At 41.3% G+C, this 283,134-nt stretch overlaps 22 protein-coding genes across 27 annotated transcripts in view; 15 read left to right on the top strand and 7 right to left on the bottom strand.

The window, feature by feature from the left end:
• appl1 (adaptor protein, phosphotyrosine interaction, PH domain and leucine zipper containing 1) overlaps positions 1–12,420 on the bottom strand; it is a 17,010-nt gene extending 4,590 nt beyond the window's left edge. Inside the window, exons 1-17 of the mRNA XM_070902771.1 lie at positions 12,367–12,420; positions 11,341–11,439; positions 11,152–11,211; positions 10,274–10,345; positions 9,979–10,066; positions 9,272–9,313; positions 8,225–8,283; positions 5,947–6,093; positions 5,606–5,688; positions 5,121–5,282; positions 3,362–3,550; positions 3,224–3,266; positions 3,073–3,129; positions 2,359–2,450; positions 1,866–2,045; positions 1,079–1,131; positions 414–588 (exon numbers count right to left, since the gene is read on the bottom strand). Coding sequence (XP_070758872.1) covers positions 414–588; positions 1,079–1,131; positions 1,866–2,045; positions 2,359–2,450; positions 3,073–3,129; positions 3,224–3,266; positions 3,362–3,550; positions 5,121–5,282; positions 5,606–5,688; positions 5,947–6,093; positions 8,225–8,283; positions 9,272–9,313; positions 9,979–10,066; positions 10,274–10,345; positions 11,152–11,211; positions 11,341–11,439; positions 12,367–12,420 — 1,655 coding nt within the window. The remainder of the gene's footprint in view (positions 1–413; positions 589–1,078; positions 1,132–1,865; positions 2,046–2,358; positions 2,451–3,072; positions 3,130–3,223; positions 3,267–3,361; positions 3,551–5,120; positions 5,283–5,605; positions 5,689–5,946; positions 6,094–8,224; positions 8,284–9,271; positions 9,314–9,978; positions 10,067–10,273; positions 10,346–11,151; positions 11,212–11,340; positions 11,440–12,366) is intronic.
• A 1,793-nt stretch (positions 12,421–14,213) lies between these two features.
• LOC139282994 (kelch-like protein 10) lies at positions 14,214–19,004 on the bottom strand. The gene is made up of 5 exons (XM_070902923.1): positions 18,808–19,004; positions 17,378–17,867; positions 16,428–17,051; positions 15,604–15,753; positions 14,214–14,570 (listed from the first exon to the last, which is right to left on the bottom strand). Exons 1-5 carry the CDS (start codon positions 19,002–19,004, stop codon positions 14,214–14,216), a joined length of 1,818 nt encoding a protein of 605 aa, XP_070759024.1.
• Positions 19,005–20,423: 1,419 nt separating this feature from the next.
• il17rd (interleukin 17 receptor D) lies at positions 20,424–45,251 on the top strand. Its single transcript, XM_070902691.1, has 16 exons — positions 20,424–20,543; positions 31,538–31,592; positions 34,901–35,023; positions 37,674–37,792; positions 38,382–38,502; positions 39,427–39,471; positions 40,047–40,198; positions 40,477–40,542; positions 40,762–40,816; positions 41,570–41,680; positions 41,970–42,154; positions 42,280–42,395; positions 43,093–43,344; positions 43,557–44,129; positions 44,615–44,895; positions 45,092–45,251. The coding sequence occupies exons 1-16, from the start codon at positions 20,424–20,426 to the stop codon at positions 45,214–45,216; spliced, it is 2,499 nt and encodes an 832-aa protein (XP_070758792.1). The 3' UTR covers positions 45,217–45,251.
• A 3,873-nt stretch (positions 45,252–49,124) lies between these two features.
• arhgef3 (Rho guanine nucleotide exchange factor (GEF) 3) lies at positions 49,125–75,905 on the top strand. Its single transcript, XM_070903290.1, has 12 exons — positions 49,125–49,159; positions 55,948–56,014; positions 61,326–61,388; positions 68,988–69,095; positions 70,342–70,596; positions 70,999–71,061; positions 71,199–71,295; positions 72,504–72,580; positions 72,670–72,927; positions 74,262–74,432; positions 74,601–74,790; positions 75,139–75,905. Exons 1-12 carry the CDS (start codon positions 49,125–49,127, stop codon positions 75,903–75,905), a joined length of 2,151 nt encoding a protein of 716 aa, XP_070759391.1.
• Positions 75,906–80,829: 4,924 nt separating this feature from the next.
• Positions 80,830–105,455, top strand: tasora (transcription activation suppressor a). Its single transcript, XM_070903289.1, has 28 exons — positions 80,830–81,221; positions 84,599–84,744; positions 85,144–85,236; positions 85,628–85,700; positions 86,088–86,179; positions 87,313–87,444; positions 87,818–87,948; positions 88,326–88,357; positions 88,544–88,649; positions 89,494–89,597; positions 89,882–89,985; positions 91,174–91,246; positions 91,499–91,573; positions 91,815–92,011; positions 92,677–92,967; positions 93,643–93,838; positions 94,490–94,618; positions 94,724–94,878; positions 95,739–95,919; positions 96,814–97,311; positions 98,591–100,002; positions 100,391–100,513; positions 100,924–101,083; positions 101,307–101,415; positions 102,496–102,674; positions 102,828–102,977; positions 103,453–104,152; positions 104,771–105,455. The coding sequence occupies exons 1-28, from the start codon at positions 80,957–80,959 to the stop codon at positions 105,342–105,344; spliced, it is 6,480 nt and encodes a 2,159-aa protein (XP_070759390.1). The 5' UTR covers positions 80,830–80,956; the 3' UTR covers positions 105,345–105,455.
• Positions 105,456–110,410: 4,955 nt separating this feature from the next.
• ccdc66 (coiled-coil domain containing 66) lies at positions 110,411–122,713 on the bottom strand. The gene is made up of 21 exons (XM_070902504.1): positions 122,703–122,713; positions 121,402–121,460; positions 120,877–120,899; positions 120,431–120,685; positions 120,061–120,304; positions 119,785–119,935; positions 119,183–119,277; positions 118,719–118,774; positions 117,936–118,028; positions 117,414–117,548; positions 116,906–117,138; positions 116,094–116,178; positions 115,832–115,990; positions 115,625–115,697; positions 115,229–115,309; positions 113,734–113,989; positions 112,614–112,824; positions 112,363–112,415; positions 111,919–112,091; positions 111,158–111,291; positions 110,411–110,530 (listed from the first exon to the last, which is right to left on the bottom strand). Exons 1-21 carry the CDS (start codon positions 122,711–122,713, stop codon positions 110,453–110,455), a joined length of 2,658 nt encoding a protein of 885 aa, XP_070758605.1. The 3' UTR covers positions 110,411–110,452.
• An 18,818-nt stretch (positions 122,714–141,531) lies between these two features.
• Positions 141,532–145,315, top strand: ip6k1 (inositol hexakisphosphate kinase 1). The gene is made up of 4 exons (XM_070902505.1): positions 141,532–141,652; positions 142,833–143,008; positions 143,782–144,046; positions 144,532–145,315. The coding sequence occupies exons 1-4, from the start codon at positions 141,532–141,534 to the stop codon at positions 144,804–144,806; spliced, it is 837 nt and encodes a 278-aa protein (XP_070758606.1). The 3' UTR covers positions 144,807–145,315.
• Positions 145,316–152,191: 6,876 nt separating this feature from the next.
• Positions 152,192–159,166, bottom strand: asb14a (ankyrin repeat and SOCS box containing 14a). 2 transcript variants are annotated; one of them, XM_070902932.1, is made up of 12 exons: positions 159,027–159,166; positions 158,515–158,570; positions 157,839–157,964; positions 157,573–157,731; positions 156,578–156,823; positions 155,855–156,026; positions 155,577–155,682; positions 154,730–154,909; positions 153,997–154,125; positions 153,688–153,816; positions 152,592–152,745; positions 152,192–152,511 (listed from the first exon to the last, which is right to left on the bottom strand). In XM_070902932.1, the coding sequence occupies exons 1-12, from the start codon at positions 159,164–159,166 to the stop codon at positions 152,336–152,338; spliced, it is 1,773 nt and encodes a 590-aa protein (XP_070759033.1). In that variant the 3' UTR covers positions 152,192–152,335. The 2 variants fall into 2 exon arrangements, with proteins under 2 accessions (XP_070759033.1, XP_070759032.1); XM_070902931.1 differs by having other exon boundaries at positions 158,530–158,570.
• Positions 159,167–161,139: 1,973 nt separating this feature from the next.
• Positions 161,140–163,421, bottom strand: rps23 (ribosomal protein S23). Its single transcript, XM_070902548.1, has 4 exons — positions 163,374–163,421; positions 162,091–162,250; positions 161,808–161,928; positions 161,140–161,328 (listed from the first exon to the last, which is right to left on the bottom strand). The coding sequence occupies exons 1-4, from the start codon at positions 163,375–163,377 to the stop codon at positions 161,182–161,184; spliced, it is 432 nt and encodes a 143-aa protein (XP_070758649.1). The 5' UTR covers positions 163,378–163,421; the 3' UTR covers positions 161,140–161,181.
• Positions 163,422–169,708: 6,287 nt separating this feature from the next.
• On the top strand, positions 169,709–171,617 carry atp6ap1la (ATPase H+ transporting accessory protein 1 like a). Its single transcript, XM_070903537.1, has 3 exons — positions 169,709–169,752; positions 170,295–170,532; positions 171,360–171,617. Exons 1-3 carry the CDS (start codon positions 169,709–169,711, stop codon positions 171,615–171,617), a joined length of 540 nt encoding a protein of 179 aa, XP_070759638.1.
• Positions 171,618–172,734: 1,117 nt separating this feature from the next.
• Positions 172,735–176,973, top strand: pde12 (phosphodiesterase 12). Its single transcript, XM_070903282.1, has 8 exons — positions 172,735–173,303; positions 173,703–174,127; positions 174,338–174,443; positions 175,044–175,188; positions 175,342–175,420; positions 175,530–175,652; positions 175,785–175,990; positions 176,583–176,973. The coding sequence occupies exons 1-8, from the start codon at positions 172,735–172,737 to the stop codon at positions 176,700–176,702; spliced, it is 1,773 nt and encodes a 590-aa protein (XP_070759383.1). The 3' UTR covers positions 176,703–176,973.
• A 2,907-nt stretch (positions 176,974–179,880) lies between these two features.
• gmppb (GDP-mannose pyrophosphorylase B) lies at positions 179,881–187,420 on the top strand. The gene is made up of 9 exons (XM_070901891.1): positions 179,881–180,009; positions 180,239–180,319; positions 180,433–180,481; positions 180,688–180,830; positions 181,334–181,492; positions 181,765–181,843; positions 183,410–183,537; positions 183,619–183,801; positions 184,765–187,420. Exons 1-9 carry the CDS (start codon positions 179,881–179,883, stop codon positions 184,894–184,896), a joined length of 1,083 nt encoding a protein of 360 aa, XP_070757992.1. The 3' UTR covers positions 184,897–187,420.
• A 1,479-nt stretch (positions 187,421–188,899) lies between these two features.
• Positions 188,900–190,306, bottom strand: LOC139283290 (E3 ubiquitin-protein ligase TRIM35-like). Its single transcript, XM_070903287.1, has 2 exons — positions 189,143–190,306; positions 188,900–189,103 (listed from the first exon to the last, which is right to left on the bottom strand). The coding sequence occupies exons 1-2, from the start codon at positions 190,304–190,306 to the stop codon at positions 188,900–188,902; spliced, it is 1,368 nt and encodes a 455-aa protein (XP_070759388.1).
• A 2,811-nt stretch (positions 190,307–193,117) lies between these two features.
• Positions 193,118–203,638, top strand: lmcd1 (LIM and cysteine-rich domains 1). Its single transcript, XM_070901893.1, has 7 exons — positions 193,118–193,144; positions 199,493–199,578; positions 200,148–200,403; positions 201,985–202,134; positions 202,399–202,632; positions 202,926–203,144; positions 203,528–203,638. Exons 1-7 carry the CDS (start codon positions 193,118–193,120, stop codon positions 203,636–203,638), a joined length of 1,083 nt encoding a protein of 360 aa, XP_070757994.1.
• Positions 203,639–208,277: 4,639 nt separating this feature from the next.
• LOC139282477 (monoacylglycerol lipase abhd6-A-like) lies at positions 208,278–215,832 on the top strand. Its single transcript, XM_070902211.1, has 9 exons — positions 208,278–208,324; positions 210,078–210,193; positions 211,840–211,999; positions 212,603–212,716; positions 212,962–213,094; positions 213,229–213,404; positions 213,501–213,555; positions 214,247–214,347; positions 215,027–215,832. Exons 2-9 carry the CDS (start codon positions 210,090–210,092, stop codon positions 215,204–215,206), a joined length of 1,023 nt encoding a protein of 340 aa, XP_070758312.1. The 5' UTR covers positions 208,278–208,324; positions 210,078–210,089; the 3' UTR covers positions 215,207–215,832.
• Positions 215,833–216,691: 859 nt separating this feature from the next.
• rpp14 (ribonuclease P/MRP 14 subunit) lies at positions 216,692–218,983 on the top strand. Of its 2 annotated transcripts, none has more exons than XM_070902213.1 (6): positions 216,692–216,751; positions 217,468–217,644; positions 217,839–217,923; positions 218,309–218,385; positions 218,474–218,552; positions 218,848–218,983. In XM_070902213.1, exons 2-6 carry the CDS (start codon positions 217,553–217,555, stop codon positions 218,902–218,904), a joined length of 390 nt encoding a protein of 129 aa, XP_070758314.1. In that variant the 5' UTR covers positions 216,692–216,751; positions 217,468–217,552; the 3' UTR covers positions 218,905–218,983. The 2 variants fall into 2 exon arrangements, with proteins under 2 accessions (XP_070758314.1, XP_070758315.1); XM_070902214.1 differs by lacking the exon at positions 216,692–216,751 and adding an exon at positions 217,121–217,329.
• LOC139282478 (hydroxyacyl-thioester dehydratase type 2, mitochondrial-like) lies at positions 218,932–219,739 on the top strand. Its single transcript, XM_070902212.1, has one exon. The coding sequence runs from the start codon at positions 218,932–218,934 to the stop codon at positions 219,415–219,417; it is 486 nt and encodes a 161-aa protein (XP_070758313.1). The 3' UTR covers positions 219,418–219,739.
• Positions 219,740–220,257: 518 nt separating this feature from the next.
• pxk (PX domain containing serine/threonine kinase) lies at positions 220,258–239,966 on the top strand. Of its 4 annotated transcripts, XM_070901838.1 has the most exons (20): positions 220,258–220,429; positions 223,631–223,681; positions 223,907–223,954; positions 225,097–225,283; positions 225,883–225,960; positions 226,865–226,938; positions 227,700–227,774; positions 228,389–228,493; positions 228,862–228,963; positions 229,067–229,228; positions 229,675–229,792; positions 229,936–230,014; positions 230,523–230,571; positions 230,710–230,787; positions 231,430–231,516; positions 231,922–231,985; positions 232,388–232,390; positions 232,811–232,875; positions 238,154–238,169; positions 238,466–239,966. In XM_070901838.1, the coding sequence occupies exons 1-20, from the start codon at positions 220,328–220,330 to the stop codon at positions 238,675–238,677; spliced, it is 1,755 nt and encodes a 584-aa protein (XP_070757939.1). In that variant the 5' UTR covers positions 220,258–220,327; the 3' UTR covers positions 238,678–239,966. The 4 variants fall into 4 exon arrangements, with proteins under 4 accessions (XP_070757939.1, XP_070757938.1, XP_070757937.1 ...); XM_070901837.1 differs by lacking the exon at positions 238,154–238,169 and having other exon boundaries at positions 232,811–232,870; positions 238,463–239,966; XM_070901836.1 differs by lacking the exons at positions 232,388–232,390; positions 238,154–238,169 and having other exon boundaries at positions 232,811–232,870; positions 238,463–239,966.
• A 9,371-nt stretch (positions 239,967–249,337) lies between these two features.
• pdhb (pyruvate dehydrogenase E1 subunit beta) lies at positions 249,338–255,214 on the top strand. Its single transcript, XM_070902847.1, has 11 exons — positions 249,338–249,387; positions 249,481–249,540; positions 250,845–250,952; positions 251,367–251,429; positions 251,581–251,616; positions 251,890–252,080; positions 252,380–252,474; positions 252,690–252,800; positions 253,033–253,124; positions 253,213–253,354; positions 254,026–255,214. Exons 1-11 carry the CDS (start codon positions 249,349–249,351, stop codon positions 254,169–254,171), a joined length of 1,083 nt encoding a protein of 360 aa, XP_070758948.1. The 5' UTR covers positions 249,338–249,348; the 3' UTR covers positions 254,172–255,214.
• Positions 255,215–257,778: 2,564 nt separating this feature from the next.
• On the bottom strand, positions 257,779–260,702 carry LOC139283464 (reticulocyte-binding protein homolog 2a-like). The gene is made up of 4 exons (XM_070903479.1): positions 260,569–260,702; positions 260,251–260,429; positions 259,809–260,049; positions 257,779–258,604 (listed from the first exon to the last, which is right to left on the bottom strand). Exons 1-4 carry the CDS (start codon positions 260,698–260,700, stop codon positions 258,083–258,085), a joined length of 1,074 nt encoding a protein of 357 aa, XP_070759580.1. The 5' UTR covers positions 260,701–260,702; the 3' UTR covers positions 257,779–258,082.
• Positions 260,703–264,841: 4,139 nt separating this feature from the next.
• kctd6a (potassium channel tetramerization domain containing 6a) lies at positions 264,842–273,525 on the top strand. The gene is made up of 6 exons (XM_070902701.1): positions 264,842–264,953; positions 266,912–267,020; positions 267,651–267,820; positions 271,388–271,640; positions 272,116–272,274; positions 272,548–273,525. Exons 2-6 carry the CDS (start codon positions 266,994–266,996, stop codon positions 272,656–272,658), a joined length of 720 nt encoding a protein of 239 aa, XP_070758802.1. The 5' UTR covers positions 264,842–264,953; positions 266,912–266,993; the 3' UTR covers positions 272,659–273,525.
• Positions 273,526–278,265: 4,740 nt separating this feature from the next.
• The window catches only part of ccdc71 (coiled-coil domain containing 71), a 12,714-nt gene continuing 7,845 nt past the window's right edge, over positions 278,266–283,134 (top strand). The window contains exon 1 of the mRNA XM_070903461.1: positions 278,266–278,286. The gene's annotated coding sequence lies outside the window, so the exon portion shown is untranslated. The remainder of the gene's footprint in view (positions 278,287–283,134) is intronic.

The following is a 283,134-nucleotide window of genomic DNA, read 5'->3' as shown; positions in this document are numbered from 1 at the left end:
TGTGTGTGTGTGTGTGTGTGTGTGGTTATTGGTGTACCAGTCTGGTGTCATTTGCATGTGATTTAATAAAGGTAAACACAGTGAACAGCTGTGCGTAAAGGCACTAAGCAGCCGTGGACAACAGATACTGTGAGATTCAATCATATTCATTGATGTATCACTGCAAGCAGATTAAGTAATTTTCTGATGCCGGTATAAACATCTACTGGTTAGACTGGTTTTAATCATTGTTGTATTATTGCTGCGTCTGTGCTCCAAGTGTTTTGGGGTTTTTTTGTTGACAAAATCATCAGATTGGCAGGAGCTTGACGTTCTGAGATGCCTATTCTCAGCACAATGTCTGAGACACATTTTCCACATTGACACCCCCCCCCCACAGACACAAACACACACACACACTCTGTGGTTCATACTTGAGGCAGTCACAGGTGACCAGCAGGTGTGATTCTGTCATCCTGAAGATGTTGTGGATGGCTCTGGCTGCCAGGATCTGCCTCATGGTCTCAGAGATGACTTCTGATGACTCGGCAGTCCTCACCTCCATGGAGCCCAGGAAGCGAACGATGAAGAGCTGGTGGAGGATCGAGTCTGGACAACAGACACGGGAGAAAAAAATAAAATAAAAAAATAATCTCCATATATATATCTGCATGGAAATTAGCAGGAACCCAATTTCATCCAAATTCACAGTTTCTTGTACCTTTAAACACAAACATGTTCCCGTGAAAAGCTGCTTTTTATCTGCAAAAACAACCAGGGAGTCCTCATCCTCCAAGCATTTTTTCTTCTAAATCCAAAACATAATTCTCACCTTTGTAAGTTTGTTGAAGTATGTTTTCGAGTGTGAAATGGTCTCATTGCTGCCCCCACACGGTTGATGATGGAGAAAACAACCACCACACCTGCCAACAGTAGCTACAGTGGCTGTTTTCCTCCCTCTATCCACAAGGGGGCAGTAGTGAGCCAATTAAGGTTTGGCGCATGAGAACTGGCGCATTTTCATCGGGCGGCGTCATCAAACTAAACCGTCACAGACTTGAACTGGATGCGTCACTGTAACAGAAACCACAGACGGTACCTTCGCTATCTTCTGATGTGCTGTCTCCTGACTCTCCAAATGGATTACTTCTTCTGTGGACACACACACACAAAAACACACACAGAATATTGAACACTGATCAAGCCCATATTGATCATCACAAATTGATTAGTCTCTGACAACAGCTTTCATAGAGTCAACTCCTTTGGTAGTAGTAGTTCCAGTAGCAGTAAGATCTGCAAAAATCGAGGCACTGCATTGTGGATCCATTTATATATGCAGAATTTGGACACTCAAATAAAATGGCAGAAGGTAAATATAGTCCACTCCATCCATTATCTTTAACTGCTTCTCCTTTACAGGGTGTGACACTCACAGTCACACCTACAGGCAATTTAGAGTCATCAACTAGCCTAACCTGCATGTTTTTGGATTGTGGGAGGAAGCCGGAGAACCAGGAGAGAACCCACGCTGGCACAAGATGCAAACTCCACACCCAAGGCCGGTTCAAACCCAGAACCCTTTTGCTGTGAGGCGACAGCCCTAACCACTGCACCACAGTGTGTAAATACAGTGTTATATAGTAAATAGTAAATAGGGAACAATTTCGGACACAGCCTCTGTTTCTGGAAGTGATGTTGCTGTTGAATTAAAAAAAAAAAAAACTTTTCAAAAGCTGTGAGCATCACAAACTAAATTCGGGTGGAGTCATAGATCTCAAAACCTGGACAAAAAACAAATCTACCTGCATGGAGAGATACCACTAGACATGATTATGTTTTGACTCTATAAATGAATGCTGAAACACACACACACACACACCTACCTGCCAGACTGTGCTGCTGTCTTGCTCTGTCCTGAGTTCTCCTCGCTGACGGGGGAAATTATGTCAAACTGGATGGGTGTGTCCGGGGCAACCAGTGCATCCAATGAGAGCACAGAAAGGGCAGGCGATGGCTCTGAGCCCACAGAGCTAATACTGCTCGCTCGGCCCACACGCCCTTTACTGGAATGGAGAGAGAGAGATGGATGGCCTTACTGGTGGAGGTCTGACTCGTCCAGTTTAACCACAGAAATCTGATAGGCCAAGAGGGTCCATCTTTGTTATATCTAGCAGCTGATTGGTTGTTGATCACACCTTATAGCTATATAGTTTTGTATGTTAAGTATTTCCTTGTCAGACACACACACACACACACACACACACACACACACACACACACACACACACACACACACACACACACACACACACACACACACACACACACACACACACACACACACACACACACACACACACACACACACACACACACCTGCTGGGTCTCATGCTCTCGTGTCTCTGCTGGAAGGATGGTGACGGTGTCACGGCCTCAAGAGCTGATTGGTTCACTCTGGCTGCTAGCTCCTGCCAATAGGATGACAGGACTGTCAGCATCAACCAATAGGAAAAGATTTTGAATGCATGCAGAATTCAAATCGCTTTTCAGTAAAAGTGTATTTTTTGTACAGTGTCTCGCTACTCTTAATTCATACTGTCATCTATTGATATTAGATTAAGATATAATACATGGCCAAAAGTATGTCATCAATGAACGTGTCATTCAAAGACAATACGCATTAACCTGCTGTTAATGGGTTAAGGCTACGATGTGACACGTCTCCTATTCAAGTCCAGCCGAGGACCTTTGTAGCATGTTGTAGCATGTTGTTCCCCTTCTCTCTCTCTCTCTCTCTCCTCTCATTCCCTGTCAACTCTCTAATAAAGGTGCTGAAAAAGTACTTTAAAACGCTTGTATCTCCCTCTTGTTTCCCAGCAACAAGGACAATTTGTCTTTTAACTTCCTGTCTACACTGGAAGTGAGAATGTGTCACATTTTGTGACATTTGACCAGACACCAGATTTTTGAATCACTGGATGAATCTAAAGAAAAACTAAAGAGGTCGGAAACCTAAAGATAGCTGCCAGAATTTCCACTATAACCTGTGACCAGGTAAATAAAAGTTAATGAGGGAAGTGGGACACAGACCTCTGCGTTCTCACTCAGGTAGATCCTTCTGGAGATGTTGTTGATGGTGGAGATCCACTGGTGGAGGAAGCAGCAGAGAGACGGCATGAGGAGACAACACAATGGCTGACAGTCAACACAAAGCAGGTCACATAACAGCAAAACATTTTACCTCCTCGCAGTCCTTCCTGCTCTCCGACTGCAGCGTCACCACTCTGACCCAAAAAAAAAGTCAGAAATCTCAGAAATGTTTACAAGTGGAATTATAATTTCTGTAACTCTGAAAACTTAAAAACGGCAGCCCTCTCACTTCTTGCCATCGAAGGAAGTGACCTGGAAGCAGAAGCGGCGGTCGTCAGAGTCGACCGCCATGACAGAACAGTTGTCGAGGTCCATGACCAGCCCGCCCGCCACCTCGCCTCGGCCCTGCTGCATCAGATTACCGCCCTGCGTGAAGAAGTACTGACGCTCCCAAGACGACGACACCAGCCCCGTCTTACTGAGAGACAGACAGAAGAGCTACTTTAACTCCTTGGAAGACGACACAAACAACAAATTAAGAGCCTAATTTCCAATTTATTTTCAACTTCAACACCAGAAACCAATATATGCCACAACAACAGTCCAAGCACATTACGCAAACATGACGGAAAATTACTTAAAAGTAAGTAAGCTTTGTATTAACTTTTTCAGAACAGTATTTATAGAAAGATAACTTTCTTTTTTCCATAGTTTTGTTTGTCCTTTCTATTAATCATAACAACACTACTCAGGTTAGCATCAGGTTAATATCTGAGATCTGGGGACACGGAGAGATCACTAGAAAGAAGTCTGACGGGTCGAAAACAGTTTAGATGATCTCACTTTATTTGGGGATCAAACTGAAAGTCAGCACACTTTAAATTATCACTCGATCAACAGGAAAACTGTGTGCACACAACTACAGTAAGTACAGTAGGACAAAGGTGAAGCAGGAAGTGAGTCTGTAAACTGACAACAGACATTTTGGGTAACAATTTTTCTTAGTTTTCCCTTCTAAATATGTTGGTAACGCTTCATTTTACAGGTCCGCAAATTTCATGGTAAGTAGGTGATAATTAGCAAGTATAGTGTTTGAAATTCCTTTGAAATTATCCCCAAATTACCGCAAAATGATTTAAGAATTATATTCTGCTCTTTCCTAATAAGCAGTTATGGTTCGATTTTTTTTCACAAAACTTAAACTTGCTGAAAATATATGAATGAACCAAACAACCAAAACCATTAAATTAGTTACCAACACACAGACTCTTTTGACCAATGTATAAGCACTATTTCAGTGATCAGCAGTTAGTTTTTATTTTGTTTTTTATCATGGAAATGATAGCGTACTGTATAAAAAGAGGCCTATTTACTTTTTGTATTTAGTTACAGTTTTCTTTTGTAAGTTTTACAAAGGTTCGCAGTGAGGTTGTCTAGTGGCAGGAAATACACAGTGTAGGTTACAGTTTGCCCATGAATAAACGCTGCAGCTAATGTTGGGATTATTTTTGATAAATTATCGGGTAAATGTTGGGGTAATTTGGGTGTAATTTCAAAGAAATTACAAATACGTTACTATCTAATTATCACCTACTTACCATGAAATTTGCGGACCTGTAAAATGAAGCGTTACCAATATGTTTGTTAAAAACCCGTCTGGTCGTCTGACTGCTTGTGTTTCTTGACTCGTCTGACATTTCTTCTAGTGACGTCGCAATCTTCCCAGATGTCAGCTATTAACTTGGTCAGCACAATGTTATTATTACTGATTGAACTGATGGGCAAAACACAGAAAACAAGATAAAAAAGTAAATGCGCTTTGTGTTGGATTTGAAAATTTCCAACTCTGGCACCCCCCAGTAGTGTAATCCGACCCTATACTTGTACATATACTTGCATATACTTGCACCAGTTTTAATTTTTCTATAACCAAAAACGTACGACATGAGAATGATTTCAATGATGATATGAACAGACAACAACTGTACACGGAGGAGCTTTAATTCAAACATTAAATAAAAGTATTGATATATAAGTGTGTGTCCTACTTGCGGATGTACAGGTAGCCCTGTTTCCTGGTCATGTTGTGACAGACAGGTGAGTGGGCGGGGTCAGGGTCACACGGTGCGTACAGCGAGTCACATGATCTCTCCATCTCCTGGATGGTCTGCTGCATCTGCCCAACCTCCTGTTCCATCTCCCGACGAACACTACAAACACACACACACACACACACACACACACACACACACACACACACACACACACACACACAGTGAATTCACAGGTTCCCCTCACATTTGTCACTGATATGTGACAAATGTCACATATCAGTGACATATATGACATATGAGATCATTCATTTATGTCTTCATAATGCTGTTTCCATCCATTCGCAATTCCTTCAAAACCACAAAAACTTTAAAACCGAGTTCAACTAAACAAAACAAACAATTTAAGACCTTGAATGTAGAACAAACAAAAGAGGGAAAAAGTTAAGACACTTTTGGGGGGGGGGGGTCGGACTTCTTACTTCTGGACACTGGTTCCTATGGTTCCCAGGAACTCCTCCCACTGCTGGGTGAGGTTTTCTGAACCCAGCTTAAAGAAACTGATCTGCACCGAACAAACACAGACAAAGATAAAGACACATCAGGAGGTTTGGTAACAGCTCAGAACCAGTTGGGAAAACTTCTGATTTAAAATGAATTTGGTTTAAACTGAAGTTCACTGCCTGCTCCACTTCAACATCACAGCAGTCTAATGTTTCTATTAACGGAGACACTTCATATGAATAGTTCTAGAGTGAAAATGACTTGGACTAGTTCTCGCAATAACTTGTTTGTGTGTGTGTGTGTGTGTGTGTGCGTGTACCTGGGCCTGCATGTAGCCCAGCAGCGGCTCCAGCAGAGCCGTCTTCTTCTTGTACTGAAGTGTGTTCAGGGAGCAGAAGTAGTGCATCATGGTCTGGTGCTGTTTCTTGCGGGAGGTATAGACGTCCTCCACAGCCTCCGCCCGCAACTGCAACACACAAGACTTTCCTCTTAATTCAGTATCAAGGTAATGTCATATACTGAGGTAATATCATATACAGTGCATCCGGAAAGTATTCACGGCGCTTCACTTTTTCCACATTTTGTTATGTTACACCCTTATTCCAAAATGGATTAAATTAATTTTTTTCCTCAAAATTCTACACACAACACCCCATAATGACAATGTGAAAAAAGTTTTTTTGAAATTTTTGCAAATTTATTAAAAATAAAAAACTAAGAAATCACATGTACATAAGTATTCACAGCCTTTGCCATGAAGCTCAAAATTGAGCTCAGGTGCATCCTGTTTCCACTGATCATCCTTGAGATGTTTCTGCAGCTTAATTGGAGTCCACCTGTGGTAAATTCAGTTGATTGGACATGATTTGGAAAGGCACACACCTGTCTATATAAGGTCCCACAGTTGACAGTGCATGTCAGAGCACAAACCAAGCATGAAGTCAAAGGAATTGTCTGTAGACCTCCGAGACAGGATTGTCTCGAGGCACAAATCTGGGGAAGGTTACAGAAAAATTTCTGCTGCTTTGAAGGTCCCAATGAGCACAGTGGCCTCCATCATCCGTAAGTGGAAGAAGTTCGGAACCACCAGGACTCTTCCTAGAGCTGGCCGGCCATCTAAACTGAGTAATCGGGGGAGAAGGGCCTTAGTCAGGGAGGTGACCAAGAACCCGATGGTCACTCTGTCAGAGCTCCAGAGTTCCTCTGTGGAGAGAGGAGAACCTTCCAGAAGGACAACCATCTCTGCAGCAATCCACCAATCAGGCCTGTATGGTAGAGTGGCCAGACGGAAGCCACTCCTTAGTAAAAGGCACATAGCAGCCCGCCTGGAGTTTGCCAAAAGGCACCTGAAGGACTCTCAGACCATGAGAAACAAAATTCTCTGGTCTGATGAGACAAAGATTGAACTCTTTGGTGTGAATGCCAGGCGTCACGTTTGGAGGAAACCAGGCACCGCTCATCACCAGGCCAATACCATCCCTACAGTGAAGCATGGTGGTGGCAGCATCATGCTGTGGGGATGTTTTTCAGCGGCAGGAACTGGGAGACTAGTCAGGATAGAGGGAAAGATGAATGCAGCAAAGTACAGAGACATCCTGGATGAAAACCTGCTCCAGAGCGCTCTTGACCTCAGACTGGGGCGACGGTTTATCTTTCAGCAGGACAACGACCCTAAGCACACAGCCAAGATATCAAAGGAGTGGCTTCAGGACAACTCTGTGAATGTCCTTGAGTGGCCCAGCCAGAGCCCAGACTTGAATCCGATTGAACATCTCTGGAGAGATCTGAAAATGGCTGTGCACCGACGCTTCCCATCCAACCTGATGGAGCTTGAGAGGTGCTGCAAAGAGGAATGGGTGAAACTGCCCAAAGATAGGTGTGCCAAGCTTGTGGCATCATATTCAAAAAGACTTGAGGCTGTAATTGCTGCCAAAGGTGCATCAACAAAGTATTGAGCAAAGGCTGTGAATACTTATGTACATGTGATTTCTCAGGTTTTTTATTTTTAATAAATTTGCAAAAATCTCAAAAAAACTTTTTTCACGTTGTCATTATGGGGTGTTGTGTGTAGAATTTTGAGGAAAAAAATGAATTTAATCCATTTTGGTATAAGGCTGCAACATAACAAAATGTGGAAAAAGTGAAGCGCTGTGAATACTTTCCGGATGCACTGTACTTTTGGTCAAGATGATCGTATCGTGAAACTTTCATATTGGCACATATCTTCTACTGAACATTTTCCTTTCAGGCAGCTGCTGGTTTGAGTTCAATTCTATGAAAACCAACCTGCAGAGACGAGTTTATTTTCATATATAAATTGAAATGGCTGTCAGGAAGGAAATCAATCTAAAGACGGAAGTGTGCAATAAAGTGGTCCAAAAAGTAAAAAAATAAATTATAAAATTACACAAACTCAAACGTTTTAAAGCTTTATCTGTATTTTCCCTGCAGCCAAATGACATCGTTCTTTTGAGGAAACTTCCCTGGAAATTACTTTGAAATTACAGACCCGTAAAATAAAAAATTACCTTGAAGGTTTGTGTTAAATTTTAGCATTTAAGTACTGAATGAAAAACCTAATTGAGGAGAGCGATTACCTTGTCGTTGTCTCTCCTCTTGGACAGGCGGCTATATCTGTTAATGGCTGTGTCATGATCTGCAGACAGAAACAGGAAGACAGGATAAGACTTTTTGGAGGTAAAACATTTTCTTTATAATATTTTCTTCAACACTAACACAGGTTAAAAAGGAGCATAAAGCAGTGACTCAAATTAAGACAAAAATACTCTGCCAGTAACCATTAAAAACAAGGTAAAATCTGCCTTTAAGCGTCAGCAGATGTGAGTCGTCACTGAATGTGCAGACAATCTGAAGCCAGAAGAGTCATACTGACACAGAGATCTGCATGTTTTGTTCTTTTAGATTACGTTTTACTGTGACGCGTCAAACAAACTCTGACAGAGACAGAAATTTCCTTCTTATCCTCATTCACATTAGGACAGACTGTCCTTCGCACACACAGATAAAAACAAGTAAAAATATGGTCAGGAACAATGTTAATCTATTAATTGTTTTAAGTAAATTATTGAATAAAAGTGCCAAACATTTGTATGTTCATGCTTTAAGCTGCTGCGAATCCTTTTGGAATTTTAATGGTTGTTTTTAAAAAGGCAATTGAAAAATCCGCCTCCTCCAGAAACGTCAACTAACTAAAAAATTAGCATCCGCTGTCCTCTGGTTTTCAGAAAAAAGCTTAGAAAGGAACAGACAGGTTGTTGGCAGAAAAAATCTTAGCCAGACGTTACGATAAAATGCTACTTTGATTACTTTACCTAAATTGTGACTCTACCTGAGCTGCAAGTGGACGTCAGGTGGACAATATTTGAACGTGCGCACAGCAGCTTCAAGCCCCATTGTAGGACTGATATTATTAGTTTTCGTAGTGGAGATGGATATTCAGTAAGGTAATAATTGTTCAAAAAACGCTACTCAGCAGAAGCGAAATTAACATAGCAACAGTAGCTAAGGGTGGGTGGGGCTTAGGATTGTTGAATTGGAATATGACTCCTTGGGGATCTGGGAACTTGTGATGGACATTACACTTTGAGAAAGAAAAAAACAAACAAACTGTAGAACTAACTTACCATCACTGGCTATTTGGAAGACTTCTTTCAGAGTAAGGATCTCTGGAGAGAGACAGAGAGACAAACAGAACAGCAAGTTAAGGTGCAAGGGACATTTTTGCTGTCTGGACAGCGCACATTAGTACTTTTGCCTGGGTCTGTTTTCCCCTCAGTTTGAGGAGGACCTTGTCCTGTCCCAACATGAATATGCCTTGCATTGTCTTGCATAGCCAGAACTATCTCCACACTTCAGAGAATGGTCTGGCTCAACCCATTATCATTCCGGTGCAGGTGAAAAAACATGTTTGCTTGTATGTTTTTCTTTCAACCAATCAAAACAGTCTTGGGCGGTGCTAGGCCCAGGATGCAGCGACGATGCCCTTGCAAAACATTAACATTGCAGAAAGCGGAAGGGGAGGAGAATTGCGACTGAAATAGCAGACTCATCCCAACAGCCTACATCCGGTGAGTCCGACTAGGTGTGGAAGAACTTGACTGGCCTGCACAGAGCCCTGACCTCAACCTCATCTTTGGGATGAACCGGAACACCGACTGTGAGCCAGCCCTGATCTCCCAACATCAGTGGGCGACCTCACTAATGCTCTTATGGCTACTTTTGACCACTTGCTTTGTCAACAACAAAACCCTTGTCTGTTGCTAATCCGACAAATATCTCAGAAACAGTTTTTGTTATTTGAGCCAGATGTGTGTGCGTGTGTGTTTCCTACCCTTCAGGTCTCTCTCTTTAAACTGAGTGACAGGAAACATCATGGCATCTGCAAGCTGGGTGGACAGGACAGCGTGACAGGAACTCAACTAGAAAGAGAGAGAGAGGAAGAGGAAGTTAAGGATGAATCAGCAGAATGATCACACTGTGTGACCACAGAAGATGAACACAGTGTTTCTTACTGTCCTTCTCATGGATATTAATAGTAAATCGATTGTGTGTGGCACATCCAGAAGGATCAAACAAACTGGCCTGACAGCAACAGACAGCTGTGGTGTGTTTGTATTCTCTCTCACCTCATCAATGACTTTTGCAAACTGCTGCAGGGTGGAGCTCATCACCTCATCATCGCCCCCTAGAGGAAAACGCTGCAGACAACAGGAGCAACATGGAGAAATGGATTAGATTGACTGCTATGAGGAAAATATGTTGCTTCAGCAGCAATAAGCATGAATCGCAGAGCAGTGTTATATGGCCTGTGGCTACTTTTATAGGGCTGTGGCTAGTGTTATAAAGCTGTGGCTTGTATCATAAGCCTGTTGCTAGCGTCATAGGACTGATGATACAATTATAAAGCTGACATCAGCGTTTTAACTGTCATGGCTTCCATTTTAGTGTGGGTGGCCAGTGATTTAATGCTGACGGCTGGCGTGATAAGGCTGGTGGCTAGTTTTATATGGCCAGTGGATAGTTTTATAAGGCCATGGCTAGTGTTATAATGCTTTGGCTACTGAATGTAAGACTAGTGGCTAGCGTTATAAGGCTGATAGCTAGTGTTATAAAATTGTGGTTGTTATATGGCCTGTGAATAGTGTCATAAGACTGGTGGCTAATGCTTTAACATGAGTGGCTTCTGTTATAAGGCTGATGGCTGGTGTTTAAACCTTGGTGGCTAGTGTTAAATGGCCAGTGGGTAGTATAATGAGACTAATGCTTAGCCAATGGTGGCCACTATCACACTGACGGCTAGTATTATAAGGCTGATAGCTAGTGTTATAAGGCTAATGACTATTGTTACAAAACTGTGGTTAATGTTATTTGGCCTGTGGCTAGTGTTAAGACTGATGGCTAGTGCTTTAATATAAGTGGCTTCTGTTATAAGGCTGATGGCTGGTGTGTAGCATAATAAGACCACTGCCTAGCCAAAGTATGACACTGGTATGACTTGGCCTACCTGTTTGTCGTACTCCTTCAGCAGTCTGGAGGTCAGGTGTGTTGCAGCACTCAGCTCATTCTGAAGGAGGAAACAGCAGATACACTTTCCAATCAGCTGCCACTTAACGTTCCTGTATGTTCTGCCCGTACCTGCACAGCCAATGGCACTACACCTGTCAATCCTCTGTGTGTGTGTGTGTGCGTGTACCTGTGCATCGTAAATCCTCTGCATAGCCTGATAGAGCTGTGTGCAGTAGTTGGAGATAGCTGCAGTGTCCTCCTCAAACACTCCCAGCAGAGAGCGTGTCTACAATCAAATGAAAACAATAAAACGGATGAAAATGAAGTCATTTAATGAGTTAATCATTTGACCAATCCATAAAAGCTCAGTGAGTTATGGCCCCAAATGATCTGACCCTTGTGTAACTGCCAAAAACCAAACCCACACATATCTATGTAAATCCACACCTGCTACCTGTCCACACAGTACAAAACTGTTCTCGTGGTGTGTCTCAACTGCACGTTTTGCCTTTAGCTTGCCAGCAAGCTCACCTGTCATTGTGTGAGATAAAATAAATAAGTTCTGAATTCTGGGAGACAGCTTGATAACCTTTTTTGTGGTACCAGTTAAACTAAACTAAAACATCCAAACAATAATATCTATCTCTATATTTACAGACAGACAACTCTGACTACACCCCAATCAGTGATGTCAAAGCAGGTGTTTTGCCCGGGATTTGCAGCAGGACACATCATCACTGTTTGTGGGCTGTTTCCACTCAACTGGAGCAGCTGCAGCTGGATGACACTGCTGGTTGCCCCAAGGTTTAATAGTTATCATTGGAAGGAGGGGAAACTAGGGTTGAAGCTAGCCAAGTGGCTAAGGAAGTACCCGGCTAGCAATTAATTTATCGACAACAGATTTCTGTGCAGACCGACAGTGGATGGTGTGCCTCCGTTTGACATTTTGACCTCACATCTTGACGGAAACCTCCACCAGCTGATCGGTGTAGCCGTCACATTTGGATGCCGATGCTCAGCTGGCGAATACCGTTTAAGCTGTCCGCTTGACAGCTTTGGTTAGCTGGGCCGTTAGCGGTTAGCTTGCTGCTTGAACTTGGCATCTCTTCGCTGGTTGTTGGCAAACACTGAGCCTACAAAGACAGTTAGCCTAGCCGTACAAGTAGCTAACGTTAGCATGCTAGCTGAAGCCTCCAGGGAAGAGAGCTGTTACCTGCGGACTGTCCTCCAACGTCTCCTCTATCGGCAGCTTCTCTATCCCGGGCATGGCTGCGTCTGGCGCGTTGGTAATCGCTGCGAATCGACGAACAAAATACACAACAAATCAATCCGACAACTCCCACTCTAGATTTCTTGGCTACACGGATTCGCAACACCCCAAAACAGCTCCTCCCGGTTCCACAGGTCCCGCCCTCCAAATTTTTGATTGGATAGAAAGAACTGCCATGAATTTGATTGGTTTCTTGTTTAAAGGGGGAGAGGCGCCATTTTGGCTCTGACCAGGATCGCCCTTCCTCTATACTCGTATACAATTCAGAGCCATAATGGCGGCCGGTCTTCTTAGTTTGCATGTGAGAAAAACGTTATTTATAGCTTGTATTTATTGATCAATTTGACAATGCCATCTGGTTTATGAAGTATACATTTATGAAAAAGCAATCTTTTCCTGTTAAAGGTATTTTTGTGGCATATAGGCTATTTTACATGTTCAGTAATAACAGATAATAACAGAAATACTAACATTTTTTGTGAACATTTTCAACTTTTCAACATCCATTAAACCCACTGCCATCTATCTCTATAAAAAAATAAAATTTCCATTATGGATTCATCTGTTAATAGTTTTTTTTTATGAATTACTTAGTCTATTAAATAGCAGATAATATTGAGAAATGTCCACCACACTTTCCAAAGAGTCCAAAGTGTCTTCAAATGTTTTGTTTTGTCCAACAAATAGTCTAAAACCAAAAGATATTCTGCTTACAGTGATATAAAACAGTGAAAAGCAGTAACTCCTCACTCTGGAGAAGCTGTAACCAGAGAATATTTTACATTGATTCTTAAAGATGTTGGTGATTGATTTTCTGTTATTGACAAGTTAATTGATTATTGACTAATCATTTCAGTACTAGCTTTATCAGACAGCTACTGTAAGGTTGTAATACAGTTGAGGCATGTTCACATTCACTATCTGCTGTTAATGCTGTGCAAGAATTGGCTCTATGATTTCAAAAACATGTATTTTAGACATAATCTCATATTCCCTTGTGCTCTAGTAATGCTTTAGTCACTAATTTGACGCAAGCATATTAAAGACTGTCATCTCAAAGCAGAATGAATGAAGACAAAATATATATTATGACTTTAATAGATTATGAAATTATCCAATTATTTTTTTAAACTCAGCAGCCATTGTGAAATGTTACTTTATCCTGCTTGTTTTGACAGTAATTTATTGCAGGTCATTTTTATTCAATTCCAGCATTTTATATTTAAAAATGTCTTTTTTCTAAAGTCTGCTTTTATTTCACAGTGACATATTGCCACATATATATTTTGTTTTTATTTATTCATATGATTATGTATCTCATGATGTCTTTTTGTCTTGTTATGATGTAATATTAAACATTTTGGGTCTCCATAACTGTAAAGAGTCATACGCTTCCTAAAACAGAAAAGCTTGCTTGTTCAGTTGTTTACTTATTTGTTCATTCTATTATTTATTGTGTCAATGAACTCACAGGTTACAGCAACACAAGATAAAGAGGTAGGAAAACAAACATGATGAAAAAAAGAAAGAAAGAAAGAAATGACACTCCAACCAATATACATTATACACATAATAATACTGTAGACTATATAAATGAATCATGCAAATATACCTGTGGAAATATATATGTGCAAAAATAATGAATCCAGTAGTGCAGTGACCTGTTGTCAGTCATACTGATGAAACAGGTAACTAGTGTATGTACCCATAGTAATGGAATAATAACAGTACCTCTTATTTTAACATGCACATAACATCATTTTATTTATTTGAAAAAATGAAACTTCAGCTTAAGAGTCTTCCTCTACAGCCTCCTCCACATTGGTGAGCGTCAGGGAACCACGAGGGAACAAGCTCTCCGTCTCGCTGTGGAGTCCGTGCAGCACACAGCAGCTCAGGCCGCTGCGGGACATCTCAATGTTAGAGGCACTGTACCACATACCAGCCTCCTCGTCGTAGCGCTCCACAGACAACATAGTGGTGGAGCCGTTGTATCCTCCGACCACAAAGAGCTGGTCGTCCACCACCTCAATACCAAAGTGGCTGCGGGGGTTGTACATGGATGGCATGGCGCTCCACCTGTTGGTCTGGGGGTTGTAGGTCTCAGCAGTGCGTAGGCAGGAAGAACCACTAATGGAGCCACCAACCTAGGAGAGAGAGAGGGTGGAATGTGAGTCCAGTGTTTAAGTAGAGTAAGAAAACATTTAGTGAGTCTGGAGGACACCCTGAGCAAGTCTCACCCCAAAAGTTCAAATTCAAGGGGGAAGTATATCCAGGCTAAAACTCTTAAATGTAGAGTCACAGGAAAGCTAGTAGAGAAGAAACCCCAGTGTTTATGGAGCAGAGTCTTTCTACAGCCTACCAGGTTGAGCCAGCGGACTTCCTGTTAGCTTCTTGCACACATCAATAGTATAAAATAATTGAATGATACAGCTCTTCTTGACAGTGCAAAAATGTTTTGAATGAATGGCCTCAAGTCTAATAGTAGAAGGAGCCATTTGTGACGCTCAGGAACATTTATTCCGTCGAATAGTCAAGCTGTGTTGCACCATCCAATTTTATATAACCTTACCTTGAATATGAACTGCACCACAAAAAAGGCAGACAGTTATGAGACAGGAACAACGGTATAAAAGACTCTTCAGACCCTCTGATTGGCTAGTACTCGTTGCCTCTGTTGTAAGGCTTAGCCTATCATAGGCAGAGTAAGGCCAGGACTTGGTGCTTTTAAAAGGCTTTTCAATTTTACATTTGTTATTCCGTTCCACTACTGATCATGTTACAATTAATTTGTCCTCTGTTATTTGTGATTGCTTTAACCTAAAAATGAATAAAAAATGTGCTTAACTTAAAGATCACTTTATTAAGGGATTATTATCAAATAGAGGCCAGAAGGTTTAGAATAAGAAACACGTAAAAGTTTATTTTTCATTATCAAATTATAAGATGCTGACATATGTCAGGAAATATTTGGAGAGCGACTGGAGAGTTTCTGTATTATAGCCAAAAGGAAGTTTATGATACTAATACATCTTCTCGACTAACTAGATACTTGTTTGTAGTACCATAGTTTATCAGTCAGTCTCCCTTGAGACCACTGACAGACAAATCTCTTTATATAGTCACCACTAACATGGCACAACCAAACCTCTGGGCTACATATTAATGCCACACACGTACTGCATAGATGTGGCCTTTGTAGGCTGCGACCCCCAGGCCTCTTCGGCAGCTCCTCATGGGGGCGATCGTGGTCCACAGGCTGGTGTCCGGGTCGTAGCATTCAACCACAGAGAGGCTGCGACGCCCGTTGAAACCCCCACAAATGTACACCTACAGACAGGGTTTGGACAGTTACATTTGATATGGATTCCCCTACAGATACAGGTTTTTCTTTTTAGAAAAATCTGACAATCCGGGTGAAAAGTTCCACGGGCTGTGTGTTCATTTTAAATTTTCAACATGTTCTACACATTGGGGAACACACTGTGGCAACAAGTGGTAATAACAAGGTCATTGTAAATGCTGAAACATAGTGTGCTTTCAGGGTTCCACCAGTCAATTCAATGTCATGATATGTTTAAAGCATATCGAGAATTACATCATAAGTATGTCCTACATACTCCCTTATGATTTCAGTCTCCTCTTCCATCCTTTCAAAGTCAGTTTAAAATTTGTGCTGCTGAGAGTAGTTGGCTACACAAGAGAAACAGGAAATTACATTGAACTAAAATGTTGTTTTGTTTTGTGAAATGTTGTTTTGTTTTGTGAAATGTCTTTTTGTTTTGTGTAACAACAAAACATCATAGTCCCCCCCAAACTGGGGTTGTAACATAACAGGATATATACATCACTTGCTAGTGACTGGTTAGGGCAAAATGAAATAAAAAAATAAATAATAAATAACACCCCTCTCCAAGAAATTGTCTCACCTGAACATGATGTCAGACTGAATAATGAAGTGAAAACAACGAGGCAATTCTGTCTGATTATCAGGCTTCACTCACCTTGCCATTTAGAGTTGTGGCACTGGCCCCACACCTCTTTGTACGCATGGGTACAATCATGGTCCACCGGTCAGTCTCAGGCTTGTAGCACTCGACAGAGTTATAGTAAGCTTGTCCGTTGAAGCCTCCCATTGCATAAATGCACCCATTCAGCACAGCAACACTGACATAGCAGCGGCAGGAGTTCATGGGTGACACCTGGTGCCACGTGCAGGTGACGAGGTCAAACCTTTGCACAGTATTCAAGTGAGATCCATAGCTGCAGCCACCGATTAAGTACACAAAGTTGTTAAGGACAGCAGCACCGTGATGAGCGCGCAAAATGTCCTCAGTGTCCTCAGTGCTCACAGTGACCCAGAGGTCAGCTCGGGCATCATACGCCTCGAGGCTGGTCGCAGCAGTGTTGCCATCTTTGCCTCCGGTGGCCAATAAAATGGCAGGAGGGAGGCGTGGGCGGTTCAGCAGGTTACTGTAGACAGTGTTTGAGCGTCCATTGGCCCTGAAATCTATAAACGCTGTCACTGCATCATTGATAATGGGTATACATTCGATGCTGTCCTTCACCATAGCATTGTCGATGACGCTGTTTTGGAGGTAACCAGCGGTCATCAAGCCTAGCCGCACCTGGAAAAATATAAGAAGACGGCAGTTAGAAACTAATTAGGTCAATCTGATATCCTGTGTGATAAGTGCAGAGGTGGAGTCAGGATGTGATTAGCCTAGCTTAGCCATATACATCCAACCATCCACCCTGAACTACTCCCTAAGACACACAATCACACAAGTTCCTCCTTTTCTCCTGAGAGAATAAGACTTTTAGTTGCGCAGCCACAAGAGTTTGCTTGTCAGGAAAACATGATCTAACTGTCATTTTTCTTTCTGGTTGGGCTTTCTCTGTAAAAATGCTACTCAATGTATGCTATGTTAAGATTACAGCTACAGTTTCTTACCTTGGGTAACAGCACAGAGATGTGACCTTGTCTTTGGTCAGGCAGGTGGTTAATCCAGCGGAGGATGGCCTCAAACACTGTGCTTTCCTTTTTCACATTGAGGAGATCGCTCCCAATGATAGCAGCCAGCTGCTGCACAGAGAGCTCCAGGAGCTCCTGGGAGACACAAACTATCTCCTCAAAGCGATGCAGGATGTAGAGGAAGACCTTGTCCCTCAGCTCAGGGCAGTGGTAGAAGTCCACCAGCCTCCAGATGCCAATGCAGTTCCTCAGGCACAGCTGGTCCTCCAGGAAGAAGCAGCAGGTCTGAATGATCCCCGGGACCAAGAACTGGTCTGCAGCCGCCAAAACCTCCACCACATTATCATTCGTCAGGGGAACAGAGTGGGTGTAGGCATAATTGATGATAAGGTGCATCATCTCGGGCGACACCCCAGGGATAGTGTACATCTGCTTCTGTGAGGTTGCCCAGGCACCAGTGAAGAGAGTGCTGTGGGATCAGGATTTTGAGGACATCAGGGTTTTAGACAGTCAGCTGTAGGTAACACTGTCAAAACACCTGGACCTTTTGGACCAAATTAATATTCTCCTACTGTTTCTTGTATGTAGATACAGAGTTAACTTTGATTTGATCATTTGACACAAGGTTTGCTTTTTCAGTCCTTAAAGCTGGCTTAAAATTGATCTGGAGCTGTTGTCATAGCAACAAGTGGATAAATCCAAACCTCATGCAAAGACAAAGACTTTTCAAGGTAAACCCCATAAATCAATAACAAAGTGTTGATGATTATACAATTATATATGCCGTGATAAAGATTTTATCAATATTGATTTTCCTCTGAGGACGTTGCCTGGCCACATTTTCTACCTGTATGCTACAAATGTAAAAATATAATGGGCAGATGAGGATAATCTCACTGGATTTCAATGACCTCATGACCTTTACTCTTGCACCACCAAACCTGACATTTTTAGCTCCTCTCTGGTTTGACTGAGCAAATGTGATAAAGTAACTGCTTCTCTGGAGAGTTTGACTTGCACTGATGCTGGGAAATATGGCAGCGGCTTTAGAGATTGCTAAATAAATCTGAGGGGTACTGAAAAGATAAACATCAAATTGTTGCTTTTTTTCCTATGAATTTTTGGGAAACAAATCACAGATTGTTTGACCATATGCAACCAGTGACGGTGGGTCACTTTGTTTTAAGGGTTGACAAGCAAAACGAGTTTGAACCCACTGCTCTAAGAAACACGTCTGCTCTGTCAAAAACAGTAAATGATGATAACTCGGTTAAAAAGACATTATTTTGTGTTGGTTTTCAGATGCAGTTCAAACACTGTGATCATTTGGGAAGTTTGCATCTGATTACTAGCTTGCTTGAAGAGTTTGATACCATATATTATTACATCTGCTGGGACAACCTACTCACCGAAAGTATGAGCTGCAGCTACAGAGGATGATCTTGTGGGCCTCAAACTCAACACCACCCACACTGATCACCACATCACACAGTTGTCCCTCCTGACGGAGTTCAGTCAAGGCTGCAGATGCCATGTCACTCATCCTTTTCTCCATTTCACTTCTGTGAGAATTTAACGTGGATGAAGATTCTCCTTGTTCACTCATTATTATTTTTTTTTTTTTTACACGTTAGTCAATATTTATTCTCTCTTCTCTGTCGACCTTTAGAGATTTCTCCAGATGTTTGGCCTCCACCAGACACTTGTTAAGTGTCAGAATTCCACACGACCAGATTCTAGGATGCGTCATTATGACATCCCAGAATGTGGAACTGAGGGAACTGTTACACAGGAACAACTAATTTGCTTGATTGACTCAACTGTCAAGATAATAACTGCTGGAATTAACGTTAAAAAATTACTTCCAATGAACTGTAACATTTTATAATATTGTTTTCACATTAAAGTGATGCTTACACATAAATGCATCAATAATTATAATCCAATAATATGCGTTATTCTGAAATAGGCCTTTCTGCATGATGAGTACTTTAAGTGTACTTTTGTACTTAAGTACAATTGTGAATACTTGTAACAGGATATTTCTACACTGTGGTATTGCTACTTTTATTTTACTTCTTCTACCACTGACAGAGACAAAGTCATTGTAAGGTAAGAGTTGGGGAAGCGTTGTTACTAACTTTTGCCACGAGAGGGTGTGTAGTGCTGAGTACACAATCCGTACTGGCTCCAATGCAAACCAATGGCCGATGTCACACCTTGCTATGTCTGTCTTTATATAAAGTAAATGCCTAAAACATTATTATAGCATTTTTATATCAAGATATATAATTAGACTTTTTAAGTCATTTTTTATACCAAATTTTAATTTGCTTTTCAACACAAACACAGACAGATCCAACAATACTAACAAAACATAGTGGCCACAAGAGCAAAACATCTGACTTAGATCCATGATATATTATGTACTAGCACATAATATTCTCAAAGACATGATTGCCCACTCACATACATATGTTGTGGAAGTATAAATGTGAAATTATCATCCACATCTATGTATATAGGAAACCCTCATTCCCATTACAGGCGACAGTAATGCAACAAATAAATCTGGAGGGGAAAGAAGGGAAAATAAATATTAATTAAAAAATAATAATACTTAAAAAACGAAAAGAAAGTCATGAGTCAACATATAAATATCCCACTGAATAACCCCAAAAATATCAGTTTGAACATTGTATTACTGCAATCTATCATTCCTTTTAATACAATAATTGTCAAAATATATTTTACCAGTATATCTAAATAATGATGTCATAATCTTAAAAATAATGATCATTATTTTTGTATTTTCCATCTTTTCATCTGTTTTTCTCTCTCTTCTTGGCTTCCGGACAGGGCTGAACCATCAAACAACCCTTTGAGGAGTGAGGTCCGGACACAATGCCCTCACCTTCACGGTCTAAAACTCCAACACACACACACGCACACACACACACACACACACACACACCTCCTTCCCTCTCCTCTCTCCCTCTCAGAGTTGTTCAGACTTGAGGGAGGAATGGCGGCTCCTCGGAGTTTCTTCATCTCTCTCTCCGGCTTATTTCTGGTTCTGTATTTATCTTGCGGATCTACGACTTCAGGCAACAAAAGAGGAAACCAGGAGCGATGCGGTTTCAAGGTAAAACACAAAATTATACTTTTACCGTGTTGTTTCAACGACATTTAGTGAAAGGTGCTGCCGCTGCGTCGTCTCAAGTCTCCAAAAAAAGTTCAGTTTTCGGAGACGGTTCGGTGTGTTTCTGTCACATCTGCCGTAGGTGTACTGCCAGTTTGTGAAACTAAGCTAGCAGTTGAGAGGAACTCAAGTTTGAACATATAGTTTTGGATCAAACTGTCGAAAGTCTGCAGTGTTTTTGAAGTCAGGTTGCATCAGTCACGCTACCTTTCTTACCTGTCTGTCTGTCCAAGCTGCAGCCGGTTCGGCCCATTTTTGCGTAACGTCTGAAACCAAACTCTAATATGAAAAGTGCAAACTCTACTGTAACAGCTAAATCCACTGACCTCAAAAACAGAATTTATTCCTTTTCTGAATAAGTCAGGTGTCCTACTAATTTCGGCACATAATGTAATCTACCGTAGAGGACTTCAATCCAATAAAATCTCAGTTTTATAACTGACGTTGGGAAGAGACAGCAACTCGAGTATGGTAAACTTTACGAAAATACGTTTGATATTCAGAACTGGATCTATGCTGAATTGGAAAGTGACTCCCAAAGCTCATGTTTATGCGATGTATTTGCTTTGGAAACATACGTTTTGAGATACCAACTTGCTGCAACAATCTGCAATAAGCTAAGATAGACCATTTACTTATCCCATGCGTAGAAATTAAAGTTGTTAATGTCTTTAAAGTCAGACTAGTCACTCCTGTGCTACCTGGCTTGTCTGTGGAGAGGTAAACGTGCCGTTCTCTGCTTTAAACCAAACCTCTTTAAGAAAAATGGTACTTAGAAGTTTGCCCCCTTTGTAGCAAATCTTATTATCTTTTAGTTAATTTTTCTATATCTGGTACATCTTTGGTAACATTCGGCGTATATATGTATATAATCCACTAAAGAGCACATAATTGAGATAAAACCCTAACTTCAAAAGCTGAGGTGGAGGGTTATTTCTAACACCAGACAACCAGTAGTTAAAGCAGAAATGATAGTGCAATAGCTTCTTCTTGGTTCTGAATTACAAGATTTCAGAAGGATACAACACAGCGCTTCCACTTCTTTCCATTTGAGTTTTGTGGTTTGGGAGAATTGCAGGTAGTAAAGCTGATTTCCTGCCTTTTGTGTGTTCTGTAAAAAACATTTGATGTGGAAAACACTGCTCTTCTGCTTTTACACTTCACAGCAGCTTTGTTTCTGGCCATGAATGAACCACTGTTTAGCCTGCACCATCATTTGAGTTCAAATGGTATGCACTTTGAAAAAGTTTAGCTTTAAGAAAAAAGCCACTAGTTATGTTTTAAATCAGATTTCAGCCTCAAAAAGAAAATATGTCTGCTTGCAAAACGTTTTAATATACCTCAAAACTTGATGCCATATTATTCTTTACTCTTTTACTTGCAAACAAATGTATTCTTTTACAGATGTATGTACATGGGCATTTTGCCTTTTTTTCTGAATTATAAAGAACAGTTATTGATCTTTTCTAGAAGTTTTCTTCTGGTTTGGTCTTGATTGTCAGGTGAAAATCTTGAATCTAGAAAATGTCAGCTTTGCCCATACTTTAGTGTGGAATATGGAAGTTCTCACACAGACCGTGATGGGAAGTTCAGGACTACTGTCACAGTTAAATCCCTGGTTCTTGCCCCTTACCCAGAGACATGTGTCCACATCACCGCTAAACCACAGACTGTACCAGACCTCAGATTCTTTACTGCACAACTTATTGAACTGTCAACAGTCATGTTTAGTTAACTTTGTCATTGGGAAAAGTGGAGTAGCTGCTGTAAGGTTACAGGTTGCCGTAGTAACCATAGTGTAATTCACAATGAAATGGGGCTTCAATTAACAATTATTTTCATTATCGATTAATCTGCTGATTATTTTCTATCTTAATTGAATTTTTTGATTAGTTATTTTAAAAACGTTACAGATTTCCAGAGCCCGAGGTGACGTTTTTAAAGGTCTTGTTCAAAACTCAGAGATATTCAGTTAACTGTCCTCACATCTTAGAAGCTGCAACCAGATCATGTTTGGTTAAAAGATTACTGAAACGATTAATCAATAATCAGAATAGTTGGCTATCAATAGTCTGTCGATGGACTAATGGATTAATTGACTGATCTTTTTCAGCTCCTCAGTTAAGCGGTGTGAAAAACAAAGCTTTAGAGAGTTATATGAAGAGTTTTGCCAGATGTGTTTTAAAAAAAAAGTGAGAGATGTGATTTACTTTTTCATGTTTGTGGAAAGTAAAATTATCTGATTGTGTGTGTGTGCGCTCCACAGGTTTTAATTTTCCTGCGTTGATAGATGACTCCTACCTGCCTTTGATACCATGTGTGTGTGAGTGTGTGTGTGTGTGTGTGTGTGTGTGTGTGTGTGTGTGTGTGAGTGTATTATCCTGGTTTCCTCTCTCTGGCTTTGAAGTGTTTTCTACAGGAAGCTTCACACTGTTTACTCTGCTGACACATTCCTTCCTGCAACCCCACCCCCCCAAACACACACACACACACGCACACACACACACACACGCACGAACACACTTCTCTCTCTGCCACCCCCCCCCCCCCACTTCTCTCTCTGCCACCCCCCCCCCAACTCTCCTGCTTCCCCTCTCTTTTCAGAAACACACATCAAAGGCTGCTTGATGGGGGTGTGAGGACCTGCTATTCTACAGGTGTGAGGTTATTAGAGCTGTGTGTGTGTGTGTGTGTGTGTGTGTGTGTGTGTGTGTGAGACCCATAAATGCTCTGCTAGTTTTATTGTTGGCATCATGTTTGAAAAGGGCCCTGAGTAGGGCTGGGTATACTTAGTCAGAGCTGAAATAATTACTCCATTAATTGAATTATCAACAAAAAATTATAATCAATCAATTGCTTATGTTATGTTTTGAAGCAAAAATGCCTAAAAACATTCCCTGGTTCTAGTTTCTCAGTTATGATGATTTGCTGCTTTTATTTGTCTTATGCACTATTTTCTATGTTATAGATCGTATGATAAATGGATTTAATTGAGAAAATAATCGGTAGATGAATCGACAATGAAAACAATCATAAGTTGCAGCCTTAATTTAGATACTTTTGTTATCGTAGTGCCCAGGTGATACCTGAGATTTAGCACGATAACAAAATGTTGTGTTTTCTGTGTTTTTGCAGATTTTACAGACATTACAACTAGCACTGTAATCATCTTTCTCCGTGAAATGAAATCACGCTTGGAACCGTTTCTTACTCTCCGCCATGACTCCTTCTTGTTGCAAGTTTCCTACAGTGTTGACGCATGAGTTTGATGTCATTGTTTTGCGATGCGCAACTGTCAGAAAAATATGCCGGCATTGATAAAAGGAATTGATAAGCTCGGAGACATAAGACTCCGAAGGATCGGACACTGGAACTGGTTCTCGATTCCCATGCCTAACCATGTCATAAATACGCAGTTGCCTGCCAAAAAAAGTTGAACCTGGCTCAACTTTTGCCAAGTGACATCATACGGCAACGTAATGCATACAATCGCACATTTCTGGCACTGCTATAACATTGGGACTCAACGGATCGCAATCGATGCAGCAGAACCAGAGACATCGTCGTTTTTATTCTACGCATTCTTGTTTCTCGTCAAAGCCTGGCGGCGACATTACCCACAATCCAACGTGTCAACTGACAGCTTGGTAGGAGATTCTGCCGTGTTATGGTAGTAGTGGCTAATGTAGCCTCGAGCCTCAGAAAAGCTCACTGGAAAGCTCACTTATTTCATTTTCACTCACTTGATCACTTTATCAGACTTCACACAGCTCCCTCTGGAGACACAAAACTCCCTAAGACCCCGTTAACAGACTGTGTACTCAGACAAATAATCAGGTTTCTCCAAAAGGAATGCAGGTGTGTTTAGAACAGGATTCACTTAATCCCTGAACCTGATGAAGCAAACGGTTTCTTTTTCGCTGGATGTTTCAGAAGTCAGGTTACTGCAGAGATTGATAGATGATTTAAGTCTCTCTCTCTCTCTCTCTCTCTCTCTCTCTCTCTCTCTCTCTCTCTCTCTTTCTTTCTTTCTTTCTTTGGTTAAACACATCTGCTGAAGCCATCACATCTGTCTCAGCGGAGGAAGACACACCAGGAAATAATTCAGCTTCCTCCTCTTTTTCTCCCGCTCTGGATTCCTCATCCTTCTTTCTCTCTCACCCTCCCATCATTTGAAAGCAGGTTTCCACTCTGTTACTATGTCTCGTATCCCATCATCCTCCTGGGCTTCGGTGTGTTTTTGGCATCAGAGAGCCTTGTAGGGCGTCACGGCTGGGTGGGCGTCCGATGTGAAACACGTGTGTTTTCTGGTTTTCTGGTGACTGAATCAGAAGGTGAACCCTTACGTAAAACATCTCAGGGAAATATTTCTTCAGTGTGGTATTTGTGGAAAATATCCTAAACACCACCCTAAATAATGTTTTAGGCCTAAATAAGTTCTTTAAACTCCCTTTTCAGTTGCCTTCACCAACAAAAATAAGGAAAAAGATTTCAGGTACCTCCTGTATGTCTGACTGAAGAGATGACAGATATCACTGATTCATATCACTGATGAACAGAATGAAAATGAGTCTTAATCTCCATGTCTTTGTCCACATTTGCTGCTTGAAGCAATACTTCACCAAAAAGTAAAATAACAAGTCTCCCTCTGTAGGCTTGGAAGGTGGTTCTGAATAGTTTGTAGATTGGCCAGGTTTGATTCACAGCAGTTTATACATATACAAAGGCTTTCTCTTGTTGCACACGAGCCTGAAACTTTATGGCTCGTTTAGTGTTCAGCGTGTAATTTATATATTCAGCTCTGATTTGGCAGTTATTTTCTCACATTGCACAAAACTGGTGCCTGACGACGTAGTCGAAGCCGGCGACTGTGGCGATCAGTGATGAAATTCTCGTATGTACCTGAGTGAACTGTGTGTGTCAGTCAAGAGGGAATCAAAACGAGTGCAGCGGGTTGCTCTGTTGCCTGGTTGTCGATCCCACACGGTCAGAGTTCATCTGCATGAAGTTGAATCTTTCTCAGCTTCCCCACGTCGCCCTGCTGGCATTACCAGCATGTCTCTCAAGGTTTAACTCATAAGAAAAGCATCCTGTGGCTTCGCCAGCATTTGAGTCTGTATGAGTGAACAGGGTGTTAGAGTCATGGCAAAAAAAGTGTCTAAATGCATCAAAACTAGACCGAGGCGTTGAACCTCAATACTAGTCAAGTTCATAATCTTGTTTACATATTCTTTGGTCAGACTGTTCCTAATTTAAGTCATAATTTTGCCAAATTTAGACTGTATTTGTTTTAAACAATTCAGTTCAGAAATTTAACATTTGAAAATATTGGTTTCTTTTGTTCTTATATTATATTGTTGTTATATTTCTCAAAGTAAAGTATTGAAAAAAGTATCTATTCGTTATCAATACTAAAACGCAGGTAGTGTAAACTAATATCAACACACTGACTGATAAATTGTGTGCAGCTAATTGCAGATATCACTTTCTGTGTATATCCTGAGAAGAGGATTGCATGTTTGTGGCCTGTTCGGGCCGTCATGCTCCCTTCAGTCTCACTCATGTGCCCCCCCCCCCCCCCCCCTTTGGTGGCTCAGTTGATACCTGTAGGTCCGGGCCACATGACTATGTTCTTCTCTGTTTTCTTGGAGCAGACCCTTACACATTGACTTTACTGCACATGAATGTGGTTGGTGGTGACCGATGTTGGTTTGTGTCTTTTCAAAGAAAGTCAGGTTTTGTCCCGGTCCCGTCTCTGTAACGAGAGAGAGAGTTTTTTAAAGGACAAACTGTCACAGCAGGAGAGGAGTAGCTCCTCCTGGGTGAGGAGGAGTTGTGATGAAGAAGAGGGGTGGGGGATTATTGAGGAGCAGTCATGCAGGAGGAGGAAGCTGCAGGTTTTGTTCCTGTGGTGGGAAATCTCTGGTTGGCTGCTCTCAAACACACACACACACACACACACACACACACACACACACACACACACACACACACACACACACACACACACACACACACAGTTTTTCTCAGAGTTTGCATTGTTGCACCTCACTTTTGTTTCCAGCTTTTTCTTCCTGGACTTGTTCCTCCTCTGGAGCTGCAGAGCTGGGATCAGATGTGATTTTTTTTTCTTTGTTCAGCAGCAGATCAAATCAAATATAAGCTTAAATAAACTAAATCTGATCACATTTGGTCACCTGACGCACTTTAGAGATCATCATAGATCAGTTATCAGTTTGTTGAGATTTATCATCTGATTATATACTTTCAGTTTTGTCGGAGAAAAAAAAAAATAATTTCATGAAGTAATTTTATTTCATTGTTTAGTTTTCACTGAGGTCCTGCACATTAACATTTATGCATTTATATGACATTTAGGCAGGACTACAGTGAATCTAATAGAGTTGGCTGTAGTCAGTTTCAGGATTGTTAGTAAGGCAGAGGATTTCCAGAAATTCAAATTGTGACTAATTAGTAAAGACACTGGAAATCTCACATCGTCTGTTGGATGTTTACAGGCTCGCTGGCTGAACAGCTCTTCACTGTGTGTCGACTTCAAAATTTCATACTTCAGACAAACAGAATTCAGAATCTGGTTTTTCCATCAGTGTGCATCGCAGGTGATTTACTGATCTGCTTGACACACAGGGGCGAAGATAAACTTATTCTTTAGAAATTTTCCATCATCACTGAAACTCCCAATACAATTAAAAAAAAAAAAAAAAAAAAAAAAAAACTACTATTGCTCCTTTAGTTTAGCGGCTCTGATAAAAAAACAAAATCGAGCATAGCGCCACCACCTGGTGAGATGAGGGTTGGAGAGATTTTGACAAACTGTTACTCAGTTCGGTCTCAGCAGGATGAAAAATACTCAGTTTTTTCTTGTTTTTTTTTTGAAACACCAGATGACAGTGAAGGAAAGAGAGAGAAAAATGCATTTTCACTCATCAGCGTCAGTGTGGACCACAGGTCGTGATCAGAGCTGATAGTTAGTTTGGATCCATGGTATTAGACATATTGATACATTGGTGTTGTACCGGCTAGTTGAAATAAACACACACACACACACACACACACACAGATATTCCAGTGAAGCCATGTTGTCCCATATGGTAGTGTTTGGATGTGTGTGTGTGTGTGTGTGTGCGTGTGTGTTTGTGTGTATAAGAGACAGGAAGACATTAAGAGGAACAGGGCTGGGTTTTTAGCCCTGAGGCCTTTGCATGAACAAGACCCTCATCAACTTAACACATCACACACACACACACACACACACACACACACACACACACACACACACACACAGTGTCAGTGTTAGGTTGTTTGTGGCCGTTGAACTGACTTCTCATGTTTTTTTAGAATGAAAATAAGTTTGTTTGGTGACTTTGTTAAGCAGGTGCTTCGTCAGAAAAGCAAGTAGTTCATTTGCACATCCTCATGAAATAGAATTAGCAGGAAGCTTGTCCTGATGAAGCGTACTTGCAGATGAGATGAACAAAAGCATGAATCTTTTGGTTCCCCCTGACAGAACCTTTTTGTACCTCATGAGCAGTATGTTGATTAAAGGTCAGCCTGTGAGTGTGTCCCGTGTTCTCTGTCCCACATCTGGAACTGGTCTGGTCGCCCCAAACAAAATGAGGGAGAGGGAGAAGTCTGCTACATGAACCTTGAAAGCTGTAATTGAAGGAGTTCCTGTTTAATCAGATTCCTCCTTCTCTTCTTCCTTTACTTCCTTCCTTCTCTGCAGGGCTGGTGATTACTTCTCCCATCATCCTTCACTCCCCCATCCGAATCTGAATCCTCCTTTTCTCTCCAGCCTCCTTTCCTTTCTACTTCTATCCTTTCCTCCCTCCCTCTTTCCTTACCTCCAGCACTGTGATTAATTGCTGTTGATGTTCAGCTAACTGAGCCTGCAATTAGCTGTCTGATTACCACAGGAACTGAACTGATTCTGTGTGTGTGTGTGTGTGTGTGTGTGTGTGTGTGTGTGTGTGTGTGTGTGTGTGTGTGTGTGTGTTGGGGAATCCCGAGGGACATTCTGCTCTTGTCAGGGTTCAAGTTTTTGTGTTTCCCTGTGTTTATAGATGTGTAGTTCACTTCTGTTGTTTGTTGTCATTTTAAAAAGTGAACCAAGACAAGGAGACGAACCTGAAACGTTCAGTTTGTCTGCTGACTGTGTGTTGGATGTTTAACAGCTGCTTTTCAGTTCTTTTTTGTTACTAATAATGAAACTGTTCTTTTCTTTCTGTCCTTTTTTAAACTTCCTTTCTTCAGTTGTTTACTGATGTGACTCAGTCGGTTCAGGCCTCAGGGTGTGTGTGTGTGTGTGTGTGTGTGTGTGTGTGTGTGTGTGTGTGTGTGTGTGTGTGTGTGTGTGTGTGTGTGTGTGTGGATAATGATTATTACTAGTGAGAAACACCTGGCAACAGGAAGGAAGAAAAGTGTCTGTCTGTTTGAAAAATTGTCAGTTGTAAAGTATGAGGGTTTGGCTCGTGGCGATGGGCAGGTCACCGGGAGAGGTGGAAGAAAAATGGCTTCAAGTCTGGATTATCCAAGTGTGTAAGTAAAAAGCCAAGTTGTTTTCACACTGCAGTCCCAACTTGTTTGATTCAGGATTCAGTCTGTAGCACTCGACCTGTCAGTCAGACGTGTTGGGTTGAAATGAGCAGGAAGCCTTTTGGTGGAGTCTTACTTGTGTATTAGGAGGTAAAGAACATAGTAATTGAGCAGGTGGATTGTTTATAGTGAAGACAACATGAAGGAAGTTGGAGAAAGGCTCAGTAGTCTGCTCCTTTTCAGTAAGACCAGTCATACCAATCAGGAAGTCTGCCTTTTTTGTGTTGTCAGTGAAAACCTTCCCTTGATTTTAATTAGCCTCACAATTCATGCTGCCAGCAGGACATCTGTGCACACAGCAGCATGTAAACCTCCAAAGGTCAAAGGTCACCGGTGGAGGCAAACTGAAGGCTATATATATATAATTAAAAAGAAGTCATGGGATCAAACTGTGTTTATGTATTTCTATGGTCTAAGGACCATTTTGAGAACATTTTTGGATCGTAATCCTCACCTCTACATATCTATTATAATATTTTTCACATTTTATTGTCAATTTTATATTTAATATTTATGCTTCTTGACTTGCAGTACCTGCTTTATCTGTCTTTATATATTCTGCTTACTATTTTTATTGTTATTTACCAATATGCCAAAGCTCAATCCCTTACGTGAAAACCTACTTGGCAATAAACTAGATAATGATTCTGATTCTGATTCAAAAGGCTGTTTATGGTTAAGACCTGGTTTTAGAGTCCATGTTAGTGTTTGTTCTAAGGTTTAGGGAATGTAGTCTGGCAATGAGGGTCTTCACAAGTATATAATTACAAACGCGTGTGTATGGATGAGTTGTTGAGGTACAGTGACTGCTAATAAGCATGGTACATTTGTGTAACACACACACACACACACACACACACACACACACACACACACTCACACAGTAGGCGGTCTGCCTGATTGGTTTCAGGTGTGTGTGTGTGTGTGTGTGTGTGTGTGTTGTTGTTGTGTGTGACCACAGCCTGACACCTCTGTAACAAGCCTGAAAGTGGAGAGTGTGTGTGTCTGTGTGTGTGCAGCAGGGCAACATGAAAACAAGGTCAAAGCTGTAAAACTGCAGGAACCGTCGAGGCTGAAACCTCATGAGAATCCATGTCTTTGCAACACAGAGAAAGGGATTCTGGGTAACCTAAGCTCTCAAGGGAGTTGATGTTCACACCTCATCTTATCTCACCACTCATCGTGTGTTACTGTATCTGCTGTCCTTTGTATTAAATAGAGCCGCTGGGTGGAGCTTGGAAGGATATCCAGGTCCTTCCAGTTCAATAAATGTAGAGTCAAACAGCTCAAGTAGTTTTTTGCCTTTTGGTGACTTCCTGCTTTCCTCTAGCGCCAATTTTTTACTAAAGAAATACCAAATGCGGTTGCATTTCTGGAAGATTCCCACCATCCGATAGAGCCTGGCAGGTGTCTAAGTACAGTCAAGTTACTGCAGCAGTAGGAACTGAAGTTGCACGTTGTTGTTCCTACTCCGGTCAGTTAGAGAGGAACACACAGAGTGTTAGCAACAGGCTAGCAGCTGTGATTTGGTACTGAAGTGCTTACAGATACTGAATTAATTCCTTTATGTTTACGTTGTTCGGTCATTACATTCATTTCATTTGTCCATTTGCTGTGTTGGATGTACTTCTGGTCAGCTTTGGCTGCTGTCAGTTAGCTTCATATATAACACTGTGTAGCCTAATGCAATCCAAAATAAACAGTAACAGTAGTCAGGCCATGGACAGTCAAATTTTGGGATTTAGTGCAGTTTTTTTATTTTATTTTGGACTGAGATACGAGGATATACTCTGGATTTAGCCAGTTTACTGTTAAACAAAGTTGTGTCACTGTTGACATCCTTTAGACATACTGTATGTGAAAATGTCAACTACTATTTGATGTTTTGTTCTGTTAATTTGTGTACACAATAAACTCAAGCGGGGTTATTATGCTCTAACCAACCAGTAGTGACTGATGTGTCTGTCCTGTCATTTTCACTTGACTCAGAAGCTGTGGCAGCGGTTGCTTGGAGCAGTTGTTTAAACATTGATCAAAGAAATGTTTCAGTTTAAAAGTTGTTATATCTGTAAGTACACTTGAAATAACTCTGTACAGCTGCTTGTGCTGGTTGTTTCATGTTGTTCGTGGCAGTTCTTCTGTCACTTTTTGTCTGGCTCTGAGCACACATATGATTTAGATCATTGTAGCCCAAATGATGTAACAAACAAAAATGGGAATGTTAAGAGTTCAAGTCAGTTTTTATTTATGCAGCCCAATATCACTTTAGTTCTGTTGGATGCTTATTTTTAATGACTTGTGGTTGTCTCTCTCTCTCTCAGGTGCAGTCTGGTGTAGACGGAGGTCGCAGGTTGGCCGTCACCCTCAGAGCCGACAGTGAGTTCCTCTGAAATTCTGTAAATTTGGATAATGATTTGGTTTATCTTGAATTCCCAGGTGTTGGATCCCTGTTTACTTAAGATCATTGCCCAGATGGTGGCACCGTTCCGAGCAACCTAACATTTTGGCATCAAACTCTTAACCGTAAAACCTCGAACAGATCTTCATCCAGGCGGTGTGGCGTGGGGGGTTGTGATGTCAGTCGATCTCTCCAAAAACAAAAGACAAAAAAAAGTTGCAGTGTCATGAGGGTAAATCCTCCCTTAAAAGTTAAAATCAATCACAAAATTTGATCAGAGTCTAAAATATTTTCTTTATTTTCCATCATGTTACTCCTCACCCCCGTCGTCCTCTTCCTCCTCCATCCTCCGCCATCCTCCTCCTCTCTGTCCATTGTTCTTTTCTCTCTAAAAGTCAAGTTCCTGAGCCGTAGCCGATCCCTGCCTCCTGCCTTTGTCCGTGACCATGAGCGAGAAGCACTTTCAGATTACTCTTTGTGTGTGTGTGTGTGTGTGTGTGTGTGTGTGTGTGTGTGTGTGTGTGTGTGTGCAGTTTTCAAGTATCAAACTTATGGGAGTTTTCTTCCTGAAAAAGAATTTTGTAAGAATAGAAAACAAAATATGTTCAAACCACAAACCATCTTTCTTTGCAGAAGATTAAATCTTCCATAAATGACTTGAATCCAAAAATGAATTCACGTAAGAATTGCATTTAGGGATGTAACTAACAATTATTTTAATTATCTATTTTAATGTAAAAAAATGCCAACCTCCCCAAGTCCAAGGTGCTGTCTTGAAATGTCTTGTTTTGTTTGACCAAACTCCAAAACCAAAAAGTATGCAGTTTATTGTCATATATGACAAGAAAAGCAGCGAGTCGTCACAACGTAGAGCCTGAAACCAGAGAATGTGTTGCATTAATCGATTATCATAATGGCTGCTAATTATTTTTCTGCCGATTGACTTATCGGCTAATCGCAGTTCTTGTCGTCTTCGATTCTGAGTTGATTCACAGATTTTTGTACATTTGTGGTATTGATCTTGTCAAGAAAGCGGGAAAGCCTATTTCCCAAAATGTCAAACTGTTCCTATGAATGCAACTTATTATCATTACAGTTCAGTGGTAACAGAGTTGTTCTCTCTGACGGTGTCCCAGTGAGTTTAAACTTTCCGCTGCTTCCACGGCTACTTTTCTCTAGAAAAGCGATTCTTTTTCATTTAATCTAATCTTAATACATATTAGGTCCAATAATGTGGAGGTCAAGGGTCAGAAGGTCATGTGACTTTCAAATGATGGTGCATCCTGTTCTTAACAGATGAAATGAAAAGTGTGAAAAACCCACACAGCCAAGGTAAAGCACTGAGGTGTTTTAGCATGACAATCAAAACCAGCTCATTGTGTGTGTGTGTGTGTGTGTGTGTGTGTGTGTGTGTGTGTGTGTGTGTGTGTGTGTGTGTGTGTGTGTGTGTGTGTGTGTGTGTGTGTGTGTTGAGGGAGTGACACACCTCACTGCTTCCTTTGGATGAAGCTTTGGAGATGAAGCTTTTGGAGGATGGAGGAGAGTCAGAGGCTTCCTCCCTCTCTCTCACTCTGTTTTCAGTGACGTCATGGGGAATATAAAGCAGGATGACCTTTGACCTCCTGTAGGTCACTAATGAAAGGTGATGGAAATCGTAGGCTGTGTGTATATTTTATATTTTTCTTATTTCATATATTAACAAATGTGCATCCAAAGCCTGATACAGCTTATTCCTCACACTTTCACACTTATATAGTGTAATAGTTTTATTGTGAAAGGAGATGAAAACACAGATGAAAATACATGAAGAAGAGGAGCAGACAACTGTGACTGTCTCCTTTAACTTCCTCTTCCTTCCCTGATTCATCTATCGAGAGCTTTGAAGAGGAGGAAGAGGTAGAAGGGTGTGTGAGGGCTTCAACCTCCACCACCTCCTCTTTTCTTCCTACACTATAATGAGAACAGGAGGAAGAGGAGCAGGGAGGTGAGAATTAAAGATGAAGGTTTTCCTCTTCCTCCAGCAGTGAACTTTTCCTTTGACCCTCCAATCCTTCTTTCATCCTCCTCTTCCTCCTCTCCTTTATTCTTTTAAAGAAACTGATTACAAAGAGGAGGAAAGAAGGAAGAGGACGCACACGCTGCAACCTTCCCCTCCTCCTTATATCCTAGAAGCTTTATGATGGAGGAAGAGGAGCGACCAGCCGTGACCTTCTCCTTTAGCCCTGAACATGACCCTGCTTTGAGTAGGCGAGAGGAAGAGGAGCAGTGACTCGTGTCGTATCCCATGCTCTCCTAACCTCCTCTCAGTCATCTCCATCCTTTTTAAGCTCCTCTCCTCTGTCCCATCTTCCTCCTCCTCTTCCTCACCTCAATCCTCTCCGTCAATAGGTGGCTGGCAGGAGGAAAGAGGAGCAGTCAGTCGTGTCTGAGCTCACGCCCCTTTTCTTTCTGCATCCTAAGTCCATCTTTTCTCCTCCAATCCCTCTCGGTTCATGGCTGGCTACTCCTCCTCCTCCTCCTCTGCACCTCCATCTTCATCCCTCTCGAGATAAAACAGGAGAAATGTTGGGAACAGGAGGAGGCGGGGTATCGTTACTCACGGTGATTGAATGAGTGAAGGTGTGGTTTATAGAAATATGAATGACAGGTCTTTGCTGATGTCGCTCTGACAGCTGGGGAATCTGGAGATGTGATCGCTACAGAATGCTACTGCTAACAATATGTCAAGTCAAACTGTGTTAGCTTAGCATGACACGACTTTAGCTGTCTTATAGTTGATTATTATAATAATATAGAATATCACCAGTCTTATTCTTTAAGGTTTTTATGTCCTCACACTCTTAATCAAAGAACCAGATATTTTCAAAAATTAGTGGTTTAACAGAACTAGAGTTGCAACAATTAGTCGATTAATCGTTTCAGTCATTTTTACCACAAATTTTTTTTGCGTTTGCTGATTCCAGCTTCTTAAATGTGAGGATTTGCTGTTTTTCTTCATCATTTATGATAGTACAGAAAGAGTATTTGGGTTTTGGACTGTCTGTTGGACAAAAGACGCAATTTGATAACGTCACTTTCGGCAATTGGAAATTGTGATGAACATTTTTCACAATTGTTTCACATTTTATAGTTTTAAGTCTTGATGATGAAAATAATCGTTAGTTGCAGCCCTCATGACCTTATGTTTTCAAGTAATGCAGTAATAGGTGTTAAAGTATGTAGAATTTGTTGTATGTGCTGTTGTTGATGTCTCTCTCTGTCTCTGTCCATGTCTCTCGCCCTGCAGACTGTTCATTAAACTACCCGTTGGGGAAACACGTGATTCATGAGGTCACCAACGTCTCCTTCGGCCATCTGGCCTGCGAGGATCAGGCTGCCGTGGTCGTCCACTGGTCTGCCAGTCCACTAGGTACCTGTCTGTCTGTCTGTCTGTCTGTCTACCTGTCTGTCTTTTGCCTGTTCACAAGATTCTCCACAGGAAGATATTTAGAGAAAGGAAGGAAAGTGAGGGAGGAGGAGCAGGAAAGTAAAACCTTGAAAGTGCTCAAATCCGTAAGATTACCCAGCTCTCTGTGTGTGTGTGTGTGTGTGTGTGTGTGTGTGTGTGTGTGTGTGTGTGGTGTGTGGTGTGTGTGGTGTGTGTGGTGTGTGTGTGTGTGTGTGTGTCCCTTTGATCAGGGCTGGAGAATAAGAGAGGATCACATCTCACACTACAATACCACGATTTGACCGTGAAGGAATGTGTGTGAGTGTGTGTGCGCTCAGTGTAAGGTGAACCTCTCTCTGTCTCTCTCTCTCTCTCTCTCTCTCTCTCTCTCTCTGTCTGTCTCTCTCTCTCTCTCTCTGTGACAATACAGCCTGTTGTTTTCCCACCGAGAGACAGAAATCTTCCAGAAATCACTTCCATATCACAGTCACATGTGAACAGCTGCCAGAATCATCTGAAAAAACAAAAGTCTATCTGAATATCACTAATAAGACATAAATAAGACGCGTTCCTGTCAATGAGCAGTAAAAGTTTCTTTTCTGATTTGAGTTTACAGACTGTAGCAGGTGGAGGAGGCCTGCTTTGGTTTGTTGAGAATTCAGGATATGACAAGAATTATGTGACCGCCAAAAAGTCATGTGATCCTCATCATATTACATAACCATTTCATGTTGTTTTCATTGTGAATTAGTTGAATGTTATGAATCAGGATTAGGAATGCATTGCAGTCCCCTAAATATGTTTTAGAAAGGAGGAGAGACATTTAGCTGTTACTACATGCCGTCGTCTTGAGTGTAGTCGGTCCTGATATTTGCACTTGGGGAATCACGTGATGTGCCACATGTGTTTTTAAAGTTTAGCCATAATACTGTACAGACAGGAACTTTTACCAGGTGGACCAAAGCTGAAGGTGGTGTGGAAAGATGTCTTAATAACATTGTGTAGAGTTTGACGCATTGTTTCTAGTCTGTGTTTATGTAATCTGGGTTTAGGTCTTACATAAAACAACATCACGGATCAGCAGTGAATTGAACATGTAAAACCATATCTCTCATGATAGCATTGCTCTGATTCTTGCTGGTGATCCACAGTAATGGATCACCTTCTTTATCGGACTCTCCAGCTGTTCTCTCTGCTGTTTTGGAGTTGAATGGTGATGGAGGACCCCGAGAGGTTCAGCTGCTTGCATCTCTGTGAGGCTGTACTTACACACAGCGGCATCAGTGTGTTAACATGTACAATGAAAATACTAGCATGCTGATGTTTAGCAGGTATAATGTCATATTGGCCACTTAGCTTAGCATGCTAACATTTGCTAATTAACGCTGAACAAGGCTGCTTGGAATCTCATTAGTTTTGCAGGTATTTGGTCATGAACCAAGTTAGAGCTGAAATGATTCATTTATTAGTCGATCAATAGAAAATTATTCTGCAACTATTTTGATAATCGGTACACTCTTTAAGTGAAAAGGCCAAAATTATTAGCTTATTCCAGCTTCTTCAATGTAAGGATTCACTGCTTTTCTCAGTTTTATATAATAGTGAACTGAATATCTTATGGACTGTTGGTCAGACAAAACAAGACAGATAGAGACGTCTCCTTTGGCTCTGGGAAACTGTGATGGGTGTCATAAATAGAAAATATGGGTCACTAAAGTCAGTAGGACTCATCCTTTAGGGAACATGTACGATACAAAATGTGTTGATATTTCAGTCTGGATCAAAGTGATGGACCGACTGACGGACTCCATAGAAGCATGCCGCTGGGATGGCTAATGAAAAATATCTTTAATCAAGGTTGAAACATGCAGATACTAACCAGAAAGCTAAGACTGAGCACAAACCTGCCGTCACACTGCAGCTGTCGTTAAAATGCAAAAACAGAGAGAGAGAGAGACAGAGAGAGGTGTTCAGGAATCTGCCTCAAGGCATAAAAACCTGTTCTACTACTGCTCGCTCGCTCTCTCTTTCCCTCTCTCTCACCACTTCCCACAGAGCTAATACGAAAAACATGTCCTGTGGATGTAAAGGTATAATTACAAGACAGACGTGTTTTCAAAGAGCAGAGAGGAGGGGAGGAGACAAGGAGAAGAGAGGAGGAAGGGGAGGGGAGGAGATAAAAGGAAACAAGATGGGAGACGATAGGAGGTATTGTAGGAAACAAGGAGAAGAGATGGGTGGAGGAAGAAAACAAGAGGAGGAGAGGAAAGGGAACAAGGAGAGGACGGGTGGAGAGCAGGGGAAACAAGGAGGGGAGAGGGGGAAATAATAAGTGAAAGAAAGGAAGGGAAGGAAACAAGATGAGAAGGAGGAATAGAGAAAACAATGAGAGGAGAATAAAGTGAACTAGGAGAGGAGATGAGGAAAGGAAAGGGAGGAAGAAAACAAGGAAGAGAAAGAAGGAAACGGGAAGAGGAAAGGAAGAAAGGACACTATGACACATGAGAAGCAGGGAGATGAGGTAAAAGGTGATGAGAGGGGAGGAGAAAAGGAAAGGAAACGAGGAGAGAAGGATGGATGTGGCTCGTTGTTGGAGGACGGCGAAGCTGAACTTCTTGTCGTGTCTCTGCAGGGATCGAACACATTAAAGGCTTCAGAGTTTATCTGGAGGACAAGAATCCAGAAGGGAAACAGTGTCAACATCTCATCCTCAAAGACCCTCGACAGCTCAACTTCTCCTACAGGAACACGGTAGGACCAAAAATAACGACAAACTGACCAATCACAGGACGAGGGGAAGGCAGCTGCTTGTTGTTGTTTACAGCAAGTGTTAACAGTTTATTTTTAGTTTCTTTAGTTTGTTTTATATTCATGTATTTCTGGCTGGCTGGTTAATGTTGGTGCCTTAAGCAAATCTAAATAGCCAAGCTTAAAGAGATTGGTTCAGATTTTTTTCAAGTCTATCTTAAAACAATACTCACATTACATATGTATGCATGTTGAGTTATTGGTGGCTGTAATCATTTCCCTCCTCTACATACTGGCCATGAAGTGATCCCTTCTTAACTCCCTTCCAAAACTTCCTCAAAACTGGTAACAGACGACTACAGACGATAGCCAGGACAAAGACAAGCGCTTTGTTCTTTCAATGAACATATGGGCATGCACAGTATGTGAGTATTGTATCAAGATAGAACATTCAGACCTGTCCTTTAGATACCACAGATTAACCACAGTGATCAAAGATGCTCGATGGAACCTGTTCATGTCTCCATTTTAATGTTGTTATCGGACTCTTTGTATTATTTAGTGTTGATTTATTGTTATTTGATACACACAGAAGCTGAGCAGTCAGCCGTTCAGCGGTTTGACCTTTGACACCGACTACATGGTTCGTGTTGTTCCTTTCCCGACTCTGATGAACGAGAGCTTCTTCCCTCCATCCTTCCTCAGGACCAACTGTGAGTCCAGCAGTCTCCTCATCAAAGATAGATTAGTTAACTGATTCATTGAAAAATGTTTATTTATTGTCTTACCCGGAGTCGGGTGAGAATCTTGCATGTGCTTAGCTTAGCTTAGCACAAACACTGGAGGCAGGAGGAAACTGTTAGCACAGCTCTGCGAAAATAACAATGACGCCTTCCAACAAATCCTAAGGCGATGTAGTTTAACAAGATTTACTGAAATGCAGCGACTATAGTCCTGATAGTGTGGTTGCCAAGTTTGAGCTTTACTGTCAAAAAAACTCTCTTCTCCCTCTTGATTGGGTTCTCTATTAGCTTATTAGCTAACAAGAATGAACACTTTGACAGTTTTAGAGTTGTTGGAAGGTTGATTTTTTTTTTCCACTTTGTGCTAACTTAGCGCCAATTCATGGTTTCTGTGTCTGTGAGGCAGCGATGGTCCACGTGATATTAATTTCTGTCCGTGAAGGTCTGTAAGGTCACAAATTTTGGAAAAGCAAACGGGACGCCTGTTTTGCATACTGTTTGTTTATTCTGTATTCTGGTCCTATTCCTGTTAAGCGGTCGCACACACCGTTTCCTTTTTTTTTTGACTCTTTCATGTTGTTCAGCCTCATACAACAAACAAAGGGACTCTTCTTCTTGCTGTCAGGAGGGCGCATATCTTGTTTTCTTGTGTGCATGTGCAGAATGTGTCTGCGAATGCGAGTCTGCAGCTGTCCGTGTCCGTACTGGAATCTGATCAAGGCTTCAGGCTAAACACATCCTGGACCTATCTCTTCTCTGGACACACAGACATGAAACTGATCTGGGGAAGACTGTCCTTTCAAAGTTGTCAGATAACTGAAGTGAAGATGATGCTGCACAATGAGGACAGACAGGGACAAGCTGTCTAACCATATGTGTGTGTTCGTCTTACAGCGTGTGAAGTCCTCCTGGGATCAGACAACCTGGTTTGCAAACCATGTAAGTTCCTCAGTGTCGTCGTCATAACCAGAGCCATATGTAGACAGTGTTAGTCCAGGGTTTGATTGTCTCGTTCTTAAAGTAGTTAAATGTAAGTAGTATATTTCCACAAACTCATTTTAAGTTTCTCTGTGTGGAAGGAGCCATTACAAAAAGTTTTAATCCGATCAGTACCATGAAGAAGCTTGTTATTATTTGAGATATAAAGTTGGATTATTTTATATTTCTACACCCACCAGAACAAAAACAGCTGGTGCAGATGTTTCACATTAAAAGCCTATCAGGAAAGAGAGGGATTATGTTTTGTCATCTTTCCCACATCTTTAAAGGAAGTGTTGAGTTTGACATTCACTTAACACCGATCGAAACACAATTAGTTACTGAAAACAGACTGAGAGCAGCAGAGTGATGAATCTCACATGACTGTTGTTGTATTTATCGGCTGGGAATGTAGATTATACTGAATTTATCTAGACAACAAGTAAACTTGTGTACTACTAATTGTTAATTGCATTAAAGTGCAAACAGTACATGTCCAAGAGAGTGGGTGTTAAGTTTTGTTTCTGTCTGTGCAGTCTGGAAGCCAAAGACTCTGAACGTGTCTCAGCTGGGGTCGAACCTCCACGTGGCGTTCGACCTGGCTCCGGCCTCCTTTGGCTTCCACTTCTACTACTTGTACTACAAACTGCGGCAGGATGGACCCTTCAAACTGCAGCGCTGCAAACCGGTAAATATTGTCACAAAAGCTTTCTGATTCTGCCGTCGGTGTCGGACGCTGTCACTAAGTCTGTTAGTAGCTGATGGTAAAAGGATGTGTTGCACTTTTCTACCTTAGTGGACAAAGCAGTTAATTAGCTTTCCAGCTCTGCAAAGAACGTTGTGACTGTTGGTCGCTCTGATTTCACATCCCTGTGATTTGTACATTATGGGAATTCATTACTTATGATGAACACATGATGCTACCTACAGGCCAAGTTCTTATTTTAATAAGTTTACTGTGTGCAGGACGTGAACCAGCCCAGAACTACATGCATCCTCCAGGACGTCACTCCAGGGACCTACACTATAGAGGTACATAAATGCAGCACAGAACTGAGCTTCATTTACACAACATGGTTTGATCACCAGACTCTGAACTGGTTAAACTGTGTTATACTGGATTCTACTCTTCATCTTATATGTGGATTAAAATGCAAAACACTTAAATAATTTAAAGACCAACCATATCTGTCTGTTCATACATTGAATTAATAATTTTTCTTTCACCACGTTTCCTCTTTTCTGCGTCAGTTGAGAGACGACAGTAACACGACCAGGAGGCAAACTCAGTACCACGTCAGCCAGGGTGAGACTCTCCAATCAAATAGTAATAACAATAACCTCTACAACTGGCTGCAACCGATGATTATTTTCATTATCGATCTTCCGATTATTTTCTCTATTAAATGTTATTTTCCTGCCCAAAGTCTTCAAATATCAGTCCTGTAAAAGCAGCATGCAGGTAAATACACAAGAACAGATGATCAGGAAAGCTGTTCAGAGTTACATTTTCTCATATAATGTTCATATGTTTGAACATTTCAATCTAATTACTTGCTTAATCTGGCTCTGCCATTTCATGATGGGCAGGTAGGGTACGTTTGACTTGCCTGTAGGCTCAGATAAACCTGCACAGGCCTGCAGAGTGGGCATCAGCGCTGGCAGTACTAACTGCCCCTTCATTACAGGAAGTTATTTGATTTGATTGAAAGAAGAAAACACATTCTTTCTCTTGAAAAATGAAAAGCTGAATTCCTAAGCAACAAAACGCACCGTTGCTCAATTGATCATACTCTGGGGTTTTGCTGCTGCAGCCTGGTATGACCACTAGCAAAGGGGGGGCTAATATTAGCTAATGTAAGCAAACTTTAGATAAATATTGCTGTATAATAGACATTAATAAGCCAGACTTTATGACTCTTCTGTTTGAGTATTGACTATCATCCCGTAATTGTTACATGGTTGTCACATCCTTATGTAGTTACATCTTGTTGCTTTATAGGACTTTCAATCATCTGATTCTTTTGTCTCATGCTGGGTGTGTTTGTTTCGTCTCCAGTCCACTCCCCCTGGGCGGGACCTATCCGTGCCATGGCCATCACAGTGCCTCTGGTCATCATGTCCGCCTTCGCTACTCTCTTCACTGTCATGTGTCGCAAGAAACAGCAAGGTGAGAGCACTAATTATTGGTGATATTGCTTGTTTTAGTTCACCATCTATAAATCTCCTGCACACTTGGTGTTTAATGAACGTTACAGCCTCATTGGGTTTTTAGTCTTGGTAACAGACCTCAACATCCACTGTTAAATGAAGTTGTGATATATTTTTGAGCTGGGACTGTTTTCAAAACTCTCACTGTTGGTGCGTTCAAGGATGCTCCATTATTTGAGAGTGGACACATGTATGTGGACGCATTATTCTAAAACATGAATCCTTCTTGTCCATTTGTCTCCTCTTAGAAAACATCTACAGCCAGCTGGACGAGGAGAGCAGTGAGTCGTCCAATCACAGTGCAGCTTTGAACGCGGAGCGGCCGTGGCCCCGCCCCAAAGTCTTCATCTGTTACTCCAACAGAGACTGTCCCAAACACACCAGCGTCATCCAGAGCTTCGCCTACTTCCTGCAAGACTTCTGCAACTGTGAGGTGAGACAAACAGCCAGATAACGGCCGGACAATAAGGAGGAAAACCTGAATTATAAATACAATTTTAAAAATGAAATGGCCTTTCTGAAGATTGGGTGTGGTTGTCCCTGTTCACTCCTGTTCAGGTTGTGTTGGACCTGTGGGAACACCTGGAGATGTGCAGAGAGGGTCAGATGTCGTGGCTCAGCAGACAGCTGGACGAAGCCAACTTCATCATCACTGTCTCTTCCAAAGGCCTACGGTACTCTACTCTACTTTCTCTACTGTCTAAACCACTGGTGATGTTTTCAAGGTGCCTTCGGTTACAGTTCCTCCAGTGGCCACTAGGTGCTACTAAAACACTTCCATAAGAATTTAGGTGCTCAGTAGATATGAATGTAGTTAGGGAACTTTTTTGCACCTTGACAGGTGTCTCAACCTATCACACACAGCCAACCCATCCTTTATTCTATCTGCATTTATTTCCTATTTTTCTTCATTTCTTTTCTTTGCCCTTTCATCCTTCTTTCATACTGACCCTATTTCTTTCCCTCTCTTTTTCATTTCTTCACTCTTCAAGGTTCAAGGTTCTGAAAATATGCCCCATGCCCCCATCTTGCTGATCAGACAGACCACATAGGATAGACCAAAGATTTTAATAAATAATAAAATAATAATTCTTATTACTATTACCATCACTGTATAACAAAAAAAAAGACAAACAGTGAATGTACAACATACACCAATGTGTCACATCCACCTGGGGTTGTAATGTTAAATGATTGTATAATATTCATGCATCTCTGGATTTATTTCAGTAAATTTGTTTTACATATGCATATACATATTCTCGCCCATAGGCACATTATAATAGTACATTACAAGCATACACGTACACTAAGCATATTTATGTTGTATCGTACTAACTAATTCTAACCAGCTCAGTTCTTTTCCTGCAGCTACTACCTGGAGAAGAAGAGCCGCCGGGGGAAGACACCAGTCAGTCGCCGTAGTAACAGCAGCAGCAGCTCTCCGATTGGTGGATCAGGCAATAACCTGTTCATTGTGGGTGTGTCCATGATCGCTGAGAAGCTGCGACTGGCGAAGCAGAGCGAGGGGGGCGGGGGTCAGGAGCTGAACCGCTACCTGACGGTTTACTTCGACTATTCAACAGAAAATGACATCCCCACCATGTTGAGTCTGGCTCCCAGGTAAATACAACACTATGGACAAAATAACAGAAACACCAACAGCAGCCCTACACTGCCCATGATTTATCAAGAACATAATTGGAAGGTTAATCGATAATGAAAATGATCGTGAGCTGCAGCCGAAAGTAGAGGAATATTACAGGAAACAACATGTAGAAGATGGTTATTGATATTTCCTGGCATTAAAGTTGACAATCATTTTCTGTGTTTAGATTTAAGTTGATGGACCAGCTGCCTCAGCTCTTCAGTCGGCTCCACTCCAGTCAGTCCAGTTTGGCTGATCGTGAGTCGCAGCCTCTCAATGTCTCCAGGAGGAACTACTTCAGAAGTAAGTCCGGACGCTCGCTCTACGTTTCCATCTGCAACATGCACCAGCACATCAGCCAGAACCCCGACTGGTTTGAGAAGCAGCTTGCTCCTTCAGGAGGTTCCTCAGCCTCCTCTGGCTCCTCCTCGAAACATCCTCCTCTCCCTGGTGACGCGGCTCCAAGCCCTCCTCCAAAGTCTCCCTGCTGCTCCTCCTCGTTGCAGCCCGAGCAGAAGTTTGACTCCGGCTTGGTGTTGAATGAGGTGGTGGTGAAAACACCGTCGCTGGAGGGCGGCAAGGAAGCGCCAAGGAGGAACATGCTGCTGTTGGCCCCTGGCTCCAGTCCCAGCCTTAACCTATGCCCCAGCCATAGTCCCAGTCCCAGTCCAAGTCCTGGTCCCTGTCCCAGTCCTGGTCTCTGCCCCAGTCCAGGCCTGCCCCATTGCTCCCTGTCCTCTGTCCTGGGACCCACTTCAAGGTAAAAAAGTTGTAACACCACTGTAGTTTTTTATTGTTCTCCTGTGAACATTAAAGCTATATTTGTAATTTTGTGTAATTTGGTCTTTAAAGGACAGGTTCAGATTTTTTCAAGTTTATCTTGATGCAACACTCACGAGGATCTCTATAATCCTTCCTCTCCCTCCTGTACATAAAGCATGACTTCATAACGAGACTCCAGTGTAAGAGAGGAGTCTTTGTATGCCTATTTGCTGCTGCTGTTTGTGATGATTTAACTTTTTTTAAACTCACCATGAAACCCCCACCCCTATAGACGGCAAAAATACTATCGCTTTTGTTTGACGTGATCTTCACTGTTGGTGATGGTCAGTTTCACTGCACTGAATCCATTAAAGCTCCAGGGGTCATCACTGACGTCACATGCTGGTTAATGGTTTAGACTCCACAGCAGATAATATGAGAACACTCGTCAGTCTGACTGCTGCTGCTTTTCTCCTCCTTCAGGTCCACTTCTGGAATATCTGGACTGTTACCAGAAGAATCTTCCTCCTCTTCCTCCTCCTCCTCTGCTCCCTCCATCCTCCAGGATGGGGGGTGTCCTGTCCCCGCCCAGGCAGAAGAAGGCCATCCTTCCCCTCCAGAGCACCCACCTCCTCGTGATTCGGGCATCTATGATTCGTCTGTCCCTTCCTCAGAGCTTTCCATCCCCCTGATGGAGGGACTTTCACATGACCAGGCTGACTCCTCCTCCCTGGCTGACAGCGAATCATCTTCTTCTGGGCTGGGTACGACTGGCTGGCAAAGACCACAACTTTTTTGAAACTTACCTGATGTTTTTTAGTATTAAAATATCATTCTATAGTATTATTCTGTGTTGTTATAACTTCATTTTAATTTTTCAACACGTCTCGTTTCCTCATGTAACTGTTGAATAAAGGCAAGATAAATGACGTGGCTCACACCCGGCCGTGTGTCTTCCAGGTGACGAAGAGCCGCCTGCTGTCACGTCTCTCCGCTGCAGCGCTGCCACGGTTTGTAAAGCTGAGCTGCACCACCATCACCACCTGGAGCACAGCGACGGACTCGCACCTGTGGCATCGTTGTAGGGGACACCTCCTGTCGTGATGTCATCACAGGGCCAAAAATGTACAGGAAACCTTTCTTAAAAGTGCTGTCATCCCATCGTCATGGAAACACAACTGGAACTAATAAGAAGTCACTGCAGTGGTTCACCTATTGAAATTAATACGGTAACCACTGCGTCTAGAACTTTAGTCCTTATTAACTATGGTAACGACAGAATCCTAGAACACTACTCCCTGGTATCTATGGTAACCACTGCGTCTAGAACACTACTCCCTGGTATCTATGGTAACCACTGCGTCTAGAACACTACTCCCTAGTATCTATGGTAACCATTGTGTCTAGAACACCAGTCCCTACTAACGGAGGTACTTTGTTCGCCTCGCTGGTGGCCCTGCCTGGATGATATTTTGAAGGACTGGATCTCCAGATGCTGGCAGACCAGTTCAAACCAAAGACTGCCTTAGCACTGCGTCCTGATTGATTGATGGACATCTGACTGAGTTGATGTTCGGTACGGAAAACATGATGTGGAAACAAACTGTTTGTTCAGGCACTTTTTGATACAGAAACGCAGGAAGACACAATACCACAAACATTTTCAGATGTTCCCTGGCAACAACATCTATCTAATGGGATTTAAGCAGCTTTTGAGGTTCTGTTATCCACTCAAATTACTGCTGCTGAATGTATACATGTATATGTATACATACATACAATGTATACATGTAACACATTAAGGACGTTGATAACATGGGAACATTTTTGTATTATTGTCAACATTTAGGACCAAAATCGAGTAAACACTACTATATACTTATGGGAGAACCACATATTCATCAATGAATGCAGTTTTTTCATTAATTGTGCCTTTTTATTTTAGAAGGTGCAGTTTTCATTATAAAGGGGAGTTCCCCCTAAAACTGTAGGAATAGAACATTTTATCGATATTCATTGGATTTTAATGAGCGCCGACTTGTTCCTTTCATATGTGTTAACAGCATACTTTATTTTAAAATGTTTTCATCATAGAAATGTCTTCTAAATGTCCGTTGACAATGACTCATCGTTGAAGCAGCAAGTAACCTGATGACCACTGCCTAATCATAAATCATTGAACTGTTGAAGTGTCAGAAATTTACTAAAACCTGCCAATGTGATAAAATATGGTGGAAGAGTGGTGTGAATTATATGTTCAATTGAAATTTAGGTTTTGTTGAATTTAATTTTTTCTGCATTTTAATTCACAAATGAATTTGGCTGGTGGCGCCACTCCCACACCATAACATTTTCAGTACTGTGGTTATATTGTTCAGCTTGTAGTTACATCTTTTAAAATATTGAAAATTAATGTTACATGTATAGTTGTGTATTTCTCAATGCTTTGTAATCCTTTTCTAACATTGTTGCAGGAAGCAGTGATGACGAGGGCATTATGAAGTGACACTTGTTTGTTTTAAAATTATTAAACCACTTTAAAGATTAAAGATGCCACTATGGAAGCCCATTCCTGCCAGAACGAGAAATAAATACATGAAATGTTGTCAAATTTGTCGAATGAAATGACGATATGATGTCACGTTTTTTATTTACTAATTTACAATTATGAGATAGTTTGGTTGGCCCCCCAAAAATAAGTCACCATTCTAAATTTAAAATTATCAGAAAATAAGTAATAATAACTTTTTACTAAGTCAAAGTTATGACTGACTATAATGTTGGCGAAAAGGGAAACTAGTTGCTAACTTTTCATTCTTTTTTTCCAAGTGGGCCTCCATACAGTTCTCAATTATTGATCCCATGAACTGAATGAATGTTTCGTATGTGACTCGTGTAGAAAGACGCTCTGACTGTCACCAGATTCTTTCATGATCAGCAGCTGCAGTCATTTTGTTCTCTCTGCTGGATTGAACGACGTGTTCTGTTTTATTGTTCTGTTCTGTTTCATGAAGTCATATATATCTTGACTCAAATATATGAGTTGCTGCTGAAGGCAGAGCGACGACTTCTGGTTCATCTGCAGGTTTGAGTTCGTTGGAATATGTATAGTCAGACTCTTCTACATTTTCTAGGAATGTACTGTTTTATAGTACTTAAATGCAGAAAATAGATAAATCCATCTAATAAAACGTTCCTCTTCATCTTTTTGTTCAATCTGACTGTTAAGAGTTTATGATTGTAATAATAAGCAGTTTTGTGCAGTTACTTAAACCAGATTACTAGAATAATAAAATCACAATATGAGGCAAAAAATTACCTCATCCTTTTTTTTTTCACTTGTAGGAAGTAACAAAGCTGTCGCAAAAAGTAGTTTGAGCAGAACACAAGTTCATGCAGAAATACTTCAGCACCGTGACTAAGTGTTTCTATTGCTTTACGACTGGTAATCGTCTCTCATTTGCTTCAAGCTGACTAACAAGTTTTAGTTTCTTGCAGTGAAACGCACACACACACACTGACATAAAAGCCAGCAGACAGCTGTATAGTGTTTGAGCTGTGAAGCATCAAAGCTTGAAACAACAGAAGCCTCTAAAACTAACAGCAGCCCCAGCACTGGCCTACCTTCAGAATAAAAGCACAGGCTTTGTTACTGTTAGGAGTCAGGCTGCAACTAATATTCATTATCTATTAACTAGCTAATTAATTATTGTTTAGTTTGTATAGAAGTTGGTACTCAACCTTAATTATTTTTGGTGCAGACCGAAACGTGAAAAAATGAGGAAGGCAGCATTGAATATCTGGTTCATCACCTTGTTTACTTACTTCTTTGATCAGATAGTTCCTGATGTAAATCAGTTTTAGACTGCTTTGTTTACTCAAACTTGTATGGCTGCTTGTGTGGAACATTCAACTTTTGAGAACTTCTTTTAACTGAAAATAACTTAACTAAGTTTTTTTTTAGATTGTCATGATAATATTTCTCGGTACATAAGGTACAGAAAAATTGTTTTTGGTTATTGGTTCCAAAACTCAAGTATTGTATCAACTCTAGAATCGAAAAATGCCATAATCATAATATATTCAATTTCAAAATGGTATTTTTGCAACTTAAATCATGATTCTATTTAAATTTTGTTGATTTATTTTTTGTTGATTAACTAAACGATTAATTGACTAACTGCTTCAGCTCAACTGTCTCTTATTTCTATCAATATAACACATATCATATAGGTAAGTCTATTATGTAATGGGTAGTTTCGTTTTCAGTGGTGGGATGTAACATTTACTAGTTCTGTACTTAAATACAATTGAGTATTTCAGTGTTAAGCTACTTTATACCTCTACTCCAGTACAATTCAGAGGGAAATATTATACCTATAGATATATACATATATATATATCTGCAGAATGAGTACTTTTATTTTTGATAGGTACACATTGCTGGTAAAACGGATAATATAGTATAAGACACAGTAGCATTACAATGACGGGGGCCATTCTTCTGCCTAATGAGTACTTTCATTTTACATACTTTAAGTACTTTTTGTATTTTCATGCTTTTGTTTAAGTGAATGCAGGACTTTCACTTGTAAAGTCTCACAGTGTGATGTTTCTACTTTCTTCACTAAAACTTACTTACTTTCTTACTTCAGTAAAAGACCTGAGTACTTCTTCCACCTCTGTTCATTTTCACCTCGAAAGGACCAACTAATTCAATGGCTCTTATTTTGAAGGCGTTACCGGAAGACAAACATCTGGCTGTGACTCGCGCTTGACGGTGAGATGAAAGGAGGCTTTTCATTACAATCACAGCGACTCAGTTTGTTGTTCGGCTGAATCTTCGGACTGAAGTTTGACTTTGACTCTTTTCAGAGGAAGAAAAGTTTGTTTTTATTCACCGGAAACGCGCCAGCAGGCGGAAACAGTTTCGGCGGTCCATTGTTTGTTGATTGTGGATCTTTTGTGGATCGTTGGGAGGAGCTGCAGCCCGATGCAGACAGGTGATGGATGTCAGCGGGGTTCAAGGTGAGAAGCTGCACCGCGAGCCTCCGAAAGATTAGTTCTGGTAAAGAAAAAGATTTAAAAAAAAACACGATAATAATGGGCGTTTTCTGTTAGTGTAAGAGAAGAAGAATGTGAAGAGACAGACAGGGAGTTAACTCTTCCACCGCCTGTCTGTCTGCCTGTCTGTCTGTCTGTCTGTTACTTTATAAAAGCTGTGTGAAGAAGTTAAAAGTCTGGCGGCGCTGAGAGACCCTGAAACATACTATAGAGAGAGAGAGAGAAGGTTTTTATTGCTTCACAGTGAGTCACAAGTTTGCCTGAGAGTGACTTATAGTCTGCACACACACACACACACACACACACACACACACACACACACACAGTCCTCTGTTTACCATCATGGCAGTTTGGTGTGGAATTATGTTTATTTGTTGTTTTGCTAAAAGCCTACTGAAACTACCAGAAGTACTCTGATCCTTAACTTAAGTGACAATACAAATACCTTGGTCTAAAAATACTCCTCAATTCAAAATATTACTAGTTGTAAGTAAGTACATTTACTCAAGTACTGTACTTAAGCACAATTTTGAGGTACTTTACGTGAGCATTTCCATGTTGTGCTGCTTTTATACTTTTCCTGCGCTACATCTCAGAGGCGAATATTGTGTTTTTTACTTCACTGCGTTTATTATATATATAAACTTGTTACTTTACAGATTCAGATCATTAATACGAAATAAAATCAACAAATAGATTATGAAAAGTAAAAGCATTCATTCTGCAGAATGGCTCTTCTTCACAATTTTATATTATTGTAAAATATTATATTATTCTGTTGTTGCCACTAACAAAACATGTGAGAGCATTTTAATGTTGTAGTTCATCATTGTGGAGCAAGTTTTAGAAACTTTGTATACTACTGGATAGATTAGTAGTATAGTACTGCATCATATCCCATATCATATGTTTTTGAACAGCGCTTCATGGGACGGCGATCAATACATCAATATACATGTGAAGTTATAACGCAATATCAGTGTGTGTCCTGATATAGTCAATTTTTCAGAAAATTCGTGGACAAACCATTTATACATCAGATAAGCATTTAATAAACATCTTTTTTGGCTAATCCAGCAAATTAGATACCTGAAAAAATCAACGTACTTCCTTATATTGATGCAAAACTACTGTAAATCCAATATTACCATACATTCCTCACAATAGCCTAAAAAACTGAAATATTAAATAATAAGTTAAGAGTGTTAAATGTGGCTTTTAGTGCTGCAACTTAATCTGACTGTTTGACTCTCTGATTGGTCTAAAAATACTTTATTTATATAGCACCTTTAAAAACACAGTTACAAAGTGTGTTACAATAAAAACAGAACACATTAAAAACACAAAGAGACAGAAACTAACTAAAAGCCATGAAAACGAAACACAATATAAAACACAAGGAGAGTAAAATTAACTTAAATGTCACCAGAAGGCAATTTTAAAAGTGTGTTTTTAAAAGAGATTCAAAGGACGAGACAGAGTTCGATGCACTGATCTCCACCGGCAGGTCGTTCCAAAGTCTGGGAGCCTCTATCACCTTTGTGAATCAGCCTGGACCTTGGAACAAGGAACGATGCGTCCGTGGATCTCAGGGGGTGGGAAGGGACATAGGGCAACAAGAGGTCTGATAGATAACTTGGGGCGAGGCCTCTCAGGGCTTTGTAAGTAATCTGTAATATCTTAAAATCAATTCTAAAAGCCAGGAAGCCAGGGTCGGTGAAATGAGTCAAAATGTCATAAAAAAGTTATAATGTCCCACAGCACAATGACACGTCTTCAGATGTCTCGTTTTGTCCGAAAGGTAGTGTTTACTGTCGTGTGAGCATCTGAGAAGCTGGAACCACCAAATGTTTGGTATTTTTTTGTACTTTTTCAAGCTGCAATTGTTTTTGTCCACAAGAACTCCAAAACAAGATGGCCGACACACAGTCCTGACAAACTATCCCCTTATCAGTTGTTACAGCTAACATGTTAGCAAACTACTTCCACATCCACAGACACAGAGTAACATTATCACCCCATCAGAGTCGTGTTCGTGACCAATATTCACTCTCTTTTAGGTCTGGTTTGGTCTCCACAAACTCCTGAGAGACATCACATCACACGGTCATTTGATTTATTGTTAATTTAGAATAAACAAAATAAATTTTTTTACAACCAACATTTTCAATCAAAGCTGAAGCAGCGCGTCCTCCATGTGAATGCCACCGTACAGTCGTAGCAACAGATGAGCAGACTTGAAGCAGTCGGTGTTGATCTTTGGAGGAATGTGGTTCTGCTGCTTGACAGTGAAGATGTTGTTCAGGAGATGTTTGTTCTGCTGCTTTGTTCTGTCACTAATCATCATGTTTCTACCAGCAGTATGCTGCCCTGCTGGTTCCTGGAGGTGTGTGTGTGTGTGTGTGTGTGTGTGTGTGTGTGTGCTTCTGACTTAGGGTACCTTTGGGGACGCATTTCAGACTACAGACCAGTTAATTGGAGACGGCTGATTTTTGGGTCAGTGATTAAGGTTAAGGTTAGGGTTAGGGTTAGTCTCCAGGAAATTAATGTAAGTCTATGTAATGTCCCCAAAAGTGACTTAAGTAAACGTGTGTGTGTGTGTGTCAAATGTCAGCAGTGGTCCAGAGCATTACAATCATGCGTTGCAAGAAAAAAAACATTATTTTGGTATTAGTTATGAAAATCTATGAATCGGCACAAGTATTCAGTTAAATATATTTGGTTGATATAAAATCGTCACATTTGCTGGAATCAGAGAATTGATTAATTTTCTCTCAGTCGTCTAATCGATTACTCGACCCCTTGAATCATTTCAGCACTTAATGTTTGCGTGAAATGTTGTATTTATAATGAGTAATAATCTTGTTTGGTGGAGCAGGATCAGTTCTGAGCTGAGGTTTGTAGGTCTGACCTGGGATCAGCTGGTCTCTCAAAGAGTCAGAGAAGGGCAGCGTTTCCTCTGCTGTTTCCTGAACAATGTCATCACATCATGTTCAACTTTTTTCCACAGCAGGAAATGTCGTCCTCCCACCTACCTGGAGGATAAGACGGTGCCGAGATGTGCCGCTCAGAAAGTCACATTATTTACATCAACTGTTTGTTTTGTTGGTGTTTTATATCCGAATGCATTTGGTGCTATAGGGAGTATTTCCAGCAGCAGGAATAAGTCTGTGTGTTTCTACTGAAGGACAACAACAATGGAGCTACATGGCACAGAGGAATAAGATATATCAGGCTTTGGATACACAGATGATACTTGTTAGTGGAGCAATTCATTGTTGCTCTGGGTCTTCTCAGTGGATTTGTTGACACCAGTCTTATGTTTTCAAACTCATCATGTAAGTCGACATATAGAACAACATTGAAAAAGCTTTAAACGGAGTCAGAGTTTGTGAAACAATGTGTTAGTTTTACTAAAGTTTGGCTCTCCACGAGAACTTCTTATTCTCAATCTGAACACCAAAACACAGTTTGAGTCTGAAAAATGTTTACTGAGAGACAGAGAGAGATTAAAACCAGATGGGGGGTAAAAAATCCAACAAGAGGAAAGAGCGAGAAAAAGAAAGAGACTAAGAGAGAGAGAGAGAAGTAGGAGCCTGAAGCCAAACACACCTCTGATCTGGATTATAAGTGTGTGTGTGTGTGTGTGTGTGTGTGTGCGCATCCAGGGTGGGATGATTTGTGCTATTGGAAAAAGCACACTGCAACTCCCAGGAATGAATGAGTCACACACTTAAACACACACATATTTAAACACTTGTAATGTACACACGCACGCACACCCACTCACACACACACACACACACACACACACACACACACACTCACACACACACACACACACACAGTGGGAGAACAGATTACAAAAGCTTTGTTCAGATCAGAAATGCAGAACAAGTTTCTGTTTGGTTTCAGGTTTGTTGATAAACGTTCTGTTAGCATGTGTTAGCATGTGTTAGCATCTGGAAACGCAACACTCGTTGGTGTGTCTAACATTTTGTTGTTGTGTAATGCTCTGTACAATGGACTCGAACTATCCTACAATGCAGCACATTGAACCCTGTAGAGGTTGTTAGGTGTGTGTGTGTGTGTGTGTGTGCGTGTGTGTGTGTGTGTGTGAGTGTGTGTGTTTCCTATTGTAGGTAAGGTGACCGGGGGCAGGAAACAGAACAGGACTGGGTTGCACCAGCTATTCGTAAATCCGTCACTAAGATTTAATAAATGCACCAGTAAAACTTAAGGAACATCCTAGATAGTGAAAACATTAGTGATGTGTAAATCGGTTGCTAGGAAATACTGTCGCTAGGTAGCACTGTCAAACATTGTAAACAGGAAATTACTTTAGCATCACAAGCTGTAATATAAACTTCATAAATTACATTTTAGGAGGCCAAACGACATATTAAACATAAATGCAGGCATATAGAAATCTGTGTGAATGAGTGGGAAATACCTGATTATGCTAACCGAACTGACAGTATTTATTTATTTATTATTTATGTCATTTATTCTACGTTATTAACATAATGTTTTGTAATTTGAGGTGTATTGGTGTTTTTTGTGTCTTGTCAGTTTGCAGCATTTTGAAGTGTCTTCTACAGTGGTGGAAGAAGTATTCAGATGCTCTACTTAAGTAAAAGTAGTAATACCACAATGTGGAAATACTGTATTACCAGTAAAAGTGCAGCATTCAAAATATTACTTCAGTAAAAGTACTAGTATTATCAGGAAAATGTATTTAAAGTATCAAACGTAAAAGAACTTATCATGCAGAGACCTGCCAGTGTTATATTTCTACATATTATTTGTTATTACTGATGCATTAAAGTATAAGCAGCATTTTAATGTTGGAGCATGTCGAGTTGCTGTTTGGTAGTTTAATCAATAATAATGCATCACATTTTGATAGGTGATCATATATTTTGTATGTACATGTACAAACTGTGCTTGATTGACACTTGTTGAGCCTGTTGGGGCAGAACAACTCGTCATCATTCCTAGTAGTACATAGGATTTGGTGACATTGCGTAATTCGCAGCGTTCATTCAAACGTTATGTCCCATCAGCCCGAGTGACTGAAGCCACCTGTGTGCGTGTGCAGAGCCTTTTAATTTGAAAAGTAACTACAGCTGTCACATAAATGCCGTTGAGTTAAATGTACAATATTTCAGAAACATAGTGAAGTCAAAGTATAAAGTAGCATAATATGGAAATATAAGTACAAGTACCTCAAAATTGGTGCAGTAGTTGAGTAAATGTACTTTCCACCACTGCTCTTTAAAGGGGTCATACATTAGCGGTTACAACTGGTAGTACCATCTGTTCACTCCTGCCTCGATCTCTCTCTCTCTCACACACACACACACACACACACACACACACACACTCAGACCAGGGTGTGTGTGTGATGATGTAATGTCTGGTATCTCTGACCTTTCTTTGTGTCTTTCTCTTTGACTTTGTGTTTCCTCTCCGTCTGCTTCGTTCCCTGCAGTGACATCCCCCCAAAAAAAAAAAAAAAACGTTCTTGAAATAAGATAAACTTTCAGGTAAAATATGGCCGACTCTCCAGAACCCTCTGTTTACATTTTACTTGTACTGACCAACAGACGTCATTAGGGGACGCTGTGGTCAAACTCAAACCTAAACCACTGCCGATGCCGTCATTGTACAAGTAACAAATTGGCTTGTTTGCTCACTGCAGAGACACAGAAGAAGAGTCGAACCTCCTTCTCGAGGATTTATAGACCATAAAGGATCTTTTCAAGTCTTAATAGAATAGTCACATATGTATAGTGAAAGGGTTACTGGTCGCTGTGACCTCTAAAGTTTAGATGAAGATCATTTGAGGCCTCAGTAGTCTGAGTTAACGAGGATGTAAAAGTAAAACAACATCATAAAACATAAAACTGTTTGTTGTGTATTGTTTTGATATGACCATAATAATAAATAATAATAAAGTTTATTAATATTGCACTTCAAAACCAGAATGTTTTATGGGGGAAAAAAGTAATAAACCATAAAAATATATATATATTTTAAATGTCAAACAGTTAATAAACTAATACATTCAGTTTGAGATCACATAAGACAAATATAATATTAACAAAAAAATAACAATCGCGATATATTTTTGCTTGAAAAATTACTTAAAAATGACTTAAAGTATTAATCGATTATCAAAATAGATTAGTAACTAATCGATTCAAACATGCAAACATACAAGCTATATGTGTATGTACAGTTGTATTACATAAACCAACTTGTGTACACACATGAATACACAAATAAATGACACAAAAAAGCCAATAAGCTTTAAAAAATGACCTCGATGCAACCAGGTTCGATTGTAAAACAAGTTTTCATTGATCATCGATCACAATAAAAAACATGTTTCATAACTCCCTGTTTGAAGCTCACAGTGTTAGAAAACAAAGTGTAGGAGGCTCGTCATCTAAACACATCTGTTCTCTGTACGTTTATGAAGTGTACGCTGAGGGTTTTTGTTCTGGTTTCTCCATTTTGCCTTAAAGGCACTTCATCAAAACAGATACAAGATTCTTATGTTATTAATTATAATGGAAACCTGATCTAATGGTTTTATGTTGTGTGTGTGTCCAGTAAAGCTTCAGTGGTGGTCCTTTCACAGGAACAGTGAACGCTGATGAATTCATCTTCTTTCCTTCTCTCCTTCCTTCTTCTGTCTCTTTTTCCTTCCTTCCTTCCTTCCTTCCTTCTGTCATCTCCTTTAGGTCGAAGCTGCAGAAGAAAACTTCCTCCTTCTCTCTTCTCTCTCCTGACGGATGGTCCCTCAGAGGGGTAAGAACAAATTTGATTCGTATCATTCACTGCTGTTTGACAACTCTACACTTTATTGAGATGTAATGCACAAGATCTAGATAATAAAGGATGAGACAGAAGTGAAGAGCCACAGAGTGCGTTATGGCTCTAATATCACAAACAAGAGCATAATTTGATTTTCAAACTTGTGTCATCGGTTTTAGTTTCACCAGTGAGACGTAACAGCAGATCAGTGAATTTCCCAAAGTAAGGATTCCTTTAAAAAACCAGAAATTTGTATTTTGCTAGTTTTTTGTGTAGTTAAAGGAATATTTTAATTTTGGTAAGTACGTTTATTTGCTTGCTTTATGAGTGAGATCAACATAAATAAAACAACAACAGTTTGTGGTTTTAGGATTCATCCTCTGAGAACCATGAACGTCTGTACAAAGTTTCATGACATCCGTCCCATTGCTCACAATAACAATATAACATATAACATGCTTTTAGAGGGTAATATTTACCCTTTAGGCTGATGGGATTGTCATTAGTTTTGCAGGTATTTGGTCATAAATCAATCATAAAGTATTGGACAAATTAGATTTTGACCTGATGGTGGCGCTAGATGGGAAGGCAGTGGATCACCAAAGTTATTACAGCTTACCCTGTGGAGAACTTGGATATCTGTACAAAAGGTTTATGGCAAATCATCTTTCTTATTTCAGCTTATTGGCAACAATTTTGTCAATCATTTAAGTTATTTTTCATTTTTTTTTCATGCAAAAACATTTCACGCTTCTAGCTTCACAGATGTGAGGGTTTGCTGCGTTTCCTTTTAATAGCTTAATTTATAATTTTTTTAATTTCGGACTACTGGTTGGACAAAAAAAAAAAAAGAAGCATTGTGAAGTTATCACTTAATCCATAATGAAAATAATCATTAGTTGCAGTCCGATACAAAAAAGTTATAAATGAGCTCCCCCTCAACCAACTACATCAGTAAAATCCTGCTTTTACATTAATGCATGAGTAATAATAATAATCTAATGATATAATATGTAATAGTATAACAGGGGACATTTAAATACATTTTCCTCATTATAGTTGCATACCTTTACTTAAGTAACATTTAAATGCAGCACTTTTACTTGAACAGAGTATTTTTACAGTGTGGTATTAGCACTTTTACTTAAGTAAAGGATTTGAATACTTTCTCCACCACTGATATATATATATATATATTTCTGCACCAAAGTGGTGGACCGACCAACATTGCCATGCCTAGAGCTGCTAAAGAAGCTAAAACCATCAACAAACTAAGAATGAAAGCCAAAACTATGAAATTATATGAAATTTTATTGCTAACTGACATGAATAGCACACACGTCATTTTTCACAAGGATTTATTTTCTTTGCATGATTTTTATAAAGTAGAGTTGATTTTCTTTGTGTGTCGATGTCTCTACGGCCGGTGTCTCCGTGTCTCCTGTAGCTCCTAATTATAGACGGCCTGTTTCCCCCGACGACCGTCTCTTCCTGTTTGTCCAATGGGAACTGAGTGGACACACACATACACACACACACACACACACACACACACACATTGTGAGGGGGTTCCTGTTCCTGAGGGTCTGTAGATCCACTCAGAGAGGTGGTGAAGCTGAGGAGCAGAGAGGAGCTGCTGAGGAGGTTTAGACTGTGACTGAGGAGGTGGAGGAGGAGAAGAGAGGAAGGCAGTGGACAGAAGAAGGCAGAAAACAAGAGGAGGAGAGAGCCTGACTGAGGAGGAGAGAAGAGAGAAGAGGAGGAGAGCAAAGCGTGTTCAGCAAAGAAAAGAAGAGAATAGCAATGTGACTGTGAGGAGGTGACTCAAAGGAGGAGATCAGGCAGCAGAAAGAAGAGAGAGGAGGCGCAGTGATCACAGAGAAAAGAAAGGACAGCTGATGTCATTTTAGGGTAACAACAGTGTGACCTGGAGGAAGAAGAGGAGGAAGAGGAGCAGGTTACTGTTTGCAGAGAGCGTTAACTGACACTTGAACTGTGTCTGAGGAGCAGATCTAATCTTGATGATGGGCTGCTGTCTGCTTGTTTACTATCGGGTGAGTCGCTGATTTCTAATGTATCCCAGAATGCCTTTCAACGATAACCAGAAAGAAATCTGAGGGTTTACTAACACATGCAGAACTTCCCTGCAGAACCGTCGCTTCATGTTTTATTTACGAGGTATCTTCAGCTGTTTTGCACATTTCTTATCAATATATGTCTCAGATCAAACAGGTTTAGGTGCACTCACAGTGATTCCCAGCGATGTGTTCCTCAGTGTTTTTGAGGCGGACACGTTCTTGTTAATGTGACCTACGCCGCGGTTCTTCTCCACGCACACACAAGTTCATGTTTCAGTGTGTCTACGCACATTTCATTTTGCAATTCTGTGCAATTTGTGCACATTGACTGTTGGGTTCCACTTTCTTTCACATGGATGTTCTTCGTCAACACTTAACGTCAACACCTTAATGTACATATTGTGCAGACAGCATGATGCAGTAATTGTATTGTTTCATGTGATGATCACAGACGCATGTCATCTGTCCAGTGAGGTACTGCACACAGGTAAGATAGACAGATAGATCGTATGTCACAGCTGCAGGACACAAACAACCACAAAAATGAAAAATGAATGTTAATTATACGTTAAAAAGTTACAAAGATGTATCCCACCGTGCGAGAAAGAAAATGTAATTATAAAGTCCTTCAGCGCAGCTACCAGTGCAAATGGGACATTAGCTAACATAATACCACTTTATTCATTGCAATTGACCTGCCAACAAATAAACCCCAAAACAAAACGACTTTGTTAACTTCAGCTGTAAAAGAGTCACACTATGAGGGTGCAGGAATAACTGTTTGAATCTTCATTTTACTGTAAGTTTTGGTTTTTTTTTCATTCAATGAGCCTCATGCGATTGAATAAAAAATACTGCCTAATTGTCGTTGTTACAGTTTGGTTTTGGTACGGATTAAATAAACGAGATGTAACGTGTTAGTCAGTGAGCTTCAGAGATGCTGGTTGGTGGATTTTGTTACCTTTGGACAGAGCCTGGCTAGCTGTTTGTGCTAAGCTAGGCTAACTGTCTGCTGGCTGTAGCTTCATATTTAGCGTACAGACATGAGAGCGGTATCAACCTTCTCATCTAACTCTCTGCAAGAAAGCAATTAAGCATATTTTCCCTTAAAGTCGAACTATTCCTTAAAAGTCACAATAAATAGCATCTGATAATTGACTTTGGGGTCATTAACACAAACGCTTCATGGATCATCTCCGTAATATTCAAATTCCAGTTTACTGAGACTTGTTTCAGTCAGTTAATAGGTTATTGTGATGTTTAGAGGACAGACCTTATATGGACAGGAGGACCAGACTCCTCCTCTTTGGTTTCTATAGCAACAGTGAGTTAAAGGTAAGGTCTGCCAGGTTATATAACGTCCGGCCAACAACAAAGTCTCAACACAATACTGAACAAACAGCAGACTTCCTGCTATTGTTACACTCTGCTTCACCGATCCCGACATCCTCCTCCTCCTCCTCCTCCTCCTCCTCCTCCTCTCCTTTCTCCTTTACCTCTCCTCAAGTCCTCCTCTCCTTCCCCTTCTTCTCCCCACTTCTTTCCTCTCATTCCTCCTCCTTGTCTTCGTTCACCTCTTCCCTCCTTTTCTCCCCTCTTCTCCTTTCCTCGTCTCCTTTTCTCTCCTCTTTTATTCTTCTCCTCCCTTCCTCATTCTTTCCTCTTCTCCTCTTGTCCATTCCTCTCCCTCACCCTCCTCTACCTCCTTCTTCCCTCTCATCCCTTCCCGATGTCCTCCCCTCGTCTCTCCTTCTTTCTCTCCTCTCCTCCCCTCTATCCCTCACTCCACCTCCTCTCCTGTCCTCCCCTGATCTCTCTGAACCTCTCCTTTCTTATTTTGTTGCTTTTTTTGTCCACTCCTCCTCCTTCATTCTTCCTTTTCCTCCTCTCCTCTTGGCCCCTCTTCTTCTTCCACCACTCCTCCCTCCTTTTTTCCCCTCCTCTTTATTCACAATCGCACCTTATCTCACTTCTCCCCCCTGCTCTCCTCTTCCATGATCCTTCTTCTCTTCTTCCTTTCCTCTCCTCTCCTCCCATCTCTCTTCCCTCCTTCTTTCCTTCCCTCATCTCTTTGAACCTCTCCTGTCTTATTTTGCTCCTTCCCTCTCCTCGCCTTTTCTTTTCTCATCTTGTTCTCCTCTCCTTTCCTCTCCTCTCACATCCTTCCCTCCTCCTTTACTCCTCTGGTCCCTTTTCCTCCTCCTCTCCTTCTTTCCTCCTCCTCCTCCTCTGCTCTCCTCTCCTCCTCCTCCTCCTCCTCCTCTCCCTGTCTGCTCTCCTGTCCTCTCATACAGCTGTTTGCCCTCAGTGACCCGGCTTATCAGCTGTGTGTGTGATTTTCTTCTGTTTGTGTCGTCATGGCAGCGTACAGGAAGTGTTTGACTCCTGTAGCTGCACTTGCGCAGCTTCCCACCATATGAATGGTGGTTGCCATAGTTACCGCAGAGGTTACCAAAAACCTTGACCCTCGACCTTCTGTCTAAGCACCGCCAAGACCAGTGGTTCCCAACCCAACCTCTCATGACCCCTTAAAACAAAGCACTGTGACCTCTTGGCACCACCAGTTCTAGTTTCATTTTGTGATCCTCCTCTGTGGGGGTCCCGACCTTCATGTTGACTACGACTGTCCTGAAGACAGTAGATCCAAAGCCAATGAGACTCAGAGGAGGAAAGTAACTCAAGTTCTTAAGAACAGCTTTCAGGTTCTGGTACTTTAAAGGTCTATTTCTATGTTGTCCATTTGAGTCTTTCCACTTTTACGCTACTGCATTTATCTGAACAAGATCATAAAATATCGCTGTTGTCGGGCAGAAATCTTCCTTCTCCAAGATGTCAACTTTTCAGCTCTGAAAAACAGCCTTCTTTTCTTTTCTACTTTCCTTCCTCCTCTTGTTCTTCCTACTTTTCCTTCTTCATTTAATCTGGAAATAAGAAACTCTCCAAAACTGTAGATGTGATTTTATAGTTCTTTTACTTTGGTTACTTGAATATGTTTTACTGACCAAACTGACCAGTCTGTAACCAAAGCAGTGAGCTACAAGCTGCACTATATCGAGCTGCAGGTTGTCAGTGGGTTTATCACTCCAAACTAAACATTCACATTATATTTGTGTCATTTGATTCGGTGTGAAATCAAAACATAATTTAATGGAGCTGTAAAAGACAGTAACCAGATGGTTCGATTCACTCCATCTAGCATAACGTTTGCTGTGTTTTGTGTGTTGCAGAAGAAGAGGAAGCAGGCCAGCAGAGATGCAGACTCCCTCAGTCTCTGCAGTCTGGACATCAATGTAAGTTCAGCTCCTCTAAACTAACTTCTCCGTTGTGGCTCAGTGTGTGCTATCAGGACAGTTTCAGACTCTGGTCTTGTCTCAAAAACTGGTGAAAAATGTCAGAAAATCTTTAGTGCCCTTAGTGACTTTTACTTTGAAAAGGCGAAACACTTCCTGATTCTGTGGTGGCAGGATCTTCACACCTTTTAAAATATGAAATATGACCTAAAAATGGAGAGAAGAGTAACTTCCCTGCAGTTTTGTATACGTTCTGTAGACCCTGATTTATGGTGAAACTGCATGTAACAGTTGTGAAATGTGGCTTTCTGTCCATGAAATTTTTACATAGAGCTTTAAAGAGTAACTTAACACTAAACCACCTTGTTTGAGTTAATAAGTGTATTATCTGTAGTGTGATTTTATCTCACCGTCAAGTGTTTCTGGTCTATATTTAGTCATTATAGGTGAGCAAAGATCTTTAACAGTAGCTCTTTTCTCCTGTATGTTGTGTTTTGATCATAACTTATAAGTGCAGTCTTCTTCTTCACTGCCTTTTGTTGGTGCATTGTGATGTTTGTTGACACGTTAACGCCACCTGCAGATCAGTGGGATAGTGTGAAACTATTGGCAGGAATGTGTACTTTTGAAGGACACTGATGTAATTTAAGTCACCGTTGCAGATAAGTGTATTTTAGCATTAATCTTTGAATTATATGCATAAAATGTTAGATGTGAATGAATGAATTGTAATTCAGGTAAATTATAGAAATATTGTGTGTCGATAACGGCTTAATGAGACTAATAATGAGACTTATTATTTATGAGAAAGAACAAAAAGAGGTGTTTCATTCTATCTATTTTAATTTTAAATTATATAAAGGTGGAATTTTTTTATAACTGTGATTTTACAACTCTCTCTCTTGAATTTTCCAAGTTATATACAAAAGAAGTATCCCAACATAAATCATATATATACACTACTCACAAAAAGTTAGGGATATTCAGCTTTCACATTGAGCAGAAATGAGGAATGAGATGAAGAAATTACCATTGCATGCTTCTACTTAAATGCCCTACTTTCATGATATAATATCACTGTAGCATGAACTTTTTACATTTTCCATAAATTTCACCTGAAAGTCGAATATCCCTAACTTTTTGTGAGTAGTGTATATATATATATATATATATAACATACAGGGGGAAAAAAGTACACAGCATACTTCTATCCTCTAAAACCCATCCCTCTCTCCCCAACAGGCTGCAAAATGTAAAATATGAAACCACATGAATTACAGTATAAAATGAAATATATTACTCATACAACTCATCCACAGGACCTTAAAAACCTGCATGAGGTGCACTATTAGTCACTCCCAGTCTATATGTCAGTGACCATGGATACACAGGATATAGAAGGTGTCCATGTTTTTCGTAAAATTAGCTGATTTTCCTCTAGATTTTCCCCTTAATTTCCTCTAATAGACTAGAGTAAATCAAAAACATGACATCTTTCTACCACCTGGCATGAGAATGTGGTTTGGGATTTTTCCAGTTAAATAGGACAAACAGGCAGCTGAATGCAACAGATGAGGGAGTAACTGTGATTTTTGAACTTGTACTTTGTTATCTCCAGCATTGACTCTGGGTTATTGTATATTGGGACCCTCGGGGGTCCTCTGCCCTCGTGTTGGGCCCCTCCTCATGTACTTGTCTGTATTTTTAGCCCTCTGCCAGGAGCCCGCTCCTTCTCGGGCGTTTCCCTCCCTGCTCAGTCTAACACAGGATGTCCACCCTGTTCAATACACCTCGATGTTTGTGTGTCAAACAGACCCAAACACACCGTCAGTCTTATTTTGTTACAAACCAGCGCCGGCAGATAAATTACACTCTATTGTTTCTCTACTGTCGCTACCTGCAGCCCAGTGAGTCACACACACAGTCATATTGTGCTCTTACTGAAACTGCAGGACCAGGAGACTGTAACTGATTTAAAGGTCAAAGGTCACGACAGCAGTTTAGATTTTATATCAATATATTCAGCAGCACTGTCTTTGTCTGGGATAAAATCAGAGGTTAAGTTTTATTTCATATGTCAATAATCTCCTTGCAATGTCATAAGAGGTTTTTAGAAAATAACTTTTTAAATTTAATTTTATGGGAAACATTTATTCAAGTTAGTTGTGTGGATTTTATAAGAAGCTGTTGATTTTCAGAGGAAATTCCTCTGAAGACCTGCTCCATTTAAACCAAAATAAATATTTATTCATTATTAATTTCTCTTCTAAAAATCACATTATCCGTATACACCCAGCCACTTTATTAGGTACAATCTAATTAATTCCTGTTCTGCCATGAAGTCTTCTTTTATGATGCCTTTAATGTTCCGTTTTTTGACTCTATCATAGATGTGTTAATTAAATCTGAGGTCATAGTCAGTGGTGTTGTTGTACTGGACTACATTAAATCTGTTGTTTTTCTACTTTTCTACTGTCTACTGTGCTGCGATTGGCTGGTACTCGTTTCTTCTCCCCTGTGTTCTTAATATTTTGCCCCCTTCATGTTTTACTCCACCGCATGTTGTACTCGCGTAAGTAGGAGGACAAAAAGTGGAAAACATCTTTCAGTATAATGTAGTCCGGCACAACACCGCCTTTAGTGACGACCTCAGTAAATAAACATGTCATTTAATTCACACATTTCTGACAATGCCAACAACGGCTTCAACAATTTCCCATTTTCTCATGTTCAGCTGACCTGCTGTGTACTGACTAAACTGTACTCTCCACAGTAGCTTACAGTAGCAGTTAACTGATTGGGAGTGTACCAATTGGAAATTAGGATCAGCGTCTCCAGAACCTTCCAGTGAAATTATAGTTAGTGTTTGTATCAGATCCATTGTGGGAAATTAGAGGAAACTACAGGACCTGTAAAACAAACAGTCACCAAACGTTTCACATGACAGTTTGACTTACTGATAAGAAAAGAAATCGGCATCATGAAAAATCGACATAAATAAGATAAAGCAGTAAAACATTATAAAGGGACTGAAGAACAGAGCTAACATCAGGATGTAAATAAAACAGTAAAATGAGTCCTGCTGTCATGCAGAGCTGCACCTCATTGATTGTGGAGGTTTCTGTTTGGCACCAGAGTGGTTATAGACATTTTGTGGACATCAGTGGTTAATTAATATCTACTGACCCCTTCGGGGTCACATTAACAGTTATTGATGTTGTTTTGTAAACCGAGGGCAGTGATTAATAAACTGTGGCATCTGTACCTTTTAATAAAAGCAGGCTATTTTATTTTCTTAGTTTTAATTATATTTTATTATTATATTGTTTCCTTAGATATCTATCTTAGGCAAAGTGCATACGAGTGGCTTATTACCCATTTGATGATATGAAAGAGGGATAACCCGTCAACCCGTCTTGAATGTGCGGACATGCAGCAGATGTGTCACAGTACTAACAATATGAGGCGGGTTTGTCTGAGTCAGTAGTGAAAACCGAATCTGTTCTTGGATCAGTAGGTCACTCTTGTTCCTCTCAGGGCGTCCACGACCCAACAGCTCCATTTACAGACAATGGAGCTGAGTCAGAAGGGCAGTTTTTGTTCGCTGAACACGAGGCGTGTTTCATGTCATGTCAGAGGTCAGCGATGATGCTCTGACTCTGATACCCGTCACAGCTCTCAGAGGAAACCATGGAAACGTTTCTAAAAACGACACAATGATCAAAGTTGTTCTGATGCTTCATTACCGCATACAGCTGATCCAGGGTGTGTGTGTTTAAGTTTCTCTCTTTTTTTATTTTGGAGAAACTATATCAAGTCTGCTAATGTACCCAAATGCATCTTACTTACCCCTCTTGATCGATTAATCAGCCTTTTCTTGATTCATTGATTTGATTTGATTTTGCCTTTGGAAAATTATAATGGGCTTTCACTATTTTATTTTTGCATTTTAGTCGTCACATGTCTTATTTTGTCCAATCAACAGTCCAAAAACACAAGGATATTCAGTTTTCAGTCAGCTGGAATCAGAAAATTAGTTTTTGCTTGAAAAATGACTGAAACGATTAATTGATAATCAAAATATTTGCTGATTCATTTTCTGGTAATCAACTAATCATGTCAGCTCTTTAACCACTACGTGCCTAACTCAAACCCTTACAACCTGAACCAACAATCAAGTCTTAAAGTCTTTAAGTCTTTGTAATGTTTTTGTCCCACAGTTTCTCTGTAAACAGATGTTTACCACACCACCACATGAGTACTACAAGTATACACACAAACACACACAGTAATTAACTTAAAAACTACTGCAGAACCAGGGCAGAGCCTGCAGGCCTCTCTCTCTGTACTAATTACAGTTCAGATTAACATTGACTGATGTTGAACTGAACAGTCCAGTCCCAGCACCACCAGTAGCTTCAGTATCAGCCCCAGTAGCAGTCAGCATCATGATGGTGATAAACTGTGGGTTAAAGATGCTAAAGTTAAATTTTATTGACCGAGTGACTGGAGTTTATACAGAATTCATATTGCTTGTAAGCATTTTATAATAATCTGATGAGATTTCCAGCAACGGGGCGGTGTATGTGGGATTGAGTCAATATAAATTACAGTGTGTGTGTTCATGGCAATGAAGCAACATGTCAACCAGTGCAACAGTGTGACTCATTGATGTTTTTTTTAATAGTTTAGACGACAATGGAGCTCTATGGCTCAGAGGAATAAGATATATCAGGCTCTGGATATACACAGACAATGCTTAGGATCAAAATGTCTTCTCCTTATCTTTATTGTTTTCTGAGGCTCAGAATATAAATAAAAAAAGTGGATGCTCGGGGGAAAGGGAGAAAGAAAGGAAGGAAATAAAGTGAGTGGGTGAGTCAGAGAGAGAGAGAGACAGAGGGAGGGAGAGAGAGAGAGGGAGAGAGAGAGAGAGAGAGAGAGAGAGAGAGAGAGGGAGAGAGAGAGAGAGAGAGGGAGAGAGGGATTAGCAAGCTTTGAGTTTCCAAACAGAGTCAGAATCACTGAGAGGGAGAAATCTTTAACAACCATTTAATAGAGAAGTCCGTTAGAAACCTGGAACAAGAGATTCAGAGCTCCAGATCCGTCTGAAGGGACCAAACCTTAACTGGACATCTGCTAATTACCAGGCTCTTTCTGGACACTGCCAGAGCCGGGTTGTCAGGAGACTCTTCTCGTACCAAACTCTTCCTGGATGCTCTTCCAGAACCAGACTTTTGCTAGAAATTGTGCTGGCAGACTTTGTGGATCTCGCTCTTAATGTTTTGTCATTATCACACTTTCTGGACGCTGTTTCCAAACTCTTCCTGGATACTCAACTGACACCAGACTCCTTCTAGAGGCTTTACTGGAGTTTAGTTCTTTGTATCAGACTATTTCCAGACTCCTTACCAGCGTTAAGTCTCTTCTGAACATTCATACCTGGATACTCTACCAGCACCAAACTCTTCCTGGACACTCTAAAAGTTTGAGAATATTTCTGGACGCTCTCTCGGTTCTGGGAAAGGTCCAGATCCTGTGCTGGGCTTTGTGGTGAGCAGTATGGTGGTGGGGCTGAGCCCCCTCTGCCTGCTGGTACACCGGTTCAAGTCTGAATGCCCTGTGGAGTTCGGCAAAGGGAACAACAACATGGGGAAACAGGTGGAGGTAAGATGGAGAACATATCTTCTAGAGGCAGAGTAGAAACATTCCTGTAGTGTTTTGTGGAGCGTTTGTACTCTTCAGTGGTCAGTCATTATTATTATTTACTCCCATAATGTTTTTTCTTTGAGAGTTTCACTTTGATGGACGTTTTCTTGCATTCACTGAAGGATTTCAGTTGTGGAAGTGAAAGAGTTGGAAGAGTTGTGGAGAAGGAAACAGAAACAGTAGAAATATTTTCTACTGAAGAAAACATACTCGTTTGTAGTAGTGTAGTTTGTTTGTTTGACTGTATTGACCATATGGCATGAAGTGAGTTCCTTCATACGTCTCTCTTTAGTTTTTCTACACAGAAGGTCACTTGACTGACTACAACACCGGGGGTGATTGGAAAAACAGATTCTGCTCAGAGCCTCAAAACAGCCTGAGCTGCCTACGGACACTAAACACTTCTTGATCAGAGGGATTGTTTTCTCCAACTTGGACAAAAAAACAGTGAACAGGCAGACATCATACTTAGATATATTTACAATACTTTTGGTTCCTGCTTTTTCTTATCTGTTGATACTTTATTGGTTTAATAGACACTCTGTATTATTACTGATGTTTTTCCTTCATTACACCTTACCTACGATTATTAGATTATTATATATCATTCACGGTCTCACCCATGCTGTAATCCTGCATTGCATAAAAAACGTGCAGTAATTTGGCTTCTCGATTGATGATTCAAATCATCGATGTTTAGGGAGCATTCCTATTGGACACACATTTTTTTATTGATTTGACTGTGTGGAAATCTGAAGTTATTATATCACAGATGATGATCATGTGAGAGACATTAAAGCATGAGTTTTAAAGGTAAAACACGGCTCTTACAGGAGTTATTCTGGGGCGGGTCTAGCTTGTTTATCCACAGTTGGGTTTCTGTTTTATTTTTTTTAGACTCAGTCTCTGTCAGTCTGCTGTAAACCTGCTGTAATTAGATAGATTAGAGTCTGTTGTTGACCAACTACACTGAATTGATCTTTGTCACATTGAATCAACTGAAGCGTCATCACACACAGAAACTCATTACAACATGTCCGATGGAAACTTCTCAAGTGTAAAGCAAATGAACTGATTATTTATTATCCTCACTGAACAAACTGAAAGTCAGTGTGTAACACAGTTAAACTGGTGTTTACATTTTATATTTTAGAGACTCATCAGATCTCCAAGCAACTTTAGAGGATATGAAGTCACAGCTTTAAATTGTGAGAGATGAGAGAAAAACTCATGACTTGAACTTGAAGGTGAAAATCAGTCTGTGACTCCGAAGCGATCGAGGACAAAAAACAAAAACCGCCTGGCAGAGGTTGATTTATGTTTGGTCGACTGGTTCCTGACAGTGAGCGCTGATGGAAACAAAGTTTGATGGTTCCTGTGTTCCAGTAGGTCAGCTGACTCTGGGCTGCGGGGCAGAGCTGAAGACACACACGCATATTGATTTATCGTAAGTCTGTATTCAGAACAAACAGCCGGGTGCCATTTTCACACACAGAGACCGACCCTGACAACATGGAGGCCTGATATCTGTGTGTGTGTGTGTGTGTGTGTGTGTGTGTGTGTGTGTGTGTGTGTGTGTGTGTGTGTGTGTGTGTGTGTGAGAGAGTCTGGCAGAGAGGGAAAGACTTTGAGTCACACTATTGTTTAACTTGCAGTATATCAGTAATACAGAGTCAACTTTCCCACAATATCTACACTCACAGCTGTTTAGAAACCTCAGACTGGACTACAGTGTGTTTATGAATTCCCAGAATACACCATCATTGGTTCTGTAGCCCGCAGGTCTGTGAGGAAGTCAGTTAAGCAGGTTGTGGACTGAAGCCCCACATGAATCACAGGTTTCTGTATGATAATGTGATCCTAGTTTGACTCTGTTCTCTCCTCCTCCAGGAGCCCAGCACCAAGCGCAGTAAACTCGTATCCAGGGTGACGTCTCTGGCCAGCCTGCTTCCGCCCGTCAAGACCGCACCGCTGAAGAGGATTGGTCAGACGCTGCAGGTGAACCACCAATCAGATCGTTAAGAATTCGCATAGAGTTCAGGCACAGCAATTTCATTGGATATGAGCTGTGTACGAGCATTTCTGGAGCCAATCGGCTACTTTGGGCGGTTAACTGCGATATTGGCTGGTTTAGTTTGTCTGCTAGTTCCCTCCAGTGAGGTTGATGGATGTGTTTGGGGGGAAAACCTGGCTGGCTGGCTGTATAGGAGGTTATGTGCGATAATTAGTGTGTAAGTATGATTTATATTTGTCCTTCATTGTAAATATAGGATGAGTAAGTGTTCGGTGTTTCAGTTCGTGTAATTTGACTTTACAGACCTGTATCTTGAAACATACTGGCTCTTATTAACATGAACATGTATTGTTTATTTCTTAGTGTGAGAAGTTGTGTGAGTCTTTCAAATTGACACTTTGCTGCAAACAAACAGAGGCCATCTTAGGTTGTAGTTTGTCTGTCCACTTTATTCTCTTTTGAGATTAATAATGTGATGTTGTGTAGTAAACCTGTACGGCCTTCTAGTAAAATACAAGAAACCTTTGAAACGTCTTCTAATCGATACACCACAGTCATTACAAACTGCAGCCAGTGACATTTATTGAAAGATTAAGATGCAGAGTTGTAGGGGCTGCTGGTTCCAAAAGTGTTCCCATTTCAGTTTTCTCTATTTATAATATCCTCAATGTTACTGAACAAAGAAACACGAGACTTTCCAGAATAATATTATAATCCCGTAGGTTATTCTTATGACCTCCATGATTTCAACTGTGTTTCTTCCATCAGTGTGGCATGCCGGACAGCTCTAAATACTACAATACCCATGAGCCATTGATATGGAGATGGAGCCAGTCAGAAGTGTGCGAATCATAGTGAATTTTAAACTGCAAATTGTTAGCAGTGCACCTTGGGAATCGTAGTTAACCCCTCCCCTGGAGTTTTTATGCCCACACGCTTGTACCTTCAATATTTTAATCAAAGAACCAGATATTTTCTAACACAGTTCAACCAGAAGAGCTTCATGCCAATCAGAGCTGAAGGAAACTCAACTGTGAGTAACGAAACATTGTTCACGGGAAAAATGAATGGAAACCAGGGGCACCCAAACTAGCTCTTGCCACTTCACAACTCTGTGCTACAGATGCTGAAAATAAGACAGTTTGTTGCTCTGTTAACCAGCAGTAAAAAAGAAAACGTGTGAAATAAACATATTATTCTATAGACAGGTCTGTCTCTCTGTCTCTGCAGCGCTCCATCAGTTTTCGTAATGAGAGTCAGATGGAGAGAGCCACTCATCCTCCTCCCTCCTCCTCCTCGTCAATGAAGACGCGCGTTATCTCGGCGACAGTCTCCAACCCCTCCTCCTCCATGGCCGCGACACGGGTTTCCACGGCAACGGCCCCAGCCGCCAAGCGCCGCGACAGCAAGCTTTGGAGTGAGACGTTCGACGTCCGACTGGGATCGATGCAGACTCTGAGCCCAAAAGAGATAAAACGACAAGAGGTGAGAGACACGCTGCTGCTGGACTGAAGGATGTATTTTACTTTTGACACAACAATGTATTTTTCATTGGGGTGGAGTCTGAGGCTGTTTTTGGTCTCGTTATTTACAGACCATCAATTTAAAAAAATAGTATGTACACAAAACATTACCATTGTCTTTATAGAATAGTTTTGACAAAATACAATATGTATTCTCAATTTTTCTTGAAAATTACAAGAGAAATCCAAACATACATCATTACAACCAACTTTTCTAAATACACTTGACAAAAACAATATTTCATCCTAATCCATCAGTGTTGAAGAGGTTGACTCTCCATCTCTAAACACTCAGATAAGACAAACTAATGTCTTAGACATGTCTACAGTTGTCTTTTTGCTGAAACTCTATATCTCCCTGCAGGCTATATTTGAGTTGGCTCAGGGTGAGCAAGACTTGGTGGAGGATCTCAAGTTGGCTAAAAAGGTAAAAAAAAAAAAAATATATATATATATATATATATATTGTTCCTTGAAGAACTGACGTTCCTCCTACATTTGATCCACAGTACCACTATTTTCTGAGTATGTTCATGTGTGTGTGTGTGTGTGTGTGTACTGCAGGCCTACCATGACCCGATGCTGAAGTTGTCAATCATGACTGAGCAGGAACTGAACCAGATCTTTGGTACTCTGGACTCACTGATACCCCTGCATGAAGGTAGGAAGGAGCATCTAATGGAAACGTGTTTCAGCCTCCACAGCTGAGCGCTGAGTCCAGAGCTGAAGCATCTATAGCCCCTTTCAGACATGTACCCTCCCCCCCCTTACGTTAATCTGATGGTAATTTAACATGTCAGTCTCTGAAAAAAGCACCCTGGTCAAACTTAGTAACATTTGCCGTCAGATTAGTATAAAGACCACAAGGTTAGAGATTAAATGTGCATCTTGTTCCACCTTCTAAGATAACTGCAATTAAAGTTTTATCTCAATCTTTAGTTTAACAAAGTGAAAGAGCCAATTATCAGTTGTTGAAGAGATCAATCTCATATCAGCCCATATTGCCCTTGTTGACCAGCACTCTCTATAATCAGTGGATTCACTGTGAGAAGGGGGGGGGGGGGGGGGGTTGTCCCTCACACTCATGACGGTCATTAAGGCTTTGACAGCAAAACAAGTTTTGAAAAAATACATTTTAAAATCCATCTGTTTTGCAGCCAGTTGTCTATGTCTGAATTTCAAACTTTGTCTGAAACTTTGTCTTAAAGCTGCAATTCATCTAATTGCCACCAGATGGTGACAGTGTGGTGAGAAACCCCCAACATCTCTCTCCACATACTGTATGAAGTCAACACTGCAGAGGTGGTGTTCACACTAACTGAACTTTAATAGTGAGCCACTGAGGAAAAGGAAAGGGAGTCTACACGCTGAATATTGCAAACTCCTACAACATTTTATCTTGCAGTATTTAGGAAAACGAAAAGCATTGATTTGGATATGATGTGTGCATGTTTGGCTAAATGTTTAGGCTGAGATCTGAAATAAAAAAAAGATGTTGGGATTTGGCGTGCAGGTGACTTAGTGATTAGGGCTGCTTATTGAACCTTGAACAGACTGAAATGTGTCTCAAAGTCTCAAAAACTGTCCAGTACCATCAGTTCAAGTGTCTGGTCAGATTCGTCATGTGAAAAGTTCTTGTACGGCTGCTTGTGTTTGACGACATTTAACATTTGAGAACAATAGCAGCCATGTTGGTGACGTGGATTGAGTTTAGACATTCACTTCATGCTCATGTTGTAGCTCTGTCAGTATTTCTGGATGCCACTATAAGAGTTTGTGTTGCCATTGTGTCTTCTTCAATGTTCCCTTGCTGCTTTGGGTCCTGACGTCTTGAAATTGTTTCATAATTTCAAAATTGTCTCTCCTCAGACCTGCTGAGTCGCCTCCGAGACGCCAGAAAACCTGACGGATCCACAGAACATGTGGGACACATCCTAACTGACTGGGTGAGTTTTTTTCTTAATAATACAACACTCATAACATAACACTCCTTACACTCTGTATTGACCAGGTCTCTGTTTTTGTGTCCCTTCAGCTGCCCTGTCTCTCCTCCTACACTCCGTACTGCAGTAACCAGGTGAAGGCTAAGGACTTGTTGGACCAGAAGAAGCAGGATCGGCGGGTTCAGGATTTCTTGCAGCGCTGTCTCCAGTCGCCCTTTAGTAGGAAGTTGGACCTGTGGAACTTTCTGGACATCCCTCGTAGCCGACTGGTGAAATACCCGCTGCTGCTCAGGGAAATCCTGAAGCACACGCCCAACGACCACCCGGACCGGCAGCACCTGGACGAGGCGGTGAGGAAACCCAACGTTAAGATACTGTACACCTTTGTCCTACAGGTCTGGTTCACCCCACTGTCAGACTAAGATAGTAAAAGTGTTCCAATCAGAATTGTCAAGCACAGATGTAAACTGTGCAAACATAAAGGAGTAACCCAGAGGACTTGGTATAAACCTGAAATGTCAGGAATAACCTTAAAAAGTCTGGGATAACCCTGAAAATTAAGGAACACCAGCATTTAAAACGGCAATATTTTGGTGAGTCCAGTACAACTTTGACATGGGAGTTTGCATGGTCGACCAATAAGAAGCCATCTATTTCGGGGTCAGAAGTAAAAGTCCTTTTGTTTTCTCAAAACTTTAGGTGACTGACATTAAGAGCACATCAAGGCTTGGATTTCCATGAAAGTCTTCTGGTTCAATCATCAGTACAAACCTTTAGTCAGGAAAAAAACTTAATAATAACCCTGAATATTTGGGAATATCTTTGAAAGTAGGGGTATGATATGTAATGTGTCTGGATGGGGTTACATTTTGTCTGTTTGCTCTACATTACAAGTACCTGGGAGTTCACATAGACAATAAACTGGGCTGGGTAAAGAACACTAATGCCTCTACAGGAAGGGCCAGAGCCGTCTCTCTTTTCTGAGGCGGCTGAGGTCCTTCAACATCTGCCGGACTATGCTGAGGATGTTCTATGAGTCTGTGGTGGCCAGTGCTATCCTCTATGCTGTTGCATTGCGGGGCAGCAGGCTGAGGGTGGCGGACTCCAACAGACTCAATAAACTGATCCGCAAGGCCAGTGACGTTGTGAGGGTGGAGCCGGACTCTCTGGCGGTGGTGTCAGAGAGGAGGATGCTGTCCAAGCTGCGGGGCATCTTGGACAATGTCTCACATCCTCTCGATGACGTACTGGTCAGACACAAGAGCAGCTTCAGTGGGAGACTCATTCCTCCCAAATGTACAACAGAGCGACACAGGAAATCATTCCTGCCTGTGGCCATCAAACTGTTCAACTCCTCCCTCTGAGTGTCACTGACACTCAGAAGAAACAGACTGGAAATCTTCTACATATACTACCTCACTATTACTTATTGTTAAGTATGTATATATATATATATATATATATATATATATATATACATATATAGACAAACATATACACTGCTGTTGTATATATCTTTTACTTTTACTTTTATTTTTCACTTAAATATTGTAAATGTGTATATTTTTATTTTCTATTTCTTATTTTTATATTTTGTACATACTTTTATTACTAAATTTATGCTGCTTTCTAATCTTGAAGCACCGGTAAAGTATTTCTGATTCTGATTCTGATTCTGATACAGATGCTGATGGTTCAGAGCGTGGTGGCAGACATCAACTCGAGGACGGGGGAGTCGGAGTGTCAGTACTACAAGGACCGTCTGTTGTACACGGAGGACGGACAGAGGGACGAACTCATTGACCGCTCCAGGACCCTCTGCTGCCATGGAGACCTGAAGAATAACAGAGGACTCGTCAGTAGATTTCTATAATTTTATTATTTTACCAATTTTATGACCAGAATGACTAGTAAACAAGATCTGAATATATACATATATATATATATATATATATATATATATAAAAATACTTCACCAAGTAAGAAAAATGAACTTCTGCTCTCTCTCTCTCTGTCTTTGCAGAAGCTCCATGTGTTTCTGTTCCAGGACGTCCTGGTCATCACCAGGTCTGTCTCGCTGAACGACCAGCCAGTCAGCTACCAGCTCTGCCGCCAGCCAATCCCCATCCGGCAGCTGGACCTGGAGGACCTAACAGACGGAGAGATGAGAGTGGGCGGGTCCATCAGAGGGGCCTTCAGCAACAACGAGCGGAGTTAGTAGATCTCAGATACCACAGATACTACAAACACAGATGCATTTCATTTTGTCGTCCCACATGAAGAAATGAGGATCGGTTTGCATGCATTCACTTGTTTCTTTATTTTCTCTGTTGTCGGCCGGTTTGGGCTCCTCAGTTTCAGTGAAGGAAAATCTTATTGCTACGGCATACAATGATATTTTTGTGAACTTCCAACTTTGTGGCAACAGTTTCCTGTTTCAACATATACACGTTCTGGATGGAAACAGAACGTGAAATTACCAAACCTATTGTCACAGATGTCTGACCATAATAACCACCCTTGTTTCATGTGGTCTCTCTCACTGTCTCTCTGCCTCACAGCAAAGAACTTCTTCCGGGTTTCTTACCGTACTGGAGGTCAGCTGCAGAGTCACTGCTTCCAGGCCAGTGATGCCTTCAACAAACAGCAATGGATCAACTGCATCAGACAAGCCAAGGAAGCCGCAGCACTGACCGGAGACCAGCCACCACAGACAGGACAATGTCTGGAGACAGGGCTGGGTGGACAGATAGGGCCGCTTGGTGAGACAGGTTGTGTTGACTCAGTGCTTGAAGACGAAAAAAGGATGTGGGGGGAGACGGAAACAGGGCTGGGTTTGGAGGGAGAGGTAGGTCTGAGAAGAGAGAAAGATCTCGGGTTGGGTAAAGACGCTGCAGTGGGTTTGACTCAAGAGACAATGACCGGCAGGGACATGGAGACAGGTTTGGGTGAGGATCGTGGGATGGGTTTGGAATTAGATGGAGAAACAGGGATGGACGGTGAGAAGAGGCTGACCATCAGTGAGACAGAGACAGGTGAAATGGAGGCAGGGCAGGGGGTCGATGGCGAGATGATGACAGAGCCAGCTTCCACACCAGGAGCCACAGGCGACTGGAAGATGGATGGAGGAGGAGGAGGAGAAGGAGGAGAAGCAGAGACCCTCATTGGAGGTGCTAATGATGTTGCCACCTCCCAACTCTCCTCTGCTTCTCCCTATCAAGAGGAGGAGGAGGATGAGGAAAGGGAGGTGATGGAGGAGGAGCGAAACGGCGCCGAGGGAGGAGAGGTCGGCATGGACACCAGCGAGGAGCTGACCCTCAGGTGCTGATGGTCACACTGATGGACACACTGAGGGAGCCAATCAGATCGAGGACGTGATGATGATGATGTCGCTGACAGACAAAGAATATCAACGATCAGACAAACTTCATTAACCAACGTGTTCCAGAACCCTTACTGGCGACTGGTAACCACGGTGACCTCTTTGTTCTAGAGCCCCACATCAGCGGTCGACACCATGCCCTGCAACTCTGGCCCCGTGTAACTGTACTAACTGCACGGATGTATTGAAAGAACTGGGTACCATGTTCAACGATGGTGCACATACTGCAAACGCGTTTTTTCAAGGTTCCTCAGGCTTTCTTTATTTTGGGCCCATAGAGCGACTTCCCGCTGACTCCCCACACACATAAATGGCACAAAAATTATTTACTGATATGGCTCTTCAAGACTTATCTGACTGAATGACTAATTCTCACAATACAAAGACTTAAGTTGGAGTGTTTGTGATGCTCAGAAAAATTTATTTAGGGTTTTACTGCCTTTTGAAATTATATACGTGTATGGGAAAAAGTATTTTTGGGCCAGTGGCTGTCACATGACCTGCAGTTCCAACTGTGACAACTATGCCAAAAATCGCCTCAGCCCAACGCTGTTCCTTTTGTCAGGTTACTGTGGCTATCACATCAGTGGCACCATGCTACCATGGTAATCACAGTTCACCAGATTAGCGGGTCACATGCAAGAGTGAAAGTAGTTCCTAGCTTGATCCAAGTTTACTTTATTCTGAATTTATTTCTTCATAACATTAGCTCACTTACTTATATTTTGCACTTGACCTGCTTTTTGGCAAACTGGCTTGCTGCCAATAGTCTTGGCCTTTGCACAAGGCCGGCACCTCTTATTTTACTCACAACTGTCAGCTGTTAGGATTGTTAAAACTACCCTGTGGAGTTTGTGTCGAATGCTGGCGCTATAAGCGGGTTGTTTGTATCTCGTACTCTGTACTAGCATGGGCACCACGACGTACATGTAGGCGCACGAGCACGCCTATTATGCAATACACTTACAGTTGGTGGAGGTAACGAGACCAGAGAAAGGTAGCAATGTGCCTTCAAAAGGCAGGGAAGAACAATACTGCTAGCTGATCTAAACATGGACGTAAATAATGCAGATTTTAAAATAAAAATAACAAAACGTTTGTAAATGTTTTAGGGGAAGGAACACATTTTTAGGCCTCAAGAAATCATACAATGTATTTCGGTGAGAAACACTGAATGTAAATATAACTTGTCTGTTTACAAGAGAACTCCACAGGGCACCTTTAAAACACTGCTCTACCAATCATTTGAAATTGACTAGCAGAAAAGACACATACTTTGTGAACTTTTGCTCTTTGCTGGTTCAGCACCGTAAGATTTTCAGAAAACCTTTGCGCACAGTTCTGTTGTAAACAATATCAGCAGCATTCTCAGGTAATACACACAAAATGTTATGACATGGAGACCAAGTGAGCCAATCACAGAATTCAAGTCTATCAATGAATGAAAATGAATCATGCTTGCAGCTGCAACTACCACTCGACGCTAACGCAATACTGAAAAATATGAAACTGAGCATTGCAGATGTCAAGTCTAGGGAAATTCTAGTGTTGTGACTATTAGTCACTTACCGCCTCAGTTGTAACTCTGAAACTATGTGAAAGAATGTGTCTGTTGGAATCAGGAGTGCAAGCCTTCTATAGCTTTCTAAAACCAATTGAACATAAATGTGTCAAACTTGAAACTTGTATCTACAATTTTTCATTCTTCCAGTTCAGTTGTAGGATTCTTTGGTCCTCAGAAATTCTCCTAACTTGTTGCGTTTGTAAAACTCTTTAAATAATGTCTTAAAATTGGTTGTAAAGTAGTTGTCTGAAAACACTGGAGAAAACAGAGCTGCGCACCCAGTTCTGGTGGATTATCAAAGTTCCCAATTACTTAATTCAGTCTAGATTCACAGCAACTTGTGAATGCATGAATGTGAATCTATATGTACAAGAATTTGCAAAAAACTGCAAGTCCCAAACAAAAACAGCCTCCTACAAATAACGTTCATGTGCAACTACTCCGCATTACCAAAATTTTCTTTAAAACAGCTTTAATTGCCTATTGCCTCCAACCAGCATTAATCAGTATTTTTAATGTTAACATTAAATAAAATGACTGTGTAATGTGAATGGTTGCAACATCTTATAGGTTTTCAGCAAACAAGCTCTGATAAACCCACTGTACACTACCTGACCAGCACCAAACTGCACACAGACAGCCTGCTAACAGGGAAGTGATAACAGCTGTGAGTGGTGTTGTGGTAGCTTTGTATCTGTCAGCGTGTTTGATGGTTCTCCATCTAGTTGCCAAAAATGGATCAAAGCAGTGTTTACAATTTGCTATATGACGAAACATTTAAGCTCTCCATGGGGTATGACTTTTCACTCAAAACATGATTTGCTAATGCCAAATAGTTGTGTATGAATAGAATTCATGGGAGACACAGTTACCAATACAGTATTGTCATTTTAGCATGTAGTCGACTTTAAGCATTCCAAATTATTTAACCAATGTTAAGTGGGTTGTCAGTTTTGACCATCTATCCCTACAGTTTTTCCACAATATCCTGTAAAAACTAAAACATCTTGTAGCTGCTGTAGGTGTCACTACAAAGCTGCTGCAAAGTGAAATGTTCAGTGTTTTGTCATGGCAATCAGAGAAGAGTTTTGTATGTACTGTATGTATGTAAAGAATGTATATTAAGTCTATCTGTATATGAATGTAGGAACAAAGCCAAGCATGTCTGTTTGTTGTATATGTGCTTAAACATGACACTGTTGAGACAATCAGTTTGATATTATAAATGACCTTTTTCAGGATAGCTGTGATGTTGATGTTGCTGATGATGATGATGATGATGATGATTATAATGGATTAAGGCTACCACGGTGTTAAGGCTACCAGACAGTTACCATATTTTTAAAGGAAGGTTATTTGCATGAGAAAATGTCTCAGACAGACTTTGTGCACACTGTCAGTTTCTCTTTATTCTGTTTAGTAAAAAAATAAAAAGGTAAATAAAAAGGTAATATTTAGTTGAGGTATCAACTAAAGTGTGGATTGTCACAAGACCAAAGCATCAATAAATGCCTTTTAAAACAAGTCCGCACAAGTGCAATTGAGTATTATAAACATACAGCTGCAGGTTATTATATGATACAATTGTGAAAAGGAGAGGACCCAAGATTGAACCCTGAGGAACACCTCTATTGTATAGAGCACACCTTCAACCACTACACACTGAAATCTGTTTTGGAGATAATGTCTTGGCCAGCCACAGGCACTGTTATTAACGCCAGTTTCTCTAAAGAATGTTAGTAATGTAAGAAAGTGTTATCTATGGTATCATATTCCTTATAAGAAATGCTAAATACTCAAGTCTGAATCCAGATTGGCAGTGATTTAAAACACAATATTTAGTGAGAAACACCCTCACCTGTGCATTACATTAACTACTCAAGCATTTTTGCAAGGCAATTGCAAAGTGGGCAGCATTAGCTGCCATTGTGTAAGGATAAAGAAAATAGAAAATATAGAGCAGATTGCATTACTCTGTAGCCATTAGCTTGTCGGAATTATCTTGTTAGCCCCAACTAACGAAATTACGTTAATTAGTTAACCACCATCAAGTAACCAGCTCAACTTGGTACAACTAAATCACCAGCTAATGGGAGACATTAAGGATATACACCTTATTGCATGCTATGTGTTTTAATTAGAGTAAATGTCAAGTTGTTAAAGGCAACTTTCAGCACTGGGGCCCTGGGTCTGAAAATTGTTGTCGCGCCCATATTGTTGCCTCTACGCTCTCATCAAGTACAGAGAATACAGAAAACTACAAACTGCGGCTTAATCACACAGGGAAACCAGCCAGAATTCATAGGGTGGAATAACACTACCTAGTCCCAGATTAGTTTTATTTTATTTTATTTTGACACATATGCCCTCTACACGACAGGGTTTATATCATACCTCAGTGCTTCCATTTCCTGTTAATATTTTCAATTAATCAAACTGTGTGCAACACAGTGAACCTTTTGGTGGCCCTGAGGGTCTGAGGCCCTGGGGCAGTTGCCCACTTGCCCTGGTGGTAATACCACAGCGTATAAGTAGAACTGTAGCTACCAGCCTCTTCATTTGTTATAATGCCTTATATAAATATTTCAGAAAGCTATTAAAAGATGTGTCTTTGTGTGTGTAGTGTTTTAAATGGACCACGAGATAGCTCAATCTTACTTGGTGTGGTGGTGGTTATGCCTATTAAGTCCTAACTGTCTTGAAAATTGCAGTAATAGTATATAAAGAAATTTTTGCTTCATTTTTCACTTGGGTTTTGGCCGTCTGACATTGTTCAACCTGATCATTACTGTTATCTGTGCAAAAAATGTCAAAGCATCAAAGAAATGCATGGAAGCCCGTTTTTGCCAGGACAGTGAAAAAAGGTGAAAAGTTAGGAATAGAATTAAAAATGCTGATGTCAAAATTAGTCAAAATCCAAAATGATTAAAATGATTACATTTACAAAGATTTACAAAATCAAAATGATGATATACCAAGTTAGAATGTGAATGTCTTGTAAGTTACTATGGAATAATTTACTTAGTATCTCATAATTTTAGTTAGTTAAAGTTAGTTAGTATTTTTGATCTACTTATCTCACAAGTTTGACTTGCCATTAGTATTTTTATTTGTCATTCCTAACATTTTATCTGTTTGTTTTCTTTTTCCTGGAAGAGAACAGCTTCCATTATCAACAAATTGACACTGCATTAGATAATTATGTCCACAAGATGGCAGTAAAGCAACATTTAGGTTAGTAAACCAGCTGCAGTTAACTCTCAATGAAGAAGATCTCAGTTCCCAGGAAGCATGGCGCGGGCTGTGTGTTGGTTTGTCTCCCTGCGCTGCGGGACCAGGACGTAACAGCGGGGTCATCGCGGGGCTCTCGCCGAGAAACAGTGACAGAGTGACGGTTGGGAAGAGACGCGTCGGTTTGGTCGAGAATCCAACAATGGACGACAATCAGGCTCGGAGGGAGGCAGTCCGTCCGAGGAGGGTTTCTGCTGCCGCGGACCTTGGAGCTAACGTTAGCCTGCAAGATGGCGAGGTAATCGAGGTACATCCAGCCAGAGAAACTCTACCAGGTCCGGGCAGACTGAGTGCTGCTGGTGGGAGGATGGAGCGGAGGAACTCGGCACTACAAGGCGTCCACCAGAGACATATGCCGATGGAGCCCCTCAAGTTCCATATACCGAGGAAACCCAAGGAAAAGAGAGGTGGGCTGGTCCGCATTCTTCCTGCCATTCAGTAACATTATAATCTAGTTAGTAAAGTGTACAGTTTGTAGTAGTATATAGTTAACCAAGAGTTGTATATTTACCATTTTACTTTAACTAACCGTTAGTTTAATTATTTTACGTCCTGAAGCTGTCAGTCCCTTTACCGTTGGGGAGTAACGGAAACGGTACTTTGTCGAACAACTAAACCGAAGTCAATTTCTGACCTGTTTTTTTTTACTGTTAGCTTAGTGACAGCTCACCTCATTACACATTTCCACCCACGTGTGTGTCATATGTTGTCATATATATTACCTAAATAAAACTACACGAGCTTTGTAGACGCTGCAATGTTTTTGAGGTAGTTAATTAGCAGCTACCGTAAGTCTAGGATGCTAGCTAGCAGTTAGCCAGCTAACGTCAATTACGCACTTGTAAGTTACTGCTTGGCGTTTGTTTTAGTCTACCAGCTAACTAATTGTAGTTTTATTTGCACGTAACAGTAAATCTACATGGATTGAGCTCTGTGTCTTGATTTCAGCTTCATGTTGACGTTAGCTTATGTCAACGAGTAGTAGCAAACTTGAGGTATCCGCCTCCTCGATTTGTTTACATTTGAGTTAGTTGCGCGCACATGCACAGTGTGCGTGCCCTTTTCTGCTTTTTGTTTGTAATTAAATGAGGACCTTTTTGTTGGTCTTCCCTTTGGTCAAGTCAGTCCAGGGTTCATTTAGGTTTAGTCTGATGTAATTACAGCTTCGAGGTGAAGTGTAGTTGCACATTTGTTCCATTGTTTTGTGACTTGTTGAGGTTAAGGTTCAGGTTAAAGGGTGATGTTTAGAAGTGTTTCCCCTTTGATTTGTGTTTCTCCTCACTTTAGGGCTTGGAGACATCAAATTGTAACACAAACCCCGTGTTACAAACTGTGGGATTTTAATCAGGCTTCAATCAAAAGTCTTTGCAGGCAGATGAGTTCACACATGTACGGTCATAAATTTTGAGCTGCGCGTAGATGATAAATTTATGTTATGTCGTTACTCGCAGATATGCAGACACAGAAAGTATCATGTGAGTTTAGTGAAGAAATGTGGAGGGTTACTACGGTTATTATGAAGCTGGAGCCAGTTAACTAAGCTTAGCACAAGGACTGGAAACGGGGAAATGGCTGGCTTGACTCTGTCTGAAGGTACAAAATCCACCTAAAGGTCACTATTAACACATAAACATGTGCTTCAGCTTATGACACTGCCACCTCCTTCTCCCCCTGTTCTAGACTCACTGCGTACATTTACAGTACATGCACCGTATCCTGGTTTTGAGTATCATCCTGTTTTTGATCATTCAAATCTGTCATCCCTATACAGGATGAGGTTTGGTGTCTGGTACCTGGACTCTGCTGTATTTATCTTCTCCATCTAATATTCAGTAAAAACAAAAAAGCTGACGACAACAATACAATTTATCTTCTGCATTAGCTGTGTCCAACTTTCATTTCAGCATGTAGACCATCATCACATGATCATATTTTTGGTTACTAGTTAACGTCTACATAACTCAAGTTGAGCACACACTTCTGAAGTATGTGAAAGCTTTGATATTTGCCCCGCAGGTACTCTGTCTTTGTTGTTTTTCATCCAGCTCTGGGTGGAAACACATGATGTGATTTTGCATGTTGGCTGAATTGCAGAAATATTTTTGCATTTTTGCATATTCTTTTGCGTACGGAATTACATGAAAGTATTTTGGAACTGTCATTACATTTTGCTGTATTGCTGCTGTACAATATGGTGCAGTAAGTTACTTTCAGGCACTGACAAACAAATTGAAACAAACAAATTACTGGTCCTCTTGATGCCCAGTATTGTTGTTCCAGTTGTAAAAAAAAAAAAAAAAAGAGCCCTCCAATGCTATACTTGTGGCACACACAGATATTTTATGCGGTAATTTTGCCATGACAGGGAATGATCTTTTGTCAAATTTTGGTCATGGGTGGATGTGTTTGCACATCGACAGCTCCTCTCTCAGGTGTTTGGCGCTCCAGCTGAGCCCTCTCCTCCACATTGAAGGAGGCAGCTGCTGCAGGTTCTTCAGTCTCCTGAGTATTCGTCACAAAAAAGGCTGCAATGGTCCTGTTATAATTGGGGTGGGCTAACAGCTATTTTTGTGGGCTCCCCAGATGCCCAAACCTTCTGTTTGGTTGTGGATAAGGTTCACCTGAAAGGTGCTGAAAGCGGTGTAGAGGATTGGCAGTATTGGGACATTTGTTGGACATTTATTGGACATTAAATCCATTAAATAAACAACTCCCAGAAATCAAATATTGTAAATGAGCTGAGGGTAATGTCTTTTTATTTGTCTGCAGGACACTGGAGATAAAGGTGGAGACCGTAGCTTATTACTGTCACTTTATTGCCAAAGAGTGTTGTGATCCAAATTTAATTATTCAAATTGAATTTAGTGCATCCTCAGCTTGTAAAGGATAAAGTATGTTAGTGTACTTTTGGTCTGGCGTGGGGTACTTTGGTCCACTATTTTTCCTGGTTTGGTCCCCTTAGTTCCAGTAAAGGGAAATCTTAATGCTACAGCGATAGTGTTCTTTCAACTTTATGTCAGCTGTTTGGTGAAGGTCCTTTCCTGTTACAACATGACAGTGCCCCCATGCACAGAACTAGGTCCATAAAGAAATAGTTTTCCCAGTAAACCCCATCCAACACCTCAGTGTTGAACTGGAACGCTGACTGTAAGCTAGACAACATCAGTGTTGGACCTCTCTAATGCTCTTGTGGCTGAATGGGAACAAATTCCTGCAGCCAGGTTCCAAACTCATGTGGAAAGACTTCCCTGAAGTGTGGAGGTTTTTAAGGTAACAGGTTAATACCCATGATATTGGAATCATGTTCAACAGTCACATATGGCTTCAATGTTCAGGTTTCCACATACTGTGTTCAGGTGTCCACACACTCTTGAAACAGGGTGTAGGGTACGCACATCCAAAAAACATCTACAGGTGCTGGATCAAAAAGCAAACTGAAGGGAAGAACCAAAAAAACAATCTGCACACTGTACTAATATCTTCCAGCAATTGTAATCGTCAAATTGACAATTTCTGACGAACATCTCTTCTGTATCGAAACATTGCTTTATTAAATTACAATTACTGGGAGCTTTTAGTAGAGTCCACACACTCTTGGTCATGTAGTGTATGCGGAAGGCTCTGGAATCAGGCTTCTTGGTCAAAGGCAGAAGCTTCTGACAGATGCTGGTGGATAAAACATAACATGCGGTATCGGTTATTATGATTATTAGTGAGTCCCCAGAGTCCAGGGAATGTAAACACATACTGACCTTTTGTGTCTATCCTCCTGTGTTTCTTTCAGCTCGGCCTGAGTATGTCTCCACTGAGTCCAGAGAGTACGAAGACATGATGACCATCCTGACCTCCAGCTACATCGACACCGGCTCCGCTGGCTGCTTCACCTACTCCAATCCTCGGCTCATCCACAGTGAGCTGCTGGAGAAAGAGGTGAGAGATGGAGGGGTGGAGGGGCATTGCTGTTTCAATATGTCCTACCTACAAGTGAAATGCTGTCAAATTTTGGTGAATCACTCAGAGTTGACATGTTCACTCGTCTTCAAAATTTGTTGCCACAATGCGAGTTTATGTCAAAGAATTTAGAAGCTAATTATAGACAAGTGGTGAATTTAAAGTGTCTGATCATGGAGGAATGGTCGTGGCTGCCCTATGTGGGATTTGTCTTCCACCAAGGAATCTAGAAAAGGCCACTCAGACAAACTGGGATATGTCGTAATTGTTTACTGTGCAGCCGTGTTTGGTAGGACCAGCTGTGTGTATTAGTGTATTATTTGTTCAGGGATTGATTGTGTGTGTGTGTGTGTGTGTGTGTGTGTGTGTGCATTTCAGTTTGTGGAGAAGAGGAGGGAGATGAAGGCAGACGGGAGGACCGATAAGGAGCTGGAGGAGAGCTACTGTTTCCTGTTGGCTGATGCTGTTAAGGTGAGATGAATTGTTGGTGTCCAACAGTGCAGAATATGTCTTAGTTAGATGAGCACAATACAGGCAGTTTTGTTTTTCTTATTTGTTTTGGCATTTATCCTGTGGCATCTGGGATAAATGCATTGAAATGCTTTAATTGAAAAAGAACCAAACTGCAGAGAGTTTGTCTTATTTTGGGGCGTGACTTAGACAGAATGTGATGTTGTCTTGTGCAAAGCAATGTCAGATATTTGAGGACAGAATGACTGGAAGGATCAACATTGTAATGAACAGGTACAACTGAGACCAGAATCAATTGATAATAGTCAATGAGCCTTTTCCTTTTAAGATTGATATTTTATCCAATTTATAATCTAATTTCTAATTTTTCTGATTTATATGTCTGTTATAGCTGCCCTGCCTCTGTGAGAAGGGGCTGACTGTGGGTCAGAGCTGGATCACAGTGCTGGGAAACCCCACTAAAGGTAGGAGTGAACAGATGCATGCTGATACACACACAGAAGATAACACATCATCTTATTTTTTTACCCTTTCCATCCATTTATTGTTCATTCTGAGCTTGTTTTCTGCATGCTGAAAGGAGAGGTCATAAAGTGCTGAATTTCGAGTGGCAGCTTTAAGATCAAAGACATACAGGATGTAGGGTACGCACATCCCAAAAAACCTCTACAGGTGCTCGATCAAAAAGCAAACTGAAGGCAAAGACATGCAGCACTGGATGTGCGAGTTCTCTAAAATGCACCTTGTTTGTTGAATCAGGGTTCTGTTTGTTAAGTTGAAAGAAAATAAATTGTGATCTTAATTTTCTTCTTCTTCTTCGTTGGTGTGTGTTTGTGTGTGTGTGTCTCTAGGAGTGTATCTGTCCAGGTACTCAGACTTGCTCCAGATCCATCCCATAACCCCTGGAGCCACGGGGGAGATCCTCATCTTCAAAGTGATGAAGGTAAATCAGCCGGCCAATGGTCGTCGTCGTCGTCGTCATCATCATCACTGTCTCTGAGGCAGGAAACATGCGATGTAACAAGAGTTTCTGCTTCCTGCTTTGCTACAGTGCAGACGCTCCTTTCTCTTTCTCTCTGCTTTGTTTTCATTTAGGTATAATTTTTTATGTGGTTTCCTCTCACAACTAGATGATTGGAAGGATTTTTTATTTAGTTTGAATGTTCATTGAGAGGATCATTTATGACAAACTCGTCATGGTCATCGTCTTACGAATGACAGCAGTGCCTTAGACAGCACCATGGCTCTGTGCTCATCTGTACAGACTGTCATAAATTACTACAGACGATTTCCATATATTTGCAGCGTAAACAGACCTGTGAGCTCCAGGAAACTCTGCCAATGTCTCCCGCTGGTGAGTTGGCTCAGCAAAACTCGCTGTAACTGACACCATGACTTTCCCCAGACTCATGTCATGTGTTGTGACTACCTGCTGGGATAATCTGGGTGCAAAGCCTAAAGACAAGTGTAAGATTGCACTCTCACAGGGGGAAACATTTACGGCTTCAGGTCAGCCAACATCGACCTCAGACATCTGGCTTGTGGTCAAAGGTGGACATAAACATAGACCATAGTTACCCCCAACATTACAACTAGAAAACAGGTCTGAACTGATAGGTGCTGATAAGAATGAACAAGGGAGAATTATGAAGAGTTCAAGCCAACGGAAAGGGGCAAGAAAGGAACGCATGGGGATGGACGTTATCTGAGATTTAAGTGGTAAGACAATTAAAACATACTGCTTCCCAGGAGCCTGTGACGTTAAAGAAAGAAACCTTCAACTGACATCTGAACACCCCAAAATTAATCAAATTATTCTACATGTGGGGGCCTATGATATATGCAGAGAGCAATCAGAAGTGCAGGATTTCATTGAACTGGTTCATGTCCTTGACAAAATGGAAACACAGTTTTTTAATTTGTGGACCAGAGAGGGACCTTTTTGAGTACCTTTCTGCCACACTTCAGGAGTTGTTCCTCTCAGTTTTATTGTTAACTGGCTACAGGCCAACTTCTTTGATGAAACTCTAAATAATCTGTTTTTGAGAGTGGAGTTGTATCAATTTTTCGTTTCAGGGTAAAGTGAAGAGCATCTATGAAAACATGAAGAACCTTCTAGATCCAACGCCTCGCTTCGACAGCCACATCTCCAAGAACGCCAGCAAAGTCACCTCGCTCTCCTCCTACCGCGCCTTTGAACTCACACAGGTAAATACACTCTAACACACACACATATATGGGAAAAACAGTCTCACGGAAACCATTAATGAATACACTGAAATGTATGTTTTAGTGATCAGAATGACCTTTTCCGTTCTTGTTGTTATCAGGTTCATTTTGGGGTCAAGTTGTGGCAGAAACATCACTGTTATAAGCTAAAATCATATATACTATCTCAGAACACAACAGCTCACTTATGTCACATGACAGGCTTGGTGGTCAGTTGACTTGGTGCATGAGGGCTTAAAGTATCTAGTGAATATTTTTGTTTTGTTAAAATATTTCTATAATCTAAAGTTATGTTGTCCTTTAAAGAAGTAAAGCATGGCTTTGAACGCTACTATTCGGTTGTTTATTTCAGCAATACTTCTATGAGTACTCATTCGACGAGCTGCGGCAGCGGCCTCGACAGGTCTGTCCGTACGCCGTCGTCTCCTACCAGTTTAAAGGAAAAGACTCTCCACTTCCCAGCAAACCTCTGGCCCCCAGCAGGTACGGACATGTGTCATTCCAGTAGAACACATTGAGTAATTTAATTTAAAAATATCCAATAACCTATATTAAACACTAAATAAGCCAATGTAATTTGTAATTATAACTTTATGACCATGTAACATGGTGAAATAAATTGGTTACTTGGGAGGTTACAAGAACAAATTCAGAAATCTGGATTATTATGATATGCTTTATGCAGTTGGCAGTAATGTAAGTCACACGGAATTAAGTTTAAAACTACAAGATCATCAAGACGGTCCTTCAAATTTAAGTTGAAGCTGGCGGGCAAACTGAACGCTGCAGAGTTATAGTCTTGATTTCAGCACTGAATATCTGAATTGACATGTTCTATGTGTGCTGTGTTTGATGGACAGGTTGAACAGTCAGTCAGCAGAGGGGAGTAAAGGTGAGCACTGGTTCCTGTTTTCCATTAATCACACCAGACCTTAAACAACATCAAGCTCAAGGATGTAGGAAGTCCTCTTTTTGCTGTCTTGCCCTGAACCTGACACTAATGCTGATGAGCTGTTGTCTCTCTCTCTCTCTCTCTCTCTCTCTCTCTCTCTCTCATATATTGTGTTTTCTCTCTCAGAGCGTGCTCAGTTCACAGTGTGGACTGGAGATTTGGTGAAAGGTGACCGGGTTCTCTACCAGATCTGCCTTCGCTCCTTCTCTCCTCCCTTGTTGCCCCACAGACTGTGAGTACTGAACTGACTTCTCTGACTATTATAAGCAAATTTTTAACACTCCGTAAATTTGCCTGTTTGCCTTGTTACATCGAGTCAGATGACAGGATCAAATCAAATTCATCTGTGTCCAGTATGTGATGCGTTTCGCCTCATGTGGTACATAATCAGAAAGTAGGGATAAAGTGCTAGCCTTGCTCCATCAAAAGTGACAAAATATACCTTCAACAACTCCAATTCTGCTTTATTTAGCTCGGGAAATACCTACTGAATTACATTATTAGTCTTCTTTGTGAGAGGATTTCATTGTGAAGCAGCTGCAGAAAGTGTCGCTCAAACTCATAAGCTGACGATATGCAACTTCACATTTCGCTGTCCTCTGATGAATCCCATGAACTCCCTGGTCAGCTGGTCCATGAATACATGGACACACAGTCATTAAAATCTTAGATGGAGATCTTTGTTTTCAGAATTATATCAACAGCATCACGAAGATAAAATAAAGAAGTGCCTTTGCAGTACGTTGGAGTTTTACAGAAGACATGAGGCGACACAAAGCGTCTGATCAGTCAGCCTTTCTTGGTGTCTAGTTCTTTGATGTCGTCTTGGTGTGTCTGTTAGAACGAGGATAGATGTGTAGGTTTGACCAACACCCGAACACAAACCGTACCTAACTGTAATCCTTCCCTTCATTTCTGTTGTGGGTGAGAGCTAAACTAACTAGAACTAGAACCAACAAGAAGTCGGTTGTTAGTTGCTTTAATACAGGATCCTGTTTTTTCCTGAGTTAAACAAGTGCGTTCACAAGTTTTTAAATGATTTGTTCTGTGTGTAACTCACCTCGCGTCTCCTTCAGACCAGAGAAGTTGGAAATTGGTTGGTTGATGAGACTTGACCAGGTGACCAAGCTCCTCCCCTCCGACCTGTTGACCTACAACCTCTACAACAGCAGCCAAGAAGGTGAAGTACAATTAACCTTCACAGAGATGGTACATGTCACACTTTTGGATTGCGTTATTTTGTGTTGATATCCAGTATCTTTTAAAGTTGATCATTTTCATATGAAGAAATTCTTGTAGCTTTAAATTTGCAGTAATCATCATTTCTGAAACTACATTCACATCATCACAGGGTGCTGAGATCCTTTCAGGGATGATGAAGAATATTCCTTTACCGTTTTATTGTCTAAATATTTGTAACATCAAACTAAAGGAGAAATTGTGTTTGTGTTGCTGTGCTTGTAGTTGTGAAGAACGGCCATTGCTGCACTCTTCTGGAGGTGACTGACAGGAGTCGGTCTACGACCAGCGTGACAAGACTGCTGCAGGAGCTGGAGATAAAGAGAGTGGTGGGTTTGGCTTACTTTAACAGTTTATTCTGCTGAGTGCATTGGGGGATGATGCATTACAGGACAGCTACACTATAGAGAAATAGCAGGAAATAGCAGTACTGTATGCGGTTTCCTCAGTGGCAGAGACAACCATTTGAAACAGACAAATATTACAGTCCTTATTTCCGCTGTTCCCTGATTAATTCAAACTCAAGACTTTCTTTATGTTTAGCGGTTGATTAATTGAGTCTTGATTAATTTGGTATAATGTACATTTCAACAGAATTAATTCCATCAGTACAACAACAGAGTCACATCATACTGACCAGCCACTCTGCTGCTCTCACATTTCTTTTTTAACACAAACTCTTTTCATTCGCTAATTATTTCCAGTTGCCTCTACTTTGCTGAAACTCAACACTTACTGCACAGGTATTCCACTGAAAGTGTTCCAGCGGCTCTGGGCCCTTTTTACTGTCGGGCATTTGTTGTGAAAAATATCACTGAGAGTACTTCAAGTGCGATTTAAGAAGAAAAAAAAAGAGGAAGCAACTGGAAATGCTATTCGAACTGAGCACTGAAAATAGTATTAGTGTTAACAAGAGGAAGCGAGAGCAGCAGACTGTGGAGTATGACATAACTCTGCTATACTGATGTTGTGCTGTGAAAATGTACATTGTACTGAATTTACCATGTAATCCATTATAGTACAGGTCATTTCACCTCCCTCAATATATTTTATCTGGCCTTTCTACGAGGGACCAGTCTTTATTGTTTATGCTGGCTTTATTTGAATACTGTTTTTTTTAAAGATTATTTTGGGCACAATTTTGCTTTAATTTGCCAGTAGAGAGACACAAGAAACATGGGGGGAGAGAGAGAAATATGATATGCAACAATGGTTTCCGGTGTCGGAAATGTAAAGTATTTATGTTTCTTTTTGTGGCATAGTTGCAGTATCAAATATATATTTGTAAATATCTTCCACAGGTGATTATGCCCCTCAACAGAGAGCTTCTGAAAAATAAGAGAATACATGTGATTGATAAAAGTTAAACAACAGAAACAGCAGGAGGAGAATTAACTGTAGTGTCATGAAAGAGTGGAAGAAAGTAAGAAAAAGAAAAGAATGAAGGAAAGAAAAAGATCGACGGACGGGAAATGTTAGACTAATTGTTACATGATTGTCGTCTGTTCTCCCTTCAGGTTCTGGTGACTCCTCTTACAGAGAGAGGCTTTCTCTTCCTGCTATCCAGTGTTCAGATGGCCACACCGCCTGGTATGACATGGGACACATGGGGTGTATCTATAATGTTTGACAAGCCATGTGGTTATTGTAAAACAAGGCACAACAGTGAAGCTAATTAACTGTGTTTTACTTTTTATCACTGCATGAGGTGGAGTGAGTTATTCGTCTTTTACCACAGTCAACTGGCAGTTATCAAAACTGTATTGTTGATACAATACTGTGTACTTTCTTCAAAATACTCCACGACTTCAAGTTAGGGAAGCCATATTTTTGTGTTTTCAGAGAGAGGAGAGAGCTGGAAGAGGTGTCTTCAGGCCTTGTTTGTCTTCCCAGAGTCCAGAGATATGGCCACATCCAGTGAGTAACACAGGGACTGCTGACGATTCATTGACAATATTTTCTAAACGATGTATTATCCAGTAGAGATGTCTCACTTTTATCTGGATCCGAGTCCAATCTGATACTTATATTTACTTGTTGGTTAAAGGAATCAACTGAGGAGGCTAAACAACTCCTACAGAATGTAAACTGAAACTTTGACTCAAAATTTATCACCATGATGTAAATATTGATGTTGTTTTCCTATTTCTTCCCGTAGCGTTCAGGTGTGCCTCCTCTGCCTATGATGCCTCTGAGTCGTTCATGTCTGGTGGCACGGTGATGCCGCGGCTGAACCAGTTTATCCCAGCGTTGCACCACGCCCTGGTCAAGGCCCGCGCCAACCCCCCCCCTGAGCTGTCTGCCGGTGTGGAGCGCCAGGCTCGGGAGTACCTCATCGGCCAGAACGACGGCAAGGTCCGACCACCTTCTCTTTTAAATTGAAACCCCCAAATTACCTGCTTGTATTTTATTTTTTCAATGGGAATGTGACATGATCTTCATTGGATTTTCTGTGGCGCTCCTGTCTTTGTTTGCTGGCTGTCGCTGCTCATGCTGCTCAACTACAGTCATTGATTGGAGAATTGGATTAGAACGTTGAAGGACGATCATGTTATTATTAGCAGTTAACACTACAGTCCCAAAATACTATGTCATTTCCAGCGTGATTCTCAAACCATGGGCATTAATGTGCTGCTATAACAGCCTCTTCTCAGAAGTCTTTCCAGCACATTTTGGAACCTGGTTTCAGGGATTTTCTCCCATTCAGCCACAAGAGCATTAGTGAGGTCCAACACTGATGTTGGCTGTTAAGGTCTGGCTCACAGTCTGCGTTCCAGTTCATCCTAAAAGTGTTGGATGGGGTTGAGGTCAGAGCTCTGTGCAGACCAGGCAAGTTCTTCCACACCAGTTGGGAAAAACATTTCTCCATAGAGCTGGCTTTGTGCATGAAGGCATTGTAATGTAAAAACAGGACATTAGTATATGGGCATGGATGTCCACATATTTTTGCTGTGTATTCAGTCTAAATGCGTTACATTTCTCATAACATTAAAGCACATATTTATGTTTTTGCTCTCCAGGTTCGACAGTACCCGATGGGCGAGTATGAATCCAAATTGGATGAGCAAGGAAAGGTGTTTCCTGCTCCCAAACACCACCGGTTGAACATGGATGGCTATCTGCACTCCTACCTGCACAGCCCCACCCTCTACCTGTTGTCAGTGGCTCGGGCCAGGCAGATGGTGGAGGCGCACTGTGGTGCAGAGGAGCCGCAGGAGGTGAGGCTCAGGAAGAGCCGCGTATGCCAAAGAGAGGCGACGGGGAAGGAGGCGACCGGCAACGCTAGAGACGGACAGACCAACACTCAGAAGGTGAAAACTGACATTTGTTGTGGGAAACTGTTGAAGGAAATTGTGTTGTTTACATAATCAACACATGACCTACATGTAACATGGAGAAGGTCATCTTGTCCTGCCAGAAAGTATGCGTAACTAGGATTGTTATTGCAAGAGAGCACCCTTACACAGGAGAAGTACAGGCAGGCCGGTGTTTCACTTAGCAACAGTTTTAATGGCACACGATCCGTGTCTCTAAATCAAACCAATCAGAGAGCTCCGCATCAGATTATTGACCAAACAGGATCGGCCCATCTCATTAGGACGAGCTTAGTATGGGAGGGGGGCTGTGAGGTTTAAAAGATGATGCTGGGAGAAATGTTGTTGTTCTGCATTCTGAATCCAGACCCTTCGTACTCCACATCTGTATTGCACTGTCTGCAATCTGAAGAATAAAGCACTTTCTACTAAAGAAGTAAAGTTTCGTTCTTCTGTATCTCAGTGTTCGGTTCCTACAAGCCTAATAGTGGTTATTTGTTATAGAAGTTATAGAAGGCTGAAGAGAAAGAAGAAAAACCACAAAGACATGTCCATCACTGCCGTTGGAAAATTTCACCAATATGGTGTCAGTATGGTGTGGAGAAGACTATTTACAAACACTAAATTCTCTTAATGCGTAGTGAACTCAATTGTATTTTCTTTGTCGCTCAGATGCAGCAGCTGGTAGACCTGGTCTTGACCTGTAAGAGGAATGCAGAGAATGAGGTGAAGAGGGAGGAAGGAGGAGGAGGAGGAGGAGGCGTGAAGGCACCAGGGAGGAAGAGGAGACTGGAACAGGAGACTGCAGAGAGGGCGCTTAAATTCCTGAAGGCATCGCAGGGACCCGGAAGACACAGCAAGATTCCAGGTGAGGAGATGCTCATGAGGTAACACTAGCAGCTTCTTTTCTGCTGCCAGCAACGCGCTTCATTGACTGGTTCATGCCCATGTTTTCATTGCATTTCAAGAGGTTCAACTGCTTTCAGAAAACGCTGGAGAGGCTACATATCTTATCTACATATCCTTCAGGAAAAGCTGGAGAAAGTGGCATGTTATCTTGACTACCTCACTTTGCCACTTTGCCTTTTGCTACTTTGACCCAGAGCCAGATATGCGGTGAGAAATGGATGGATGGCTGTGGTAAAATTATTTTAAATTAATTATAATTTTGGCATGTTACAGAACAAACAAGCAATTAAGAAATAAGGGTTTGCTTTGATCTTGTCTGAGTCAGAATTGGATATATGTGAAATCAGAATTATTATTCTACAAAGTCTGATCAGAAGAGTTGCTAATTTTCTGGCTGATGTCGGGAACAAGTCTGCTTGTGAATTTGTGTCAAGTATCTTATCAAATGTTTTTGTCAACTCTTGTCTTCTCATCAACTTTAGCTCTAAAGTTTGTTTTTGCTTTGCATTCACACACTTTTAGGACACTCTTCTTATTTAATTGTTCATCTTGCAATGAATGGGCGATGTGCTGCTTACTGACTAGTTTTCTTTCTGCTTTTGGCTCCTAGTTGAGGGAAACCAAGTCCCTGCCTCTCCTGGCTCTCTTGCGTCTGTGATTGGCTCAGTGGGTTTGAAGGACGTTGATCTGAGGGAAGATGGATCTGAACTAGCTGCCAAACTTCTCAGCCTGCTGACAGGTGACTGGATATGGAGACTTTCCACATGTGGAGCCTTCACCTTTTTATTCATAGACTTTTCTACTCTTTTGTCGGCCAACATTTGTTTTCTCTACCCACTGTCAGGCCTCAACCAGGCTGCCCGGGGAACGGCCCATCAGAGCCTTTGTGAGATGCAAGTGGACGGCCAGAGGGAATCCTCTCCATTTGATAGGTTGGCCACCAAGCTGGGTCTGCCTACCAACTGTGACATTGACCTGAGGAAGCAGGAGGAGCTGGAGGTAACTGTTAAGTCTGAAGTAAATGTTTGTGACCAGCAGATTGGCCACAAATCATTGTATCAGCTGCATGTGGTTTGGTTCAGTCTCCTTTGAGTCAGTGTTGTTGAATTTCCCTTGAGCTATTGTTGCCTGTACTTTACATACAGCACAGTCAAATTATGATTGTGTCCAGTAGGAACCCAGAACATGTGCAGTGAAGGCGTCATGCATCACACTGTTCATTACTTCAGCATTCTAGCCTTTTGGTTTGACAGTGAGGCAAATTACTAACTGGCGGTGAGTTGGGATATTTGGTTATAGAGGCAGTTCGTGAGATTTCTTACTATTTTCTAAATGTTTTTCCCAGTTTTAGAATAAACTCCCTCAAAAAGTCTCATAAAAATATAGATCGCCATTCTTGGATAGTCTATTTTAATAATTTTAATAACTATGCAATATACCGGCCGTGAAGTGATTCCTTCATAGTGTGACTGCACTGAAAGAAATGGAGCAGACAGGTAAAAATTACTTCTAAAGATCAGCTGAAGCTTAAATGAGGCTTCAGCAGTTTACATTGACCAGTAACTCTCTAAACATACATGTAGCATGTGAGTATTGTTTGAAGACTGACTTAACTTGTACGTAGCTGCAGTGAGACATTGAAAAAAATTAGTTATAAATATACATTCTGTATAATCTCGAATTGAACGTAATTCGTTTTGCACTTGTTGTAGTAGAATTCCTCTGCTAACAGACACAGTTGAACCTCTTCACTTTTCAGACCCTCTTTTATAAACTCCAGTAGGTCAAATGTTCCCAAAATAAATAGTTAAAATGGAGCAGGTAAGGTTAACAAAGTGTGTGTGTGTGTGTGTGTGTAGGAGCAGACGGCGGGCAGCATCAGTAGTTTGGAGGGATTCAGTCCCAGCTCCCACAGCGGGGAGATGAATCATCATGGAGCAGCAGGTAGAGGAGGACTGGGGAGGAGAGCAGGAGGACACGAAGAGGAGGAGGAGGAGGAGGGAGAGGGGGAGATCCCGTGGGTCCTCATCCCCATTACAGGTCTGTCTGTCTGCCTGCCAAGCCAGGATATACATACAAACAATACCATTTATATAAAATGCCAAAATAGTTGTTGTTACTGTTCAAATATTTTTATTGAGCAGCAGCCTACATCCATCCCATACATACATACATACATACACCGTAGTGTTAAGGGGAAATAAAAAATAAGACAAAAGAGAGAAGCAAAGGAAAAAGGGGAAACAAGGGGGTGATAGAAGTCCTCCTTCATGAATTTATCCCGCGTTGGTATCACGATCTTTAAATGTTGACACATTAGCTTCCTGTTTTTTGTGATCAATTTTTTTAAATTCATTTTCTACGTCCTTTAAACACACACACTGTCACATAATATCACAACACACGCGGGACAAAAAGTGAAACAAACCTCGAAGATGATCGTTAAATAAGCAGAGAGTCAACTTCAAGTTTGTTAAGTTTGATATGACCTAAACTAATTCAACTAAAACACAGGAGCATTGCACTCTTCCCCATCCAGAGTTAAACACCGAGGAACAAATAACTTGTTGCTTTACACAACAGACTCTGGAAGCATGGCTCGGCTCTGATTACTCTGAAAAAGCATATGCTCACAAATTTGAGACAAAAAATAAGCCACTGTTTGCAAACCCACAGGGAGCCACGATCCATAGCCACAGATCTCAATCGCTTGTTTCTTTAAGACAGAAACCGTTTCTAGAGCAGACTATCACTCTGAGCAGCAAGCATCAGATCATAATGTAACTGTATAATATGAAATACAGAATTATACAGAAAATAGTTTGCTATACTACTAGTGGCTTGCAATGCTGGTTTTGAAGGACCAGGTCCTGACCAGACCACAGAATTGACCAGAATGAGATGAAAGTTGAAACTCTCAAACTCTGTCTGCAGGTCTGTGTTCAGAGAGGTACACCCAGAGAGACAGAAACATCCCTCAGGACCCTCGCTTCCAGCACCTCACCACGGCAACAAGCATCACTACAACAACCAAACCTCCCAGGAAGAGCCCCACCCCATCTCCTGAGCCCAGCCTTCCTCCCTCCCCTTTCCAGTGCCCATCCCCCGAGGCCAGTCCTCCTCCCTCCCCCTCCCAATGCCCATCACCTGACCCTAGCCCTCCCCCTTCGCCCTCCCAATGCCCGTCTCCAGAGCCTAGTCCCCCCCCTTCCCCGTCTCAATGCCCTTCCCCGGAGCCCAGCCCTCTCCCCTCTCCCTCCCAATACCCCTCTCCTCAGCTCAGCCCTCCCCCATCTCCCTCCCAATGCCCCTCTCCTCAGCTCAGCCACCCCCCCTCCCAGTGCCAGTCCCCAGAGCTCAGCACATTTAACAAGGACCACAGTGGTGCTAACAAGGAGCAGTTAGCCCCCACAGCCTCCAGGGAGTTAGCAGGTAACCTCAGCCACATGAGTACTTGTTGCATCTGTTTTAGACTCTAATGCCACCTACAGCTTTGATCGCCGTGTCATGGATATTGGCCATTTCATAGTTTAGAACTTCAACATGTGAAAATTTGTCAAATTTTATTTCCTGCTGCATTATTTGCTAAAGCCTGGCTGAGAGAAAGTAGACATGGAGCTGTCACCTTTCGTGCTTTTTTTTTTTGTAGAGCTAAATTGATTTGATGTTGTACTGTAGATTTGAGTTAAGTGATGACTGCAAATCTTACAGCCTCTATTTGCTTTAATAGAGCTTGTTTATATAAGTTAAGCCTCACTATGTGATGTATGTGCATAAACAAGTTATTGGTCGATTCAGGTGCTCTGGGGCATCAACACCAGTTGATGTGGAATGGCTTTTGTGGTGACATTAAATGTAACTGAACATAAACATAAATATTTAACAAGACAGGTGACAAGTTAGACGGAAAAGCCAACATCAAGTATGTTAGTAAAGTGTCTCTCGAACAGCTTCAGTTGGCGTAGACTCTCCAAGTCTGTGGATCTGTAGAGGGATGAAACACCATGCTGTCTGACACGTCGCTTCAACGTCTCCCATAGGTGTCCAGTTGGTTTGACTTCTGGTGACTGTGAAGTCCATAGCAGAGGATGTTGCTTAAAGATTAACTAAATCCACTTTTTTTGAAATACTAAATATATAGTCACTTTATTATTCAGGACCCCAGTCTGTAGTATTCACTGCAGCTGCAGTTCTCTGCCTTTTTTTGATATTGCCTTGTGCTCCATGCAATGTCACGTCCACTCTGATGTGGACCAGGCTCCTCATATCAAGACATATAAAAACGGAGATCACCTCCTGGCAGTGTGGTCAGTTCTTTGCTTCTTTCTGACTGTCACAGACGGTGGAAATCCACGTGTTACATACTGCCTGTGAAGGTCAGAATTCATAGAATTGTAGTTACATATGTAACTTGAAAACAGATCAGAGTGTGTGACTAACGTAGTTGTCATAGTTTTTATGTGTGAAACAGAAGCTTTTGAATTATGTTCCTGCACTCATTTATTCAGGTTTTTCCTTTAATTTGTCAGCTGTCTGTATTATAATGGGAAGTCCTGTCACTTCACATATTAAGCTTATCATTCAAATTAGGCCTAGACCACATTTTGCACTTCACCATAAATAATGCCCCGGCACTCAGGACTTGTGTTGTTACAGTTTCTTTGCTCAGTATCTATTGTGTTTCCCATCTAACATAGTCTGCCTCCTGCAGGAGTGTCCAAGGACAGAGAAGAGAAACTTCAGGGGAAAGAAAAGACAAATAAAGAGCAATTCATTTCTGCATCCATCCAGCCATCTGTCCCTCCAGCTCTAGAGAGGAGGACAAACCCCTCACCGCCAGCCACTGAGCGAGAGAAGGAAGATGCAGAGGGGAAAACAGGGGAGGTGAAGGAGCTACAGGCTGAACCTTTAGAGGAGGAAATGGAAACTCAGCTATTTGAGAAAGTGCAAAGAGAAGAAGAGGTCGACGAGGAGAAGGAGGTGGAAATGCTACATGTGGTAGCTAGTGATGCAGAGCAAAAAGGACAAGCGAAGGAACTCTCTCCGCCTGTCTCCTCACCTTCTTCTCGTCCTCTCAGAGATATTGACAGGATTGTGGACAAACATCTGGGTAACTTCTCCTCTGAGATGCAGCTCCTCCTGCAGGAGGATGGCATTCATTACAGCTTCCCACAGTCCCCACACTCCACTTCAAACACAGAAACCACAGCACTTCAACACACACTCCCACACACCCCCATATCTCAGTTTTCGCAATATGTGTCTTTCTACAACCCCTGCCCCCCTGTCCAGGACTATGTTAGCTCACTGCAGGACAGCATTAACAGCATGCTAACAGAGTTTGATGACAGGTGGCCGAGCCACAGGCCTGTCACCGGCCGGACTAATGCTGATGCCGCGTTGGCTTGCAGAGTAAGTGCTTTTGTATCCAGCATCCGAGCAGCTAATGCTAACACAGGCAGAGATGATGATGGTCTCTGTGGTGAACTGACAGCTGCTGACGCCGGTGCTTCAGTCAGTCAAACTCCTGCACTCTCCAGAGGAGGGGAAGTGTGGCAGCCACATACAATCACCAAACAGTTTCCTGATGCCACAAACAACAGGAATCCCCCAACTTCTAATGTCACTTTATCTGTTACTACCTCTGCATCTGGTTCTGTCTACAAGTCTACCAACACTGCCGTCCTCCATCCTTCTCCGAACAAGTCCCCTCAGTCCCACTGGAAACCACAGCAAAGTCACACTTTAGAGATCAACAGAACAGTCGCTCAAAACGTCAGACAAGCACAAGACAACAGCACTTCCAGGACTGTTCATTGTACCACTGGTGGAGAAGGTAGTAGGAGTAGTCTTGCAGGTACAAACTGTAATGTGACTTTGCCAGGGTTCAGCGGTGTCCCTAAGCCCTCCAGCCCCCCAGTCTCCAGTCCGGCCTCTGCGTCCGTCCCCAGGCCAGGCACAGGTCCGGCTCCCCCGGCAACAGCCCTGAGCTCCCTGATCAGCCAGCTGCAGCCAGAGGTGTTCAACAGCCTGGTGGAGATCATTAAAGACGTCAAGAGAAACTCCCTGCAGTTCTACCTCCACAGCACCGAGTCAGAGGACCAGGTCTATGAAGACGTCAAGGTGACCTCAAGGGCAGCGTAGTTCAGTGTTCACAAATACATACAAAGCTATGTAAATATTTTAGTTTCTGCAGTTAATCAATGAATATGAAGGTTTGATGAAAACTTTAAAAAGGTACATTAACCGATGTTAGAAAGGTAATGAATATAATGACCTCAATAAACAAACACTAATGGATAAATAAAAACAGACACTAGTGATCTGGTCCTGGAGAGGACTGAAGGGATCTGGAATGACATTCATAAAGACTTTGACATCTAGTTTTGCTTTGATCAAGTAGCTCTTGAAAAATAAGATGTAACAATTAGCCTGTACTGATGTAGAATTATTGTGTTTTTGTGTATATATATATATATATACTCTGTGTGTGTGTGTGTGTGTGTCGTAGGAACACCTGTTGAAGCAGGGCAACATGGAGCAGAGTCCTGTGGCCTTTCTGAGCCAAGAAAACTCTGACAACAGACTGCTGGTCATCATTAAGAACAAAGACATAGCGGGACACGTACACAAGGTACCGCTGAATGACCCCCCCCCCCCCTTTTTTTTTCTCTTCTTCTCTCTCTGTCTCATATTTGTTTCTCTTGGTAGTGAGGCTTTTATTTATGTTTTGGGAGGATAAATGGTGAGAGAGAGATCACACCTGTGACAAAACATGCATGATTTGTGCTCAGACTCTTCCTGTTGGCTCTTGCATGCGTTCAGAAGATGAATACATGGCCAGTGGCAGTCAGGACACTAAACATTAGTTGGGACACAAGACTACATGTCTTGATCTCGATCCGTGTGGAGTGAGGAGACTTGGTGTACTGCCACTGGAAGGAATTCACCATCAACCATCGTTATCGTCTATTCTTCACACTGGACAGATGCACTGACTGGATTTTTAATAACAGGAAGTGTGTGTGTTTGTGTCCACATCAGATCCCAGGTCTGATGTCTCTGAAGCGACACCCCTCGGTGGTGTTTGTGGGAATCGATACACTGGATGACATCAGGAACAACAGCTACAACGAGCTTTTTGTTTCTGGAGGCTGCATCGTTTCGGACGAATTAGTCCTCAATCCAGACTTCATCACTCATGGTGGGTCAGGGATTAGAACAAAATGTACTTTTAGGTCATTGTAATGGAAATCTTTCTGCACCTTTTTTTTTTTGCTCTGACTAGTATTATGTATTATTGTGGTAGAAATATTTTGTGAATGTTTGCATCATTTTTGATACAGAAGCCTCGCTGGTAGTGGCCTTTTTGTTTGTATTTATTTCAACTTAACTGATGTGTTGATTAATGAGATGTTGTTCTGCAGATCGCCTGGCTACACTGCTGATGTTCCTGGAACAGCACAGTTCTCCAGACAGCGTCTGGAGGTGGAAGGTTCACTGCAAAACCCACAAGAAATTAAAAGAACAATCCAGGTACTGTTAATGAGCCACACTGTAGCACAACAGACACGAAACGAAACTGTGATATGTTTAATGAACTATAACTGAATGGATTTACAGCCACACTCCTTTTGATTTACAGGCTTATCACCATTTGGCATGTCAGTGGTAGAATACATCATCTAAGATAGTTTTATTTAAAAAAAGAAAAAGAGAACTGTGAAGATGTTTGTTTTTTATGCCTGTTTTAAAGGTTTTCAACACACAGGAAATATTGATGTATATTTATATATCGGTTCCACGTTGATGGGAGCCTAAATAATGTCGTAAAATCATATGGATGTTTTGATGGAGTTGTTTTACTTTTTCTTACTTCCATATCAGATTAATATGTTTTGGGTTTTTGCCATGCAGTCAGTAAGTTAGCTGCACCAGAGCCTTTTATATTTTGACATATCTACACCATTAAGTCATGTTGAATTATAGCTTTTATTAATTATAATGATGGACACCTTTCAACTGGGTTAGTCTGATGCTGAGGAAAACATCTTGACATAATAAGTTGTAAGAAGTGCTTATTTTATGACTTGTGTGTGTGTGTGTGTGTGTGTGTGTGTGTGTGTGTGTGTGTGTGTGTGGAATGGTATAATGTCTGTGTGTTCAGATTTAAATGATTTATGACTCTGAGGGGTGTGATTTTCATCTATTTTTTATGTAAATTTTTTAAGCAAAATGTGTTGTGTTCAAAGGGTCACAGCCCCACACAGACAAAGCTAAAGATCTCCCAAAACATGGAGGGGTCCCAGTTATCAAAGGCTCTCCCTGAAATGATAGAGACGGTGTGGAGGAAATAAAAGCAGTGTAGGCTCACACACTATATGCAGCTGCCAGCTGACGCCACTACGAAAAAGCCCAGGCAACTTTTTTTTCTAAGGTGGAGAGTTTGATTTTTAGTTTTGGTCAGTATCTTGTTTACCCAACAGTTAGAAGAAGTGCAGGTAACAAACTCTCTCCCACATCCTGCAGTTGGAATACAGATCACATGGGCACTGACTTGCGGCTGAAAGTGACGACTGTTTTGACGTTGTGTCTGCACGTTTGTTTGGTTGTCAGGTTCAGGAGAGATGCAGCCAACCTACTGGACTTACTGTCAACTTATCAGAAGCGGCAGATCGTTGAGTTCCTCCCATATCATCACTGCGACATGACGAACCATCAGTCGCCTGACCTGGACTGTCTCATGGAGCTCCAGGCCCGATACACTCAGTACCGACACACAGTCTTCCTGACTGGTACGTATGTGTCAGGAGCACTGGCACGGCAGGGATGTTAATCAATACCAGTGACTCAGCAGTGATTACCTGATTGGCTGCTGAGATTTGAAAACTTAATTTGAACTGGAGCACTGATGTTAGTTGTCTTTTTTAATTTTTTTTTTAACTCAGACCATCATTATGAAAAGTTCCTTGCCTACTCCAGTGGTGGCATCATCGTGACCAGTAGTGAAGAAATTCTGCACAACTTCACCAGACTGGTCGGTTACCATGACATCAAGGACAAGCAGCCAATCATGGATGACATGTTGACTCCCAAAGGTCAGTTGTGTCAATAAATTGCTTGAATTTTTGTTGCATGACCCTTGAACTTCATAAACCTCGTCTTTCGTTCATCGCTGTTGTATGCATAGCAAAGGAAGCAAGCCCAGCGCGTTAAGCTAGCAAGAGGAAGATTACCTGAGGCGACACTGCACACTCGCCTCAAGCAGAGGTCTGATAAACTCACCTCTTTCTAACTTCAGCCTCAACCGACGCTGACTCAAGTGTTAAAGAGTCAAGTGTTTAAACAGCTGGAGTTATGATAAAAAAATCAAACTTAAGTTGGGGTCATAAGCCAGATAAGCTGGGAACCTCTAGTGTAGATCGTCCTGCTGTGTTCTAGGATCTCTACCCCTGTTCTATGGTCTCTCCCTGTGTTCTACTCAGTGCTGTCCTCTGTCCTCAGGTCTTGGCAGGCAGCTGAGTCTTAGTGACTCTGTGTTGGGCTCTGAATGCTCTCCCTCTATCTTCCCAGAGCACATCCATCCCCTCTCCTCCCGTGACCAACCCCAACATCTCCTCCAGCAGTCCGGCTCCAGCCTCCCCCCTCTCTCCCATCTCTCTGACCAGCTCGTCCCAGACGCCTCCTGTAAGGAAGGTGTGCCGAATCATTCAGGCACATACTTTGAGGTTCTTCGACGGGCCATCTCACAGTTACGGGCTGAGCGTCAGGCGCAGCAGCAGCAGCAGCAGCAGGCAGAGTTGAGCATCAACCCCCTCAAAAGCTTCCTTCCTAATCGTCTTTTAGGTCAAGGAGGTCCTTCTGACTCGGTCCACCTCACTCCTGGCAAGAAAGCAGTGGCAGCCACTCTGGAGTTCATTCACTCAGCACTGCAGCCAGAGGTGGGGGAGGAGGAGAGGAGGAAGGTTGGAGCAGAGACCCTCACAGAGGGACGGAGGAAGGGAGGAGAGCCTAGAGATCAGAGAGATGGTACTCCAGTAAGAGAGGTGGGGTTACTGGCAGGAAACTTGGCTCCCAGTAATGGCGACATGTCTACCCTTTCGTCCAATCAATACGCAGCTGCAGTGACGGGACCAAGTAACCAGACAGACTCAACCAATGAAGGGAGAGGGAGAGCAGATCAACAAAGAGCACCTGCATTTCCCAGAGCAGCTAAACATGGTCCAGCCTCCTCCAGTACCACATCTTGTCCTGTAGGGGGCGACAGACTGAGGTTAGTAAATAGTAAATCATTACTGCCTTTTGTCTTAAGTTTGTAAAATGATGGAACCTGTAACATTTAACTTGGGAGTGTCTTTGTCATCCTGAAATATAATTTATGCTGGTTCATGTAGACACTGTGGGACGTGCTGTACTAGCACATAACTTATAAGACAGACCATCAGCACAGACCAGTCCATATAAGCAGTGGGAGAGTTTTCATTGAATGAAGTTGGATTGTGCTTTAAATAGTCAATGGCTTTTGACTGTTTGTGTGTGCATGATGGATACCCGACGTATTCTGTGTGCCTTCTGTTGGTTGTGCACCTCCTCAGAAATGAACAATATGCAAAATACAGCTAAGCATGTGAAGCAATGCTAGCAATGCAATGCTAAATGTTGTCTGAATCATTACTGATTAGACGTGTATAAATACAGTGTAAATTGGGCTAATTAAGATTTGAATCAGGAAGTGACTGAAGTAAACAAGATCATAAATCTGACCTAATATTCAATGTCAGCTTTCAGTAGAGGACAGTTTTTGATACTCGTGATACATATGAGACACACACTTCTCTCAAAAAGTATTGAGATCTAATACTCAGCTGAGCCTCTTGTTTTCTTCCTGTAGAGACGCACTGTCAGGCCAAGTACAGCCAATAAGAGGAGAGGGAGCACCACCTGGCAACAGCACTGTGGGAACTGCCAGTGGCCCCAAGGTAACAGGAAGTATCACCATGGTAACAGACCAGGAGGATAACCCAAATCCCCCACTGCCCCGTCTACAACAGATCCAACCGCCCCAACATCTGCAGCAACTGAACAACCAGCAGCAGCAACTAAATGAGCAACAGCAGTTCCAGCAGAGTCCGTCACACCTACAACAACCACCTCACAGCCAGCAGCAGCAGCGGGGCACCGGCCTCCTGCAGCCCCCCCACCTGCCTCGACTCCCCAACCAGCCTTTTTCCCGCCGCCCCTTTCTAGGGCACCTGACTCCCCTAGGAGGTGGCCTCCTGGGGCGCACGCCTGTCTGGCCAGGGGGCCTGGGCCACACAGGTGCTGCTGCCCTGGTCTGGGGCTTCCAACAGGCCGGCAGGGACTTCACTGGTCATGGACTGCTGGGGGCGTTCCACAACCCTGCAGGTCAGGGCAGCAACAGGTACAGAGGGGGGCAAAGAGGAGGAGGCTTTAACGGGATGTAGAGAGCCAGTTTCACTACACCAGCTGATTAACCCAGGTAACAAGTCCCCCACTTAACCTCCACACCTGCTGCCGTTCATGTAGCAGGTTTAAGAGGGGGAAGAAAACCAAAAACTACCCCACAATTACCAGAACCAAGAATCTGGACATTTCAGTCACTCTGGTTCATGAGATACAGGAAGAATGTTGGAAATACAAACTCGTCTCCCTTTTTTGGCATTTTTGCTTTATTTATTTATTTATATTGAAAACAGTAAACATAAAGTCAGGAGATGCCGGCGGAGACGGCCTTCAGAAAAGGTCCTCGGCCGGCAGCAGATGCCCCCCTTAGAGACGTTAAGTTGGAAAATGATTGGAGTCAGGCAGGTGTAAAGTAACAAACAACATGATTTACTTTGGCAGGAAGAGGTGAACTGAAAACAGCAATTTTTTTGATTTTTAAATAATTTTTTTTTTGCAGTTTTGCTTGAAAAAATGACTTAAACAATCGATTTTCAAAATAGTTAGCATAATAGCAATAGCAAAAATTGATAGCAACATTTTCTGTTGATCCACAGAACTTATTTAATTGTTGCAGCTCTAGTGGAATCATTTTGTATCCGGCACCATAGACAGAAAAACATGGATTAAAGGCTGTTTTGCAGTTCTGTAAAATGCAACCATCTTACAGTTATGTTAGCTTGTGACTCAGTGAGGCAGCAAAGACATCCAGGATGAATGAAACATTAATTTTAAAACAGATTTGGCTACGTGGGTTGCGGTCAAATTATTTCAATTTAATTACGTGATTATTTTGTTTTTCTTTGAAAAGGGGACCCTTAATGGAAGGGACTTTTCTTAGTTCTAGTAAATCGTGTTTTTTATTACTTTTTCCCGAAATTGTAACCAAATTTGTGACGGTCTGAGTGACTGAAATGTACAGGAGGTCCCGGAGATGGGGGTCCAGGACTGTGATATGTAGTGTGTCTGTCCTGGATCGGGTCTCTGCGATGTTCCCGGCCACATGCTCTTCATCAAACAACCAGGCACTGAAACACTGTGTCGCTCTCTAATGAAACTGTAGATAGAACCTTGTAGTAGCCCTTGTGTAGTACGCAGCGTGTGGACTAAAACACGTTGATGTACCTGCTTACACAGCAGAAGTCAGCTGCTGTAGAGTTTGGCTAGAATACCATCTACTGTAACCACAACCTGCTGACCTGTGAAGTCAGAGAAACTCTGACAGAAAAGGCCGTACCCCCCCCCCCCCCCCTTTGGACATTAAGAGATTAAAACAAATAACTGAAGAAGCAATGCCAAGTTTCTTCGCCATGTTTTTCAGGCTTTGACATGTTTTTTTTAGTTGTTATTTATACTCACTCAGAAAAACAAACTGAAAGAGACCCGACCTGTCATGTACATGAGTCAACTTCTGGAAGTGCTTTTCAACTCCGAGAGACCATCTTCTGAACTGAATGAATGGTCTCAGGTTTGATCAGTTCTTGAGTATGATTTATTTGTTTTGTTACTGTGTGCAGCTCTGAGTAAGAGCATTGACTCCCAGTTCCCAGCTTTCTTGAATGCACCTTCACTGTTGTGACAGTTTTTGACAGTTTTCCGCAGTCTGCAAAATAAGAGAGATAGTTGTGTTTTGTCGGCTGCAGGTTTCTTGATTCCAGCAACCCGACAAATTCAATTCTCAGAAGGAACCCATGAGCATGTTTTCTACAGAGGAAACATGAGCTTATTTGTTCTCTTTTCATCATGCGAGAGACCGAGATGCACCCTGGTTCTTAAAGTGAAAAACTGAGACTATGGAAGAACTGCAAAAAAAAAACCCTGTAAAGGATGAACATGAAGATGGACAGACTGCCTTACACGTCTTCCAGCGGACACTCTTTATGTCTTGTAAAAACATGTTTTTGTACTGAATGTTTGGTTTGTTATCCTGGGAGCTGTTTGTGTTTAGTTGCTGTTGTATGTACAGTAGGAAGTGACTCTGTAACAGACTGGTTTTAACTTAAAAGTCATTTTTTATGTTTTTTTTACATCAGAGGTTTTTTGTATTAAAACTTGCCTGCGTAAACGAGCCAGTTTGCCAAGAGATGTTTTTTGTTTTTGTTATGTTTTTTTTTTACTTCAGATTGAGCTACTGCATGATGGTAATGAGGGTAACGGGTCCACTTGGTTCCTGGTAACTGAGACCTGATAGGGACTCAAATTAAGCTGGGTCTAAATTAATAGTAAATGTTGGATGCAGTTAGTTATATATACAAGTTAATATCTTTTTCACAATATCTTGTCAAGTGATTACATTAAAATCAGTGGTGGAAGAAGAAGTACTCGGATCTTTTACTTAAGTAGCAATACCACCGTGTAGAAATACGCTGTTACAATAAAAGTCCTGCGTTCAAAGTCTTGAATTGAAGCTGGAAAGGTGGAGCTAATTTGACCCACTTTATATACTGCAGGGTAGATTAATCCATAATGCATCATAATTTATTAGTTGACTATATTTTGCGTTAATCTGAATCTGCAAAGTAACTAAAGCTTTAATATTTCTCTCTGAATTGTAGTGGAGTAGAACTATAAAGTAGCAGTACAAGTACCTCAAAATTCAGTATGGTTGTTGTTTTGAAGTCATTCCTGAGTAGCTTTGGCTCATTGCTTTGCTAGAAAATAAATCTTCTCCTAAGTTGCAGAGTTTCTACATTGGGTCTTCAAAAGTACTCGTCTCTTAGAAAAAGCAGGTCAGTCAATACGTTCAAGCACCTACAGTAACATCCGGTAAGATAGCAACTAATGATTATTTGTATTATTGATTAATCTTCTGATGATGAAACACACACACACACACACACAAATATTTACATTTGAAGAGTCAGAACCAGTGAATTTTGGCATTTTATGTTTAGAAAATGACTTAAATAATTGATTATCAATCAAACGACTAATCCAATCGTTTCAGCTCTGGTGGTCGAAGCCTTTATTTAATCCAGCAGCCACCTTTAACAGAGACAGGCTTCTTTTGCCAACGTCTGGTTTATTTTAAGTATCTTTGATATTTAATTTCTGATCTGTTCTTCCTCTGTCTGTTTCACAGTAAACCTCTGACCGACCGTGAGAGAAGAAGTCACCCTGATCACAGATATTAACGTGGTGAGTACAAAGTTAATATAATTAATTGAAATGATGGACGAAACAATGAAAACAAACCAGACTTATCCGTTAACTACTAGGTTTGAGTTTTCAAATTTCAAACATACTGTAAGTGTCAGCTGGGGGGAAATTCAGGGGACTGCCTGTCGTGGGAATTTTAGGAAAACAGAAGACTGGCAACGAGGGAGCAGTTCTTGTGGTTTTATTCACGCCTGCAGACGGACGGCCACCAACAGCAACTCAATTGCTCCTGCCCAGCTGACCGTACTGCATCTCAGAGTGGTCTGCTTTAATACAGCATGTACAGCAAAGGATGTGAACACTTGTAAGACATACGTCACTCTCTTTGACAGTCATCACCTTGTAGGGAACGAGGCCACAATAAAAGATAATTACAGACAGCAGAAAATACACAACTGAGAACACGTAGAGAAGGCTGTGGTCCTTTGCTAGGGTCAAAGGGCACTACAGCAAATGCCTGTGACCTAACGTGAACTCTTCAGGGTGAAAAAGGAATGTGTTGTATTTTCCCACTACACTGCCCGAATAAAATAAATCAAAACAAAGAGCAGTTGTAAGAAATGTAAAGGGCCTCAGTAAACTTTTTACATTATTTATTACATTTTCAATAAATAAATAAAAAAAAGCACTAATACAGTAAAACCAGAAAACACAGAAGCACAAACATTGAGCTCCTCGTCCAGCAGGAAGCTGAAGAAACGAAAACACATCTTTCATTCATGATTTAAATAAGTCTCCTCTTCAGGAGGACGTACCAAAGAAAAGGACAGTGGTGCCCCAAAGAAGACAAGAGAAGAAAAAAAAACAAGGTAAAACCCAACTGTATCGTACAGCGTCATTCTTATGGAAAGTGCATTCAAAACAGAATTATAAAATACAATCTTAACATTAAATGTTGCTCAGACATAAATTCAGTTAGTGAGCAGGAGAAAACCTGTTCGTCTTATTAGCTCCCCCCCCGGAGGAAAGAGCAAACATGAACAGTGTGGTGGTGTAAAGGTGTTGATGTGAGGTAGAGCTGATGGAGCAGACACTGCAGCGTTTGTAGTCAAACAGTCAAAGTTAAAAAGTCAGTCAAGTGCTCGTGTTGAACCTGCAAGTTTTAGATTGGGTGTGGTGTGAAGGTGTTCAGACAAGCAGTTAGTTCCTGTTATGACGACGACGACGACGACGACGACGACGACGATGATGATGATGTCTCCACTGTGTCTATGTCCACTGGATGCGGATCACGTGTCAGTGAACTTTTCAGAGTGTAATTTCCCCCCCGGGGGTCAATAAAGTATTTCTGATTCTGATTAAGAGTCGGACCGTTGAGCTTACGCACTGAATTCTGAATTCCTGAAGCTGCATGACTCCACCACCGGTGGTGCATATTGCTGCATCAGCTACAGCTAATGTCTGTATTGACGCTACATTGGCGTTTGTGGTAAATAAACAGGGGCAGCAACATTTGCTTTAACAAATAATAAACTTAGTGTTTAGTCTGAATACACCAGATCCATGTGTTTTCAACAGCCAAAATAACAGAATTGCAAAGTACTTTGTAAGATTTGGGAAATAGTCTTGTGTTGAGCTGCTGGCATGAAAAACAAAAACAAAACACAATCACTTCTGCCTCCTGGTGGTGATTAACACCAACAACAGGACAGGTGGGCCAAATCAAGATTACCTGTCAAATTCACTCTGATACAATCAGCTTTCCTTTGCGAACTCCCAAAGATCTGTTGCAGTCTGTTTGTTGATGTTCAAGTGAAATGTGAACCTTGATGAGAACGATCCAGAGAAGGAAAGTCCACGCTGTGTCACGTTGAACATCCACAACTGAATGATCCTCAGCGAACACTGAAGGTTTTCTGAAGGTTAGATGTTCTCCGTGACGGCTGGTTGAAACACTGTAGTGTTACTTCTTCATCCTGACACACACGGAGCAGGGGTCAGAGGTCAGAGGTCACCGGTGCTCGTTGTCATGGCGCTTCAGTAGAGGATTCAGATCCGTCTCCAACTCCCTCTGCTTCTGTAATAAACCCTGAAAACACACACACAAGCACTGGGTTGTACATCTTGACACTCACTGTGTTTACATTAGTATCATGTTTCTGATCAGGTTTTAGGAGCATCTCGTCATGTTTTACACATGTAAACATTACATCCTGGTTTCAGCATTATCTCAAATGTAGTATCCAGAGCTTTACACCTTTTTTAATATGTCCTCCAATTTTATGAAATAGTAATACTAAATTGCTGCCTGACTTAGCAGCTATGATTTACCAGTAAACACAGTAACAACAGAAAGCAGACCTTATAATCAGTTTGTTCCACCACATTAAGCCTCAAGATACATACAGCAATATACACAGTAGAGCCCGACCAATACATCAGTAATAACAGTTATTATTGATACTAGTTTAAGTTTCTTTTTCTCTGCCATCATTTGCTGTTTGGTTTTTTTTTTATAACTTTATTTCTGAACTGTGAAATGTCCGGCTCGGTACACATCTGGTTCACAGTTCAAAACAAAGTAAACAATCCTTTATCAAAAACAAAAACAAAGCTGTCATACTGTTAAATGATTTAGGGATACAACTAATAATTATTTTCACTGTCAAATAATCAGTCCAGTTATTTTTGGGATTCATAAATAAGTGTGTGTTACCTGCCGTAGCTGGGCCAGGCCTCTCAGGATCTCCTGCTGTCTGTGTGTGTGTGCGTTACGTCGCAGTTCAGGGTGGAGGAGCGGGTCCCGATGTGAGGGAGCAGGAGGAGACGCTGAGCTCTGAGGAGGAGCTTCTGAAGAGGAGAAAGTACAGTTTACTTACAGCCAGTTTCTGAGGTTTCTACCTTGTTTTTTCCTTGTCCAAGAGACAACAGACGGAAATACGGAGACAATGTGAAAGTTAAAAAAAACTAAACAAATCTGTGTTACTCATTCTGAATACAAACCTAATACACAGTTCACACAGACCCTTCTTAAAGTCTTGAAACTGCCTCCCCCCCCTTGAATTTAAGACATGTTTGACTGTAGGGCTGCAACTAATTCATTTTCATTATTGATTGATATGCCAATTACGTAAAATATTTTATGCAATAAAATGTGAAAGAAATCTGACACAACAACAATCACAACTTCTCAGACAGTTTAAAAGTGGAATATTCTTAGTTTGATGTCACATTTGACAAACAAAAGCAGCAAATCCTCACATTTGAGAAGCTGATGTTGGAGAATATTTAGCATTTTTGCTTGAAAAATATTTATTTGTAGAATGTGCAGAGGTAGAAAAAAACCACTCAGATCTTTTACTTGAGTTAAAGTTAAAATAGAACAGCACAATGGAAAAAGACTTCATTACAAGTACAAATACTGCAGCTGCAAGTAAATAAGTATTATCAGTAACATTTAGAGTGTGTGTGTCTAACCTGTGTGTGAGTGAGGTGTTGGGGTGTCGGCAGGCTCCAGTGGATCCAGGTTGAAGACTTCATCAGTCCGGACATAAGGAATGAACTCCAGAACCGGAGGAGGGGTGGAGGAGGACGGGGCCTGCTGATTCTGAACTCTGTGTCTGACAGCAGGGACTGGAGGAGAGCGCCCCCTGGAGGAGACAACGAGACATCGAAAAAGTATTACCTACATTTTCTCCCATTAAAAGACGAGGAAATGTTCGTCATGGTTTAACCAGTTTACGGGTACAAACTGGTCCTTTTTTGTTGTTCAAGCCATGTGATTCCACTTCGCTTGCTTTGAAGATTTCAACATATTTTCTTTGAGAGAAGCAGCTTTTTTATTGACTGTAGGTCGACGAGGCTGGCCATTTTCAGGGGTGAAGCTCCTGTTGTCAGACGAACACAGTCGGAGCTGCTCACCTTTCAGTGTTGACGGCTGCAGAGTTACTGTGTCCTCTGGAAACACACTCCGCCTGGAACAGTAACAGTCATTAACGCACATCCAACCACATAAATAATCATCAGCCAGCAGAGAGACTCAGTGTTAGTCAAGAAGTTAGTTTGCAGTAGGGAAGTCACACTACACCCCAAGAGCGTGGAAAAGATTTAGATTATAAAATTAGGAAAAGCAGCTTTTCAGAATTCAGTATGAGAGTCAAGAAGCCTCCTACCTTCCTGGTGGGACTGGTTCTGATCTGTGTAGGATTGGAGAGGAGGCGAGGCTCCTGGTGCTGAGGAAGAGGAGGAGGGTCGATCCTGGACAGACAGGTCCTCTCCTGCAGAGCGAGGAGCTCAGCTTGTCTCTTCAGTCGACTCTCCTGTCTGTTCCTCTGCAGAGACGCCGGGTAACGCTCCGAGGCCGGAACGAACCGACAGCTGGGCCTGGAGGAACAGGAAAAATGACTTGACGGGGCTGGGCTGTGAGACTATGTGTGCTCTTCATTCTTATAGAGACAATATGGAGGTCGTGAGAGAGATTTGGGATTTTTAAATTGGACACTTGAGAGGGTTGAATAAGGAACTAGATTTGAACCTAAACTGAGTTTTTTTTACATAATAAATATTAATGTAATTCTTATTCTCAGATAAACTTTGGAAAACATTTTACACAAAACAAAGACTGAGGACTTTGTCCCTCCTCTCTTCCATTGGAAGCATTATGATGAAGGGATCTCTTGATGGCCAGTATGAACAGGAGGAACACAACAAGCAAAAACTGTTTCAATGTTCGTATGAACACCTGATTATTGTTTTAAGACAAAAACAAAATTGTGAACCCATCTAAACTTGTAAATATATATACATATATACACATACATATATATACACACACACACTACATATTATTGGATAATTATTACTGATTACTTATAATTTTGTATATTGTTGGGTAGTTTCATCTATAACAAAGCATCATATTTTATCTTAATATGCAAAGTGACCAGCTAATGCAGCCATCAGAGAAATGTGGTAGAAGTATAAAGTTGCATGAAATGAAAAGTACAAGAGTACAAGAACCCAAAATTCTAGTTTAGTACAGCACTTGAGTAAATGTACTTGTCTATTTATACATACTGTATATTGTAATAGGGAATCATGTAAAATAAGTAGTCTCTTAACTAACTACTGAAAAAACAGAGAATTACGTTTTGTTTCAGTTTTCCTGTGTATCTACTGCTACTACTTCAAACTCCAGTCTAGCAGGTGGTGGTAATGCACCTGCAGTCATTTTAGCTATAATTGTCCCTATTGAGTCAGAATGTAAAACAGGTGCGTTCACAGTGTTTCTACCTCTGTGTGTTCCAGTCCGGCCTCTTCTTGTCTCTCTTGCTCCTCTCTGTCCTGGCAAATGCCTCATACGGGTCTCCTCCTCCTCCTCCTCCTCCTCTTCCTCCTCCTTCTCCTGGCTGACAGATGTTCTCCTTGCCTGTTCTCACCACTCGGCTCCTGCTGTTTGGAGGAGCAGCAGACAGAGAAGGAGGTGGCTGGTACTGTGCAGAGATGTGAGGAGTCTGAACTCTGTCGGCTCTGAGCGGGAGAGAGGGAGCTACACACACACACACACACACACAGAGAAGATAAGCTGTTAGGATTTTCAACACATTAAGCCATCAAATATTAAACGGCATGTCTTTCTTAGACACTAAGCTGAAGTATGTTTTACCGAGGAGTTTATCCAGAGTGGATAAATCTTAAAACACCGGAATTTCAATATGGGAAAACAGGGCTTTTGCAAAATGATGACATAAACCTGATCAGTCATGGTCGGAGGGTGTGTGTGTGTGATGGTAGAGTTAAGAAGACAACCTCAGACCCTAACCCTACCCCTTACCCTTGTTGCCTCTGACTTTCTCTGTGATTGATCATTGTAAATGTCAATATAGCTCATCGCACAGCTGTGATTAATCAGTCTTTAAGCTGATTTTGTCAGACGACGTTGCTTTAATAAAATAAATCACTATTTCATGTTTTTGACAACAGAATGCATATAGAGAATGTAAATGAGAAAAATAAAACAGCGAGTTTGGCCGTTTACAAACACAGTATAGAACAGGGGTGCCCAATACGTCGACCGCGATCTACCGGTCGATCGCAAAGGTAGTGTGGGTAGATCGCATGGCATTAAAAAAATAGACGTCAGCCTATCATCCATCCTCACTATGAAGTTTGTCACTTGATTGACATACAGGGCAGCCAGTCTGACATCTGATCTTTTCTGACACATGGGTCACCACGCATGCGCGTACAAGCCCGCCAAGTGCGGCAAAATGCATCCCTGGCTGAATCCATTCAGTGCAAGTCATCAGAGTAATGTAATGACAAAAAATGTACAGAGTTATATTGTGCAATATGGGTTCATGCAGTTATGCAAGGTACACCAACATATATTGTACATATAAAGAATACTCAATATATTAATAAATAAATATACGTTTTGCATTTTTATAGTAGGTAGATCATTTTGACTTGGTCATTTTATAAGTAGCTCGCATGCTGAAAAAGTGTGTGCACCCCTGGTGTAGATGATCGATTTAGCCGTTTCATTGTAGACGGACATCTTTACAAAAACAACCTGAAAACGTGGACACGTTAAAAAAAAAATCTTTAAAAAAAATAGATGGCTTAGTTTGAATGTAGTCTTAGTGTAGTTTCAAAATCTGTTGACAACTTGTTGATGTAGAAGCAGTTCTACCATTTCCCTCAGCGGGATTAGTAGCTGTAGTAGCAGCAGTAGTATTAGCAGTAACAGTAGTAATAGCAACAGTGGTAGTAAGAGTTGACTCACCTGTCTGTACAGCAGTGTCTTTGTATGGGGAGGCTGAACTGCTGACCTCCTCCTCCACACACTCGTCCTGTCTGGTGACTGCTGAACACACACACAGTTAGAGGAGTCATCATTAAAACAAACAACCTGCTTGTTTTTAAGATCGTGCACTGTGACGTACTTTTACTTTTGATTCTTTCAGCAAATTTTGTTGATAATACTTATGTACTTTTACTTCGATAGGATTTTGAATGCATTATGTTAAATTGCTGGACTGGTACTTTTACTTAAGTAAAGGATCTGAGCTTGATTGACAACTTTAGCTGTGAAAGCACCCCAAGCATGTTTTTCTTTCTCAGTTCAGTTTGAGTTTGTATTGCAGTAATATTGCAATAGTACTTTAGAAGCTCTGCTCACCGCTGGGCTCCAGCGTCTCCTGCAGTCTTACGTCATCGTGGCCTTTCTTTGGTTGCTCTGCCTGATGGCTCGGCTGCTCCTGGAGATCAACACACACACACAGAAATTAAACACTGATACAACAGTAACTACAGTTTTGGCTCTTATCAGAAAATAGTTAAATGCCGCTGCAGAGAAAATTACTCTGTGTGAGTGTTGTGTTCTGACCTTCTGCCTCGCCCTCAGTGTGTCCAGCTCGTACCGTCTCTCCAGCATCTCTCTCTCCAGCACCACCCTCCTCTCTTCCTCCTCCTCCTCCTCTCTCCTCCTCGCCTCCTCTCGCTCCCTCTGACGCTGACGCTCCTCCATCTGGGCCTCGATCGCTCGCTGGGGGAGGAGAGACAATATTTAGGAAGCTAAGTGATAAGACCTAAGTGTACTTCTTCCGTCGCTGTGTTCCTCCCTCCTCTGCACCTCCTCCTCCTCCTACCTGCTGCTCCAGCTGTTTGAGCCTCCTCCTCTCTCTCTCTTCTATCTGGGCAGGGTCCAGCAGGGCGGTCATGGTCCTCAGATAGCTGGACGAAACACAGGAGAACAAAAAAAACACTAAAAATGTACTAATATACATCTGGAGCTAGCCTGGTCAGATCAAGACCAACAAATCCCAGGTCAAGTCCAAGTCCTAAACAAGTCAGTATGCGCCCTTTACAAAAGTTTTAAAGCAGCTATAATCTATAATTTAATAATAATAATAATATATTTAACGACAACATGAAAACAATGTGAAAGGAGACGCTCGTAGTGACGAACCTACAGAATATGATCACCTGAATCTGCAGCTCCACTCAGCTTTACAGAGCTTTACAGTGAGTTTCAGCTCACTGTTCATGTATCAGTCCGGCCCACAACTTTACTGTTTTGGTTCACTCTCGCGCTCTCATGGTGTCATTTTCGGTAGCAGCAGGCAGCTGTTTCCAGAGAAAAAGCTCTACAAACCCTCTGTACCTGACCTGCTCAGCGGACAGACACAGTTGGAGACTAGCTGATGAACATAGCTGCAGCTCCATTTTCAAACAAGTTCACCATATCAACTTAAAAGTTGACGGTATGTCAGTGTCGTGTTCGCAACTTATTTGCGCTGCCCCCATGTGGCCACAAATACACTCTAGAACTAATTTAAAGGCAAACCGATCAGGCCTGTCTTGGTATGTTGATCCTGTGTTTTTTTTTCCAAGAGCTGTTCATGCGTTCATCGATCCACTTGTACCTCCTGCCCTCTCATCTTTCACCCCTCCCTCGTACCTGGCTCTGGTCGGATATCCGCTGGTTGTATCCACGCTGGCTCCCCCGACACTCTCTGCTCCACAGCTGCTCATGGCCTCCCAGACCAGGGACAGGCTGGACGAGGGCTCCCACTCCCCGCGCTCAGAGCCATTAGACGCGGCTGGAGGTGGAGCTGATGGAGCTACAGTCTGGACAGGACGCCTTTTCTGCAGCGAGTCAAAGTGTGTAGCCCAGAGCTCGTGGTCCTCTGTCTGCAGAGACACGTTCAAAAAATAAATTCATGAACAGAAAAAAACAGATCATCAACATGAAACACAGCAGTACATGACATGAATCTCTACTGTACCTGGTTCTGGTTTCTACTGTACCTGGCTCTGGTCTATACTATGTCTCTACTGTACCTGACTCTGGTGTCTCTACCCTCCTTGGCTCTGGTGTTTCTACTGTACTTGACTCTAGCCTCTAATGTGTCTCTACTGTACCTGGCTCTGGTCTTTACTATATTTGGGTCTGGTCTCTTCTGTACCTGGCTCTGCAGCAGTTTCTCTTGTCTCCTGCGTTCAGTTGTCTCCTCTCTCTGTCGATCCAGCTCCTCCAGCCAGCGTCTCCTCTGCTCCTCTCGCCTCTCGACATTCAGCACCTCCTCCATCGGAGTGACCTCCTACAGAGACGACACAGTGCAGGATTTTCAATAACAGTGAAATTTAAAAAAAATTATTCAACACCACGTATTTTGAAGCACTTTGTGTGAAATCGTGGGAGCAAAATTATTTTTTTCCTAAATTCTTAGGTTCAATAGCAATCTTACAAACTACAGTTACAAGATGAGGTTGGCATTATTCTATATTTTCTTTATTGTTTACAAATCCCATCTCGCAATACTTTTTAACTTGGTTTGGACCTGGGATTTGTGGACATGAAGAAAATATAAAATATTTTTAGCCATTTAGGCTTCAGCAGCTTTGTGTTCACCTGCATGAAGAATCAAACTAAAGTCAGAAAAGCTGCAGTGTTCAGATACACAGCTCAGTGTGACAAAGACTTTTACCCCGAATCTGAGGCTGGATCTGATGGCTGCAGGCTGTTCTTTGTGGCTGACGGAGCTCTGAACTGATAACACACTCTCTGTGTCCTCCTCAGCCTGAAACACACACAAAATTATGAAATACTTTATGAAAGGAAATATGTTTCCAATCCGTGTCGATGTTGGATCAAATCTGACAAAAGGTCAGTCTGGCCTTCTCAAGTTGACTTGAGTTACAGGTTTCATAAACCAAACGCTGTGCATCATTACGTGACGTCACTGTTTAGGTTTCCAGCCTTTAGTTAAAATGACAACCTGATGTATTTAACTGAATTTATCAGTGAACATGTTTTGTTGTTGATGTCAAATATTCAACACAACCTCCAGAAATGTTGCCCTGTTGATTCTCCCACATAGAAAGTACCTGTTGTGCCTGACTGTTAGTGGGAAAAACAGACTATGAAAAATGTCTTCAGATGGCAACATGTCTTGTTACAAAATAAATAAATAAATAAATCTGAAACACTGATTAATACTAATCAATTCTAACCAGTTCTTACAAGTCAATTTACTCAAAACAATCCAAACAAATTGAAAAAGGAACACACATGATATAAATTCCAATTTTTCTTTCTTATTTCTGACACTTTGTGCAAAATTTACCTGAACAGTCAGACGGACACAAAGGTATCAGCTCCACATGTCAGTATGAACTTGGGTGTAAATAAAGCAGCCGTCATCGTGTTCCCACAGTGATGAAAACAACAAAGTGTAACTCTAGATCAAAAGGTGAAATACCTGCCGTACCTGGAGTCTTCCAGGAGCCGAATGATGCTGCTGCTGCTTCAGTGCCACTTGTTCATCTAACACACACACACACACACACACACACAAAACCGAATTTAATTTGTCAGAATTACTTCAATAGAAGTGCTGCACCCAACCATTATTTTTTATCATCAGTTGTGTCTTATATTTTAGGTGAAGATAGCAGTGGGCTCATCTATCTCTAGCTGATATTGCTCAACCTCCCTCACTAGTTCCTCCTTCCCCACCAGAGAAAATGGGGATTTTTGTGAGGGATTATACATTAAGAACAAGTATTGAGTTTAGGTCGGGCATGGATTATCTTTATGACCTTATAAGCATGTTTTGTTGAGGGTTTGGAGACTTTTAAAATTCTCTATGGGTTTGTCACTATAATGAATATAAATATGCATTACCAGGGTTTTACTGCTTGTGTGTGTGTGTGTGTGTGTGTGAATGAATACCTAGTTCTCTCCTCCACTGAGTCTTCTTGGCATCGATGGCCGCTCTGCTGTCTGACTGTCGCTCCTCCAGCCAGCTGAACAGACATCCAGACAACCTAAACAACAGCAGCAACATTCTGATTTTAACCATCATTTTAGAAATACAGATTTCTAAAATCACATCAGCACACTACGGGAACATAACAGACCTGACCTGCACTAGTACTGCTGACATGTCTTGAACAGTGGAACCAAATGGGTAAATTGTGAAACTATATATCTCCTAAAAAGCAAACTATTGCAATATTTCTTGTAATTTTTGTTGGCTGAAGAGAAACAAAGCTTATTTTGTCCCCACACAGTTCCTCTAGAGCAAAAGTGTGTTTATAACACAGTGCAGAATTCAAGAAGGGGAATAAAGGTCTGGTCCTATTCTATGGTCAAAGAATTGTAAAGTATGGTCTGTGACCTCTGACCTTACCACAGTGCGACTGTGGAAGTTTGACCTCGCTGACTGGAAATTAGGTGTCGTTTTATTAAGTGTTAAATAAATATATGTCTTCCTTATGGGACTGCATTGTACAAACGTCCTCGACAAATGCCTGTTGATGTGGGCTCCTCACCTGTTGTCTTTATCCTGTGAGCTTCCAGTTGTATCAGTTCCTCCTCCTTCCTTCTTTATTTCTTCCCCTCCTCCTCTGTCTTCCTCCTTTCTCTTCCCTCCTCCTCCTCCTTCATTCACTGAGGAGCCAGATTTTGAGTCTGACTGTTTTCCTAACAGGGAAAAGACATGGAGGTTGAACATGATATTGACGAGGATGGAAAGTCTAATGTCCAAGTCATTGTCTCAGTTCCCTCTGTGCCACTATCACTGTTAAAACAACCATCACTACCACTACCCTGGGTGCTGTGGTCCTGTGGTGGGTGTTGGCCATTGCTGGAGGTCTGCACTGTGTTGAGGATCTGCTGTAGCTGCTCATCGGTAAGAAACACCTCCTTCGGTCCTGCGTCTCCACTGGTCAGTGTGTCCTTTGGTCCCACCTTTCCACCGACTCGTGTCCCACCGTTCTGAGGCTGTCCTGTTTTCCCATTGGCTCTCAGGGAGCCAACAGTTGTGTTGTGTTTGTGTCTGTCTGACTTTACCTTCACACACACACACACACACACACGCACACAGACACACACACATACACAGAGCAGTTAAATGTGCTGCCAGAGGATGAAGAGTTAAGAGTAAAACAAAGAAATGGGACGCGGCATGACACTCACCTTGGCTACACCTGAACAACCGCTGCCCCCTTTGTGATGCTCATGTGTCCTCGATGATGTCAGAGCGGCGCTCCTCCTTCCAGTGATGGCGGTGTTGGAGGTAAAGGAGGCGGCTACTCCTCCTGCCTTGCTCTTGCTTTCTCTGTGCCTCCCTGTCTGCTGTCGGGCTGGACGCTCGTCTCCCTGCACCTCCTCCACACAGGACGGCTGTCTGGAGCTCAGGATGTTGGCTGCTCTGGGCCTGAAGGACAGCTGCTGAGATTATGTTAAATTAAAGATCAGACAAAACTAGATACAGATATTAGCAGGATCATTTCATGTTTTCCTATCAGCATTACTGTCTGCTAGAAACATAAAGCTGTGTACTGCAATATGTGGCCGGAAGTATGTAGACACCCAGGTGCTTTTATGTGTAGAAATGTAATGGCTGTAAGGATGATTCTTACCTTTGCTGGATTCTTCTCAACGCCTGCAGTGGAAGAAAGACCTGACAGTGAGCATTCATGAATATCACACACACACACACACACACACACACACACACACACAGGTTCATATTCACTAATAAGTCCCTAGGTCTGAAATAAAGTCTGAATGTACATACCAACCATTTAAAAGACTGAAGTGTTGAAATTCTACATTTATTTTTTTACAGTTTTACAACACTATTCAATGACCTGCATGGATATGAGGGATTAATGTTATCAAAATTAACATGAAAACTACTGTATTAGTCATTAATAAAAAAAAAAAACATGTTATAGCAGTAGGTACCTTACATAAAAATAATGTGTTAACAAACACATTGTTAGTAACAATTAGCAAAACTAAACTAAACATATCTAATATTCTTATCATTTCAGCAAAGATCTATTTTTGTTTTAAAGAAAGTACAGACCTAATGAGAAAAGCAAACCATTGCATGCATTTTTCCTGAAAAACTAAAGTTTATAAAAACCGAAATGTCTCACCATGACTGAGTAATATCAACTTGGGTTTTCCATTTTCAAGTTCAAACAGCAAACCGTCTCTGTTGACAAAAAGGGGAAACAGAGCAAACAGCAGAAACACAATGTATTAAAAGTAATAAGCCGACTGAAAAGTTGATAACATCCTGTATCATGTGTAAAAGACCAGTTCTTTTAATGTTTTGAACTGTCTTATTGTATTTTTATTGTGTCTATGCTTTAATGCCGTCTTGTGGCAAAAATTCCTCTGATGAGCTAAACTGAACAGACAGGTTTGTGAGTTAGTGCTGAGCACAGCAACAAGAGATTGTCCTGTAACTGGAGGGTCACGGCATTCAATCTCTCGACAACTGGAATATTTATTCATTTACAACGCTTCAGTCTGCTCGACCTTCATCAGGTGTATATGACCAAAATGTCATGAATGAATCAATATTCCAGCAGTAACTGAGACATTTTCATTCAAATTTCAAATTGTCACATATATATTTTTTGAGGATTCTTTCAAAAATCCTACAATCATCTCATTTGTGTGCTTCTCAGTCATTTGGACTTAAGGATACATACTTGCTTGCCTTTGGTCTTAATTACCGAATTGCTGGTTGCTTGAAAATAGAGTTTGTAGACTTTGTGACATTGAGATACTGAGACAGAACAGCACATTGAGGCAGAGCAGTACTCCCTGTATCATGTTGCCAGGTAATAATAACATGACATTGTGTCACAAAGTGCAGCACAGCAAAACTCACACAATGGGTAAACATAAGACAATATTTAAAGACGTTACAGATTCACATTCATTACTCATATGAACTGGCTTTGGTTGGTGAAAATGCTGCTTTAATGAAGAGAACACGAACTCCAAATCACACCCGTAACTCATCAGTGCCATGTCTCATGTCACTGAAGTGTATGCAATTTGTAGTTTACTTCAACACCCTGACATTTTACCCAGAAGGCCATGCAATATTAAAAATGTGTTTTATTGTTTCTTTCTTGTTCGCAGGAAATCTGGTAAGATTCATGTTTACAGCTCATTATTGTTTGACTGATTTTGCCCTCTTCTAAAAATACAACGAACAGCAAAAATTCTGTGGGTTAAAGGTTGAACAACAGCGACGACGAGTCGTTGTTTATAGTATCTGAACTGTGCACGTACGACCAGTAATGTTGCGAGTTTTACGAAAACCCTTGTTTATTCAATCTGGTTGCAAGCTATTAAATAATCCCCGTGCATTTCACTGCGACACATTCGGTCAATATGTTAGCCTAGCTAGCTACTGGTGATTTGAAAAAAGACTCACCCGAGATTCATGCCGACAGAAAATATTTACCGAGACGGCGGTACGTTTACCGACAACTTTATAAAAACAGAAACAGAAGGATAGTAAATAATTTATAATTCAATAAAAGCGCTTCTGTCCAGGTCAGGACTGGCTGCACCGCCAGTCACACGCCAGTTCCTGGTTGTTAAATTGTGTACGTTGGTTGCTGACAACGACCAAGAACGGCTTCACCGATTGGCTAATTCTCTTCCACTGTAAAATTAACGGCCAATCAAACGTCTTCATTTGGACGTTTACGTTAGAAGATGTTGCATTTGAGTTGACTGGGAATTAATTCAAAAGATAGAGCCGATGAGCCAAAATATAACGACTTCTTACGTTACTATTTGCTACTACTACTACTACTACCACTACTATGGTTATTACTACGATTACTTCTTCAAAACAATATAGATGAATATATGCAAATGTTTTACTTCTTGTTTAAAAAATGTGCTGACCATTTTCAAGTACAGCGCATGAACCTCAAGATTTCATTTTATTTATTTCATGTTGAATAGTTATTTTTCTTCTCTCTTTCTATCTGTTTGCTACCTCCTTAGCACCTCTTTCACCACTTTAAATGTATTACTTTTTCTTTAGATTAGGCTGGACTGGTACTTTATTTGGGTAGTTCTTCCACATCCCTTATGGATATGAAAATAATGTTAGAATTGACCTGAATTGAATTCGGGTTATTGTTGCACCGCAAGACTACACAAATACTATTGCTTACTTTAACCTAACCGTCTCTTTCCCTAAACATTACTGGGCTTCACTGATGAGTGAGCGCAGCATCGGAGCTTGAAATTTGGTTCACAAAGTCCCCCAGCCAGTGGAGGAAGAGGAGGAGGAAGAAGAAGACGGTAGACCCGGCAGTAGGTGGCGCCAAAGCGTCGCAGTCATGCAAATGAACTGTAAAAGCCAAACAGGCTGCGTTAGCTTCACTGTAATGACGTTAGCCTCCTGGATGTTTTCTCCGCCGTTAATGAGTTTGGATACCGGGGATCGACATCCATGAACCTCTCCAGTCTCTGAAGCAAAACCACCGTGACCTCCGCGAAGTGAGTTCAGTGTCCACCCGGCGATCCTGAAGGTATGTTGTTATTGTGACAGCTCGGTGCCTCTAACCGGGAGAGACTGCGTAACGTCAAACCGTGATGTTAGCTATTTAGCTAGGGTTAGCATGCAAGGCTACTTCAACGGCAGTTAGTGTCGAACAAACGTCAGTGTTTTCTATCAGTGTCCGGGACACAGAGCAGCAGTTTAAGAAGACTTTTAAAGCGAGATGACATGATGCGGTGTGAAGTTTTACTCTAATTCTAACCTGATTTAAGATGAGTCTAGCTGACTAAGCTAGCTAGCGTGTTGTCAGGCTAAGGTCAAGAAGCTGGCCAGTCTGACAGCTAACGCTAACTAATATGGTATCCAAGAGTCTATAAACGTGTTATGTGGCAGCAAGCCACACTGCTACAGTTAACAGCAACATTGGCTAACGTTATGATCAGGTTAACATTGGAAGCCTTTGATCGGCATTGGCATGCATTGGGTCCGCAAAAGTTTCATTAGCTTGAAGCTAGCTCGGTGTAAATATAATTAACGTTAAGGTCTTAATGGAGGTTGGTGTTGAGGTTGGATTCAGATGGACTGCTTAGGTTAACTGTGACAGGTATCAGTAGTGAGTAGATTGTCCTTACTACACGACATGTTGACAGTGGAGGTTTGGTGGCTTTGACTAGGTTTAATTATTTAGCTTCAGATGCACTGGGTGTGATGATGACCATGCTGCTAGTCGTATTTATTTGTTGTCATACAAGCGCTGCAGGACTGCTTTATCATGCTGCTCTACGAATGAACGTAATATCAGTAAATAAACACACTGCCATTCATCAGCTAGGGACCTCTCTGGGTTTACAGATTTCTAATTGTCATAGCGGGACAGGTGGATGTGATGCTTTTTTGGCCTCTTGGCAATGCTGAATATCCTGCTGAAAACAACTAGTCTTTCCTCTGTCATCCACACAAGTCAGCTGGGTTCACTTATGATTGATGTTGACTGTATAACAGCATTGTCAACATTTGAGGGGAGAGAAAAAAAAGGTTACTTCCCCTCTGTCTGCCTGGTTTCTTTCACCATTAGTGGGTGTCAAGGGCATGGGTCCAGATCTCCATACTCAAAAGTGTGGGAATGTAATCACTAGAAATTTCTGCAGAAATATTTGCTTAATAACAGCTATAAATATGGTAGCTACAGAATTACTACATGATAAATTAGCCCCAGTTTGTGCCTCTCTTTTTCTAATCCTCAAAACTGGATATAAAATGATTCTGGCCTGCCAAATATTGAGCACAATTCTCAAATTGCATCTGTATTTCCTAACCCAAACAAAGATGATAGCCCTACTCATCGACCAAAATTAAAAGGTTTAATTATAAAATTGATAAAATAACTAGAATAAATGTGGCTATATCAATGTTACTTTCTATTATTTTATGTTATCATTCACAATGACATTATTATTCATTTGTTTAATCGAGCTACCTGAATTGAAAAATATAGTGGCAACTTAAGAAATAATACTTTTTATCATGCAAATTGAGGATTGTGGATATCATTTCAGAACAGCGGTAAGTGTTGCTACACAATCCTCTGGGTTTTTCAAAGATGGCCAAGTATTTAAGTTAATGTAATTATTAAAGCTGGTAAAACATGTAAACACTCAAATGATCACGTTTAATTAACTGAAAGTCACCAAATCTCAGCAGTAAATTAAGTCTAGTTTAATGACTTGATTTAGTAAGGATGTGTATGGAACTGAATTTGCAGATCCCTGTTTGTGTGAATGTTGGTGGACAGGGACTAACCAGTGACTGAGGTGTGTTGTGAGCGTGTCAAAAGAGGGTTTAACTTGAGTTCATTATCCTATGTCAACATCAACAACTCTGGTGTGTGAAAGTCTTATCAAGCCTAGATGCCTTCCTAGTGTGCTTAAGGAAAAAACAGCCCGACATGTCTCACGTCTCCTCATGCCTCTTAAGATGGAAATGATGCAAATTTGACAGTGTTGACATCAGGTGTTGGCAGCTCTTGTTGTGAACCGGCTTCTTTTTTTTTTCTTTTGTGGAAAGTTACAGACACCATCATAACCATGTGTCAGAGCTGTGAATAGATGTGGGGTTTGTCACAAACATACCTGGTGAGAATATGGAGGCAGCTACTTTGAAACATGAGTTGGACTGTTGTGAGTGTTGTGGTGATTGTTTATGGATTAGGGATGCCCCAATTACACTTGTTGTCTCCTGATGCTGAATCCAGTACCTGAGCCTGACTGATATATCGTCAGGCCGATGTTATCAGCCGTTATCTACTTTTCACAGATGTATCGATATCTATATGTCCATATATATTAGCAGTAATTGATGTATGTAAATATCTTGCCTCAGAAAATATCTTTGTCACAAGTTTTTGATGGGCATATTTGTGGGACAATATCCTAAAATGTTTGCTTTTTTGGTTGGTCTCACTCTTTTTCTCTTTTCTTTTTTTTCAGTTCTGTATTCCTCACAGTGTGGAACTGATTGTGATTTTCTACGTATATGAAAGTCTAAAACTAGACATCACTTTTTTACTGTTAAAGAGATGTTCATACACTCTTTTTAGACCTGCGCAAAGTTTAGTTATGTCGTGATTGAAGATGTATAAAGATGCAGAGTTACAATTTTACATTGATAGTGATAAAAAAGTATTTAAGGAGTTTTGGCTAAATTTGACTGATACCTGATCTATTTAATAAGGTCAGTTTTTGGGCCAGTAATGATGCGGTGTATTTGATTGGTGCCAATGGATTTTTTTTGATGGACCAGTTATCAAAACTGTTAGCAGACATTAAGAAATTAGATTTTCTATTCAAGGAACGTACTTCGACCACTCTTACCCCATTATCATCTCATCAAAGTGGAGATGGAGAAAAGATATCCTTCTCCTAACTCAACTTTTTCTCCGTCTCCTCTCTTTTGAGTTATGTAAACCTCAGCCAGGCATGGCGTCTGTTCCTATAAGATCACGTACTGTCGCCAAACTTTAAATAAAGAAAAAGTTCTGTCGGTATGCTGAAGTGTAATTTAGACTTTAGTCTATAATTTGATAATTTAGCCCTTTTCCGGGCTAAATTATCATTACATCTGGAGCACTTCTTCTCAAAACATCGAGTACTCCATTCAGTTTAAAGCAAGGACCGAGGAAGATCTTGCATGAGTCTTTGGTTTGAACAGGGTCAAACAAGTACAGGTAGATTAGCTGGCTAACTTTGGGCTTAAGTCTGTTTTTTTTGTCCCAGGAATATGGTAAACACATTAGTAACACAACCAGTGCTCCATGCTGATAATAAAACAGGGCTTCTAACAAATAGTGGTTAGTTACCTTAGCTCTAATCAATACAACTTACTGTTGCATGTAAAAAATTAACATGAAATCCCAGTGTAGACTCCATCAGTGCAGCCCTGAGCATGAACATGAGGTGACTGGATGAAAAGGACGTCTTTATAGAAGAAATCAGATCACAGTATCACATAAATGACAAGTATTCCCACCATGAGGTAATGACAGGCAGTAATCAGCTTTTTAATTGAAAAAATGAAGAAAGACGATCTGCATGTTGAAAATTAGCCCCTGATGATTTATTCACACATCAGTCACACAGACCTTTCTGCAGTTTCTTCACATCATCAGGAGAAGTTCTGCTCCTTCTAGTAATGCATTCTCCCCCCCACACCTGCTCTAACCTATAAACACATTAAACATGTCTCCTTTTATACACTGACTGGCCACTTTATTAGGTACACCTGTCAAATATAATGCAATCCAATAGAACACCTCAGCCATAAATTCTACCTTTACAAAGTTAATAATGTTGGGTTTTGATTCACGCTGTCAGAGAGGTATTAACAGTAACTATGTTCCTGATTGAGGTTTGTAGTTTGCGGTGGTGTTCAACTGGACTGCATTACATTGAGAGGTGTTTCTGATGTCTTGCCCAACGCATGTTGTTGACTGACATGTCATGAGTTTTGGTTGCCACGGTAACGCCACAGTCTTAGGTTTGTGGTGAGAGAGGAGCCCAGATGCTAAACGTGTGGTCTTGGGGGTTGTTTTGACTGATCTGAGCTGTTGTCTCTCTCAGACGATTGTTGATAGGACGGATTGTCCTCCTTGTCCTCCTTGTTCTGTGTGTGTGTGTGTGTGTGTGTGTGTGTGTGTGTGTGTGTGTGTGTGTGTGTGTGTGTGTGTGTGTGTGTGTTTGTGTGTGTGTGTGTGTCACTCAGCAGCTGTTGAGTTCTGTCAGGGGACATGGGCAGCAGCTGTGTGTGTGTTTTTGTGTTTTTCCCAGTCGTAGTTTGTGTTTTTTGAGAGTGACAGATGTGTTAGGGGTTTCTCTCCCACAGGGCTGCATGATACAGAGAACGAGCTGGATCTCTTTTCCTACACTACGTCCTCCTTTCTTGCCTCCTCGTGTCTGTCATTATGTTTAATTGCTTTGTCTGTCCTTCTCTTTCTTACTTCACTACTTCTTTCTTTCCTTTCATTTCCTCCCGTCCTCCATTACCTCCCCCCCTCATGATGTCTTTCACTTCCTTTCTTCCTCTGTTCCTTAATTGTCTCCTTTCCTTCATTACTTCCTTCCTTTCCTCAGTTTCTACTCCACCCATTACTTTCCTTTTACTACCTCCTGTCCTTCCTTTCTTCATTACTTCCTCCTTTCCTTGACCACCTCCAGAAAAAGTAGAAACATATCCGGCACTGATATTGATTACATCAGTTATGTATAATAATCTAATTGATTATCTATTACACTCCAGATCCAGGTCTCTATTTTCTCCTCTGCTTCTTTTTTTGGTGTTTGTAAGTATACCAAGATAGTGGAGTGTGTGTGTGTGTGTGTGTGTGTGTGTGTGTGTGTGTGTGTGTGTGTGTGTGTGTGTGTGTGTGTGTGGGAGTCAGCAGTAGCTACCTTCAGCCCTTATTTAGCATCATTTAGCCTGGTTATGCTACGCTTCACTAATGCAACTACTCAGCAATAACACACACACAAGCTGCTGACTTGAGACGTCATGATGATGATGATGGTGGTGTCCTGCTCTTGCCCCTGTGTATTGAATTCTGGGATTTATCTTGAACACTAAATTTCTCAAACTGGAACAACACAATGCCAGGATTTTAGATTTAGCACAATGTCACCAACAAACTGAAGACTGGAACAAAACAACGACTGGAAATGGCATGAGATGATACATTTCAGTTAAAATGTGGAAATGCAAAGCTGGTTTGACAGTTATTTCTTGCAGTAGTTGTATCTTCCAAAACACGCATGTCCAATTTACCACTGAAATGTTTGTTATTCTCATATGCACAACAATTACAGTGAAGCAGTCGTGGGCAATGAAATTGTTAGATATCTTGTATTAGAGAATGAAAAAAATCACCGAAATGGAACAAAATCTAATTGGAATCTAAGACATAGAATAGTGCAGCAGCTAAAATATGGGAACATAATATGATATGAAATATTGATTGTTATACATGTCACTTCTTAATGTAATACATGTCACATTATAACAGACAGGAAACACTTTGTGCCCATGTTTGTTTGGATCCATCCATCCATTTTCTGCTGCTTATCTTGGCCTGGGTTGAGCTATCAGTACGTTAAACAAGTAGCCCAAACCTCCCTCTCCTCCTCAGCTTTGTCTTCCCAAGGTGTTCTTAGGGTCAGACGGGATATATTAGTCCTCCAGTGTGTTTGTCAGTCTAGCGCCTGCATTATTGCTGATGCTACACTGATATGCTTGTTGTTCTCACGCCTCATCTTACAATCACTCAGGAACAAGACCCCTAGCTACGCTGCAGCTAAATGTGCTTTTTTCACCTTTGGTGACGGTTTAATCTGGCCAACTTCATTAATGAAGCAGCAGACACAGCTAAATGTTGTCCTGCAGAGATGTAGGATGAATGGTGTACCGCCTAAGAGGTGGTTGCATTGACCCCTCTTGAGGCCAGGTGAAATTGTCCACAAGTTAAAGGAAAGAGAAGATCTGATAATCAGACTGAATTGTTATTTTTCCACCTGCAACACTCTGATTGTTTTGGGGTTTTTTTCAACAGGGTTAATAGACGTAAATATGTAGATTATCTCCGCTTCATAACTGTGGTCATCACTACCCAATGTTTCCGGTGTGAGGCCTGTGTGGACTGGATGAGTGTTCAGTTCAGGTGTTGTTCATGTGTTAATGTGTCCCTGACCATTGCACCTGTATATCAATGTGGTTGACCTGAGATTATAATCTGATTACCTCAGATGATTTAAATGCAGGTGGAACAGGTGTCTTTGTTCATTGTAAGCACATTTGGTCAACTGTCCGCTGAAATAAGATGCAAGTGTTAAACAGGTGAAAGACACCTTTTGCAAGTTTGAAACATCACATTGGGGTTTGTGAACTCTTGCTGCTAATCTAATGAAAACTCTTTTCAGAGAGCAGACTTCTTTGTTTTGGTTATGTGAAGACATGTTTTTAACACTTTTTCTGTTTTTACTGGCCAGTTTGAGCTGAGTGACAGAAAACTTAGTGTGGAAGAGTTTAGTGGGATGACGTGTAACAAACGTCGGCTGGACTGGTTTGCCACTTTTTGAACACTGACCCCAACCTTCTCTTATAGTCCAAGAATTGGTTCTGGAGAAATCATTCCTCACTTTGATTCTGTTTTAATGTACATTCAAAGTACAGTAAGCACAGTTTTTGGGAGTCCTGCAGAGTGCTCTCAAAGTCTTCTGACAAACCAGAGATTGTAGTAAAGACCTCCTCCTTTCATTTAAACTTCTCTACCAGGCTGACAGCGTCTCCTACAAATGTTAAATGTGCTGCAAATCCTCAGTAACCCTTGAAATTCAACCCCAGATGCAACTCACTGCCAAAGTATGCACTTCTACTCTTAGATATTCCTGGAAGTCCTTAATTGGCTCTATCGCTGACTTACTGAAGGACAGGAGGATTCCCTCTCTCACACACACTCGGTCCTTCAGTCAGAAATAGCAGCTTAATCAGTCTGACGGTGTCGTAGAGCTGTAGCGAGCCCACAGCTTTGTCCCAGTGATGGCTGATGATGTAAGATATGCTAGATCCTCTAAGCTGATTGGCTGGCTGCTCAGGTTATTCACCACACCTGGCAGGACACAAGGGGATGATTAGAGATTGGGTTGTTTGTTTGTTTGGGCTGTGAGCTCCCGCACTGCCTCCTACAGTTTCAATTACAATTTACGTCTGATAGACGGACGGTGGCGCACTCGGCTTTGAACAGCAGAAATGATGCGAGGGAGGTTGCTGAATTCAAGTTGTTCCTAAAGTCAAGTCTGGCAGGTGGTGCTCACACTGGCAGGAGGTGGCGGAGTAGCCAACACTGCCTGGACTGGTACCAGTTTGCAACTCCAAATCACTGATCTGACATCAAATGCACACACAATAATTTTACATAGCTCACAAAACAACACAGTACAAAAGCAGACCACAGCCATAATACATAGGCTAGAAAAACAACCTGCATTTGTAATGTTTTGTGCACTGACATGCACACACATTTATAACCACAGATGATTGAACATTGGATTGGATGCTGTAATGAATGGTTGATTATTTATCCATTTTTTTTGTCACCCCCCCAAACTCGTTCTGTTGTTTTCAGGGGAGCTCAGGTCTCTGGGGATTCAAACTCTGAATCTTTTCCCACGATAATCATAGCATGAAAATGTGTGTAACAGAACTAAGGCTTTTCCTGTGTGTAAATATGTTCATGAAATCACCAATAGCCAATCATGAATTAATATTCAGTATCGCCCAGCCATAGGAGACGGAAGGATTGAAAGAAGGGAGGAGATAAAAAGAGGGAATGGGAGGTGAGGAGATCTGGGAGAGGGATGAAACAGGAGGAGGAGGATAGTATGTGAGAGAGCAGGGGGGAGGCAGTCGTCCTTGACTTTGCCCTCCACCAGCCTATTCCCAGCCCCCTGCATCACACTGCATACAGGACGTTGTCTGCTGGAAACACACACCTGTTGTCTGTGTGCCAGCAATCCACTGGGGATACATATAGATCCACTAACAGAGACAAGACCCCCACACAGAGGGGCTACCAAACACCAGCTCTTCATTTTGCTGGACTGTTTAAACAGTGGTATTTGTCCATTTATAGTACTTTACATTTGCTTCACAACAGAGTTTCAATGTGCAAAAAATTATGATATGAGCAAGATGAGTCTACAAACATTGTATTTACTATAACAGGATTACCAACATGAGCTGCAATTCACTTCAAATGTATGAAAGAAGAAAAAGGGACTAAGAGTCCAGCCATACTAGAGGCTCTGTGAGGCTCTACTTAGACACATATTTTGATTACTGTTGAAATGTTGCAATGGTTTGAGTGTATGCAACAATGGTATAAACTGTGGTCTAATGCTTTATGCTTTCTGGCATTACAATATCACTGTAGCTTACTGTACGGTTTGGTGTTGAATAAAAACAAACTTCGTGGTCAATACAGAACAGAAAAAGTGAACTGATGAATGTAGGACTCAGTGTTGTGTGAAGTAAGACTCTAGACTTCATTGTCTGTAATGTAATCTAGAAGTCAAAAGTCATCCTTCCTCCATATAACTTCAAATACTGACTGCTGAATAAATTGCCATGTCTTTTCTAATTTCTATAATCTTGATGAAATGACCACTGCAGACTCTGTTTTGATGATAATTAGTTACTCTTTGACAGCATTATTTGATGCAATAATAAACATTTTTAAATTGTGCCTCCTCTGTGACATTTTGAGGTCAAAATAGGATTATAGCATTTTCAGCAACACAATCTCAACATTTCAAAATTAAAAGTTATTATTAATTAATAAGCTCTTGGTACATCCTGAATATGTGAGTATTCAGGACTATCCAGTATCAGCTGGACCACAGACGTCACCGTGTACATGTTCAGTATAAGTGTGTGTGTTGAGTGCAGTGGAATGTTAGAAGTCAGAGATCATCAGGGTGATTTCACTGATCCCAGAACAGATGTGACCTGATGTTTACTGTTTGCTGCTAACTTTAGAATCCATTGCTCATGGGAAACACTGTTTGCTGTGTGTGTGTGTGTGTGTGTGCTTGTGTGCGTGTGTGTGTGTGTGTGCTGCAGCCTGCATGTGGGGCTCGTGCTTGGTCAAGCTTGGATCGTGACTTGAGATCAGACTGTTTCCATCGTTGCTAAATACGTGCACCGTGCTGTGAGTAGTCGTGATCAGAGCCTGTGATGTGGGCCCAGTGTGAGTGTGTTTTTGTACAACAGGAACAGCAGAACATTTCTTACCTTGATGACATGTTGGAGGTTGGAGGTTTTCAAGGTTTTCAGTAAGCGTCTGGTGCCTGCAGCTCCTCATGTAAGCAGCTCATTTGTAGCACAGAAAAAAACTCACAAAATGTCCAAATCAAAAAGTGAATTGAGGTTCTATCAAACAAGCAGTCAGTTACTATCCTCAGTGATCAAGTCACAATAAAAGCTTCCAAAACTGTATGCTGGATACTGAATCCACACTAAAGCTGCAACTAACAATTATTTTCATTATCGATTAATCTGCAGAGCCCAAAGTGACAGAAATTCAAATTGCTTGTTTTGTGTGATCAATAGTCCAAAACCCAAAGATATGTATTCCCATCATAAATGACAAAGTTTGGCATTTTTTCCTGGAAAATGACTGCACGATGGCATGACAGCATGAGGCGATGGATCCTCTCGTCGTTGGTTTGTTTTAAACAGATCCACCAGTTTCTCTTCTCCTGTTGCAATTCCGACAAAGTAGCTGCTGAAGGCGTGTTTGCTGCCCTCGGTGGTTGATATGTGTGTCAATAACAGGGTTTTTGCACAGTGTTTTGTAGTGAATCGTCCCACCTTGCCTAAAATAGCCTCTGCTAATGCTAGAAGAAATATTATATCAGGCTTATTAACTTTCAGGAGAAAAAAGCAGGGGCGCTACATCACGCCGCAAAGGCCAGAATTCAAAGTAAAGTTGATAAATGTTGATAAATGTTGCATTAAACTGATCTCTGACGATCAGTGTGTCTGAATTGTTGCGTATGGAGGTTGTGTTTGGTGTCACTCCATTATTTTGAGCCCACATCGTGATATCATCAGCGAGCGTCATGCCTCACTACAGCCTTGACACTGACCAGATGATGCCTGCAGAAACACAAACACAAACACACACACACACACACACACACACACACACACACAAGCAGAGCTGTGACATCATTAATGGGCCTGCGTCTCTCTTCCAATCCGCTGCTTCTTCTTTGTTTCTTTATTTCTTCCAGTCTTCCTCTCGAGTCATTTTGGGGCAGCTTTGAGGTGCATGATGGGAAAGGAGGGTTAGACAGGAGGTGGTAGATGGGGATTGGCATGGAGAGGAGGGAAAATCAGAAAAATATAGCCAAAAGTATGTTGACACCTGAACATTTTACCCATATGTGATAGTTGAACATGATTCCAAACCCTGGGCATTGACCGCGGTGTCCACTTTTGTCCATATACTTTATGTGGACACCACAGTGTATGTGGCGTGGGTCTTAGACCACTCAGCCACCAGGGCACCCATCAGTGTAAGTTGAATTTATGAAGTATATTTCTGATTTTGTTAGAGGCTTTTTTGGCTCTTTGTTACATCAGTGTTTATATAAAAGCACTAGCAGGCTTTTAGGAGGGTAATGATGAGTAAAACTGAAGTTTAATGCCGACCTGCCCTAGTTTACATTATAACCATGCTTCCACATGATAACAATAAAATACAAAATAGATTATATAATGGACTCAGCATTAAACCACATCATAAGATTTTTTTCAGGAACCTTTAGTCAACTACTTATGATATTTTTAAAGACTAAACCATCATCTCTACGTCACATTGAATGATTAACCTCAAAGAGAAATTTACATGCTTTCTGAAATAAGTGAATGGTTTTAGAAACGAGCTCTATTGCATTTGTGTGGTGTCTTTAGCTGTTTGATGTGGTAATTGCAAAAAAATCTGGTGTTGTACTCCATTGTCATCGTCTCCAGTATCATTGTTTCAAATGCTAATCATTTATAATTGTGTTTTTTATTTCAGATGTTACTCAGCAACACATAGGCTTTGATTTCATTCTGCTGCTCGTTGTATTTGTGAAAGTGTGTGCTGGCTGCTTATTGGAGAATAGAGCCTGAATCACAAAATATCCTCCCAGATTATTTTAACATGCAGAACAGTTGAGTTTCACATCATCAGCAGAGAGCTGGGAGGACATCAGGGAGCGCTTCAACACCGTCTCTTTTAACAGTTTTTTTTGGCTCCAGGACGTTGAAGGTCCCAATTGATACAGTAGGATTTTTAAGTTTCTCCATTCTTGCTTAATACTTTCCCTTTTTTTAGGAGTGGCTCTCCAAACACAGAGCTTAAAGTTAAAAGGAGTTAAAATTATTCCACTGTGGGGCAAAAAGCAGGCCCTGGGGGACGTCTTTCCTCACCCTGGCAGTGCTGCTGCATCGCCCTACTCATTGAGCTCCGTAGAAATATGGAAATATGTGTGTGTCTGTATTTGTGTATGCTGTGTGTGTGTGTGTGTGTGTATGAGACAGTCTGGTCGAAGCCGCTGTGCTGAAACATTTGATGTCAACTGTTTGTGGCGACATGCCCAGAAAACTGTGTGTGTGTTATTTTTCTAAGCTTCCTGGTTCAGTCTCAATTAGATCAGAACTGTTGGAGGATAACGTAATTTAACATTATTTGTCCGTCCCCAATATGTGTCCAGGCTGTAGGCCACTCCCAACGAGCTCCACCAGTTTACATCACATGCAATTTGTGTCTGAACATTTATTTTGAAAAGTGAATTTAAAATGATGATCAATATTTTGTATTAACAATGGGCCTAATGACTATGTGTGGGTCACTCATAGTGACAAACCTGCAGAGAATTATCAACCACTTTCTTATTTTCACAGAACATTCACTTTTCTGTAAGTGGACAAAAAGCTTTAAATACACATTAAACAATGAAACTTAACATGGTGTCATTTCCTCTCTCTACAGGAAGCAGTGACCCTGCCTATCTGACACCCTGCTTCTCCTGCCCTCCACCCAACTCTGCCCCCCCACCCCCTGTCCTGACTGGGTCTCTGTGCTGCCGGCGGTGGATTGGAGCACTCTGATTGGAGGCTTTGCAAGGTGGTTTTTCGGTCTGGCGCCGCCTCCCCCCGGGGCCGGCGTGCGCTCCCAGCAGCCCGTGGTGCCCTGTGCCCCCCCCTCCCCGTCACTGCACACCAGAGCCCATGCCCAGGGTAAGACCAGGATCTGGACCCTGGGGGCACACTGATGCAGTATACTGACAGGTTTACTATGAAACACAGACAGAAGTCCAGATGAGTCCTCCCTGTCATCCCTTTGATAAATCCTTCTCTTGTCTGCAGGAGGAGTTGCGGCGCGTCCGCCAGGAGCCATGTGCCTCCCTCACACCAACAACATGGACAGCAAGCTACAGGGGGCGGGGCCAGGGGGAGGGGCTTCACTTCGACGAGCAGGAGGCGTTCCACTGGAGCCCTTCATACACCAGGTGGGTAGGAAGGGGGTGTGTTTCAGAAAAGCTGAAATAAAGGTAAAGCTCTGTGATGAGGGTTTTTGTTTTTATCTGAAAAAAAAGAGTCACAGTATCCAGTTTCTGTTTCAGTAAATACTTAAGTTTTTATGTTACCTGTTTTGCCTCTTACTTGTTTTCATGTGTGTGTCTGTGTTTGCAGGTGGGGGGTCACACCAGTATGATGCGTTATGACGACCACACGGTGTGTAAGCCTCTGATCAGCAGAGAGCAGCGCTTCTACGAGTCTCTGCCTCCAGAGATGAAGGAGTTCACTCCGGAGTATAAAGGTCAGCCACAACTCACTGATGTTTAGTATTAGTGTAGCCATGGATGAAAGCTGGATTTGTAAGTGAACTCTCTCTATCTACCTCTAAGCCTTTGTGTCTGACGTACTCCCACAGCACTGAAGTACCCACTCAGAGTGGCAGAAGCTGGACATTTCAACCATCTGTCCGTTTCTTTCAGATGTCCATTCTGACTTATCTGCTCACGTGCTAACTAGTTTGTTTTTGTTATTAAGGTGTTACAACTGACCGTCTGAGGCGTGTCCTGTGCAGTCAGTCTGTCGTAGCTGGAATAGTTAAACTTACTTGTAGCCACTCTATACATATTCTCAGACGCTGGTTCTTTCACTGAGTCTCAACAACTGTCTTGTTGTGGCCAATTTACAGCAGCCACAACATTATATATAAGATTACAGATGAGTTTATTTTAGATAAAGCCATCTAAACTGACACCAGATCCACACACAACACTGACACATACAGCGTGGAGCACAAAACAACATAATATGAAAGCAGCCCAGACATAATACATTAAAACGTCTGCTACGTCTACATCAATTATGTTATCGACAGAAGACCATTTAAAACTAGTGCACTTACATTTATTTTTATTTGTCATATCATTCATTGTAGGACTAGTGTGCTTTTAATACAAGTGAAAAACAGGTGCACGCAATCTTGTTTACTGCTAGGCCGACTGGTTTTGACTGAAACGTATTAATTATGAAATAAGCCAACAATAAGAGAGACTGCGTGTGGGAGTGTTAGTCAGCTTTTACTGGCCTGCGCTGCACCTGTCTCACATTTAGGTGTCAGACAGACTTGAACTTTTGTTGATTTCAGAGGAGCCCAGGTCTCTTTTAGGGGAGCTCAGCCCCCCTCCAGCTACCCCATAATTCAAACGTTGCTCTCAATAATCTTTACTCCTCTGGGTTTGGTGGCGGAGGCAGGCAGACATAAGACGAGGACGGAAGTACGGATGTTTACTGGCAGTGAAGTGGTTTAGCTGCTCTGCTGTTCGTCACCAGGCACACACTGTAGCTGATTCCACTTGCCTTTGCCGTAGTAACAGACCCAAACACACTTTGACAGCCAGCGTACACACACACACAGACTCACACACACACACCTCATCCTCTCTTACATGTATGTGACCTAATTGTCACTTTTTAAACTATATAAGAGAGGGGACAATAATGAAAGTGTGTGTGTGTCTTTTACAGTAGTTTCATCTCTCTTTGACTTAAAAAAAAATCTGCCATGAGAAAGGTTTGTCAGGAAAGCGCTACGAGACACAAGTTGTGTCCCAGTCCACACTACATACTGATGTTTTTTGTCTGCATACTGACTTTTTTGGGGTAATTTTTGACACTATTGTCCCACAATGCATTGCACAATAGAAAGTATTACTCACAGTTAACAAAAGGTTAATTGCAAAACATGGTGAGAAAGCTCTGGAAAGATCTTGGAAGACAAAAAAGTAAGTATTAAATCCCCTGCACAACCACAGTGCACCCACACAGGTGTTTTCACTTATTGTGCTTGATTAGACCTCTTCTAAAGGGCTGTGTGGGTATGCACAGCCTGCGCTTGATTAAATGTGTTTCCATCCACCTATTTTTATGCGCATTTTCAATTTCTGGAGATGCCAGAAATTTGAAACAGTCCCAATATTTGTGTAGATAAATAAATCACTCAAATGTCACTCAAGCTTCTACTGAAGAGACGAAAACAGCAGATGTTGTGGAGCGACGAGGAGACTGTAACCTTCCTCAAATGAATACATATTTCCATCATGTTTCCTACATCGTTTTTGTTCGATTGAGATTTGCCTTACCTTTGCCTTTTAATTATGTCATCTTGTTGCGCCCTCTTCCTCTGCAATGGTTTAATTGCACCTAACTGGAGAATTGGTGCCACCAGCTGTTTATTTCAATAAACAAACTCTTAATATTCACAAAACGGTAATGTAATTTGGTTAAAATTTGCGCAACATTCTGATGGAAACTTGACAATTGACACAGTCCTTCACCGTTCTGGTGGTTTTGGTGCTTCAACCAGAGCAGAACAGAATACGTGAAAACACCTGTGAGGGTCTGCAGGGTTGTGAAATACTTTTTATTCTTCCAATTTTAATTATTTCTTCTCTTTAGGAAGTTGAATTGTTTGTTGCATTTTGAAGTTACAGTTTTATTGATGTCCGACGCTGCACATATTGTAACATTTCCTGAGTGTCCAAGTGTTGATATTATAAAGTAGTAGGGAATTGGGGGTCAGTGTTCGTGTCTCAGTGTCTCTAGCACACTGAGCTACTTAACCTGGGACCTGGTGGATATATTCCCAATACACTAACCTGCAGTTACCAGTATGTCTGTATTCCCACCAGTTCACCCTGCTGGTGTTGTGGGTCCCAGTGCCATGACAACAGTGGTCCATAAGGAGTCTATATTTAGCCCTGGATCTCTGCCCATTACCATTGTCCTGCTGATTAAATAACAGCAGACAGACACACAAACAGACAGACAGACAGCTGCCCAGGGACGACTTTCTGAATCTGTCAAGGTTGTTTCATCCAGAAACATTCGACATTATCAGATTAATTTTCTCCTTGTGTTGTGGGCATGGAGGTGGCGAAGAAGTCCAGTTTTCTGTGGACCTTGTGCACACACTGCGCTGAACATTTGAACATTTGACTCTTCAGTTTTATTGATCTTTGGAGTTGATTTCCCACCAGTGAGCAAACTGACAGCAAGATTCAATTTGGACAAACAGGGAGGATGTTCAGTGTCTCACTTAGCGGGGAGGAGATGCTCTACTCTGTTTGTAAAGCTAAAAATAACAGCTTAATGTTTAAATAAAACATTGTCAGACATTCCTATCTGGGGATTCCATCTATAAACAGTTTCGCAATTGAATTTCCAGAACATTAACTATATCTTTATATACAGATGGATGACAAATGACAGTAAAAGCCAACATTGAGTGTGTTAGTAAGGTGTTGTTCCACCGTGAGCCTCCAGAACAGCTTTAGTTCAAGTCTTTAAGTCTGACCTGACAGATCTGCTGGATTTAGAAACTAACAGCATGTCTGATATTTATTGTGGAACCATTAAGAGCTTTTTACACCAGTATGAGGATCTTAAACTGCATTGTGAACGTAAACAGGTAGATAGTGGAGGCTTCAGAGGACTGCACTGATGTGCTCAGACTTTTTTCACCTGGTTAAACCACAAGCAGCTGAATTCTAAATGAGCTGCAGTCTGTGACTTGTTTTAGGAGGAAGGACCATTGGGAAGTAGTAGTCTTCACCTTTGACCTGATCCAAAATGGACCCATAAAAAAACCTATGTGAACCAGACTTGCATAAACTACTTTTTGTTTTTCAAAAGAGACCCGATCTGAAAGGGACCCGGGAACAGTCAGACCCGGACTGAATAGACGCATTTTTCTTTTGTGATGATGATGCACCACATGATCAGAGGTGATAAAGAGTCTGCTTGGATCCACTCGGGTATTATTAGACATATTGACACACAGACCAGAGACCTGTGGCAACACAATAAGGTCCTACCACACCTGATAAGACTAGATATAATCTGGACCCAGCCCGACTTACTAAGAGCTAAGAACTGAGTAGACCCATGAAGACCTTTTTAAAGATTCAGTTGTTGTTTGTTACGACTGTTGTTTGTTACTACTACTACTACTGTTACTGTTTGTTCTTCCTTTGGTCACATTGCTGTATCGGGGTTGTCACTTTTCTAAACTCTGAAATGTCTCAGAAGCTTAGAAACAGCAAAGTATTTTAGAAGATGGGTTATATAAACTGTATATAAATGAATTTGTTACTTCCAAACATCCTGACAGTGTTTTGCTCCGTCCTGTCAGGTATGGTGCTGGTTTGTTTCGAAGGCGACTCTGACGGCTACATCAACCTGGTGGCTTACCCCTACGTGGAGAGCAACATGGAGGGAGGGACTGCGGACCACGAGGAGCGTGACCCCCCAGAGAGGGAACAGCCACGGAGGAAGCACTCCCGGCGCAGCCTCCATCGCTCCTCTTCTTCCTCCGAACACAAGGAAGAGAGGCCCGAGAGGAGGGAGGTGCACGACACCGACACCTCTGATAAGTAAGATTGTATTAAAGGAAGAGACGTCAATTAATTCATTAGTTGCTACAGAAAATTAATCAACAACTATTTTCATAGTGATCCTTTATCAATGAAAAGGCTTGTGAGGTTTTGCTGCTTTTTTTAAAATCACATTTATGCTGAATATCTTTGGATTTTAGGCTGTTGGTTGGACAACAGAAGACATTTGAAGACATCACATTGGGCTCTGGGAAATTGTGATGAGCATTTTTCTCTATTTTCTGACATTGTAAAGACATTTACTAACTCATCCAGAACATAATCAACAGATAGCATCTGCAATGATTTTCAAAGAGTATATATTTTTATTGTGTATATATTATATTGCGTCTCCAGGAATGACCTGGACACTCTAGATTGAAATGTGATGGATTACCATGAAATTTGGCAATTAGCATTTAGCTCAAAGCACTGCTGTTCCTAAGTGCAGCCTTGCATTTGTACAGTCGGTACATTATCTGTTTGGGGCGAATGAACACAGACTTCACAGGAGAGTCCAGCGGGCAAATTTGTACGAATAAGGCGAACCTTTAAATCCATTGTAGATGCGACAGTTTGAACGGAGGGTCACCAACAGTAATTTTTGCTATATTAATTATTCCCTCTCCTCCTCCAGCAGTCTTGCAGAGCTGAAGAGTCCCAGGCTCGACCCAAAGATCCACTCAGACGTCCCCTTCCAGATGTTGGACTGGAACAGTGGTTTGAGTTCAGAGAAGATCAGTTACAACCCCTGGAGCCTCCGCTGCCACAAACAGCAGCTCAGCCGCATGAGGTCTGAATCCAAGGACCGCAAACTCTTCAGTATCCTTCCTCAGCTACTCACTGATACTCTTTTTCCGTTCGACAAAAAAATTGTAAATTAAGGTCTACTTACTAGCTTTTTCCACAGCTTTCAAAACTAACTCCATCTGCTGAGGGAGACCGTGAGTTGCGGTTTAAGACTCAGGAAAAAAAAATAGTAAGTGGACCCTTACGATACGTTTTTTTTTCGTCAAACTACTGTTTCCAAGGTCAAGAATAAACCGGTAAATATTGATAATGGTCATAAATAATGCAATATTATGGACAGGCAACTCATCGAACTGAGCGGATGTATCGTGTCTCATGGAGACGCCCACGTTTTAGTAGTCGACTATTTGACTAGTCGAGTAGTAGAGCAGAGTACCGGTACAATAAGAGGCACTGAATGTAAATGTCAGTGAGACTGCGAGGAAGAGGCAGGAATAAAGGGGAGGGTGGGAGGTGTCTGAGGTTATCAGGTCAGAGGTTGTGTTTTCATCTTCAGCTTCAAAGAGAGCAGACTGCAGCTGCAGTCTTCAGTCAAAGCAGATTCAACAGGGCTGCCGTCAGAGAAGGTTATTGAAATTATCTGCGTCCAGTGATCATCTGCGAGGCTGACAGGATTTTCTTGTTCAGAGCTTTCTGGGAATGAGGTTTCAGTGTGTTTCAGCATCTCTTCAGACAAGAACTCTTAAATCGTCAAGAGTATCAGACAACAGAAAAGGCAGTGGGATTTTTACTTGTGAAATATATATATATATATATATATATATATATATATATATATATATATATTGTGCCGTGTACTGTAAATTTCAGTCTCTTACTTTAGTTTTTTATCGCTGCTAAGCTAAAATGACGCTTGCTGAAGATTACATCACATTGAAAGTGCTACAGCAGATTAAAGGGCTGGAAGGATGTTAATGTGAAACAAACTAGATTTTCAGACAAATCCATTGACCTCAGCAGCCTCAAACATTTCATCATTTACAATATTTAGTTTCTAAAATTGTTTAACAAATTTAGCTCACTTTTTTGCATAAGAAATGCAAAATAAATAATGAAATGTGATTCAAGTACAGAACTTTATGAGCTGGTTTTTGTATCTCTATCCCCCCTTATAACAAATCTCCAGATAGAGATCAGGGATGGTTTGCTTGTCAGACAGAAATTTGCTCCTTAACGGCAGCGTTTCAACCAGAGTTCCTGTTGTTGGAGAACGTGGTTCACCACTTCTCTTACCCCTGCATCCTGGACCTGAAGATGGGCACCAGGCAGCACGGAGACGACGCCTCCGAGGAGAAGGCGGCCAGGCAGATGAAGAAATGTGAACAGAGCACTTCAGCTACGCTGGGAGTCAGAGTGTGTGGCATGCAGGTACAACTGCTGCCACCATGACAGTCCTGAACAAAAGATAATCGCTTCAGGATTTAGAGAAAATAACACAGGCTCATTTATCCTTAGGACATCCATCTATTTGTGAATGTCACAGTTCACTCTGTTGGTGTTAAGTGGGTAAAGTAACATAATCATTTTAGGATTCCTCATGCACATTTGGTAAAACACAGCATGTGCACCCAAAGAACCATAGAAATATAGTCTTTATTCCACTTATATAGATTTTACTATGCTAATTATTTTGTAGTTTTGTGTCTGGGGAGGCGGAAGATGAGATGATGTGTTGGTTCGTTAGCATTATACTATTAAAATTATACTACTTAAAATACTGCTACTGCCAATACAATCTCTAGTACTGCCACGTCTGCAAGCATTACTCCTACTGCATCTGCTAGTACTACTATAAATACAAGCACTACTTAAACCTTCAACCTGTACACTTTCAAAATACACACACACACACACACACACACACACACACACACACACACACACACACAGCCGCACATTGTCAGTCCTGATATTAAGGCTCCAAAAAGAGCAAAATAAGTAAAAAAAAGAAGTCAAGAATCCAACAACTGTCATACTAACGGTTTGATTTTATTTTGAAAATCTGACTATATGTTCAGCAAAATATAATGTATTACATAATGAAATGCTTTGAACAAGGGAACGTATGTAAATACGTTGAATGTGAACAGTTGTACTGTTGTTGAGTTGGAGAGTTTGAGCGGTTTCCCCCCTCTTTGCAGGTGTACCAGCTGAACACCGGTCACTACCTCTGCAGGAACAAGTACTACGGCCGCGGCCTGTCGATCGAAGGCTTCCGCCAGGCCCTCTACCAGTACTTGCACAACGGAAAGGGCCTGAGGCAGGACCTCTTTGAGCCAATCCTGAATAAGCTTCGCAGCCTGAAGACGGTGCTGGAGAGGCAGGCGTCTTATCGCTTCTACTCGTCTTCACTGCTCATCATCTACGAGGGACAGGTGAGCCGGGACTTAAAACAAGCGTTAAAATGTGTGTTTCGGTGTCAAAATAAATCTGCTCTGTGATGATGTTCCTATCAGTTGACCTCCATCAGTGTGATGGATTAGGGATAATTTGTTCTTCAGTCAACACCTGTCGGATGACATAACTTTGTTTTGTATTCATAGCTCAGAATTTTCACTATAGAAGCGAGAGGCGAAGCCCAGATGAGGTTTGCTTACATTCCACAAAAGTAACTGCAGCCTACTGTGTTTGATTCTGTCTGTAGAAACCTGAGGGCCCTTCAGTCCTCAGCTCTGGGCAGCATGCACCCATACAGCAGAAGACTCCTGCAGCCCCTGCAGATCCCCACTGTGGCCCCGGACCCCACGCGCCTCCAGCCCCCGACGCTCCCTGTGAAACGGACATGAGCCAGAAGCCAGACCTGCGGTCACTGTCCTCTCAGGGACCTGGACTGATGGCTCCGCCCTCCCCCTCCCCTCATCCTCCTCCACAGGCCTCGGCCACCAAGTCAGACTGCCACTCCTTCCTCCCCCCTCTCTCCTCGCCTCACCCCCATCCAGACTCCTCCTCCCCTGCTCCTGGCTTAATTTCCTTCCCCCCTACCCCGGCACCTCAGCCCCAGCAGCCCCCCCTGGTGGATGTACGTATGATCGACTTCGCCCACTCCACCTTCAAGGGTTTCCGCGGCGACACAGCGGTGCACGACGGGCCGGACCGGGGCTACGTGTTCGGACTGGAGAGCCTGGTCCAGATCCTGGAGAGCCTGCGGGACGACAACTTGCCGTAGCTCCGAACACACACACACACACACACACACACACACAGACACAGACACACACACACACACACACACACACACACACAAAAACACAGCTTGTTGTGAGTTAGTTCAGGTCGTGCCGTGGTGTTCTCAGGAACTGAGATGGTTTGGCTGTAAATATGGAACAGTCGAATAGTTACTATAGCAACGGCCAGGAGGTGGGACAGTGGAGCCGAAATGGCTGCAACTTCAAGCTGATATGGAGAACCTCTGTCTGTCTGAGACTCTACACAACACACACACACACACACACACACACATTTGTACCTCTATACTTGTGAGGACCCAAATTGACATAGTGCATTCCCTTGCCACTAACCTTAACCATCACAAGTAAATGCTCAACCACAACCCTCACCCTAAACTGTATTCTAACGTTAAAGTCCCCCTCTACTCAAAAATGTGTTTTTCTTATTGTAACTTCAGTTGGATGTTTTATCTTCACTGTGCAGAATAATGTGTAGAGTTTGAAACTAGAAGGCTGTTTTCACATGAATCTGCTGAAGACAGAAAGTTTCTCTGCGCTCAACTTAAATCTGAGTTTAACACGTGTACATACGAGCATCACAATTAGTTTGGAAACCAATCCTTGTCCAATATGCATCCAACACAAGTGAGAATGGAGTCTTCGGTGACATCTTGTGTCCCAGCAGTTAAACTTTTGAAAGACAAAGTATTTGCATATTCCTAGATTTTTCAATCAGGGACAAGGAGTAGATTTTAATGAAGTAATTTTTTTACAGAAAAGCCATTCTAATATACATAATTTTTATATGTCTTAAAACATGTCCGGAGGGGATCTTTAAACTCAGATTTAAGGTGAGCACAGAGAAACAAATGTCATTAGATTAATGTGAAAACAGCCTTTCAGTGTCAAACATGCTGACGCATGTCATTCTGCACAGTGAAAGGTCCAAAACTTAAATTGGTCCTCACCAAGATAGACGAACAACAGCACGCACACACACACACACACACACACACACACACACATCCTGGGAACAGTTGTCTGTGGAGCTGTTTGACAGCACAGCAGGACAGAGCGTCCTCTCTGAACGACCAATCAGCTGGATCCCAGGGGCCGCCCACTTAAGTTGGCCAACACTCACTTTACCCCCCACCCCCACCCCTCCCCCACCTCACCTCACTCCGACTCCCCCTCCCACACCTCCACTCCTCTTTCTCTACAGAAACCAAACCTGGACAGGTGAATAGACTCTTTTAGCGTTACCTTGGAAACGCACTCAGAAACACATCCAAGCATCTGTCAAAGCAATAGATGGCGATGATAGACGGCAACTTTTTTCTTCAGCAGTGCAGAGGGCAGCATCGCCCGCAGGGAGAACGGTGATAAAGTGCATCATAGAAGTAGGCTTTAAGGAGAGAATATAGATAATTTCTAAAACGCTGTTTGTCCGTTTTTGGGGCTTTATTCAAAAACGTTAGTAGTTGGTGTCCTGTAAAATCATCCTCTGGGTTATTGTGTAATATCGAAAGCAAAAGTGTTACTTTCCCAAATCTGGTCTGGTGATATTTTTCTTATTGTCATCAAATCCCATGAAAAGACCCAAACCAACACTGAATTGATCCACTAACGTGTGTGTGTGCCTAAAGCCTGATAGATCTTATCTCCTCCTCCTAACCCTAACCATTGTTGTCAAAAAACTATTAAAAACACATCAATGAGCCACACTGTTGCACTGGGTGACACGTTCCTTCATTACCATGAACACACACACTGTTTATTTTGACACAGTCCCACATACACCGTCCTGCTGCCCCAAATACTCACTAGAGCGCATAACGAATTAATCCACCACTGAAAATAGTTCCCAACAATTTTGTTATTTCCTCTGTTTGAGTAACGTTTGCTAATAACTGCAGTGTTCACTTGTTTTTTTAGGAAATTACTGAAAGAAATTATATATTTGTGAGATTTCAATCATCAGATTTCAAAAGTTCTTTTTATATATCAAATTACTTTTTGAGTGAAATTTCTGGCTCTGTTTAGGGACGTTGTGGTTCACGGTCAGCGCCTTAACCCCTTGACCACCAGCGCGTCCCTGACAGTTTATTCCTGACCTTGGAAACAGCAGTTGACAAAACAATCTTATCTATCTCAATCAAACTAACGTCCATTTAGTAGCTCCTCTGGAGCTTTCGATCTTTCCCAGAAGTTGGAGTTTCTCAGTTGTCATCCATGTTGGCTCTTAAAAAGATCTAAAGCTAGAACGGTAACTAATTGGTGTAGCTCCAGAAACAGCTACTTAATGGACCCTGTGGTGGCATTGTTTTGTCTGCTCTATATTTGTGAACCATTGTTAAAGGTTTGCATCTTCAGTAACAACAACAACTGGAGATGTGAACATGTGAAGATGTGACGGACCAACACGTTGTTGGTGCTTTCATGGGATTTGTTGACAATAGAAAAATATAGAATAAAACCAGCTTTATATTTTAAGTTAGGACTGGGTCATATGGTTGAATAACAATAATATTTAATAAGAAGAATATTTTTCTTACATATATTATATACATATATATGTGATAAAATCACAATATGGCAAATATGCGCAAAATCACAAAATAATCTAGTTCATGTTCATTCATTGCAATGAACTGTTATTCTTTAAATCCGAAAAAAAAACTCCACTTCAGCTAATCTTTCCAGGTTTTGCAATCATTAATTTGGACAACAGAAGTTTGTGAAACGTGATGTATTTAAATCATCATGTTCCACTGGACGTTTTTAAATAGTAATGTTGAATTATTGCCCAGCGTCAAATGTGTCACGCACACAAAAAAAATAGTCTGTCATCCTGTAACTGTCAGCAGAATTGGCCATAATGTCTCATTTGAAGATGTAACCATTTATCTCATCTGATTGGTCCTGATGAGACAGCGTTAGCCAATCATATTTGTCCATTTATGCTTCCTTCAACAAGTTCCAGTGGCCTGCTGTGACGCAGCACCGCCCCCTGCTGGACAGCAACAGGAACTCAACCCCAGGAGTTGGAATACAAGAGAGCAAATATGAATATTTTATTTTTGGTTTATCGAGGTGATAATTTATTTTTTTATTGTACCTTTACCCATGTGTGTGGGCAAATGTTTTGTCTTTTACATGTCTCCACCCCAAATGTATAAAATGTAAAGAAATTAAGTGCATCAGAGATACAATGTGTGAAAAAAGGAGAATACGCAGTATTATTTGAGCTAACTGAAGTCTGTTTTATTTGCTGCTGACTTGGCTTCAGTCTAACACTTGTTGGGTATCAGGCCAAAGAACTGATTGTGTTTCATGAAGAAAACTGTCGCAGCAAACGCAGACTTCAGTCAGCTCACTGAGCCCAACACTTGTGCCTGCTGTGGAGTTGTTGCTCAGGTGGGAAGCTCTGTTGAACGTGTGTGTGTGTGTGTGTACGTGTGTGTGTTAGAGAGGTAGACGCCATCTTTAGTCTTTGGTTTGTTTCACTTCACATTTAAGGAGTCGGTAAAGAACTGCATGCACATTAACGTCCTCCGGTTCGGGTCAGTTTCCACCACAGCGTCAAACATTCTTGTTACAGTCATCACAGAGTCTAAAGCAGCGGTGGTCCACGTGTCCTCTCAGGTCATGACGTTTCATCATGGATATTAGCCTCAATGATTGATCAGTTATTTAGCAGCATTTTCTGCATCTGACATCATCCTGACTGTTTGTTAGAACAGTGAAAGTAAGTGAGATTAAATCTTTCCAGAAGCTTTTGGGCTCATGTTGTAATTACTGACCGGACAGACACTTCCAGCCCGACAGGTGGATCCTGCTGCAGCAGAAGGTTCTGGGTCATATGAAATGGTTTTGATACAACACTGCCAGTTCTCTTCAGTCATTTAAATGATCATATAAACAGAACAGCTGCAGCTGGTCTAGAGACGTACTCCTGGACCTGGGGGGTCTACGATTGTAAGACAAATACCTTTTGGATTTGGGGCTTTTGGTCTCATGAAACAAGACATTTGAAGACGTAATCTTGGGCTTTGGGAAACTGATGAGCATTTTTCACCATTTTCTGACATTTTATAGAATAAACAATCGATTACGAGAGAAAATAATCATCAGATCAATCTATACTGAAATAGTCATTGGTTGCAGCCCTAATGTTTAATCCGAAAGTGGTGGCAGTTGTGCTGAAGAGGTCTCGAGGGTTGTGATGTTCAGAACTGCAGATTCTGCCCTGATGTTTCCTGGACCGTCAGAAAGTACCTGGAAAGATTAATGCAGTCATAGAGGACGATGAGTGCTGTAAACAAGGTCACGATACCCACCGATGTCATCCTGAACTCACTTTGTCCAACATGTGGAAGTCCATTTCTGCCAGGAAGAGAAAAAAAAAAGCAAGTGAGCACTCCAACACTCAAGTCAAAGTTATGAGATACTTACAAGAGAGCGTTGCTTATCTTGTAATTATGACTTCCATATCCCATAACTATAAGTTAGTTTTCTTGGAATTATGAGATATTTTTGTGATTTTGAGAGAGTAAGTTATAATTATAAGATTTGTTTTTGTTCTCCTCATACGAAATAAGATTTAGGATTTAGATTTAGTTTATTTGTTATTGATATTTGACTTGGGTAAGTTAACATTTTGGCTTAATATCATTTTTCCTTGGGAAGAATCTTTACATAGTGTCACATTATATCCGTGAAGTAAGTCAAATGTTGACATGGTATCATAATTTAAGAACTTTGTTCACTATTTTTCAGCATCTTCTATGGCTATTTGATCAGAAAGTAAACAGTATAGAGATGACAGGAAATTAGCTGAGAGAGAGAAAAGGAACGACATGCAACAAAGGTCTCCTGATTGAACTCAACAATACAGTTTGTGGTCCGTTTCTTAAAAGAGCTCTCCACCAATTTAGCATTTCAATGCTATTAACACTGTGGGACTCATGATGGACAGTTTTTTTAAAAGTTTCAAAATGGAAGCAGCAGAACCAGAGATACCGTCTTTTTTAACTCCACACACCATTCTTCCTACATTACCCACAATGCAACTTGACCACCAACAGCTCAGTTGGGAGATTTGGGTGTGTTGTGCTAGTAGCTGCTAATGTAGCCTGGAGCCTCTAGCCTGCAGCCGAGGTGAGCAGCGGGCTACAGAGGTCTGGTAAGCTCACTGCTTTCTAACTCCACACCAACAGATATTTTTTTCAAACTTGTAGTCTTCAGCAGCAGCCGACGCTGACTCAAGTGACATCACTGGAGGTAATTTATCACATTAGACACAAAAGGGTTAATACAACTTTTTTTTTCCACATATGCAGTAGTACTCCTCAAGACTTTGAGGGCACTGAGTATCTCATCACTTTGACTTCAGTATTTTATTTCTTATTATTCCTACATTTGTTCTTTGTTTTTTTCTAGCAGAAATGGGCTTCTGTAGAGAGAGTGTGACTGAGAGAGAAAACAGACCTGACACTGTAAACATGACTGATAACTCACAGACACACGGTGTGATTCGTGCTAACAGGGTAAAAGCTTACTGTATGCAATATCATTTATGCTAACCGCCTGAATGCACATCACCAGCAGTCAGTCACATGCATGCGTGAAAACGTCTCCTACACAAAGTTAAATCTTGATAAACTTCAGAGTTCTTGATGCTTTATGATAATAACATCAGCCGCTGGATGAGATCCAGAGCTTTTCTTTATGTTCATCAGACAATCAGGATCCCTGTGGGGACAAAGATGTAAGCGCCTCTCATCCAAAACCTCCAGAGGAAGTCTGCATATTAAAGAAACATTTAGCCACATCGAGGCTCGTCGGGAGGGATTCAACACAGCAGGTGGAGGGGTTGAACCCGGGTCGTCTGGTTGTTGAACGAGGTCTCTGTGACCTGTGGGACTTCCTGCTGTGTAGTCTGTTGTTGTGTCACAGCAGAGAGTTCAGATCACCCCAAATGTAAAAATGTTCATCTTGAGTCATTTAAGCTTGTATTCAATTAAAAAAAAAATGTCTTTCTTTCTCATAAACAGGTGTTTGAAAATCTTCCTGCAGGGTTCAAAATAAAGTCTGTGACTTCAGTGTGACTCGGCTCGTTTCATCAAGCACCAGTTTGTTTTATGTGGAAGTGCTTTCGTGTCTTTTAAATACAGGGAATCATCTTAAACCACCAGTAGACGCTGTTTTATCAGATTTCAGGTTGTATGGCCGCTCGATAAGCGTCTTTGTGAATTAAAACAGTCAATTCAAAAGTCCAGGAGGCCGAGAGACGTTGAAAACTTGTAGATCAGAGCAGGTGAGGGTGTAGGTTTGGTTTCAGAGGCGGTGAATGTAGTAAACACTGTATATATTGTATACTGTATATATTGTAGTCTAACAAAAGGTAGAAATGAATAAATTGCTGTATTATTAATACAATAACCTAATTACTTACTAACCCTACTTTACATTAATGTAGTTTTCATTGAGGTCATTTGTTTGGTTTCAAATTATTTTCATTCTCTCTGTTTTTTGATTTGTGAGATATTTTTTTTTTATATATATGATCATAATTTCAGCCCTGACGACAGCTGATGTTACTGAGAGTTGATCCTGACCAGTAACATGAGGTTAGTTCGTCACTGCGAGTGTGTGTGTGAGGATTATTGGATGGATTGTCATTCAATTTTGTACAGACATTCATGCCCCCCTCAGGATAAGTACTAACTTCGACGTTCCCTTTACTTTTGATTTAGCGCCACGATCAGGTCAAATTTTTAATGTGTCCAATACTTTGGTTTATAACCAAATATCTGCAAAAAGGCAAAACATATCAGCAAACCTTAGCATGCAAACAGGCTAAACTAAGATGGTGAACATGGTAAACATTATGTCTGTTAAACTTCAGCATGTTAGCATTTAGCTCAAAGCACTGCTGTGCCTTAAGTACAGCCTCACAGAGCTGCTAGCGTGGCTGAAGACTCTTAGTCTTGTTTTTAACTATGTGGATATTTCTTGTGTACAAAGTGGAAATGTTGTCCTGGTGGTGGCGCTAGAGGAAAGTCATCCATCAGGATGGATAGGATTCATCCATAACATCCAGTAGTGGAGATCTCTTGATGATAAAAAGATAAACTTTAAATAAGATGTGAATCTCTGGACTGAATAGAATTTTAGTATCGACAAAAGAGGACAATCAGGGTGATAAATAATTATTCATTTCTATTCAATAGAATGACATTGTGATGAAATAAGAATATGGACAAACTGTAATGCACATTTGTTGTCAAATGTGATAATAAAATACAAACACTAACTAAAATCTGACAAAATAACATCTGAAAGAAAGATGAGACAATTCTTTGCTGTTGACATCTTTCTTTTATTTCCTCTTTTCTATCCTTTCATGAAAAAATACTTTACATTTTTAGTTCACAGTGGATTGTATCCTCCTGACTTTCACATGTTCATATTTAAGTACTTTCTTTGCACTTTCTTTGCACTTTCTTTGTGTTTTTGTCCCGCTTCACCCTGGCGTGCTGCTCTGCCGGCCGTACAGGTCGTACTCCCGGTACAGGACGTAGTCCTTCAGTCGCCCCGGCAACGGCAGGAAGCTCATGAAGACGGGTGCTCGGAGACGCAGGCGACCGAGACATCGACGTATCCGCAGCCGACACAGATGCTGCAGACAGCGGACGTTCTCTGGAGAAGGAGGAAGAGGAGGAGAGATGAACGAAGACCGCTGGTTGCGTTCTTGCTTGATAACGTTAGATTTCATTTACCTTGCAGCCTGCAGACGTCGGGCCACTGCGGCTGCTCCATCACGGCCGCCTTCAGCTTGGAGCACAAGGTCACGTGATCCACGTAGTCCAACAGGATGCGAACCACGTGGCCTGAGAGGTGCTTCAGCCAGTAGACGGTGATCACCTCACAGAACTGCACTGACAGACAGACAGACAGACGGTCAACACCAGAGGATGAGCAGAATAACCAGCCGTGTGTTTTAATCCACACTGTCTGAAACGATGATGATTCAAATCATCAATGAGTCTGTGAAAATAAATAGTGATGTCAACAAAGATTGTGATTTCAGACAGATTATGGTCTGTACATATTCAAATTAAGGTAAAGCAGGTATTTTGTGTTGTGTCTCCAGAGGATGAATCTTAATAACTTTGGTGATCCTTTGACTTCTCTTCTAGCGCCACCAGCAGGTCAAAGTTTAACTCTTCCAATATTTCATGACCTGTAAAACAAAACATACGACAAAATCTGACAATTGATAGAAACTACTGCTAAAAGAAATCTTAATTATTATAGTAATTTTTAGGACATTTGGAGAAAGTTAATAAACACGTTATCAGTACAGGTGGTTTAAGATACTTAAATCTGCACCAATCACTATTATTTATATCAACAAGGAATTAAAAGGCTACATGTAATGTGAAAGGTTTTGTTTTTTAGGCATTTAGGCCTCGTTCAGACCGACAGTAGCTCTCATTCGTTTGAATGAAGCCAGACCGTCAGCTGCAACATAATGTGACATCATCTGGCGAGGCGCTACAAATACGTGCTCAAATTCTTGGTTTACCTCACTATCGCTATTTGAGTCTGAATCACCACTGACTGTTTGGTCTCAGTGTTTCCAGCAACAGATAAACCCACTATACTCTACCTGCCCAGCACCAAACATCAGACAGCTTGTTCTGCTGCCCCCAAGTGGCCAAAAATCTCTTTATGCAGCTTTAAGGATCTTGCTGTAGATCCAAATGTTTAGTGTAGCCCTGCAGTTCAGTTCAGTTAACACAAGGTGGCGAGGTTAAGACCCCCCCCCCCCCCCCCCGCCAATAAACTGATGTGAACACGGTTCTGCATTACCAAGTTGTCTTTGATCACAGTGTTGGTCCATCCCTCGTAGTCTTCAGGGATGTGGGAGCTGTTGCCATAGGGACAGTCAAAACAGCGCCCCACATCGTAACCATAGTTACACAGCATCCTGAGGACCACCTAACACACACACACAACAGGCCAGATTAAATACAAGAACCCCAAAAGGGGACAGCTGTCTATATATGTAGACGTAAACATCTGTGAATTTAAATAAATGTTTCTGTAAAATGTTTATTAATAATAATAATAATAATAATAATGATAATGATAATGATAATAATACAAGCAACAGTTTACCTCGTCTTTGAGAGCGTACTGCAGGGCTGAGGGGAAGTGCGTTGTGTTTACTCTGCAGTAATAGTTGACGTTGGCTCCAAACCTCAGCAACAGGTTGATCAACTCATAGTTGCCCAAACGCAGTGCCACCTTAAAGACAGTCACTGGATCAGCAACAGGGTTTTTCTGCAGGTCAACATAAATCAACAGCGTGGTCGACTGACAGACCGACCAACATTCATCATTGGTGTTACTATTTCTTGACGAACAACAGTGTATCCATCCGCCCAGCACTTCTCTGCTGCCTCTCCGACTATAGTGTTGGTTGCCAAACATGATCGGGGAGCACAGGTTTTGTTTTTGGTTTCTGCACAGGCACCAATGCTACCAAACCTGACAACCTCACTGTGACAACAAGGCTTTAGAAACAAACGGTTGTTTGTCAAAAAATTGTTCCAACATGTAACTTCCCCCCCAAAAAACCACAAACTGTTCTGTTTGTTTATAGACTAAGCAAGCGAGATACGATTTATGAGCTTTAGAGGTTTTGGTAGGTGTACTTTTGACCTGTAGACAGAGCCAGGCTAACAATTCCCCTCTGCTTCCAGTCTTTATGCTAAGCTAAGCTAACCACATCCTGACTCCATCTTTGTACTTAACACACAGAAAGAGTTGCGTTTGAACTATTCCTTTGAGGATTGTTCTTGTTTGTTTTAATCTTTGGTATATGAAGAAAATTATTTAACCAAGGTACCTGCAGACATTTGACCGGGTCTTGGTTGGCCATGGCCCCGGCCTCCAGCAGTAATTCAACAGACGCCACGTCGTTATTGGAGACAGCGAAGAAGAGCGCCGACTTCCTCTCGTCGTCAAAGCTACGGCGAACCCAGGGATGGAGCATGTAGTTGGGGTCATAACCTGCATCCAGCAAGGCCTGATGGGAGTTGGGGAGGAGGGACATTCAGATGTTGTTGAACTGTTGTGTGTTCAACAGATAGCTGTCAGCCAATCAGAAACAAGTATTTTCCAAGAAATGTTACAGCACACAAAGAGCAAAGATTCTTCTCGAATTGATAATTGATTAATTGTTTTAATAATTTTTCATGCAAACATTTGCTGGTTCCAGCTTCTCATATTGTGAAGTTTAAATCTGTTGTTTGTCATATACGACAGTAAACTGAGTATCTTTAGGTTCTGGATGGTTGGTCAGCTAAACAATTAATTCTAATACATCTCCGTGGGCTGTGGGACATTATAATGGGCATATTTCAATATTTTCTGTCATCATTTTATAAACAAACAATTAATTGATTAATCAAGAAAATAATCGGCTGATTAATTACAGTCATAATACAACATGATACAAGCTGGCATGACCGGATTTGATACGATGTGATGTTGCAGGACATATGAAATATTGTATAACATAATAGGAAACAATCAAATATATTATTCAATATGAAACCATGTAATATAATTATATGCAACAACATGAAGCCCTGAACAAGAAATGTTCATTAAAAGCAACACCAGAGCTTCCACTGCAAAGAGCATCTATGTTGTATCATTTGGCACACACACACACACACACACACACAAACCTTGATGCAGTGTGTGTGTCCTCCTGCAGCAGCAGAGTGTAGAGGACTCATCCCGCTGCCATTTACCTCTCCCATAGAAGTGACCGGAATCAGCAGCTTCAGAGCTCTGAACACACACACACACACACACACACACACACACACACAAACCTCCACTACGTTTATCTGACGCTGTAGTCTTCAACTACTTTGCAAAATGAAGCTAAACAAATGATGTAATTTTAGAATTTAAACAAATGTGAATGTTTTTGCTTCGGAGGACAGAATATAACAGTTACTGCAGGTGTCCTTTGTGGGCGACACGGTGGATCGGCATGTGTCCTGTTTGTTTGGCGGCGTTGGCGTCGGCGCCGTATTCCAGCAACACACTGATGACAGATGGTTCTCCAGACAAACACGCCTCATACAAGACGGATGCCTCATCCTGGGCCTCGGACAGGACGTCCGCCCCTGCAGGACAAACAACAAGAGGGAATCTTGTACAAAAAAGATACCCACTTCATAATAACCTGTATAAATATGATAATCTCATTATTATTATTATTATTATAGACTGTTGAAGCCTCATATTAGCTACAACTGAACTTCACAATGCATTTTCACATAGGACGAGGTTTTAAAGTATCAAAAGTAAAAGTACTCATTAGGAGCCAGATTGGCCCCTGTGTCATGTGTTATATTATTGTATCATTTTTACTGCAGTTTTGAAATCCTAATCTGCAAAGTAAAGTTAACCATCAAATACATGTTGAATAGTAAAAAGTATAATATTTACCATTTGAGTGTAAAGAAGCAAAATATTGAATTATTCAGGTAAAGTATGTGAATTGTAGTTAAGTACAATACTTGAGTAGATGTAACCCCTGACTTAATGTGCCCACCCTGCAGGGGTCCTTGGTTTTTTGTGAAAAGTCTCCACCCCCTCCTCACCTCAATCATTCAATCATCAAGGTCCCTCAACCCCCTGAGAGTAACACTGTAGAGCCGTCCCTGCTCCTCACCTCTCCTCAGCAGAGTCTCCACCACCTCCAGGTGTCCCCCCTGAGCGGCCAGTGCCAGCGGCGTCAGGCCGTAGTCGCTGCGCGGGTCTGGCTGTGCTCCGGCCTCCAGCAGCAGAGTCACCAGCGCCGTTTTGCCCAGCTGCGAGGCCTCGTGGAGGGGACGGCGGCCGTAGCATCCCTTCTGGTTCACACTGGAGCCCCGCAGGAGCAGCAGCTTCACCAGGTCAGTGCGGTCTGAACGGATCGCTGCAGGAGGCAAACAGATTTTACATAACTGATGAGAAAATAAGTAGCCCAGCAACAACATCTTTTGTTTGTAGACACAGTACATTTACTCAAGTACTTAAGTACAAATTCAAGGTACTTTTCATGCCACTTTTATACTTTTTACTTCACTGCAATAATTTGACAGCTTTAGCTACTTTAGCAATTACATTTTTGCATAAAAACACATGAAGAACTTATAAAATATGATGTTTTGTTATAAATGAAACTAACCAACTGTTTATACAAGTAGAGCTGAAGCGATTAGTCGATTAATCAGTTAATCGAGTGACAGAAAATGAATTGGCAACTATTTTGATAATCGTTTAAGTAAAAACATTTCATGATTCCTTTTAATTATTTAAATAATTTGAATTTATTGTTAATAATTTGGAGGTTTGGACAAAACAAACATTGTGAAGGCGTCACTTTGAGCTCTGCCGGCTTTTCTCACTATTTTCAGATTTCTTACAAAGCAAAAAATCCCTCGAGAAAATAATCAAGCAGATTAATCCATGATGAAAATAATCATTAATTGCAGTCTGATAGCTAAAAATGAGCTCCACCTCCACCAAGTACAACAGTAAAATCCTGCTTTTACATATATGCGTTAGTGATAATAATCTAATGATATAATATATAACAGTATAACAGTCACAGGGGACATTTAACCTCATCTTTGGCCTCAACAGGCTTTGAGGCAGTGGACTGTGAACTGTGGGTCAGCCTACCTACGAGCAGTGGTGAGTCCTGGTCTTGGTCCTGGCTGTCCGGCTTGGCTCCATGTTGGAGGAGGAAGGAGGCGTTTTCTATCAGACCTCCTTCTACTGCCAAGAAGAGAGGAGTCTGACCACGAAGAGTACCACTGTCCACAGCGTCTGGGCCTGAAACTGGAGAACAGGATACTTTGCTGTTTGTCATTCATCACACCTCTGTTTCATTAATGGGGTTTTATGTTGTTGTGAAGCCACAGAATCAGTTTGAAGCAGATACAAACCTTTGAATGTGAACTCCAGGATGGTTTGGTTGCTTTGAGCTGCTGCTTCATGGAGAGGAGTCCAACCTCTGCTGTCTGTCTGTGAAAACTGTTGGACACTAAGATCCTTCAGGAGCTTCTCATTACCTGGAGGGATGGATGGACGGTGACTGATAAATATTTCAATTCCAGTAAGAAAATGGAGGTACAGGGTCCCCTATTGTGTTCATTTATTTTGTTTCTGTCAAGTTTGAATGAAGTGTGATTTTATGATGATCTGCAAGGTAAAATTTGTGTTTTTGTCAATGGAGTCTGGTGGCTTTGAGGAGAGCAATATAAGGCTCTTTCTAGTTAGGGGGGAGGTGTGGCCAGCACGCCCATTTGTTTTGGTCTGAGATGTTGATGCTCTAGTGCCACATCTAGTGGTTCTAAATATGTATATAGTACCTTTAAAGAGCAGATGTGAAAAACAATGCTTTTTAATGGCAGTTGGACTTTAAGAGACATTCAATGTGGAGAGACAATTAAAAAGAAATAAACAGCCATCAGAAACTAAGGAAGTAAACCACTGAATGGTCTTAACCACCACCAAATCCATAAAATGTGTCATGAAAATGTTCTAAGGACATCTTAAAATATAAATACCTGACAACTTAATTTGTATTCTTTTATAGTAAATCACAACAAAAGCATTCACCCCCCCCACCCTCACCTTGTCTTATAGCAGTGAAGATCGAGCTGCTGTCTGCAGAGCTGTGAGGAAAGAAGATCACTGACTATGTTAAACATATTAAACACAAAATTACAGATTTCAGATTAACTTTACTAGCAGTCTTTATTTTTCCACCCAGTCAATCACAACGCTGTAAAACCAGCTGTAAACTGAGAAATCAAAGATAGATTTGTATGGTGGTAAATTTAATTATTTAACCAACAGTATCATTTATTGATCTCTGATCATCTTTCTATGCTTCACAGATTTGACACATTAAATTGCAGCTCTTTTGCTCAGTGGAACAAACTCATATTTACACAAAATTGGTTTCAGCAAGTCAATAAACAACGAAGAAGAAGGAAATATTGCCAACAAGAGTAAATCTGGAGGCCAATGATGGCGGACAGTAAAGGAACAAGCAGGACTTCGATCATGTTGGACAAACAAACATCTGAGAGAGAAATATTTATAATGTTGGTTTCTGTTGGACCAACCTCCTGCCGTCTCGTGTTGTGGAGTCTCTGTGGGTTTCCTTCTGTTTGTTGCTCTCCAGCAGACTCTGTTCAATCATGTACTGAGTAGCTGCATCGTCTTCATCATCCTCATCCTCAGTCCCATATCTCTGAAACTCCATGACGTCCACATGAAGGGTCCTGGCCCTGTTCAGAAAGGCATATTTCACTGAACTTGTGTGTGATCAGCAAGTCAGTGAGTGTTTAAATCGGATGCTTCTGCAGAGCATCATGTACTCCACATGGCCATAAGTATGTGGACACCTCAACATTGAAACTGTGTGTGGGAAAATAATTTCTTTATGGACCTGGCTTTGTGCACGGGGACATTGTCACGGTTTGAGTCCAGCTGGGGTGCTTTGCTGCATGTCATCTTTAGCTCTCTCCCCGTGTTTCCTGTCTGATTTTTGTAAAAATACATTCTGTACACTTTCTCTCCATTTATATATTGAGTTCTCTGTCTCTTTTATTAGAGAAGTGCTACAGCATATAACCACAGTTACATCACTGTTTGCTGTAGGATTAAGATTTAAAGAACTAAACCATGAAAAACAGACCCAGATCAAAAGTACACTCAAGTATGTGGACACTGATGTTCAGTGCCAGGAAGCCAGAAGAATGTCGTTCATATAGCGCCGTAAGAAATGTGTGAAAAATTAGAGGCCTGAGTTCATGTCTTGTATCAGACAATATCAAACGTTGGCTCTCCTCAGTATGTAACGATCTTACCTAACCTTAACCAGACTGAGGTGGCAATTCACAAATACTGTGCAGGAATTTAAAAACTGATTAGTAAAGACAGAGGTATTAACAGGACATTTCAACACTTCTGTTTGTCTGCGAAGACAGACTTGAGACACCCTCGCTGTAGGTTTTTGTGCTGACAGACGTCTCTGGGTTTTTTTACCTTGTGGTTTTGTGTTGAGTCGTTGTTTTGGTTACCTTGACTCGGCTGTGGAGTCCCCGCAGATTCAAAGAGGATCTGTTGTTGTTGCTGAAGACGGCAGGAGGAGAGATCTCTGACCAGCGACTGAAACCAGAGCTGTATGCCTGCATGGGTTCTGTCAATTAACTCATATTCCACACAGTGTTAAAACAGCAGAGGTTGCCCACCCGCAAACACATCTGTGTGATCTGCGTCATTAACACAATGTCTAGTTTCATTAAAGTGTAATAATGATTCTGCAGGAGTAAAAAAGTGGAGTTCCATGAGCCCAGACCTCCATGTTTCAACTGTGGAGCTACAGCACTCTGGCTTGGGGGATCTGATACCTGTTACTATATTTACCATCCAGCTAAGTTTGTTTTGAATTTATCAGCAGACAGACTGCAGGACAGACCACGGCTGGACTTAACGATTTACTGACCGACTTACTGCCCTCTGTGCAGTGTGAATGTACCTTATCAGCTTTAATGGGGCTGCAACTAACAATTGTTTTCATTATCAATTAGATTGATCGTTGTGTCTAAAATGTCCAAAAATATTGAAAAACGTCCAGGTCCAAGGTGGTGTTATCAAATATTGTTTCGGCCAACCAACAGTCCAAAACCCAAAGATGTTCAGTTTACGATGATATAAAACTGAGAAAAGCAGCGAATTCTCACAATCAACAAACGATTAATCGATTGTCACAGATTTATTTTCTGTTGATGGACTAATTCATTTTTCAACTTATCGTTGCAGCTCAACACAGCAGCTTCATTACTTGTCCAGAGACCAAAAACCAGTGGTGGAGTTTGATCCCTGGCTCCTCCTGCCCCAAAGTGTCCTTGGGCAAGACACTGGACCCCGCACTGCTGCTGATGGGCAGGTCAGCATCCTGCACATCCACCTGACAAACTTTAAAGTACTTTGTCCAATAAGATAGAAGTGCTTCATAAAGGGCAGTTCATTTACAAATTACACGATAATGCAAAGCCCGTAATGGCTGATATTGTACTTCAGAGGTATGAAATTTGCAATTAATTGTATTAAAGCCATTAACAAACAGTAATCCTGGACAGTTCGGGCCTGAAAAACCCCATGCACCAAGTCCTTCTAAAAGTAACATTTGTGAGTGACAAACACTTCAATGAAGACATGAAACAAACAGACTGTAATTGAAAACGTGTTTATTTTATTTTCTGTCTCAACTGTTTATGACCTGGGTCTCTCCTTCTTGCCTTTGTAGAGAGCCAGCAAAGACACGTTGGCCACCTTGACTACCTTGAAACGAACTCCAGGAATGTCACCAACGGCGTGACCTTTACGTCCAAATCCTGCAACCAGAACCTCATCGTTCTCCTACAGGACCAGGAGGAGAGGTGGTGAGGGGGAGAGAGGAGGGAAAAGAGGAAATGAGTGACAAATAATGTCAACTAAACTATTAGTTAGGTTATTAGTTAGGCTAACTATAATCTGATGGGCTTTACAGATTAAAAAAAAAATCTGATCTTGGACAGTTACACAGGATGGTTTCAATCAACACAATCTCTGTATTTATATATAGATTTGGGAAAAACTCAACTCCAGATTATGTTAGCTGTAGCTTCGAAATTTTAGGACCTGCAGACACTAAACCTGCATCAATACATTTTGTGAAAGCTATGAAATTGAAATTCTAATCAGAAGGAAAACTTTTCACTGAACCTGGAAATACATTTAGTTTGATTCACACTAGTTTAATTTTGTGCTGCAGATTCTACACAAACTGCATGTCATCTGCTGTCCCACAACTGCTTGTTTCGCTGGTGTTCAAGGATGTACACAGGGCAGACATTTACCTCGATGAAGTTGAGGCAACCGTCGTTGGGGACGAAGGCGGTGATCTTCTTGCCGTTCTTGATGAGCTGAACTCTCACACACTTCCTGATGGCAGAGTTGGGCTGCTTAGCCTCCACACCACTACAGACGGGAAACACAAAACACTCTTTAAACAAACCTGAAAGATGTTGAAACTACCTAGAAGGAAATGTCAGGAGCATATTTATACGTTTATAAAGGCAAATAAATCAAAAGAAAACAAAGAGCAGTTGTTTACTGTTTGGCAGGTCTCATGGTACTCACACTTTCTCCAGGACGATGCCCTTAGCATGGGAGGCTCCTCCGAAGGGGTTAGCCTTCAGGGCAGTGCCCAAATGGGCCTTCTTGTACTGTTTATCGTGCCATTTCTGCTCACGACGGTGGTTACGGAGCTTCCTGGCTGTGCGCAGACCACGACACTTTCCTGGAAGACAAAGATCAGCAGGAAATCAATTAGCCAATAAGGACCACTGCAATTCAAAGCATTATTGGATTATATTTTAAAACCATCCATGTCACCAAACCACATATTGCTGCAGCAGAACAAAGATATTAACAAAAGAAAATACATTTCTAATTTTAAAAAAAAGAAAGAAAGATGCCTCCTTTTTGTTGCAGCAGTATACAATTTATAGAGATAAAAAAAAAACATCACCATGCTATGAAGAATAACTTCTCCACTGGTTTCTCCAACTAGATTTCACAACTGTTAGAGTTAAAACTCGTATGACTGAAAATGACCTTAGGTAGCTTCAGAAGGTCCATGTAAGTCAGTTTCCACACCTGAACTGTTTAAGTATAATACAGCAGTAAAGACTGACTGTGGTCCGTCCAGAAGCTTTGACACAAATGTCAGGAAGCAGACCAGTTTTCCAAAGATCACCAGGGTTTAACAAATGACTTTGATATGCGTTTAGCTCTGTGACTACATTGTAGTGTTATACAAGAGACAAACTGGGACGTCGGAAACACGTAGCATCACCGTGTCTACTGACAACGTCTGTCACATACAAACAAGGCTAGAATTTCGCCCGATTTCACACTAACTCACCAAAGTCAAGACCTACAAAAAACAATTACAAGAAATGCATATACTTGAGTTAGACAGACCCAGAACCTGTGGCAATTACGATAACTCTCTTAAGACAAGTTAACGAAGCTTATCGTTGTTAGCCGAGAGCGGTGCTAACATAAAGCTAACCAGGCTTAGAAACACTCACAATCTGTGACTTTATACATAACATCGGAAATTTAGTCGTCCAGCTGTTAAATTACATAGTATAATATGAACAACAGCAATTAAAAGTGTAAGCCATGGGAAGCTAACCATGCTAACACGACGCTGGTGCATCGCAGACATGTTATGGCCGCTCCACGTTGCGGGGAAGGAGAACCGTATAAACGGCTACTTTTTTTATTTACGGTGGATTTTAACCGCCACAAACACATCGAAAAGAGTTTGTAAGATATTCATATACTACATCGATATGGAAAATGACTGCAGTAAACAGGATTAGTCGGTATTTAGAATGAAGTTAGAGCCGTACCCATGATTGCAGAAGCGAGCCTGGGATGGAAAGGAAGGACCCAGGGTGCACCGCGGCAATGTCTAGTCTGAGGACCCCGGTCGGGCGTGACTACAGAAATGCCTGACTGAAATTAACACGCTAATGGAAAACAATGGTGATCTTGGAATACTTTTGGTCTATTTTAAACAATATAGATACTTTATAGGTTACTTTAGTGCGTAGATTATTCACTGTATTGTTATATACAAATGCAACATCTGTATGTTGTTAAAATGTTGAAATTAGAGCTCAACCGATACAGTATTTTCATGCCAATGAATCAGCATTGGCCTCATCGATATTTGAGAATTAAAAATAATCAATCGTGACCAATATATGTACTGAGCGTACATTTTACAGTGTAAAAATAAGCTTGTCAGTGCTGCCTGATTCGACAAACTATGCATTGTATCTGTTTCTAAATGGCCTCAAATCTTTGACATCAAGAGATTAAGATCTCCAGAAAAGCTACTAAATGCAATTAACATCTCACCTAATTATAATTTCATATACACTACAATTTAAATAATCGAATAAACATTGAAACACTGAATGAGCCAATTTGAAGTTGCTGAGGAAATTCTTTTCATGTCAGATCAAGCTGTAAAAATCTATTTATGGTCTGTTGGTCAGTCCATCACTTTAGGTCCAGACTTGGTCCCCAGAGGATGAATCTCAGTGACTTGGATGAACCCCTGACTCCTCTGGCACCATCATCAGGTCAAATTTTTTATTTGTCACACATGCCAAACTAAGATGGTGAACATGTTAATTATGTTTTTGGAGAATTTTAACCTACTAACAATGCATACTGGGAAGTTAAACTAATGAGAAAGATTAGTTAATTCCACTAAATTCCTGTATGACTTTTTTTTACAGTGTATAAACAGTCTCTCGGAGCCACTAGCTTTGTTGTTTCCCTTTTCGGTGCAGCACAAAGGAAATAAAACTAAATAAGTATACTCACACAAACACAGTAATAATCAGGCCAGCACTCCCTCCCTATATGTTTCATCCATGCGGTTGGCATGAATAAAATTATGAACAAAAAGGAGTATTTTATAAAATTGTGAATTCTACAATAAATTATTCAATTAATGAGAAGTCACCCGTGTTATATATTCTATGTTTGTATTTTATGACCTTTTCATCAGACTGCCTGAAAAGTCAAATATGTATAGATGAACAATTTCACTATTCTGTACTATTTCATCAGTGTTGGTGAAATTCTCCAGGTGTAAGTGCTTTGCTTTGTCAGTGCAATCGTCACTGTGATGACCTTTAATCTGCTGAAATGAAATTTATTTTGACTGAGCTGATTTAAAAAATGAGAAAATGTGGGAACAGCAAATGTCTTTAACCAGCGGGCAGGGCTCTCTCCCAACCCTGTCTAGCTCTGCTCTGTCCTGATTGGCTAATTCATCAGTCTGTCAGGGGGGCTTAAAGATGGTGGGCTGATTAAAGTAGATTACGGGGGGGTGGGGGGGGGGGGGAGAGACCAGTGTGCTGGCATCACACTCCGGTCACCGCAGCGATGGCTTCACCATGGAAACACTGCTGCATCCTCCTCCTCTCTCTCCTTCTCCTCCATCTGCAATCGTCGACCTGCCTCGAAGCTGCTGTCAGGTAGGAGAAGAGACAGAGAAGCAGAGACAGAGATGATTTACCTTGATTCCTGGTGTTGTTGTTTTTGACCTCTCCTGACTCTCTAATCTTTGACTCTTGACATGTTCAGATCAAAGACTACTGATTCTGTTTCTACTGTGTGGCCAACCAGGACCCATGGGGAGTTTCATTGATCGTGTTTGTAATTTCTTTAAAGCTGCATTCGGTGATTTTTTTTTATTTGGTCATTTGGGGACAAAAGAACAAGCTGAAAACCCAACATCTGAAGTAGTTATGGCAAACAATTACCTACTTTAACATCCAGCAGACGCTGACAACTTTATCATCCCATTCAAGTCATGTTTGAATCCACCTGGTGACTGTAGCTCTGGTTTGGTCTCCACCAACTCCTGAGAAAAATATCTGCCTCTTTGGCTGCTAGATGTTCCACCATCTTCACCAGCTAGTCTCTAAGTCTGTCTGTCTGCTGTTTGGTACTGGGCAGGTGGTGCACGGAGGGCTTATCAGAGCTTGTTTGCTGCTGGAAATGACACACAAGTGAGTGCTAAGGCTGAACCATATGTGGCTAAAAAGAGGTTAAACTTATAGAGTAGCACGTCTGACTTTGCGTCTTAATGCGTGTTAATGTTCCCAATTTTATTTTGTCGTGTTTTTCCCAAACCTTGACTTGCCTAACCCTAACCATACCATAACCATTTATTTGCCATAGCCATGATCTTTTCCTGACAAACCATGTTGTTGTTGCTATTGCTACCAGAATCATTAAGTATCAACGTTCTGGTTGATAGTGTTGACACAAACAAAACACGAATGCGATGATAGTGTTGCTCTGTATCTGCTGGATGTGTGAAAAGACAGCGGTTTGTGGTGTGTCATTTTTTACAGTGTGCAGATGCTGATGGTAGACGGGAGGGAGAAGCTGCAAAATCTCCTTTTGGCCGAGAGCCACCCCATCCTTCATGACCTGTGTGTGTGTATGTGTGTATGTGTGTATGTGTGTGTGTGTGTGTGTGTGTTTGTGTGTGTGTGTGTGTTTGTGTGTGTGTGTGTGTGTGTGTGTGTTCGCCCATGATTGTATGATTATATAATCAGTGCAATCCTACAATCCACAGTCCTGTGCTCTGATCCAGCGCACAAGAGGAGCTAAACCTTTTTGGCTGTATGAGTCAGTGAGTCAGGGAGGATTTGACATCTCTGTGCCTATTGTCGTGTTGAGTACATTTATAATAGATTTAGAAATGTGCTGAGAAAAATGTGAAACACGTTTTATTCTACATCTACTGAGAGGATTTTCACCCTGAGAGGCAGGACAGAGGTGAAGAGTCCACTGGGCTGATTTAGAGTAGACTGAGTGATTCATTTGCGCTGCATCAGGCTGCATGCTCAGGCAGTTTTCACGTTCATCTGCTGAAAGTAGAAAGTTTCTCTGTGCCCATTGAAAATCTGATTTTAAGGGGCGGGTCTACGAGCACAATTTGTGACATCACAAATAGTTAGGAAGGACACTGAGAGTGGACTTTACAGTGAAGTAGGAGACATCTTGTGTCTAGCAGGAAAACTTTGCATATTCATAGATTCTGTAATTTTTAGAAGGAGTTTTTTGGCAAACAAATCAGATCAGACACAGATTATTGTTCCAAGCAGACTATTTTGGTTTAATACATGTCTGGAGGGGATCTTTAAGGGCCACATGTACTCCAAAGTGTGCACTGACAAAAGGTGTTTGTCCTCCTGGATGGAAGTTGCTCAGTTGTCACGGAGATGGTTTAGTTGTTGACAGGTGGGATGACAGGTGGTTGTATAGATGTTCGAAGATGGTGTCCGGTAAATGTGAGCTTCCTTTCTCTGGCTGTCCTGACAAATCTGATCAAAGCACACCCACGCAGTCCTAATGAAGAAGATTATCTGAGTTTTTGTGTGTTAAACTCTTAATAGATAATAACTTAGGATGTTTTTTTACCTCAACAACCTACATTGTTTCGTATTTAGTCATGAATATTTAATGTTATTGTCAGGGGCTTTATCTAGCCTACAGACAGTTTTCCAGGGAGTATTGAAGCTTTATTCTTGTCGTGGCCTCTCTCGACCTGTTGATCTACAGGCTCAAGATTCTTTATATAAAACCTGAATATGCTGCGTGTTTTTATGAAAAGCAATCCGAGCTGCTGTTTGGTGTTAAACTGATTCTAATATTAAATCTTGGTCAATTATCTTTCCAATACAAGAGTCTTTGTCTCTGTAATCTGGGTCAGAGTGGGTCCTCTCAGCAGCAGCAGTACATCTCTGTTCCAGACTGATCTCTCTGTCTGTAACCTGAAACGCTAATCCACAGGGTGAAAGACTGGGTCACTGGACTACCCACATGCATTCTGGGTAGTCGAGACCTCACAGGTCCATCTCCTGGTCACCCGCGCTCCTTCCTCTATTTCTAACCTTCATAATTTACATTTGTTTAGGGTGATTTAACATGTTATTTTATTATTACACTATATTTTGAACTATCATGGCTCTGTCTAAATATGCACTAGTTGCACAACATACTTTAATGGTATATTCAGAATGTATTTTTGTTGTATGATGAATGTATGGTTATGTTACTATAAATATCTATTTAAAGATTAATCTTTGATCTGAACTGGACATCTCTTTTACTTTTGTTAATGTCCACTAAATGTGACTATTAGCATGTCAGTATAGTCTTGTTTATATGTTGATATGTTAATAACATATCAACATATTTGGATTCAGCCATATTTCTTGTCATGCTATCAAATCACATCAAATGAGTCAGAATTAGATTTTGAATGTGTTATTGTAAACTTGATTTCCTTCTGAAAACTACAGTATTTTTTTCCAACTGATAAAAAATAAAATGCTCATAAAGTACAAAAAAAAGTAGAATAGAAACCAGTAATTAATAAAACAAATCTAGCCACAAAAGAAGAAGTGATAAATGGAAAGAAGGATATATAAACAATATCTCAAAGACACCCGCAGGCACCACTGACAGACATTAATCTACGTAGGAAGCGAAGACAACAAGACATTTCTGAGATATCTGACTGCAGCGAGATATGAACATTTATTACAAATGTCTCCTGAAAATACTGAAAAAACCTAAAAGAAATATTGAATAAAAGAGGGAATCAAATGAATGAAACCACAAGATGCTGTGTGAGATTAAAAGTGGGAAAAATAAATGATGATGAAGTATTTCAGTTATTTATTGATCCTCCTTTCTGTTCACAGTGCTGCTGTCCCTCCAGTCCATGGTAAGTACCATCTATCTATCTATCCATCCATCAATCCATCCATCTGGAGAGACATTCCCATGCTTGACGGACAAAATCATAAAACAAACAATATTGATTACTTATTGTGTGTTGATTATCTACTGCCCACTTTCTTGACTTCACTCTCCCCATAAACCTCACAGATGGATTGTTCCATAGCTACTTTCCTCTGTGTTTGAAACATTATAAATAAAGCTGCCTTGCTTTGCCTACATACCTTATTTTATAAAATGAAAGAATTCATCCTGTTACTGTCTCTCCAGATGACGGGATGGCACAGAGTGATGGAGGGACGTGGATAGAGGAGCGCTTGGTACCTGCAGACCAATGGCTGCAGGTAAACTCTGAGTGGAGAAGAGAACAACAACACATTCAACACTGCATTCAGAATTGTACATAAGTAAAAGTGACACTGTGAAAGAGAGAAGAGTTTCGTTTCAGTGCTGAGTAAAAACTTTGGGGACTGGTTTCGGGATTCATTCATTATTTAAGATCAGCTGAAGAAGGAAAAGAAATGAGGAAAAGAATGAATGAATTTTTAAAAGAAAAGAAGTAAAATGAGATTGTAGGAATCGGTCAGGAAGGAGTTTCTCATTGACATTAATATGTAATAACATGAAAATGTGAACCGTCTGAGAACCACACGTACCTCCATGTGAATTTAACACCTATAGGCACACCGAATTGAATGTATACATGAAATGGTGTTTTTGTGTGATAAAAAATGTATTTTCTCCCCGTCTCCATCTTCCTCTCCAGTCTCCAGATGTATCACAGAGGAAGCTACTTCAGATACCAGGAGCTGCACTTCCCTTCCCTCCCCTCAAGGTGCCGTTGTCTCCTGACGATTAACCAAAAAAAACAAACTCTCACAAAACACAGTCATGGAGAACATTTCATTGGGCAAATAGAAATGTTGCGGTTTGTAGAAAACGGCAAATCGTAAAAACATGAAACATGATTATAGTATATATGTATACCCTTGTACACACACAAAATACTTCTCAAAAAACACAACCCCTATTTGCCAATTGGTGACTTTGAAAAGCTGATACTGGAGTTTTATTTTGTGGATCCAGCCCACCAGGTTGTCTAATGATACTATTGTCTCCGCCCACCAGGTGTTGTCCAATGGGGAGCCGTGCATCCTGTTTCAGGCCAGGAAGCTGTCTCTCCGCTATGACAAGCAGAAGCAGCTGGACCTGACGGAGAGAACCTTTTCTCCTCAGAAACCTGTCGACACCAGCCAGTCTGTCTGCCGCCAGGATAAGGCAGTGTATGTACACCTGTCTAACAAGACCAATACAGTATGTCCAGTAAAATACGTACAAAGAGATATGTCCATGGAAGGATGTCTGACTGTCTGTCTGTCTGTCTGTCTTCACCAGGCTGGTCATGAGGTTTGGAGACGTGGAGGATTTGAGAGGTCTGTCCATCAGGTCAGTTAAACCGTCTGTCTGCCAATCATGCACTAATATATAACTTTATAATGTTAATCAAGTCAAATGTGTCATCAAATGTTAAGTTAAAGGCCTCACTGATGAGCCACATCTAGCTGTACATTTGTTCTCAGTAAAAAGGTGCCCTGTGGAGTTTTCTTGTAAAGTACATTTACTGAAGTACTAAAGTAAGATTTTGAAGTGCGTGTACTTTCTTACTTTATACTTCTACCACATTTCAGAGGGAAATATTTTTCCTTCTCTACATTACTTTGATTTAACAAACAAAACACATGATCAACTAATTAAATATGCATTGTTATAGATTAAAGGCCCCACATACCCTCACAGGTGTTTTCAGATGATGTGCAAAGCTCTGCTGGGATGTACGTGAGGTCATCATGTACTTACAAGAATAATCCCATCTCATAGCGCTACTAGAAGTCAAAAGCTCCACATGGTACCTTTAAGGCTAAAATGTCAACATGAAAAGTTAATTCAAAGTTTGGCCTGACGGTCTCCTCTCGTCCCTCTGGTGTCAGACTGCAGCTGTCCAACATTTTCTACGAGTCCTCAGGTCAGTGGTGGTTCTCGATGGACAGCGTCTCCCTGCTCTACAACACTTCTGAAGAGGCTGTCTTCAACGCCAGCGAGGTGTACGCTCCAGCCTCCTTCTCCTACCACTGCCTCCATGTCAGCAGCCTGCAGCGCTACAGCGCCCTGCTGCTGCCCAGCACCGACTACGCCCGCCGCTGGACCATCACCTTCACCAACTTCCAGGTATCCAGCTGACTGACTGAGCAACAGTGTATGAGTAAGCATGCCCAGCTAACTAGCTAACTATCTACATTTCTTTCAAGGCCAAGAGTGAATAAAAAATATAGGGGTTGCTCGTAATTATAACCCCACAGAGACTTCTCCTCCGACTCCACAGCTCTACAGAGCGTTAAAGCCTCTTTCCAGCCTGAAACTTTACTGGTTTAGTTTACTCGCACCACTCTCTCTCATCATGTTCACTACCAGCTACTCTCAGCAAAAGATCTCTAAACATCCACTGTACACTACTAGTACGAACAGCAGACAGACACCGTTGGAGACTAGCTGGTGAACATAGTGGAGCATTTAGCAGCTAAAGAGCCAGATGTTTCCCTCAGGAAGCGGTAGAGTCCAAAAACAGAGCTAAAAGAGAGAGAATATCGGTCTTACATTCATCCTGTGGACACAAACGCAGACTCCAGATCAATGATAATGTTGCTCTGTAACTGCTGGATGTGTAAATAAGCAACTGTTTGTTAACAAGTGTTCCCAACTTGTTGCCGCTGAACTATTTTAACAAAACTGACCAATGCTCGGATAGTTCTATTTATTTATTTGCATGGCACTGGTTATCTATGACCCTGACTAAAAAGAAAATCAATATCTTCATTGGCCTTCAAAAAAAACAAATCTGTTCTCCTCTTTGTTTGGATTTGAACTCTATGTTTTTCTCATGCACCTTGACTCCAGAGAGGATGTAGATGAAGGATGAATGACAATAGACTTGAATTTTCAACCGTCACATCATGAATTTTATCTTCTTAATTACTTTCAAAATATCCCCATGTCAGATTCAGGCGTTCAACGTCACTTCCGGTAAATTTTCTCATGCGAGCGACTGTGCCACCTTCCTGACGCCGGCCATCCTGATGGGCCTCATCACTTCCCTCATCCTGCTGCTGGTCCTGGCCTACGCCCTGCACATGGTCATCCACCTGAAACACATCGAGCATGACGACGAACACAAGGCCGACGTCTACTTCCCCCAAAGCCCTGAACAGCCTGATCACTGCTGTGTGGAAAATTTAGCTGAGAAAAATATTCTGTAGTGTAGCACACATGCACTTCAAAAAGAGACACAGCTGATTTGACGCTGACAACTGGCACCAAACATCTGGTGTGATGCTATACTTTCAGCTCAGGATTAGATTTTTTGAATATATATTTCTAGTGTTTTTTAATTTGCCTATTAGTGAATTTATGTATTTGTATTCGCAACAAATTTAATAAAAATATAAATAAAAAATGTAGCTTTGGTTTTGTATTGTTTGGTCATTTTTGTTCCATTTCAAATGGTCCTTTTTCCTGTTTGTTTGTGTAATTGGCTGTTCCTTTAGTCTAAATGAGCACACCACTAACTTTGCTAGAATTAAATAAAAATGACCTATAATAGAGTAATTTAATTATTGTAAAAAGAAGCAGGATGAATTTCAAAATATTGAGCTGAGTTTTAAAAATGTATTGGATTACTTATATCTTGTCTGCACTCATGCATATGATTATTTATTTCAGAATGTCTTCAAGATTCAAAGATTTTATTTAGCATATGCTCATACTCTTGAAGCTGTGCTAATGTGCAATAAAGAATATTAACTTAAAGTAAAATAAGAATAGAAATAAGAATTATAAGAATATAAAACATAAACACATATGGAAATACAAAGCATAAGAATTCAAAGATAAAAAAAAAAAATACATGTATTAAAATGATGCAATGTTGAACAGTTGTGCCCTTTAATAATACACGACTGGTGTAATTTCTATTCTGTCCGATGGGTGGCAGTGATATGTGTACTAGCGTTCAAGCAGCCATATTTTACGGAAGAAGAAGACGTTCATGCTATCTTGACTGCAGGGAAGGTACTGACAGCTCAGGCACCAACTTTTGTGAATATAATAAAACTACGTGTTGTTTAAAGCAGCGGTTTTATTTCCGAAGCCTGCGTGTTATTTAGTTTGATTTAGACAGCTGGACGTTGAATTAAACTCGCCATTTTGCCGGTTTTCTCTTCGCGTTAGCATTCTGGCTAACCGGTGTGGCTGTAGGACAGTTCCACAACGAAGTGACGTCAGGAAAGGGACCAACTGCCGTTGATCGTTGACGCTACCGGCGTAGTTTTAGTGTTGTTTAGCCCCGCTGTCATCTTCCTGTCGCCGGCGGACTTCATGTTTAACCACCTCTCCGCTGCTCTCGCACTGCTTCCCCGCCGCCTGCTCACTTCCTCACCGAGGACTTTAACCAGAGCCTGCCGCCTCCTCGGAAGGATGGAGTCGGCCGTGGTGAGGTGCCTCCCCGGGGAGCCCAAACTCACCATCTCCTTCTGTCTCGACGGAAGCCACAAGCACATGCTGCGGGACCAGGGCGAAGCGCTGGGTAAGGTCCTGGCCCGGATCTCCAACAGTATCACCAAGGGCCAAGGAAAGGCGAAGAAGTCGAAGAAGAACAAGGGACAGCAGCCGTGTGAAACCCCGGAGCCCGCCGTGGTGAAGCTGTACTACGACGGGGACGAGGTGGCCGACACGGTGCTGAACTCGGAGGCGTGGCAGGACGGAGCCGTGCTGCAGGTGGGAGACGTTAAATACTCGGTACAGAGGAACGCTCCCACTTTCACCACCGCTGAGCTCCCGGTGTCCCTGCTGGCCGGGTTCCCCGTCTGTCCCAATCTGGAGGTGGAGTTTGGGAACCTCCAAGACTGCGAGTTCACGTGGTTTAAAGAAAGTGCCCCAAACACAAGGTAATTGCTCTGAAAAAGAAGCTTTCAATGTTTACTTTTTTTTTGTTTGGGAAGAGTTGATTCAGTTTTGTGGCCATCTGGAGACTGTATGTAGGGATGTGTTTTCTTGGACTGCAATATATTGAGAGGTTTTTCTCATATTCTGCCCCCCTTGTGTATGTAAATAGAAACAAAACAATATGTGGGTTGCTCACACCCACTTGAGTGCATTGTTTGTTTTTTTCCCTTTAATTTTTGCCTTTGTCACATGCATCACAAATGTCAAATAATGGATTGTCGAAAGTGTCACCAGAGCAGGGCCAAATAAAACAATCTCAGATTTAATGTAATTTAGTTAAAGAAGTTCTGGGACATCCAGTGCCTGTGTCCTTATTTTTCTCTTTCTTGTTCTTGTTGTAGCCCTGAAGCAGCTGGAGTTCCAGGTCAGGACGGTGGTTGGACAGAGATGGGATGTGGGAGGGTCCACGTCCCGTCCAATAAGGACATCGGCTACAGGCTCAAACTGCGCTGCACACCTAAAGATGGAAGACGCAGTGGCCCGGTCAAGGAGCTGGTCTCTGTGGGAGCCGTAGAGGCCGGACCAGGTGTGTGCACCTTTGACAACCGACACGCGTACACTGTCAAAGAGGCGGAGTGGCCGGCTGTGAGGGTGGTGTCGTACAACATCCTCGCCGATGTCTACGCCCAGACAGAACTGTCCAAGACGGTGCTTTACCCCTACTGTGCCCCCTACGCCCTGCAGCTGGACTACAGACAGAACCTGATCAAGAAGGAGCTGGCCGGATACAACGCTGACATCATCTGTCTGCAGGAGGTCGACAAAGGTAATTAGTGCAGAAACGACTAGTTGAAAATTACATTTGATGAGATTCTATCCAAATTGCCTTACGTTTTATATAACATGCCTCTTCATTGCTTTGAATTGTAATTGCAACAAAACCAAATCCTTAGTTGTTGAGAATCCATACTTAAATAGTTGATATGGATATGTGAGTCTGTTCTTTGACTTTCTTCATGTTCTCTGGACTCTTTAGGGGTGTTCGTGGACAGTCTGACTCCAGCTCTGGATGCCTTTGGTCTGGACGGTGTTTTCAGGATCAAAGAGAAGCAGCATGAAGGACTGGCCACTTTCTACCGCAGGTCAGCCAGAATCTGAAGAAAGTGTTTCTGTGCTTTTTCACTGTTGTCTGATGCAGCTGGGTTTGATCGAGTCGTCTTTATTAGGGCACAGGAGTGACGATCACCTGCTGCCATCAACAAATTATATCTATATTATAAATATTATCCCATTTGAAATCAAAAGTGTTCATAGGAGACGCGATATTGTTTAAATATAACTGGGATAACTGCGCACATTTTCAGATAGACATGAAAAGTGACAAATATTTGTCTCGATGGAAAAGACGAAGTTTCGGAAAGTTACAGAAATGGTTTGACACATCCGACAAGCCCTTCTGTAGAAGCGTACTGGCCACTTCAGTTAAAAGCCAGTTCCATAAGGTGCTTTATCTCCTAAAAATAATGATTTAATATGATCAAATCTGCTCATCAGACTCTCCTTTTTTGCCCCGGCCCCCCACAGACAGGAACACCCCAACAATGCTGCACTCTAACCCCTTCTCTTTTCTGTCACGGTCCAAGATATTTTGTAGCTACAGTATTACATTTATATGACATTCAACTTTTTAAATCCAGGATTAAGTTAGTTATTTGAAAAATGACATCATGTTGTCTTTGTAGGTCAAAGTTTCAGTTGCTGAGCCGTCATGACATTGTGCTGAGCGAGGCGTTGACCTCTGACCCCATCCATTCTGAGCTGCTGGAGAGGGTTTCTGCTAACAGCGCTCTGAAGGACAAGATACTGCAGAGGTCCACCGCCCTGCAGGTACTGCTGCTCACCTCCTGTACAACCGAGAATTATTTGGAAGAGGGATTTGATTTTTGTCTTGTAGTCTTGCACCCTTGCAACCCCTCGCCTTTGGTCGGCTTTGTGAATCTGCGTTGTGACACTTGTCTTTCCTGACTAATTTCTCTGCAGGTCAGTGTGCTTGAGGACCTGACTAAACCAGGCAGGAAAGTCTGTGTGGCCAACACTCACCTGTACTGGCACCCGAAAGGTAGAACAACTCATTCCTCTGTATGAACACACCTGAGTCACTGATATAAGAGAGCCTTAATCCATGCAAAGACAAATTCCTGAAAACTGAATCAATTTCCTTTTTGAAGGAGGAAACGTTCGCTTGGTCCAGATGGGTGTGGCTCTGCAACATCTGAGTCATGTGATCAGCGACGTCGCACCTGGAGCCCCTCTGGTCTTTAGTGGTGACTTCAACTCCACCCCAAACTCAGGTATCTCCTCACCTGAAGGCCAAAGCAGCACCAGTCTTTGCCTCGTTCAGCTAATTTAAAATATACAAAAAATAAATGTCCTGTTTTGAGGCGAGCTGTGTGGAGCTGTTCATCTCCTCTTCCTGTCTGCAGGTGTGTTCCAGCTGGTCAGTGAGGCCGTGGTTCCTCTGCAGCATGCAGACTGGAGCAGCTCGGGGCCAGAGGAGTCCTGCAGTATGGAGCTGCTCTCTGCCTTCCCCCCGCTGCTGAGTGCCTGCAGCCAGCCGGCCTACACAAACTACGTGGGAGGATTTCACGGCTGCCTGGACTACATCTTCATACAGCCAGACAGCATGCAGGTGCTAATACTGACACTGATACTATTAATATTAAAACTGGGATTGGCACTGCTGCTGCTAATACTACTGCTTCCACTATTAGTGCAACCACTGCTACTGATGCTAATGCTACTGCTATTAGTGTTACTACTAGTGGCAGTAGTAATAGATAGTAGTAGATGATTTTTTGTGTATTCTTACTATTGTATTCTGAACAGGCTATGCAGCAAATTACCTTAAAGCAGCTATAATCAATATTTCTATAGTAACACTACATAACATTACTTGTCAGTGAAAGGGGTCGCTTGTAGAGATAAATCCACAGAGAATTATCACTGCAGTTTGCCTCAGCTCTACGGGCCTACGAGCCTTAAAGCTTCTTTCAGCAAATTGTTTTAGTTTTCTGGCCTGCAACTTTCCTGTTTTGATTCACTCACACAGCAGGCAGCTGTTTTCAGCAAAAGAAAATCCAAAGACAACCCCACTGTACACTACCTGCTCTGCACCAAACGGCAGACATATTTGTTGATTCTGGATTTTTCAGTGAAGGAGAAGGAGTAGATGAATTACAACCAGGAAGCTAACATGGTGCTGTGTGTGTGTGTCTGTGCAGGTGGAGCAGGTGATTCCTCTGCCCAGCCACCAGGAGGTCACCACCTACGAGGCTCTGCCCAGCGTGGCTCACCCCTCCGATCACATCGCCCTGATCTGTGACTTGCGCTGGAACCCCTGACCCCTGACCCCCGACCTCCGACCTCCAACCACCTGGACAAAAGACACTGGAGAACTGGGCCATCAGTTGCTCCTGCAAATACATTCTGACTAGATTTCTTTGCACTTGAATGAAGTCCGAGCATGAAAACTTGTTCCTGCAGGTTTACTGGAGATTAATGAAAGACAACAGAAACACGGACGAGCAGAGAAATCATCTCACACCAGGGAACTGTCTTAAATTTCAATATGAATGAAATGTTGTGATTAAGTTCATATTGTATTATTTACATACAATAATTGATGAACTTTAATTACTGATATTCAGTGTTGGGTTGTTACTGGAAAAAGTAATGAATTTCCACATTGCTTTTTATTTTTCTTAAAAGTAATTCATTACTTTGGTTGGTAAGTCGCACTACTATGTCATACTAATGATAATTATTGTCAGTCTAAGCTCATATTACCAACTGAAGTAATATGACTCTTGCTGGCTTCTCTACAGAAGTTAATGACAGTTAATGAATATTAACATTTTAATAAAGTTATTTATTATTATTTTGGTCAAACAAGTTGCTTGGTTTTTCTTTTTAATTAAAAAAATAAAATAAAATTTGAGTTTACAGCATTAAAGATCATGCATGAGTGAGATTCTTGGCTCATTCTTGTGCACTCATAATTCTGATACTTCCAACAATGCTAAAAGGCAGCATGAGACAAGGTGAGCGTATCCATGGATACGGTGACTGAAAAGTAAGGTGCTATAATTTCTAGTAACCTGTTTGAGTCATCTCATAATAACATCTCATAATTTTGTGGAAACTCATCCCCATCATGGAAGAAGAAATGTTTGTAATGTTAGAAACTATGAAAATAAAAATACAAAATTATGAGATGCTTTGTCAAAATTGTGACTTTTGAATTCAGAATTAAGAGAAATTAAGTCAAACATTTTGAGGTCGAATTAGAAGTTTTGAAAATGAAAACTTTTTAATTCGAACTGTTGACATAATGTTGACGAAGTACTTCTCTTAATAATAAATTATAATTCTGATACTTCCAACAACACTTCAAGGAAGCACCGATGGAGATTCAATGGAGCTGTGGTAGTATGTAAATACGGTGCCGGTGCACCCACCTTCCATCGCCACGCTGTTTTTATCTGATTGGTCAGAAGTGGTGAAGAGGCGGGGCCGGAATGTTTGGGACATACCATTGTGTCGTATTATAGGGGCGCGTAGAAAAGTTTAAATAAAAGTTACGGAATAGGTGAGACAGCCGTGACGATTCGACGTGTTTCTCTCAAGAGAAAACAATAAAAACGAATAAAATATATCCCCCAGAATTTTTGTATACTTTCGTTATTCAGTTAAGGCTCCGGCGAATTTTAACATCCCCGAGTCAGTGACAGCAGTGAGGGTCAAACCGTCAAGTTCGCTGGAGTTAGCCAGCCAGACCGGAAACTGAATGATTTGGCCTTTAACATAAAAGCATATAAACTTAATTAATGGATATGTCAAATTAAAATGAAATAATAACACAAAAATGTACTCAATGAGGTGGTTAATGTTTAGCAAAATAACTGGTACTGCACATGAAACTCTGCAGGATCTTTCCAACAAACAGTTATATAAGAAAGCAGAATCCATCTTGTCTGATTATTCCCATTCTTTACATCAACAGTTTCAGTTTCTAACATCTGGTACCCTCCTCATACTTCCACTAGCTCAAAACACTCCTTTATATCCACAGCCGTCTCCCTGCTTAACTCTAGGAGGAAACGGTAGGTATTTGCATAATGTTTTAACTTAAAAAAAATCTTTTTAATTGACTGAGTATTTTCACTGTGGTCAAGTAGGTTCAATTTGCTCATGGATCAGATACCTGTTCAATAACCTGAACATACCTTAATAATACTGTAATACTTTTTTTGTTTTGTTGTTTTACTTCACTGATAGGCTGTAGCACCAGTTATTAGAAGAAAAGGTGAAAAGACTCAAGTAGGTATTGTTTCAAAACAACTAACCGAATCGAGGGCTTTTATTTTGAAACTATACACCGGATGTTTTATGCGTCACGTTGTCTGACTTGACGCTAATCGGCTGGACAGGAAACCAAACAAGGAATTCGGATTTGAACGGTCTTACGTGTCATTCCCAGAGTTTCACTGATTCAGAAATCTCCTGGAGACTTTAGGTGAACGAACCCCTGTAAGTTTTCATCGTTTTTAGTCACTTCCACACAGACTGAAGACAGGAACAGGATGCTATCTAGTTAGCAGGCGGCTTGTAGCTAACTGCTGTGAATTAAGTCAGCAGCAAATTAGCTAGCTTAGCTAACGTGGGTTAGCTACAATCACTGTAAGTTCATTGGTGTCAAAAGTTCAAAGAGTCAGACATGAGCACAGTCTGTATTTATCTTTGAGCTCACTACACACAGTCTAGACTGTAGACTTGTTCTTACATAGATTGTCGCATTTACGGTAAAGAAAGCACTGTATCACTGTGTTATCATAACGGCTATGTTAGCTGCTAGTGATGCCGAAAATAGTACCTGCTTCAATCTTCTCCTTCTGTGTGCCCTCGTTTTATCGCCTGTCCATGTTGCTGTTTTGTTGACATTATACAGAAAAGAAAATAAGGAAAGTGCACTAACTTTCTAACGAGAGTTCAGCCAGACTTCCTTAAAGAATGACTGAATTCTTGTAATATGAGGCAACACCATGACCAACAGCATGAATACGGTTCATTAGGATGACACTGTTTTTCTCTCATTAGAGGTCTGGTCTGGTCTAAGTTACAAAGCAGCAAAAATGATCTAAGCTAAGTCGTTCATAACTTATCATGATTTTGAAACCATGTTCACAACCCTTCCATTATTCATTGAAGTGCAGGTTTAACGAGTTTTACAACGTGCAAATCTCTGACAAGTGATCTGACAAGTGATCAGCTGTATCTTCTGGTGACCACCTTTGTTTAGGTCATCTCGGTAGCGCCTCTCTTAGGTCAAAAATATGAACTTTGCACACAACATACTGATGGGTTAGAGATTAAATCATATTTGATGTTACGTCATAATTTCTTTGGAAAACGTCTACCGTCGTCAGTCACTGTGACTCTCCTCTCTCCTGTTCAGGCTGGTTGCTGTCTGGTCATTGATGAGCTGTGGTCACCATAGTTACGGTTGCTAACGGCAGAAGCATGAAGGCTTTGATCCTGGTGGGGGGGTACGGGACCCGGCTGCGACCGCTCACTCTGAGTGTCCCAAAACCCCTGGTGGACTTCTGCAACAAACCCATCCTGCTGCACCAGGTGGAGGCACTGGTCAAGGTATGGAAGAGGAGGAGTTCAGTGAGCTTGAACCCAGCTGCTCTGCCAGAGTGACTTTTTGTAAAACTACCACTAGGAGTCGCTAAAGGCAGACGTTTTAAAATCCAACACACAGGGGGCTTTAACTTACTAATTTTGAGTTTATTGAAGGTAGTTGGTAACCTTGTGTCTCTCTCTCACTCTTTCTTTCTCTCTCTCTCTCTCTCTCTCTCTCTCTCTGTGCGCGCAGGCCGGGGTGGACCATGTGATTCTGGCAGTGAGCTACATGTCGGAGCTGCTGGAGAGAGAGATGAGAGTCCAGGAACAGAGAGTATGTACAGCAAGCTATCACACTGACACACTATTACAGCTGTGATACACATCAGCACACACACCCACACAGAGTCTGTGCTCAGTCTGATGGTTTCACTGTTTTCTCCACAGCTTGGGATTCGTATCTCTCTGTCTCATGAGAAGGAGCCTCTGGGAACAGGTGAGTTTCTCTTCACTACAGACAAATCCAGTAAGACAGGAAACTGTCATGAAATATAATTGAATGCTGTAGCATTAACATTTCTCTTCATGAGAACTACAGTCTCTGCCCTGGAGATAGGACTTGAACCACTTCAGGACTGTGTCTGAGAGTTTGATTTAATTAATAATAATAATAATGATAAATTAATATGTGTGTGTGTGCAGCGGGTCCCCTGGCATTGGCTCGAGAGCTGCTGAACGTCGACAACGAGCCGTTCTTCGTCCTCAATTCAGACGTCATCTGTGATTTTCCTTTCAAAGACCTGCTGCAGTTCCACCGCAACCACGGCAAGGAGGGAACCATTGTGGTGAGAGACAGAGACAGTCTGAGTTCATCTGTTCACATGCAGGCTACAGAGTAAAGGATTAAATGCAAAAGCTTAAGTTTGTAACTTACATCTTACATCTCGACTTCCACCGTATTTTCTTCCATCATGTTTTTTCTCTCCCCATCTTTTTATCCCTATTTCTGTTGGTCTTTAAACTTGAGGCCTTTGGCTTTGTGAGGGAAAATAAAATAAACACAAAAATACACAGATAAACATTTTGACCTGGTTTTAATTTCTGTTTTCAGTGTGAAAAAGGTTTGTTTTTTGTATTAGTTATTAATTTCAGTTTTGTTTTTTGGGGGTTTTGGTTTGATAATAATGTTGGACTGCAGTTCAACAGAGTCAGAGCTCCAGCAGTCTAACCCAACTAGCAAATGTTAAAAACTATATAGTTTTGATATAAGACCAACTTTTCAAAGCTACTGGATGTGTGTGTGTGTGTGTGTGTGTGTGTGTGTGTGTGTGTGTGTGTGTGTGTGAAGGTAACACGGGTGGAGGAGCCCTCTAAGTACGGCGTGGTGGTGTTTGAGGCGGAAACTGGGAGGATACATCGGTTTGTTGAGAAACCGCAGGTCTTTGTCTCCAACAAGATCAACGCCGGCATTTACATCTTCAATCCCAGCATGCTCAGCAGGATCCAGGTGACTCTCACACACACAAAACACACACACACACACACACACACACACACACACACATACACACACACACACACACACACACACACAGCGTCAAATGTTTGCAAAGAAGTAATGAGTAAATGTGTAGTGGGAATTTTTACCAATAAAATCCACAGAAAGTGCACTTAATGAACTCTTTGGTGTCTGCTGATGAATATTTCTACATTGATACGTAGTGCTGGGATTTAATTATATGTGTGTGTGTGTGTGTGTGTGTGTGTGTGTGTGCGCAGCTGAGACCAACATCCATAGAGAAAGAGATATTTCCTGTCATGGCAGAGGAGGGACAGCTCTACACCATGGAGCTGCAGGGTAACTATTACTACTACTGCAATAGTACAACACTAATCTATAATACTCACATTTCTTTCATTTATGAAATGTCAGAAAGTTGTGAAAAATGCTAGTCACTGATTCCCAAAGGTGACATCCTCAAATGTCTTGTCAGAACAGAAACTTCCTGCAGTCTCTGCTGGTTGCCGGGCAACTGCTCCTGACTAAGAAATAGTCTGACGTTTTTACGCTTCGGTTTTTGTACGGATGAAACAAACAAGATTATCACCTTTGGACAGAGCCAGGCTAGCTGTTTCCCCCTGTTTCCAGTCTTTATGCTAAGCTAAGTTAGCTGGCGGCTGGCGATTGCCTCAGATTTAGCTAACTGATACGAAAGTGGTATCAATCTCCTCATCTAACTTTGGCAAGAAAGCAAATAAGCATATTTCCCAAAATGTGAAACTTTACCTTTTAAATGATGTCACCGTGTTCCCAGTGATTTATGTCATTTATTGTCAGAAACAAAATGGTGCCATGATAATGGAATGTATTGTGGGAAGTTGACCTGTGTGCTCGCTCTGGTCTCTGCAGCTCACAGCTCTACCAGACGTAAGTGTTTGGGCTTTTCTTCACACCCAAACTCATGTAGTTCTGGAGAGGAATCGTTTATAGAGAAGCACCGATACCAACAAAACATGATATCTGAAACACGATGCCTGGAGCAGAAGCTCTCCTCAGCCACAGTGCAACAAGTCTGTTTCCAGATAGATCAACCAGTCTTTATCCACAAGCAGACTGGATCCTTGCGTTCAGAAGAAAAAAATAATAGTAGATCAGAACCAACCGTGATTCAAATCAGCAGGAGGAATCTGGAATCGGTGCATCTCTAGATCCTCATCCCTCTCTGGGCGCGATCAGCTGTGGAACCGTCTAGCTGAGCAGTTAAACCTCCCTCCCATCCTGTAGTCTAGACAGGTGGACTGGTCAGACTCTGACTCTGGTCCAGGTCGTAGTGGCTTTATTTCCCTCAGAAAACTAAATGAATCTGTGGTGAAACACAGAGCAGCTTCCAGCTTATTAAACTGAAGGAATGACAGAAGGTCCTTGTGATTTTGAGAATTGTAATATAGATTACATAACTCTGTTTACTAGTTGTATTTGTTCTTTTATTCTATTGTTCAGTTTCATGCTTTTGCAGGGTTGTTATTTTATAGTCAGGGCTCAATTTCCTCAGGGGGGGGTTTAATTGATTTTGGGGGGATTTTTCCTGGTATTAGAGAGATGGGGGATGACATGCAACAGAGGTCCCAGCTGGACTTGATCCGGGGATGTTACAGTTATATAGTAAGTGTTTTGAACTCCTTAGTAATGTAAAATATACTGGATATAATGTCAAATGATAACTTGTCAGCCTGTCAGTGGAGGTGAGTGTCTGCTGATCATGTGGCCTCGTGCTTCAGTACCTCACCTGTTGCAGATGACAAGGAAACTCCTGGTTTTGTGTCCTTGTTTCCACGGTAACCAACTGCTCTCACTTCCTGTATCTCTGTATGCTGTTTGTTTGTCTGCCTGTCTGTCTGTGTCTGTCTGTCTGTCTGTCTGCAGGTTTCTGGATGGACATCGGTCAGCCCAAAGATTTCCTGACAGGGATGTGTATGTACCTTCAGTCGCTACGACAACACGCTCCTGAGAGGCTACGCACGGGGCCCGGTTTCCTAGGCAATGTTCTGGTGGTGAGTTCAGCTCGTTGGCGCCAGGTGACAAATAAAGAGCCGTGCTCAATACTAATCTTCCATTCTCTCTTTCCTTTGCAGGACCCGACGGCACAGATTGGGGAGAACTGCACCATCGGCCCAAATGTTACCATCGGTGCCGGCGTGGTTGTGGAGGACGGGGTGAGGATAAAACGCTGCACGGTGCTGAAGGGAGCGCGGGTTCGATCGCACTCCTGGCTGGAGAGCTGCATCGTGGGGTGGAGCTCCTCTGTTGGCCAGTGGGTGAGTAGAGGACAAAGGTCACCAACCTCCTCCAAGCAAAGATCACTTGTCTGAAACTCTTACACAGACGGTGAAACCAGAGACGTTTGTGTTAATCACAGTAAGAAGTCACCTCCTCTGACAGATGAAGGAAGTTATTCAGTCTCAAACCACTAAAATGAATGATGACATTAACATTAATGCACCGCTTCTGTTGTCCGACCTCTACAGTCTGGATGTGAGACAAATTAAACCCAGCAGGAATTATTCAAAGTTAATCGTTGGAGCAGCTGTTTTTCAGACTATAACCTTTTGATATTTATATTTTAAATTATTAAGTTATTTGTTACAGGTTCTACAGGATCTCCTGGACAGAGTTTTTGGCAAAAGTACTTTAAAAAAAGTGGAGTCCTTTACATACATTACAGAGTAATGTTATAACAGAGTTATACATGAGTTTACAAGTGAGGTGCCACCTGAGTAATGGCCACTTTTTTATTTCCGTCTACAACTCAGATTTATGTATATAAGCCAAGCCATATGTTTGTATTCAAATGTACCACATTAAAGAAACCCGGGAAACTGAGGCACAGCAGGAAATGAAACACCCTCATCTCTTCCCAAAACCAGCCGAGAAGACACATCTGTTATCGGTTATGTTAAAGGCAAATGGTCAATAATAGGACTAGGACAATGGTGCTTTGTTATGAAATGAGCCAGTCAGATTTTGTGATGCACGCAAGCCATGAGGGGTTTACCATAATAACATGTTGGAGATGTGCTGGTTCTCACCACTGCAGTAAGAGTCTGTTGCCTGCAAGTCATCTCATCAACTCATTCAGCTCTTCCCTTTAGACTAAAGCTTTGAAGAATTGTCATTGACAGTCTATTTATTGCTTTTTTCCTCTGTCCTGTCTCATATTGGATATGTAGAAACTTGTTTTACGATCGTTGATAACTCTCTGTGTTAATCTGTGTCGTCAGGTTCGTATGGAGAATGTGACGGTGTTGGGGGAGGACGTGATCGTGAACGACGAGCTTTACCTGAACGGTGCCAACGTCCTGCCTCACAAGTCCATCAACGAGTCTGTCCCAGAGCCACGAATCATCATGTAGCATCGGGTGGAGGAGAAAAGCCCAGCGCCTTCTTATATACGAACTGAACACCCAAACTGTGCCAGAGAGAGAGGGACGAACAGACAAGTGGAGGAAAGGAGGAGGAGAGAAAAAGGAGCAAGAGAAGGGTTTTTCTTTTTTTAATTAATTTGGACTTGTTTTTAGCCCTGCTTGGCTGCACCGTCCATCAATCAGAAACAATGGCATATGATCTGTCAAAAAGCAGCCTGGTCCGTCAGGAAAGTTTGTACTTGTTACACTTCTGTCAGAGCTGCAGGGACAACATCAAACGCTAATGTCCTGAATGTGGCGGAGGGTACATGTCCTGTGTGAACACTGCTTTAGTAGAGAAAAGGTGAGGGAGGGTGTTGATACACCTGGGCTGGTTGTCTGTCAGATGGTGGAGGGACTAATATGAAGTGTATTTAGGGGGGGCGGGTTAGAGAGCGATATGAACACTGCTGTTTATGTTCACTATGCATTTACATTTCCTGGACAGCTACAGAGTATCGGTGAACAGGATGAAGGCTCACACTACAGCTACATGTTTCTCTGCTGTAGCAGAAACTGGAATCATGACTGACGATAGTGAGATTTCTGATCTGACACATTAAACAAAATGCAGTATTAGTTATAGTTAAAGCTGCATTAATAGATTCATTTTTGGCCTCTTGGAGGGGGCAGCAGAACAAGCTGTAACACAACACCTAACATTTTATCACCTTATAAAGATGTTATTGGCAAATGTTTTAGCAAAGAGTTGCTAATTTACACATCCAGCAGACAGAGACATTATCATCCAACTGGAGTCATGTTTGTGTCCACCTGATGAATGTAATTTGATCAATTTTTATAAAGAAATATTGATTAGTGCGGCTTTAATCGCTTATAGAGTAGGTGTTGATTATGTCTCGTTGCCTTGGTAACCTTGACAGGTTCTTCTGTTGCTTCAATGCCAGACTGGTTACTGCTCTGTAAAAAGTGAACAAAATGTAGCAAAGCATTTATATAACAAACTGCAGTTTATCAAGTACGTTTACAGAGATTTGAGTCAGACTTCGTCTTTTCATTCAAGTGTTTCTGAAAGAGTAATTTAACATCCCCTGAAAATCTTGTTTTTGCTGACCTCCGGTGGTTTAACCGCTCACATTGCTGCAGCGATGCACAGGTGTACTCTAGGACATCGTGACATCACTATTGGGTGTGGTTACAAGTGCAACAGAAACTGAAACGGGTTTGAAACCCTCAACCAGAGAAGGCAGTGAAACAATGCTCTTCAACCTGCTGTTAAGTTACTCTTTACCTCTTTTTTTTATCAGAGTTAAGGTCATATTGTTGTCCCTGAATCAAAAGTATCGAACTTCTGTACGGTGGCCATTTTAGGACATTTGAGACTCAGCTTGTCAGCTCCACATCGTCAGGCTCAGCTCAGCTTTCTTCAGTCTAAGCTGTGCTTAGCTGTACGTCGGTTAGCTACAGCTAGCATTTTAGCATGCAACTATTGGATTGGTTTAGCATGTTAGCTTGTTAGCAAGCAAGTTCGGCTAAAAGACAATTGGCTGTGAATTGAAAGTTTCATTCATTCTTGATCCTTGAACAACAACAAGGGCCATTAGAAGGTGTGCTGAAGCGTTGTATTTGGGTGATTGATCTCAAGGTCAAGGATGAACTTTCAATCTCAACATGGATGAGAAATAGAAAAGCCTGAATCTCATACTACCTGTTTGTGGTTGAAGGGCATCATTTAAAGGTGATAAACTTTCAAACATTTTAGCATTCATGTTAACTTTACTTTTAGAAGTATCCTGTCAAGAACTAAATTATTGGACAAGTGGAAACTTTGTCCTGTTAGTGACTTTAGATGAAAAGTCAGAGGATCACCAAAGTCATTAGGATTCATCTCTTTGGGGACCATGAATTTCTGAACCAAATTTCATGGCATTCCTTCCGATTGATATCTCACCCTTCATCAAAGTGTTGGGCCAACAGTCTTACTGACAGACATTGCCGAATTTAACATCAGACATTTTGAATTGGGTATATTAATGAACACAACACAAAGGGAAGAGTCTGTTTAAAATAGATTTCACTCCTCCTACTCAAATAAAGGAGATAGATTAAACCCACCTCTCGATTTGTGTCATCCTTGTTGTAAAAAATGAGTCATTTTAAGGATCAACAGGGACGACGATAAATCAGTAGACGCCTGATACTGTAAAATAAATTGTTAAACCTCTACAGTTGAAGGTTTCTGGAGTCACCACAGTAGCTCAGATGCACAGAGGTACTGATGTGTCTTCTACATTTGACTTGTCGTTACTGACCATGAACACATGCAGAGGGTGGCGTCAGCTGATTGTCCAAACTGATCTCTGAACAGAATGCAGTGGTTCCTTGTTGTTATGCAGTTAGTGATGAACAGTATTTAGAGCACTGAACATGTTAAGACTTTAACTGTGTCTGGATGAATGAAGTCAATTCTTGCAATGAAGTCTTTTTTTTTTTTTTTTTTTAAAGAGAATAATATAATCTACTTACATTCACATCTTGTCTCGTCTCGTCTCTTTTTTATGTTGAATTTTACACATGAAGATCAGTTTACCGGTCGTGGTTAGATCTGCTCGGCCTGTGAAGACACTTGATGACGGTATGATATCTTCTTTGGCTCTGGAGGAGAAAATAACCCTGGTGATGTCACTGTGACATCATCAGCGTAATCTCAGTTTGAGTTTGGAGACTACAACTACTATAACGTATAACAGAAAGTCTGCGTTACAAACTTGAGGTGTGGAGTTTGAAAGATGCTAATGCTTACCAGGCAGGGAGGGTCTAAAGAAAGGAGGAAATGTAGGATCCAGTGTTTTCAGAGCTTTACTCATATTAGGGCCTAAAAGTCAGGATATCACGTCTTCCGCTGCTTTGATAAGATTAGAAGTGCAATACTAAATCAATGTGTAGTATCATAAAATCAAAATATATAGCAGTGGTTCCGAATTGTGTAATCCTACTTTTTGTTTATCCTCTTTCGAGGATTTTTTAACATTACGACTTAATTCTTGAAATAATAATGGCTTTTTTCTCTAAACATTATGACTCATTCCTCAAATTATTATGGCTTTATTCTCAAAATATTGAGATTTTCTTTCGAAATATTTCGACTGTATTTCGAGAGTGTCCCTAATACTCCATTCATTCCTAATACTACTTCAAATCATAGGGTTTGAACTCATGCTCAAAATCTCAGGACACATTTTAATCTGATCTCATTCTTTATGAGTTTTATGTTCATAATTAAATGTAGTTCAAAAGTATCAGAACATAATCAGTAATATACAGTTTACATTTACAAAACTCATCCACTTCCCGTACATAGCAACTTACAGTGAGTTCAAAAGTAAGCCTGAATCTAAAGTCTTCACAAAGAAGTGTGTGCTTACACAATGACCATCTATAAAAACTATTAAAGCGAAATAATAAAAATGATCAACTGGCCTACAAATAGGACTCAGAATATATATATATAACGATTCCTCTCAACGAGTCATATTTCTCCCCCAAAAAAGACAATAAAAGCAGAGCTCCACCAATAAATCTGCAGGTTGATATTAATTTATCACAGATATATCAATATCTGAGTGTATGTCAGCTGATAAATAACAAGCAACGTCAAAGTTTTCATTAAGATAATTCAAAAACAGTGTCTCCATTACACACTTTATGTGGGGAGGGGCACGGGGGGCTGGATCTTATCTAAGGATAAGCGGTTATAGATAATGGATGTATTTATATACAATTTTTCAGCCAACATATTGTTATCAGATATTTAAAATTCAAATATCAAGATTATCCGCAAATATTCAGTATCGGACAAGCTCTAATATATGTATACATATAATATATACATAGTACATGGTAAATACTGTAACCTTATCATCTTGTCATTATCGTAAGAAAGAACATTATTATAATAGCATGCTCAGCCCATACACAGGCCATAAGCCTGTTAATACCGGGACGGTTCCATTGTTACCGAGACTGTCTCTGGTAGTATCATCAGTGGGAGTTCGTTCATGGTGCTAATGTGTGGAAACAGTCTGTCGGAGAACGTGTGTTTGAAGGTGTGTATGTGTGTGTTAGTATCAGGATCAGAGAACGACAGTTTTCCTTTGTTAAAGTCCAGATGAACTCTGATCCTCTGGAGCTTCGTCTTCACTGAGAGAACTTTAGGTGAAAGTGGTGGAAATACTGCTGTGTATTTTCCATCAAGGAGACATATTTCCCAGTATCCAGTCAGTATTTGTCTTTTTCTCTGGACAGACTCCTGTACCACACCTACGGCCCAAAATCGATCATTTCTAACCTCAATGTCCCAGCTGTGAGTCCCTGAGTTAAAGCCCTCAGAGCCCAGGACACAGCGGTGCATTTCAAACCTCTCTGGGTTTTCAGGAAGCTTCTGTCTCTGTCCACATCTCACACCGGTCAGATCTTCAGACAGGGTGAGTTCTGGGTCAGCTGTATTTGGATCCAGAATCACAGGAGTGTAGGAGACCATCTCCTTCATCTTGTTCCAGATGTTGAAGGTCAGGTTGCCCAGGTGTTTGGCCACGTCTATCAGAGCTCCTGAGACCAGCTCTGGATCATCCAGCAGGGGGCGCTGCTGGACTCTTTCCACTGCAGCCTTGTAGTTCAGCAGGAATGAGACGTCTTCAGCTCTCAGCTCCTCCTCTGTGGCTCTGATTGTGTCTGAAAGAGCTGCTATCTCTCTGCTCAGAGCCTTGATCTTCTTCTTCATCATCCGACTCTTCTGCTCCTCTTCCTCCCTCAGAGCAGCGATCCTGGCCTCCTCTTCCTCTTGTAGAAACTGGTGAAGCTTCTTAAACTGCTCCTTAATCCGCCTCTCTGTGTGTCGGGCCTGGACCTTCATGTGTTCTGCTGTTTGATCACAGTTTCCTTTAACTTGTTCAAAGACCTTCAGTTTCTCCTGTAAAGGCTTCAGGGAGTTCTGGAGCTCCTCTCTGTGATCCTGTGCAGCTTCATCGATGGGTCTGAATCTGTGGTTGTTGTGTGTTTTTGAGTCTCGACAGACGACACACACTGGCTGCTGATGGTCCAGACAGAAGAGTTTGAGTTTCTCAGAGTGCAGACTGCAGAGAGTCTCAGACCCTGCTGAAGATCTCTGATCTCTCTCCAGTATGAAGGTCTCACACAGGTTCTTTAACACCAGGTTACGAGGTGGATCACTCCTTGATGATCTTTTGTTACACACTGGACATTCCTGTATACGCTTCCCCCTCCACCATCTCTGCAGACAGTCTTTACAGAAGCTGTGGCTACATGACAGGACAACAGGATCTTTGAAGATGTCCTGGCAGACCGGACAGGAGAGATCCTTTTCTGATTCAGAAAACATTTGTAGTCTCTGAGTGAAGCTGAAAACACAGCAGACAGAACAATGAAAGCAGAAGTCAGTCAATCAAGAAAGTCCCCTGAAAGTTACTTTCACTTAGAGTTGCAGCTCCTCTAAATCTCCTTCTTATGATGTGTAACCACTAATCAGCAGTGGGTTGAAGTGGCATCCAGTATTCCAGTAATCCCAGTGTTCCCAGTGTATTTCGTCCTTTCTGTGGCCTGTCTCTGCAGAATTCCTGAGTTTGATCTGGTGGTGAATATTGATCACACTGGGCACAAAGTGCAGCAGTGCCATATGACGCATGTCATTTGATGTCCACATCTGTAGAATGAGGAAGACACATAGCGCGCACACCCATCTGGTGCACGTGATCATGCCTTAAGTGTGTGTGTGCGTGTGTGTAGTAACTTTCTTTGTCACATAACAAACACTTTATTTCATTATCAAGCTATATTTTATTTGGGTAAAACAGCGCCCCTCTGGGCTGTAATGGCTGGTAAATGTCTGCCATTCTGTGTGGTCAAACACGGTATTGCACCCTAAACGAAGGCTACCGTGTGTAAGATAGGTGAAGTTGGCATCCTTACAACCATGCTAGCGGCTCTGTGATTACAATTAATCCCAAGAGGAAGGTGGGAACCAAATTTCATGGCAATGCATCTGATAATTATTGAGACATTTCACTTAAAATCAACCTCATGGTGGTGCTGGAGGAAAAGTCAGTCATCCTCTGGACACCATGACTGTGCAATATAATAGACATTTAAATCCGGACCAAAATACTGGACCAGCCGACAGACTGACGGCCATCCATGGAGCCACGCCTCTGGTTAACAATAGCATAAAACAATAAGATGCAGTCTCTGTAATGTTGCTGTAAAACTGTGAATGGGAAAAAAGTCTTGAGTGAATTGTGAAGTCAGTCAAACTCTGGCCTCATAAACAATAGAAAGTTAAAAATATAATTTAAATGAAACAACAGGGAAAGTTAGCTAACATTGGTTATCCAGTGTTGCTAATTATAGCAGCTAACATGTTTTTGTAAGACTCGTTAGCTAGTCTCAATATTTAATACTGGCCTTGTTTTTGTATGTCAAGCATGAAGATAAGAGTACTGTATTGACACATTATCCTACTTTATATCTTATTTTCTTTAGATGAGCTGTCTGACTTGGCTTATAGCTGGCCCTGGTCTGGCCCTAGTGGTTAAAACGTGCCAGAACCACCACTGAACGTTACTCAGTTTGTTCATTTATGGTAATACTAATTTATTTATTAACTGTTAAGTCAAGTAATTAGCACAGGTGGAAGAGGTTTTCAGATAATTTACTGGAGTAAAAGTCGCAAAACTATTGGAATGTTATTGTAATACAGTCTGACTCTGTTGAGCCCTGTTTGGTCCTGCTTTGCCCCATTTAACCCATTTGTGGACTTGCATGGCTCTGTTTAGCTCTGTTAGGCTCCATTTGGCCCTCCTGGTTCTGTTTAGCCCTGTTTGGCCCTGCATTGCTATTTATTAGCCTTGGTGTCCCTGCCTGGTTATATTTTGCCCTGGCTGTTAGCCACATTGGCCACTTTAGCCCCATTAACACAATTTTTGCCCTGTCTGGCTCTGATTGAGCCTGGGTGTCCTGCCTGACTCTGTTTGGCTCTGTTTAGATCTATTCAGGCTTGTCTCTTAATCCCTGTTGACCATGCCTGGCTCTCCCTAGCTCTGTATGGTTCTGCTTGGCTCTGCTTGGATCACTTTGTCCCTCTTTTAGACCTACCTGGGTCTGTGTAGCCCAGTTGGTCCTGTTAGCTTTGTTTAACACCATTTGGCCCTGCCTGCCTCTGTTTGGCCTTGCTTAGCCCTGCTCAGCTCTGTGGTCTACATTCTTGTGAACCTCACACTAAAAAGCTTCAGAATGAGAGGAGGAGGAATAATCCCTGACATTCCTATTGGCCGAGGAGTTTTTAGGCTCACTCTGATTGGCTGGCAGAGCGTGAGTAGGGATTCCCTCAAGGCTCTCGCTGTCTTTGTCTCAGATTAAAAACACAAACAGTCCAGTCAGGCCTCACTGCTCTAGGTAGTCCTCTGGTCTCCTGAAGACCAGGCCTGAATTCACAGCCTGATGTGCTGTTCTGCAGCTGAAAGCAGGAGTTATTAGTACAGTACAGCTTCTGTTTTTAAGACTATAAATCTCCCTGATTACTGCCAGTCTGCTGCTGCATGGTCTACAGCTGTAACATAGGAGGTACCTGTAATATTTAGCAAAGCAGAGGGAATTCACTGCTCAGAAGTCAGAAAGAGAAACAATACTTTCTGTACGGCAGAAAGTGTTGGGAGACTCATCAGTTTCCCCTCAGGGGCATGTTGGAGCAAAATCAGGAGGTGAAGAAACCTGCTGAGTTCAAGTTGCAGAGGGTGGAGAAGGAGAGCTGGCAACAGGACGAATCAGGAGAGACGAGTGGAGGAAAAAAATAGAACAGAAAAGAAAAGGCAGGAGTCCACCAGCTGAAGAGGAGAAAGGTGAGTTTATAAAAACAGAAAAAGGGAAAGAAAAGTGAAGTGTGGAAAAGAGAAAAAGAGTTAAAAGTAAAGACGTGAGTTGATGTTTCTCGGCAGGAATGAGATGAAAGTCTAGACGGTTAAATTGCTGTGGGCTGTGGAGAGCCGGCGGAGCAGAGCGGCGGCAGGAGCGACTGTGGGCGGGGAGAGAGGAAGTGTGGTCGACAGGAGAGGAATTTAAAGTCCCATTGTTCTGGAGGAGCAGAGGCAGAGAGAGCTGAGGAGCTGAGGAGTCGAACCACCGACAGACGCTGGACAACATGGACGTGAGCTCAGCCATGGAGAAGGTAGGACAGAAACGTCTACATCTATACAGCTGAAATTCTTATTCATAAATACTTCCAGATTAACAACAGTAATGAGAAGGTCAAGGGTCAGAGAGTCAGATGTGATGTAGCTTCTTCTTCTTCTTCTTTATTGCCATTCAACAGAGACATTACCTACAAGCACCCAGAAACCCAGAAGTTATCCTGATAATTAGACTGAATGGCCATTTTGTTTCACATCATTATTCATGTCTTCATGTTCATCCATTTCTGTTTGAGAGGGGGGTCATTTTTTTAATGTTGCTATAACAAATTGAGAGACGTGTCCATCTCAAATGCTTTTTTGGCCACTGGGACAAATTGGCAGGAAGGCTGAGTGGCGTCGCCATATCCAGGTTGGTTGTTTTTCTCAATAAGCTCAACAGCAGACCTGTTCAAATTCCTGAGAAAATCTGAGATGCGCTCAGCACTTTCAGAGATGACCACATTAACTTAAAGTTATAATGTTTAAGAATTTCATGACATAAAACCACATTATTGCTGTTTGTTCTAGCAATAAGCATTAAATATGTTTCAATTCAATTAAAAAAATGTGTTCCTCAAGCGAGTTTGCAAACGCAAATACACATAAACAATCAATTAATTCACAAACAATCTAGAAATACAAATATGACAATGTAAGGAAAGAGTGACATTCTATAACTACCTCTCTACATAGTAGTTTTAAACAACGTGAAGTGATGATGACCCCTCTCAGTCCAACGTTTGTTTAGCTGCACTAGTTGCTCTCAAGTTAGTGCAACTTTTCTAGACAAAGCAAAAAATGTTTCTCTGACAAAACTCCAAATGACTTTTTAATTCTTTGGCAGAAAGTGATCAACTACTTTCACTCCTCTTGACCCAAAGAACTAAACAAAAAGTGCGTCTTAGCTGCCAAATCACAGCTGAACGGTTTTTAAAATGTTCTTGAAAAAAAATAAAAATATATATATATAATTTTTTTTACATACTGTGAAGATAAGATCAACCAAAATGGTGATGAACCAAACGTGTGTACTAAGGAGCCAAATTAATCAGTTGAAATTAAGAAACTCGATGCTAGATAAAGAGGTGCAACAGTTACCGGCTTCTAATTCGGTCAGTGAAAGTAATTCATGACCACGAGGACCTGATCCCCCCCACTGGGTCTGCTCTGGCAGCCGTGTACAGTTTGTCTCCCACAGATCCGTCCTGTAATTCATCCTCTGGTTGTCCATCCAGAGGTCACATCAGTCTGAGGCAGATAACCTGACGGATCAGCGTCACCTGTCAGGGGTTTTATTCCCCCTCTTTAGACCCTGGAGCTGGAAAAGCTGCCATCACCAGGATGGAAATAACTCCCAACACACACACACACACACACACACACACACACACACACACACACACACACACAAATACAAACACAATGGGTGTCAGGATTGTGGGGAGGTATCTCTGTAAACCAAAATACAAAACAAAACCTCTCAGACTATAAAGTTGAATCAGGCTGCAGCTAACAATTATTAATCCACATCAATGAATCTGACGATTATTTTCTCGATTGTTCGATCATTCGTTTTGTCTCTAAAATGCCAGAAAACAGTGAAAAATGTCTCAAAAACTATTTCCTGAAACCCAAGGTAAAATTTCCCAAATTATTGTTGAATTCACTGTCAGAGAAGACGAAGAGAACAGCAAATCCTCACAAATGACAAGCTTTGCGTTTGACATTTTTACTTTTAAAATGACTTATTAGTCGTTTGACTAATCGCTGCAGCCCTAAAGTTGAATGTGCAGCTTTACAGAGACAAAACTCAAAGACAGTTTTGGCATCGAAAGGAAAAATCTATTTAAATATATGAAGGGAAAAATAGAAAGCATCACAATAATCTCCACACTCCCATCCAATCAAACTTTCTCTTCTTGATATCCCATTTGTTTACACTTGAATAGTGAATAGCGACATGGTGCTCTCGACTCTACATGTCAGGTCATTTGTGGATCATCGTCTGATTTTGATGTAAGAGGAGAACAACAGGAAATATCCAGGATGCCATGTGACAAAGTTCTGGACTCGAAATCACTACGTTAACTGCAGCAGGTCGACTCGCCGCCTCTTTGACCTCCAGCTTCTTATCTCACATCGTTTCCTGCAGTTTCCCCTTCACATAGCCGACATGTTTAGAATTACTCAGCGAGGCTCAGCGGAGTCTGAACCACCTACGACATACTCGCCTTATCTGACTCCTAAATATAGAGCGGCCACACTTTTCCCTCTTTCTAAAAAAACAAATTCTAGCTTGGCTCATATGTATCATTTGGCAGACACTCTCATTCAGAGCAACTAATCATTCTGTGCTGTTCAGTATTTGTGGTTCAGATAACTCCATCAGACCAATTGAAGGTTGTCAGCGATCCCCAGATAACAGAGGAGCTAAGAAGAAATGTGTTACTAAATCATTCAATGGTTATTTTCAACTCCCCGACGTAAAGCAGCCGAAATATGAGGACTGAAACGGTTATTATGGATACCAAAAGTTTCAAGAAATAATTGAATAGATAAGATTTAATTAAATATATAGTCATATGAATAAATACAGACACAATATAATCATGAAATGGTTAGATAGTCCAATCATTTCCATCAAAGGGCAAAGGACATTTGTCTTTGACGTGGCTCACACAGCAGTGTTCATTTTGGCACCTGATTTGGTCTTTTTGATGAAAATGTAGATTAGTTTTAGTCAAATTTTAGTCTAAAAACTGAAGAAATTTTTGTCTAGTTTTTGTCAGTTTGATAAATGTCGGCGTGCTGCCTGCGTGTTTTCATAGTTTGTGTCAGTTGTTTTGTTGCCACTTCTTCTCAGTGGACTGTAGAAGAAAATACTCAATAAATCCATTTCTTCCGAGAACTGGTAACATCAAATAACATTACTGACGGAGACATAATGTCACTGAATACAAGATGCGTCTTATTAATGGTAGTGAAACAGATTATGCCAGTCACAGCCAGTCAGATAACTGGCTCTGCCCTGTTTGTCTTATTTGACAAAGACGTTGGTGTCATGTTGGTTTGGTGTCAATTTTAGAAATAGAATTTGCTGTGTGTGCACAAGCAAATTGAGATGTTTTTGCACACACACCACAAAGAAATGTTATAAAAGGTGGTCAGTGTTACGTGTTGTTTTCGGCATCATTCGCCACAACGAAAGGCGACTTTACCTGCATCGCGTCAGTAATAGCTTCATGTCTTGTTTGGAGGAACTTTGAGTCACGTCTGCTGTTACTGTGACTCACAAGCTCCTCCCACCAGAGTCACAGTGAGTATACTCACACTGTTAAGAACACCTTTAAACAAACTGGATTTCATTGGTTGTGCACCGCCTGTCTTAACTACAGGAAGAAGAGAATTACACTAAAATGAGTCAAAGATGTAAAGTTTTAGTGTGAATGTTCCTCAGACAGGTGTTTTGCTGTTGACATCACATAATGTACCTGTTGACTGGTGTCAGCTCAGTGACATAATAATGAACACACACACACACACACACACACACACACACACACACACACACACACACACACACGTTGTATTCCAGAGGGACGTAATGAGGTCTTGTACTTCTTCAGCTGTTTCTGTTCCAGCCGTCATCGCTGTGACCTTTTCAACACGAGTCAATCAACAGTCTCTTCACTAATGTCACCGACAACACACACTCCGTCTCTCCCTTCACACCTCTAAACACACTCGTCTGATCTCTCTCACTGCTAACGGCCGCTCGACACCCCTGTCCACATACTTCAGTGTACTTTTGGTTTGGCCAGCTAACTTAGCTTAGCACAAAAAATAGGGGAAATAGGGCGAAACAACTAGCCTGTCTCTGTCCAAGGGTAACAAAATCTGCCTTCCAGCATCTCTAAAGCTCACTAATTAACACGCTATTTGTTTAATCCATACAAACATTTAAGTGAAAAAACTTTATGTTCCCTTGTGGTGGCCAGTTGCCGTGCAACCAGCAGAGACTCCAGAAAGGTGACTACTGCTGGCTGCTTCATATTTAGTGTACAAACATGAGAATGGTATCAATCTTCTCATCTAACGCTCAGCCAGAAAAAGCAAATAAGCATATTTCCCAAAATGTCAAACTTTTCCTTTAATGCCACAGTATACATTGACATTTTAGACAATCGTGTTCTTCCAGCTTCCAACAGTTCCTTTTCTGTTTCTACGTGACAGTGCCCCCGTGCACAAAGCCAGGTACATAAAGAAATGCTTTTTCCAGTATGGTGTGGAAGAACTTGACTGGTCTGCTCAGAGCCATGACCTCAACCTCATCCAACACTTTTAGGATAAACTGGAACACAGACTGTGAGCCAGACCTCATTGGACCACACTAATGCTCTTGTGGCTGAATGGGAACAAATCCCTGCAGCCAGTTCATCATTTCAGAAGAGCTTTTGTCGCTCTATATATACGGTATATCTGAGGAGAGATGGGCTTGTTAATACCTGGTGACAGATGGACAGGTGGACCGTCCGTCTCTCTGGAAGAGAAATAGCCGCAGGTTGTTTTAGCAGAACAGTTGTCAGGTTTCCTGCCAAAGGCTTTAAAAACAGTCGGTCATCCCTGAGCGTTGTTTCCTGCTCTCTCTCTCTCACACACACACACACAGTAGTATTTCCATCACTTCAGAGGACATTACATTCATTTCCAATAGACGTACCATAACCATTACTTGCCTAACCTTACCCTATCCTTAAACCAAGTTTTCAGCCTGAAATTGTATTATTCATATTATGGGGACTGGCATTTGTCCCCAAAACGAAGGTGAGCCCCAACAATGTGACTGTGTAAACAGATTTATGTCCCCACAACATGAGTAATACATGTCAACACACACACACACACACACACTGTAGAACCTTCTTATAACCAAAAACAAATCGACCAGCAACCAACAGATCACCACAATAAAACGTTTATATTCTTGACCTTGAAAATAATAATTATCATCAAACAATACAACTACTAGCAATATTCCCTCCTGAGCTTTCAAGCACATCTCAAGGTCATCATCATTGGATGGAGTTTGCTAAGTTGTTTTCATATGAAGTATGGAACTGTAGTCAAATGATAACAAGTGGTCATGTTTAACGTGATGTCAATCGAGAAAACCCACTAGCTGATGAAGACAGAGAGATGTGGTTAAAAGCACAGGGGAAAAAAACTAGTAAGATGACTTTGAATAAAGATGTTTTTTAAACTTTAAAATTCAACAACTAATGACAAAGTGATCACCAGACATTGATATTATTTGTTCACTGTGGCAAATAATTGATAATAATAACAATAATGACAATAATAATAATTATAATTAATAATAATAGAGTGCACAGTTTAAAGTATGGAAGAGGATTGTGGGAAAGTTACTTTCTTTTTAAAAAGTAAAAAAGGAACAGAAAGGTGAGAAACAGTGAGAACAGGAAGAGAAACGAAGAAGAGGAGCGAATAAGAAAACAGAGTGGGACAGTTGAAACCGATAAAAGAGGAGAAAAGACTAAAAGTTTATAGAGCTGAGGAGGAGCTGATGAAAAATGAAGTGTTTGGACGGCAGATAAGACTGGAGTGTGATAATGATGTCACTGGGTGGACCAATGAGATCATCCACCCTGCACGTGTGTGTGTGTGTGTGTGTGTGTGTGTGTGTGTGTGTGTGTGTGTGGCGTTCACTCCCTTTTCTTCCTTCCACACTCACTGAGAAAAGTTCAAAACAACAACTCTTCTTTCTCAGCCAACACTTCCTCACATGTCTGCATCACCATCAACACTTCAGGCTTCTCCGTTACCTCGTCGCGTCGCACGAACGTCTGATCAGTTTTTCAGTTTTCCAGTAAATTGTTCAGTTTGGTTCTGGCTCAGATCTTTGAGGTTAAGTTTGGGGTGATAATTGTTTTGGTTAACTCAATGGCCACATGCTAGCTTTTTCCAGAGCTTTCACTCGCATCTCACAGTCCTCATGAGCAGAGGAAGTTGAAAGCTACAGAGAAAGCTGGTAAGTGGACATGAGTTAAGTTATCCCTTAAAAAGTAATTTTTTAAATTTATATATATCATAACTTTTACTTATTTTTCAACCATTTCAACCTTTTTATCATTTTATTTCTTTTCCTGGTGTAAATGTTTTTCTACGCTTGTTCTAGTTCTTCTCTGGCTGTTGTGACCTCTGATCTTTGACGCTCTCACTGTTGCTTATAGTGTAGAAACTTAAATGGACAGTACATCACAGGATCAGTAATTTGAATGTATAACATAATTGAGTTTTTGCTGTATTTGTGTGTGTCCTCTCAGATGTCTGTACAGCAGAGTACAGGAGGTGCAGCGGTGTGTCTCGTATGTGAGGAGAGCTGCTCTGGATTTCAGCCACATTCTTGGAGGTACAACTTTTCCCTGTTGTTATAAATTAAAAATAAATAAATAAATTATCATTATTATGTCGCTCTGCCCAAAAAAACGAAACGATGAAAAAATGAAAGTGCTGGATACAGTCCTCGTGGTTTCTCCACTCCTCCCTCTCTCCTCTCAACAATTCTCTGCTCTTAAAGGAACATGTTAGCGGCTTCGCGTATTTTAGCCAAATGACCGAAGGCTCTGAGTTCGCTCAAAAGCTCAGAACTACATGGAAGAAGTAAACATGGAAGTTGTGAAAAGCCATTTGAATTTGCTTGTTCTCTCTCATCAAAACATTTCTGTGAGCAAGGCACCCTGCCAACACAACTGTCAGTTTTCACAGACGGAAAGCCAGTGAGGGATCTTGTCCTTGGCCCTGTTCAGACCTGGTATTAACATGCGTCTCCTAAGCTAATAATGTTTTTACTGATTTTGCCCTCCAAATTAAATTAAAGTAGCCCAATTCAGCATTCAGTTCTCTACAAGATGGTCAGAGGACACATTTCTGTTTGATGTCTCGTCGCTCAAAGCCCTCTTGTCTCTCTCCGTTGTGCAGGAAAGCCTGTATCTCCTGCGGCTGCAGCACGGTCGACCACGCTCCTGGAAGTGATGTCGAAGATGACCAGCGAATGGGACGCCTGCTCGCAGACTCATCCTGCTCCCATTTGACAGCGAAGGTTAAAGGAGGCGGCGGCCTTCGCATGTACAAGAGGAACCGTATGATCGTGACCAATCCGGTGGTGTCACGTAAAGACCCGACCTTCAACACCACGACATACGACTGGGCGCCGGCCGGCCTCAACCAGACACTGGTGAGGATCAGTGTGAAGTACAGGAGGTTGGTTGTTTGTATGAAGCTGCAGTCTGTTGGTCTGTGTCAGCTTGTAAAGTCACTTTTTACTCACCAGCTATGTTGCTGAGATCTGAGGACACCCTGACTCTGCTGGAAAGCTTTACCAAATGCTTATACCCATCCAAAAGGTTTACACTTTACCCATTAGTTTCTTTTAGTTTAGTTTCTGCAGCCCTCTCTGCGTGTCGAACTGTCTACACCTGGTTTCCATTAAAAACAGACCCAAGTATGTTTCAGGTTTCACAACCTATAATTATAAGGATGACAGTGATTATTGAGCGCTGCAGCGCGGCAGGGGGACATTACTGCGGTTGAACTTGTGGAGACAAATTCAGATCCAACAGTGTGACTTCTCTCCAGATCTGTGTCTAAAAATCAGAGCTTTTATACATCGCATGTTGTTTGTTTCATCCAAAGCTTTTGTGTTCTGCTGTGAAATGAACGCTGCAGCGTGTTGAGGCTGGTGGTGCAGATCTAGACATTTAGTCACTGTTTTAGTCTGGTGCAGTCACACAGACCTGACAACACACAGATGTGTCACTGACAACACCTGGACAGTGTGATGACATCTGAAACACAGACTCAGAAAGTCTTCTGAACATTTCTTCAGGGCTGAAGTATGTCATGCAGCCATGTTAACGACAGGTAGGCAATGTTTTTGAGAAAGCCCATCCACACTGCAACATGAGACCAGTGTTTTCTGATTTATTTACTTTAGAGTGTCTACAAGGCAGCCAAGAGCCAAAATGAAGAGACTTTTAAAATTAATCCACAGTATCATGGATATATAAAAGCAAACGATAAACAGACCGAGCAGAGACATCAGTCAACTTTGCAAAGTTCCTTTATTTGCTGTCAAATTATTTCTAAAACTCACACCAGTTGTGGAAAGAAACTAAGTACATTTTCTCAACTACTGTATTTAAGTGCAGTTTTCAGTTTTACTCTATTACACTTCAGAGTAAAATATTGTACTTTTCTCCACTACATTTATTTGACAACTGTAGTTACTTTTTACATTTAAAACAAATTATTAACTTACGAAATATGATGCATCGCTATTGATTACACTTCTCAACAGTATGTAAAAAATACTTCTTAGCCAGCTGCAACATTAAAATACTACTTACACATTAATGTATTGTTAATAGTAATAATATAATATATAATATAATACTCCAAAAGGGGCGTTCTGCATGATGAGTACCTTCACTTTTAAGTATAATTTGTTGATAATACTTCTGCACTCTTAGCCTAAGTAAAAATTTGAATGCAAGACTTTTTACATTGTGTTATTTTACTCAAGTAAAACATCTGAATACTTCGGCCACCACTGACCAAAAAAACAAAAAAAGCACCTTAAAACAGGTTAATACTAAAACTAATATAATCAAATAAAATCAGTTTCTGACCTGCAGTTCCATTACAAGTTCAGCTTCACATCTCAACATAACTAATAAATAATTGAAGATGCTGGAAGAATAATAAGCAACTGTAAAAGTAACCAGAACTACAATGAAATACCCCTGATCCCCCTCAGGCCATGCAGTACATGGAGCTCATCCCGGAGAGTCAACGTCCTGTCTTGGGGACAGATGGAGCATTGGAGCGACGCAGGCAGCTTTTCAGTCAGCTCCCCGTCCACGATCAGGACCCCATGAAGTGTCAGAGCCTGGCCAGTGAGGAGGAGGTACAGGCAGCATGCTAACATTAGCTTGTTATAGCTCACTAATGATGCACAAATTGTATTAATGTGGTACAAATCTGTTTCATTTCATTCCCCCACACGACAGACCTCCATTGCTAATAACCCAATAATTGTTAGCTACCAGGCTAACATTAGGTCAGCTGTATGTTAGCTAACCAGTATCACTTAAATCTGTTCTTAAAACAACTTTCACATGATGGAAATTCTTGTTGACTCTGATCTCTTACTTCCTACGTCCTCTTGCAGATTTCCTCCATGCTGCTGTTTGTGAAGCACTACAAACAGGAGGTGCTGGGGGTCGGGGAGGTGGCCTTACCTGGTGAGGGCAGAGCTCTGAGCGAAGCAGCCATTCAGAGGACAGCTAAGGAGGCCAAGGACCGCAGCGACAAGAAGGACCAGGACCAGGGCTCGACCAATCGCAGCACTGCCTCTGCTGCTGGCTCCACTAACGGAACAGAAGACAGCACTAAGACTGAATTTGTAAGTAAATATGGCGTCCGACATCTTTAAAGTTCAAAGGAAGCAGGTCAGTGGGCTTGTTACTTTCTTAGGTTGTAATTGTAAAACCTTGTCAAAGTCTTTTGAAAAGTGAAATGTGTTAGAGGGCTGCATAGTGTATGTACTCATAGAACTGGAGTTATATCCAGGTAACTTGCCCCCTTTGTTGCGTGGGCTTCCTCCCACCCAGTTTAAACTAGAACCACAAAGTTTGTTCCAGTAGTTTGGTACACGACCTTCTTTTACTCATATTCTGTCCTCTCTCTGTCCTCTAGCGTTGCACTGGTTGCCATGGTGAGGTTGCCAAGGATACTCCAGCTGTTTATGCTGAGCGCACAGGTTACCATAGAGCCCTGTGGCATCCCACCTGCTTCGTATGTTCAGAGTGTGGCCGGGGATTGGTGGACCTGGTCTACTTTTGGTCCAATCAGAAGCTGTACTGCGGAAGACACTACTGTCAGACGGTCTGGCCGCGATGCTCAGGCTGTGATGAGGTGAGACGACTTCACTGTAGACCTCCTGTAGACACAATCAGCATCAGACAGAGGAACGTAGTGATGTGTTGATGTGACGAAGATCAATTGTGAGGGGGATGACATTTTGTTCCAACATTGTTCCCCAGAGGATGAATCCTAATGACTTTTATGGTTTAACACCTGTAAAACTACTGACAGTCCCATCAGCCTCAGCTGTATATGTTGTCATGCTAACACGCTAAACTAAAATGATGAACATGGTAAACATTATAGCAACATGCTAGCATTATCATTGTGAGCATGTTAGCATTTACTGCCTCACAGATCAGCTAAATAAAAATATTTATCATTCTCATGTAATTATCTCCTCTTTCCTCCCCTTTTCTTTCCTCTTTCCTCAGCTCATCTTCTGTAAGTCTTTTCACACTGCAAAAGATGGACGGACGTGGCATCATCATCATTACTGCTGCTGGAAGTGCGGGCAAAACCTGGACACACCCTGTCAGCACTGAGACACTCACACACACAATATAGTGTTCAACACAATGTGGTGTTCAATTTTTAAGAAGTTTTAGCACTGCTCAAAAACAGAATGACAAGGTGCTTCAGAGGCAGTGAAGCAGTACTGAATAAAAAAGTCAGACAAGACAAAAAAATATTACTAGAAATATTACTAGAGTAAAATTAATATAGACAGTTGGTTAGCTGGTTTTATATAAAACAAAAGAACGGATAAACAACTAGAGCTTTAAGTATTTAAATCTGTTCAGTTAATATCTGTTCAGTTGACTTGTAGTATTCAAAATACTGTATCCTACAAAGAAAAAAAGTCCAGCTGATATATTGATGTTTAAAATACTTAAGACATCCCGCTGATGTTGAAATACTCAAAGACTTGTTCAGTTGAGCCTACTGGTGTTTCAAGTACTTAAGGAAATGTTTTTAGTTGACACAAAAGTGTTTAAAGTACTTAAAGAAACATTTGGTTGATTTATTAGCACTTCAGATACTGACAGTGACAGGAGCCAGATGTGCTGGTTTCAGCCTGCAGTGTTTCAGATACAAACAGCAGCCGACAGCACGAAGGACCCGACCTGACAGTTCAGGAAACACATGAGTAAATACGACGGTCAAATAAAATAGAGAAATAAATAGATTTGTAAACAAAAATAGAAGAAAAAAAAAGACAAATAAATGTCCAACTCAAGGTCCACTAGCTGGTCCCAGAGCTTTCAACCTTCATCAGCAGATGGAGTCGGCTCAGTTGTCATGGAGGTGGAGATGTTCAAAGGATTTTCTGTCTCGTGAAAGTGAAAGTTCGCTCTTGACCTGAACAGTCTCAACTCATGGTCCACTTACTTGCGTGGGGGCTTTCAACCGTATCACGCCGTCTTCATCAGCAGGAAAGTAACATTTACATCATGAACGATGACAGATACAGTATTTTGAAGGGGCACACAGCAAAAAAATCATTTTCTTGAAATTGAATCTTATTGCCTTAAAACAAGTGAAATAGTGTGCTAGTGCAGTGACTTTCAGTAGTTTAAATATAAATCAATGTATTGTGGAAGACTTAACTAAATATGTATGAAATTATAATTAATTCCTAACATGCATCTGTACAGATTTCACTTGTTAACGTTTATTTCAGGCAGAAATAATCTAATTGTTTGACTTAAACCTCAGAGAACTGGACAGGCAGAAAGCTGGAAAAGGCATATAACTAATTAGTAATTAATAGGACTCTGCTGGATTCTTTATAGTTTTTTCTACAGTAGATTTCAACCCACTGTCTTTTTATACCCACCATTGAAGTTGGGTTATGTGTTTGTTGTACTAATTGTAATTAGATTAGTAAGGGTTTTACTTACCATTAATATGTAATTTCTTCTCTGTCATTTCTGTTTGATATGTTATTTCAGTCAAACTGCAGATACATTTTGAATTTAACCTCTTTCATAAACATGAAATGATCTCTGCTGCTGCTAAACGCTGCTTTATGTTAGTTATACTAGTTTTGTATTTTACTAACACTTAACAAAGGTAATTTTTATAATACTATGTGTCAGCCAAGAGTAGAGTACTGTGAGTTATTTTTGCAATCTGCTAAAACCCCTAAAAACACGTTAACCAGAAAAAGAGGGAAAAGCTAATTAGCTTTACTTTTGTTCCATGAAATAAAATGAATCAATGCTAACAGCTAACATAACATCAGCTAATATTTGCTTGTGTTTTTTTAATCCTTCAGTTACTTTTTGAATTGATTGCTGTTACTGAAGCAAAACACCACTTGTTTAGAAACAAGGGCAATATGTTAGCTAGCAATAGTGTCTGACGTGATTAACTAAATATGTAGCATATAGACAACAGTACTGTCGAATACAGTGTTAACTGTGACAGGATGATACAGGAGAATATATCAAATTGAATATTGATACTAGCTTCATCTCTGTGTCCATGACGTGTTTAGCCGGGAGTGTATGTATGTTACCAGGGTCTTATGTTCAAAATCCTCTTTATTTGACACATTAAGGAGATCTTTCTTCGTGTTTTATGTCCTCTGCAATGTTTTTTTCTGAGGTCAAATGTTCATTGTTTCCTTGGGTTAGTATGTTGATATCACCCACAGCTCATAGCATACTGATGTTGCGCCCTGAAATTTTTGAAACATTGACTTTAGACATTAACAACAGATTTTTACCATTCAAACTGCATTGGAAACGTCCATCTCCCTTCGTTCTGTTGCCATGTGAACTGTGAGGATCGCCCTTACTTGTAGCCCTTTGACATAGGACCCTGGGGACATAGGGATGAGCCTGTTTAGCCTAGCTTAGCACAAAAACTGGAAGTGGGGGGAAACTGCTAGCCTAGCCTAGTTTAGTCAATTATGAAATAATGTATGTTTGAAATGAACACAACAAGATGTGATATTCATCTTTGCCTGGTTAAGATGATAAACTAGGCTTTCTAAAAATCCCCTCTGTGAAGGAAATTAATTAATTAATTAAAAATAATGTGCAGAAATATTTTAAAAAAGACCAGAAACTGGCAAATCGCCAGTATGAAAAACGTATGTTTTAAATTCATAAGTTTGATGCTGTGTTCAAAGTTGTCACCATTCACACCAGTTTTCCACTGCATTGCGGGATAAATCAGACGACACTACAAAATTACTACGGGATTCCACAGTGAAAAGTGAATGTTGTAGCTGAAGTCATATTTTCCTGTTTTAAATCAGCAGCGATGGTGGTTTTATTAAGATGAAAGTTTTAATGTGAAGATGTCGTCACCTGCGTTCACCTGGATTAATGATAATCCCACACCAGGTTATGGTTGAATGTCATATTTTGGCATTTGTTTTTGCATCAGTGCTTTCATCAGGAGGAAATCATCACAAGTCAGAGAAAGTAAAGACATTCTTCTGCCGATCATGTTTTGACAGCTGTTTGGTTGGAATTAAAGTTTCTTCTGACTGTACTCCCTGTTGTTGATCATCTTTTTGGAGAGTTGGGGAATGATCACTCAGTTTAATCTGTAAATTACCTTGACTTTACAGTGAGGGGGTATTGCTGATGTATTATTTGACGAACATTATCAGCAAAACTGTCTTTATTTTCAACAATTAAGCTGCCAACAAGTTGGAATTATGAAATATTTTACAATTATATTTGATTTAAAAAAGTAATATACTCTTTCTTGCATGCACACATTGAATACGTGTCTGAATACGAACTTTGGAGCTGTTATAAACATCCCCATTTAGCATATAAATGGAATTAAGATACAATAATAATCTATAATGTAGTTGTGAGCGCAAATATGGATATGTTTTGTTTAGAGAACTAACTCCTTTGCAGCCTTTAACATAATTCACAAAAATACTTAACGTAACTAAAATACCTTTAAACATGAATACGTTTTAATTAGTAAGTAATTGTGGAGAGTAATAAACAGACCAACTCTGATGAGATTCAGTTGCATACAACCAAGTTGCACTTAAAAGTTTCATGTATAACGCCGGCCATTATTATGGATTGTTGGATTAAGATCCAAAAATCAGTCATCAAATGTAACAAGTGCAGGTTTCAGAGAAAAATCAGATGATCAAGTTTAAGATCAGCTTCAGCTGGAACAAAACATTTCACTGCTTTGAAGCAGAGCTCCGATTTAAAGTCAAGAAAATTAGGAATTAGTTTTAGAACGAGGGTTGATGTCTGTGTTTGTGTGTGTGTGTGTGTGTGTGTGTGTGCTGACCTACTCCCAGCAGGAATGTTAAGTATTCCTGTGGTTTTCTCGGCCAGCGTTCCTGTGCTGTTGCGTCACCCAGCTGACCGTCTGACAGCCGCTTCCTGAACCATGAAAGAAAAAACAGAAAAGGATATTTTTAAACTGAGACAAATCTATTTGGTTTGCAGAGTTTCATGGCCTTTAATAGCACCCAGTGTGATCAGGGGGCGTTTACAGAGGATCAGTAAGACTGATTCAGCACTTCCTCTGATTCTATACACTGATTATTCAAGATGGTTAGACCTAATATTGTTAAAATCTGTTTTTTAAATGATCCAGTTCATTAAAAATGTAAAAGTCAGATCCTGTTGGCATTCTGATAACATCTTTACATTAACTTTACTTAACTTGAAAACTGCAGGTGCTTTGGGGTTTAGCTAAACCTTGAAAAGAGCCAGATGTTTTTCTCAGGACTTTGTGGAAACTAAACCGGATCTAAAACATTTAGACATTACTCTTCTGTGACCCCCCCCCAAGGAGGAATGTGGACATAATCACAAATGAAAGAAAAGTAAAACAAAATAAAGTGTCACCTAAAATAAAAAGCAAAGCAACAGTTTATCTTGTTCATCTATTTGTAGATGAGATGTACAGATGTTGCTACCTGAACCTCTGGAGCATCAGCACTGTTAGATGTAAATGTGAAGCTGTGTGGATACACAATACAGACCTGAGGTGGTGGCGCCCTCATGTGGAGGCACTGCACATTTGTTTTACACACACACACACGACTTTGAGACATTCCCGGCAGTACCTGAACGCAGCACCGTCCTCTGATTGTACTTGCCCTTTAAGTGAAGATGAAAGCTGTTGTGTAATTTGGGTGAAAGAGGAGGAAGAGGAGGAGGAGGAGGAGGAGCGGACTGAATGGAGGACAGCTTTCTGTGACAGATCGAAGAGGACTCGGACAGGTACGTCGCTGCTCCTGTACAGCTGATTATAAATATAAACATGCTGTAGTGAATATTAATGTCTTCACATGTTAGCAGCTGACTGTGTTATTCAGCCGGTGTGTTTGTGTGACCAGCAGTGTCCGTGTTGTGATCCTGTTTGAGATGTAACACTGCATCATAACCAGGATCCATGTGTGTCTGAGGTGTAACATGTTTCATCTGCTGGCTCTCAAAGCTGCTTTAAACTTCCTCTCTACCGTCAATATATATATAACCTTCAGTATAAAACCAGCTGATCTGGTTAGAGGGAAGTTCTGTTTTCCTCACCTTTACTCTCTTTTACACAACAAAAATAGAATTTTATTATTTGACGAAACAATCTCAAGGTCCACTTACTTTCCGGAGCTTTGAACCGTGACATACGGTCTTCACCAGTAGATGGAGTCTGACATGTGTGTCTGACGTTGGCTTTAAGCACCAAAGTTCATTCTTGACCTTGGAAATTTGACAAAAAACATTCCCACCTCAAGATCCACTTCTCTGGATTCTCTGACCAGTATAATAGTTGTTTTTACAAAAAAATATAATATGTTATACCAAAAATGGAAACAAGATTTTAATGAAGACAGTCATGTTTGAAGCAGGCCATCATTTTACAAAAACTCTACTATATCTGGTCATTCCTGATACCTTCATAGCAGCTCTGCATGAGACCCTCCCTACCTGGTAAACACATCCAGTTTGTAACACAGGCTTTCTGCTAAATTAAAGTCTCAAACTCACACTGAGAATAACAAATAATAAATAATAATAAAATAACAAATAACCCTGATGATGTCACCGTGACATCATCAGGGTTAATTATTTTCTCAGACTTGACAAAACTTACCAAGAGTCTGGAGTTGTATACAGCTGTTTTCACAGGCCGAGGGCTGTCAGCCATGACAGTGCATAAAACTGGAGGAAAGCCCCTTTAATAAGTGTGACAGTAAGTTTGGGGTTATTTGACAAAAATAGAAATCCAGCTGACAGATGCTAGCTGTTTCCCCTTTTTCTCCAGGGTGTAAAGGGAAACCATTACAGTGCAGGCATGTGCATCAGTGAACTGAAGTCTCACAACCCTTACAGGGTCTTTCCTGTTTAACATATGTCTGCAGTCTGTCATTACAACAGCTCGTGGGGCACGTACAACACAACAACTTCTGTAGTCTCCGACAAAGTATTCTTGAGCAAAACTGACATCGTTCATCTGTCGACACTTGACACAATGTAATTCAGAAAGTAAAGTGTATTAAAATAGCTAGATAGTTAGATAGCTATAGTAGCGAGCTACTTGCATCAACCTACAGTGTCTCCATTGGCTTGCACGACGCCAGCGAGGCAGGCAGACGAGACGTTCAACTTACCTCAAGGTTAAGAAGTGGTATGGTCCACTTTAGGGGTGTCTGAAATCGTATGGCAAGATCCTTCTCAACATGAGTATGGGAAACATGTTGTAATATTTACAATTACAGGTAAGAAGGATATGTAAATGTTTCGACTGCCCCAGCCTGTTGTTTTTACCCCTTTAGAGAGTTAATTCGTGAGTTTCCTTCCAGTCTTTGTGCTAAGCTAGGCTAAAACCGAATCACAGTGCATAGAGATGAAACTGATATTCACCTTCTCATCTGACTCAGCAAACAACCTTAAGTCCCAAAATGTCTGAATAACCCTTTTAATGGTTTATTTAAGAGCACATTAATGTCTGTCTGTGTGTTTATTTTTGTAAAAGGAGTGTGCAGCGATGGAGCTGATAATATTATCAGGAGGTATTCTGGTTGTCCCCGTCCTCGCCTTCATCACCTCCTTCCTGTTTTGGCCTGGAGTGCTCCTTAAGGCCTACAACTGGTAAAAACACACTCACACTCAAACGCACATTGATTTTTCCAAACAAAACAGAGTACATTAAAGTTAGTAAACTGTCTACTTGGATTTATACTTCTGCGTGAAGGCGTCGTACCTACGGAGGTTACGTGTGTTTTTGTTTATCTCGTTTTAAGTTTGCTAATAATTTCCCTTTCCACCACACATTGGATTTTATATTTCATTAACACCCAAAAGTACCCATAAGTTCCTATAACACAGGCTTGTTTCCAATATTTATCAATAACATTTTCCCAAGGCATGCATAGAGGTGAAAGTACTCTGATTTTCTAATTTTCTATCCAACAGACCATAAATAAAACAAAATACAATTAAATAAATGTAATTGAAATTGAATCTATTTTTGATCTAACTCTCTGGTCCAGAGCAACAAACTACTGACCAGATTTTCTTCAAATGTATTCTGAGCACATTCGTTCTCTCCATAGGATGAACCCTTTGAACACATGACCTTTCCTCTAGCGCCACCGTCAGGACAAACTGAAGACAACACAACAGATGTCATGTTGTGTTCCCACGAACACATCATCATGCTGTTGTAAACATTTAATTCAAAATTGTGAATTTTAAATTCTTTATATAATATAAATTTTGTGACCGAATGTCGCGTCCCTGTTTTACAGGCTGTTGTTGTGCTGTAATGTTACTGTCTACAAAATACACTTTTATTGTGAAGAAGCAGGACTGTTAGTGTGACCTCGCCTACTGGACTTTGTCTAAGCTGTAAAAAAAAAAAAAAACGTACATGTTGGCCACTTGGCAGATTATTGTTGCTATTTCACCTTCTTTCAAACACACATACACACGCACACACACACAAAGTGCTGAGTCACTCTCATGTAATAGCGTCTTTGTCAGCAGCAAGTTACAAAACACTGAAACATGACATGAAATACGATTATTTCCGCTGTGTGAGAGACTCAGCTGGGTCAATGTCTGCTGGTAGATTTCAGCAGGAGCCTATCTCCCCGACCTGATTGTGCAATAATTATCATGCTGTTTCCATGGCAACTTTGGTTCAGTCCATTTCACGCTTTGGTCTAGGGAGACATACAATGTCTCAACAACTATTGACCAGATTGCAGATCTCACATTCCTGCTCTCCATAGGATGAACTTTAATGACCCCCTGACCTTTCATCTAGCGCCACCTTCAGGGCAACCTATACATTTTAAGACCCACTTGTGAAATTACAAACGTGTCTCGTATAAAACGGCTATAATGTCGAATCTTATGTGAAGCAGAATTTAACCAAAAGTCAAAGGCCTCAGTGTGCACAGTTATGTTCAGGTACACTTAATGGAACAACTGTTACGGGTCTATGAATAGTTAAACCATCACCATGTTTCTGTTCAATGCGGAAGATGAATTTGCGCTTAATGCAAAGGGTTGGAAGCTACATATTTGAGGAAACGCATGTCAGCTACATGTGTGACTCCCTAACCTCCTAACACATAACATAAATCTAGCTTCATGTACTGCGGGGTGTGAAAGACACTGCATCCTCTGGGACTTTGGACATTTAAATAAACGCATAATGCAATTGCAAACAAATTCAGATGACTCGTGCACATAATAACGCCAGGTGATCGTGCTATAATCCTCCCCAGGTACTGGCGTCGCAGGCTGGGTCTGGTGGTCCGCTACTCTCACAGTGGAAGTTACCGCTTCTGTTATTCCAGCCGCGGGACGCCAGGGGGCGCCACGCCATCACTGCTGCTGCTGCACGGCTTCTCCGCCACCAAGGACATGTGGCTGCCTGTCATCAAGGTAACACACGCATACAGGTACAGGCACACACACTTAGAAATGTTGGTGGGTGCACGCCGAGCGTCTTTCTCAAACACACTTTTAAAGAAGAAGAAGAAGAAAGAAGGTGAGGAGAGGATAAAACAAGACGGTGAGTCAAGGAAGCATGATGAAAGGAAGAAACGATTGAAGGAACAGAAGAAAGGGATGAAAAACACAGAGGGAAGGATGGATGTGTGTAAGGTGTTAATGTCAGCGTGTATTATGTACTAATCGTCACACTGTTTTAGCTGTTAATTTACAAAAAATCAAACTGCGACTTCAGGATGTTTCTGAAAATTAAACTTCACAAAGAGAAAGTAAATCTGTCTGCATCTGATACTTAATTATTTTTTTTTTTTAACATTTTACTTTCCTTTGTGCATTGCATTGTGGGAGAATAGTGTGCGTCAACAGCACGCTCAAAGATCGTCAGTTTTTAGTCTGCATGCTGTCTGCTTTGAGTATACTTCATTTTACCTCTTTTTTTTCCAGTGTGAACACACTTTGTGCTAAAAACCTGCTCAGAATTAGTAAGTAGTTTGGAACAGCTTTTCAATTGGGTGTGTTTGTTTTATCCTCCAGCATCTCCCCAGAAGCCAGCATGTGGTCTGTGTGGACATGCCGGGGCACGAGGGGACGAGTCGCACCGGTGCCGAGGACTACAGCATTCAGGGCCAGGTCGGCCGAATCCACCAGGTCTGTACGAGTGAGTGTGTGTGTGTGTGTGTGTGTGTGTGTGTGTGTGTGTGCTTCAGTGAATATAACACACTGTATTGTAAAACAGATTGAGGGACCCCATTGTACTTACAGGCAGAGATGGAAACACCCCCACGTTTCTAAGAGGATCAGACTCCATGACATCAGCACATCATGTGTCACCTGAGAGACGATAAATTAGATAACCCCCCCCCCCCCCCCCCCCTTTGTCTCTCTGCGTGCAGTTCGTGCAGAGTATCGGTCTGGATAAAAGACCTTTCCACCTGGTCGGGACATCGATGGGTGGGAACGTTGCCGGGGTGTACGCTGCACGTCACCCTGCTCACCTGTCCAGCGCCACCTTGATTTGCCCGGCAGGTAAACTCAGCAGACGTCTCATCTACATGATGTTTTCCTCCAGAATTGAAACCTGAAACCTGTTTCATGAAACAGACACGCCTCTCTTCCTCCTCCTCCTCATCCTCCTCCTCCTCCTCCTCTCTCTCGTCCAGGTCTGGTTTATCCCACAGAATCCAAGTTCATCATTCGTCTGAGGGAGATGGAGAAGAGTAGGCAGGAGGAGAAGAGTCAGCAGGAGGAGTCGATCCCTCTGATCCCCTCCACTCCTCAGGAGCTGGAGGACATGCTGAGACTCTGCTGCTACACCCCCCTCAACCTCCCCCGGCAGGTACAGAACTGTGCAAAATCCAGACACTTTTAAGGCTTCACACAACTCGGCTCCTCCATATACAGTGTGTGTGTGTGTGTGTGTGTGTGTTGTCAGGTCCTGCGGGGTCTCCTTGACAACAGGATCCCCAACAATGATTTCTACAGAGAAGGTCAGTCTGCTCACATCCATCACCAACACTCAGCTCCTGATTATAGAGCAACAATCTAATGTTGATGCTAATTTATTTTAATTAATACCGTAAGTTCTCAGGTGGAGGGTGGGCACTTTATTTAGCTCTGTGAAGCCTCGTTGGTTTCTAATGTTTTTAATTTGTTGTTAATGCAACTCTTCCTCCAGCCATGTCACCACTCTGCCGAAAACACTTTCTGCATTTAACACTAATATTGTTTTCATTCACTGATTAATTCCAGTTTTTCTATTGTGCATTTTTTTTTCAAAATATTGTCAATGAAACTTAACACTTCCTGCACTGATGTTTCACATTAAAAGCCCTTCAGCAGCTCAAAGAAAAGAATCCTCCCCTTTTCTGGTAGGCTTTTAATTTAAAGCATCTCCATGTGAAGACTAGTGACCACTTTGTGGGTGCTAATGGAGATCCAAATAAAGAATGATAAAGAATAATACATTGAAGGGCTTCATTGATAACTTCTTAACAGCAATCAAGAGTAGTGAATTTGCAATTTCAACCATTATAGTACAGGTAATTCCACCCAGCCATTATTTGAATACCAGCTTTTATTTGAGAATTTCCAGTATGTGTGAAAAATATAGTTTGCTACTAACTAAATAACTGTTGCTGCATGTGCTCTGTTGGTTTATTGTGTGTGCGTGTTGTTCAGTGTTCATGGAGATTGTCGGGGAGAAGTCTCGACACTCGCTGCAGGAAAACTTGGATCTGATCACAGCGCCCCTGCAGGTCATCTGGGGCACTGAAGACCAGGTATAACTGAATCAGTGATGCAGCGATGGTCATTTAATAACTAGATATGTTCAAGGGAAAAGGCACAAACGTACACTGACTAAATGTTTCTTAAAAGAGATTTAGTGAGTACAACGACTTTTTGGCATCATGTCTTTTTCAGGTAATACTGTTACAACAAGTTCACCTGATTTAACGCAGTTGCAGTGATGCAAGAAGGATGTAGATCATTTACTTTAGTAAAAGTAGTAATGCAGCAATGTAGAAATACTCCACTACAAGTAAAAGTCCTGTATTCAAAGTTTATGTAGTAAAGTGCATAAGTATTGGCAAGAAACTACTACTAACACTTGTTAATAAGCACTAAATACAAAGTACAGCTGGGGCCGATGGGAATGTCGTTAGTTTTGCAGGTATTTACAAATACAAATTTTAAATGTTGACCTGATGATAGTTCTCGATGGAATATGAAATAAAATGATCACCAGAGTTATTACAATTCATCCTGAGGGGGACATGAATGTCTGAACCAATAGTTGTTGACTCATTTCACTCAAAACCATAAATGTGAACCTCATGGTGGCGCAAAAGGAAAAGTCAGAGACTCACTAAAGTCACCAGGATTTATCCTCTGGGATCCATGAATGAACTCAGTTTTGTTGTTGAGATATTTCACTTCAGACCAAACCTGCTCTCTCAGGTGGTGGACGTGTCGGGGGCGGCAGTGCTGCAGGCGGCCCTGCCAAGCTGCCAGGTGGAGCTGTTGGACAACTGCGGTCACTCTGTGGCGTTGGAGCGGCCCAGGAAAGCCGCCAAGCTCATCACGGACTTCCTGTCTGCGCAGGAAGTCAACAGTGAAAACGTCAAGAAACTTTCCTGAAGAAAACTTCTAACCATATGCCGAGCCCTGGCCTCACGATGGATGATGAAAGTGAGGAGAAGGAAGATTATGATGAAGATAATGATGTAAGAGTTTTCTACGACGTTTATATCTGTGAAAATTAAATTAACGCACAAAAGTGGGACAGACTTTCAAATATTCCTGAAGTTTTTACACGCAGCACCCTGCAGGAGGCTGTCGTCTCTGTTTTAGATGTCAATGTTGAATGAAAACATTCCATGTTGGGATTTTGCACATTTCGCTCTCAGAAGAACTGTACTTCGGTCTCTTGTTCCATGTGAGTGGCAGGTGTTTGTTTGTTTGTTTGTTTGAAGTGTGCTGCTGTGAACCGACTGCACGTTTAACCTCACAAAAACACATTCAGAATGAAAATGAGAAGTCAGATTTATTTTACTAAAAAAGTTTGAAAAATGGGGAGAGCCAATAATTTCAGCACCTGAACAAAGAGTGTGTATTTACTACAGAAATAAATCTTCTGAAGGAAAAAAAAAAGATTGTTTTATTGATTGATTGGATACTTGTGCTCTGTTTTGTGTTTTACCAATAGACCGCTGGGTGGCGACACTTCTTAACAGCTTTATTAAGAACGTAAAGAGTAGATGAGTTTTTGGAGATGTATCACTCCACAGCAGGAAGTGGTCCACCTTCTGGTGTGTGAATTATTAGAGTTAGGATGATCATTATTGTGACCCTAACCCTTGATAATTTCACACAAGATATAATCATTAAATTATTTTAGGTTGAAAATTACTTGTTTTCAAATACTGTGGCTTCGTGTGTATTTTGTTCCAGTAAGCCGTGTATTATTGTCAAGTCTTTATTATTTTATTATTTTACGATACATACCAGACACTTTGAGTGTGGAAGTTTATTCTTGAACTTTGAGAACAGTATCTAATGGAATGATATAAGCTCAAAGATATGCTCCAAAAAAAAGCAGCAAGTGGATCTTTAAGCTTTGATAACTTTGGAACAACAAATTTAAGCTTTTTTCCTTCTGAAATATGTTGAAATCAAACATTGGCAAACCCAGAATTTACCACTGCTCTGAAGACACATTCTGCAATGGCTTTGAAGAGATTTGAAAACTCATTTCTGCCAGGAAAAGAAAAAAATATATGTTAGGTGTGATAAAAGTAAAATAAACTCACAGTATGTCAAATTTATGAGATAATAAGTCAATATTACCTCATAATTATCACTATGTATTATATTATTTTGACTTGTGTGTATTCTTATTATCATGACACTCAAATGTGGAAGTATCTTCAAAAAGAAAAAATGCCACGTTTTAGTTTGACTACTGTCTACTGTATTTTACAAACAAACTGGGTCTACCTCCGTTTGTTATTCCTGGATGTTCGGTGTTGTGACAGAGTGATCCATCGTACTATTTTACACCTCTTTGACATAGCTGACTGTGACTGCGCATGCGCTGATCTGAGGCTGCACACTGGTTCAAAGTTTACACTGACGCTGACGCGGTTCAAAACACGCCGTCATCTCCGCACGTTGATGTGGTTGGTGAGTAAAATGTTGGACGTATATATATTTTTGTCGATATTTTAACAATAACAAACGGCCGTTCATTGACTGGTAGCCGTATTTAGAGGCTCTACGCTACGAGCTAGCGTAGCTTAAATGAGCTAGTTCGCCTAACTTAACAAGCTACAGTTTGACCTCCTGTTAGCTAGTTTTAGCTTCAGCTTGTGCAGCCATGTCTGCCATAGTCTGGAAATTAAATGGGTAATATTTTATATATTTAACCGCTGACTGTAACAAGTGATCACATTTAGCCTGTGGTTAGCTGGCTACTTTGCTAGCTATGTTCATTATTTGTTTGTGTGTAACAATCCAGTGTTCGGCTATTAGTTCAATATTTCTTCCAATAATTTGTTTTAATCCCTTTGTTGTAAATGTAAGTCAGACAGAGGTGCTTCAATTCATCTCATTTGGTCCTGTGACCTTCACATCTAAAAACACTGTGGAGACATACACACTCAAGATTTTGTCGGACAACAAACAACTTGTCCTGGGCGACAGGAAGTACTGAGAAGAATCAAGGGCTGCAACTAAAGATTACTGTCATCGTCTATTCTTTGGTGAATAATCGATATTATCTATTAAATGTCAGAAAATTCTGAAAAAGGTTCAGCACAATCTCCCACAAAGTGATGTCTTAAAATGTAACCGATAGTGGAAACACTGAATTTTGTAAAGACATATTTCATCTTTTTCAGTGGTTTGTTTTTTTTAGTCTGAAGCCGGCTGATCGACCTGCTGCTCGTCACCTGTTGGAGTTTGAGTCACTGCTGCTTTAATAGAATGAGACGCGTCGACAAGAAGGACGAACCTGCAGTTTACCAACGGGTCGTGTTGAAGAACGCCTCGCCGTACCACTACATGAAAGTCTGCCTGTAAGTTACTGTGACATGTTAAAACACTGTCAGTTCAGCAGAAGGAATTTATTGTTTTGTTCTTTTGTAATTGTCTCTCCATAATATCTTATAAAACGTTTTCATATTTATATTGTGGTTCTTATGTCTAAAAAACTATAATAATGAAATGTCGTTGTGTGTGTGTGTGTGTGTGTGTGTGTGTGTGTGTTTAGTGTGCTTCAGGATGAGTCTACCAGACTGAGCGCAGTTGAACTGAAGCAGTTCATCATCACAGGTCTGAAGAGTCTGTATGGAGAGGTGAGATCATTAACACCACCGGGGTCGATCAAGAGAAAATTAATCTAACTATTTTAATAATTGATTAATGGTGAAATGGTGAAATATTTTTACAATTCAAAAATACCAGGCATTCATTTGGTCCAGCAAAACAAGACTTTAGGAAATTTTAATGGACATTTTCACTATTTTCTAACATTTTATAGACAAAACAATTAATCAGTTAAAAAAATTATCAGCAGATTATTCAATGATGAAAATAAGTTTTTGAGTCAAAATGAGTTTTTTGATTGAAGAGGTAAATTTTTGTCTGTAAGCAGGATGTCTCCAAAACTACTTCATCGATACATACATATACAAACATAGAAGTAAAGTTGTTCACACATTTATATATGTATGTGCCCAGGTGGGAGCAGCGTTGACCTTTGACCTGTTGAAGTATGACGAAGACACCTTGACTGCTCTTCTGCGTGTTTACAGCAGGTGAGCTCAGCAGCACAGGATGGGAGGACATTTTCACTCCTCCTCGACTACGTGTTTTTTAAAAATATATATGGGTGTGTTTTTTCAGGGGCTTGGTGAAGCTGTGGAGCTCCCTGACTCTGCTGGGCTCCTACCACAACCAGGCCTGTGCCTTCAGAGTGCTGCAGGTCAGCAGACTTCACTTCATTCAGTCAGACAGTTAAACTCAGACTGCAGCCTGTTCCCCCATCTCCAACAAAAAACAATTGCCAGCATCACATATACTGGTCAGACATATTTGTGTGAGTTCATACATGTGTATATAAATATGGGTTGGGATACAGACAAGGCCATGAAGTGTATGTATCTTAGTGTATACTTCATGTATGGTGTTTATGTGTTTATCTATGTTTCTGTGTTGAATATGTACAACCTGTGAAAACAAATTACAGACTATCTTTCTTTCTCTTGTCTCAACTTCAGGTGTCTCCGTTCCTGCTTGCGCTGACAGGAAACAGTCGAGAGCTGCAGCTGGACTGAGTGAGGAGGAGCATTGTTGTCTTCAGGATGAGTTTCGTGTGGAGCAATATCTTTAAGAAACCCCGGGTGTACCTCTCTTCCATCACAGCATCTCCTCCCTCCTGCCGGCTGCTCCATGTTGGTCAGCGAGCCTCCCTCACAAAAGCATTCTCCTCCCGCGACGTGGAGCTGTTCGCCGAGCTGACGGGCGACAACAACCCCCTCCACCTGGACCCGGCCTACGCCAGCACCACCTCCTTCGAGACGCCCATCGTCCACGGTGTCCTTATCAACGGCCTGATCTCGGCCGTGCTTGGCACCAGGATGCCCGGCCGTGGCTGCGTCTTCCTGTACCAGGAGATCCGCTTCCCGGCGCCACTATACATCGGTGAGGAGGTGCTGGCTGAAGCCGAGGTCCGCAAGATCAAGATGTCGTTCGCCTTCATCGCCGTGACGTGCTCCGTCAAGGACAAGGTGGTGATGGAGGGGGAGGTGATGGTGATGATGCCCGAGGAGCAGCAGCAAAGGGAGTGAGAGGAGGAGGGGATGAGAACCCTGATGTGACAGTTGCAGTTATTAAAAATGGCCGCTGTAACACACCGTGCTGTGAGATCATTTGGTTGCTGCAGTTTTTCTACACAATGGAATTTGCTCTATGTTGCCGTTATTTTTATTGTTTATAGATCCTGTACTTGAACTCTGGCAACTAGAAGTGTGTCTGGACAGAGTGGTTACCAATGAGACATGTCAGTCACTTGATGATTTATTGTTTAGCGAGTTTAATTAGTCAAATCTGCTCTGTATTTTGTTTAATATGTGAAATCTTGTGTGTGGAATAAAAAAACTAAACGGTGAATTTTATCTTTGAATTTATCAAATCCATTCACGTCTTGTCACGGTCTAAGTTCAACAGTGTTTTTCAGTCTAATTCACTGTCTTACCTCTACTTTTGTCATGTTTCCCCGTCACTTTGTTTAGTACGTTATTTAAAAAACTTCAACTTACTTGATGTTTTCAAAGCTCAGCTCAACTCCATCTGCTGAGGAAGGCCAAGGAATGTGGTTGAAAGCTTCTGAAACAAGAACTAAACAGAGTCTTGTGTTACAAAACTGGTTTATTTTATTTTTTATCCTTTTTTAATGTTAGTTTGTTCAGTTCTTCTGACACAACTTTGATAAACAGTTCCTCCTCCAGACCACCAGGTGGCAGTGACGCACCCTCACGTGGTCTTGCAACATCCAATTATGATGACAAATCAGCCTGATGACGTCTGATCAGCAGCGTTTCCTGGTTACGGTAAAGCTAAGCTAACAGCTAGTTCGCTCCGCTCGGGTTGTTTGTGTTCCTCCTGCGCTCAGCGGGGTTCCGCCTCAGTGTCTTCCCCGCAGCTTGAATCAGTGACAGACAGACGCTCACATCAGCCGTTCACCGTTAATCCTCCGGGATGTCTTTCCTGGAGAAGCCGTCCCCCGGCAGGCTGCTGCTGGACGACACCGTGCCCCTGACGGCGGTGATCGAAGCCAGCCAGAACCTGCAGTCCCACACGGTGAGTGTTTACTGGACACAAACGTCATTTAAGCGTTAACAATCTGTATGCTTGACTGTAAAACGTTCATCTGTGGTTCACTGCAGACAGACAGATGCCTCGCTGCCGGTGCGTTTTAAAATAAGCTTTTTTTTAAGGGGGCGTCTAAATCGATCGCTGCGTCACTAATTCCATTATCGGACACAAATGTAGCTTCATTTATTTTCCTGTCCTGTAAATTGTTACGTTAACCACACACCACCTCTGACTACCAAAAAGCAAAAGCATAACTATCGTCCCCGTGAGTCAGTTGACAGTTTCTCTTTAACGTGATGCAACGCATTAAAAGTGGCACCTCCATGGCGGGTTCAACTGACCCTGGCTCTGAAGCGCTGTCACTGATTAAGCAATTTCCTGAAGCTCTCCTGCCCTCACCAAACTGCTGATATAAAGGGCTTTGGAGTGGAGCATTGATACTGGCTGACTATACCCGTAAAGCCCCTGGGATAGTTGATCTATTGCGCCACTAGAGCGAATTCCATTTGAAAGTTGTGCGTCTTCCTTTTAACACAGAAAACGCTATTAAAAACAACACGTATGGTCTATGGTAACATACGTCCCCTCCACCAAATACCAGTAATAAAATACTATTATTCGCCCCCATCGACTGCTTTCTGCTAACATTAAGACCATGAGCCGGTTAGAAATGCTGAGATTTCATTGAAACAAGGGCTGCTGTCTGTACGTGATTTTAAAAGTCCTGTTTCAAATAATGTGCGTCTGCTGAAATCCACAGAAACAATAAATGGCAGGATTTTCTTTCGGCGTTTGGTAACATTAGAACTCAAAGGTGTTGGGGCGAGCCTGTGTTTTTTTTTTTAATACTAAAATGTGCACTTTGAACTCGCGTGTTTTGTAAGAAACGGCGTTTAAACGATGTGACTGTCAACGGACCAGCTCGTGTAGGGAAAAATACAGCAGGACAGCCGTGTCCGATAATAGGCGCATTCATGGTTGGTTTGTTGTTGACAGTCCGGCTGGGATCAGCTGAGCCAGCCAGTTAGCTTAGCATGCTAATGTCAGGCATCCGACCATTGCTGGTGTTGTTGTTGTTGTTGTTGTTGTTATTGTAAAACAGAACCATAACCTCATAATAGACAAATACAGATGGATATAATGATTATATATAATGATTATATATACACACACACACTACACCCATTACGTTTCTTTATATTGGTTCTTCAGAGTTACTTCAATTAGTCCGCTCTGAAAATAATCCAAAACAGCAACTGTCCTGTAATTCAGAACAATATGATTGCAGATTTGCTTGAAGCTGAATCTGTCAGATGACTTTCCAGAATTTCTCAACATGTCAGCAGCTCCAAAATGAATGCAATACTCTGAATGCAAGTCTCTCCATGTTTCTCTCCATTTACAATTACATGAATTAAACATAATGCAATGTTGAGACAGGCAGCGGCATAATTATTGTTTATGTGGAACTTACATGTTTTATTCAAAGTCACACTGACATTTTCTAATAACACAAATGACAAAAAATCCAGAATGGGATACTTTTTATTTACGATTCGTCTTTTCTCTCTCAGTTCTTCAACTCAGGGTATCTGCTGATACCGGTGCACTTATTTTCCCAAACTTTAAATCTGTGTAGCTCACTGGTGGAACTCATTGGGATCATTTATATGTTAAGTAACTTGAGGCCGGGGATTACTGTGGCAGTAGTCTGGAGCTGACTGAATGAATGTAGCAGCATCACTGGATTATATGACACTGACCAAGAAAACTGTAATCATTGTTGATCACTAGATTTACTTAATAAGGTCAGTACTGGTGCACATACCGTATTAAGTATAAGTACTGCTGCATTTAGTATTTCTGTTTTAATGGCTTCCACAAGACCAGTGCAGGTTAAAGGTCCGGCTTGACAGACTCATGGAGAGCCATGAGAACAGTCATAAGGCAACACAAATTTGTTCAGCACCGTTCAACAACAAGACAATTCAAAGTACTTTACATAAGACATAAAGGCATTAAAACAAGATATAAAAGAAACTCAAGACAATATAAAAAGACATAACACAGTGAACTGTGAAGACACTTTTAGATGTCAAAGATTACAGCAGAATAATTGGCAAGAAGACATCAGAAGAGGGTGGATATTATGTATAAGAGAGAAACAATACATGCACTGCTGCACTGGAAACACTTTGTGGAAGCTATAGTTTGTTGTTTAAAATCACTTTTTCAGAAACACTGGTGAAGGAAATCCTCAATGTGAGATTGTATTGAGTTTCGGCAGCTAGACAAGGAGTGATGTCAGGACTTTGGCTGTTTACATGCCGAGTCCTAGCTGTTTGTGAAGCTGCTCAGAACACATGAATGAATGCAGGATTACAGCAGTCTGTCAGCAGGAATTAGACTGTGAGAGGATCAGATTAAAGGAAAAGTCCATGTTTGCAACATGGTTCTTGTTTTCTTTGCTTTGTCCATCTTGTCGGTTATTAAAACATTCTCCTCAGCAGCTTCATTGCAGAGATCCGTGAACGTGGTGACATGATCAGACAGATCCTCTGCTGAACGATCACTTATTCGGAAATGAAACAGAAAGTCAACACACCTGAAATGTGAACCCTTTTGATTTCGGTTCAACGTGGCCGTTCCTCTGGTGCCACCCTCAAAACAAGCTTTGCCTCACTCTAGTGGCAAGGATCGAACAATGGCAACGTGAAATTCTCATGAAATGATTTTAACTTGTTAAATTAAACTTTAACTTGTAATATTATGACTTAATCTTCTAAAATCACAACTCTCGCTAATGGTATCATCAAATCATAAACATACTCTTGCAGTCTTATTACTTTTTCTCACCATGTATTTTTTTCTCATAAAAGCATATAATTTATGTTTATGATTGTAAATGATTTTTTTTTATCCTAAAATGTACTCTCACTATTTTCTGACCTTTTTTCCTTCAAAGTTACCTTTTTCTTAAAATGCTCACAGCTGGCTGACTGGCTCAGACAACAAACAGTGACGGCTGTTTAAACCTTAAAGGATCACTCCACCTTTTTTTCACTTCAATCCATATTTAACAGATTTTTTCCTTTTACATTTGTTATTACTAAACATTGAATTTATTTTAAAAAAAAAAGTATCAAATAAAGTGTTTTAACGGCTCTGTTCTCTCTTGTCTGTCAGGAGTACATCATCCGAGTCCAGAGAGGCGTGTCTTCAGAGAATAGCTGGCAGGTAAAATGCACCAATCACAATCTCAGGTGTCAGGTAGGCGACTAATTAGAATTCACCTTGGAGAGAACATGACAACTCTGCAAGGCCAATCAATCAGTTTGTTTGGCAGAAATACTGTCCGGGCCAGATCATTAGACCAATAAGGACGTGTTAGGAGATGAATTGACCATTCACAGTTGTTTGGTCAGTAACTGATAGGTGTGTCTCTGTGTGTGTGTGTTGCAGGTGATTCGGCGTTACAGTGACTTTGATGTTCTCAACAGCAGCCTGATGGTGAGTTTCACATCTTACATAAGTTGGTTCATACGTACTTTTTTCCTGAACATGATAGAGAAAACTCACTGAGAAACTTGTGGTGATCTGCTGGAAGATGGGCAGCAGTAAAGTATAAGTTAAATGTAGATAATTGGCTACAACATAAAAAAAACAACAACAGCCTGGTAACTTATAAATGTAAGTTTATAAGTCTTGCGGTCACACACACCAGCTTCGTCTTAGCCAATCTCCTTCCTGTTTGAAACCTCAGTGGCGGTTCGTTGTGACTTTGCTGTTGTGTCATCGATTTCCCAGAAGCCTCGGCTGGTGCTGTGAGAGGGCAGTTGGTTGATCGTACTGGTTAGATGTTAGTTCTGGAGTGAATGTTCAATCTCAAAGCACTGCATCGCCCACAATCTCTCACCTAGCATCTGTTCGAAAAGCTGCTGTGTGCTCACTCTGATGAGATTTAGCTCATATTGTGATTTAATATTTAGCCATGCTAGCGACGAGCTCTAGGGATGGTAATGTTGGCCGGCCGATCCACCGCTTTTGTCCAGACTGAAATATCTCAACAGCTGTTTGATGGATTGCCATGAAAGTTTGTACACACATTAATTGTGGCCAGAGGATAAATCCTACTGCCTGGTTTTTCTCTGACTCCATGACATCAGCCCCAGCTGTACTTTGTGTTTTTAGCATGCTAACATGCTGAACTAAGATGGTGAACATGCTAAATATTATATCTGCTACCATCAGCATGTTAGCATCGTCAGCGTGAGCCTGTTAGCCTGTTGACATTAGCAGTTAGCAAAGTAGATTGTCCTGGTTGTGACTTATCTTATGCTCAGGTCACAGCATTCCTGGATAACAGGAAGTTAGCAGTTTTTCTGCTGAGTTTTCATCTGCTCATTTCCTTTTGGGGTCTCTCACTGACCCTGACCTCCCGTCAGCCCCTGATCTTCAGTCAACATGCAGCAGAGCTGTCGGAAACCTGCTGGCTGTCTTTTCAGTTTCAAGTTCGTCTTTCAATGTAAATACATCATTGAAACATACAGAAAAGGACAAGAGCGGATAAAGGAAACAACGTTTAATGGTGATAAGAAAACAAAGTGAACATAAAAGTATGAACAGTTCTCTCTCCCTCGTTCTCTCTTCAGGTGTGTGGCATCAGTCTCCCTCTTCCTCCCAAGAAGCTAATCGGCAACATGGACAGGGAGTTCATAGCGGAGAGGCAGAGAGGACTGCAGACCTATCTGGACTCAATTACCCAGCATCCCATGCTTTCCAGCTCCCTGACTGTGAAGAAGTTCCTGGACCCCAACAACTACTCTTCCAACTACACAGGTGTGTTCCCTCATCTTTACTTTCAGTTTGTGGAAAGTAACATCAAGTACTCTACAAAGTACAGTTGGTACTTTGATGTAATATTTTGTTGTGCCAGCTACATTTACCTGGATATATGTATTGTTACTATTTGCTTTGCAGATTTACAAAAGATATGATCAGTTAAAATAAAACTACTAACTAATGCACTGTCACAGATTCAAGCACCAGCAGTATTTAAAGGGACCTCGTTGGAAATACTGTCCCTTGGATTCAATAGGTTTTGTGGACCCATGAATAAATAATGAATAGAAAACAAAGATTTCACTTTAAAACAAAACCGGATTACAGAAACATCAGCGTCAAAGCTGGATGATCTCATGTGAACCAATAAACAGTGCTTATGATATCAGTTTGTTGAGCTTGCTGTAGTAATCATGTCAAATTGATAATCATTCCCTATTTAAAATATTGCATGGTGGGGTAAGGGTAGATGGACAGCAGCGCTCTGTAGTGTTTGTTATCTTTTCTCCAAAAATAAAGTACATTATTTTCTTGCTTTTGAAGTTCATTAATGTGTGCTGTCTGTCTGTCTGTCTGTCTGTCTGTCTGTGTCTCAGAGATCGCCCTGCAGCAGGTCTCCATGTTCTTCAGGTCGGACCTGAAGTGGGAGGTCCTGGAGCCTCTCAGAGACATGGGTAAGACTCAGGGTGGATTTGAACCAAACTGACTGAAAATTGCTAACTTTTGTAACTATATGCAGTGCTAATGCTAACCGCTAGCTCTAATGTGAACCTACTGATGCTAACTTTGGCTTCATTGTATTCATATATTCATTATTAGGGCTGCAACTAGAGTCATTTGAATAACTGATGACTGCTTCACATGGCAGCTGAAATTGAGTATTGATTTATAATCAAATGATTAGAAGGCATGTAAACACAGTGATTGATCACCACTGTTTTCAACTCTCTATTTAAGATGAGCTTGGAGACGATGTGTTGTTATGAAACCTGCACCTACTCTGTCAAACTGTCATCCAGCTGCTGTCGTCATTTATCATCATTGAGCCAACACAATGATCCAATTTGGTTTGTTCATTTTTAAAAAAATAGAACAATAAAGCAAATAAAAGCTGAAAACCTGACAGACAAGCTAACAGACTTTTGCCGAACTGCTGCAATTGCTTTGAAATTATGAGATAATACTAAATGCTATACTTACTATACTATACTATACTATACTATAGTATAGTAAGGATTATACTAATACTAGTTACTGTTTATCATTTAGCTACAATGCTAAGTTTACTAACATTAGCTTACATTAGCTACCATAAGCTACTGGTCATACCAGACCAATTTAAGCTGTAGCAGCAAATTCCTTTGTGTGATTGTAGTCAGTTTTGCAATGGTGTGTTTTATTGCTCATGAATTTAACTATTTGTTTGTAAGAGGAAGAAGGTGTTTCCTCTTCTTCTCTCAAAAGGTACATAGAGTTGTTTTAAGGCAAAAGAATGCAATACATTCAAATAAATGTCACATACTCTAATTCTCTTATTGGCAGAGTTACAAATGAAGTGACATGCTGTTTGTTTTTCAGGCTGGAGGATTAGGAAGAAATATTTTTTAATCAAAAACAAAGAGCAGCCCAAGGAGAGGTATCTGCTGAGCTGGGTGAGTTCAATAGATCAATCAATACATATACACTTAGTTCTTCTTGACTTCAGACAAGAATATCAAGAAAATCTGTACAAAATACAACTTTCAGTGATCAAATAAGTCAAGAAAAATATCTATGTGGAGTGCAACTCTCACCACGTGTATTAAATGACAGAAATTTAAGACAACTGAGCATCAGCTGCGACACATTTCACCTCCTGTAACAGCTGGAAGGAGTTTTATGAAGCAGAGAACGACACACTCAATACATTCTTAAATAAATCTCATAATTCCTGCTTGAAAGAAGCTTTCCTCTTGTACTTCTCTCTGTCAGTGTTCAGTGGTTTCCAGGAACATATCCCATACTGGGAGATTTCCCACAGTCCAGAACAGATTGAATTTAGGTTAATTTAAATTCAATCAAATGTAACTGATGTCAAAGTATTGTCCAGTCAGAAGCAGCAAATGTGGATGGAGAAATAAAGTCTGGACAGACTTTGATTGGTACTGCACTCACATTTAACTGTGTTCAGCTGACTGAAGGGACTTTTTGTTTTTTTCTTATTTTCATTGCTGAGGATGTTTGTTGAACTGGAAACAGACTTAAAGGAATTCCTGTAGAGCCTTGAAATGCACTTAATGATTTATTGACAGATGTATTTATATACATGACTTAAATTACATTTGTGCAGCTCAAGGTTTTCTGACGGAAATCTGAAGAGATAATTCTAATGATGAAAAATAACCAATAACTGATGTGTGTTTGTGTGTTGTAGGTGGACCTGGGTCCTGATAAGTTCCTGTCAGACAAAGATCTGCAGTCAGCCATGAAGCTGCTAACCAGCCTCTCTGTACGTACACACTGTGTGTGTGTGTGTGTGTGTGTGTGTGTGTGTGTGTGTACACAGCCAAGTCGGCCACAGAGATGTATAATATCTGTGAAAACAGCATGTAAAAAACACAAGAAGGAGCCGAAACAGAAACAGACATCTAGACAGCTGAAGCCAAAGTAAGCTGTCAACTGAAAGCTGAAAGCTGAAAGCAAGGTGGTGAGACGTTGCTGAATGCAGCTAAACGTAGTTATAGATAAAACTAAACTCACTGATTTTTCAGTAATGTAGTGCAATTAAAAAATATTTTGATGAAGCGATATCTTGGTCATTCAGATAGTTACAGTATATATAGTTAGTTATCCCCCATTACTAAATGATGCAAATAAAAAGCCAACTAAACTCCTGCTGAAGCTAACTTGCATAGCTGCCATCTCAGCTTTTGACTCTAGTGGAATGGATATTATTTGGTGTGTTATGATGCCACGCCTTTTAAATCACACTATATTGATTTCAGTATAAATATTAAGAGAAGACAGACAGAATTAAATGTATCTCTGTTTTGCTAGGTTTCTAATTATTCATGGACTGTAAATAATCAAACTCCTCCTCCTCCTCCTCCTCTTCCTCTCCAGACTCCATATCTCTGTCCGCTGTTGTTCTCCAGCACCAGTGAGTCTTCAGCTCTGCTCATCCGGCCGTTCAGTGAGAGAGGCTCTCTGAGAGACCACATCTGTAAGGTACAGTGTGTGTTTGTTTGTGCGGAGTAAAGGCATCAGTATGATCCTCCAGAGTCCACACAAAACAGATTCAACCTTTAATCTGTAAGTGTTCTCTCTTCCCTGTAGTAGTATCTCTCCACTCAGAGATATCTGAGAGATTTGAGATTTTCCAGGTTTTGAGATATCTGTATCTTAGATTTCTGCCTTCAAGTGAATACAATGGTGGTGAATGGAATTTAACTTGCTTCTCACAGCATTGAAATATTACATCTCTCCAGAAAAAAGTGTCTCTGTAACTAAAAATAAACCACAAAACACAGTGGAGACGGTGTTCATTGGAACTACTTCTTTGGTAGCACTGTTGACTCTCTCCTCCTTCTCTCCAGGTGAAGCCCAGAGAAAGTTACCTGAAGAAGTACTGTAACCCGAAGAAGAGTCAGGGCCTCGAACTGCAGCACATCAAATTGTACGGCCGTCAGATCCTGGAGGTATATATGCACACACACAGAAAATACACATGCAAAGAAATAAACTACACACACCTCAAAGTGTTACTTGTTACTAGAGCTGTGTGTGCGCGTGTGTGTTCAGGGCTTGAAGCTGCTCCATGATGGCGGTGTATTTTTCGGGCACCTGCATGCGTCCAACGTAATTGTGGATGACGGCGTGTGTCGACTGATGGACGTGGAGAACGGCATGCTGGGAGTTCCGTCAGCGCTGCGGCCCGCCTTCACCCAGCTCAGGAAGATCAACGTATGTAAACACAGAGTGAAATTAGATAATATGAGGTGATTTCTGTTTCAACATAAATCATTTCTATCAAAGTGTGCTATCTGTCTTACTTATGTTTTCCTTGTTTTTGTGTAATTTTAATTGATTTATATTTGTATCTGTTATCTTAAACTAGATTACATGAAAGTGTTTTGAATTAGCACATAGTATAAGCTTTGATTGGCCGGAGTAATGATAATAAAATGAGAGAAAAAAAGTAGAAAGTAAAGGTGAAGTTGCTGTGAACATGTGTGGCCAAGTGGTCCGTAAATGTGCCACCATACTTCAATTGAAAGTTTATGATACATTTTGTTTATCTCTGTATTCTGTGTGTGTGTGTGTGTGTGTGTGTGTGTGTGTGTGTGTGTGTGTGTGTGTGTGTGTGTGTGTGTGTGTGTGTGTGTGTGTGTGTGTGTGTGTGTCTGCAGTCCACAGACAGCATTGATGTCTTCTGCTTTGGACATTTACTGTACGAGATGACGTACGGCCGACCGCCAGACACCGTCCCCGTTGATCAATACCCCGCTGTCCCCTACACCACTGTGGGTCAGTATATTTATACACACAAACAGATTAATGTGTACACCTCATTTGTCTTCTTTGTATCAAGTTTACTGAAATGTACTAAAGTGTCTGTATTATTCCCAGTATGACCTGTTGATTTATTGTGTGTCTGTGTGTGTGTTCAGTGTCAGTGCTGCAGTCCATTCTGTCCTCAGAAGCCTGTAAGAGCGGGATGCCAACAGTGTCGGAGCTCATGCAGACACCGTGAGTTCACATAATTACAGATTATTTATCAGAAGGAACACTGATGGGGAGCAGTGATACACATACAGTCTGTGTACAGTCAGTGACACAGTATTTGTTATGTTGTCTGTGTACTCCAGCAGCTTGATTCAAGACCACATGCTCTTGACAAAGTCGGCTAAATCTGAAAATGCACCTTTTTCTCTTCATTGTGGCCTTTCATCCACACAAAAGCTGAAATCATACGTTCCTTATTTGCATAAATGTTGTCATCTGCCCATGTTCACTGTATCACTTGATCTTAGTAAACAAGTGACTGTACAGATAATTTACCAACACTAGGTGGTTTATTGTTACTTCAGTTACTCTTTAAAGCTGAAATTCAACAAAGAAATGTCAGTATCATGCATCCATGCGAGAAAAGAGCGTTGTCTGGTTTATGTATGAGTCTGGACTTTGAAATAGGATGTGCAGGAACCAAAATGTCGTCTTTTTTTGTTGCTGATGAGTCACAGTTTGTGTTTTGCAGGCTGTTCAGTGACGTCCATCTCCAACACTCTGAAAAACTCCAGATCAAGGTGAGAGGCTCAGTTTGATATGACTTCTGAGAGTTTGGCCGTGCATGTACAGGGTTTGCTTCAGAATATTTACACTGATTAAAAACAACAAAGATGAAGAAAAATAGCAAATATATGAATCTCCATCCACTCCTCCAGGTTCCCAGCAGGCTAAAAGAGGCACTGAAGACGGCAAAGGAGAGTCTGGAGAAGAGGCTGCAGGAGGAGCAGAGAGTGGTGCGTCACTACTCTCATTTTACATCTTTGAGTCATTTTTTATACCGCTGAGCAGCTCCAGTGGAGACATTTGGAGGGTCATGTCCCTTACATCATCATTTTCCCCAAGTCTAAAATTTAATCGATGACCTTCTGAATAAGGTGGACATAATGCTTGCTGCAGAAAGGAAGCTGGCTCTTGTAAGGAAAAAAAGGCTGTGGAAAAACCTTACAACACAGTTTCCCACAACCTTACACACCTTGCCCAAAATAGGATTTTCTAGTGTTTCTAGAAACACCCAAACCCAAATTCCAGGCCAAGACTGGATTACCACCTTGCCAAAGATGGCAACCCTGGGGTCCCAGATTCTGAGGGGTCCCAAAAAAAAACAGATTAAATGAGGGTGCAGTTTTGTTTGGGAATGTTCACCACTTATTTCAATATTAGCTGAAATGGAAATGACCGGCTTGTTTAGGAAAAAGACGCACATTCAGTGCAGGTGTGTCCGAGCTGATCTTTCATTGGGGACGTTGCATCTTGTGAATGCATCTTGATTCTTGAGTGATGCCAGCGCTTTTCAGTGCAGGTTTTATGAAAAGGTTGCATAATGCAGCTGTGTATTTGTATGGAGGATAATGTTGTCTATTAATGTTTGATTGAAGCTCCACCAGCACAGGAGGCTGACCAGAGCTCAGTCTCACCACGGCTCAGAGGAGGAGAAGAAGAGGAGGAAGATTCTGGCGAGGAAGGTGGGCAACAGAGTCTCCCACGCACAACAATGCAAAGAAACCTTGTGACATCTGAACATTGACATGAACAAATGTCTTAGTTGCTTGATGGTTTCACTGTAAAACAGATTATTTTAAAAGAATTCAACAACTGCAGCTCAAAATACATTTTAACAGGACCTCTGTTGTTAGAATGACAAGGCATTCAAATCTGACTACTCTGTACAGTAGTATCCTGTTTATCTTAACATTAGGACAGAATCACAGGAACATGTTTAAACTGTTAAGAAAAACGGAGGTTAGTGTATAAAGGGGGGCAGACTAAAAGAAGTAGTACATTTTGTGCAAACAAAGTGATGCATGTTAGCTATAGTAAAGTAACGTTACTGTGAAGTCTAAAACAATGTTGTGTTTCTGTCTTTGCAGAAGTCCAGACAGTCGGCTTATGAAAATGAAGAAGACGTCTCTGTCAGAAACAACAATAACTCTGGTAGGTCACTGCTGTTACTGCCCTCAACAAATACTTAACCTTGCCAGTTAGTTAGCTAGCTAGCACGTCTTACGCTAACCCTGAGTACTATAGCTAAAGCTAATTAATTGGCTAGTTAGCCTGGTAGGTATTGTTTTTGGTTAGCTGAGTAGTTAGTGTTGTTTTATTTATATATTTATTTGGATTGTCTGACAGCATTTGCACAATAGCAAAACAGGTCTAACAATAATCCCAAGAAGTTAGCTAATTTGCTAACTAACCAGGAAGGTAGTGTGTTATTCACTGAAATTGTTTGTTTTTAGTTAGTTTCTGAGCATGTTAGGTAGATTGACACTTGGTTAGTTAGCCTTGTAGAGAGCTAGGTACAGTCTTTGTTGGTTGGCTTGTTACTAAGTTAGTTAGCCGGTGTTTACCATCTGCACAGTGTGTTCAAACCTAATCGTGGAGTACACTGTGGATAGCTCTCCACTGTCCGTCTATCCATCTCTCACATTTAAAGCTTTGTCAGTAGATTAAAGGGACCCTGCGGAGTTTTTCTGTGAACAAAGTTTCTGTTTACATCCAGTGTGACACATTGTGTGTATGCCAGAGGCCTAATAAATGTGGTGAATGCATTTCCTTTCTCATAAAACATACCTTGTTTATATCCATGTTCGCTAGCATGCTAGTTTGCTAGTCTTCTTCTTCACTGCCTTTCTTGGTGTATTGCTACATTTCTTGGCAAGTTACCGCCACCAACTGTAGATCAGTGGACCAGCGTGAAGCTATCAGCAGTGTGTATGGCACGATGGTGATTAATTTATCTATTTTTCTGTCTGTCTTCAGGTTCTGGAGCCAGTTCCCCTCCCACATGCCCCTCCTCCCCCACCCCCCCATCCACCACAGGTATGGCTGTCTGTCTGTCCCATCTGTCTATCTTTCTATCCTCCCTCCCATCTGTCTGTCTCTCTGTTTGTGAAAGTACTGGACAGACAGTGTAGCACCCCCTTGTGGTGAGGCTGTGGTTTGTCTCTCAGGACGCTGCTCAGATCAATAACAGCATCTTTAACATTAACCCTGAATTTCTGCCCTCAGTTTTCATCTGAAATTTGCATGTGAGATTATGAAGACTAATCATTTGACTTGGCCTGTCTGTCTCTGTCTGGCTGTCTCTTCACCTCTTCTCTCATCATGTGATTACCTGGTTTTCAGACAGGTATCTGTCTCTGCTATATTAATGTGTGAGTCACTTTGTTGTGTCTCTAGCTAGCTGGACGCAGGATGGGAAACACTGATGTTTGATTTAAGTCTGGCGATATTCCGAATTTTTCTTTTTGACAACAAATCCCGTGATAAGAAATATCAGTCCGCCTCTCTTTACTTTGACTTCCCTGCTATCTGTGGCTCTCACTATTAAGCCCTTTGTTTTCCACTGAAGATGTAAATCTTTAAAAACAGCTGACAACTACTATGCATAGTTTAATTTAAAAAAAACTTGGTAATTTCTTAAAACAGCAGGTCACCATAGTTTTTAGCAAACATTACTCGAACAGGAGGAAATAGTGCATTTTTGTGGGACTATTTTCCACAGCGAATTAAAACACATTTGGAGTATTTCCAGCTGCAGGATGATGTATGTGCTGCTCACTGGTGTGTTGATAGTTGTTGTGGAGTACAGTGGAGCTCTATGGCACAGATAAATAAGGTCAATCAGGCTCAGGATACACTGGATACAATTCTTTATTTATCGACAACAAGAAAAATACAGAATATCACCAGACTTAACCTTTTCAGTTTTTACATCAGTTTCCTACCCTGGTATTAGTGTCTCCTCTCGTCTCCTTATTTCCTCTCCTCTCTCCTCCTCCTCTCTTGTCCTCTCCTCTCTTGTCCTCTCCTCTCTGTCCTGGTGATACTGTGTAAATGCTGATTGGTCCACTGAACAGATAACTGTCATCTCCCTCTCTCTCTTCTTCCTGTGCCGTCTCCACCATAGAGCATGCTCCATTCTGACCGTGTCGTTGGGTAAAGTAAAAGATTTATAATGTCAATGATGATGAAGGCCTCTGGTGGTTTTTAAAGCTGTTGTACACCCTGGCGTCCCAGCAAGCTCCTGGTCCCAGAGATCTGCATCATGCTGATGCATTACAAAATAGTCTTAAAACGAGCGCAAGCCTATACGGATCCCGTGCAGACACCAGCACAGGTGAAAATGAGAAAAAGTAATATGCTGAAACCTGGAACCCAGAGTTCTTTAGGTCTGGAGAAGTGTCATTTTGAGTTGAGCTGATTTATAGAAGCAGAAAAGTGTAGAAACTTGTATAAGTAAGTTTGCTGTGAAATTTAGGAGTTTTAAAAAAAAAAATCTGATGAGAATCTATCAGCCGATAGAAATGTCTTATTTACATAAACTGTGTAAATTGTGTATCGTGTCTGTGTTACAAGATACCTACTGAGGCGGATATTTTACAGTGTAAAAATACACTCGTCAGTGCATTCTGGTGGACAAACTATGTAATGATGACACTGTTCTACTTACTCATTCAACCATCTCAACCTTAAAGTGCCTATTTAGAAGATGATGCCCAACATTGCGTCTTAGGCTAAACGGCTTGAAGATGGTTAATCAGATCAGAAATCTGTCAGTGGGAAGAGATCGGAAGTTAAGAAGCTTCTCCTTTCTGTCAACGAGTCGCTGCTTGCCTGGAACAGGGTGTGCGCACATCTTTATGAAAACCTCACAATCTGCAATGACGTCCAAACCTCACGGACAGTCCGGCTCGTCTCTGATTCAGACCCCCTGTTCTCATTGGAGATTGTGATTTGTCGGTTGTGTCCGTCTGCTTGGTCAGTCAGTTGTAGCATGTCTGTCTGTTTCTGTCTCTGTTTTGTTTGTTTCGTCTGCTTTTGTTTGGGGCGGGGTGTCACACTGAAGACGTGTCAGATCTTCGAACGTTTGTTTTTGATCAGAAACGTATTGAACTGATAACAACTCTTATCCCATGCTATTAGCTGTGGAATATCAATTGCACAATTGTACCCATAGGTTTTCCTCCCAGTCTTAGAGCTTTATTTATTTATTAATATTTTTAATATTTTAATAGTATTTCAATTAATATTTTAGGAAGCCTCAGAGTAGGAAATCAGTCGTAATTGGCTAAAACTTCTGACACATTTTTGGTCCTACATTCAGGACTAGGAGTAAAAGCATTTCATCAACTATCTTAACCAAGGAAGGTTTATCTGCTGATACACTCGGAGAGCTCCAGATGTGTCCCAAGGGAGGAGTCGCCAGCAGATGGCGTTCAGGCAGATCTTTCTTTGGGAGGAGCGATGTTCACTGATGACAATGACCTCATTAAAATAAAGTGTTTCGACAAAAACGGAAAACATTTTGTGACTGACAGTGTGCGAGGTGCAAAAAAAAAAAGTACATGCAGAATCATCCGCAGGAAAAGATCCTCACAGAACCTCACTTTTCATAGTATGAAATGCAGCTTTGAAACAGATGATTTGATTGTGTCACAAGCAACAATTTCAGCAGAAATAAATCAGACTTTGATCGCTCCTACAGTGCGTCAGATAATATACAGAATGAATTATTTCCACATCATTCAGTGTGAAAGCATGGAAAAACAAGCTGCAGTCAATTATTTTTTATTTTGTCTTTTATTTTGGAAGTAATACTACAGAAATACCACATTCCCCCACCTGAGATTTCATGTTCTCCAACAGAATATATGCAAATGTGACATTATTATAGACACTGTGAAACAATGTGAGTGGATAGGACTGACAAGGATGTCTCTCACAGCGCAGTCAAATTTTCTTTTGAATTGTTCATACACTTGTTTCGTTTAGGTATGTGACTGGGTTGCATGTGTATTTTTGCAGCCTACTATGCAAATGGCTTATTGGTAAAGCTCTGCATTTATTTTGGCATTATAGTTTTGCATATATAACTTGCCTATATTATTTGCCTATACACAAAAAGCCTACACATGAAGAGTGTTGCTAATGCTGCATTTTTGAACTTCTGTCAATATGACAAAGTGCAAGTGTCAAAACTACAGTACGTCCTCATCAGCATGTATACCAGAATGTGATCATATGGGCACAGATTTCACGTTAAATTGTGAACAAGATCTGACGCATCTGATCACAGAAGTCTCACTGAAAGAGGACGTGACTGAAGAGTCATGTTAATATTACATGAGGAAATACTAAAGGTCACTGTGGCTGCTAAACGTAATGAAAGTCAGTTTGTTCCACAGCCGTCCTGGAGATGATCCGTCACCACTGCAGGCGTTAGTGGTCCTATAATTATTACATCGTGAAAAATCTATATTTTTTTTATGATTTCACTGTTGTTCATTTTCTATTGTGCTCACCGCAGCCAAAAAGCAGGTTTTACCACAGAAAATAACATCTTCAAACGTACTGATTGTCTCCTGCAGTGACGAGCGTCTCCAGGTTTGGTTACCATCTGTCAGACTGACGGATGTTCTTTCATTACGTGGCAGATAATTCACTGTGTGGTCAGACAAAAGGTGGAGGCGCGTTATAGCTCTCCAGTGGTTTGCTTCTTTGCCTGAAATCACTGGGTTTCATTCAGTTTGGGATGCAGAATGGCACCACGGAAAGAGATGTACCAGGTTCAGGTTCAGTTCACCATCAGTTCACTCTGTTGATCAAAGCGATTATGACAAAACAAGAACACATGACTGGACTTTGTCTGGAAAACACCAGGGCAATAGCTCATTCAGTTCAGGACAATAGAGCTGTAAAGCGACTTTTAGAGAAAAAACAACTACACGTCCCAGAGGGCATTGCTCTAAGAATCATCCAGTCAGAGAGCTTCAGATTCTGTTGCCGTGCAGCCGATGGTAGATAGAGGTTGAGCCTTGTGGATCTGTTTTGGATTTTGGATCAACTTGATCTGGATATTGTAGAACTCTTTGATTTAATTCCGTCTCCATAGCAACAGCTACTGAGGCTCATGGGTACTGTAGTTTTTAGAGCTATTACACATACCGTAAAACAGATGAAACATTTCTAACTGGTGACATATATCACAACGCTTTAATATAACATATTTACTTTAGGAACCATTGAGCCTTTCAACCCCATGTTCTTAAATAAGGCTTCGTATCAAACCTCAGTACTGTTTTGGTACTGACTGTCTCAAAACTTAAGTACTTAAGTACCTACATGGAAAGTTTGGTTGAAACTGATGGTGGATTGAGTTCAGCCTGGACACGGATCTGCAGGTGCTGGTTTCACAAAGATGAACTCTTTCCAAAAACAGGGTCCCTGTGACGATTTTCAATTTTTGATAAAACTAGTGGTATCACTTTGTATTAAGTCAGCCTCTATAAAGAGTTCAGAGGTTGTAACTAATAGCTTTAGTTATAGTCATTAAATAATGTCGTTAAATAATGCGTTATGAATCAGTTAAAAGCCATTAACTACAACAAAGGCTTTCAAATGGGAGAGACGTGAGGCAAAGATACGGTTTGAGGTGAATTTGAGTTAAAAATCATAACTTAACCCACATGATACACATTTTCACACACCCCGAAGATATCATTATCTCAGAGGTCCGTAGGAACGTACATAAAGCCGCTTAGAAATCATGGAAAAAAGACACTCCTCATCACGTTTTTAGGTTTTCCAGTGATCCAGTGATCGTACATCCATTAACACATTGCAAAAAGACACCGCTAATAGCTATTTCAGCACACTTTGCCAATTAACCAAAATGTAAACAAATATAGGCTAACGTTGCAGGTTGCTAGGCTGCCAAAAGTCCCTTTGGTTAACCTCCTGCAGTATCTACAGCTACAGAGCATATGGACCAAAATCCATTTATTAACAACTAATTAACATTTATAACTGCAGATGACTTCATAACTTTTGCTCAATATAGAAAGAGAAACCTTTTATTAATGACTTAATTAATAGGTTAGGTATTTCTGGCCAACCTGGTTTATTCATGTCTTATAACTTACCCATGAAGTGTTAGTAAATTATCTATTAATACCATTAATTGATTAAGCCATTATTTAAAATGCTTTATAAAGGGTGCCTTATTAGAAAGTAGTACAAAACTAGTTTCTACCAATGGTAATAGTCTCTATTAAAACTATTGACAGTGACAGCTGAAGTATCGTGATACAGCTGAGAGAGACTGACCCTCCTCCGTGTTTAATCTTCAGCCAATGAGGTGCTGTGATGTGTCTTTATGGAAGCAAATGGGCAAAAATTAGACACTTTTTCCCGCCCTCTGCACGTGTTTGAACTCAAGTAGCATGAGATTTTTATGTGACCGCTTCTTAACTCATTAGACTTGTAGAGTGAAACTACAACTAGCGTGAATCAGTAGACCAGTTCAACGTATCTTTGTGCAACCAGCTCCTGGGGAAACTGAATGTCGCCTGAAACCGATGGTGTTGTTTTCTCACACTACTTCCTTTCGTTCTTCTCTGTTTTATCCAGGAGCCCAGACTGCTCCTCCCCCTCCTCCTCCTCCTCCTCCACCACCTCTTCCCCCACCTGTGCTGGTCTCCTCCTCCTGTCCTCCTCCTCCTCCATTGTCCTCCTCTGACGGAGCGGGAGGAGGTCGCACCGCCTTGCTGAGCTCCATCCAGGCCTTCAGTAAGGGCAAACTGAAGAAGGCCGAGACCACCGACCGCAGCAAACCCATCATCTGACCCGGCCCACCACCACAACCTGTCCTCCACCAGGAAATCGTCACTATGGCGACATGACCAACCCGCTGGTTCTGCACTGTGGTCTGGACTGGTTCACGTTGTCTCTCCCTGAGATGTGAAAACAAATCACTAACAAAGAAAATCCAAGTACCATTTTAGTTTTTATTGCTATTTCTGCTTTTAAATTTTTAAAATCTTTTGCTGTGGTCCGAGAGAGGAGAGGAACGAGCGGAGGAAAATGGCTGCCTCAGTCTGCCCTTCAAAAACCCTGGACAATCCAAGGCACCTGAAGGTGTGTCTTCTCTGACTGCTTGGTCACCAGGAGGCAGCCACCAGGCTCCAGATAAAAAAAAGTTGGTAAACTCAGTCAGAGTGTGGTGAGCTTTCCTGGTTGACCGACCAACTGGCTTCTTTTCTGCTCTTCAGGCTTGTGAAAGTGGCGGTTGAACGTTTGGAATCTGAATTTTTGGAGCCACTGTACTTCATCCCGCTGGATGATGAATTAAATTTCCTGCTCTGACACCATCATGGCGCTGTACTGGTCCTGATCCCGGAGCAGCAGAGAAAGCTTTCCCTCTTACCTTTGACATGTAGCCTGCAGGCTCAACTGAGACTGTTTCACTGCAGGACGTCAGTGACGATGAACGACAATAGAGCTACGCTGCAAACAGTCACCATCAAGTCATTTCTGTCTGTGATTACGTCCCGAAAACTTAATTTTCTTAAAACAAATTAAAAAGTCTTCCAGTGTAGAATATTTTAATAGAAATCAACTTGAAACTCCGTTTCAGAATATTCTAGAAATGTGTCTGATCTTGAAACAACAAAAATAAGGCAGGTCGCTGCATTAGAAGCAAGAAAAATGGAACTTGATCTTAGAAAATATTTACATAAAGTTGATTTACATTGGAAACAAGTTGAACATTCTTACTGAACTTGCTGATTTATTTTCACTATGACTCAAATTACAGACAGAATGACTTGATTAGAGGGATGTTTGTTGCAACGTGTCTGTCTGCAACTACACAAACCTTAACCATAGTCAAGGTAGGATCACACCTGCCGTTCAGTTTCATTTGGTCTGAACCAGAAAGGAGAGATTCATTTGATCAATTTTGTGCGATTGATTAATCAGTTTGAGATTCTGGCAGTGAGAGGAGGTGAGAGGGCTGTTCTGTTCAGCTTTGTAAGCATGAGGTGTCCTGATTGGTCAGTTGTAGATTCATTATTAATAAATTAACGGCTGTTTCAGACCAAACATGCAAGAGGGAATAATTTGCACAAGATGGAGCGCAAAATGAAGAGCAGCACATAATCCTACAAAGCAGCTAACCGCGATGCTACAAAGTGTGTGTGTGTTTCCATCTCGTTTTTTTGCACATAAAAAATGGAAATGCCAAAAATGAAAATATATATATATATATATAAAGACTTATTTGCTATATATATATGTGTGTGTATATATATATATATGTATATTTAGCAAAAAAGTCTTTACGCTTGGTTGAGGTGGAAAAGTTGGTGTATAGATAAAACAAAATACAACGGAAACAGACTTGGCAAATAAATTACGTACATGATGCACGTGACTTAAATGTCACTCAAGCTTCCACTGAAGAGATGAAAACATCAGATCTGTGTGGAGCAATGAGGAGACGTTTTTAATCCAACGCCACCAGCGCCACCTACTGTTTATCTCGATGCTCCCAACTCCTAATGATCACATATCCATAATGGATGGAAACGCACATTCATCTGCATTTTCTTTTGCTGATTTTCTGGAAAATTTGCGCTACATTTGGATGGAAACAATCACAATATAAATGTTCTTACCTGGTATCCTCATCCTTTTGTACTTAAGTCCCAGTAGGACTGCAGAGTAAGATTACAAAACTGCTGGAATTCAGAGATGCACAAAGTTAACTTTTCCAGCGTTCTTCTCCAGAGTGAAATTATCGCCATCACACTGTAACGTCTGCCTCGCGTCAATAAGAGGATACCATTGGACGTGAGTTGCACAAGTTCAATTTAGTTGGCTGCTAAATGTGGCAGAGTGTATGGCGTGCCAATACAGCTAGCGCAGCTTCTCTCTCCATTGGAAATAATTGCCTTGCTCTTCGTGATGTCAAACTTGCACTTTTGGTGTGAAAGCCTGTAAGAAATACTGGTCAGGCGTCCGTACTGTCCCAGATCAGAGCAACATGGATCCACAGCGACGAGCCGCTCAGCTCTGATTGTATTTAGGGTCTGAAATTAATCTGAAATAAAAAAAAAAAGCAGGAGGTTAAAAACATCATCATCATTAAAGATGAGATTTTGACGATTTTGCTTCTTTGCACCAAAATAAACCCACAGAATAAAAGACCCACACTGCGGCTGTTTTGGCCCATCAACGTCAAATCACATACACTTTTCGTGATGCAACAAATGACCTACTCAAGGCATCAAATGGGATTTGAACCCGACTCATTGATCAGATTAGATGTTGGAGCCTCACGACTGCAGTAACATGACAGTAATGTAATTTATATAAAATAAATAATGTAGATAAAATAAATGGATCTCTCTGCAGTAACTTTCACACTTTTCAAATGACCTGAAGTCATTGAAAGAAGAAGGACTCCAGTCACATTCTGGTTATCAGAGAAGTGACATCTTTTGCCCTTCACTGCTAAAGTCACATCTGCACACAAGTACAAGTTATATTGTTGAAAATTGTGACCCTCCACAGAGCTCATTTTACCTTCATTTGACGGCCGCCGAGGGTCAATTTCAGACCCTTGTTGTGTTGATTCCTGTTATTTTTAAATGTTTTGCTTCTGTTTTAATTCTGTTATATTTTAATGTTTGTTGTCGTCACAGAGCTGAGATTATTTTATTTTATTGTGCCATATGGATCCTTGTGCCTATGAAAATCTGAATGTTTTTTTTTGTTGAAATATTGTATGTGACAATATCATAAAGCTCTGTCTGAAGAGGACATTAACGCTTTAGCACACAGCATGTTTTTATGTGGATATAGAGTTTGGGCAGATCGGAGCAGCGTCCCTAAATAAGCAACTAGTGATTACTTTCATTAGCGTTTCATCTATAACATGTCAGAAAATAGCTTTCCAGAAACCAAGGTAATGTCCTCATGTCTTGTTTTGTCTGACCAACAGACCCAAAGATGGTCAGTTCACAATGATATGAAACAGAGCAGCATGAGAAGATTAAACCAGAGCATGTAATCGATCATCAGGATTTTTGCAGATCAATTTTTTCTGCCATTCAACTAATCAATTAATTGACTAATTGTTTTAGCAATAAAAATGTGGTATGATTGAAAAAAAAAATCAAGCCCTTAAAATGGGATTAAATGTCTAATTGCTGGTTTTGGGGGGAAAATGGGTGAAAGGAGATCTTCAGCTTTTCTCTATGAATATGTACTGTTGATCTCACCACAGGGTCCATATAGTGCTGCTCTGGAGCTTTTAATCTTATCACATGATCTTCCTCAGTGGATTGAGTTTTGCCCAGTTGTCATGGAATTCAAATGATATGTTCAAATTTCCATTTTTCTGAGCTCTTTACGGACTTCTCATCCATGGTGGAAAATAGTCAAAGACAACTGGGCAACTCCATCTGCTGAGGAAGATGGTGTGATACAATCAACAGCTCCAGAAAAGCTGCTAAATTTACCTTTTTGTGAGTTTGTTTTGTCAACGTTTTGTTAAAGAAAGTTCACCTTTTGGGAACTTTTGGGGCTTATTTGCTTTCTGACGGAGCGTAACCTGAGAAGATCTGTTCGTTAAAAGTGAAGCTACAGCCAGCAGCCGGTTAGCTTAGTTTAGGATAAAGACTGGAAACAAGGGGAAACAGCTAGCCTAGCTCAGGCCGAACATAACACAATCCGACCGCCAGCACCTCTGAACATTTTTGTATGGTTTAAACAAACTAGATATAACATGTTAATAAGAGATTTGGAGGTTTGTGTAGGCAGACTCGTAAGACAGAGGCAGGCTATCTGTTTCCCTGTTTCCAGTCTTTATGCTAAGCTAGCCAGCTTCTGGCCGGACAGATCTACTTTACTAGCAAACCTTAACAGAAACAGGAGTGGAAGTAAACTGTAATTGGATTGACAGAATGACTGAATGAATTAGGAATCATTCCTTCACTTTTATATTAATCCCACTCACCTGTGATCACCTGTCATACTGTGTGCTGAAGTGTTAGCCTCTGTGGCGGACAGAGCTGCGATTGGAGCAGATTTAGTTGTGAAATAACTAAATAATGCTGAAATAATTTGTTTTTATTGTTCAGTGCAATCCGGTCCAATGGTGGTCTTCATGTCTTGAATGGTCTTTCTTTGTATCAAAATGTTTCTCTGCAGCACTTTACCCACGAGGGGTGGAAGACAAGTCCAGAGGTGTGTTTGTGTTTGTGAAAACAATTTGCAGAATAAATTCAGAGTTTGAGAGACCGCGCTGGATTACGTGTAAATCAGTTGAAAGACCACTCTCTCGGGGTCGTTTACAGTTACCACACACTAGATGCATTGTTTTGTCCCAATGTCACCTTTAGATAAAAGTATGTCTTCTACATTTAATGCAGCTGCAGAATGACCCTCCTCATCATCAATATTGAAATAAAAAATCTATCAAGCCTGCTGCGATGAATTGAGAACAACCGAATGAATATTTGATTTAGAAATGGTTCAGTGGCTTGTGGCAAACTGTTCTTCTGAACGCACCTTAGACATATGGATTGTTGAAATACCGAGATAAAAACAAATCAAAGTTAAATACAATATGCCTTGTAATATGCATTTCCTATTTTATTTATGTAAAAAGGAAATACACATATAAAAGCTCCTTTGCGCCTCCTCATGAAGGCTAATGACAGTGCATTTCGTATTGTTAGGTCTGTGCTGCCCTCTGCATGACAACACTGAAATACACCTCTTTGTTTTCTGTGTTGTGATTTGCTTTGAATGTGGCATGAAAAATGTCACGTCAAATTACAAATTAATTAATTCAATTATTAAAGACAAAAGGCTAAATCATTTAAGAGTATGTTAATTATGACACTAAAGTATAAATAAAAAGGAAATACATATTACAATGTGTATTGTATTTCACTTTATTTCTTTGTTCGATTTGTTTTAATATTTAGGCATTTTAGATTCTCCAATGAAAATCAGGTTTATGTATAAATGCGCTTAGAGTTTTGTTTGCAAGTGCTGCAAATTTGAAAATCTGAGAATTATGAATAAAGGCTCCTCTCGGTTGCATAGGCAGTGTTCTATACTTTTATGGTTATGTTTATCTGTATCTTATAAGAACCGTAATTGTTTAAGTTCCATACTTTACAGTATCCACAGTCCCTGAGAATTCAGCTAAACAATGAGCTGAAACTCACTATAAAGCTTTATATCAATTTATAGCCAAAGCTTTATGCATTGACTATAAATGTGATGGCTTTAAGGTCAGAGGTCACGGCAGCAGCTTCATTATCTGTGTAGTATGACTCGGGACTCGTGTGAAGTATCAAAAGATTTGTCCACATTTGTGTGAACTTTAAAGCAACAGATGAATCAAGAAAGGAAACTCATGTCCTTTTTTTTCATGCATGGAAACAACAGCATAGTAAAGGTTATACAGCAGAACAGCATGTCTCAGTGTCATTAAGGCCACAGTTTTTAAATCTAAGCTGGAATCTATTAATAATCATCAGCATGTTGATGTGGTGTTCAGATTTACTGTACTGTTTTTCACAGACTGAACATAAACCTTCTGGTAACACAGCTTCTTTGTCCTCAGTGATCACAACTGAACTGATTTCCTGTCACAGTCACAAGCTCACAACGCTGTCTGGGAAAAATAAGGCAGGATTATTATAAAACGTAGGAAATATAAAGAATTGTTAAGTTGTAGAGATGTGTACTGACCTGGTTAGCTTAGCTTAGCGTAAAGACTGGAAGCATGGGGAAACAGCTAGCCAGTGTGTCAAAAATGCACCTACCAAAACCTCTAAAGCTCACTAATTAACACATATTTTTAATCCTTTCACAAATAAAAATGTAAGAACAACAGTTTGTGTTTTTAGGGGGAGTTTTGTGCTGGAACTATTTCTTTCTCCAGGAGGTTAGTTCACCCAGTTGTTTGCCAAGAAATTGTTCCAGCCTGTAACTCCTCCTAAAAACACAGTTTGTGTACAGATTTAAATGAGAAACAACGTTTGTTAATTTTACTTTTTACCATTTCTCTTTTTGTACAATTATATGAAATATATATTTTTGATGACTCATCCTGCACTTAGGGGCTACATAAATATATCCAATCAAATGTGATTCGGGGCAACCTAGTAACTGCTTTCATCATATAAAAACTTTACTAATTTATTAATTTCCCCCTCCTCCTCCTCCTCCTCCTCCTGATCTTACAACACAGGTGAGGGAGGTGTCGGTGGAGACTAATAGTTCTCTACAACTGTATAGCAGGTGGGATTCCTCTTCAAACTGCTGTGGTTCTCCTGAAGGTAGAAACACAGAACGAGGCAGCCGGGAACGACACACACCTCCTGCATTCAGTCACATAGAGCTAGCTGTTTCCCTCTGATTCCAGTCTTTATGCTAAGCTAACCTAACCATGTCCTCACAATGATAACTGAGCTATTCTTTTCAGGAGATGTTGGTCATGAAATCGAAGAGATTCAGGCATCCAGACGTTCTGGAGGTCAACACCTTGTCGACCAGTCAGAGTCACCATGGAAACAACCTGAGAAGACAACTCGGGAAAGTTATCACAGCAGGAAAACGTTTCTCCTCCATCTCCAAGATTGTAAAGGTAAACAGTAGAATTGTAAAGGAACGACGGGGCGGACAGCAGACGCAGTTGTGTTTGTTAGATTTTCAATAGAAGTGGAGGTGAAGCACATTTTCATACATAGAGCGACTGCACCTCCACTGGTGCTCATTAATCACCTGGAACTCTGCCCAGCAGCAGAGTTGAGTCTTACTAAGTACTCCAGGCCATGATGATGATGGCTGGATTTCCATCTTCATATTTAAACGTGGCAGATCTGCGTCTCCTAGCATTCGGACTGCAGCTCTAAATTAAAGTTAAGACACAGAGAGAGAGAAATTTTAGGGTTCAGTCAGTTCACGCTTTAGAACCAACACCAGATATAGTTTGGGGAAGGCCCTTTCCTGTTTCAACATGGCAATGTCCCCGTGCACAAAGTCAGGTCCATAAAAAATGGTTTTCCCAGTTTGGGGTGGAAGAACTGGTCTGCACAGAGCCTTGACCTCAGCCCCTTCCAACACCTTTTGGATGAGCTTGAACGCTGACTGTGAGTCCGACCTTATCACCCAACATCAGTGTTGGACCTCACTAATGTTCTTGTGGCTGAATGGGAGAAAATCTCTGCAGCTGGGTTCCAACATTTGGTGGAAAGACTTCTAAGAAAGCTGTTATAGCAGCAGGTTAATGTCCATGGTTTGGACTTAGCATTAAAGTATTGATTGTTTAGGTATTGATCTACAGAGGGTGTTGTATGCTGTACAGATTGTAAAGCCCCTTGAGGCAAATTGTGATTTGTGATATTGGGCTATATTAATAGCCTTGACTTGACTTGACTTGCTAACACAAACGGGGAAAACCAGCAAAATAACAAGCCGTGCCGAATGGATAATAATGATAATCATGAATGGATAAAACTGTGGACAAAAGACTGTTTGCGGTTGTTTGCTCATGTTTCCAGACCACTGTCAATCAAATCTAATCAAGCCACACCCACACAGTCCTGATTAAGCGGATTAATTGAGTTTTGGAGTGTTAAATTCTTAATGATGTTTTTTTCTGGACTTTAAGTAAACATACTTAGAGTTTGAAACTAAGTTTTCAGGCGGTTTAAAGGTGTCCTGATCGATCTACCTGACACTTTATTAACGTCACCAACTTAGCGCCACCCACATAGGCTCTGATCGACCAGGTTGTTTCTCCAACTATGGTAATAGCCATCCACAAAAAAGATGCGGCCAGTGATTTAGAGGCTACGCATTTAGTTTAAATTCTGTGGAACTAGATATCTTACCTGAACTCTCCCGCCTTGTTCCAGGTTAATATGAACACCTGGCTTGTCCAGAAACAGTATCACACGGTCCAAAAAACTAACATCTTTACGCCGTCGTTCGTGGAATGTCGCGTGAACCTGGAAATCTGGGATTGATGGGGTTTTCATCAGAGTGTACACACACCGATCCTGGACAGAGTTAACGTGGCCGTGGATATCAATGACAGTGGGGCCGGTCACACTGCACAGGATGCAACTGGTGGAGGTGGAGAGGGACAGATGCAAGAACAAAATAACATCATCAGCATGCGCACAGATTTGCTAAAGTCTGACGGTTTTATATTGATGACACACACAAAGTGAAAGCACTGCAGAAACAAGGCAGAGAGGTTGCTATGAGGCTGTACTTTGAGCTAAATTCTAACGCCAGTATGCTAACATGGCGACAATGACAATGCTAACAAGTTTATGCTAAGCAGATATAATGTATACCATTAGTTTAACATTTGCTAATTAGCAGTAAACACAAAGTACAGCTGAGGGTGATGGGAATGGCATTAGTTTTGTATTGGACAAATAAACATTTTGGCATTATATTAAAAGTTGAACATGAATGTCTGTACCACATTTCATATCAATCCATCCAATAGTTGTTGAGATATTTCAGTCTGGATCAAAGTGGTGGAGTGACACTCGGGGTGGCTCTAGGAATGGCCTTCTGGTCTGGTATAAACAGACCCTCTCCCAGAATGACTAATTCCCATCATTTGGTCAAATGTCGTCTGCACTCACTCAATCAAACTTGTTTGTTTTTTTTACACAGGTAGGGAATTCAAGTCTTTGTCTGGCCCTGGTGATGAGATTTAATTTACAGCTGTTACTTTAACCTTTTCATAGCCCTTTCTATCAAATATGAAGCGAACATATTTACTGATTGTCTCCCTGGCAAAGCTCCATGGAGCCACCGGCACTAAAATGCAGGACTGCAGTCAGGTGGAGCAGCAAGCGAAGCATGTTGGAGGAGGCCAGTCTTTCTAACAATATAAACTATGTATGGGCTACTGATGTGATTGACTGATATTTCCAGGTTATAGCCTGCTCCGCTCCTCCCAGATTCCCCCTCTATCTAAAGAATTCAGTTTAGCAGATCGCAGAATTTCAGATGGCTAAGTTGTTCTTTGTGGAGACCCACAGTGTTTGATATCAAATAAATAAATCAGACATTATGAAATAATAAATAAAAAATCATATGAATGAATACAAACAACATATATATTTTCAAAACTCATTATAATAAAAGATTTAAGAATTTACATTTTTAATGAAATGTCTTGACAAAACCCTGAAATATACAGGTGTACAGATGATCAAAGTTTGTTTAATTTATTTGTGTTTAATTTAGCTAACTTTTTGATGGACTTTTAAAACTGTTGTTTTTACTCTGATTTCTCCAGCATTATATAGTAAATGTTTTTGTCAGTGGTTTATGAATTTTGTTGTAGATAATGAAGGTCTGATGATCTGATTGTGACAGTCATTAGGGTTTTATTTTTTCACTTGTTTTCTTGTATGGAGTTGTGAATTGGGAGGAGCCGCTGGATCCAGAAGTGTTTTTCTCCATTCTGTATTCCCATGTCAATGATTTCTTTTAACGATATCCTCAATGTGACTTAACATAGAAATACAAGACTCTCCTGGATAATATAACTATTATATAGGTTTATGTTATGGCCACCAGTTTTAATTATTTCAACTTAATTTCTGAGAAATTATCTTATGTCTGTCAGTTTAGCATGGTGGACGGCTCAAAATACTACAGTTCCCAGGAATCAGAAGCACGAATAAGTGCTAAGTTTGAATCTGATCCAAATCTTATCCTAGTGATTATTTATAAACCCCTGCCCCCTAAAAAAAGAAAAAAAGAACAATGAACGGGTTTTGGAAAGGAACGGAGCCATAAGATCCAGCTCCCTTCAAAGAGCCGTAAATCCCATCACTAGTTGTAGTTTACTTTACTACTAAGTTTTTATTTACACAAGCTTGTACCTTAGACTTTTTACCAAAGAGATAGATATTTTCTAACACAGTAATAAACCTTTGTACTGGTGATTTAACCAGGCAAGTTTAGCACCCATCCAAGCCATAGAAGTGCTCCAACTGTGAGCCACATTACATTGCCTATGGGAAAATGTAATGGAATTTGACCTCCAGGGCTGACCAATTAGTTCTTCCCACCTCGCAGCTCTATTTATTTGAAAATGTTTACTCTGGTTTACATGAATTTATGGTGCCTAATAAGGCATATAGTTGTATACATAACACTATAATAAAAATTTGATTATTTTTATATTTGTCATATCTAATATTGCATCTATTTTTCTTCGTGGCAGTATTGGTCTTCCATACATATGACAGCGCACCACAGTGTCCTTGGAATCTTTTTTCTTTTTTTTTCCACGCCTGCGTTTTCTCCCGCCTCCGTCTCAGCTGAACCGCTATGATTGGCTCTGTGTTATGACAAGTTCCGTCCGACATGTGAACTGCAGCTTTGATTGGTTGAGAGCTCCTGACCTCGGAAGAGTCCCCGCCTTCTCTCCGGCAGAGGACAGGTTGAACATGGCGGCGTCCCTGAGGTGTTTTCTCCGCACAGGAAAGGTATGGGATAATTAAACAAACGTGTCCTTTATATCATCACTTCGCGTTTGTTTTTGATGTATTAATTAATAAGTTTCTTCTGTCTTTCTACAGAATGCCGTGTCGGCTCTCCGGCGGCGGGAATTTCACAGGAGCGCTCCTGCCGCTGTGCAGGTCAGTGTTAGCAGCTAGCAAGCTAACTTTAGCTACAGCTAACACTCCAGCTGTTGGCTGTAAGTTCTTAGTTTAATGACAGCTGTTTAAGTTCAGCAGACAGATGTCATTGTTAGTGGTGACTTAGTCGGACTAGATTTTACTTGCTCATTTCAAATGGCTGTTTGCTGCTGGTGCTCGGTCACTGAGCAGAGATGCGGGCTGTCACATCATGTCAGCCCTCTGATGACAGTTTTTCCCGGTGTTTGGATAAACCATTGTACATATTAAACTAATGACTGTCGCTGGTTGCTTGTAGAAACAGTAGACATTAAAATCGGGAAGAAAAACATTTAGCTGTCCACTTGAATGCGTTTTAAATATAATTTTTTTCTCATTAAAATATTAAAGATGATCATCTAAATCTTTGATGGAGTCATAGTTACTGACTTGTCAGTATTGGTAACATTTAGAAAGATTTAAAGGTGTTTTTTGTTGAAACTGCTGATTCAACTTTATAGTCATTTTGGAGGCTGTCGTTTGAGGTGCTGTTGAATTGTGTTGTGTTATAGTGAGAGGTTTTTCCAATTTTAGGTCATAGGCTGAAAAAAACTCAATAATTTTGTAACTTCAATAGGGCTGCAACTAACAATTATTTTCATTATCAATTAATTTCTAGGATTTTTTATTCGATCAGACGATTGATAACTAAAATTAAATAAGTGAAATAGTGAAACATGTGCACCCAAAGTGCATCCAAGGTGATGTCTTTTTAAAATGCCTTTTTTATCTGTCCAGAAACAAAGATATTCAGTTGACAATTATACTAAACAGAGGGAACCAGTAAATCCTCACATTTAAATTTAAAGCCTTATCATCATGCAATTATAATTATCAGAATTTTAATCCTGTCTCCACAAGAGTCATAAGCGTCTTACGCTAAACTAATATCCATTTATTTATAAATACTGCATACATATGAAAAGTACAAATGTAGAAACAGCACACTGTAGTAGTAAAATACACAAGTAATGTAGAAAGAAAGTAAATAGTAGAAAAAACTCTGCACTGTAACAAAGAAAGCTACTTTTTTAACTTTACTTGCTTTTTTGATTTGAGTGTTTTTGTAAAAATGTCTCTCCAGACAATTTAACTTAAATCTGTACAAATTGGAAATAAATTGTACCTAACTGTAAAAAAAACTAGAGTGGACAGACCTCATTAACAGGATAACTGGACATGTGAAAGACATGAGGATAAACTCTGTCCTCTGGGTGACAGTAGTGGGTCTGTACTGACTCTGGCACTGTTGTTTTGTTTTTCAGATGATGGTCCGTGATGCCCTGAACCAGGCAATGGACGAGGAGCTGGAGAGGGACGAGCGGGTGTTCCTGTTGGGTGAGGAGGTGGCCCAGTACGATGGAGCCTACAAGGTAACGGGGAAATAAAGATTAGGTGAACATGAGCTGTAGGTCAGTTTAACATGGTTTTAACACTCGCACTGTACACTCAGCACGGCCACATTTATTTGAGGCCCTTTAAAGGAAAACTATGGTTCATTACAACTCTGGTAGTTTGTTTTTTGTCCATCATTTATGCCAGTTATAATATTGCACTCGCCAACTTAATAGCCGGGATCAATAAAAAGAAGTCCAGCGAGGCAAGAAACAGTAGCAGTCAGACAATCAGTCAAACCCTTTTTATTTTTCCCCAAAAAAACAACGTGTACTGTAAAACTTATCTGGAACAAGGAATGTTATATAGCCGGTTGCTTGACCTAACTAGAATACCCTGTGTGTGTGTGTGTGTGTGTGTGTGTGTGTGTGTGTGTGTGTGTGTGTGTGTAGGTGAGCAGGGGTCTGTGGAAGAAGTACGGAGACAAACGTATCATCGACACTCCAATCACAGAGGTGAGACACTCTTAATATTCACCCTCAACAAATGTCCTCTGTTACACACTAAACTGAATCAGCTCTTGAAGAGTTCAGTCAGTGTCAGCTTTGTGGTCAAAACACTAATTTCTCATCTGGTTAACATCTCTCTCTCTCTGGTGTGGTGCAGATGGGTTTTGCCGGCATCGCAGTGGGAGCCGCTATGGTAAGTTCCCTTCCATCCACATGGCAACACATGAACACCCTAACAGTACAATCACATTATAACACTGAGTGTATTTGTATTCCAGGAACGTTCACTTGACTCTCTGAACCTCATAACCTTATTTCAACTTCAAACATGCAAGTTCACCTGAAAAGCTGTGTGCAGGGTGTTGGTTATTGTCTGATTAAGTGTCCTAGTTAAGTTAGTATCATCATTATTATGCAGAACACATCCCCAGCAGATCTCGCTAATATTGAACTGTTGTCCTTGCAGGCTGGCTTGAGACCCATCTGTGAGTTCATGACCTTCAACTTCTCCATGCAAGCCATCGACCAGGTCATCAACTCTGCAGCAAAGACCTACTACATGTCAGCCGGTCTGCAGTCGGTGCCCATCGTCTTCAGAGGACCCAACGGAGCGTCAGCAGGCGTCGCCGCACAGCACTCGCAGTGCTTCGCTGCATGGTGCGTTCACGTACACCCTTTACTGTCACTACTTAATGTTAATACTGTGTGCAGTGTTCTTTATAGTAACTTTATTACAACTTGGATCTTATTTTTGTAGTTATGTCCATCATTTTCTCAGTTTTAACAGGATTGTACTCACAGAGTTAACAGCTGAGATCTGGGGAAAAAATATGTCCGACAAGTCAAGAAACACGAGCAGTCAAACAATCAAATAGAAAAAACAGTGAAAATAAGTTCCTAAAGAGGAATGATCCTGTAATGGTGGCAGTAGTAGTAGTTGGTGTGTCTGTCTGCAGGTACGCTCACTGTCCAGGTCTGAAGGTTGTGAGTCCCTGGAACGCAGAAGATGCCAAAGGTCTCCTGAAATCAGCCATCAGAGACGACAACCCCGGTGAGACACATCACACTACAGCAGGTCAAAGGTCATCAGGCTGAAGGTTTTAGAGGAAGAAATGATGTCCACAAAGCAGCCTTTCGCTCTCTCATGTGAATTTTGGTAGCTGGACAGTCAACTGGACACTGTTTAGGGAGATTTTGTTCTCCAGTGGAATTTACAATCTTGTCATTACCAGAGAGACATTACCAGATCAACTTTCTGTGTTGCAGTGGTGTTCCTGGAGAACGAGCTGATGTACGGCGTTCCCTTCGAGATGTCGGAGGAGTCGCAGTCCAAAGACTTCACCATTCCCATCGGCAAGGCCAAGGTTGAGAGACAAGGTGAGACTGACACGGACACACAGGAAGCCGACGTCCACACTCTTAAATCATGTGATTTTGTGAAGTAGAAAATTAGCCTTTTGTGGGGTTTTTGTGATGATATTTGGAGAAACGGGGGGTGAGGTTTGTGAGACTGTTGAGGTAAAGGTGAGATCTGGGCTGTATATGTCACTGTTGTGTTCCTGAACCTCTCTCTCTCTCTCTTCTTCTCCTTCTCCTTTCTGTGTCTCAGGGAATCATGTTACTTTGGTCTCTCACTCTCGGTACGTCAGTCACTGCCTGGATGCTGCTGTCGTCCTCGCCAAGGAGGGAATCGAGTGCGAGGTAGAGGAAGGAACACACCTTGTTCTTATCTGATGCAGATGACCTGTGTAGCGGCCTGTTAACTACTTCCTGTCTGTCTTTGTGTTAGGTGATCAACCTTCGGACCATCCGTCCTTTGGATGTGGAGTGCATAGAGACCAGCGTGATGAAGACCAACCACCTGGTCACAGTGGAGGGCGGCTGGCCTCAGTTTGGGGTTGGAGCTGAGATCTGCGCCAGGATTATGGAAGGTAACAGCTGAGTGGTTGACACACTTAATTAAAGCCCTTTTGAGTGTGTGACATTGCTGCTTCCTAAAGCCTGATAAAGTGATTTTTTTTGTCATTCAGACACGAAGTAGGTGACTTAATGTTCTTTTCTGCTTCATCCGGACATGACAGGATATTTACAGAAAGAGCCAAATGCTTGCACAGTATTTAGCACCTTGTACGTGACAGAAAGGGGTATTACTGCTGGAAAACAGCTGGGAGTTGACAGATTTAAAGATATGAAGGAAGAAGACTACTCTGTTTTCTCTCTGGCTGTATCATTGATCCATTTTAAAACTTAAATTGCTGTCGTGCAAGCGCAACAACAAACACTAAGCATAGGTCTCGGTGCACGGACTGTGTGGGCGTCTCCAAGGACACCTGCTATTTTGGTTCATGTATGTGCAAAAGGGGTGGAATATAGATCAGAGGGCGAGGTGATTAATAAATCTGCTCTCAGCCTGTCACAACACTGCTGTCATCGCTCTGAAACAGCTGAGCCAATCACAGCGACACTTGTTGACGACAGCTCAACAAATGAATCGGCTTCTCCAGGAAATCATGTTGTTGTCGGGAAGGTGCAGAATGTCACAAACATTTTGGGATTTGAGGGATTTAAAATAAAATCTTAAACCTCCTGTGTGTGTTTTCAGGTCCTGCCTTCAACTACCTGGACTCTCCGGTCACCAGGGTGACGGGCGTCGATATCCCCATGCCGTACGCCAAAATCCTAGAGGACAACAGCCTGCCGCAGATCAAAGACATCATCTTCTCTGTCAAAAAGACCCTCAACATCTGAGACACACACACACACACAAGACAAAACCACCTGAATCCTCTTTGTCTTGTTCACACAGGTGGAAACGTTGAACCATGTGTAAATACAGCCAAACAGTTCCTTTAAAAACGCTCCAGATTAATGTTACCAGCCAAATGTTGGTCAATGAAGCGCACAACTGTTTATCTGCACCCAGAGTGGTCGACACACAGAGTTCGGTCAAGTCGTCAGCTCTTGTTAGTCGGTTACAAACGTGACTGAACTCTGTGTGTGGCTCTGGCAGCTCTCTCCACTTCCTCCCCTTCAAAATAAAAGTGGCTCTATCCTGTAGGCTTTTCTGTACTTCTGCTGAAGTTTGAGAACAACAAAATTGCTGAGTGAGCACAAAAAAAAGTCAGGATTTGATCAGTCTGCAGGTCTGAAAGCTGGCAGGGTTACACAACAGGTTTGTTGAGTAAAGAATTGCGTAAATTACATTTCTTCACCCCTCCAAAAGAACTTGGCAGAATTTCGTCAAAGCTGTCCTCTTTTAGTTTGTCAGTTTGTGTTTTGAGTGACTGAAATGAGGATCGAGCAGCTCAGTCAGATTCTTCAACTTATTGACATATTTATTTCCTGATCTAAGTTAGGAAACTTTTCTAACTTTAAACTATATTTTATTTAAGTTCTTTATTTGACATTTCACAAAAAGGGGTTAAAACATGTTAATATTCCCCAAACTAAGTAAGAAATTACTCACGCTCTCAGAATCTGACAACTTCTGCTACAAACAGATTCAGATTCCTATGTGCTTGCAGACTGATTAAAAACAAACTTTTTTGCACTCAGTAGTTTTGTTGTTAATAAACTTCTAACCACCGAAACGTATTATTCTCAGTCTATTAACTTAATTCCTCGCACTGACTCGGGTTTGTCTCTACAAGCAGCTGAGAAGAAGAATGAACCAGCTGAGTGCTGGAGGTGGAGTGTGGTCAGGAATATTTATTGTAGCTGCAGCAGCTCTGTGGATGTTTTTGTTGCTGTAAATGACTCTGTTACAGAAATAAAAACCTTTCAGTCCTTCATGCTGTGAATGTTGGTTTTATTTCTTTCCTCATTATTATGATTACTGATGCAATATATGTAAAACACTTTAATGTTGCAGCGGGTAAAGGTTATTTTCACTATATATATATACTGCTTGGTTGCTAGTTTCACCAAGAGATTAATAAAGTTGTATCTTTATCCATAAGAATTCATCTTCATCTATTTGTTGATTATATTTTATATTATTAATCTAGTGAGCTGGACAAACGTTAGCCGTTTACATTTGAGTACACAAACATTGTTTCATCCCTTCTTTACACTTTTGCTTGTTTCTGCAATTGGAGAGGATAAAAAGCCTTGACGGGTGCTGTGCCTAGCAACGGTTGCTGGGCTATGATTGGACAATCGCTGTTTGGGGGGAGGGGTTCAGCAAACGGTCAATTCCATTGTTCATTATAACTTAAGTTATTCACCTGAGAACGTCAAGCAACATCAAGGTTTAAAAAAAAAAGAAAAAAGAAGAATCTAAATTTTAGAGGCAAATGAACGAAATAACTATTACTATAAATTATAATAAAGTGAAATAAAAATCTGTGTCACCTGACAGAGAAAAGACGAGGACCAGGTGAAGCCTTAAACGTTTTTATTGGCAAGCTTTTACAGTAACCAGCCGGGATCTGATGATCTGTATCAGACTCGCTGAATATCAGATCTGAAACCAACAGTCTCAGTCTCACACATCTGTCACAGTCCTCCTCAACTCAAACATAAAAATACAAACATTTTCTAAAGCTTTGACAGACTCAAAGAACAAACCCTCGTTACAAATCAAACTATATTACAGCGTCTTCTGGTTCAGAAGCTTTCATTTCATCAGTCTGACCAGGAGAGAAACGTTGTTTACGGATGTTGAAGTTTTTCAGTGAACGCCACAGAAAATGATCATTTAAAAGTTTTATTTTATGGGTCCTTAATTTCCTAATCATTCCCTGGAAAGAAATCTGGTACTAATTATAGGAATCAATTGGAAACTTTATTCTCCATGTCTGTAGACAAATGTCACATTCTTCCATGCTCAGCTGAGCTGCTGACTAAAATACTAGTTTAGCAGTCCTTTCTTTGATAGTATTAGGAAATTGTTCAGAAATTACAGACTACAAAATAAAGCGGTGCAAAGAAAAAAAGTGGGGGGTTTTTCTGAGATCAATTTGAGAAAAATCATAATCAGATTTTTGACATTTTTCCTCAGTTCATAAATTGTCTGTTTAAAAACAAAACATGGCTCTAATGCTGTGTTCATGTCATGTTAGACAACAGATTTTTTTTGAAAGCCAACATACAGACATGGCACTTAATAATCTGTAAATGCCTGAAAACCAAACATAACGGCGTCTGTCGTTAGTCTGTTTTAATGCTTATTTAATGGTTATAGTGCTATATTGTCAATGCACAGTGTTTTTAACCTTCATGCGACCAACTCATCAGTAATCATTCAACCATCTTGAGTTGTCAGATAATGTGACACATGACATCAACACAGCATAAAGGCCTCTGGATGCTTCAAACAAGCATACTGACGCCTTGATTCTGTTCTGTTGGGTTCAACAAACAATTAACAAAGAAAAAAACTAAATGAAGCAAAAAATTCCAGGTCCTTTTTTTCATGTGTGCATCCACTGGGCTCACAGAAACCATTTAAAACAAACAAACAAACGCAGCTTCAGTCAACAAACATCCTCAACATCCACTGTTCAGAATAAAAATCAAACCATTTCTGTTCATGTGAGTCTATAAACTTTACTTTGTGTCAGAGGAACCAAACTCTGAACAGAAACCGATAACTTCCATCATCCAGCAGCTGCATAAACATTAAGAACAGAGCAGGCTGCTGTGTCTTTAACCTACCTTTCTCCATGTACTGTTCAACCCAAGCTGAGCTTTTCCCTGAAGGTCGAAGGTCAAAGGTCATGAACTGTGTGTACATAGGTAACTTGGTACTAACTATACGGAAATATTCTGAGAGTAGTTTTCAAGGACATGATACAGTAGTTAGCCTCTTACTAAGATAGCATAACTGTAAAGTGTGGAGTTTACAAACTAAAAATCAGCATATTGTTGTTGGGGTGTGACAGGAAGTGATGATGAAATTCAAAATAGCCTACAAAAGTGCGTCATTAATGTTTGTCTTTTTTTGATGCCATGGCCTGGTACCGGTCTAATCTACCAATAATGTGACATGTGCTCAAAACACCATGATATTATTCTCTATAGAATGACTTTTTCATGTAGAATTGCAGCTTTATTCTTACGTTACACCGTCTTTTTTTTTAATTATGCCTTTTCTAAAATTACAACCACATTATTTGCCAAATGTCCAATTACTTTTATCCTCAAGTGGACCAAGTACCCCATCATATGTCCCCACAGTTAGTACCAAATTACGCAGTTCTGTAAAGAAACCTTTCTAAGATTTGAAAATTACAAATCATTTCCTTTCTAGTAAATTACCAGGAAACTACATTACATGACCTGTAAAACAAAATGTTACCAGAAGATGTATTTTGGAAGCTGCTACCATCATAAATGGAAATTGGAGCAAAAGAGGAAGTTGGTAGATCTAGCTAACCTGAGACACGCGACCATCAGGGGTAAAAAGGATGCAGATAATCATGTGATCAATCAGCTGTGGGTTTCAGAGGCTTTTCTGGCTCAAACAGAGTTTTATTTTAACGTCACAAAATGAAAATTTAGAGTAAAGCTCTCATTAGTCCCCCCCCCCCACAGTTACCGACCTCCTTCAACTGCCAGAATGCCTTTCAATGCCCTCTAGAGAAGAGGGCGGGACCTTTCTTGCTCTCTGATTGGAGGTGGGGCCCTTTAAGTTCTTGGGCGGAGCCTACAGAGTCTTAGGGAGCTGATAGGTCGGATCGTCCAACTTCTGAGTGTCCCTTCAGGAGGCCAAGCCTCACCACCACCACCCGCCTCTTCTTCTGCTCTGACCCTTCATCCTCCTCCTCCTCCTCTTCCTCTCTCTCCTTCACTTTTCGTTTCCCCCTCTCCTTCCTCTTCTCCTCCTTTCTCTGCTTCTTTGCCTTCTTCTTCTTCCTCCTCTTCTTTTCCATCTCTGCCTTTTCCTCCGTTGCTTGATCCTCCTCTTCCTCATGCAATCCGTCTTGTACCTCCACCTCCACTTCCACTTCTTCCTCCTCTACCGCCATCTCCATATCATCCTCTTCTTCCTCTTCCTCGTCTTCTTCTTCCTCCTCTTCCTCATCCTCCTCCTCGTCCTCCTCCTCCTCCTCTTCTTCTTCTTCCTCCTCCTCCTCCTCCTCCTGCTCCTCGATATCCTCTTCGTCCTCGTCTGTCATCTGTTCTCCTTTCATCTGCTCTTGTTTCATCTTCATCCTCTGCCGTCTGTTCTGTGTTGGCTGACAGTAACAGAGCACAAAGTTAAGAAACTAAACATTTGTGCCCCCGTGTGGCTGAAACAATAATTACACACAGGTAAATTAAATGATGTAGGATGGATGGAAAACCAAGAGACAACTGTGCAGTTCTCAGATCTTCACCAGTAGTGAGGTAGAAAATATAACCTGCAGCTTTAAGACAAGCAGGTAAATAACAAATCAATCAATCAACTGTGAATGTTTTATTGATACTGGTCTTAGTTACATTGGAGACGTAAATGTGAAGTTTGTGTCAGAGAAAGGGTCATCTACACGGTTTCAGGACATCTCAGCTCTACATAGTCAGACTTATCTCAACTTTGAGCCTCAGCTGGACATTAGATTTAGATGAGTTAGATGTGTTAGATATGAGAATGTTTTGACCTGACTTAATGAAAAGTCAGAGGATCGACGTGCTAATCCATCTCTTAATACTTTCCGACTTCCCTACTCTTTCTGTGGCACTCAGCCCAAAGCCCATTGGTTCCTACTGAGGGGGTAATCTTAAAATATATAGTAATTTCCAAAAACAGATGGACACTGCAGTGTTCAGCAAAGAGGAGGAAATATTTGTGGGGGACTATTTTCAACGGATTAATCAAAATTTGGTGCTCTAGTGAGTATTTAAGGGAGCAGGACAGTGTATGTGGGATTGAGTCAAAATAAACTAGTGTGTGTTCGTGGTAACGAAGGAACATGTCACCCAGTGCAACAGTATGCCTCACTGATGTGTTTTTGGACAACAATGGAGCTCTATGGCTCAAAGGAAGACGATATATCAGGCTCTGGATACACAGATAATAGATCAATTCATTGTTGGTTTGGGTCTTTTCCAGGGGTTTGTTGACAATAAGACAAATGTAGAATAGCACCTGACTGATGCTTTAACTACCAACAGTTAGGTGCTTTAGTTAGAATTATTCACTTGCTGTTACTTTCGATGTTTCTTTTATCTGTATTTACTGTCATTTTGTCTACCTGATGTTGTTGATTATACTTGTATCTGAAATTGGTTTCATTTTGGAAGCAGTGTTTTTCTAAATCCAACTTGCTTCCCTTTTCTCCTGTTTATATTTTATTGGATTTATTCATTGTGACATTTGAATTGTGCAAACACAAACATTTCTGGCTGTAACAAGTTAGTTTTGCGCCTTGCACTACCGCCACCACTGATCACAATACTCACAGTCTTCTTGCCGTTTCGGAGCCTGTGCAGCAATAATCTGACGGTGTCTTTGTTCTGACACAGTCCCATGGTGTTGAGGGCGTCAAGTGCCGAGCCGGAGCAGCCCTGCAGCCGGAGCTCTGCCCCGAGAGCGGCCTGCAGGAAATTGTTCTTCCAGATGTTCCTGGTGAAAAGCGGGATGGAGAGTGCCACCACGGACCGGCGCTCAAGCAGCGTCTGTGCCTGGTTCTCCGACAGCTGGCTGCCACACAAACAAGCAGAACAGATGCTCATCAGATTGCCCACCCACATCTGGTCAGATTTAGATCCACAGACCCAAGATGAGGCCTTAGTAGATCATTTTAAAAAAACTAAAATGGACGATCTGCACCAGCAGGATTCCTCAACATTTTTGTTAAAGCTCTGTGGACTGTGTGAATTGAGTGTCCAGACTCAAACTTACTGGCTGCTCTTGGAGAGGGCGTTGATGTCAGGGAACAGTGAGGTGAGGCAGGTGGTGACGAGTGGAGCTTTGTCTTGGGCCCAGGTTAGACAGCGCCGCCAGGGGAAGGATGACAGCGGCTTCCTGTTCGACACCTTCTGATGGAAGGGATTGTCCGTCTGTCGTGCCAGCGCCTTCATCTGCACCATCACCAGGAAACACATCATACCATGTTTTACACAATAATGATAAAAACAAGTGCTGGTTATGAAGACTTAAAGCGGGATAGGTTTGTCGTGATGTATCTATACATCAACAAGGAGGAGCTTCTGTCCTCACCTCCTCTTTCAGCTGTTTGCTCCAGAACTCCATCATGGGCTTCCGGGCACCTTTGGCAGACCACAGCATTTTGAAAGCGGCCTTGTAGCAGGACTTGCTCACTAGCAGCGCTGCTTTGCTCTTCTTCCCCATCCTGCGGCCTTTCTTCTTCTTGTCTCTCACCTCTGACTGCAGTCACCAACACCAAGGACACAAACAAAAAACATCAAAACATCTTAAAAGTACATACATAAGTACATAAATACAGTCACTTCACTCAGCCAAGCCCCCAGCAGGTCATCTGCTCCAATCACACCATGCCCACCAAGTACAGGGACGCTCCTCCACCTGCTTAGTCTGTCTAAGTTATTCGACCTCTCTACTCAGGACTACTCTTTAAGTTTTTGGAGGTTGTTTGTCTAAAACGGCTTGTGTCAGACAGAGGGTGAACTGAGGGGTTGCGTAAAGGCCCAGTAGAAGATAAATAAGGACTTTTTTGAGATGAAATAAGCATAACATGGGACATTTAATGCATCCCAAGCAGCGTCGGAAATTAACGAGAGGGGGCGGGTTGCAAGGGCAAAATTGCCCCCAGGATTTTTTCTAATTAATTAAGACATTCGTCCGTCTCTCCCTTGGAGCCTGTCATATGTGCATTGAGAGAGACCCTTAGTGCATGAAACATGATCCTACTGGTGGTTTTGCACATTTTTAGCATATTAACTACAGATCACAATACTATACTGTCGTATACTTTACAACTGTGTCCAAAATTATCTATGTAGAGTGTAACATGCAGTGTGTCACCACCTGTACACAACTTTTGGGATATTTTGAGTAGAGCCGGACCAACAGTGGATTTTTGAGATGGAGATGCTGGATGGAGAGCTCAAAAAATCACAACACATGATAAACATCCTCTACTCCACTACACAGAGAATACCAATTCTCACTAGACATTCAGGCAACAAAACACTTTAGTCAGCAATTTAAGACACACGGTATGTTACTAAACAACAAAGCTTTTCCAGACTTGTGACTAATTCTAATACAAACAAAGGTGGTAGCCAGAAGTGACATGTCTCCTCTCTTGATCTGTACCATGTGAGGAGTTATTATATGATACTTTCATTTGTACTTTAACACATAATAACACATTTGTTTTCCAAAGAGACATAACTTCTGGCTATCTTTGTTTGGATTAAGATATAGAGTTGCTATTTGGGAAACCGGTTCAAAATCCAGACCAAATATTTTTCTATTCAGATGGACAGAAGAGTCCTTGAAGATTCTGGAAATATGTTCAAAACAGAGTCCAGTGTTTTTAAATGTCTGTCGGAGTTTTTCAGGAATGTATCTTTCAGAAAAACAGATACTTCGCTCAGTGACCTTAATATATTAATAATACACTGGAGAGACAACCTGAGGCTAATATGGCGGAATCGCCTGTTTGTGATACCTGTTATCCGTATATCGCGATACTATCAGTCACACACACCTGTTTCGTCGCAGGCGGTTTCAGCCACAGAGACCGCTTCCCGCTCTGTTTGCGCTTACATTTGCTCCTGATGACCTGCGCACAGGTCTCACACAAGAAGGACTTGTCGTGCACTGCAGCGTCTGGGAAGGCCCACTGCACAGTCTCCGGGGTGGTGAAGGTGTACACCGCCCTCCGGTTGAAGCTGCGGCCATGCCGCTCGAACTCAGACTTGCAGCAGGAGCAGCTCCCGTCCTCCGGCCGTCTGATGCGCCGGCGGCCACCTCGTTGCATACCGGAGGAGGCGGCAGGGCCAAGTGCAGAGGCTGGTGCCTTAAGAGAGTCTTCTTCGGTCTGCGGCGGCGGCGGCAGAAAGGACGCTTCCACATCATTGCCACCGGGGCAGTCCACCTCCGCACCTACAACCGGCTCGGGAAGTTCTACCGGCAGTGTGGGCTGATCCGGTACACTCTGCTCGCATTCACTCATTGCAGTAAAGCCTTCCTGCGAGGTGACTTCACCGTCAGCCGCCGGTGTACCGGAGGAGGAGGATGCCTCCGTGGAAGTAAAGTTACTGGCCGCGGAGTGGGCATAGTCGTGCTCGGATGGAGGACCGGTTTCCTCGTCGTTCCCCGCGTTGGTCTCGGTGTTTTCACTCGCCATAATGAACGGAGAGGCTCCGGTTTTAGTTTTAGTCAACAGTGGAAATGCGCAGAAAGAAAAACTCTGTCAGCGGTCATCGCTGTTCACGGAGTAGCAGGCTAACAGTTCAAGCTAACACTGAAGCCCGCCAGAACTAAATCCGGGACTTGCAGACAGACGTTTCAAAGTAAAACAATCTGGAACACTTCAAGCGACGTTTGCAGTAAAGTGTGTTGAATATTAGTAATCGGCAGAGACAAAATAAAGACAGTTTGTTAACGTAGAAATAGCTCCAGAGCATATGGAAAACACAGAAGATCTGTGACCAACAGGATGTAACCACTGATAAACAAAATAGTTTCCGTGTTTCTGTTATGCGGCAGGCTGCTGGTGGTGCCCCCAGGTGGTGGGAGGTAGGTACTCAAGTAAATTTTATTTATATAGCGCCAATTCACAGCAAAAGTTATCTAATGCCACACACAAAAACAGCAGGTCTAGACCGACTCTTTATTATTTTATTATATTTATATTATTACAGAGAACAGTTCCCACCATGAGCAAGCACTTTGGCGACAGTGGCATGGGAAAACTTCCTTTTAAGAGGCAGAAACCTCGAGCAGGACCAGACTCTAGGTGGGCGGTCATCTGCTTTGACCGGTTGGGTTGGAGGGAGGGAGAGAGACACATAGAGACAGACACAGACAGATAGACAGGCAGACATGTATAGCAGCATCAGTAATAGCCATATATAATATAACTATAATAATTATGGAAATATAACTAATAATAGTAGTTACAGCTGTAATAATAACTGAAATATGACTAATACTAGCAATAACAGCTTTCGTAATAAAATAACTATGACTAATAATAATAATTGTAGCAATGAGAGTCAAGCAGGCCCATGGCGGCAGCAGACAGGCATACCAGGACCACGATCCATAGGAACCTGCGAGACGAGAAAGCACAAAGAAACTCTGGGGAAGATATAAAGTTAGTAACATGCATTGGTGGGACACCCCTGCAGTCTAGGCCTATATCAGCATAACTAGGGGCTGGTCAAGGCAGGCCTGAGCAGATTTTAAACTCTATTCTGGATTTTACAGGGAGCCAGTGCAGAGAAGCTAATATTGGAGAAATATGATCTCTTTTCCTGGTTCCTGTCAGTACATGTGCAGCAGATCAACTGGAGAGTCTTAAGGGACTTATTGGGACAGCCTGATAATAAGTAATTGAAATAATCCAGCCTAGAAGTAACACATGCATGGACTAGTTTTTCTGCATCTGTAGATCGATGACAGATGTAGATACTACACTTATCTACTGTATGTACAATATATAGATAGCTAGACCACTCAAGAATTGGATGTTGTAACAATAAATGTAACAGTAAAACAAACAAGAAGCCAGTAACAGGACACTAAAATAAAACTAGGATCAATTAATCTGAAATTATTTTGATAATCGATTACATTTTTTTAACTGACCATTAATTGTTGGTTACAGCCCTGGTAAGGTGCTTCACTGGAGTTGCATATTATTATTTCTGAAAGTACCCATACTGTGAATTTATACACAGGTATGCACAGCTAAGTATGTAGGGGTACATAATACTCCAATATAATTCTCGTAATACTTCAGAAATTAAGTCTGAAATATCCAACAATAACTTCACAACAGTTAATATACTAAAATATTACACACTATACTAATTTACTATTATAACAAATAAGTAATATAATTGTACATTTATACATTTTAAACACTATATTATAAATTAATATAGGCTATTAATACAGAAAAAGGCCTATTACTTTTATTTAAAAAAATACACTTATTCTTCTAAGGTCACTCTAAATTTTTTATGACCTTTTTTCCTGGGTATTTGGGGGTTTTAGCAACATGGAGGAGTTTATATTTTACAATTAAAATCTTACACACTGGTAGTTATTTTATTGGTCAAACCCAGTATTTATAGACTGGATTCAATTTTACTATTCTGTATTTCTTTCTGGCTTTGAAGCAGATATGATATCAGAATTTATAAAATATTTTGTACAGCTATGAATAAATTCACTATGGTACATTTAAATGAATCATCATCTTTAAATGAACCACTCTTGATTTATGAGGTCTTATTTTGATAGGTCTAACCGGAAGTTTCCGCTCAGTCGGTGTGTGTAACGTTAGCTAACTGATGGATGTAAACGGATGGTCGGCTAGGAGCGCTTAACTCCAACTGTGTATGGTGTTAAAGCAGCAGTCAGCAGTGATGGAGCGGTTATAGGTAAGACCGGACGGACTTTTGAATATTTAACTTGTTTAATTCGTCAAAGTGACGGCGTGGAGCCTAACTTTACACATCATGCTAACTAGCTAGCTGCCGTTAACCGCAGCGAAACACTCTGATTAGCTTCATTCAGATGTAGACAGACAACAATGTTTAGCCAGCCATCACACACAACCGGTCATATTCAGCTTCTGGTGTTTCTAATATGCTCCCTCATCTCCATGTATCAACATTATGTGAATAAACAGCAGAAACGTTTTGCGGTGTGACGCAGTCCAGTTGAGTATCACCAAACTACAGCCTCTAAATGACCAGTTAAAGCTGACATGATATGCTTCAATGTTAAGGTTACATTTTTTTTCATTGCTTTTCATTGTACAGGTGTATCTAACAAACTGGTTACTTAGTGCATGTTGCTGTACAGATTAAGGCTGCAACTAACGATTGTTTTCATTGTCTGATCATTAAGATATTGAAATATCTGAAATGAGTGAAAAATTGTCACACTTTCTTAAAGCCCAAGATGACGTCTTCAAAGTTGTTGTTTTTCCAACCTGCAGTAGAAAACCCAAAATTAGTTAGTCAGTCACTCTGGTTAATCCAACCTCATTCTAACACTCTTATACAGGTTAAAAATGTAGAAAAATGCGTTATAGAAAGGGTTGAGTCAGAAAGTAATCAATTTCGGATGGAAATCATCATCATAAATGACCAACAGTCCAAAACCCAAACCAAAAAAGTGGGTGTTTTTCTCTCAAGTGACTAATAAAATAATTATTTCAGCTCTGGCACAGATAGATATTAAATATTCTGCAAGCATCAATTATGTTGAATTTACCATGTTAGCCTTTATTGTTCAGGTACCTGGAAGTCTACTTTTTATGCAGCCATTATCCATTTATTCATCAGAGTGCACCCCGATTACTATCACAGAATCAGCTTTTAATTGAGAAATTTAGAGCCGCCTGCAGCTGCTGGAAACGAGGTTGATGAAAACAGTGAGACTGACTCAAAACAGCAACGTTGTGGGCTGAAAAACCAAAACTATGACGTGAAAGAGGCTATAAAGCTCCGTAGAGGTGAGGGGAGCTGCAGAGTAGGGTGATAATTCTTCAAAGATAAAGAAAACGGCTAATGAGAGGCAACTTGTTTTGTTCTGTTGAGGGTTATTTAAAGGGGAACTCCATCAATTTTACAGATAAGTCTGTTTACAGGTCTCTTATAAAGCCTTTTACGGCTCCAGAGGAAGCTGCTCGTAATCTGATAAATTGCCTTGAGTGATATCAGTTGAGTCAGCGTTGGTTGCTGCTGAAGACTACAAGTTTGAAAATGAAAAAGTCTGTTGGTGTGAAGTTAGAAAGAAGTGAGTTTACTCTGTAGTCCGCTCCTCATCTCACCTCTCACCGCTACTTGCACAACATACATGAATCTCTGATCAAACTGTCAGCAATCAAGTTGCATTGTGGGTGGCGCCATATTTTGACAAGGAAGAAGAATTTGTGGAATCAAAAAGACTATGAATGGTTCTGCTGCATCGATTTTGATCCTTTTTTTCCATTTTCATTAGAACTGTCAAGGAATTCAGAATGGTTTGTACTCAATTTGCAGCACACTTAGATTGAAATGGACAAGTCCCTAGAGATTTCCAGGCTTTCAACGACATCAGAGTCTGATTTGTGATGTACAATTTAATCACAGCTTGTTAAAATGCTGTGTGAGTTTCATTAATCAGTTTCAGGGAGGTTCATTCATCTGTTTTAAATCTGAAATTGTTTGAGATTTAAGAAACGAGGTCCACAGCTCCTCCTCCTCCTGTTTATTACTGCTCAGCAGTTTGTGGACACATCAGGGAGGCAACACTAATCAGCCTGTTGATGTCTGGGCCGCGGTAACGCAGCATCAGCTGATTATCACTATGGCAATCATTTCACAAGCTGTTCGTCCTCTTGTTTCAGGTGTTGGTGGAAACACAGAAATGATCTCTTCAACAGTCTGACCTGAAGAGAAACAACACAGTCAGTCAGCCCGTGGCTGCAGATGGAGAATGGAGACCTGGGTCACATGGTGCGTCCTCACTTTGGGCTAGGCCTTCGAATAGTTGTTTGAGGGTTAAAACTTGGTTTTAGGAATTAGGTTTAGATTCAGTTCATTAGATTCAGTTCAGGGTTGTACCTTTCCAACTTTCTCTGTCCCGTTACCAACTCAACTATCTGCTGATAGCGCTCTCTATATCCAAATTTAAAATCTTTGTACGTCACTGTGGATAAGACTCAAGCCCACTGTGATTTAATGAGTTTACTGATAGCTGAAACTCTGAATGACTTGACATTGACGTTAACAAAGAAACTCTTTAATGTGTATCAGTACTAATAACAATGCAATGTATTGGTATCAGGTTGTTCAGCTTTAACGGTTCGGGTTATGCATTTAGTTGTAATGATTTAGGTTAGGGTATCGAGGCTAGGCTACGATATGTGTTTACGTGTGATCTCCTGAGCATAGATGACCTGCTGATGTAAGAACGCTGATGTCTCAATTAAAACTGATCGGACTGCGTCCGTCTTTTCTCAGGAGTTTAGACTCCAGAGTTCAACTAGCCAAGTTCAAACTCCCAAGAACACAAATTCATTCTTGTCGTAGTCTGTATTGAGAAAGTCCTTCAGTGTCTCTGACTGCTGTTCCTGCTCTGTCCAGATGGGGGAGCTGGTGACTTTGAATGTGGGCGGCTGTGTGTACAGCACATCTCTGTCCACGCTGCAGCGCTACCCAGACTCCATGCTGGGAGCCATGTTCAGTGGAGACCTCCCCACCGTCAGGGACGCTCAAGGAAACTACTTCATTGACCGCGATGGCCCACTATTTCGGTGAGTGTGTGTGTGTCCTTGTGGCAGATTTATATATTTTTAAATAGTAAAATCTGCAGCTAGCTGATCAGATGAATAACATTTACCCTGCTGTAAACTCAGTTTCCAAACCTATATATATATATTCTGTTTAGAGTATCTTTGTGATTGTGACAAGCTTGCATGCATCAAATAATTATCTACATGCATATCAGCATTTAAATATAGCATGTTATCCTAAAGTCCTGCTTAGTTGAGCCAAGCCTAACAGTGAAGAGCTGAGCCTGAGTCCTAAAATGGCCACTGTACAGAGGGTAAACCCTTTTCACGTATGTAACAACGTGACCTTTTTTCTGGCGCCACCCTCAGGACAAACTTATACTTATAAATCGTTACACAGTTAGCGGCCACTCTATTTGGAACACCTTTCTAATATTGGGTAGGACCCCTGTTGCACTAATTTTCATGATTATTGATCTGCTTTGTGACATGACGCTTTATCCTGCTGGAAGTAGCCATTAGAAAATGGTCATAAAGGGATGCACATGGTCAGCAACAATATTCACATAGGCTGTGGCACTTAAAAAAGGCTCAATTGGTATCAAAGGGCAATGCGCGCCAGGAAAATAATCCCCACACCATTACATCACCACCAGTCTCAACCATTGATACAAGGCAGGATGGATCCATGGAATCATGTTGTTTACATTATTCTGACCCTACCATCTGCATATTACAGCAGTAATTGAGATTTGTCAGACAAGGTGGCGTTTTTCCAGTCTTCTACTGTCCAGTTTTGGTGAGCCTGTGCCCACTAGACTCCTGGTCTTAGCTGACATATCTTCTGCTGCTGCTGCACTTAAAGGTTTGATGTGTTGGGGGTTTAGAGATGCACTTCTGCACAACACTGTTGTTACGTGTGATTATTTGATTCAGCTTGAACCCGTCTGGTCATCATCCTCTGACGTGTCAACAAATCCTGTGTGCAGAGCTTGATATATCTTATTGCTCTGAGCCATAGAGCTCCATTGTTGTCCAAAAACTATTAAAAACACATCAATGAGCCACACTGTTGCACTGGGTGACATGTTCCTTCATTACCATGAACACACACACTGTAGTTTATTTTGGCTCAATCACACATACACCGTCCTGCTGCTGGAAATGCTCACGAGAGCATCAAATGTGAATTAATCCGCCACTGAAAATAGTCCCCAACAAATCAGAATCAGAATCAGAAACTGTTTATTGCCAAGTAACATACATTACAAGGAATTTGCTGTGGTCTGATGGTGCTGACAACAAACATGTAAAAATATAAAGGTAAAAAGAATAAGATAAATAACAGACAGTACAGTTACCAAATAAAGTGTACAGTAGGGGGTGGGTGCGTTAATGTAACGCAGGGGGGTGAGGATGGACTCTATGATGGCAGTGTAGAAGAGAACCAGCATTGTTTGTGGCAGGTTAAACTTCCCCAGCTGCCTCAGGAAGTACATCCTCTGTTGGGCTTTCTTGATGAGGGAGCTGATGTTCAGCTCCCACCAGAGGTCCTGGCTGATGATGGAGCCCAGGAAACAGAAGGACTCCACAGTGTCCACTGGAGAGTCACACAGGGTGATGGGGGCGGGTGGGGCTGCGCTCTTCCTAAAGTCTACAACCATCTCCACTGTCTTTGAAGCGTTAAGCTCCAGGTTGTTGTTGTTGCACCAGGTCATCAGATGGTCAATCTCCCACCTGTAGGCAGACTCATCCTCACCAGAGATGAGTCCGATGAGGGTGGTGTCGTCCACGAACTTGTGGCATGTCTCCAGTGAGGTGTTGAAGATGTCCATGAACACCGGAGACAGCTGATCGGCGCAGCGCTTTAGGCAGGATGGAGAGATGGAGTGTGGTCCAGCAGCAGGTTTTGTCTCTTGAAGAGCCTGTTCACATCTCTTTCAAGGACAGACAGAGGTGTCGATGCTGGAGGAGAGGGGGGGGGGGGGCACTGTGGTGGTAGGAGGTGTGAGAGTTCAGCCCCAGGTGTGATGAGGGGGTTGGGGCTGGTGGGCTGGAGCTGGTGGGTGATGGTGTGGGTGATGGTGTTAGGACTGTCCCCTTGTCTTTCAAAGCGACAGTAGAAGTTGTTGAGGCAGTTGGCGAGGCGTCGGTCGTTAGCAGAGTTGGGGGCTCTTGGCTTGTAGTTGGTGATCTGCCTGAGCCCCCTCCACACAGAAGCAGAGTCATTGGTGGAGAACTGATTTTGTAGTACAGTCGTTTAGCTTCCCTCACCGCCTTGCTAAACCTGTATTTGGCTTCCTTAAACTCTGCTCTGTTGTCACTCTTAAACGCCTCTTCCTTTTCCAACCTCAACTGTCGCAGTCTTGCTGTGAATCAGGGTTTGTCATTGTTATAACTCACCCTGGTGCGAGATGGTACACAGCAGTCCTCACAGAAGCTGATATATCAGAATCAGAATCAGAAACTGTTTATTGCCAAGTAACATGCATTACAAGGAATTTGCCGTGGTCTGAAGGTGCTATTTTTTTGACAACAAATAAGTAGAATATAAAAGGTAAAATAAGAATAAAAATAAAAATAAGATAAGATAAATAAGAAACAGTGCAGTGGCCAAAATAAGGTATAGACAGACAGGCTGTGACAAGATATGACGTCACAGCCTGTGTGCACTCATCCAGACTGTTGATAGCAGTCCTGAAAACATCCCAGTCAGTACAGTCCAGACACGCCTTCAGGTCCTCTGCAGCTTCACTGGTCCACTTCTTCGATGTTCTTGCAACAGGCTTGGGAAGTTTTCATTTCTGCCTGTATGCGGGAATCAGGTGGACCATGTCGTGGTCAGAGTGTCCCAGTGCAGCGCGGGTGACAGCGTGAAAAGCGTTACTGACTGTGGTGTAACAGTGATCCAGAGTGTTCCCCTCCCTGGTGGGACACTTAATAAACTGTTTGTATTTGGGGAGTTCATGACTGAGGTTACCTTTGTTAATAACTAAGGAGTCCGGGTTGGTCCGCTCCGTTTCCAGTATCTGGTCGGTGAGAGCACGCTGTGCGTCCTGCACGTTGGCCTCCGGTGGAATGTAAACACCGACCAGAATGAATGAAGCGAACTCACGGGGGGAGTAGTAAGGTTAGTAGTAAATGCACTATTTCCTCCTTTTTGTTAAAAAACAGTTGTTTCAGGAAATTACTGAGCCGTTCTAAAAATGAAACTACTTATTTTTTAGCTGTTTTTAAAGACTTACATTTCAATAGGAATCAATGAGCTTGGGGCTGAGAGCCACAGACAGAGTAGGAAAGTCAGAAAATATTGAGAGATGGACTAACAAATTGTTGGTTTTGGTCTTTTCATGGGATTTGTTTGCTATACGAAAAATGTAGAATAACTCAAGCCTTTTCCTTTAAGAGAGACGTGAATCACATTTTGAGAATAAAGATGAAACTCTAACAACAAACAACTTTTCTCGCTCTGGAGTTGTACAGCAGCTCTCTCCGTTCCTGCCCAGACTTAAACTGACAGCTCAGAGTTTCAAAGAATCATCAGCTCAGCAGTCTGGACTGATCCTGTCTTTGTTTCTGCTGTTTCAGCTACATCCTCAACTTCCTGCGGACGTCAGAGCTAACGCTGCCGTGCGACTTCAAGGAGACTGAGCTGCTCAGGAAGGAGGCTGACTTCTATCAGATTGAGCCCCTGATCCAGTGCCTGGGAGACCCCAGACCCCTGCTGCTCTACCCCACCGACACCTACGAAGAGGTGGTGGAGCTGTCCAGCACCAGGAAGCTGTCCAAGTACTCCAACCCCGTTGCAGTTATCATCACCCAGCTCACCATCACCACCAAGGTCAGTGGGAACAGGTCTTGTTAGGGTTGTATCGATGCATCAAGGCAGAATATTCAGTGATACTAAAACATGATTATCCACATTATTATCTAAATTTTCCCTGTTTATTCATGGAGTCAAACAACTCAGAATAACCACTAACTCTTTCTAAATTTGAAGTATTACCTTCTTTATGTTCTGCACATTTACTTTGGAAATTAGGGTCTACTAAAGTGTTTCAGACCAGGTTCATACATTTTACTTCAGTTTTGTTGTGCTGACAAGAATCTACTCCTAAAAGTGTATGTAATAAATAGATTGAAGCAGTATGCTAACAATAAGTATATAAACTTTATTTACTCAAATCTAATTCTCTAAAAGGGAAAACTGAGTACATCAAATTACAATTACATAATAAAAGAAATACTGTACAACAAAATAACAAAGAACACATTTTAAATAAGTATTCACATGACTCACTCTCTGTTCTTTTTAGGTTCATGCAGTGTTGGAGTCCATCTCCAGCAGTTTCACAAAGTGGAACAAACACATGATGGACACCAGAGACTTCCAGGTGTCCTTCACCTTCGGACCATGTGACCACCAACAGGAAGTCAGCCTGCGTGTCCACCTGCTCGACTTCATCTCCAAAGCTGTATGTGGCTTTTGATCTTCCTCCTAGAAACACAGTTTAGATCAGCCGTCATTTAATTAGAGTATATATGTGTGTTGCATGTGAAAAAGCAGCATGTATAATCAACAGAAAACAGCACTTCTTTGGTCTTAACATGTTCAAAAGAATTGCTCACCATGAGTGGGTTGTCTGTCTTTTTATACAACACAGCATTTCTTTTTAAATAATGGCTAATAGAAAAATTACAATTCATGTGGAGAGATGACTCAGTTTGTCTGTCTCATTATTTTCCAGGGTTTCACAATACGCAACACGCGTGTTCACCACATGAGCGAACGGGCCAATGAGAACACAGTGGAACATCACTGGACGTTCTGCCGACGAGTTCACAAAGTCAACGACTGACGGATGAACTGATGGATGGACTTACTGACAGACAGAAGATGTGATCAGGGTCTCTGAGCAGGCAGACAGACAGACAGACAGACAGACAGACAGACAGACACTTGTTGGGGTGGTTTTGTTGTGTTAATGTTTTGTGTGACGTGTGTTGTTGTGTGTGTTGTTTTTGAATCATTCCCTCAGTCTCCTCGGAGATAAAGCACAAGGTGAGGTTTCTGGAAGGCTAGCACATTAGCCACATGTGGTACATTATCATATATTACCTTGCTTCATCATGTACACTATATGGCCAAACGTTTGTGGACAGCCCTCCGATCGTAATGCTACATACATACAATGATATTTTAGACAATTGTGTGCTTCCAACTTTGTGTCAACAGTTTGAGGAAGACCCTTTACTGTTTCAACATGACGATGCCCCTGTGCACAAAGCCAGATCCATACAGAAATGGTTTTCCCAGTTTCGTGTAGAAGAACTTGACCGGTCTGCACAGATCTCAACCCCATCCAACACCTTTGAGAACTGGAGCGCCGACTGTGAGCCAGACGTTATCACCCGACGTCAGTGTTGGACCTCGCTAATTGTGACTGAATGGAAGGAAATCCCTGAAACCAGGTTTCAAAATCTGGTGGAAAGACTGAAAACAGAAGTGTGGAGTCTGTTATGGCTGCAGATTAATTGTGTTATTATTTATCTTGTTATCAATTATCACATACAGCCACAATGTTCGGGAAAAAGTATGTCCACATACCTTTGGCTACATAATGTATGGTATCTTTACATCTGGCATATCGGCAGTATCACAAATCTGTTGTGCATCAATGACTAGGAATTGATAGTAATTGCAAATAAAACAATCTGGAAAATGATGATCTCAGGTAATTTTTTTTCACCCTCAGTTCTCCTTTTGTCCACTATTCTCACAGAGATAGTCCAGTTTCAAACCAACTTAAAGGATAGGTTCACATTTTTTCAAGTAGCCAGGTGCCCAAATAAACATTGAACATTTTTCTCGCTGTAATAATTTCTGCTGTTCATACAGGACATGAAGAGATCCCTTAAAATATACTCAAGTCTTCAGCAAACAGACTTAGACAAATTGAGAGTCTTCCAATGTGAATTTTTTTGTATAAAATTCCCTCATTACGTTTCCCCAGACTGTTTTTGTGCTGAGCTGCAGTGGAGGGATAATAACACAAAGAGGGAACGTTGTTCTAAAAATACTGTATCTTTGTAACTCAGACTGCTGAAGCCTCATATCACCCTCAGACAAACTTTCAAATATATTTTGAGGACTGTGGATTTTGTCCCTCATCACTTACATTGTAGGCGCATTAGGAACGGATCTCTTGATGTCCAGTATGAACTGGAGGAATGATTACAGCAAGCAAAACCTACTTCAATGTCCATATGTGCACCAGGCTTTTGTTTTAGGACAGATTTGAAAAAATGTGAACCTATCCTTTAATTCGGTGGATCTCAACCTTTTTTGTCTGACATACCCCAACAGACCCATCAGATGGGCCTAAGTACCCCTTTATCGTACCCCGTTGCTAGAAGGGATGGCTTTATGGTATTGTTCAATGTTATATTTTGTAGCTTTGGCCATGTTTGCGTTTGTACTGCTGCCATTTGGAGTGACAGAAACTGTTTTTTTTTTTTTTTAGCTTTTGTTTGCTTTTTTCCCAGCTGGTCGTTCTGCAGTCTTAATCAATTAGCAAAACTGAGGTTGGTGGAACAGAGGCATGTCTAGTGCGGTCAGACAACCGTAGTTGTTAAATTATTGTGACAATAACGATAAAGGACAGCATCACACAAACGTGTGATCTTATGTGTTGATTTTTCTCCTTAACAAATATGAGGATATACATTATCAAATCATAATTTCTATTTTTTCTTCATAACTTTTCCATGTACCCTCTGGTAACTACAGAAGTAACCCTTGGGCTACAAGTAGCCCTGATTGGGAATCACTGCTTTAATTGTTCCATGGCTCACAGAGAATTCCCACCACATCTGCAGTGCCTTTTAGCCTCTTTTAGCTTCTAGTTTTGGTTTTATGGCACATTCACTGTACGTCAGCTTGTTTTCATGCTATTCTGCCCCCTTGTGGCTACAAATCATTGTACACCTTTAAACGGTTACATGGTAACCAATTTAAATTAGCCAGTTAAAGGTGAGGGTAATGGCAGTTTACTTTATTTGACATTTTATTTCTTTCAATTGCAGTACTCAGACATACAGACTCGACCAGTAGAGGTGCGACATGCTGCCATTCAGTCTGAATTGATAACATCCTGGCACCGCCCCCTCCCCGCGAGACACAGTCTCCCTAGAGAAGTTGAGAAAGGTCAAACTTTAAGCAGATGTCCTCTGACAAGCAGGAGCAACAACATGGAGACAACCAATTTGTTTTGATTCCCCCGGGTAAAGAAGCATAATTGTTTTCTGCCTCACTCATTTACGTAAAAGACCTTCAAACAAAATGGAGGAAAAGCCGATGGTTGAGGTCAACGGCTTCCGAATTCTCTATGATAAAACTTTAATGAGCTCCTAGGACTTGAAGACGAAAAACAACCTGCTGAAATTCACCTCACAGGAAAAGAATTACATGCACCAGTGTCGAGGAACATGAGAAAATGACAAACAGAGCAGCTCAGCCAAACAGAGCTGAGTATGTAAATGACATGCTCAACACTTAACACCCGCAAACTTCAGGCCCCTGAGACACGAACAAGACGGACATTTTGAGTCCCCATGTGTGACGGGGTTTAGGATGTGTTCAGACTGAAAACAGCACAGCAGGAGGTCAAGTATGAGTAATACATCCTTGAGTTTGAGGACTTATCAGATGACAAATCACTGCAACAGTAAACTGCACCGAAACATGCTGTTCACATGACAAATGAATCTACTGAGAATGTGTGCTTGCTCATGTTCGATTGGCCAAGCTCAACTTCTTCTTCCTGTTGAAGTTAAAAAGTGCTCTGTATTATAAAATAGTAAAATGTACTCAGCATACCAACTATATCCATATCTAGTGTTAAGTTTGCATGAATAAAGAGATAGTGTTTGTTTTAGCATATTACCTGAAAATCATAAAGTAAAAAAATAAAAATACAGTCTAGAAGATTCCCACATGCCCAGGCATTGCCCAAGTGTGGAAAATCCCCAACATGTCTGGGCAGGGGGCTGGACCATCCCAAATTATGAAGAAATTACACCAATATTTACCCAGCAACAATTGATTATTTTTTAGAAAAATGGTGGAGAAAAACCACCAGAAGGCAGGGACTGTTGGACTATATAAGAACTTGTGCATAACACCTTTCCTCAGTCAGATTCCAGGACTGGCTCGGGTTTTATCTCTGCTGAAGAATAAAACTCTATTGCATCGAACTCTGATAGTCTCCAGTGAATTCTGTGAACCTGTTTGAGACTCAATCCTCCAGAAGAAGTGTTGGTGAAGAGGTCCAGACTCGAACACTGGCCCAGACCTGGACTTCTGATCTTCAACATTTCCTTTATTTTATTGCCAGCACCTTTGTGTCACCTGCCTCTTTCAATTGAATGAGGAGGCAGTGACGTGTTGTCAATTTGATGTCATTTTTAACAGCTTGTTGTCCGAGTACAAAGTTAGACCCTAAACAGCCTATGTAAATTTGCAAACGGTAAATGTGCATTTGTTGGACTAAAGTTTTGGTTAAGTTAAATTAATGCAAACGAGGGCAGTGTTTGCTGCATAATCAGCCACCTGACAGGGCAAACAAGATCCTGTTTTCACAGCCATTGCCTTTGTTGAATATCATTAGCCAGCTAGCCATACTGGAGAAATACAAGCACAACGGTGAGTGATTATGCTTACAAACTTAAAACCAATTAAATGGCTGCCTCATGGGGGCACCACAGTGACACCCTAACATTCACACAGACATCAGAACTACGTGAAATCCCCCCATTCATTTGAATATGATCACTGTGTTGACACAGCAGGGACCCTGACAGAGAGACTCTGTAACATGCCTCTGCAACGCAATGCGACGTCATCTGGAAAGGTGCTGCATTGGCATGGCAAATTACATACGTATAAACGCACATTTCTGGAAGATAACGCCATAATTCTACAGTTAATCTGGTGAACATGGAGATGAAGGGTAAAATGACTGCGACCATGATAACCAAAGTCCTGTCTTATTGTGTTGTACAGCTGTTAAGTGTTTTGGTGTCCTTCAAACTTATAAATGTGATAATGAAATTCATAAAATTGATTTAATTGTCTCACCAGTTCCTAGAGCAACATGCCTCCACCAACGCAGACCCTTGCATTCTTTTGAAGTAGTGCTGATTTTGTTCATAAAGTGCGGTAGGTTTTTTAAAAAAAGGCTGCCTCACAATTTCCAAATATCTCTGTATCCCAAATGACAATGATGGTATCACAACGCAGGCAACTCTGTAAGACACTCATCGATGATACATCGTATCTGTGTAACTAACAAGAAACAGACAAAAACATTATAATAATTAATTATAATAAAATAAATAAAGTTGAGTTGAGTTTTTTGCAGGGGTGTAGGAAATCCCTGCAGAGTTAAACTCTGGTGAACTTTGACAAGCATATTTTCCCCCGTTGACCAATAGCAAACTGTCTCGACAGTGCTGACCTTTGAAGGAATGGAGAGCCGGAGAGTCCAAAACAGAGGAAGCTGTCGTATTAGCTGTATAACCAGTAAAAACTGGCCCACAAAAGAAGCATTGTCTGCAGTCTGTCCTCACACAGAACTTGATGATACAAATACATCTCTTCAATACATTATATTAACTTTTTCTCCAGTCAGCAACCAAGATAGCTGCTAGCTTGAAAGGCTGTCGTGGTTGGCTAGCGCTAGCATTTTCCTGGCGAGCTAGAATGTTACCGATTTTCTTGCCAGCTACCGCAGCTCGTCAACTAGACCTGCAAGTAGTCACTAAATTTGGTTCGCTGAAGCAGAAAGCGTGTGCACTCTGCATGAAGTGGGAGGATGATGTAGATACCAATGTCTTCGGGATTTGCACCTCATTGATATTTTGTTTTTGCAATCTATATATTTGCCCTCTTTCCTACTTTCTACAGCACAACAAGTTCTATCTTTTCTTAAAAATTGCTTTGTTATAGTAATGGTACTACAGCTACTATAAAAATAACGGTAGCTATATCATTATATCAACTATAATCTTTTAGGTTGGTTGGTTGTTGATGCCAGAAGTTTTAGTCACAAACACAAAAACAGGAACAAGCCCCGCCCAGTCATGACGTCACAACGCACTTAGGTTTCTAGGTTTGGAGAGCCAATGATTAGTTTCCAAAGAATTACTGTGTTATGAAATACAAAGTATGTTTTAATTCTCTTGGAATTTCATGTTGATTTTGTTTCAGAAATTATTTTGAACCTAAGATTATTTTTGTCACTTGTCCCCGTTCCCCACCCCCACCCCTCGGCGGGGTTAACAGAGCCCGCCCCCTCTCCTCTCTCCCCGGCAGCCTCCGCCTCTCTTCCCTGGTCTGTCATCCACACCGCTGTTGTTGCAGCCATTTTGCCGTGGAGCGTCGGTACAGCAGCCACCGGAGGATGCCGAAACAGCAGCGTTGAGAGGTAATTCAGCCTTTTTTGTTGAGCACTTTCATTCGCGTCGGTAACCTTCACCTTCCCGACTCAGCACATAAGTCGGATAATGTCTGGCGAGCTGAGGGCCAGGCCGGCTGGAGGGGCTGAGAGAGCCTCCACAACTAGTAGCTGCTGCTCAGACAGAGAAGATTGCTGGGAGAGTGTTTTGCGACCAAGGCTTGTCGCTGGCAGTTAACAAGTCTGCGTGAAAAATGGCGTCTTTTAACAAAACACTGAAAGTTGTAAATGAGCTTCTATGTGGCGAGAACATTAATGTATATTTGGCTATAGTTTCAGGGTGATAGATAGCAGTGTAATACAAATCAGACTGGGTCCTGGTGGTGTGTTCGTGAGGGGGGCGCTAGAGAGCTACACAACGACGTAGATTTGCGCACGCTTTGTAGCTTAACCCTGAATGGCTAGTCGTTTTTTTTTAGTTTTTTTTTAAGTGTTTCTGATTATAATGTTTTTCTGAAATGCAGTGACACCATTTTAGGTTTCTTTTTTTCTTAACAATTGAACAAACATATCAGTTTGCTTGTGTTGTTAATTTGTGGACGTGTAATCTGGAAGCGCTGCTCTTGAGGGATGTATGGCAACTATTAAGCTCCAGCTACATATGAAATGGTGAAATCGTTGAAATTCACAATTCAATGGAATTACTGCAATCACTGGATTTTCCCGCGTGAGAAATCCGCACAAATTTATTTCAATTTCAACTTTGGTGAACTTGGAACAAATGACTAATAGCAAATTGTGTCAGCGGTGCAGAAGACACAGAATCAAAAATGGAGGAAGCTATCGTAGCTGTCAGTTAGCAGCTAGCTAGCTAGCTGCTAACTGACAGCACAATGAAGCTAGCTAGCTTGGGGATCTTTCTCCCGCTCTTCGATAATCCTGTCAAGGAGATAGCAGTTCAGTACAGAAGAAGAAGAAGTAACTGAAAGAAGTTTGGAGAGGTGTGACTGACTAGTGCTAGCATGTTTCTGGCTGGCTGGCCACAAAAACAAGTTTTCATGGCAATGTCCTTTATAAGCGTGTGTGTGCGGATCTCACTGATAACGTCACTTGGAAACCCGTCTATAGCCTGAGGTCAGTTCTCGTTGTTAACCATATTTTTCAATGGTATTTATAGACGGGCAGACACTGTATGGGTTCGGAGCTGGTGATTTCACTGGGAATGTCCAGATTGTTAGCAAATGTGTTTGATATCAACTTTGGTTGTCTTGTAGTGTGAGTGTTCAAACAAACCAAAGATTCCGAAGACAATGTCCAAAGACATTGGTGTCAGGAACCATGTCTGGACTTGGTCCAGCAGGGGGCTGGACCATCTCAAATTCTGCAGATCTGACACCATTATTTACAAGAGTGATGATAGGTGTTTTTTTTTTTAGGAAAGCGGTGGAGCATTCACCATTTTCCATCTAGGAAGGTGGGGACTTTTGGGTTACACAAGAGTGTGCACAGTCATTCTGTCTTCAGTTCGGTTCCAGAGCCGGCTCAGGTTTGTCTCTTGTGAAAGAATAACCTCCATTGCATTGAATTCTGATCATCTCCAGTGAATTCTTCATGTGTTGGTGAAGAGGTCCATTAGTGCTGTAGAAATGAACATTATGTTGTGTTTACCATTTGTTAGTAAGAGTACAGCCGGTTGCACCAGCTGTTCATAGGTTCTAAATAATTAAGTCTTGGTTGAACAGTCTTTATTTGTCCATTCAAGCCACAGGGCCGTTGTTTGAGTACCAGCTTTTATTTGAGAATTTACGATACTCATGCAGTGCCCGTTCGGCATGCCCGTTGGAACAGGCCAATTGCTTGGCTCCCGCTGCTTGCAGCGTTGTTGGGTGGGGGCGTGCTCATATGTAGAACATGGCCGTTCTGAACTCATACCTGTTTGGAGCGGGCCAATTGCTTGGCCCCTGGAAGTGCTGCTTGCAGTGTTGTCAAGAATCGTGGTATGGCTGCGTGCAGCGTTCTTGAGAGCCGCTCATTCGATTGACTTCACACTCGACACTGCACTCCCTTGGATCCTCAGCAATACACCTGGAAAGTGTGAAGTTGAGTGGTTATCGAGATATGCGAGGCGCAGTCATACATATGGTACAGACAGAAATTCCTTGCTGTTGTAGTTTAAATTATGGTGCGACAGCGCCACCTATTGGTCAAATGACCCCAAATATGTCACGGTCACTCAGACATCATATCTACACATGTCCACCAAATGTGGTTGCAATAGCACAAAGCACTCAGGAGATTTCTTTGTAATTTAAGCCATGCCCACAGCATTTGAGCAAACTGTGAAGGTAGCTATAATAAAACTGTATGGAATATTGAAAATAAGAAAAAATAACCTTTTCCGGCTTGGTCCAGAGATGTTCTGTACCAAATTTGTGACAATTGCTCCAAATTTGTAGGAGGAGTAACGTGGTTTATATGAAGAGATTCGTCTGGACCCACAGAATCCAGGAAAAAATTATGTTTTTGAGACTTTTGGTTCAAAAGTTAGAGGCCAAAACATAAAGCATCAAAAAACAATGAAGGGCGGCAGGAACAACCGCTCGCTGTCTGAAAGCACCATAAATCTATACCAGTTACTAACAGGCCTCAACATACGGTAATGCCTGTGTCATCAGTTGCTGGTTCCCGGTAAGGACGACTTGTCTCCAGCGGTGTAGCTTTCCTCGACTGGGTGATGTGAGGCTGGCATCCAGTCAGGGATTCTTATTAAGATTGCTTGTTTACATTAAAAAAAAATATCGGCCGAAATAAAGTCATCAGATTTTTAAAGGTCTCACTTCTTCACAGCATGCTAACTCTCTTGTGTTACCATTTTTTCCTCCCTCTCTCCCTCTCATTCCTTTTTTTGCCATCTGTCCCTTGAGAGGCTCATTTTAGATAAGATCTGCCCTCTTGACATCCAGCAAACAATTAATTGGACAAATGAAAACCATGCGACTGTGACACAACCAACACAACACTTAACTGAAACTAACTGCTGGTGGTGGAATACAATGACCCCCTGAACACAAAATGTCCCGTCACTTTAACGTCTCTACACCCAGTTGTCCCCAATGTAATCAAGGGCAGGATTAATGCTGTGAACAGACTTGTAAGTGTGACTCACCAGTTGTAGGCTGTCGGGATAAGTCTGCCATTGGCCGACTATTTCAGTCGGAATCCTCCTCCCTTTCCGCTATCTGCATGTTGCTGTTTTGCAAGGGCACCGTCTCTGCATCCTGGGGCGATCCCACGGCGATTGTGGTTGGTTTAAAGAAAAACAAAACAAGTCAAGTGCGTTTTTTTTTTTCGCCCTACACCAGAATGATAATGGGTTCAGCCAGACCTTTCTCCAAGGTGTGGCGATAGTTTCATTAATTAAACTGTTGGCTGTTATCTGATGAATATGAATTGCAAGCCGGGGTCTCTACACTTGGCCAAAAGCTATTATTATGATTTTAGTATTCTAAAACTTGGGTTGTTGTTTGTGAATGTTTGCTGTTCAGAAACACCAACAGAGAGCTGAGTCAGCTTGTCCTGTCAGTCTGAAACTATAACGGTGGATAACATTATCTAATAGGGGTGTCACGATTTCGATTCTAAATCCAAAGTCGACCAAAATGAGCTTTTTGAATTTGACCTTCAAAAGCAGGCAATTCTCCCACTGTTATTTTTTTCTCTCTTATCCTGCCTACGTGTGCGCTTCTAAAGAAAGAAAACACAACACTTAAAAGACGACCCAGGTTAGCTTACTGGTAGCCTGCAGCTCTACTTTCCGAGACACCCAGGGACACACACAGGGAAGTGGTCAGACAGTCGGAGAGTGTCTCTCGCTAGCCTGCCAACGCCTGGCAGCACATCAAAAAAGTCTGCCGTTTGTTAGGCCGCCCATCCTTACAGTCCGGATCCGTCTTCTCTTCGCCCCCCCCTCGCCATTTACCCACTAACCATCCGTCCATTCTCAGGAGCCTGCCGCCTCATCTGGACGGGGTACAGGAGGTAATGATAACGCAACTTTCTGGGGCATAGCTGCAACTCTGACGAGAAGTTTCACTCTGTCTAAAGAGTAATTGAGGAAACCAAGAAAGTCTAGACTGAGCAGAGAATTTTTTACACTTTACGCTAATAAGACTGAGCAAGTGACTCTGGGGTTGTGTTGAATGGGGCACTCTATGTTGGACTTTTGCACTGCTTGTATAATAAACACTGTGGGGAACATACATGTTTAAATAGAATTGTGACCTTAAAATCAAAATTCAAATCGAATCGTGGATTTGGAAAATCACGACAGTCCTATTATCTACCATAACGTTCAATGCAGGTCATAGCTTGTAAAATGTCATGCTTTGTATCTAGTGTTCCTGCTCTGGTGCATCAAATGAGGCGCTCTCTATTCACCAGGTAACTGACCAATCACAGGCGTTTGTGCCCGCTCACTCTGATTAACGGCTCTGTAACCACACAGCTGCAGCTGCAGGCAGCAGCTGCATTTTCACAATGGCAACCTACAAGAGAAATGAAACTGAGGAGGGAGAATTGCTTTTGATTTGGTTTCATTCTGTGGTCCAGGTATTGCACATTTGAAGAATGTGTTTCTGTGTCAAATTATTTATCAATGCAGTGTAGAGTTGTTTTTCCAGCTGTGGTATTATTATATTTAGGGTTTGGTGATTGATTCTGTGTAGTCGGGGTGAAATTTCTGTCACTGATTTTAAGTTTCCTGATATTTGGAAAATGTTGCATTTAGCTTAAAAATATAAAATGCTGCTTTTTAATGTATATTGTCTGTAATTAACCTGTGGTGCTTTCTGTCAATTAAAATGATGACCAAATATTTTA

The sequence above is a fragment of the Enoplosus armatus genome, chromosome 3, assembly GCF_043641665.1.
Source record: "Enoplosus armatus isolate fEnoArm2 chromosome 3, fEnoArm2.hap1, whole genome shotgun sequence".
In the NCBI taxonomy this organism is placed as follows: domain Eukaryota; kingdom Metazoa; phylum Chordata; class Actinopteri; order Centrarchiformes; family Enoplosidae; genus Enoplosus; species Enoplosus armatus.
Note: the sequence above shows the minus strand (reverse complement) of the source record. Positions and strands in the feature narration are given on the sequence as shown.

Excerpts from the sequence above, each read along its gene's own strand:
- rps23 (XM_070902548.1), bottom strand. Across the intron at positions 161,929-162,090 it reads GGCATCGTCCTGGAGAAAGT|TGGTGTGGAGGCTAAGCAGC; the intron begins GTGAGTACCATG and ends TCCCGTCTGTAG. Across the intron at positions 161,329-161,807 it reads GTTGCCTCAACTTCATCGAG|GAGAACGATGAGGTTCTGGT; the intron begins GTAAATGTCTGC and ends CTGGTCCTGTAG.
- pdhb (XM_070902847.1), top strand. The coding sequence starts at position 249,349 with ATGGCGGCGTCCCTGAGGTGTTTTCTCCGCACAGGAAAG. Across the intron at positions 252,081-252,379 it reads TCGCAGTGCTTCGCTGCATG|GTACGCTCACTGTCCAGGTC; the intron begins GTGCGTTCACGT and ends GTCTGTCTGCAG. Across the intron at positions 253,355-254,025 it reads CTGCGCCAGGATTATGGAAG|GTCCTGCCTTCAACTACCTG; the intron begins GTAACAGCTGAG and ends GTGTGTTTTCAG.
- rpp14 (XM_070902213.1), top strand. The coding sequence starts at position 217,553 with ATGAGACGCGTCGACAAGAAGGACGAACCTGCAGTTTACCAACGGGTC. Across the intron at positions 217,645-217,838 it reads CACTACATGAAAGTCTGCCT|TGTGCTTCAGGATGAGTCTA; the intron begins GTAAGTTACTGT and ends GTGTGTGTTTAG. Across the intron at positions 217,924-218,308 it reads TGAAGAGTCTGTATGGAGAG|GTGGGAGCAGCGTTGACCTT; the intron begins GTGAGATCATTA and ends GTATGTGCCCAG.
- ip6k1 (XM_070902505.1), top strand. The coding sequence starts at position 141,532 with ATGTTGGACTGGAACAGTGGTTTGAGTTCAGAGAAGATCAGTTACAAC. Across the intron at positions 143,009-143,781 it reads TCAGAGTGTGTGGCATGCAG|GTGTACCAGCTGAACACCGG; the intron begins GTACAACTGCTG and ends CCCTCTTTGCAG. Across the intron at positions 144,047-144,531 it reads CTTAAAACAAGCGTTAAAAT|ACTGCCACTCCTTCCTCCCC; the intron begins GTGTGTTTCGGT and ends CCACCAAGTCAG.
- gmppb (XM_070901891.1), top strand. The coding sequence starts at position 179,881 with ATGAAGGCTTTGATCCTGGTGGGGGGGTACGGGACCCGGCTGCGACCG. Across the intron at positions 180,831-181,333 it reads GCAAGGAGGGAACCATTGTG|GTAACACGGGTGGAGGAGCC; the intron begins GTGAGAGACAGA and ends GTGTGTGTGAAG. Across the intron at positions 181,844-183,409 it reads CTACACCATGGAGCTGCAGG|GTTTCTGGATGGACATCGGT; the intron begins GTAACTATTACT and ends GTCTGTCTGCAG.
- LOC139282994 (XM_070902923.1), bottom strand. The coding sequence starts at position 19,004 with ATGAGTGAACAAGGAGAATCTTCATCCACGTTAAATTCTCACAGAAGT. Across the intron at positions 17,868-18,807 it reads AGCTGCAGCTCATACTTTCG|CACTCTCTTCACTGGTGCCT; the intron begins GTGAGTAGGTTG and ends CTGATCCCACAG. Across the intron at positions 14,571-15,603 it reads ACAAAGGCCACATCTATGCA|GTTGGTGGCTCCATTAGTGG; the intron begins GTACGTGTGTGG and ends TCTCTCTCCTAG.
- lmcd1 (XM_070901893.1), top strand. The coding sequence starts at position 193,118 with ATGGACGTGAGCTCAGCCATGGAGAAG. Across the intron at positions 193,145-199,492 it reads TGAGCTCAGCCATGGAGAAG|ATGTCTGTACAGCAGAGTAC; the intron begins GTAGGACAGAAA and ends GTGTCCTCTCAG. Across the intron at positions 200,404-201,984 it reads CCGGCCTCAACCAGACACTG|GCCATGCAGTACATGGAGCT; the intron begins GTGAGGATCAGT and ends GATCCCCCTCAG.
- asb14a (XM_070902932.1), bottom strand. The coding sequence starts at position 159,166 with ATGGAGTTTCAGAGATATGGGACTGAGGATGAGGATGATGAAGACGAT. Across the intron at positions 156,824-157,572 it reads GGACTCACCACTGCTCGTAG|CGATCCGTTCAGACCGCACT; the intron begins GTAGGCTGACCC and ends TGCCTCCTGCAG. Across the intron at positions 155,683-155,854 it reads GCCCACAAAGGACACCTGCA|AGCTCTGAAGCTGCTGATTC; the intron begins GTAACTGTTATA and ends GTGTGTGTTCAG.
- arhgef3 (XM_070903290.1), top strand. The coding sequence starts at position 49,125 with ATGCAGACAGGTGATGGATGTCAGCGGGGTTCAAG. Across the intron at positions 71,062-71,198 it reads ATCTCAAGTTGGCTAAAAAG|GCCTACCATGACCCGATGCT; the intron begins GTAAAAAAAAAA and ends TGTGTACTGCAG. Across the intron at positions 72,928-74,261 it reads GGCAGCACCTGGACGAGGCG|ATGCTGATGGTTCAGAGCGT; the intron begins GTGAGGAAACCC and ends ATTCTGATACAG.
- kctd6a (XM_070902701.1), top strand. The coding sequence starts at position 266,994 with ATGGAGAATGGAGACCTGGGTCACATG. Across the intron at positions 271,641-272,115 it reads AGCTCACCATCACCACCAAG|GTTCATGCAGTGTTGGAGTC; the intron begins GTCAGTGGGAAC and ends TGTTCTTTTTAG. Across the intron at positions 272,275-272,547 it reads TCGACTTCATCTCCAAAGCT|GGTTTCACAATACGCAACAC; the intron begins GTATGTGGCTTT and ends ATTATTTTCCAG.
- LOC139283464 (XM_070903479.1), bottom strand. The coding sequence starts at position 260,700 with ATGGGGAAGAAGAGCAAAGCAGCGCTGCTAGTGAGCAAGTCCTGCTAC. Across the intron at positions 260,430-260,568 it reads GCAAACAGCTGAAAGAGGAG|ATGAAGGCGCTGGCACGACA; the intron begins GTGAGGACAGAA and ends GTGATGGTGCAG. Across the intron at positions 260,050-260,250 it reads GCCCTCTCCAAGAGCAGCCA|CCAGCTGTCGGAGAACCAGG; the intron begins GTAAGTTTGAGT and ends TTTGTGTGGCAG.
- LOC139282477 (XM_070902211.1), top strand. The coding sequence starts at position 210,090 with ATGGAGCTGATAATATTATCAGGAGGTATTCTGGTTGTCCCCGTCCTC. Across the intron at positions 213,095-213,228 it reads CACCTTGATTTGCCCGGCAG|GTCTGGTTTATCCCACAGAA; the intron begins GTAAACTCAGCA and ends TCTCTCGTCCAG. Across the intron at positions 213,556-214,246 it reads CAATGATTTCTACAGAGAAG|TGTTCATGGAGATTGTCGGG; the intron begins GTCAGTCTGCTC and ends CGTGTTGTTCAG.
- pxk (XM_070901838.1), top strand. The coding sequence starts at position 220,328 with ATGTCTTTCCTGGAGAAGCCGTCCCCCGGCAGGCTGCTGCTGGACGAC. Across the intron at positions 223,682-223,906 it reads CTTCAGAGAATAGCTGGCAG|GTGATTCGGCGTTACAGTGA; the intron begins GTAAAATGCACC and ends TGTGTGTTGCAG. Across the intron at positions 225,284-225,882 it reads CTACTCTTCCAACTACACAG|AGATCGCCCTGCAGCAGGTC; the intron begins GTGTGTTCCCTC and ends TCTGTGTCTCAG.
- atp6ap1la (XM_070903537.1), top strand. The coding sequence starts at position 169,709 with ATGAGGTTTGGAGACGTGGAGGATTTGAGAGGTCTGTCCATCAG. Across the intron at positions 169,753-170,294 it reads TTGAGAGGTCTGTCCATCAG|ACTGCAGCTGTCCAACATTT; the intron begins GTCAGTTAAACC and ends CTCTGGTGTCAG. Across the intron at positions 170,533-171,359 it reads TCACCTTCACCAACTTCCAG|ATTCAGGCGTTCAACGTCAC; the intron begins GTATCCAGCTGA and ends TCCCCATGTCAG.
- LOC139282478 (XM_070902212.1), top strand. The coding sequence starts at position 218,932 with ATGAGTTTCGTGTGGAGCAATATCTTTAAGAAACCCCGGGTGTACCTC.
- ccdc66 (XM_070902504.1), bottom strand. Across the intron at positions 120,900-121,401 it reads GTTGATATTACTCAGTCATG|GCGTTGAGAAGAATCCAGCA; the intron begins GTGAGACATTTC and ends CTTCCACTGCAG. Across the intron at positions 115,991-116,093 it reads TCAAACAGCTGGAGCAGCAG|CGAGCGATCGAGGCCCAGAT; the intron begins GTAGGAGGAGGA and ends CTCCTCCCCCAG.
- tasora (XM_070903289.1), top strand. The coding sequence starts at position 80,957 with ATGGACGACAATCAGGCTCGGAGGGAGGCAGTCCGTCCGAGGAGGGTT. Across the intron at positions 92,968-93,642 it reads GACAGACCAACACTCAGAAG|ATGCAGCAGCTGGTAGACCT; the intron begins GTGAAAACTGAC and ends TTTGTCGCTCAG. Across the intron at positions 97,312-98,590 it reads AGCCTCCAGGGAGTTAGCAG|GAGTGTCCAAGGACAGAGAA; the intron begins GTAACCTCAGCC and ends TGCCTCCTGCAG.
- LOC139283290 (XM_070903287.1), bottom strand. The coding sequence starts at position 190,306 with ATGTTTTCTGAATCAGAAAAGGATCTCTCCTGTCCGGTCTGCCAGGAC. Across the intron at positions 189,104-189,142 it reads TTGATGGAAAATACACAGCA|ACGAAGCTCCAGAGGATCAG; the intron begins GTATTTCCACCA and ends CTCTCAGTGAAG.
- pde12 (XM_070903282.1), top strand. The coding sequence starts at position 172,735 with ATGTTTAACCACCTCTCCGCTGCTCTCGCACTGCTTCCCCGCCGCCTG. Across the intron at positions 175,189-175,341 it reads AGAGGTCCACCGCCCTGCAG|GTCAGTGTGCTTGAGGACCT; the intron begins GTACTGCTGCTC and ends ATTTCTCTGCAG. Across the intron at positions 175,653-175,784 it reads CAACTCCACCCCAAACTCAG|GTGTGTTCCAGCTGGTCAGT; the intron begins GTATCTCCTCAC and ends TCCTGTCTGCAG.
- il17rd (XM_070902691.1), top strand. The coding sequence starts at position 20,424 with ATGGCGGCTCCTCGGAGTTTCTTCATCTCTCTCTCCGGCTTATTTCTG. Across the intron at positions 35,024-37,673 it reads CTGGTCTGCCAGTCCACTAG|GGATCGAACACATTAAAGGC; the intron begins GTACCTGTCTGT and ends GTGTCTCTGCAG. Across the intron at positions 38,503-39,426 it reads ATCCTTCCTCAGGACCAACT|CGTGTGAAGTCCTCCTGGGA; the intron begins GTGAGTCCAGCA and ends TTCGTCTTACAG.